General features: G+C 43.9%; 13 protein-coding genes and 1 long non-coding RNA gene across 37 annotated transcripts; 11 read left to right on the forward strand and 3 right to left on the reverse strand.

Moving 5' to 3' along the window:
- Positions 1 to 1,088: 1,088 nt before the first annotated feature.
- Positions 1,089 to 3,733, reverse strand: si:dkey-1h24.6 (T-cell-specific surface glycoprotein CD28). 2 transcript variants are annotated; one of them, XM_054773553.1, is made up of 4 exons: positions 3,596 to 3,733; positions 3,195 to 3,521; positions 1,657 to 1,784; positions 1,089 to 1,311 (listed from the first exon to the last, which is right to left on the reverse strand). In XM_054773553.1, the coding sequence occupies exons 1-4, from the start codon at positions 3,675 to 3,677 to the stop codon at positions 1,246 to 1,248; spliced, it is 603 nt and encodes a 200-aa protein (XP_054629528.1). In that variant the 5' UTR covers positions 3,678 to 3,733; the 3' UTR covers positions 1,089 to 1,245. The 2 variants fall into 2 exon arrangements, with proteins under 2 accessions (XP_054629528.1, XP_054629439.1); XM_054773464.1 differs by having other exon boundaries at positions 1,089 to 1,784.
- Positions 3,734 to 4,228: 495 nt separating this feature from the next.
- Positions 4,229 to 51,069, forward strand: raph1b (Ras association (RalGDS/AF-6) and pleckstrin homology domains 1b). 6 transcript variants are annotated; one of them, XM_054799519.1, is made up of 19 exons: positions 4,229 to 4,981; positions 14,041 to 14,117; positions 27,931 to 28,050; positions 28,321 to 28,426; positions 29,407 to 29,586; positions 30,615 to 31,036; positions 31,523 to 31,609; positions 33,869 to 33,943; positions 36,517 to 36,594; positions 37,472 to 37,631; positions 38,919 to 39,040; positions 39,343 to 39,408; positions 39,488 to 39,631; positions 43,416 to 43,526; positions 43,629 to 43,727; positions 43,813 to 43,933; positions 44,011 to 44,147; positions 44,221 to 46,911; positions 47,543 to 51,069. In XM_054799519.1, exons 3-18 carry the CDS (start codon positions 27,931 to 27,933, stop codon positions 46,900 to 46,902), a joined length of 4,710 nt encoding a protein of 1,569 aa, XP_054655494.1. In that variant the 5' UTR covers positions 4,229 to 4,981; positions 14,041 to 14,117; the 3' UTR covers positions 46,903 to 46,911; positions 47,543 to 51,069. The 6 variants fall into 6 exon arrangements, with proteins under 6 accessions (XP_054655494.1, XP_054655480.1, XP_054655486.1 ...); XM_054799505.1 differs by having other exon boundaries at positions 44,221 to 51,054; XM_054799511.1 differs by lacking the exon at positions 14,041 to 14,117 and having other exon boundaries at positions 44,221 to 51,054.
- Positions 50,289 to 64,789, reverse strand: LOC129194364 (GDP-Man:Man(3)GlcNAc(2)-PP-Dol alpha-1,2-mannosyltransferase-like). Of its 2 annotated transcripts, none has more exons than XM_054799557.1 (5): positions 64,342 to 64,789; positions 53,736 to 53,957; positions 53,291 to 53,662; positions 50,923 to 51,479; positions 50,289 to 50,852 (listed from the first exon to the last, which is right to left on the reverse strand). In XM_054799557.1, the coding sequence occupies exons 1-5, from the start codon at positions 64,404 to 64,406 to the stop codon at positions 50,569 to 50,571; spliced, it is 1,500 nt and encodes a 499-aa protein (XP_054655532.1). In that variant the 5' UTR covers positions 64,407 to 64,789; the 3' UTR covers positions 50,289 to 50,568. The 2 variants fall into 2 exon arrangements, with proteins under 2 accessions (XP_054655532.1, XP_054655540.1); XM_054799565.1 differs by lacking the exon at positions 64,342 to 64,789 and adding an exon at positions 55,359 to 55,634.
- cpb2 (carboxypeptidase B2 (plasma)) lies at positions 55,580 to 60,337 on the forward strand. Its single transcript, XM_054799577.1, has 11 exons — positions 55,580 to 55,848; positions 55,963 to 56,038; positions 56,128 to 56,252; positions 56,320 to 56,428; positions 56,495 to 56,596; positions 57,752 to 57,853; positions 57,925 to 58,035; positions 58,110 to 58,200; positions 58,279 to 58,481; positions 59,740 to 59,824; positions 59,900 to 60,337. The coding sequence occupies exons 1-11, from the start codon at positions 55,778 to 55,780 to the stop codon at positions 60,097 to 60,099; spliced, it is 1,275 nt and encodes a 424-aa protein (XP_054655552.1). The 5' UTR covers positions 55,580 to 55,777; the 3' UTR covers positions 60,100 to 60,337.
- zc3h13 (zinc finger CCCH-type containing 13) lies at positions 60,593 to 78,648 on the forward strand. Of its 3 annotated transcripts, none has more exons than XM_054799494.1 (20): positions 60,593 to 60,742; positions 61,301 to 61,471; positions 61,549 to 61,652; positions 61,737 to 61,851; positions 61,978 to 62,089; positions 64,717 to 64,883; positions 64,960 to 65,102; positions 65,193 to 65,396; positions 65,477 to 65,623; positions 65,698 to 66,035; positions 66,652 to 67,095; positions 67,159 to 67,374; positions 68,542 to 68,998; positions 69,089 to 69,201; positions 69,387 to 70,577; positions 70,657 to 71,238; positions 71,333 to 71,476; positions 73,201 to 73,401; positions 75,659 to 75,822; positions 75,931 to 78,648. In XM_054799494.1, the coding sequence occupies exons 2-20, from the start codon at positions 61,310 to 61,312 to the stop codon at positions 76,111 to 76,113; spliced, it is 5,187 nt and encodes a 1,728-aa protein (XP_054655469.1). In that variant the 5' UTR covers positions 60,593 to 60,742; positions 61,301 to 61,309; the 3' UTR covers positions 76,114 to 78,648. The 3 variants fall into 3 exon arrangements, with proteins under 3 accessions (XP_054655469.1, XP_054655449.1, XP_054655460.1); XM_054799474.1 differs by having other exon boundaries at positions 69,089 to 69,285; positions 75,931 to 78,647; XM_054799485.1 differs by having other exon boundaries at positions 61,978 to 62,083; positions 69,089 to 69,285; positions 75,931 to 78,647.
- Positions 78,649 to 79,683: 1,035 nt separating this feature from the next.
- Positions 79,684 to 81,813, forward strand: rpl31 (ribosomal protein L31). Its single transcript, XM_054782172.1, has 5 exons — positions 79,684 to 79,740; positions 80,168 to 80,271; positions 80,379 to 80,504; positions 81,561 to 81,673; positions 81,741 to 81,813. Exons 2-5 carry the CDS (start codon positions 80,168 to 80,170, stop codon positions 81,770 to 81,772), a joined length of 375 nt encoding a protein of 124 aa, XP_054638147.1. The 5' UTR covers positions 79,684 to 79,740; the 3' UTR covers positions 81,773 to 81,813.
- Positions 81,814 to 91,068: 9,255 nt separating this feature from the next.
- Positions 91,069 to 98,103, forward strand: LOC129191846 (carbohydrate sulfotransferase 10-like). The gene is made up of 5 exons (XM_054795388.1): positions 91,069 to 91,676; positions 91,743 to 91,849; positions 91,919 to 92,144; positions 92,219 to 92,324; positions 96,077 to 98,103. Exons 1-5 carry the CDS (start codon positions 91,583 to 91,585, stop codon positions 96,627 to 96,629), a joined length of 1,086 nt encoding a protein of 361 aa, XP_054651363.1. The 5' UTR covers positions 91,069 to 91,582; the 3' UTR covers positions 96,630 to 98,103.
- A 1,788-nt stretch (positions 98,104 to 99,891) lies between these two features.
- On the forward strand, positions 99,892 to 108,674 carry LOC129180222 (carbohydrate sulfotransferase 10-like). The gene is made up of 6 exons (XM_054774506.1): positions 99,892 to 99,961; positions 100,412 to 100,510; positions 100,580 to 100,623; positions 103,214 to 103,439; positions 103,514 to 103,619; positions 107,282 to 108,674. The coding sequence occupies exons 2-6, from the start codon at positions 100,417 to 100,419 to the stop codon at positions 107,832 to 107,834; spliced, it is 1,023 nt and encodes a 340-aa protein (XP_054630481.1). The 5' UTR covers positions 99,892 to 99,961; positions 100,412 to 100,416; the 3' UTR covers positions 107,835 to 108,674.
- A 161-nt stretch (positions 108,675 to 108,835) lies between these two features.
- On the forward strand, positions 108,836 to 121,787 carry LOC129180283 (carbohydrate sulfotransferase 10-like). 6 transcript variants are annotated; one of them, XM_054774807.1, is made up of 6 exons: positions 108,836 to 110,721; positions 112,069 to 112,167; positions 112,237 to 112,280; positions 115,124 to 115,328; positions 117,458 to 117,563; positions 117,637 to 121,787. In XM_054774807.1, exons 2-6 carry the CDS (start codon positions 112,074 to 112,076, stop codon positions 118,181 to 118,183), a joined length of 996 nt encoding a protein of 331 aa, XP_054630782.1. In that variant the 5' UTR covers positions 108,836 to 110,721; positions 112,069 to 112,073; the 3' UTR covers positions 118,184 to 121,787. The 6 variants fall into 6 exon arrangements, with proteins under 6 accessions (XP_054630782.1, XP_054630697.1, XP_054630612.1 ...); XM_054774722.1 differs by having other exon boundaries at positions 108,836 to 110,720; positions 112,064 to 112,167; XM_054774637.1 differs by having other exon boundaries at positions 108,836 to 112,167; positions 117,637 to 121,786.
- An 837-nt stretch (positions 121,788 to 122,624) lies between these two features.
- LOC129179918 (mitogen-activated protein kinase kinase kinase kinase 4) lies at positions 122,625 to 163,174 on the forward strand. 8 transcript variants are annotated; one of them, XM_054774290.1, is made up of 32 exons: positions 122,625 to 123,050; positions 123,372 to 123,437; positions 133,873 to 133,929; positions 137,904 to 138,029; positions 138,219 to 138,329; positions 138,469 to 138,559; positions 138,647 to 138,777; positions 138,852 to 138,906; positions 138,989 to 139,067; positions 143,113 to 143,288; positions 143,372 to 143,444; positions 143,539 to 143,749; positions 144,055 to 144,216; positions 145,133 to 145,219; positions 145,526 to 145,975; positions 146,455 to 146,604; positions 150,108 to 150,371; positions 150,580 to 150,671; positions 150,763 to 150,890; positions 150,991 to 151,085; positions 153,349 to 153,527; positions 153,637 to 153,745; positions 154,025 to 154,297; positions 157,923 to 158,040; positions 158,115 to 158,285; positions 158,360 to 158,503; positions 158,605 to 158,739; positions 158,825 to 158,925; positions 159,849 to 159,998; positions 160,082 to 160,241; positions 161,771 to 161,910; positions 161,990 to 163,174. In XM_054774290.1, the coding sequence occupies exons 1-32, from the start codon at positions 122,994 to 122,996 to the stop codon at positions 162,071 to 162,073; spliced, it is 4,425 nt and encodes a 1,474-aa protein (XP_054630265.1). In that variant the 5' UTR covers positions 122,625 to 122,993; the 3' UTR covers positions 162,074 to 163,174. The 8 variants fall into 8 exon arrangements, 7 of the variants coding, with proteins under 7 accessions (XP_054630265.1, XP_054630175.1, XP_054629876.1 ...); XM_054773901.1 differs by lacking the exon at positions 145,526 to 145,975 and having other exon boundaries at positions 122,644 to 123,050; XM_054773812.1 differs by lacking the exon at positions 145,526 to 145,975 and having other exon boundaries at positions 122,648 to 123,050; positions 153,616 to 153,745.
- A 1,755-nt stretch (positions 163,175 to 164,929) lies between these two features.
- Positions 164,930 to 185,875, forward strand: LOC129187056 (probable ribonuclease ZC3H12C). 2 transcript variants are annotated; one of them, XM_054785972.1, is made up of 8 exons: positions 164,930 to 165,007; positions 165,120 to 165,279; positions 165,559 to 165,624; positions 176,820 to 177,644; positions 177,715 to 177,854; positions 178,020 to 178,254; positions 179,186 to 179,292; positions 179,383 to 185,875. In XM_054785972.1, the coding sequence occupies exons 4-8, from the start codon at positions 176,881 to 176,883 to the stop codon at positions 180,858 to 180,860; spliced, it is 2,724 nt and encodes a 907-aa protein (XP_054641947.1). In that variant the 5' UTR covers positions 164,930 to 165,007; positions 165,120 to 165,279; positions 165,559 to 165,624; positions 176,820 to 176,880; the 3' UTR covers positions 180,861 to 185,875. The 2 variants fall into 2 exon arrangements, with proteins under 2 accessions (XP_054641947.1, XP_054641956.1); XM_054785981.1 differs by lacking the exons at positions 164,930 to 165,007; positions 165,120 to 165,279; positions 165,559 to 165,624 and adding an exon at positions 165,636 to 171,230.
- Positions 185,876 to 190,278: 4,403 nt separating this feature from the next.
- LOC129187438 (radixin-like) lies at positions 190,279 to 209,310 on the reverse strand. Of its 2 annotated transcripts, XM_054786721.1 has the most exons (15): positions 209,093 to 209,310; positions 207,885 to 207,975; positions 198,760 to 198,843; positions 198,560 to 198,655; positions 198,313 to 198,435; positions 197,438 to 197,589; positions 197,278 to 197,361; positions 196,964 to 197,110; positions 195,414 to 195,510; positions 195,160 to 195,323; positions 193,755 to 193,885; positions 193,476 to 193,636; positions 193,304 to 193,396; positions 192,984 to 193,220; positions 190,279 to 192,087 (listed from the first exon to the last, which is right to left on the reverse strand). In XM_054786721.1, the coding sequence occupies exons 2-15, from the start codon at positions 207,894 to 207,896 to the stop codon at positions 191,923 to 191,925; spliced, it is 1,746 nt and encodes a 581-aa protein (XP_054642696.1). In that variant the 5' UTR covers positions 207,897 to 207,975; positions 209,093 to 209,310; the 3' UTR covers positions 190,279 to 191,922. The 2 variants fall into 2 exon arrangements, with proteins under 2 accessions (XP_054642696.1, XP_054642705.1); XM_054786730.1 differs by lacking the exons at positions 197,438 to 197,589; positions 198,313 to 198,435; positions 198,560 to 198,655; positions 207,885 to 207,975; positions 209,093 to 209,310 and having other exon boundaries at positions 198,760 to 198,818.
- Positions 209,311 to 267,140: 57,830 nt separating this feature from the next.
- On the forward strand, positions 267,141 to 280,941 carry LOC129191992 (uncharacterized). Its single transcript, XR_008573302.1, has 2 exons — positions 267,141 to 267,636; positions 280,026 to 280,941. It is a non-coding gene; the product is annotated as an uncharacterized LOC129191992 (long non-coding RNA).
- Positions 280,942 to 281,466: 525 nt separating this feature from the next.
- sox1b (SRY-box transcription factor 1b) lies at positions 281,467 to 283,140 on the forward strand. The gene has a single exon (XM_054777598.1). The coding sequence runs from the start codon at positions 281,669 to 281,671 to the stop codon at positions 282,698 to 282,700; it is 1,032 nt and encodes a 343-aa protein (XP_054633573.1). The 5' UTR covers positions 281,467 to 281,668; the 3' UTR covers positions 282,701 to 283,140.
- The last annotated feature ends 3,850 nt before the right edge of the window (positions 283,141 to 286,990 follow it).

Here is a 286,990-nt window from a genome sequence, read left to right on the forward strand (position 1 = left end):
GGTTTGCATCTGCTGGTGTAGCCATTGTTGTACTTTTGTTGATGAATTCTTCTATGAATAATAGATAGTGTCACCTTCACGCATGCCCTCACCAACAGTTGTTTTAGGGCAGGGGTGCCCGTTAGTTTAGATCTGATATGTTTTCCAAGTGTTCCTCTAATTTTCTTTGAGCAGTATATATACTTTCTATATTTATAGTTGGAGGTAGATCTTCTGTTTCCCTTGGTCTACCAGTTCCACGTCTGTTACTTAGTACACCAGTGCAAATAATTGCTTGTTTTGCACCCATTGACAGCTAACTGGTTTTCATGTTGTTTTCACCTCTAAATGCAGCCCACACAGGCAAAACCTATACCACCCAATCTGAAACTGAGCGTAGACATAGGGTACTATTTATTGACTGAACAAACAGTGCAATAGGACCCTCCTGGGCAGCAAAACACACCTGTCAGTCTCATGTTCCAGTACTTTTGTAAACCAAAAATGCCATCTTCAAAGTTGTGCATCCGATCTAGATGTAAATACCTGGAAATAAAAGCTGAAATGTTGCAGTCATATTCTTTTTTTTTTATGTCAAACCCAAACGGTACACTGTGTAAACCGTTTACGCATAGTGTACTACAGCGACACCAACTACCAGCAACATATTCTTTGTGTGGTGAGCATACTTGGTGAATAAAGATGATTTTAGTTTTTCTCGTCGGCAAAACCAACACAGTAGCTGTTTTGTGACGCAGCCACATCTGCAAGAAGCCTAAGGAAGGGGAAACTTGAGGTAGAAACAGGAAACGGTGCAGGTTGTTATTGTTTCATTCTGATCTTGAGTGTACAGTCTCAAATGCGAACAGCTTCTACACGCACTGCAGTCAATAGAAATGTGTGAGCGAAGGTGTGTGAACTTGTGGTTACAATATTTCATTGCATGGTATAACTGCTGTTGTACTATGCACATGACAATAAAACTCTCTTGAATCTTGAATCTTGAATATTTGAAGACCACCGCCACCCCCCACCACTCCAAGTGTGGTTGCTGCCGTACATTTAAACCTCCTGTTTCGGCCACAGAGTGTTAGACAAAGGTAGTCAGTTTATTTTTATTTTCCACAATCTCAGCTGCGGTTTCTGCAATACAACAAATTGCTCCAAAGAAACAAACCCTCATAGCACACAATCATAGCATGAAGTTGTACTTATAGAGTGTTTGACTAAAGGAAATGTCTCAGAAGGTCTGAGGTCTGGGGTTCCTTAAGGCTCTCTGCTGCCGACTGTGTTAATGTAGTCATTCTGGAAATTTACCTGCCAGGCGCTGGCCTGCAAATATGTCACAGACATTGTTGAATGCACGGGTGATAGCACACAAGAGTAATAATGAAATGTGTCAATCATCATCTGCCTTGGTGCTCTATGAACCGCATCCTTTGCGCATTTGCGTAGAATGCACCCCCTTGGTAACGGATGCCAGCTGCGCAAAAGTGCATTGGTAAGCCTCACTCCCTCGCGCCTTAAAGGTCACGCTGGACATCGAGTCGACAGCTGAGGCTTTTAGCTCAATGCTCAGCGCTTTTGACTCTCATTCGGTGGACAGTGATTTGTGTGCAGGTGACAGTGATAGGGAATGAAACGGGGAATAGTAACACATTTTATTCTTCCTCTTACCCTTTTGATGCCAGCAATGATGGTGATGGTGATGCTGTAGACACAAAGAATCCCGAGCACAGCGATCAAAATCCAGAGGAGTTCATTGCTCAGATGTGTTTTAACACCGCTGTCCTGGCACTGGTGACCTAAGAGAACATTGGTGAATATCTTTACTGTATTATACACTAGTGTGAAACCGTGTTTGCCCCCTTCCTGATTTCTTATTTTTTTGCACGTTTGTCACACTTAAATGTTTCAGATCATCAAACAAATGTAAATATTAGTCAATGACAACACAACTGAACACAAAATGCAGTTTTTAAATGAAACTTTTTATTAAGGGAGAAAAAAATCCAAAGCTTCATGTCCCTGTGTGAAAAAGTGATTGCCCCCTAAAGCTAATAAGTGGTTGGCCCCCCTTAGCAGCAACAACTGCAATCAAGCGTTTGTGATAACTTGCAATGAGTCTCTTCCAGCGCTGTGGAGGAATTTAGCAGAATTGTTGTCATTCAGCCACATTGGAGGCTTTTCCTTTTTAAGGTCATGCCACAGCATCTCAATAGGATTCAGGTCAGGACTTGGACTAGACCACTCCAAAGTCTTCATCCATTCAGAGGTGGACTTGCTGGTGTGTTTTGGATCATTGTCCTGCTGCAGAACCCAAGTTGCTTTCAGCTTGAGGTCACCAACAGATGGCCGGACATTCTCCTTCAGCACAATTCATGCTTCCATTTATCACAGCAAGTCTTCCTGAAGCAGCAAAATAGCCCCAGACCATCACACTACCACCACCATATTTTACTGTTGCTATGATGTCCTTTTTTCTGAAATGCGGCGTTACTTTTACGCCAGATGTAATGGGACACACACCTTCCAAAAAGTTTAACTTTTGTCTCGTCAGACCACAGAGTATTTTCCCAAAGGTCTTGGGGATCATCAAGATGTTTTCTGGCCTTAATGTTGTTTTTGTTCAGCAGTGGTTTTGGTCTTGGAACTCTGCCATGCAGGCCGTTTTTGCACAGTGTCTTCCTTATGGTGGAGTCATGAACACTGACCTTAACTGAGGCAAGTGAGGCCTGCAGTTCTTTGGATGTTATTGTGGGGCTTTTGGATGAGTCGTCGCTGCGCTCTTGGGGCCATTTTGGTTGGCCGGCCACTCCTGGGAATGTTCACCACTGTTCCATGTTAGCGCCATTTGTGGATAATGGCTCTCACTGTGTTTTGCTGGAGTCCCAAAGCTTTAGAAATGGCTTTATAACCTTTTCCAGACTGATAGATCTCAATTAATAGCAGTTAAGTTATGTTTTAATGGGGGGCAATCACTTTTGCACACAGGCCCATGTAGGTTTGGATTTTTTTTCTCTCCCTTAATAATAAAAAGTTTAATTTAAAAACTGCATTTTGTGTTGAGTTGTGTCGTCATTGACTGATTTTTGCATTTGTTTGATGACCTGAAACATTTAAGTGTAACAAACATGAAAACAATAAGAAATCAAGAAGGGGGCAAACACTTTTTCACACCACTGTATGTGTTTTCCTGATGTTCTTCTGCTTACCCTCCACATGCACCAATATTCTCACTGCACTCGTACCCTTCCTGAAGGGAGGCGGGAAGGTGACCATGCCCTCACATCTGTAGAGTCCACCGTTTCTGGCTGTCTCTCCAGAGAGGATGAAGCTGACTGATTCATTGGCCTCCCGCAGCACCACGCCGGCGCTGGGGTTTGACTCACAGTCCAGTGTGTCTCCGGTTGAGTTGCACTTACGGTAGTAAATCACTTGCTCGTCCTTGAGAAGCGAGAAGATCACATCCTCGCCAGCCATCTCTGGACATGGGACCGTCAGGGTGGCTGGGGCGTGTGGGCAGACAGCTTTTAGCTCACCTAAAAAGTGGAAATGACTTATTTCCCGCGATCAAGTACAAAACGGTTGGAATGCAGTAAAATCCAGTACTTACATTTGCAGGGACAGTTACTCTGCATCGGGGTGGTTAGAGAGAACCTGCACCCTAGGAAGATCACAAACACCCAGACACTCATCTTAAACTCTGATACAGTTCCCTCAGCTAACACGGAGTCGTAGATTTATTCTGTCGGGCGGAAGTGCTGACAGTTTCTCTTAAGCAAGACATCCTGTGACTGTAAGCGCCTCCTTTTCTGAAGTTTCCACTCTCTCCCTTTGAACTAGTGTGTGACCTTTGAACTACGTCACAGCCACACGATCGTGCAGGGCAGAGAAGCTACCAACTAGTTGTGCATGTCTGAGCCACTAGATGGCAGCACTGAATTGTTTTTTTTCATCAACCTGTTGACGTTTGTCACTGACACTCTTAAGATCATGTTTAAAACCTTTTCAAAGATCATATTTTATGCATCTGAATCACATTACAGGTCATAAAGCGGCAGAAAATGTATTCTAATTAAAACAGGTGAGGGGGAGACAAGGGGTTAGCGGTGGCATGTGTTCGTGTGGATAACGAGCAGTAATCTTCTAATCTACCTCTAAGGCCGTGCCCCTTAGTCTTGTAGTAAGTAGGGGCTTTAAATGAACATCAGCAGGAGGTTTGGTGTGGATCTTCTAGCTTTAATTGAATTGATCGGAGATGCTGCTGCCTTCACGGCCTCACAATAAAGTCCTACATTTCGGCTCGGAATAAACCCCACGTATGAATCGACTGAAGAAACGTCACGTTTTTGTGTTTTGTGGGTTTGCTTTCAGACGGATCGGCAGGAAAGGACACATTTGACCCGAAAGGAAGGATGAGCAGCAGCCAAATGATAATAGTATCGATACAAGGTCGCATCATTATCGATTAAAATCGGAGCCAATAGTAGTTTTCGCTTTTGTTGAGTTATGTTTACACGATTTACTGTATTTTGCTCAAACTATTGTATGTAGTAAAATTTTATTATTTTGCTGATAATACTACATTGTGTTATATTCTGAAGCCATAAGCATCGGTAATACTTTTCCTGTATATGCTTGGTAACGGATCGACGCCAGAATGTGCAGTGTGGCCCACTCCTCCTCTTAAATGTCCGATTATCCTCCAGGCCCTGAATGCAGCGTGGGTTCTGGGTTGGACAGGAAACGACGGGGACGCGCAGCGTGTCTTCTCCACGGCAAGTGAGAAGAATGGGTGGCGGTGTGGAATACGCGTAGAAGAGGCTGAGCGTGAAACCATGAAGACGACGGACACTTTAAAGGAGTTACTGAACAAAACCGACAGTTGACCGCACAAAAGCGAAGAAGTGTGACGCATCGCTTCCATCGCCGCTGATATTTCCCCCCACCGGAGGACACAGCAGGAGCAGAGGACCCTCTTTGTCAATCCCATTTCAGTGTAAGTTGCTTTTTTCCGTCACTCTATGTGTGTTTGAATACCCATTTTTTTTAACTTTACTTTGTGACATCCAGGACGGTCATTTTTTTAGGAGAGACAAATTGCGAAAATCATCCATGTATCATTTTTTTAGGAGAGACAAATTGCGAAAACCATCCGTGTATCCATCGTTACGCCGCTGACAGTCCGCGTATTCAAGGAAAGGAGCACATATTGCTGCATTTCTTTTTAAAATGGCGTTTCTGCTTCCAAAGGTAGCGAATGTGAATGTTTTGGTGGCAATAAATTGATGTTTGAATGGGCTATGTTAGCCCCCAATGCGGCCATTGAACGACCCCTTCTTGGGGGAGAAGGGGTGTGTGCGGTGTTTGGGCCAACTGGGAAAAGGCAGCGTTGGCTTTTGGGGAGTGACAAATGACACAAATACGTGTACATTCGTCAAGTCTAAAGTGTTTCATGTACTTGTCGTAGCCGAATAGGGATGTTTAGCAGCCTGGTCGTCGCCCGGTGAGCACAGTCGTCTCCACCCTGGATGAACGAGAGGAGGCCATCGGCTCTTGCTAATGGCCGATGGTGTTGTTGGGCGAGTGGCCGAATGAAAAATCTCATCTAATGACTTTAAATGAGCAAAATAAGACCTAATGTATATGCGACATGTCGTCGTAAACGACACTTTTCAGGGCGTACAACTAACGAACGCCGGTTTAATTCCCTTTGTTTGGTGACGTCTCCGGCAGGGATTGGGTAGCTCCACGATAGTTAGCATCCATTCAGAGCTAACGATCTTCGAAGGTGTTTGTCGTTTGCGAGTCAAACTGTGGGGGGGGGGGGGGGGGGGGGGGGGGGGGGAGAAGGTTTGAAGATGGCTTGGAATGACCCCTTCAGTGACCGTGGGGGGTTCAAAGTTCATTTGCATGCCATGCCAAGGTCTGACTGGTTGACTGACTGACTCCCAACCTTTTCATCCTGCAAACTTGTGTGTCAGTCCTACTGAGAAAATAATCAAAGGTGCTTTTCCTCTGTGCAGCTCATATGGTGACCAGATTATCATCAAAATACCTCAGTAATGTATCAATTACAACCATGGAATTTCCATTTCACTAATGACTAACAGTTTGAAAATATACATAGAATAGAAGATCCTTGTAAAGGTGTCTGCAGGTTGGTACAACATTCCATAAAGTCACGCCTCGGTTGGATGGAGTATGTAAATCCAGTACTCCGGTCTGGACCAAAAATTTAAAGAAGATTTTTGTTATCCACTTTTGCGTTCACGCTTGTGTTTTTGTCAGCGAACCAAAGTTAAAGCAGGAGTGTCCAAAGTGCGTCCCAGGGTCCATTTGCGGCCCGCGGCTGTGATTTTCTCAGCCCGCAGCACAGTCTAAAAATGTGACTTAATACTTTACAAAAAACAAAAAACAACACCAGCAGCAAAAATGAGAAAATCCATCAAAAGTCAAAATATTAAAAGCTGTAATCTAACATGGGAAAAAAGCCATAATTTCACAAGAATAAAGTAATAGTATGAGGAAAAATGTCATTTTAGTAGCATGACATTGAATTGTTAAAGAAAAAAGTGTTGTTTTTTTAAAGACGAAAATAATGAATAAAGTTGTAATTTTTGGAAACTTAGGTTGGGGGAAAATTTAGAACATAGGAATAAAGTCAAAATATTAGGAACATTGTACAAAAAAATTAACAGCAGAAATTTGGCCAGAGTAAAGTCAAAATATTAAGAGGAAAAAAAAAGTTTTCTAATGAGGAAAAAAGTTGCAATTTTATGAGAATAAACTTGTAAAATGAGGAAAATGATCATTTTAGTAACAATGTTGAAATCAAGACAAATACAGTATTGTTTTAAAAGATATAAACAAGAGGAAAGCTGAAATGGGGAAAAAAACAACCCCAGCACAAATGGAAAAAAAATGTCATTTTACGGGAATAAAATCAAAATATTGAGGGGAAAAAAAGTCATAATCGAATGAAGAACAAAAGTCGCAATTTTACAAGAATAAATTTGTAGTACTATGGAAAAAACGTCATTTCTAGTAGCATTTCACCTATATTACAAAAGTGAAATGCAGTTTTTTCTTGAGCTACATATAGCTTCTTGGCATATCTCTGTGTTGGTTTACTAAATATCAAAATGGCCCTTGCATCCTTTCACTTTTCACTATGTGGCCCTCGCTGGAAAACGTTTGGACAGCCCTGAGTTAAAGGGACCCATTGCAACTGGCTCAGGATGACATTTTTGTCAAGCAAACAATATAAGAACCCCACCACGGCAGAAAAAGATGATTGCTCACTCACGACTGTCTGCTATTCACGTGGATTTCTTAAAAAGTAGCTGTACGTACGCTAGACGTAACGGGACCATGCAAAACATTTTCTCAGCACACTAGGACGCCCCCAGGGCGCAAGGTTTGAGCTGTAAGCTATACAGCTCAGCCATAAAAAGCGCAGTCCTGGATTAAATTTCCAGCCGCAGAGGTAAAACATGTTAGCGGGGAGTCAGTCATTTTACTGCTCCTGTTTAAAAGCACATGTGAGGAATGCTTTAACGTCACTCTTATTTTCTTCTTCTTCTTCTCCATGCTGTTGAGTGGAGAAGGTTGCCATCGCCATCTCCAAATGTTTTTCTCATTCACCATTCCATTGCTGACAGAGGAAGAAAAGCAGCTTTTCTGCATTTTATGTCTCTGCCGCGTCCTTTGTTTGCCTGGTTTTTGTGGGTCGTTGTTGATCAAATGAAAATAACAGCTGTCAAACACATTTCAGGCTTGAGCAATAACCTCGTGAGAATCCTTGGTTTGTGTGTTCGCTAGCATCTCGTGCGTGCGTGTCTGTTAGCTGTCGTGCGAGGGCCGTGCGTGTCCTTCTCCTACCCGTCCAAGCAAGCACCCACCCACTTGTCCCTGGGCATAACCCCCCCCCCCACAAAAGGACTGAAAAGTCCGTGGCAGTCAGTATTTATTTCCTCAGGTTGTGTTACAGCTGGAGGTGTAGGTGGGTAAAGGACTGAAAGAGATGCCACTTCAAACGCCGGACCCTGATGGAGCGCTGGAGGCGAAAGTGTAACTTGATATTGCGCCACAGAGAGAAGGAAACTTGGGATGGAGAGCAGCATCATCATAAGCTGCAGCGAGGCTCACCTCCTTGTGGTGCACGTCTGCTAAGGAGAAGCACCACTTGTATGCGTTGCTTGGGTGTGTCCCCTCTGGACACACGCACATGGTCACCAGCTTGTATAGGCCCTTGTTCTTGTAACATTTTGCTGACCTTTGGCAGCAGCTGCCTGTGGGACTTGGAAACAAAGACAAATAGCTGCAGCCTTAATAACTCCCCTGCTTCAGAATCTGTGTTGCTCTTCCTGTTGGCCTTTTCATACATGGCCTATCAGCACATGCTTCAGTTTCAGACATGAGATTGCATTTTAGTGCGAATCAAGATTGCGATTTTTTTGTTGTTGTTGTGCAGCCTTAGTAGACAGTGTGCAAATGTCAAGTGAAAGTTGTATTTGGTCCGTCTTGGTCAAGCATCCCCTGTCCAAAGCCACACCGGTGATGAGAGCGGACACAAGGAGGGCAGCCTTGTCTCCGCTCATTCACTGTCGTGATAGCAGAAGCACTCAGGCGAAAGGCTGCACACTACACAAAGACGCTGCTAGAATTGACCCAAAACCAGCTCTCACAACGCTTATCTTGTCTACATGCAAACACTGAAAAGTTAGGGAAGTTGAAAAATCTTCCAAAATACATCTACGTGATCGAAAATGTGGTTTCCAGATATGGGGATGTCCCCATATGGTAAATCTTTCACTTGTATAGCGCTTTTCCTCCTCCAAGGCACTCAAAACACATTTACCTGCTGATGATGCAGCATCAGGAGCAACTGGGGGTTCAGTATCTTGCCAAAGGACACTTCTACACGATCATGGGAGGACGGAGGATGGAACGGAGGAGACGACCACTCTACCACCTGAGCCATGCCACCCCCGATCCGATTTTCAGGATCAGGATCGGCTTCCGACGTGCTGTATTTTGAAGATCGGATCATATCGGCTTCCGCCACGAGATCGGGCTGATCCGGTTGGCGTATAACGCCTCAAAGCTGGTTGCCACTCGACTCCCGCCACCCGCAAGAAGAAGAAAACGCAACACCACCTTGCAGACAGGTCCGCGGTGTACCGTGGTGACGTTAGTTTCACGTTGGATATTTGGCTTCGTAGCTACTGCGGTAGTTCCCCCTCACTGTGCCCGGACTGCTGTGTCATGGTGCGGGGACCTTGCACAGGAAGTGCTGCTCTAACCGTTTTTTTACCAATTGGATGTTTTATTGGACTCACTGAGGTTTATTACCAAAGCCAAACAATATTGTTGGTCATGCTGTGGAACAAAAAAGTAAATTCAGCAATACTTTGGTTGCATTATTTTTAATGCTTTGAAGAGATATTTAAAAAAAAAAAAAGAGATCGGCAGGACTATATAATAAATAAAAAATAATAATAAATAAATAAATAAATCGGATCAGATCGGAAGCCAAAAAATGTGGACCGGGACATCCCTAGCCACAAGTTATTTTGTTGTTTTTAAAGAGATTCAAGATTCAAGAGATTCAAGAGAGTTTTATTGTCATGTGCATGGTAAAATGTTTAAATACCCACTTTTTGTTTTTCTCAACAGTACAGTCAGTAAGCTGAGAGCCTCCCTCCCACCATGACCTATTTTTTTCTTTTTGTGTGTTTGACCTGCTATGATACCTGTGGTACGTCATTAATTGCCCCTTTTGTGTGCGTCATCATTCACCACCTGATTTGTTTAAGCAGCTGAGGCAGTTATTCATCTGTATGACTTTGACAATGGCAGGTGGCTACTCTGCTTTCCGACAAACCCCCTTTGTGTCGTCCTCCTCTCTACCGTCATATCTAAGGTCAGTCAGTCACTCAGCCCAATGATCCGTGTGACAGGAAGCGCCGCTGTGGTTGTTGTACTGTCACACAGTTGAGGGGTTCCCATGACGAACGTAAAGTCATTTTCAAAGTTGAAAAATCAGCCTGAAAGTTATCTTAGAGCAAATTCCATCATCTGCATCAGATATTGGCCAAGGCGGGAAGAAGGAGTTGATTGATGGTGGTGTTTTTTTCCCCTTTTGCCCCACATGGTCATATATGAAATCCAAAGCATGTCCTTGCACAACAACTGAGTTGATGGATGGGGCGGCCATTGAGTGTGCGGACAGCCTGGAGAGTTACTGGCTAATGTCTCTGTGACGTGGAAAGAATATATAGTGCTGGAAGCTTGTCGGGGCACTTCAGAGAGGAGAAAGGCAATGTGCAAACAGACTGTGGGTGATGTATCACATCAGGAGTAGATATGCGAGGAGGGTTTATTTCTTCCTCAATCAATCGCCTTAATTAAATGGACATGGCTGCGGAGTCACCGTGCAGAGTAAAAGCAGCTTCCCGTCTTTTGTGGTCGTGTTGCCATCCTCTCATTTTTGCCTTTTGGTGTGTTCAACAAAGTTGTTCTGCAAAATTCCTACCACCTTTTTATGCTCCATGCTCATCATTTACCTCTGGGGATGCATTCCCTCTAAGCTCAGTGGGACGTCAGGGCCAGCAAGGTCTTCTCTGCTGGCCTACACACTATCAAAAGCACCGACCTCCATTTACAACTTACATTGCTAGTATTTGTTCCATGAAATTGTGTTAATGTACTTTGAGGCCTTTGTCTCTTCAGATTTCAGCTTCTAGGTGTTGCCATGTCAATGTCATTTTCCCAGGGCCTTCAATATCAGTAGTGCTGGCCAATGTCACTTAAACTGTATTTGCAATGTGCCTGTTCCTTTTAACTCATCAGATTTCAGATTCTCCTAACAATAACATGAGCATTTTGCTGTCCTTTGCGTGATCCAAGCATAAGTGTTTGACAAATAGTCTGTTGCAATCTGGAACGGAGGATGGATTTTGTCGATAAATAATCAGCGTCTTTGTTTTGTATCTATGCCATTTACATTATTCATGTTTTTTTCATGTTATTAGATAAATACTGATTCTGAACTGCTGTGGATGATGCTGTAGTGTCGAGGTTTGCCGTTGTCTGGCGCTTATGTCTGGATGTGGGTCAAATTTACGGGCAGCTGGTAGAAGTTGCATAATGTTGGAAGTTACTGGCAGTGTAGTCGAAGATAGGCATGTCCCCATCCAAACCACTGTATTTTGAAGATGGGATAATTTTGGCTTCCGCCACGAGATCGGGCCGAACCGGTTGCCGTATCATGTTCGTAACTCTGGGCCACACTCGACTCCTGCCACTCGCAAGAAAAAGAAAGCGCAACACCACCATGCAGTGCACCGTGGTGAAGTTAGTTTCACGTTGGACATTCAAAATGCAGTGCATGGGCCGTGCTTTCAGTGGTTTCATAGCAAATTGCCTATGCAGAGAAAATAGATTCCAGTCTTTGCTGCATTTAGGTTCATGACCTAAAATCCTTAAAACTGTGGCTTGTTTTGCTATTAAATATGCACAGCAGCCTTTTCCCCTCTAAGTTCCTCAGACTGCAACCAGCATGTTTGCGAGAGCGTCGCCATGCAGGCGGGTGTCAGGTTTGCAGGGAAACCAGAACGTGCGTATGGCAGCCTGCCCTCACAGCATCTGGAGGCTCAGAGGTGAAAAATGCAAATGGAATGAGGATGCTGAGGTCACTCTGCTTGCCAGTTTACGGAAGTCACTTTCACAGAATTGACTACATGGTGGCATGCAGGCCTGCTGTTCTTTTGCGTCAGGGTTCATGTAGGACACTGCGGTAATAGCACTGACCTACAATCCAAAGAAGAAGCAGCTGCATTGACACAGTTGGGTTAAAAAAATCCCTCGACAGTCGCTCAAATTTGTGGGCGTAATCCGATGAAATATCTGTGTCTGTGTGTATCGTTGACTAATACTCTGGCAGCGAGCCTCTGACAACTGAGTATCTTAAAAGTAGTTAGCTAATCTCTTTACTCCGATATGCTGATCTTCTCTCCAGTGGTTCCTGGATCACACAAGCAAATGAACCAGGAGCTGCTTGGCACGGTGACCGACTTCAACTGGCTTGTTTATGGTAGTCCAGCTTGCCCCCTCCCCCCCCATCGCTTCCTTATCTTTTCAAAACAGAATGCGATTCATCAAACGGTCCAGCAAGTCAAACTGTGCGTCAACACGAGAGACATTATATCATGTAACTTTGTATGTATGTGTGCGTTACATTACCCATAAACCTCACTGGCAACTAGGCAGCCAATGGGATGCGCCATCAGACCCCACGGGGCCACCGTGGGAACATTCCTGACACAGCATTATTCCGTAATTCCCACCATGTGTTCTCTCCCAGGCCTGGCGCTCTCTGCACGGAGCGTGGAGAATCCCGCTGAGGAGAGGAGATAAACTCCTTGTAATCGCAACCAGACATGACCTCCTTTAGCATTCATGCCAGTTGTGAGTGCGACATGGGGATCATGACTGTACATACCCGATTGTCATGTGACCTACAAGCACTTTGTGCTGTATTAGTAGAAATATGTTTGTGTAAATTATGGTCACAGGCATTGTGCACTTAACATATGGTGTGTGTTGATTTATTTTATTTTTTTTATGTCGGGCAGTTTGCCAAGCGAGAGCGCAGACTTATTTGGGTTGCAGGCGTACTAAAAGCAATGCATTGATCAATACTAATGCACCGACCCAGATTGGAACCTAATGTTCATGGTTCAGGAAGCCGCAGCATCGTTTTATGCTGATGCAATTCTCCCTGCAGGGAGTCTTTCTTCCAGAACTGCCACACCACTCTGCATTTACATCGGCAGCGACATTTACTGTGCTTCCCGACAACAATTCCGTCTTTCTCTTTTCCTGTGACATCATCATCTCCCCTGCAGGCACTCCTTCCGATTTCCTGCCCCGGCAGGAAGTGAGCTGCCCCCGAGGAGTGTTGCTAAGGGATGGGAAGCGTGGGTGGACAAGGACACACCTGTGCCCACTACACAGTGTTTCCCTTTGTTGTGTTGTTAAAGTGGGGCGCCAACAGCTGAATGCCAGGCACTTTTCAGGCGAGCCGTATGTTGTTGTATGTTGTTCTTATTTATAGTATTTGGAGTAGCCTCACAAGGGGGGATCTTGTTTCCAGGGCTGTTGGGTCCAGCTCCTTATGTCCCTGAAACACAGATGCTTTTGTATAGCAAAACATACATAAACACTCAATTTTGACTCCTGAAAATGTATTTGCTTAGCTTCCCTGTCACGGTCTTTGTTTTCTGCCAGTGAGCAGCTGCCCGCCAACCCCGCTGTTGTTGTGACTGCAGCAACTGTGTTCCCCTGCAGCTGCACGGGTCCATGTGTCAGTGCCACACCTGCTCGCCGGGCCCGCGCAGACTGACTGATATTACACTCTGTGAACAGTTTGCACCGGGCAGTTGGAAGGAGGTGCATGTGCCAAGCGTGTGGATGACGTGCACGCACACAAACATGCGCATGAACTCTCTGGCTGGTGTGTGTTTTCTGCGGGAACATGCAGCCGCTGTTTTTCTTGTGCAAGGAGACCAGGCGCATGCTGTGGCGTGAATAACAGTTGGTGCAAAGAAAAATGAAGGGACAGCTGAGGGCGGCGGGAACAGCTTCCTGATAGTTGTCAGCTGCCTGCATTCCCCTTTTTCAGTTTCCAGTAACACAACTCTGTTAAAGCCGTAATGTACAGAAATGAATGTTTTTAACAATACCAGCGTCTGTGTTTGTGAGAGGCTTTGTAGCGAACTGAAGAAGCCCTCCCGCCCAAGTGAAAGTTTCTAACGAGCAGAGCTGCTCCTGATTAGGTTGAGAACTTCTTGCTCCCTTTCAAATGGTATGTGTCAGTCTTTCAGTCGTGCTTCCTCCGCAGTTAATCCGCTGTGTTTTTGTTACAGAGACTCGAGTATGCTCTCCTCCAGCTGCCGGCTTGCTCTGTTCCTCTGCTGCAGTCAATCCCCAAGTTTTCAGAATTAGCCTGACCGACGGCCTCATGTGCTTGCCCTTTCTTTTCTTTTTCAGCGGATAAAAGGCAGAGTGGAGTGGTGGTTTTGACTGAACTTTAACCTCAGTAGGAAGAGGGCCAATCCACTTCAGAGGTAAGAGTTCCTGTACACTGGAGTGACTAATGGCTGCTTTCTTGAGGCAATAAATTCTAAACAAATGCACAAGTTGCTGTGGTCAAAAGTTGCCAGTACAGTTTATGTATTTATTGTTGCTTACTGCAGCATGGACTTGTATGCTTGTCGTTTGCACAAACTCGCTGGCACTCTGAGGGTCTTGTAAATGAAAAGCCAAATGAAAGAGGAGCCAAGCCTCGGGAGATAATTCCCAGTTTAAGTAAAACCATGTGAGGGGGAACCGTGACAGACTTGGACACAAGGAGACGCTCCTAGTGGGCTGTATCCCGTCCTGATTGCAAATGCAGAATGAATGTGAAGCCCCAGGATGCAGTGTTTGCACCTTATTCATGACCATTTCCTTATGTTTGTTTTCAGCTGCATAGACACAGTTGTGAAAAGTCAACAAATGACTATTCACAAGGGCTGGCTGTTAAAAATTAACTAATTTATTTCATTATTAGCAGGGGTGACGAGATCTCGTGTGACGATATTTGTCGTTTGGAGAAAAGCTGTATCGTGAGAACAGGGCAGCCAGAAGCCAATTGGACTGTGAACTACGGCATGGCTACTATGAATGATAATGCATTAATATGGAAGTGGCAGTGTGCAAGGAACCTTGCAATCCAACCTACCCCGGTGTTCCCAGCGTCAGCGAGTGACGTGGGGCTGCTTTTTTTCCATCGGAGTTGAACAGCTGCTTGCTACTTGTTGATGTCCAAGCGCTGTAGTAATTCTACATTTGATCAACTTTACTGAAAGATTTGTCAGATCAACCCACAAAGATTTTCGAACATGTCTGCACCCTTAATCACCGAGCGGTTCTATCGATGCTCATTACATTTGGTTCAGCGACAGCCTCCAAGCACCCACGATCACCGGTTACGTTTCATAACACACATCATACATAGAAGACATCCGTATTGACAATTTAGCGGCATTGCTGATACTGTATATTTAGCCAGTAAGGGTGCACATGTGTTTCTTGCGTCATGCATTTATTCGGTAATTAAATACAGGCCATCAACAAAGGTGAAGAATTCACCGAGCAGGCCAGCGGGAATGAGTGCCATCTCTGTAACGCCGCCGTCGCGTGACACGCCTAATTATTACCATGAAATTGTTACTGTAATGAATGCATGCGCATCACGGCAAGCCACAAATGTGTATTATGGCGGTAGACGGAGGCAAGTGTAGCATCCCCACAGACGTACACAAGAGTCTGAAACTGTTGATTTAAACTTTATTCCAACTTAGCGCTCAATTCCAACGCCATACATGTATCTTGCAAACGAGTCTCTCCGTTCCTCCTTGGAACAACACCTGCGTATTGTCTACCACACTGCCGCGAGGTGCATTCACGGACACTCCGAACATTAACGCTACAGTGCTTAACAACTACTAAAGTTCATTCAGGCAATCTAGTCTGTTCTATTTCTCACACAAAAAGAGCAATTGCTCAGATGGCCCCATTTAATTGTGTGGTATCTGTTAGTTGTTCTATTCTTACTGTACTGCGTTTGAGATGTACAATACTGTTGTAAATACCTCTACGCCCATACGCCCATAGCTGACTTCAGAGGACATTGCAAAAAGACAGACATATTATATTATGGTGTGTAGTATGTTTAAGCTTGATTTAAGTTTTCATTTCATTCGGAGCTGTTGACAAACATACCATGTGTTAAATATATATAGAATTGTACAATCCAGTAATTTACCTTTCTGTTGACAAAATACACTGAAAAGGGCAGATTTCAGACATAGTTGCAAATGGTGATTAGAAATTAATCATGATTAAACTGCGATTAATCAATTTTTTTTAATGTAATCATTTGACAGCCCTACTATTAATTATTATTATAAATCTAATTATTATTTCACCCGAAGGGCAAGTTAATTCTATAAAAATAAATAAAACAACTATGCTCACAACAAAGTGTTTTTCCAGCAGTGCTCTCGGTGCTCACTAAATTTCACCCTTCACTGTTTAACATGTAACACATGCAGTTTTTAAAAGGGCTATGGTGGCGAGACAACTGGCTAGCCTACTTTTGTGTCCGTTAATAGCATGCAAGGCTTCAGACAGGTAGGACAAGGAAAAGATAGCGATGGGGATTGTTGCGCATCTACTAAGTGCAGATCTCTCTGCCTGTAGGTAGCATCCAGTGCACAGCGGGATGAATGCTTTCATGCACTGGCTTTGCATATGTTTTTATGTTTTGCTCAGCTCAAGGAGGAGTGTTTTGCTCATGCAGCAAATGTGTTGCGTGGTCATCATTCCCAAACAGGGAGTAGACATAAACCCTCTTCTCCGGTGGACAAACCCTGAAACACCTTGAATCCTTGTAGGGTCAAGCTGAGTTTTACTCAAGAGCCTGCTGGGAATCAGTGAGGCAGCTGAATGAATCACCGCAGCGCCCCGGCAGCCATGGCCAATGAACTGCTTTGACGAGAAGCAGTGCCTGATGGGAAGCTGTTAAAAATAGTTAATTCTCGTATTGGTACTTGTCCTGTATATTTCTTACCTACATTTTGAGTGTTAGGTTGCTGTATGATGATTTTAATGTTCGCTCTAAGATGACACCGTGAGTCAGACTGTTGTATTAATTACCTCCTGCGATTTCCGATGGGTTGACAATTGGCTTCTGCAAATGACAAGCTACCGTTTCCTCACTGATTTGCGAGCGGCACAGCATTTGAACGATTAGCAGTAGTTCTTAAGTGTAGGAGAAGTCACGAGATTAGAACATGGCCATAAAATAGCCGCACCGCTGTATAAGCCGCAGGGTTCAAAGTTTAAAGGGATAGTTTGGCATTTTTTTTTACATGAAGTCATAGTCAGCAGTGTAGCACGTCAACAGTGACTTTCCCCCCCACTTGGTCCCCTAAGTGAGTTGTAATAACAAGAAATAGTGAACATCTCAACAGCATTCCCCCCCCATCTTTGCCCCATTATGACCACCGGTTTTGAAGCCTGCTTTTTCTTTGTTTTATTGATTTCTTTTGTATTATTATTACAACATGGAGGCTTTCATGACCATGCAGGCGAATGGGATCTGCCGAGCGAGTGTGGTAACCATGGAAACGGTGATATTGGAAAGCAGTCGTTGCACCTCCTGACCACCTTTTATTCCCCTGACACTCCCTCGCTCTCGGCCTCCATCTGCCGACCTCGGTTCTGCCTTCCTCCCCTCTCGCCGGGTCCGTTATGCCCCTCCTCTTGCCTTGCCCTCGCTCGGTAATAGGGTAAGCCCAAGCAGTTCACTGTGTCACGCTGCGCTCCAGTGCACTTGTTTAAGAATTTGTTGAGCTGTAAATGTGGGTCCTCCTCGACCGCTCGCAGGCTGTCGGTCACACATGAATAATGACACTGGAGCTGTTGTTCAGCCCATCCGAATAGGCGGCACCCTTCCTCCATTGTTGTACCTTATCCATCTCATCTACCGTCAGTCACACCCTTCGTTGCAGTCTGTGTCACATTTGGCACGTGTCTTTTTCACAGTGGAGCTGCTCTGCTTTTGTTCACCAATCGAGCAGGTTATCTTTTTATCGGTCTGGCTTTGACTCGTGTCAGGGGCGTGTATGTGTGCTCAACATCCTGGCTTCCGATCCGATTTTTTTTTTCTAGTCTTGCTGATCCGATCCGATCCCATACTGATCCTTTTTTCTTTTTTGGGGGGGGAAATAATGTTTTGTTATAAACATGAATGTGTGGAATTGAATATGGCTATGAAAATAGCTCTTCAAAGCATTAAAAAGAAGCCGGGCCCTTTAAGAATTGCATTGTGGGAAGTTGAGTGCTGTAGTTCTGTGCTTTAGCACAGGCAGCGGTGTCGCTCTCTGTTCTGTCTTCTGTATGCACCAGCCATTGTCTTCTGCGTCCTGATTGGCTGGAGACCATTGTCAATCAATCTCCTTCATGCCATGGCTACCAAACTAGCTTGCTTGCGTGTGAGCTTGCTTGCTGCTAACCGCCAATAGAAGAACCAGAAGAAGCTAAGGGAAAATACGACGACAGGAGCAATATGTTGACAAAAACGCTACAGCCAAATGAAGAGGCAAAGTCATATGAGTGAAATACCAGTGAGTCACTTATCTGGTGTCCATCCAAATAGGTTGATCATTAAGAAACAAACATTTTAACTTTGAGAGTGTTTAAACAAGAGAGAAATGTGAGAAAATGTTAATGGCTGCCTGAGAAAAGTGTATAAAGTGTATGGTGAGGGGTTTTACAGTCTTGAAACATAAATAATCATTGTTTTAAAAAAATATAGTTGGCTACTTCGTGGATTTCACTTATTTCGGGCTATTTTCGGAACCTATGCCACGCGATAAACAAGGGAACACTGTATTGCTGAATTAACTTTTATTACACAGCATGACCAACAATATTGTTTGGCTTTTGTAACAAACCTCTGAGTCAGGTCCCTAATCCAAAAAAAAATCCAAGAAAAGATAAAATTGGAAAAAATGGGCGTTCAAAATACTTTTAGGGTAGGACTAATCATTGGACATGGTTATAGATCAATTTGTGGTGTGATTTAGAATATATGACTCTTCTTTTTTAACAAACACTCAACGCAATCGTAATTTATTGACGGTCCCTAGTATAAACAACCACCGGTTACAGCCAAAACTTTTTCCAGCGAGGGCCATATACTGAAAAATGAAAGCATGCAATGGCCACTTTGATCTTAACCTCCACAAAGCGCAGCGCTGGTTATGTTTTTGCTGACGTTTCTGTCTGTTTGGTTGTTTGCGTTCAAAATAACTTAAAGCTCTGAATGGATTTGGATGACATTTTCAGGAATTGTCGAAAATGGGGTATGGAGAGAACTGATTTAAATTTTGGGGGTGGTCCGGATCACCGTCTGGATCCAGGAAATTTTAAAAGGTTTCTTTAACAGTGCGAGATGCCGTTTTTGGCTTTGTGCGTATAATTCCACAAAAAATGGTCAGAGCACTTGGGGAAAAATACACAAGAAGGTTCCAACATGTTCTACAAATTATCAAAGACTGATCCAAAAAAAATGCAGGATTACTATTTTGATGTGAATCACAGTATGGGGGGGGACTACGCCGCTTGGCGGAGGTCTGTGCTCTCCGAGTGCTTCTCTAGTTTGTAAAGCAGCACCTGTAGATATGCCTGGAGATGAAACAAAAATTGCATCTCAGCTTTGTGATAGAAGTGAAAAAGCCTATTAGTCTTGTACTGTACTTGTATGTATGGGAAACACTGCGAAGTGTGTGTGAGTGTTTAATGTCTGAAATGCATTCACTCCTCAGGCTGCGTGTTTTCTGTCTTCAGTCTTGACAAACAAAGTGTGTTTTGCAGGCCTAATGACAGCAGCCAAATGCATGTTGACGCCCAGGAAGTGATTCATAGTCTACTTCACTCCATGGTGGCTTGATGGGCACAAGACTTATTGGAGTATTGGTCACACCATTAACCACGTCTGCTGTTTTTTAACTGGAAAAAGAACCTTATAGTCTTGGTCTCTTTTGCATTGACGAGCTCCAAAAATAGTCTTTGGAGCTCAGTCATCATGGTATAAAATATTTGACCACAATTTTGTTGATACTCCTTCTTCCTCCCTGCTGAGCAGCTTCCTGTGCGACTGACTTATGAAAGGATTCATTGGGGAGTTTAAAATGTTCACATGAGAGGGTGAAACTATTCTGTTCATATACATATTCCTGATGTTTTTTTCATGTTTGTCACGTTTAAATGTTTCAGATCATCAAACAAATGTAAATATTAGTCAATGACAACACAACTCAACACAAAATGCAGTTTTTAAATGAAACCTTTTATTATTAAGGGAGAAAAAAGATCCAAAGCTACATGGCCCTGTGTGAAAAAGTGATTGCTCTCCCCCAGAAAGAAAGTAATTGAGATCTATGTGTCTGGAAAAGGTTCTAAAGCCATTTCTAAAGCTTTGGGACTCCAGCGAACCACAGTGAGAGCCACCATCCACAAATGGCGAACACATGGAACAGTGGTGAACCTTCCCAGGAGCGGCCGACCAACCAAAAGTACCCCAAGAGCGCAGCGACAACTCATCCAAGAGGTCACCAAAGACCACACAACAACATCTGGTGTAAAAGTAAAGTTTTAAAAACTGCATTTTGTGTTCAGTTGTGTTGTCATTGATTAATATTTAAATTTGTTTGATGATCTGAAACATTTAATTGTGGCAAACATGCAAAAAAACAAGAAATCAGGAAGGTGGAAAACACTTTTTCACGGCACTGTAAACTGTGTGAAAATGCCAAAGACCGTACAAATAACGGGTACTTAATGTGACCCATGATCTCATGTTTAACTCACCCTTTTCCCTGTCCCCATCCACGCGGCAGAAACGGCTGATGCAAGACTTAATGCTTTAAGGACTATGGAAACTGCAGATGGAAATAAGCACATTCTGTTTGGTGCCAAAGTAGGCCAGCAGGCAGCATCAGTTATTCCATGTCATGTGAAAGAGGAACACATTTCTGTTGTCTGTTTTCAAGCAATCGCTGACCTTCTTTTCATTGATTATGCATTTAGCTCAGCTGTTAACATGTGTGACAAATTGACCGTGATGTACAGTTAGGTCCACAAGTATTTGGGACAGTGAGATTCTCAAATTGTCACAACCTGGGACCCACATTTTCCAGTGCTCAATGTCATTGTTACATTTATTTGCTTAATTAATTCTTTATTTTATTGGTATTTTTTAACACTTTCATTGAAGTCATTGTTGTATTTTGTATTTACTTATATATTCCTTATTTTATTTGGGTATTTTTTTATACTTTAAAGTGAAACCAAGCAAATGTATTTCTTTTTTAAAATCGCTTGTCATCTTTTGAATAATTTAACACACGTAATTACATGTCCAAAGTGCATTTTAAAGTAACGTAGAAGGCATTTTGTCAAGGAAATTATGTCTGCATGCAAACAAATGATGCATAAATGAAAACTAAATATCAAAATTGCACTAAATAAGACCACAAAATCAGATATTTCACTTATACCAAGGAGGAAGATGACTAAAATATTGCTGGATTTAACTCAAAATAACCTGCGACCCACCCAGAATGGATCCGCGACTGGATCCACTTTTGGGCCCCCAAACCCACTAGTTGAGAACCGCTGGTTTATACCGTATGATATACAGTGAGACCAATTCCTTATATTTTTGCTGTAGACTGAAAAGTAGGGGTGTCCCGATGCAACTTTTTCACTTCCGATTCGATATTGCAGCCTTAAATACCGACTGCTACCGATATCGATCCAATATCAGCACAGATCATGCATACTTTTGTTGCTTGTTTAGTAGGGTGGAATGTTAGACGAGGCTTGATCAGGTGATCAGGTGACAGACAAAGATAGGCAGCAACAGTAGGTGTAAGAGAAACTGACCCATCTACTTCTTGATGCATGTGGAGTATAGTTTTCCCCCAAATAGGCATAATGCAGCGAGGCGCAACGTGCTCAATGAAGCATTTAAAGTACTCGCCACCGACGGGCTGGCTCTTTCCTCTTACAGCCAATGACTTTGTGCCGTCTCGTGGGAGTTTCTCACACTTTGAGAATGTGTCAAACATGCACCAGAAGATGCAAACCGCTCATTAGCAAAAAGAACAGGAAGGCCAGGCTGGGATTTGGCAAAAAAAAAAAAAAAAACCTAAAAATAAAAAGAGAGATGAGCCTAAAAAATTCTTCAGTCCATAAAACTTGTGTCTGAGATTTTTTGAGGCTCGTCTCTGTGCTTTATGGCAAATTCCAGCCTGGAGTGGTTTGCATCTTCTGGTGTGTATGAAGTCTCCTGTGGACAGTAGATAGTGATACCGTCACTCCTGCCCTCTGCAGCCTGTTGCAAATACAAGGCATTCAGAAGATGCATTCAAAGACACTGAGATAGGTGGTTTTCTACACTTGTCGCTGGGTGTCAGTAATGTTCCATCGATGAGACAGCCACCAACCGGAAGTTAACCAGGAACTCTCCCAATGCTAATGTGTGAGTTTATATTATGTCTTATTTATGTCTTATTCTCTTATGTCTACTAGGTGTAAAGGTGACTAAAGGGATGTTATTTCATGTATAGAAGGCTCTAATAATGTTAAAAACCGTATTTAGAAGATTGTAAAAACAGGTTTTCTATGCTCAAACTATGAAAATATTCCTTTATAAATAAGGACTCCTAACTTGTGGAAATTCACTTATCACTGTCGGGTCGTGAGCCAGTTAACTAGGATAAATGAACGAGGGATCACTGTAATGGGATGAATATTGCAGAATCTGGCATCCGACTGTGCTTTGTTTACGAAACAGCTGTCCGTGAGGTGGGACTTTAGCTCCCTGAAAACCATCAAATCTTCCCGTCGCTGCCTTATTGCGGTTTCAATACACAATTCTTACATCCGGAAAAACACTTCCTGACTGCTGTGTTTAAAAAAAAAAAAAAAAAAGCAACATACGGCACTGAGCACTAACCGTCGATTACCGCCAATCTGCCATACACAGACTAACATAAATGGTGTCATTAGAAATTCAGAAGATCTCATTGAAATCTCGGGAAGTTCTCATACTTCGCCGCCTAAAAATTAAACCAGGGATCACTTCAATACGCAGCAACTTCATGATATGATACTTCCACATCATGTAGCGTACTTAAGACATAAACGCAAGGAGGGGGCTCTTTTTAAGCAGTTTGTCTACCCAGCGCAACAAATCTCTCAACACTCTGATACCAGCGTCTAAAGATAGAAATATTCTCCTCTGCTAGCTTTTTTTTTCATCCCGTGCGCTTTCTTTAAGGCTTTTAACTCATTCAAACCCAGCCATTTTTTCAAAAGACAACTCAGTGGCGGCCATTTTAGACGTTGTTGACTGATTTCTCAAGGCACACAGAATAATATTGTGTTCCACGGCTATATAAACATGGAACCTAGCAAAAGATTAGACTCTCGTCTTTCATCAGGACAAAAAAAGTTTGTTTCAACCTTTTTCTGTTCTTTATTTATCGGCAGTAGAACATAGGTAAGTTTCAGAAAAATATCAGTTCCCGACTAGAAAAGGGAGAGGAGCAGCTTTTTGTGAAAAGAAACATTTCAAGCATAACTTTCACTTTGACTCACTCACTCACTTTTTTTGTTGCAGTTCTAAACAACTGCACCACAACATAAACACAAAAAATGGTTGTTTTACATCAAAATAACAATTTATTTACAAATAAAACACCATGAACTATTTACACTTTTCACATTTGGAGCTAAACTTTGTGTGTGCATTTGTGTGCACGCGCGCGCGCATGCGTTACAATTTTCCTAAAATGCGTAACCTTCTGCACGCTACACTCCTCCACGCTCTTCCACGTCCTCCTTGCTGCAGATTGTTGCTGCAGATTGTGTTAATACATGCAAATGAGCCATGCTGAGCTCTTATCCTCTGCCACCTCTGCCACCTTGTGGCCGTTTTTATGCCTTAAAACTGCAGTGACAGTGACATCTATTAGTGTGCAGTTGCGTCATCACAAAAAAAACAAATGTAAAAGGCGTCGAAATACGTCTCTGGGATCGAGCGTTCGGTTTCTAAACACGTTCGTATTGCACACCTTGTGTTCATCTCTGCTTATGCAAAGCATTTATACTTGAGCAGCAAAGGGACACATAAAAAGAGCAGACCAATGATCTTTGACCTTTCCCTTTCTGACCTCTGAGCCACCCATAGAGTCACAGGAGACAGATGAGTGCCGCCCATGCTCTGACGAGAGAGCAGGACCGAGTCGTATGACCAGATAAAAGGGCTAAGGCTGTCTGGTTTAAGATGATGATGCCTTAGGGGGACACACTGAGGTTCCCCCCGTCCCTGCACCTCTCTGGGGTCACACTCCAAAGGTTTAAAAGCACGGACTCGGGTGGTAATTCACTTAAAACTGCACTAGCGTCCACCATTGAGGTTACGATTCCATTAGAAATGACAGCAGGCCGCTTTTTGTGTGTTTGTGTGTGTGTGTGTGTGTGTGTGTGTTTCTTATTTTATTCGTATTGTCGGTGTGGTTTGCCTTCTTACAGTTGGGGAAAATTTGCAAAGCCTTGCATGTCGGTGTATGTGTGTCTTGAAGGGACTGCAGGCGGATTGCTGTTTAAACAGCTGTTAAAAGTGTGTGTTTGCGGACACACAGCAGCGCCACAGAGAATATTGGCAAACAGTTCCTGCATATCTAGGTCCGCCCACACCCGTGGCCTGCGTGTGAGTGGTGTAATTTTACACGCTCATACACAACACATTCTTGGTTGGCTTCTTTTGGGTTTGCATGCTTGATATGTATTGTGAGGAGCACGCGGAAGTTATTCACTAATTCCAATGAGTGGCTACTTTGTCTTGTGGTTGTTTTTCCACATCACTTGTCCGGCTTTTTTGCCGATATCTGATATGCCGGTATTGTCCAATGACACATCTCTTCCAAGCACAGATAAGTAAATAGAAGTATTTGCCACATGACTGCAATGAAAATGCTGTTTTAGCTTGGAAAAGTGAACAATCCCGTACTGAAAATGTCATAATGGTAATTGTACAACATTTAAAAATGTTCAATGTTCAAGTTACAAAGAAGAAAAGGTACCATACTCGCCTGTGTTGGTCTGGCTGCTCAGGTTTTGCACCCTTCTCGAAATGAATCCAAAGACGTTTCGAACATCGGCGTACAAATGCCAGCAGGCTAGCTAGCATACTCGCCTCTGTTAGTCTGGCTGGTCAAGTTGTGCATCCTTCTTGAAATTTTCCAAAACTTTCCAAACGTCGGCATTCAAATGCCGGCTAGTTAGCTAGCATCGGCGGCGCTTTTTCCCGGAAGCGATACGGTCGATTTATGGCTGATTATTATCGTTACAGCAGTCTTTTACCAGCGAATCTGAATCGTTCGCTCCTCAAACCGGATAACCGGTCGCATCGGTTTATTGTTCACATCCCGAGTTTACACGCTTCAGGACGCGGTTTGATCATTTGCGTGCTGGTAAATCTTTCGGGAGCCCACAAGCCTATATACAGCGTTTTCTAAAATGAGTTTTCATTATAGGGAAAAAAAACCCGATAACAATATTTACAGATTTCACAGATTATACAGATTACAATTTTATGTAGGTTGGCCGATATTATCGGACATCCCTACTTTTTTGCATTGGTTTACGCACATGCAGTGGAAGCAGCCTCACTAGGTATGACCAACATGCTAACACCTCCGTTGTGAGTAAGTCCTGCCAACTGACTAACACCACAAGAGGGGTAAGGGAGCGACCGGTCAAGTTTGAAGAATTTTGCTGACTTTTTGATAGAACATGGGTGACTAATGTTTGACTCAGCGTCTCCCATGAGTCAGGAGTTGAAACCGTATTGCTCAGTGTAAGCTGGCAGGCATGGTGGTTCATTCGTTTGATAGCATGATGCTGTCTAAACAGACCTGATAAGAAGGCGTGAGCGGCGTCAGCGCTCCAGCGCTCATTGCACCCTCTCTTGCACTTATTCTCTCCTAACCTCCTTTCCTTTTACTGGCAACACGACATTGTACACTGTATATGTGAGATGGAATCCCTCATCCATACAGCCAAACCTCGATTTTGGTCATTTAACGGAAATGTACGAAAACCGAATACGTTTTTCCCATTAGAACTAATGTAAATGCAGTTGATCTGTTGCAGACGTCCAGAAATATTAACACAAAACACATTTTATAGAGGCTAATTAATAGAAACAAAGCTAAATACAGTCATCCGTCACTACTTTATCTTGGTTTTTCAAATAATAATTACTGACCAGTTTTGTAATTTTACTACAGCCCATCATTAGTCAGAAAATATGCATATTAAGTCATTTTTACATATCCTTGGCCAAAGTTAAAAATGCCTAAATTAACTAAAATACAAATACAGTTCAAGGGATTAAAGGACATTGATGAACTGTAATCTACACTGGCCACTAGGTGTCACTAGTAACACACGCACCAGACTTGATCACTGTCAACAACGATTATTGCAGGTTTGAATTAGCTCACAACAGACACAACAACAGTAATAATAATCATCATCACACTCAACTCTGAATCCCACATGTCCGGAAGACATTTATTGAAACACAGACGAGCACGAGTCTTATTTACAGTGTGTCTTAAATGGCTTATTTTCTCTGATTATGTGTACTATACTGGGTAATATGAGTGTAATGGTGACTGTAGGGGTGTTATTGTGTGTCTACAGAGCTCTGATATTAAAAAAAAACGAAAAAAGTCTTCCAGGTCCTGAAGCAGCAAAACAGCCCGAGACCATCACACTACCACCACCATATTTTACGGTTGCTATGATGTTCTTTTTTTGAAACGCGGCGTTACTTTTACGCTAGATGTAATGGGACACACACTTTCCAAAAAGTTTGACTTTTGTCTCGTCAGACCAGAGTATTTTCCCAAAGGTCTCTGGGATGATCAAGATGTTTTCTGGCAAAATTGAAACGAGCCTTAATGTTCTTTTTGTTCAGCAGTGGTTTTGGTCTTGGAAGTCTGCCATGCAGGCCGTTTTTGCCCAGTGTCTTTCTTATGGTGGAGTCATGAACACTGACCTTAACTGAGACAAGTGAAGCCCGCAATTCTTTGGATGTTGTTGTGGGCTCTCACTGTGGTTTGCTGGTGTCCCAAAGCTTTAAAAATGGCTTGATAACCTGCATTTGTCTTCAGTTGTGTTGTCATTGACTACTATTTCAATTGTTTGATGATCTGAAACATATAAGTGTGACAAACATGGGAAAAAAATCAGGAAGCGAGCAAACAGTTTTCCACACCACTATATATAATAATAATGAATCAAATACTGTACATCAAACTAAGATGAAAGGAGACAGACACGAGTTGTTCATCGTTTGGTGTGTGTTCTATGAACAAATAAACCACCCAAACACACATAATGAAGATTATTAAAGGATTTCCTGGCCGGAATCAGTCCGTAGCGTCCCATCTCTAAAAGAATCACTACCGATTTTTCAGTCACCGTTGTGTGGGTGAAAGCCGGGACATTTTTTTTTTTAGCAATTTTTGAAAACCGCGGTTCCACTGTATCTATTTGTAACCTTTATATTCACAATCACATAATAACATACATGGCGTGCACTAAGTAAAGCATCCTCAAATTACAGGTGTTTTTTGCTAGGTTAGCTGGTCCGTGTTCTCTGAGCTTCGTTGGCTTTTTAATGACAGAAGGGGCATGCCTGACGTGTAAATGAGTCACAATTGACACGTTTTGGGTGTATGTTCCGTTAAATGACGCGAGAGCATGTAAAATTGGGTGAGAGGTCACGCAACTGCAGTTTCACCATTTTCCTCTGAGTCCACTAGAGGGAGCTCTGTCATCACCTTTTGACAGAGCTCCTGTTTCTTTCCGACTTGGGTTGGTCCCTGCTGCGTCATGTGACGGCCCGTAGTGTGTTTTTTGCCCAAATACACTTAATAAGCAGAAAACCTAAGGATTTCGATGACATTTGAGTTAAAATAACGACTCAAACATATGTACACGCACACACACACACAGATTGGTTATAGTGTCACCCACCTGGCACAGGCAAGTGGACACGAGCGGTTGCCATGGTAACAGGCAGTGAGGTTGAACTGAGCCTTGTGTGTGTGTGTGTGTGTGTGTGTGTGTGTGTGTGTGTGTGTGTGTGTGTGTGTATTTGATCCCAGCCATTTAAACGTGCATTTAAATAACAGTGTGCTTTTTCTTTTTCTTTTCTTTTTTGTATCCGTGTCTGTCTGGTAGATGGAGCAGGTATCAGACGACGAGTTGGATCATGGAGCCGAGGAGGACAGTGACAAGGAGGACCAAGACCTGGACAAGATGTTTGGGGCCTGGCTGGGGGAGTTGGACAAGCTCACACAGGTTAAAACACACACACACACACACACACACACACACAAACTCTCTCTCAATGACGGCTACATGATCCAGGCAAATGATGGCCTATCACCATGGCAACTTAACACTGCTAATCCTGTAGCCCCATTCTGTATCCTAGCAACCCACCCCCCCACTGCCTCTTTGTGTTGTGTATTAGTGTGATTTGTGTGTAATGATGAAGCAGACAGACACCGTTGAATGCATTGTCAGTGTTCATCCCCCCCCTTTTTTTTGTGTGTGTTTTCTCTGTAGAGTCTGGATGACAGCAGACCCCAGAAGGTACTGCAGAAGCCTCCTCTCAGGCAGGAGACAAACATGGCAAACTTCTCCTACCGCTTCTCAATGTATAATATCAACGGTGAGGCCGAAATCATCTTATTGATGATTCCGTTTGCTGTATCGTTCCCTGGGAAGTGCGGCCTGTGGATTTATTTTACAAGAATAACGTCAAAATATTAAAAGACAAAAGTTGTAATTTGACAAGAAAAAGGGGTAATTTTATGGGAATAACATCACATGTTATGAGGAAAAGTGTAATTTGAAGTAGTATAAAGTTGAAATATTAAAGAAAAAAGCTGTAATAATATGAGAAACAAACAAAACAATGAATAAAGTTGTCATTTTTGGAACACAAGGTTGCAGAAAAAGCTATGTCATGTTAATAAAGTCTAAATATTATGAGAATGAAGTCACAATTATGAGAAGAAAGTTTACAAGAACGTTGGGGGGAAAAAATACCAGCAGAAATGGAAAAAACAGCTGTTATTTTACAAGAATAAAGTCAAAACATTAAGAGATAAAAAAAATTATGTATTGTAACAAAAAAAAAGTCATAATTTTATTAGCACAAACTCAAATTATAAGGAAAAATAATGCCATTTTAGTAGCATAGAGTTAGAATATTAAAGATAATTTGTTTTGTTTTTTTTAAAGTCATGTTATGAGAAACAAAAAATAAAGTTGGAATTTTTGGAAAATTAGGTTGAGGGAAAAAGTTCTAATATTATGGGAATAAAGTCAGAATACTACAAAAAAGAACATTTATGAAGATTATTTAAGAAGACAGTTGAAATATTTGGAGGGGAAAAAACAACAGCAAAAATGGGGGGGGGGAGCAAAGACGGATGTCGCTCTTTTTACCTACACAGCATGACAAGGCTGAGAGCAATTTTTTCTTGAAGTATATTTAACTCCTTAGCATATCTACATGTGAGGCTTTCAAAATATCAAAATGGTCCTTGCATCCTTTCATTTTTCAGTACCTTTCATTTTTCAGTATGTGACACCCCTGGCCGAAAAGGCCAATATAATAATGTTGTTTATCTTGACTCCATGCAGAGGCACTGAACCAGGGAGACACGGTAGACTTGGATGCCCTGATGGCTGACTTGTGTACCATCGAACAGGAGCTTAGTACCATTTCGAAGCCAAACTCTCGTAGCCAGAGCAAGCGGGCGCCTGGGGGACGCAGTGCCAGCACCAAGCACGCAGGCGCCAGCGGAGGCGGAAGCAGTGGAGGTAATTCTCTCGACAAAGGCTGTGTTGTACTACAAGTAGTTGGGTACTTTGGTCTGGAACGTAAGAAAATAAAAATTTACCGGTAGATGTTCTGCACATTTGCCATTCAACAATTACGGCGCCGCAAATTAATATTCGGATCAAAAAACTTTTTCAAATGTTTTTTCTCCAACAATAGGCCGCAATGGATAATCGTTTAGAATACAGATCAAATGTACAGCATACAATTGTTACATGTTAGGCCTTCATGCTTCACTGATATTTTTTCACCAAGTGTTGAGATTTTGCACATTGTGGTCCTTGAATGCACCATGGTAGCAAAGTAAAACTTATATAAATGACTTCTACACCGCGACCGATTCATCCGGTCATCAATCAGCTCAGTCGTGAGTACCTATACATTTTACACTAAAATGTGTTTATTAAGTGCCATCCATCCATCCATCTTCTACTGCCTATCCGAGGTTGGGTCACAGGGGCAGCAGCCTAAGCAGGGAAGACCAGACCTCCCCCTCCCTCTCCCTCTCCTCCCGGCGGATCCCGAGTCGTTCTCTCCAATGTATCCTGGTTCTTTCCCAAGCCTCATACCGGTCGGAGGTGCCTCCTGGACGCCTCTCCAGGGAGGCATCCAGGAGGCATCCTGACTACTGTAGATGCCCGAGCCAACTCATCTGGCTCCTCTCAATGTGGAGGAACAGCGGTTCTACTCCGAGTTTCTCCCGGATGACAGTGCTTCTCACCTTACCTCTAAGGGAAAGGCCAGCCACCCGACAGAGAAAACTCATTTCGGCCGCTTGTACCCGCGATCTTGTCCTTTCGGTGACTACCCAAAGCTCATGACCATAGGTGAGGGTAGGAAAGTAGAACGACGGGTAGATCGAGAGTGTCGTTCACAAGTGTGAACACGGTGCTACACAATACGCATCCATCCATCCATCCATCCATCACTTCACTCATAACATAAGTTACCCTTTCTCATTTTGGATACTGTTTTCAGAAATACACTGAATGATCCTCTACTCAAACAGGAAGTGCCAGTAGCAGCACCAGGGCATCTCCGGCCAACACGGTGCGAGGCAGCAGTTCCACCACACGCCCTGTTGCCTCCAACATTTCCCTGGATGACATCACCTCTCAGCTGGAAAAGGCCTCTCTCAGCATGGATGAAGCCGCCCGTCAGACCTCCTCGTCTTCCTCGTCCTCTTCGTCCTCGTTCTCCTCCGCCACGCTGCGGCGACTCTCATCCGGGTCGTCCGGCGGCGGGCAGCATCGGCGGACGGGCTCGGTGGGTGCTGTGAGTGAACAAGAAGCTCCTTCCCAGCGCTCCAGCGTCAACTCGGTGTCCGCGTCCAGCATGGACTCCCTGGACATTGATAAAGTGATGGCGGCTGGAGAGGCGGACGGCAGGAGCAGCCCGACCTCGCAGGGACAAAACCAGACGAGCACAGAGGTATGGCGAGCATGGACATGCGAAAAAGTTGGCTAACACTGCGTGTCTGCGTGTGTGTGTGTGTGTGTTTCCATGCGCATTTCCAATAAGTCATTGAACGCAATGAGGCTTCTAACTTGTAAATAATTAACCAACAATAAGACTAATTGATCTTAATCTGGTTCTCATTGCGCACGTTTAGCATGCGAGACGCTACATGTCTTTGCAATACACCACAGTTATTGTGCTAATAAGTGTATTGTAATCTTCTAAGTGTGACTGTGATTATAATCCTAACAGTGTTTATTGCTCCTGAATGACTCCTTTCACTCACTGAGCAATTTGGCACTCATGCAAAAGCTTGCACAGTGCACTCTTCCTGGGGTCATACCAGAGCAACAAATACGTTTTGCATGCACCGTGCCATCCCGCACCCTTGCATGTGTTCATATGATCTTTGTCTGCATCCTTTCTTTTATATCCATCCACACACACGCACTTTTCCAGCATGTCACACTGCGGTGGGCCGACGGTAAAACGGCTAGGCGGCAACTCGACTTCACCTTGCAAGAGGGTGAAGTGGATCGGGCCACTGTAAGTGCATGAGTGTTTGTTGTTTGTTGATGTGCACGTTTACTTGGATGTATTGTCACGCAAGACCAACAATGATATTGGTTCCACTTGTATACTGTAGTCTAATGAGAGCTGCATCAAAAAAGTCTTTTCAGAGATTCTAATGCTTCAGTTTTCACCGACACTGTAAATTAATTCAAATTAATTATTGTGGTTATAAAACTACAAACACGACAGTTACTCCAAGGGTAAAATTACAAACCGCACTCCGTACATACAGTGGTGTGAAAAAGTGTTTGCCCCCTTCCTGATTTCTTACTTTTTTTGCATGTTTGTCACACCTAAATGTTTCAGATCATCAAATGTAAATATTAGTCAATAACAACACAACTGAACACAAAATGCAGTTTTTAGTTGAAACCTTTCATCATTGAGGGAGAGAAACGGTCTAAAGCTACATGGCCCTGTGTGAAAAAGTGATTGCCCCCTAAAGCTAATAAGTGGTTGGGCCCCCCTTAGCAGCAACAACTGCAATCAAGCGTTTGTGATAACTTGCAATGAGTCTCTTCCAGCGCTGGGGAGGAATTTTGCTGAATTGTTGTCACTCAGCCACATTGGAGGCTTTTCCTTTTTAAGGTCATGTATTTGTATTTGTATTTGTACTTTATTTATCCCACAGCGGGGAAATTCACTTGTTACAGCAGCAAGCAAGATACGCAAGTAAAGAATACAGTGTAAAGAATACATATTGACTACAACATGGTTCAGGTGGTGCAGGTGTTGGTGTTGTATACCACATGCCACAGCATCTCAATAGGATTCAGGTCAGGACTTAGACTAGGCCACTCCAAAGTCTTCAGCCATTCAGAGGTGGACTTGCTGGTGTGTTTTGGATCATTGTCCTGCTGCAGAACCCAAGTTGCTTTCAGCTTGAGGTCACCAACAGATGGCTGGACATTCTCCTTCAGCACAATTCATGCTTCCATTTATCACAGCAAGTCTTCCAGGTCCTGAAGCAGCAAAACAGCCCCAGACCATCACACTACCACCACCACATTTTACTGTTGGTATGATGTTCTTTTTCTGAAATGCGGTGTTACTTTTACACCAGATGTAATGGGACACACACCTTCCAAAAAGTTCAACTTTTGTCTTGCCAGACCACAGAGTATTTTCCCAAAGGTCTTGGGGATCATCAAGATGTTTTCTGGAAAAAACTGAGACGAGCCTTAATGTTGTTTTTGTTCAGCAGTGGTTTTGGTCTTGGAACTCTGCCATGCAGGCCGTTTTTGCCCAGTGTCTTTCTTATGGTGGAGTCATGAACACTGACCTTAACTGAGGCAAGTGAGGCCTGCAGTTCTTTGGATGTTGTGGTGTGGTCTTTTGTGACCTCTTGGATGAGTCGTCGCTGCACTCTTGGGGTCATTTTGGTTGGCCGGCCACCCCTGGGAAGGTTCACCACTGTTTCATGTTTTGAGAATAATGGATAATGGCTCTCACTGTGGTTTGCTGTAGTCCCAAAGCTTTATAACCTTTTCCAGACTGTCATAATAAAAAGTTTTAAACTTTAAAAACTGCATTTTGTGTTCAGTTGTGTTGTCATTGACTAATATTTAAATTTGTTTGATGATCTGAAACATTTAAGTGTGACAAACATGCAAAAAAAAATAAGAAATCAGGAAGGGGACAAACACTTTTTCGTACCACTGTCTAACGCAATACATCTTTTTTCTTTAATATTTCAACTTTATGCTACTAAAACCATGTTATTTTTGTATTTAACTGTATAAAACTCGACTTGCATCACAGTCTGGGAACGGAGCTCATTTTTAACCCGAGCACCACTTGTACCTAGCTGGCAGTGTCAGTCACAAATGAGCATTATTATCTTTGTAAGCGGCAAGTTTTGGTACAGCATTTGTATGTGCTCTTGTTAGATTGTTCTGTTCCTAATCTTGTGGCTCTGGAGTATATGTGTGTAAGTTGTGGAGTTCATGTTTTAGTAGGTATACCTTGTACATTGTTCCTGCTCATACTCCTAGCTGCTGTAATATTGCAGACACGTTTAGACTGTAGCGCTAATGTGCAATGCTGCTTTGCACTACTTCCAGCTGATTATAAGCTCCACCCCTTAATTTAATCACACTTTCACATTTCATGGCAAAAGATCACAAATAATATTACTCTTCCAAGATTCATCACTGATTTCTCTTTATTTTTTTCTATTCCCCTGTCCGTAATTCTTTTTTTTTTTCTTTCTTTCTTTCTCCTCACCCCAAGCACTCCTATCTGGACCAAGAAACTTCGCTCATTCTGAAAAGCATAGCTGGAAAGCCTTCTCACCTCCTGACCAAGGTGACCTTCCTCAGACACTTGCTTGTTTTTTGTCTCAGTGCTTGTGTAAATGCTCGCTCACCCTCTGCTGCTCTGCATGTCACAAATGTCTCGTGGTTTCCAACTTTCACTTGCATATTATACAATATCCCCGCTTATTTGCAGTTCGACGTTTGCTCCCCCCGTATAATGGCGGATTTCTACTCCCTGGGCTTTAACTTTTGAATCATTTTAAACTTTCACCTATTTTAACCTGAATAGGAAGTGGGTTGACGGCGTGACCTACAGGGGAATAAGCGTGCTGCAGAGATGAGTCCAGAGGAGGGGCTGTCTCACAAGTCCAACTCAAATGTTTCCCAGCAGGAAGATGCTTAGACAAGACGTGTGGTGTTGCTTAACGGTAAACACAGTAATCCCTCGTAATTGGTTCCAGACCTGCGAAGTAGGATTCAATCTTAATAACGGAATAATTTCATAGTCGGAGCATATAAAACCTGCTTATGACTTTCCTAAATATGATTGTTACCATTATTAGCGCCCTCTAGACATGAAATTACCTCCCCTTCTGTCCTCAACCACCATCGCTCTCCCTCGATAGTAAGCCATCAAGCCAAATGGAGTTGTGGTTTGCTCACAGAGGTGACACCATGCGCCAAGCCCTGACAAAAAGAGAAAAATGATCCATAGGCCATGGATCATTTTTCATTGACCAAAGGCACAATGCAGAAACCACGTTTTCTTGAAAAATGGCAAAAATGATAAAAGTAGACCAAAAGACACAAGGGGCTAAATAACCAGTACAGTAATAACATAAAGCTTTGTCTTTAAATGTGTGTTGAAGTACTGCACAGCTGAGACCAGGCATCTTGGGCTCAAAAATGTTTGTGACCCCTGGTTGAGTGCCAAAAATGGGCATATTGCGGCTTTCTATAGTGTGTCCATTTGCTGTTTTTAACCATTCATAGGGGCTGGGGGGTCTTGGAACACAACCCCCCGTTGAACAGCTTGGATCTCGTATATACACCACACTAATGCAGCTATTAAATCACTGATTAGCCGTTACATGTTCTGATAGATGGATAGATGGATAGATGAATGGAGGAAAATACCTTGTTGGTCTTCTGGTCCCCAAGCCAAGTCACTGGAGGCTGAGCCATTGCCCACAATTACCTTCACCAAGGTGTTTTTTTTTTTTTTTCATTGTTAGTAGATTTTGATGATAGTTGTGTACTTTCTGTGTGACTCCGGTTTATCTTGGGTAATATTTGCTGCTTTGGCTTGCTTTGATTTATGAAGACATTTTTTCAGACTTATTGCTGAGCATGTACTGTATGTGCGCGCACGTGCGTTTCAAGCAGCAAAGGAACAATGGAGGTTAGAAGGTGTGAAGGGGTCAAAGAGACTGTGTGTCTGCCGAACCTGCGCGATCCTCGTGACCTTGTTTCAGACACTAAAAGGCGCCTAAAAGCCTGCCGCTACACGGACTGTGTCAGCCAACCGGTGCTGGAAGCGGTCAAGTGGAAAGGTAGTCTGGGTGAAGGAGGTAAGAGGCTTGAGGCGTGGTCTTTAAGACCCCTCGACACTCCCACCCTCAGGCTCTCAGCTAACGCGCAGGCACACGACTTCAAACATTCAGCACGTCACCCGAATTCTCCATCCTCGTCGATGTGCGTTAGCGCTGAGGTCGGCCCTGGTCACGGTGCCTCACCCCCCTGGTCTGGTTCACTCACAGAGAGACAGACGTGGAAAAGGAGCTCGCCGGGTTGGCAGATTTTGTGGGTGTTACGCTCCCTCAATTGGGCACGCTCCCAAACCCCTTTGAGAGCGAGAGATGGGGAGAGAGAAGGATGGAAGGGGGAGGGGCATCATCCTCCCTTAGGTACGTTAGTAGTCAGGTTGTGTTCATTTCGGGTGCACATGTCATGTAGCACAACCTCTGTCATGGAAGATGCACGGCTCCGTTTTGTCTTCCCTAACTGAGAACACTCTCAACCACTTCTTATTTTCTGTTTTTATTTTCTGGGTTTCTGTTTTAGTGTATTCTTTTTTTTCCAAAATTCTGTTTAACTGGAGGACGTAGAGGCTTTCTGAACTGATCTCGCACTCATCCGCAGCTTGTGGCCCTCCCGGGGATGTGCCAGTATTGTTTCCCTTCCGCTGTATGAGGGATCAAAGGGAACCGCTGCAGCTCCATAAGCATCTAGAGGGGAACCGTAGACGGCACATGGAGCGCCATATTTAAGGGAGCAGCGTATCGCCCTCGCAATTGACGAGATTTGGCATTACGGTGCAAAGTTTTCTGATCAAATATTCGGCATTTTGTTTGCATCTCGGGGAATGGAGATGATGGCATCTTGTTGGAGGGGGCAGGTGAGCAAAGCCGACGTGTAGTAAAATAGCACTCTCATATGCGCCATCGTGTCCGAGGCTTGTTGCGTTTACGCGGAAGGCTGCTAACTATTTAATGAAGGTGAGCTTCCCTGGTGCTTGCATCTTGGTACTACTGTAGATGGATGAAGGATGAAGCAAGGTTACGGAGGCACGGATGGTCTTAACGTGTGAGTCTTAACCACACATCTCTTTGAACCATCCAGGAGGAGCAAGCCGCTAAGCTGAAGGCAGAGAAGATCCGAGTGGCCCTGGAGAAAATTAAAGAAGCTCAGGTCAAAAAGGTAAGCGTGTATTTCCTTTGTGTGCCACTTCCTGACTTAGAAGCTCCTCCGACTCACGTCGTGACGGCTGTCTTGTCGTATCCGCTGCACGCCGCATCCCTTTGTGAACTTCATTCACAGCCCAGAAAATAGGTCATTGCAGCTTTTGATTGTGAGCGCGTCTCTGCGAGGGAGGAGATTGACGAGAGGTTGCAAAGAAGGATGGATGCACAAGATGTCATTTTTCTTTGAAATGCCTTGTGCGCACAACAGCCATGCCATTTTGCAGTCACCAGAAACCTCCGAAAAAAGACAAAAGCTCAGACGCTTAAGGATTAGCGCTCCACTGTCAGTATTTTACATATCTCACAATTTCATTTGTACTTTTCACAATGAAGCTGAGTTTTCTTATTTCTGGCTTAGGGGCGAGACAGAGATTTTTTTTTTGGGGGGGGGGATTTCCCGTGTCAAATGTAGGTCACACTTCCCATGTCTGCAGCTTTCTTAGTGTTGTCATTCATCCAAGTTGCTCTTGAACCCGCGCACTGATTGAACGCTTGGGTCACAGTGAGAGAAGACGGGGACTTTATTCAGTTTCACACCAGGATGGGCTCTGCCAGTCTGGATTTGGCACGTGTGTGCGCTTGTCACGTTTGGCTAAATTTAATCTTCCTTGACTTTTGGTGGGCTTTAGATGCAAAACCAGATTACTGGAAGTTGGTCTTTAGTGGGCGCACTGTGAGCCATTAATACTTTGGTATAATTGCAACAAACCTCATTTCCCCGTGACCGACTGTACCCCAGAGCGTCCAGTAATCTAACTGGGTCACATGAAAATGAAGTGATGACGTTTCTGGGATAAAGTCTTCACCGACTTATTCCTTCTCGACTTCCCCAGCTGGTGATCAGGGTGCACATGTCAGACGAGAGCTCCAAGACCATGATGGTGGACGAGAGGCAGACGGTCAGGCAGGTCCTTGACAGCCTGCTGGACAAGTCGCACTGCGGCTACAGCCCTGACTGGTCTTTGGTGGAAACCATCAATGAGCTGCAAATGGGTAAGAAATACTGATGGGCATATTGAGTCCGTGGCATCGATACTGTGGTATAGAATGAGTAGCGCATACTCTCACAAAGTATCGATACTAATTAATAAATGAAAAAAGAGCATGTGTCACTCACATCTTTTCGAGCAGGGATCTCAAACACTGACCCGTGGACCTTATTTCAGGCCCCCTACTTGGCATCAAAATTTAGTGCAAGTGCGGCCCACGGACCCGAGGAAGATGGTCAGAGGCACTTTAGGTTGCTTAAAGGAAGCGTCTCTAACTCATTCAGTACTAGCCATTTTTCAAAAGACAACCCGTTCAGTACCGGCCATTTTAAACAATTCTGACTGATCTTTCAAGGCACACAGCATATTCTGTTATATGAACATGGAACCTACCAAAAGAAAGATTAGACTCCTGTCTTTCATCAGGAAAAAAAGTTTGTTTCTACCCTTTTCTGTTCTTTAGTAACCAGCAGTAGAACATAGGTACGTTTCAGGAAAATATCAGTTCCCGACTAAAAACGGCTCTTTGTGAAAAGATGCATTTCACGCATAACTTTCACTTTCACACAAATATGTTTTGCTTTTGTGACAGCTCAAATATCTAAACAACTATACCACAACATGAACAACACACAAAAAGGAGTTGTTTTACATCAATGTATTTACAAATGTAACACCATTAACTATTTACAATTTTCTCATTTGGAACTAAACTGTGCGTGTACACACGTTAAAACGTCTCCGCAGTGCGTAACCTTCTGCACGCCACACTCCTCCACGCTGTTCCACTTCCTCCTTGCCGTCGAGTGTGTTAATACATGCAAAAGATTAAAGAACAAATGCACATCTGCCACCTTGCAGACATTTTTATGGCTGAAAACTGCTCTAAAAGTGACATCATTTAGTGTGTAATTGCGTCATCACCTCTTTTTGCCTCTCGCGCAAAAAAAACATAAACGACGTATAAATACGTCTTGGGGATCGGCCGTTTATAAAAACACACAAACACATCTTTGGTATTGAATGAGTTAATGGGGCAACAGCCAACAGGGGGGTCACTAGACAGAACACTTACTACAATCACATGTAACTGGTAAGTAAATGCACGTATGGCAACTTGGTTGTTCCTTGAAATGACGTCAAATAGGATTAATGGGCCAGCCAGGGTCCTGGGAGGGAGGTAATTTGATCAGGGTCAGCTCGGTTTTGACTAATCCTGGTCAAGTGATGAAGAAAACAAACCTATCTTGGCCTTGTACTACCTTCATTCTTCATCCCCTCTCTTTCTCAGAGCGTATTTTTGAGGATCACGAGAACTTGGTGGAGAATCTGTTGAATTGGACGCGGGACAGCCACAACAAGCTGATGTTCATTGAGCGCATTGAGAAATATGCTCTCTTCAAGAACCCTCAGGTGCCTGAGCACAACACAACACGCAGTGAGAGATGACACACGGGTTGCATTGTTAATACCTCCGCCAGCCTCTTATCTGTGCCACAGACACAAACACATTGTTTATGCACACTCGGTACCGGCATTGCTCAGAGAGCAAACAGTGGAGCTTGTTTGTGCTGGAGAGTTGGAAGTAGGTCGAAGCTCTAAAGCTAGTAAATGTGAATAATTTATTTAGCGTAAGACGTGAGCAACTGACTTTCCGCCACCTTCTCCTTCCGCTCACTGTGCACTATTAAACTGATCCCGCCCGTCATTTCTAGAACTATTTGCTGGGGCGGAAAGAGACCTCTGAAATGGCAGACAGGAACAAGGAGGCTTTATTGGAGGTAAGAAGATCAACCACATCATTATTTATTTTTTTTTCTTAAAAGGAGTGCTAACAAATGTTTAATTATCCATTTTCAGGAGTGCTTTTGCGGTGGCTCTGTCTCGGTGCCAGAGATTGAAGGTGTGCTGTGGCTAAAGGAAGATGGGAAGAAGTCATGGAAGAAACGCTACTTCCTCCTCAGGGCTTCTGGAATCTACTATGTCCCCAAAGGCAAAGCCAAGGTCAGTGAGCCTTGGGTTACACAGTAAAAAAATGACAGTAATGTAAATACACAATGTTTATGAGATACAGAATCATGCAGGCTGCTCTCTGGCATTTCCTGTTTAGGACCAAACTGCAATTTTCGTGCAGAACCTCATTAACTTAAGTTAACTTAATTTAAATTAAGGTCATAACTCAAATATTTCATCGCATTTTGTCCATGTTAACTCACTAACTGCATTAATTGCAAGAGGTGAATAAATGTATTGCCACTGATGTGAAACTGATGAGGGGTAGGATTAAATAAGCCTTGCTTCTTCCTACTCATTTTTGGACATGCAAAATTGTGAATTGTACTATGTGATGTGCTCCAGTTTGACTCAAATGCATGTTCAGGATGGATTAAACCATTAAACCATTTCATCACACAGATGACTGCGATTGGCTGGCGAACAGTCCAGGGTGTACCCCGCCTCTCGCCCGAAGGCAGCTGGGATAGGCTCCAGCATACCCCCACGACCCTAATAGCCGCCACACACGGGAGGCGACATCGCCTCTACTCCATTCATTTCCAATGGAACCTACGCGATAGGGCGGTTATCACGTGTCACCATCCAGCCAAGCGACAGGCGGAATTCGTGCGTGTGAAAGTTTGTGGCCGTGCCTGTCACGTGACACGATCCCAAAATGTTTAAAAATGTTGTACTTTTCATCGCTGTCGCTCAGACAAGGACCAATCGACCAATGAGCGGACACGATGCTAATCAGTACGCTATACCTGCCGTGTCAGATTTCCCAGAGCTATTTGACATTTCTATAAAAAAAAAAAAAAAAAAAACTCGGGAACTCGTTGACACCAGAGTAAACATTGCGGGTAAGTTTACATTAATTTACACCGACATTTATGTATGTTTATCTTCAATACTAGCAAGATCTGGTACTAGCAAGAGTCCTCGATCGACACCGGCCGCTTTTCCTCCTCTGAACTGCTTTGATACCCTAAAATTCCCACCACATCTGACAGCCAATCAACCCGTGGGAGACTCGTACAATTCGCTCTGGATGTGAATGCGTCGCTCACCTGTGTAGCTGGTCACAATCGCTTGTCACCTCCCGTGTGCATGGTTTCGCACTGGATGGCAATGAATTTCACCAATTGCAGCTGTTTGTCGCCTCCCGTGTGTGGCGCTCATAATGAGGATTAGCGGCATAGAAAACGGATGGATGGAATCACAGATTTTTATCGATAATAAGATGGGATGTAAATGATTCAATACACAACTACGATAACGAAATCAATTTTAATAAATTTGATTTGAGTAAAGGGATATCAGTTTTGGAAATATGGGCCGTTATTTTGTTAAAATAACACACAATTACAAATCCCACAGTTTTTGCATGTTTGATGCGAGAGGCGTTTTGGCCCACTTTGTTGGACGGTCCTTGAACGCACCTTCTAGCTTTGTCCCACACTGCACAGACAACTATAGTGTATTTTTCACCTCACATTTGGTTCCAAATGCTGACACTATGTGGAAATGCGTAAAAGTAACATTTGATGAGTGTATTAAGTGCTTATGGGCATATTTGTTTGGTACTTTTACGGTACTTTTGTGCTTTTAATTTGATGTTTTCCATGTCGTAGTTTTACACAACACGTAATAAAAAAATCAATTAGATCGCTGTACGGGTTGCACGGTGGTCTAGTGGTTAGCATGTTGGCCACACAGTAACAGTCTGGAGATTGGGAAGATCTGGGTTCGATTCTCCCTTGGGCATTTCTGTGTGGAGTCTGCATGTTCTCCCCTTGCGTGGGTTTTCTCCGGGTACTCCGGTTTCCTCCCACATTCCCAAAACATGCATGTTGGGTTAATTGGTGACTCTAAATTGTCCATAGGTATGAATGTGAGTGTGAATGGTTGTCTATATGTGCCCTGCCATTGGCTGGTGACCAGTCCAGGGTGTACCCCACCCCGCCTGTCGCCCGAAGTCAGCTGGGATAGGCTCCAGCATGTCCCTGCAACCCTAATGAGGAGAAGCGGTATAGAAAATGGATGGATTTATACATCGCTATAATGGACGTATGTTTTACTGACGTTTTGATGACAAGCCAGTGCACTGCTAATTGTAGCTAATGCACTGAATTGACAGAAGCCCCTACATAGCTGTCCTCGGCTATGCCTGTCGTTGTATAAATGGCAATAACAAATACCGGCAGTGCTTCAGAACCTTCCCGCTTCTCTCTTCACTGGACGACGTAGTCCGTGGTAATTCCAATCACAGCAACAGTAGATTCCAATGACTTTGTTCTTGTTGCGAGAGACATCTGCCAGGGCTTTGAAGCTAAATGTACCAATCAAAATACCCCTTTCTTTATCTATTACCACTCAGTGTATTTTCTCCCGCTTGTAGCTTCATCAAACTATGGCATCGGCTGAGGGTCAAACAGGACGTGCGCATGTTAATCACGCGTCAAAAGAAAAATAGTGCCGTTAAAGGAAACTTCTGCTAACACGTTACCTTTGACAGCCCTTGTCATAACCCAATTCAGGTACTACTAAGTAGCACGTTAACTTTATTAATCTCCAAGAGAAATTCACACAGATGGACTACTATACTGTATTTTTACCCTTTTTCTTTGACGTCATATTTGCTCCCAAATGCTGATACTATGTGGGAATGCATAAAAGTAAGATTTGATGACCTTATTGAGTCCTAATGTGCATATTTGTTTGGTACACAAACTCTCTGCAAAGTCCAGGCTAGTACTGGTGGATGGTGGGTTCAAAAATAATACACAGTAGAAATCCCCAGTTTTTGAATGCTTAATGCGAGCAGCAATTTGTCCCACTTTGACCGTCCTTCTTTTTGTCCTCCTTTCATTAATGACATCATTTTTTACAGCATTAATGCATACTGTATGCATTATAATCCTGTCCTGTCGTTTATTTTTCTTTCACTAAAGTACAGTAAAAATTGACATATTTCAGACACGGTCGCAAATGTTGATAGGTCATGATAAATTAATTTGAAAAGCCTGATTAAAAATTGTAATGATTTGACAGCTATTATTATTATTATTATTATTATTATTATTATTATTATTATTATTATTAGTATGCTTCTTTTACTGTGTGATGCTACTGAATGCATTTTCACAGATATTGCAATCTACAATAGAGTCATGCGTCGCCACTTTGCACTTCAAATTTCATGGCTTCACTATCACAGTTTTTCAAAATATATTAATTAATAAATACTGCTGTTTTGTGGTTTAATATGACCTGTTATTAGTCAAAAATATGCATATTTCAGCAAATAATTTTGCCTAAATTAAGTATTTTCAAGCATAAAAATGGCTGAATGAACTAAAATACAAATAAAACATTGAGAAGACACATTGAAAAGATGCTGTGATATGTAGTATTCCACACTGGTCACTAGGAGTCAGTAATGTTACTGTAATGTTCGGTGAGACACACAAGCACCAGACTTAATCGCCGGAACAACAGGCTTTTTTCAAGTCTATGTCTTAAATGGCTTCTTTTCTCTTCTTGTGTCGACTATATTGGGTAATATGAGTGAAAAGGGTAAATAACACCTACAGGGGTGTTATTTCATGTCTAGAGGAATCAAATGTTTAAAAAAATGTAATGTAAACAGGTTTTCGAAGCTCTATCGATTTATAAATTAGGAATCCTACTTTGTGGAAGTTCACTTATCACAGTCGGGTCTGGAAGCAGTTAACCACGATAAACAAGGGATTACTGTACATTATATCTTTCGTCTGTCCGTTGTCAACAGGCATCGAGAGATCTTGTGTGCTTCCTGCAGCTGGACCATGTTAATGTGTATTATGGTCAAGACTACCGCAGCAAATATAAAGCTCCTACTGACTACTGCCTGGCCTTGAAGGTGAACCAAATTATTGTGTGTTGTACTTTGGGGTGGACACACAACTTTTCATTGCGTCTTCCATCATGCACCTAAACAGTGTTGTTTGTTGTTGTCATGCAGCATCCACAGATCCAGAAGAAGTCTCAGTATATTAAGTACCTGTGCTGTGATGATGTCAGGACTTTGCACCAGTGGATCAATGGAATTCGAATTGCAAAGGTAAAGCTTGAGTTGAAGTTTCTCTCCCACACAAATCATATTTGTCTCCAAATGGAAACGTACAACCACCTATTTGTGTGGCCAGTATGGGAAGCAGCTCTATGTGAACTACCAGGAGGCTATGAAAAGAACAGAGGCAGCCTACGATTGGTCCTCTCTCTCCACCTCTAGTATCCGATCAGGCTCCAGTTCTGCAAGCATACCAGGTAGGTAATTTTATCTTTGCAAAAAAATTCACTTTTGTGGCTCAATATGTTTTCTCTGCACTTATTTGTGCCTCCAGAATTACAGTCTAATCATTCAGGGCATTCAGACAGCGGTGTGGACACAGGTTCCTCTCATGGTCGTTCCCAGAGTGTGGTGAGCTCCATTTTCTCTGAGGCCTGGAAGAGAGGCACTCAAATAGAGGAGAACACCAAGGTATGAACGCTCAAAGTCCATAATGCCGCTTTTGTGTATCTGGTACTGATTCTAACGGGACCTGCTTTAACAGATGCGAATGGAGGCGTCCAGAGGGGCCACTTTGCCGCATGCTTCCCACGGCCACCGCCATCACAGCCAGCATTCAGTTGACCACCCGGCCTTGACACCCCCTCCTCAGCCTCAGGCTCATCCTCACCAACAGCCTCAACCACAGGGTGTAGAGCCGCACATGCCGCCCCAGTCGCCTCAACAGGTCCCCCTGCCACAGTCGCCTCAGCGCTCACAGCAGCCTCCCCAACAACTGCAGCATCTGCACACCATGAGCAACTACAACCACGTGCCCCCACAACAGCCGCCACACCTTGGCAGCAACTACAGCCACATGCCGCCACCGTCACCTCAACAGCAGCAGATGCACTCAAACTACACCCAGGTGCCTCCCCAACAGGCGCCACACACAGTCAGCAACTATAACCATGTGCTCCCGCAACCGGCTGCACACACAGTCAGCAATTACAACCATGTGCCCCCACAACCGGCGCCACCAACTGTGAGCAACTACAACCATGTGCCCCCGCAACCGGCGCCACCAACTGTGAGCAACTACAACCATGTGCCCCCACAACAGCTGCCACCAAGTGTGAGCAACTCCAGCCCATTCCCTCCCCCGCAGCAACAGCCCGCTCCTCCACCGCCTCCACCACCACCACCGCCACCACTGCCACCCCAGGTCCTAAGTGTGTCACACCACTCTCCGGCTCTCACCATGTACAAGTTCAGCACGATAAACAGGCTACAGAACCAGAAGTTCCCCCAGGGTGCCAGTCACCGCAGGATGCCCACACAGCAACTTTCTCCGTCTCAGACAGCGCCCACCACACAGGCACCTATCAAACCAAATGTGAACCACATTGCGGCAAGGACTAATGTCCCGCCGCCACCCCCTCCTCCACCACCACCATCGATGCCAACCCCTGGCTCAGCCATGGCCGTCTTGAAGCTTGGCTCTCAGAATCCAGGTGTCCTCGCTGCCTTCATCCCACAGACGAATGGGGGAGCATTTCCACCCCCTCCTCCTCTACCACCTCCAGCTGCACCGGGTCCAGTCAGCCAGTCAACTTACCACATTGGGCTGAAGCATGCACTGAAGGAAAGGTTTCCTAGCCCACCACGGGATCTTTTATCTGCAAATGGAGATCTTGAAGTGTCACCGACTCCCACCCCTGCTCCCCCGCCACCACCTCCCCCTCCTCCACCTCCCCCACCTCCTCCTCCACCTCCCCAGCAGACCCATGTTCCTGCCCAGTTCCCGCCTCCTCCACCAGCACCACCCAAATTCATTACGCCAGGGTTTGTTCCCAAACCTATGTCACCTGTCTCACCCTTCCCACCTGCCCCACCTCCCGCCTCCATGGGTGGGCTGCCGCCACCGCCGCCGCCACCCCCTCCTCCACCTGCTCCCCTCAAGAAGCAGTTCAGTCTCCAGACAGGCTACACCTCCAGCCAGCCTCCGCCAACACTGCCCAAGCAGCACAGCCTGTCTAAGCCCCCAGCTGTTAGCACAGGTACCCCGCCTGTAACGTCATTGGTGAAGCAGCTCACAAGTCAGTTTCCAGGGGCTTTAACTCAAGGAGCCCCGCTCTCCCCACCTGCAGTCAAGTCCAAACCAAAATGGCAGCCTGGAGGCGGTCAGCAGCTACAGTCTCCAGAGTTCCCGCCCCCTCCGGACAGTGCTCAAGTCAACGGTGGTGGTTTCCCTGCCCCACCACCTCCACCACCAGCTCCCTTGGCCCCTGCCTCATGCCCAACACCCCCACCCCCTCCCCTTCCACCTGGGAACATGGGATCCCCTGTGAGGAAGTCACCTTCTGGCAACTGCAGTCTAGGAGGTAAAAAACCTCCTCCCACCCCCCAAAGAAACTCCAGCATCAAGTCCAACTCTTGTGCATCCTATGAGGAATCTAGGAGGAACCTGCTCAGCAAGTTTGCTCCCCAGAGCAACACCCCTCCATCCTCCCCATCTCCCACCTCTGCCTCCACTGGCTCCCCATCAAAGGATCCATCAGGGGGTCCCCCTGCACCCCCCAAACCTGGCAAGCTCAACCTGGCCAACCTTCCCTTGGCCCTTCAGGCCAAAGTGAATCAGGCAAAACAATCTGGTGGCGACTTCCCTTCCCCGCCACCCGAGTGCGCCTACTTCCCTCCTCCACCGCCAGCGTCTGAACTGTTCCCGCCTCCACCTGCTCCTGGTAGCGATTCGCATAGTGGTGGCCCTCCCAGAGTGGCTGTGGTCAACCCCCAGCCCCAAGCTCCCCCTCCTCCAGCTATTTCTGTTATCAATAACTCTTCATGGGGTAAGGGCTCGCTTAAAAAGACTCCTCCCCCGCCAACCCTTGTGCGCCGAAGCAACACCACGCCAGAGCCCCAACCACTCTCACCACCACCACAGCTCCCTCCACCCACCTCACCTAAGGGCAGCTCAGGACAGCCCAACTTCCTCGAGGACCTGAACCGGACCCTTAAGCGAAAGTCTGTGGGTCGGCAAGGCAAAATGGACCCTGCTGGGACGATGGATGACATGGCGCTTCCTCCACCACCGCCTGAGCTGCTCCTGGATCAGGGCAACCAGAGCAATGGAGGAAATGGCGGCTACATGTCCAGTAACATCTCAGGCTATGCAACACTACGACGGGGACCCCCACCTGCACCACCTAAACGGGGGGACGGCACCAAGCTTACTGGAGAGTGTTGAAAAGCAAATGTGAGAATATTCCGCTCTGTTTTGGATCCTAATAACAAATAGTCTGTGTAAATACTTAAAGCCAATTGACATTGTGTTCAACAAGGGTTCACATTTCTCAGATGCTTGGGTTTCTCGATCTGCAGGCATTTGACAGCATCTCTTCATTCATTATAGCGGCAAGGTTTCAAACTGGAAACTCCCAAACTCTGGAAGGCGTCCTATCCTGCATTTGCAGCTTTTCAGACGTATATGTTTCAAATGATGTACTCTTGTTGTTCATGATGTGCACGTACCATATAATGGCTTGGTGGGTTTTGAAGTTATCCCTGGTTTCAATTTGATGCCACTCCAAATCTTGTGAACGGTCAGGTATGAGAACTTAAAGAGACTTCCGCACCTTTTGAATAGCTCACGCCACACCTTTAGCGCATCCATGTATGGCAACTCGCCAGGTGTAAGTTCCGTTGGTGACTTTTACTGGGGGGGTTTAAGGCAGCAATGGGAATATTTTTTGCTTTCTGGGGAGCTAAAGACCCACCTTACAGTCACTACTCCTGAACAAAGCACAGTTTGACTGCAAATTCTCCAATATTTCTCAAATTCTTGACTGTTTGCTGATAACCAGTTTAAGGGGCATGTCTCTGTGCAGCGCTGGAGCCCACCCTCGAGCCCTGACCAATCTCAACAGAGGGAGGCTGCCGACTGAGAGGAGAAGAATGGAGATTTACCATGTACACAACTTTGAGATGGCGTATTTTATCAAAAGAAACATACTATAGTGCATCATTTTAAAAGCCCCTGAAATGAGCAAGATATGGCCGCTTTAACGATAAATCCCATCTGGTGCACCAAGCATTTGAACTAAACACAAATCAAAACTAAGTATCCAAGCTTCTTGTGCCACGTACGGGAAAGCTGGAAAAAAGGACCTTGCTCAGGCTGTAAATGGGAGTGCATGTGTGGTGCGATTGCGGACTGATATGCATTGTGCGCATGCACGTACACACATACATATGGTAGCAGGGATGGAAGTGGAGGCCGATGCGGAACAGGGACAGTTTGCTTTTGTGTGAAATTATTTAAGTGTATTTGGGATCAACGGATGTTTGGTCAAATGTGATGATGGAATGTATACTGGAAGTGAAACATGGGTGTTGGTGGGTAATACCGACCTTCAATTCTGCGGTGTCTTAAACATTTCTAGAGGGTCTCATCTTGTGACAAAAGCAAAGTAGGAGGCCTTATTCTTGAAGTCTTGCACAATAGCAGTGTAGAAAGGATGGTTTTTTTTTCTTAAGGCTCAGCAGACTGGGGCTGAAATCGCGCTTTACCCTTTTTAATCAAATGCAAAACTTCCCATGGACTTGTTTTAAAACGCCTCGTGGAGTGCTTTTTGTTGTTTGGTTGTTTTTTTTTTTATCAGTTTGTACAGCTGAAGTTTTCCCCATTGTCCCTGCCAAGTCACATGATCACAATCCAGGAAGTAGACTGGCTTGATCTGTGTGATGGAGCCACAAAGCGACATGTTGGCCTGCTTAATGTACAGCGCATCAACTCCTGTAGACCACAGAACTCATTTGACAAACTTAAGACTTGAATGTTGATCTCATATGAGTGCGTCTGTTGTATCTTGGCCTTCCTTTTGCAAGGTGCTTGTGCTGTTCTTACATTGCAACATGTGTGAGGATGGCATTTATATTTACGTCACCATTTAAAAATGAAATTGATTCGAGTGATTTTCGTTTAAGATGGGGTGGGGAAAAGAGTTGCCTGTGGTTTAACATGTTACTCTTTTATTGTACCCAACTCAGTTGTGGCATATCATTTCGAATAAAAAAAGTACAGTATCACAATCCCTAACAGGATATTTGCTACAGTTCTGTAAGTTATTGACGTGCTCATGTGGGACTTAAATGGTTGCAGACTGAATACGTGTCATTGCATATAAACCGAAAATCACAATATAAATGTTCAAACAATAATCTGTCCCGCGTCATTTGTTGTCAAACTCTGTCTTCCACACAGTGTTTTATGATGCAGTCCAATCTAGCAGGGTATTACCAAATGCAATCACAATATGCAATGCGAAAACGCAATTGGAAAAGACAAATACAAAACAGGAAAAACAACGGCAAATTTGAATAAACTAAGACAATACAGAAAACATTTAGAGAAAATAATAACAAAAATATGACTACATTTGTATATTTTTTTATTATTGAATCTCTTTGTATTTCCGCATTTGTATATTTTTGTATTATTGATTCTCTTTGTATTTCCACACGTATTCCCTTTTAATTTTGGCACTCCTGTGATAATTTACCTCCTCAAGATTGCGCCACACAGCTTCATCCAAATCTGCATTCGTCAGCGCAGATATTTTTCCAAGACTTCCTATGACATCTTCCACCAACCTTAAAATATAATCCGTTGGAAAATTGTCCTCCACCAACCGAGCAATTGCTCATAATTCTCGTTGAACACCTCTTCTCAATTCGTCCACGTTCGTCCGCCATATTTAAATTCCCCCCCGTTTACTTTTGATAAACGTCTACTTCCTGTCCGTGATATTTTTGTCCGGGCTCCCGAGTTTCCATAACTACATAGCCCCTGCAAGCAGGAATCGTGTAATCACGCTGGAGTAGTCATCATCCTGGCAGAATGACCCGCCCACAGCATAGATCGAGTTGACCTTGTCCAAAGCAGCCCCAAGTCCCCGGTCTGCCATCGACTTCAGCTCAGCATTGTACAGCGGGACGCCTATTTAAAAACTTAATGGTCACGTGACACGTGGCCGCTAAGTGCTCGGTACAGGAATCAAACTCACCTGAGCGACTGCAGCAGAGCTAAGAGAAGCATGTGCGGCTTCATCTTGACGAGCACAAAAAAAAACGAAGCATCTCAACACTTTATTTGTATGCCGGTGAAATCTACTTTGCCCCGCCTCTCAGCCTCAATCACCTCTGGCAAGTGTTCTCAACCTTTGTTCCGCGTTATTGATTCCACCCTGATGTGCCAATTCAAATGAGGACATTTTAAAACAGTGCTTAAACTTCAATTCACTTTACACAAAATAGGTTTATAAAACAACACACAGAACACGTGCTGTGCATAGGGCCCCGCCATCCATGGGGGCCGCATTTTGTCTGGGCTTCCCTGCCTTGACTGCTGCCTCCACGACCTGACATCGGATAAGCGGAAGAAGATGGATGATTGGGGTGCATTGTCGGCAAATGCGCATAGGATACACACCGAGTCACCTCGAGGCAGGAGAGAAAAAAATAGACGAGTAATCTGACGCCGCGCTCGTTGCCACAATTATTTTACCCACTCAACAGTCAGTCCCTGGTGGTGTAATGGTACAGCTGCTACCCGTTAAGGCAGAGAACACAGACTTGATCCCAACTCTGGGCAGTTTTTTTAATAGTTATAATTTGTTATTTTGCACTAAAACAATAAAAAAAAAAGTCTGCTTTAGGTCCCGATATGGCCAGGGGCGGCTCTGCAAATAGTATTCAGTCAGTCCAAACACACGCAGAGCAATCAGGCCTGTTTGTCATGTTTATGTTGCAGCTGCAAGCCAGAAAGGCAAAGCAAATGCAGAATTTTTGCACATTTACCATAAAAAAAATAAATGTCCCCAAGTGCAGTTTCCAGTCCCAAGCAAACATGGAGTCATCGTTCAACTGTCCCCATCAGAAGCTCCATGGCGGCCAGGAAGGAGACTTGAAATTCCTGATCTGAGAAGCGAGTCACCGACTGGCGTGCGTTGTGTCTTATCTGGAGACGGTTCGTAGACGGTAGATTGAGGATCTTCTCGATGGCCTCGGCGTAGCTGTCCTCATCATCTGCAAGGAAGCCCGTCTGGCCTCCCTCGAAGGGCACTACGATGTCCAGCTTGGGACCACCAGACTTGTGGGCGAGGATGACTTTCCCTGCTGCCATGCACTCCACGACACCTGGAGAGGGGTTGCCAGAGGTGTCACACATACAATAAAATTCCCAAACAGGTGAGTGGTGATCAATTACCTATCCCAAAGTGCTCATTCCACATGGTGTGCAGTCCAATAGTGGCTTCCTGCAACTCCCTCTTCAACTCTGCAAAGGGTACATTCAGTTTAAACTCCACCTTGTCGGCCACGCCCTGCTCCTGGCAAAGCCCCCGCAACATCAGCACCCGATCCTGATCCTCCTGATTCCTGCATCCTCCAATCAAGATAAGCTTCAGTGTCTCCTTGGCCTCTCTCCGCCGATCCAACACCTTCTTGAAAGCCCTGATCTGCAGCCTGTGGTCCTTCTCGGGCCGGAACTGCCCGATGGAGACGATGGAGTGGCACGTTTTGTCCCCGTCCTCTTCTAGCGGGATGTCCAGGAACGCGCTGACGTCGCAGGGCGGGTAGACCACGCTGGTGCGGTTGGGGGCGCGCCACAGTGACAGAATGTGCTCCAGTGTCCAGGAGGAGTTGACCATGATGAGGTCGCTGCAGGAGCCGGCCATGCTGTAGAGCAGGGCGAACATGCAGTAGTAGAGCAGCTTGATGGCACTCAGGAGCAGGCTGCTGGACACATAATCTGGGTTGTTGAACCTGGGATGAGAACAGTTTATCAGCGTCCCCACTTCATCTGGAATTCATTGATTCACACTGTGCCGCGGCCATGAGCGAGTGTAAAATATTGCGTAATTGGTACCAAAATACATTCATTCCAGGGAGAACGCCAAAAAAAATCAGGGATATTGGCACAGTCTGCCGATAGTAGACAGAAGATGACCAGCAGAGACATGCTGAATGAGCCCACTTTATAATATCACTGACTGTCCAAAGTTGAATCTTTTGCACTTTGTTCGTACGCGGATGTTTGTGCCACATAGAAATGTGCAGCTTTCCAACCGATAGTTTTCCAGGTATATTTAAATGGATTCCTATTTGTACATTTATTCAGAAGACGAGCCTGTCTTACTTGTTGATAGTACAGAATATATTGTTTCAGTTGACGACTGGTCATGATTTTTTGATGTTATTGCTTGGTATCGGAAATGAAGTGGACAATAGCAGCAATCGGTAAGAAAGGCAGTATCGAACGTCTCTGCTATCAAGCATCTCTTTGTTCACCTGATGATCTTCCACTCGATGGCAGAAGGTACATAAGAAACTGGTGTGAAAGTGTTTGCCCCCTATCTTATTTTTTGGCATTTTGTCTCAATTAAATGTTGCAGATCATCAAACAAATTTAAATAGTATATTAAATAGTCCATGACAACACAATTGAACACAAAATGCAGTTTTTAAATATTTTTATTATGAAGGGAGAAAAAAAATCCAGTCGGCAGCTGCAATCAAGCGTTTGTGATAACTTGCAATGAGTCTCTTCCAGCGCTGGGGAGGAATTTAGCAGAATTGTTGTCATTCAGCCACATTGGAGGCTTTTCCTTTTTAAGGTCATGCCACAGCATCTCAATAGGATTCAGGTCAGGACTTGGACTAGACCACTCCAAAGTCTTCATCCATTCAGAGGTGGACTTGCTGGTGTGTTTTGGATCATTGTCCTGCTGCAGAACCCAAGTTGCTTTCAGCTTGAGGTCACCAACAGATGGCCGGACATTCTCCTTCAGCAGAATTCATGCTTCCATTTATCACAGCAAGTCTTCCAGGTCCTGAAGACCATCACACTACCACCACCATATTTTACTGTTGCTATGATGCTCTTTTTCTGAAATGCGGCGTTACTTTTACGGCAGATGTAATAAGACACACATTCCAGAAACTTTGGTCTCGTCAGACCACAGAGTATTTTCCCAAAGGTCTTGGGGATCATCAAGATGTTTTCTAGCAAAATTGAGACGAGCCTGAATGCTGTTTTTGTTCAGCAGTGATTTTGGTCTTGGAACTCTGCCATGCAGGCCGTTTTTGCCCAGTGTCTTTCTTATGGTGGAGTCATGAACACTGACCTTAACTGAGGCAAGTGAGGCCTGCAGTTCTTTGGATGTTGTTGTGGGGTCTTTTGTGACCTCTTAGATGAGTCTTCGCTGCGCTCTTGGGGCCATTTTGGTTGGCCGCCGGCCACTCCTGGGAAGGTTCACCACTGTTCCATGTTTTCACCATTTGTGGATAATGGCTCTCACTGTGGTTGGCTGCAGTCCCAATGCTTTAGAAATGGCTTCATAACCTTTTCCAGACTCATAGATATCAAATAATCTCAGTTAAGTTATGTTTTAGCAGGGGGGGCAATCACTTCCACACATTTCAAAATTGCGTTTTGTGTTCAGTTGTGTTGTCATTGACTAATATTTAAATTTGTTTGATGATTGGAAACATTTAAGTGTGTCAAACATGCAAAAAAAGAAATCAGGAAGGGGGCAAACACTTTTTCGCACCACTGTATGCAAGTAAAAACTTACCTCGGGTTCCTTTCTGTCACCACCGACAGCATGTCAGTGCTGATGGTGGGGTAGTGAACGTAACTGCACACGCTGCAGCCTCCCAGGTAGCGGAAAAGGGGCAGAGTGAAGGCGTAGCCTGTTGAATCGACGTAAATGTCAGGTACAAATTCTGTGAGCGCCTCCCATCCCAAGAAGACGGAGCCCAGGCTTTGCCCAAGCAGAGTGAAGTGCGGAAACAGGCTGGGCTCCACAAGCATTCGGTGCTTCAGGAACACAAAGTGAACGGCGCGTGGGAGCACGATGTTGAAACGACGTCGCGCTCCGTCCACCATCTCGTGTGGCGAAACACCCAGGTCCCCGGTGTAGACCACAAAGTCCATGTGCGAGTACCTGTGGAGATCCGAAGAACACATATTCTTCAGTGTAACTTGCTGAAGAATTCAGAAGAGCCTGTCAGCTCCACCTTTGCTGCAAAGCCCGGATCGCACACCACAGCACCCTCTCTCCGCCACCACCAGCGTTGCAGTACGGATGGAAGAAGGCCACCGCCGGACGTCCAGTCCTCGCCTGTCGAGCGCTCCTTTTGCCCTGCAGCCACAGACGCACTGCCAGCACCAGCAGGACCAGCAAGGCAAGCAGCAGCAGGCTCACAAACAGCAGGGGTAACAGCAACTTCCACAGCAAGCTACAACACAGGAGCACAACATGAATGATATGGTTGATTTGTTTCACATATCCTTCGGAAAAGGTGTTGAAAAAGTAAAATACTAAGGCGCTAATATGAGTGTTGCAACAACAACAAAAAGAGAAAAAAATGAATTTTGAAGGGGAAAAAAGACAATAAAATAAAACATGTAATAGAGTAAATAAAATAAATGAACAAATGAATACATACTGGAGAAAATAAACACAATTTATAAATAAATGGTGGCTATGGATTAATGATTAACGAAAGGAAGGATTTGAGAAAATAAAAATACCAATAACCAAATAGAAGTTCTTTAAAAAATGACATAGTACATAGACTGTGAGGTGTTAAGCAAAATAAATCTTTAAAAAGTAATGAAATAGGAATACATTAATAATGCACAGAAAATTAATTAGAAGTAAGTAAATAACAAAGGCACAATTCAGCAATAACTCAATGGCAAAGACCAATGAATGAAAACAAATATTTTGCTCATTACTGATGAATTTGGCATCGTCTATGTCACATGTGTCAAACTCAAGGCCCGGGGGCCTAATTTGGCCCGCCGTATCATTTTATGTGGCCTGCGAAAGCCTTGAAATAATGCATGTCAAAAGGACACTTATTTTAATATTTAAAAATACATATTTGTATATTTATTGTAATTTTGTTGTTAATATTAATTTTGTCTTTACTTTTTTAGGCTTTATTTTTCATTGTTACTTTTCTACTATTGTAAAATTATATTATTGTATTTTTATATGAATGCTGTATGCTAATTTTTATATTTTTTTACTTAATAGAAATATATTTAAATTAGTAAAAATTTTAATATATAAAAATAAAAAAATGGAGCATTTAAAACATTTTTACAATAATTTAATAAACGTTTACCGTTACATTTACAATACATTAAAAAATGCATTAAAGTAAAAACTATTTTATTATAAACTATAATATAACCAACAAAAACAGCTTTAAAAATTCTATATTTTTTAAGTCATGTATTTGTTATTAATACCGACAGAAAACCCTACATTTTTGTTGTCAAATCCAATTTAAAATGACTTTTTATTAGTTATTAATGAAAAATTAATTAACAAAATTCTAAAATAGAATGATAAAAAGCGGCCCTCTCAGGATAATCATAACCGGGATGTGGCCCACGGTGAAAACGAGTTTGACGCCCCTGCTCGATGTTATTGTAGCGCCGTCCCAGCCGACTTGAAATGGTGATTCATTCATTATTGAAGTATTCACATATAAAAGTGGAACGCTTCCATTTTAAACAGTGACGATCGACGACGCCGAGGCACCACACTGGTTAGCTAACAGACAAAAATCACAAAGCGAATTTAAAAGACTGTGGCACAAACGTGTCATAAAATGCCTACTTACCCCGTTAATGTACACAAACAGTGAACCAGCGGGTCGTGCGCCGACATCTTGCTGACAGACACAAAACTACACTCGTCACCTTTCAACTTTTCACTCGCCTGCTCTTTGCGGCCGTTTTGGACTTCATGACCGCCACCTACGGGTGTGGGTGTATAACTACACAAAAAACCGCGGCTTTAGCCAGTCGTAGATAACGTAATACTGTATCTAAAGGAACCCGAATAATTTTAATAGCAGTATTGTTAAATACATGTAACTGAAGTGATCGGCTCCCTCGCCACCACATTTACTGATCTGTGCCCCCGTCGTCTGAAAAAGCTAAAGTTTAACTTCTGAATAAACACGAAAACACAAAATCAATAACATTTCTTTACCCCCGCAGTTTGAGCAAACTATCAGTCATCTGCACCGTTTCCACGATGCGGGCACTTTTCATTTGCTTTGCTTTAACGAGCCCGCTCCTCTGGACAGGACACTGCACTGAAACCCAGTAAGTTGGAGTTGTGTCATTTCAATGCTCATAACTGCATCATTTCCACCTTCCACAATGAAAGCAGGTGGTTAGACCTTCGCGCAACAACAGTTTGCCTCTTCTTTTGCGCAGTGACCAAATTCTGTCGATCACACCAACAACACCGGAACAAGTGGACATCGTGAAGAATATATCCAGTCAATATGAGGTAGAATACCCCAAATACTTGGGGAAATGATTTGGATGTGTTTTTTTTGTCCTGCTTTTGCAGAATATCTGTGCGTCACATTTTTTCAGACCGCACTGTGGCAGCCCGTACACCACCAGTACATCCAGGAGGACACTCAAGTTCACCTCTATGTTCCCGCAAACAGCTCGGCTGTGGTCAACGATTTGCTGCAGAGACATAAGATAACACGCGAGTACGTTCCCTGCTTGACTGTTTCCTGTGTCGTTTCAGTTTTTGTTGACCGCTTGCGCGTTCTTTAGGGTGTTGTTGGACAACGCCAGCGAACTGATCGAAATGCAGACGAGGAACGACACCACGGACCCTCGAAGCAGCACGAATTTCTACGAGAGATATCACAGCCTGGAGGATGTACGCCTTCCGTTGCACGTTCACGCTCATGTGCACGTTCATCATGTTTTGCTATCATCTCTGCAGATCTATTCTTGGATTAACCGTACCGCACAGGACAACCCCCACACCATCCAAACCATTCTCCTGGGCTCCTCGTACGAGAAGCGACCCCTCTATGCTCTTAAGGTGCACATGTTTGTGTTACTCCGTTGCAACGATGTCCAACAATTACAGGACCTCACAAAAGTGCAAATATTTTAGAATGTCTGTTCATGGGACATTTTTGCTTGGGGGTGCACTCACTGACTGCTTTACTTTGTATCAAAGTGTCATTTCTGCAGTGTTGTCCCATGAAAACATGCAATGCAATGTTTATCACGGTTTAACGGTTCCAGGCCTGTCCGTGATAAGTGAATTTCCGTGAAGTAGGAGCCCTTATGTAGAGACAAGGAGACATGAAATAACACCCCTATAGTCACCTTTACACTTTTATTAGCCAAGATAGTAGACTTCCATTCATCCATCTTCTACCGCTTAGCCGAGGTAGGGTCACGGAGGCAGCAGCCTCAGCCCGGTCCAGCTCCTCCTGGGGACAAAGTCTCTCCAACGTGGTCCAGTCCAGTCTCTCTTCCCTGAGGCCTCCTACTGGTTAGACGTTCCCTTAACACCTCCCCGGAGAGGCGTCCGGGAGGTATTCTGACTCTGGGAGGAATTCTGGCTCCTCTCAATGCGGAGGAGCAGCGGTTCTACTTCAAGTTTCTCCCGGATGACAGTGCTTCTCACCTTTTCTCTACGGGAGAACCCAGCCACCCTACAGAGAAAACTCATTTTGGCCGCTTGTACCCGCGATCTTGTCCTTTCGGTCACTCCCCAAAGCTCATGACCATTGGTGAGGGTAGGAACGTCAACAAGTAAATTGAGAGCTTTGCCTTTTGTCTCAGCTCCCTCTTCACTACAGCGGACCGATGCAGAGTCCGCATCACCGCAGACGCCGCACCAATCCGCCTGCCGAGCTCGCGTCCCATCCTCCCCTCACTCGTGAACAAGACCCCCAAGGTACCTAAACTCCTCCACTTGGGACAGGATGTGATACCCGATCCGGAGACAACAGTCCACCCTTTTCCGGGCGAGAACTTGCAGACTTTCACACTCGGCTGCAAACCGATTCGGTGACAGCTGAAGATCACGATCTCCTAACAATGTTCTTCTTTTATGAAAGCGGGTTTAAAGCAACACGACAGAGCGTTATCGGAGGAATAATAACAGTAGGAGTAATAACAGATGACAGCCCGCTGCATCGCTGCCACAGAGTGTCTAATAGCATGTTTCATTCCACTCTAGTTGTCACTTCACAGTGAGAATAAGAAAGCCATGTGGATCGACTGTGGGATCCACGCCAGAGAGTGGATCTCTCCTGCTTTCTGCTTGTGGTTTATACAATATGTGAGTATACCAGGTGTGTACGTTGGCTTAGTGCACAAATCACATCGGTAAAACATTCTCCTCCCCCAAAGTCCTTGGCTTTTTACAAGCAAAACCAAGACATCACCGACATTTTGGACAGCATGGATGTGTACGTCTTGCCTGTGATGAACCCGGATGGATACCACTACACGTGGACTACGGTAAGGCTACACAAGATAGACGTCATTCATAAAAGATGTTTGATTTATCTCTGTGTGCTTGTTTTGTCTCTCAGAACCGTATGTGGAGGAAGAATCGGTCCATCAGCAGAGGCAGCTCCTGTGTTGGCGTTGACCTGAACAGGAATTTTGACGCCAACTGGTGCAGTGAGTCTCCTGCTAGCGCATTTGTATGCTTTTTCAAACATGGGCCTCTCATTTGCTGCTGTTTGTGTCGTCCACCAGCGAAGGGTGCCTCCAATGAGCCCTGCAGCGAGATCTACTGCGGTGCCTTCCCTGAATCAGAACCCGAATCGGAGGCCGTGGCTAACTTCCTGCGCAGTAACAAGGACAGCATCCAGCTTTACCTCACCATCCACGCCTATTCTCAGATGCTGCTCTTCCCATACTCCTGCACCTTGGAGGAGGCCGAGAACCACAACGAGCTGGTGAGTAGCGATGTGTCGGCCGAGAACGAGACGGCTCTTTGAGACGGCTCTTTTGAAGTGAACCATTGGATATAAACTTTTCAAAGCTATTTTGTTTGGTACGTTAATAATCCATGTGACATATCTTTTTTATTTTATGTTGAAAAACATTTTGGTAATACATAGTGAAGTTCGACATTGGCTGTATTACCGATATCCAAAACAGTCATTTTTATCCTCGTTTATGGCGGTTAATCGGCTCCAGACCCGTCCGTGGTAAGTTAATTGCCACAAATTAGGATTCCTTATTTCTAAATTGAATATTTGTATTGGTAAAGCATAGAAATCCTGTTTACGACCTTCTAAATGCAATTTTTAACACTATTAGAGCCCTCTAGCCATGAAGTAACACCCCTATGGTCACATTGGTGTTTTTTCTCCCTTTTTTCTCGTATTGGTACATGCTTGTATATTTCTGAGATATACCTTTTGAGCGTTAAGTTGCTGTGTGATGAGTTGAGTGTTCTTTTGCAAGACGACACCGTGAGTCAGACTGTTACACGATTTCCAGTGGGTTGACAAGCTTGTTGTGGGTGTACTGATAGCTTGTGATTGGCTCCTGCCAAAGAACGAGCTACCGTTTCCTCACTGATTGGCGAGCGGCACAGTATTTAAACAATTAGTAGAAGTTCTGAAGTAAAGGAGAATTAGCCACACCGCTGTGTAAGCCGCAGGGTTCAAAGTTCAAGAACAAAGTACCGGTTTATACACCGGAAATTACGGTAAATCATGTTTGCAATCATACAATTTGGAAAGCTGCACTTTTCTATGTTGCACAAACATCCGTATAAGAACAAAGTAAAGTGCAAAGTATGAAAGTCTGGACTAATACAGTCGGTAAAATGATAAACTGGATTTATAAAGCATGTCACACATGCGGGCAGGTGAAGGAAGCATATTAGATTAGAAGTATGAAGGGAAACGCCTTCCTACCCCCTTGCAGAATCAGCGCTTTCATTGCAAATTGCATATTTACAATCCACATCCAATAATTTACAATCCACATCAATCCACAATCCAATAATTCCAGACTGCAGCCATATTGAGCTAGCAAGCTTGTTGCTGCGTGCTGCGTGGAGTGTGGAGCATCGATATCTTTATCGCCAGAAAAACTGACGACTCGAAAAGTAATTCAAGCCCACTCCCGCTCAGCCTCACAGGCTGGACCCGGTGTTTTCTTTCTAACTGTGGATGTTGACTTTCAATCTCTCCTTGTAAGCTTGAAATGGCCCAAGAAGCTTCACAAATCATCAGAAGACACTACAGAAACACCTACAAATATGGTGCAGGAGCAAAGACAATATGTGAGTGAGTTATTTTACACAACATCTCATTGGAGCAATTCAGAGTACTGATGCGTAGCTATCGCTCTTCCGCAGACCTAGCTCCTGGCGGATCTGACGACTGGGCGTACAATCTCGGCATCAAGTACTCATTCACATTTGAGCTCCAGGACCGCGGGCAATATGGCTTTCTTCTGCCACCGTCTCACATTTCTAAAGCATGCAATGAAGCTCTGCTTGCAGTGAAGACCATAGCTCAAAGGGTCATAGAGAAAACACAGGCTGCAACTGCTTAAGCGCTATCACCAAAACATTTGGATGAGACAGACTGTGAATAAACTGTGATTGTTGTGACTGTGATTGTTCTTCAACTCATGTGGTTGAATATCTATTAAAGTCTATTAAAATCTATTAAAGGCCCCAGTTTCTAACTATTGTATGTATTACACAACAAATACAAACAAAAATTTTCACACAGGGCCATGTAGCTTTAGATGGTTTTCTCCCTTAATAATAAAAGGTGTTGTTTAAAAATTGCATTTTGTGTTCAGTTTTGTTGTCATTGAGTAATATTTACATTTGTTTGATGATCTGAAACATTTAAGTGTGACAAACATGCAAAAAAAAAAGAAATCAAGAAAGGGGGCAAACACTTTTCCACACCACTTGATATACCCTTTAGATACTCATTCACTACACTACTATAGTCCGTTATACATATTCAACCAGTAGATGGCAGTAGATGGCGTCACAGTAACTAGGGCAACACACGTTGCTCTTGCCACCACCGATGAAGAGCATGGAAAATGACGCACATCCTCCGTCGATGTTCCTGCATTAGCATTTGCTTTTTTTAAAAAAAATTGGCGTTATTATTTCCTCAGTTACTGAATCTTGTTTTGCCACAACAGTAGATGCGACACCGATTCAATATTTTGGGTGAGTGTGCTTGTTTGATGTGCCCAGTGTTTAACATACGTCTTCCGGGACACGAAGGCCTCGCGCTTCAGAAACGTACAGTGCTTTGCTTTAGCATTAGCCTCCATTCGTTTGTTTGGCTCAAACGTTTAGCATGTAAATTTGCATGTGTATATACGCAATGCAGGCTCCCCCCTTCTTTTTTGGTGTAATTGGCAGTTTTAGAATAATGACGCAGTGGAATTAAAGTTCTACAGGTAAAGAGTTGCTTGGCTTACTTAATGCGAGCCTTCAGTGTTCTACTGATTTAGCGCCACTTGCAAGAGTTGAAGTCCTTCTTTTGTTTTGTTTAGAAAAACAGCATTAGTATTATTTGTTTTGCGTGCATTTAAATGTAGCTGTTCAATAGTAATGAAGAAACACTTTTTCATCTTTTTAACATGCATTCTGCGTACGTGTTTGTGCATTGGCACACTAGTTTTGCAAATGCCACATCCTCACGTGAAATGTCATAGTTAGTGTTGTTAAAATGAGGCGACTGTGCCATGAGGAACGCCTCATTCTTTGTGATATTTCCAGATCTGCAGAATGTCCAAGATCAGGCGGAAGGTTACAGTGGAGAATTCAAAAACGATATCTGACAGCAGCAGCACCACCGCATCCAGCAGCACCAGCAACCCTGCCGCCCCCTCGCGCCGACCCAGCGTGTTTGAACGACTTGGCCCGAGCACTGGGAGTAATGCTGCTGATGTATGTGCAACGCAGATTACCGCAAGACTATGTATGATCAAGACCTTTAGTAATGGATGCTTGTTTGTGCCTTTCAGAGTCACTGCAGAAATTGGCTGAAGACGGGGAACTGCAGTTACGGCAACACTTGTCGCTACACACATGGAAGTCAACCACGAGGCAAAGGATTTAACTTCAGCCGGTACGACGGCTGGTTTCTCAGCGCCGTGTTAATGCTTATGTCAGACGGCGATTTTCAGGGCTTCATTTTTGTGTATGTGTGTAGGTCAGCGGAGAGACCCACCGGCGATCTGCGGGAGAGGATGAAGAACAAAAGACAAGATAATGACCCAGAAAGCGTGAAGCGAGACTTGGACGAGCCTGCATCTCCCACAGGAAGAGTTGAGTTCGCGGCACTAAACCGATATCAACCGATATCTCATTTTGTCGCCAGTATCGGTCGGATGATATTATCAGACATCCCTAAAGGCAATGCTTTTTTTTTCTGTCTGCTTGCCCACCAACAGCAGAGAGACTCCTCCCGAGGCCGACATAGAGAGAAGGAGGGTATCAAAATTACAAAGGAGCGTACCCCAGCCAGTGAGGAAGAGCCCCCAGAGTGGGAGACAACTCGTGAGGGTTTGCCAGCTGTTGTTTTGTTTTGAATATCAACCTGGGGCCCGTTGCAGAAAACTAGGATCAGGGGTTAAGCCGGGATATCTTTGTTATCCTGGCTCAATTTATCCGTGATCCGGATAGTGGAAAGTGGAGTATGTTATGACATAAATTACCATGGAGATTTATTCTGCGGCGCTAGCCTGCTCCAGACCCGGTTTAGGCCCAGGATCTATGTAATCTCATCCCGTGTATCAGGCAGCAGCCACCATAAATGGAAACTAAACTAATTCCACTGCCCACTACACATTATTACATTGAACTACAGCCACCATCATTGTTTAAACATTATATAAATGTGATCATTTCAACCAGTGATGCTCCAATCAATGTTTAAATCTGCCGATTCCGATACCGATCATCCAGGACCGATCACATGGATTAATTAGACATTTTTCAATTTGTTTATAATGCTAATGGCTATCATTAATAGTAGGGATGTCCCGAGCCACATTTTTTGGCTTCCGATCCAATTTTTTTTTTATTTAGTCCTGCTGAACCGGTCCAGCACCGATTTTTATTTATTTTTTAAATAATAAGATTTTGTTACAAACATGAATTTGTGGAAATGAATATGGTTATGAAAAAAGCTCTTCAAAGCATTAAAAATAATGCAACCAAAGTATTGCTGAATTTACTTTGTTGTTACAGAGCATTTACTGTGAGTCAGGTCCCCCATCCAATAAAAGTCCATCCAATAAAAGATAAAATTGGGGAAAATGGGCATTCAGAATACTTTTAGGGTAGGACTAGTCATTTGACATGGTTATAGATAATTTGTGGTCTGATTTAGACTTCAGCGCAATAGTAATTTATTGACGGTCCCTAGCACAAACAACCATTGGTTAGAGCAGCAGTTCCCGTGCGAGCAGTGGTGGAGCCATATATTTTTCATTTGTGTGGCCAAGCAGTCCGGGCACAGTGAGGGGGAACTGCCGCTGCAGCTACGCAGCCGAAAGTCCAACGTGAAAGTACCTTCACCACGGTACACCGCGGACATGTCTGTAAGGTGTACGTTGCCTCTAAAAGGGAGGCAATGTGATTTTTGTTTTTTTATATGGGACCCAGAATTCCTGGCTTCACCCCTGCTTCTAGCTATATGATATGAAAAACCTTAATTTAGACAACAACATATTTGGTGAAACTTCCAGAGGATGAGACGCCTTCTTGAAGGAGACTTTGGATGTGAGAGTACATTGGTGGAACTTCCAGGTACGTGAGAAAGCACTCGGCGAACTCGGTGTCTTCCGTCTCGTGCGATGAATTCAGTTTTTTTTCGGGTTAGCTTAGGCTTTTGACTGCCACACGCATACGTCACATGGCTACATTAGCCACCGTGCCACCGATCACACCGTGAGCCTCCAAAACTCGCCATATTCCATCCATTGTTTGCTCTTCAAATGCCGTATTGAAGTTTCTTAACACGCTACCCCCGCAAGATAAGTTTGCGTGGCATGTGTCGGTAGTTAAGTGCCACACGGCGGATACGGTTGTTATTGTGTGAAAAGTGGGACGATGCTGCCAAAGATGTCGACACAACACTGCACGAATGGATCGCAATAGTGCTAGCCACAGGCACCAGCGTTCAAAGGCATTTATCGGCATATGCTGATCTGCCGATACTGATCAACGGCCGATCGATCGGAGCACCCCCAATTTCAACCATTGTGGATAAATGATTTTAGATGATGTTGCAGTCATACCATAATGAATAGGTCGTTTACAATCTCCCATATATAAAATACACACGTCATCTGCAAGGTTGAAGATGTCTGATGGAGTTACATTTACACAATTTCACTCACATCTGCGGTCGATTCCAGCAGATTCATACTCTTGAGTAAGACTGCGTTTTCGCAGTTGTTAGTTGTGTTGGTAAATGTCAGTGTGCTACATTACCCAGAAGGCTTGGCGCTCGAGGGGAAACGGGAAGTATACCCGCTGTTGAAGCTACGAGCCAGTAATGGTGATGTGCTAATAAAGCAATAAGGAGTTCAGGATTATTGTTGAACGTCACCGTTTGTGGTTTGTTAAACAAGCAACAACCATAACATTAATTAACCACGTGGATTGTAATTGTGATGGTTTGGGTGGAGCGGTGAGTGTGTATTTGTGCACCACTTAAACACAAAGTATTTCAGACCGCCTCTGAAATGCTTTGGCACGCTTTCTCTCTTTGTTTTATGACCGCGTTCTTTTTTGTTTTTCTCTTTTACCTTCTCGTAAGCCTCAATGAGGATGTCTGCTTCCAACGGGGGAAGTACGCCGCCCTCGTTGCCATGGTGAATCGGTGACCCTGCTCGATAGCGGGGTCTATTAAAGGAAGCTGTGAGCATCCACTGATCCGGGATTGGTTTCACCCGGTTTGATTCATCCTTGTCCGCTCATCCTGGTTTGGGTTTTGTGCAACCAATTAAGCCTAGACGCTCTTGTTTTGGATTGGTTGAACTCAGCTCTGTCATTTATCCTCGAGGTCTGAATCCTACCTCTGTGCAAAGGGCCCCAGATTTGGAAAATTTGATTGTCTGTTGTGAAGAAGTGTTTAAATGTCGTCTAAGGTCTTCACGTGTCCTTTTTTGGCGGCCTTGCAGATTCAGATATTGGTGACTATGACTACGAGTTGTCCCTTGAGATGAAACGTCAGAAGATTCAACGTGAGCTGATGAAGCTGGAGCAGGAGAATTTGGACAAGAGGGAAGAGATGGTCGTGAAGAAAGACGAGACCTCCACCAAAACAAGATCTACGGCCGTTCAAAAAGTAAGATGCACGGTTCCCCGCACCTTGTTTGTCTCCTTTACCGCTGCTGATGTACCTCCTCTTACGTGTCGCTCAGGCCTCCCCTGAGCAGTTATCCTCGCGAGACTCCCCTTCAACCAGGAAGTCCAGTGGCTCCCCAAAACACAAAAGTGGAGTTAAAGGCTCTGGGAAGAAAGAGAAGAAGGCATTAGCATCCTCGCCTATCGCAGAAACTGCCAAGTACGTGTCTGCCAGGCAGAGAACCATCAACTTGTTGACAAGATGAGGACACGGTGATGACGTTTTTGCTCTCGTCTGTGTTTGCATCAGATCGAAAGGATCTCACAGTAAGAAGAAAGGGCCTCGTACCCCCAGTCCTCCCCCTCCAGTACCTCTGGACATCCCCGTGGTTGGGAAGAAGCACAAAGGCAAGCACAAAAACAAAGAGAAGGGCGAGGAGAAGCAGAAGGAGGGGAAAGACAGGGGACGGGATGCAGAAAAACACAAAGGACAAAACAAAAAGGAAAAGCACAGGTAGAGTTTGCAGTGGTCACTTCAGCACAGTAAAAAAAATTATTTTTGTAGTTATTGAAAAAGCCGTGTTCTAAATCCAGGGATCGATCAGACAGTTCCCATAAGACCAAGCGCTTGATGACATCAGAGGAGCGATCCGGTAGTGTGTCGCCCCCCACCAGGAAGAAGTCTATTTCCCCCAAAGCTGCTTCACATAAGGCCACCCTGCTGGTGTCTCCGCCTCGCAGGTCGGCACATGCGGTGGATGCAGTTGCTGCGCGTCGCTAGGCTGCAATGAACTAACGTGCCTCTTTCGATGTAGATCTCCATCTCCTCAACGCCACCAGCGCACGCCCACTCCGCCCCACCGGCGCTCTCCTTCCTCTCGCTCCGACTCCTCCCCGCAGCGGCATTCGACCTCACCTCGCCGTAGGCGCTCGTCCTCCCCGGCCTACCACCGCAGCGGCGCCGCTGTGGCCTCTTCGCCGCCAAGGTCCCAGCGGTCACGATCTCCGGCCGTTTCCCACGATGCGTCCTCGCCGCACCGGCGCTCTGATAGATCAAGCCCTGCTCGGCGCCACTCGAGAGGCCGGGAGAGAAGCCGCGGCGACAGAGAGAGGAGTCCGCACACTCAGGAGCGCCGACGTGAGCGCAGAGATGGTATGAGCTTTGCTTGACAAAGGTTTTTTTTTTTTTTTTAGGCCTGCCAACATGTATGCATCTTTTGTACACAGCGCGCATTTGCGAGGGACAACTGTATTACCTTCCACAGACTTTGACCTATCTTTCTGTGGAAATGGGGCTAAATATTTAAAATTTGGGGACATTCATTGTCTTATTTTTTGCATCATATCTACATTTACAGTACAGTACAGCCAGCAAGATAAAAATTGTCATAGTGGCGACATGAATGTTGAGGTGAACCATTTAAACTTGGTTGGGTAGTTGAGGTAGACCAGGTGGTTCGCTTCCCTGCTTCCTCCATCCCAGTCACTGTCATCGTGTCCCTGGGCAAGACACTTCACCCACCTCTCCTCCAGTGCAGTCCACACTGGTGTGTGAGCGTGAATGAGTGTTAGGTGGTGGTTGGAGAGGCACGAATTGGCAGCCACCTTTCTGTCAGTCTCCCCCAGAGCAGCTGTGGCTACAGATGTAGGTCATCACCACCTGTGTGTAATAATGGGTTCACTGTTCACTGTTCAGAGGCGCAATATAAATCAAATCCGTTATTGTTATTATTAAACATTAATAACAAACTCTTTTCTTGGTGTCTCAGACAGCCGAAGCAAGCGAGAGAAGGACAATAACCGCGACGATAGGGACTACGACACGGAGCAGGTCCTGTCTCGGGATAGCCGTGATGACCGAGACTCCAGGGAAGCCCGAGAGCGACGGGATGGTCGAGCACGGGACACAGCCAGAGAGCTTCGTGACCGCAGAGATGTGAAGGAGACGCGAGAGAGCAGGACAGAAACCCGCTGCAGTCGAGAGTCCCTTGAGCGTCGGGATCGTGAGCGAGAGCGTGAAAAGGACAGGGATAGGGAGAGAGAGCGGGAAAAGGAGAGGGAGAGGATGGACACCCTCAGGAAGGAGGAAGCGGCCCAGGATGACAGGAGTTACGGGAGATCTCATGGACGTGAAGAAGGAGGAAGGGATGTGCGAGCTGAGACCAGAACAGAGCGAAACGGACGAGGGAGGGGACGTGAAATACCTGACAAAGGCAAGACATGAATAACATTGACAAAAAAAAAAAACAGGTATCAGATGAATCTCCTTCCATCAGGCTCAAACAGGAACTCTCGAGGGTCTCAGATGGACAGCAGCCATGAAAACTGGGAGTCTCGAAGCGGCGGTGCACGTGAACGGAGCATAGAGAGGAGCAATGCCTCAGAGCGAGACCGCTACGATGGCGACAAGAGAGGAGAGCAGGGCCGAGACTCTTCGTATGACAGGAGAGGCGGCCACAGTGAAAGAGACCGCAGAGATAATCGCGACAGAGGTGAGGGGAGTTTACATTCTTTTTGGGGGGTTTTAAACTTCCGCAAACAAAGTTTTCATCTGCAGCCTGGATTTTTTGTTTTTTTGTGTGATGGCTAGGTTTTCTTCCAAGGATGTTTCCACTTTTTTTTTTTTTTCTTCAATCTCATCACGATATATAATATGCAAAACACACCCTTATGTTTTATATTGGCTAAACAAATCTGTCAAATTATCTTATACAGTCGTACCTCGTATATCGCGGTTAATTGTTTCTGGACCCGACTGTGATAAGTGAATTTTCGCTTAGTAGGATTCAGTTTTAATAAATGCAATGTTTTTGTCGTTGGGGCATTGAAAACCTGTTTATGACCTTCTCAATACATTGGGGTTTTTTACCATTATTACAGCGCTGTAAACATGAAATAACATCCCTTTCGGCACCTTTACATTCGTATTCTCTAATATTGTAGACATGGTCAGCAATAGTAAGCCATAACTCACACTTAAGCACTGGAAAAAAGATGGACAGCCCATCACCCATCCTCACTATGACGTTTGTCTGACATGCATCTGGCATGCATGTACATTTGTAAAATAATGGATACTGCTACTGTTTTTGTTTATACCACATTGCGCAACTCTTAGGCGCAGGCTACGGGATCTCTGCAACGACGCAAGGGACTGCTGCCGCTTTAAGCGAAGCAAGCTACCGAGCTAACTAGTTAGCCTCCACGTTATTTATTCCAAACTTAAGAAAGAGTGTGAAACTGAGTGGTGGAGAAGGACAAAGTAAGAAGCCAAAAACGTACCACTTCCACATGCAATGGGAGGAGTACTTTTTTCCACTTCAGACTCTGTATTGATGCATCAATGTAACATTACTGACGCCTGGTGACCAGTATTGTATATTACGTGACTAATAATAGGTCGTAGTCAACCACGAAACAGCGATCATTTAAGAATGAATGAACTTTTCAAAAACAGCGGTAGAGTAAGGGAGCAATGTTCGAACCGCAAAGTGGGGAGGGATGACTGTACAGGCGCATGTTCATGTTATATTTCTTGTCAGATCAGGTAGGAGTTGTTGATTTTGTCACCATAGAAATTCTGAATGTGCGTGAAATGTTCTTCTGAAACTTTGGAAACTACATTTCCAGGGCTTCACATTCTCACTATGTTTTCCCAGATCAAAGAGCGGCTTCCCCAAATAGACACCAGAGAAGATCGGAGGAGTCCGAGAGGGACGACAGAAGGGATGAGCGCAGGGCAGATCGAGGAGACGAGAGGCGGGAGGACAGGACCAGAGACCGTGAGAGAGACAGGGAGCGAGAGCGGGAACGGGAGAAAGACAGGGAGCGGGAGAGGGAAAAGGAGCGGGAAAAGGAGAGGGAGGCTGAGCGGGAGCGTGCCAGGGAGAGGGAGAGAGACAGGGAGCGGGAGCGGGAGAGAGAGGAGCGAGAACGGGAGAGAGAGGAGCGCGAGAGGGAGAGGAAGGAGCGGGAACGGGAGAGAGAGCAGCGAGAGCGAGAGAGGCAGCGGGAATGGGAGGAGCGAGAGAGAGGGAGGGACGAAAGGCGAGAGAGGAGAGAAGATGCCCGAGATGACCGTGCCATTCGAGAAACACGGGACGATCGCAAAACAAGGCATGTATATCGATGCTCAGTTTAGTTTGTTGTGCCGTTGTTTTGGCACAACGTGTTGTTTCATCGGAGCTCCCCTTTTACTCCCTACAGCCGCAAGCGACACAGGTTGGAGAGCAGCCCGAGCCCCCGACCTTCACCCAAGCGGGGGACGCGTGACGTCAGTCCTGCAGACAGTGACGGCTACATCAGCGCAGATGAGAAAAGTGAGCGTCCAATAGGCCGAGGACTGGCCAAGCTCCACCCACAGCCCCTCCTCCCCAGCCCCGTGTGTCCGCCTCCGAGTGACAGTAGGAAATTCTTTTAGAGAGGACACACTCATATTTGGGAATGGGGATTTCCAGTCGCACTAATGTGCTCCCAGTAATTCATGTGATGTCTGCATGTGCAGGTGCAGACAAGCATCGCCTTTTGAGCCAGGTGGTGCGGCCCCAGGAGCCCCCGTTGCGCTCCCCATTGAGGGCTACAGCGCCCGATGACAAGCCTGGCCACTGGAAGGATGAGGAGCGCAGAGGAGCAGCAGACAAGAGGGAACTGCGCAGTCGCCACGAGGACCAGGAGGTCCGAGGCGAGCGCAGCAGGGGAGGTGACCGACGAGGGGATCAGCTGCCAGACACACACTCAGACGCTCGTAGCCGAGGCAGGGACCTGCGAAACCCCACACCGCCTCCTGTTTCTGTAGCTCCTGGTGCCGACAGCGAAGACAGAGATGTCGCCGGGTCACAACCCCAAGAGGATAGTAAGAAGAAGACCAAATCACTGAGGAAGGGCTTGAAGAAAGGGCGCAAAGATGAAAGTGAGGTGGCTGGTGGCAAAAGCCTGACTGAGCCCCCGACTGGCGCTATGACAGGTGGGCCCCCATCTCTACATTCACCAAGAAAAGGAGCAAAGAAGAAGGTACTTGAGCGCAAAAGAAAACGGTCACATGGAGATTCTGATGTATCTGAGGAGGATTCTTCAGCGCACCAACCCCATAATAAGAGGAAGAGAGGACCTCGGACACCGCCGCCATCATTGAGACCGGGTCACCGTGGCACTGGAGCCAATGCCGAGCCCTCTCCACAGTCCAAAACGGACAACTTCAGTGACTGGTCAGATGAGGAGGTCTCAGATCGAGGTCAGCTGGACTCTGCTGTTGCTGAGCAAGCTCCAACTGAGCCTCCTCGGAGAGGTTGTGGCCCCAGGATGGGCCGGGAAAGGGAGAGACGCAACCCCCTACCCATCGCCCCTCTGCTTCTGCAGGACCCTCCCATGATGCTGCAGACATTAACGCCACAGCCTCTGATGTCCCAGCCCCTTCTCCGCAAACCTCTCCCAGAGCAGACGCGCAGCAGCAGCATGGGAAGCAATCAGAGCCGCACGTCATCCAGACGACCACGGTCCCCCTCCAGTGAGTCGGCCCACCGTGATGACCTTCAAGGACCACGGTCCCGCAGGGGCCGCCTTCAGGGGAGTGGCGCACATGACCGTGAAAGGGAGCGAGAAAGAGAAAGGTTGGCACTGAGTGACCCACCAGGAGCTGAGAGGAAATCACGAATCGACCAATTGAGGAGAGCCGAGCCTAGCCGCAGTACCTCCTCAGGTAAACTCTAATAAACGTGACACAAAAGGTTACATGTACCTACCTGCCCACCCTAACCTAGACCTCTTTCGGCTTGTAGACCGCCAGGATTCCCGCAGCCACAGCTCCAGGCGTAGCTCCCCCGACTCTGAGAGGCAGGCCAGGTCCCAGTCCCGCGCCGGCTCCTACGACAGTCGAGAGCGGGAACGCGACAGGGAGCAATTTGACCGTGAACGCGACCGAAAAGACGTCCGGCAACAGCAGCCAGGCCTGATACTCCAGCAGCCTCTTCAACAGCAGAGAGACTGGGATCCCGAATCCAGGGAGTGGCCTAGTAGGGGACGAGAGCCCCTGCTCATGCGTCCCAGCCGGGAACCTCTTCTGAGGGAGAGGGACATCCGGGACAGGGAGCGCTTACTCCCTGAGGGACTCATTCAGCAGCATGAGCGAGAACGCGAGAGAGAGCGTGACAGAGAAAGGGAGAGATTGATGATGCTGGCCTCTCCCTCCCACTCTGACACCAGAGCTGCGGCGCGAGGTGACCTGATAAGACAAGACAGAGGTGACTATGAGCCCCTCCTTCCAAGAGAAGCCTTCAGCCCGCCAGAACCTGAGAAACCCAGCAACAGTCACCACGTGGCGGGCGAGCAGCCAGAGATGGAGAGAATAGACAGCATTGACGGTAAAAACACCTCCACCCCCACCTCACTCCTTGTTTTGTTTTTCACATGCTTGGGTGGCACATGAAGGACCGCGTGTATGCTGCTGTCTTACAGGAGAGGATGACGGGAAAGAAGATGACAGCCAGTCAGTGGCATCTGTTGGAGAAGAGTATGAACCAATCAGTGATGATGAGCTTGATGAAATTCTGGCTGACAGTCAGAAAAAGGAAGAGCAGCAGGATGAGGAGAAAATTGCAGGTAGCAAGAAATATATCTTTACTATAAATTGCCACTTGTGATTACATATTAATTCACCACTTAATGTTCTATATTGTAATAGAATTATATTTGTCAAATACCGTGGTACCTCACTGTCCATTATTACAGTATTTTCCAGACTATAAGTTGCTCCAGAGTTTAATTCACATCAGTCAAAAAATACATCACAAAGAGGAAAAAACATAAATCGCACTGTACCGTAAGTTACGTTTACCGATGTTTATGATCACGCTATCATCAGAGCCAGCTTTTTTTGTGTGTGGGAGTGTCACAGTGCTGCTCCTAACATTCATTTCACAAGAGAAGACAAAGCCAGAAGCAGGGGGGCATTGTTTACACCAACAACCCCAAACCCCATACTATAATTCTAAAATTATAGTGTTATAGTAAAAAAAAAATATATATATATGCACATATAATACAGGAATATATATGGATTTACTTACTGAAAACTCACAGATCGACTGCAAGATGGGCACCGGTCCGTGTTAAAGGAAAACTGCGCTTTTTTGGAATTTTGCACATCATCCACAATCCTTATGTGAAACATGACCGCACATGTCTTTCTCTTTTCTACGCGTTCTCAAGAGAGAAAAGCATCTGATAAAACAGCTAGCATATGGGTGCTAACAATGCACATAACTGGACACACCTATTTTGACTATAAAGCCAGAAAAAACACCCAAAAAAGCTAAAAAAAAAAAACCAAACAAAAAAAAAACCAATCTGTTCTATTTACTGTATCTGTTTATCTATGTTGGAGTTGCATAACTGACCTTTTATATAAACCAAGCTACAGCAACATTGTTATTGTAGCAGCTAACACGAAGAACTATTTTTCTGGCGTAGTGACACTGCGCCCCATGCCACTACGGAGCGGTAACAGCCCACTCCAAAACAATGCGATAGGACACCTGTACCTGTACTTACTAGGAAACAAGAAGAAGCATACAGTATGAACAACTATGAATGGACATCCAAATTATCTGTAAAGTTTTAGCCCATATTCCAGGTTTTGTTTATACATGGCTAGATGGACTGTGTTGTGATATCATGTACGGCAGGGGTCACCAAGGTTTTTCCTTGTGAGAGCTACTTTTACAAAATGAAAATGGTCAAGAGCTACTCATTTTTATAACATTTATTTTCAGAGCTTATTTTAAACCCAAACAAAGCGAATATGCTTGTTTTACCAGAACATGAACAAAATGCTGGTGTCCACAACTCACATGTTGTATTTCAGAATGCATTTCTTTCTACTGTTCTTTCATTATTAACTGAAAACCTGAATGAAAAGCAGGCTTGCGGGCACCTCATGTGGTCGTGGGGGCTACCTGGTGCCCGCGGGCACCACGTTGGTGACCCCTGATGTACGGCATGTATCGAAATCGGTATCATGGTGACTTACTCGGTGGACAGTTGTCCGCCTGGGGCGTCTTTTCCAGTTTATTTTTGGCAGGCACGCTTTTCCACGGTCGAACGTCTTCTTGGTTTTTGACTTTTTATTTCCATTTGTTATGAAAAAAAGTGTGACTTGTGGAAAATACGTTCCAGAGGGTTTTGTCAAAAAACAAACATGAAACTGAAGCAATTTTTCCATCGGAAACAATGTAAGTCAAAATCATCAGTTCCAAACACCCCAAAATGTTAGCACAAAACACATTTCATAGACATTACCTCACCCCCCTGCCATGTGTCAACAGGCCCTCTGGATGTCATCGATGTGGACTGGTCTAGCCTGATGCCCAGACAGAAACAGGAACCCAGAGCCGCCGGGGCAGCACTGCTGCGCTTCACCCCAGGGGCTGTTCTCCTGAGGGCAGGTGTCTCCAAGCGACTTGCTGGGCCTCAGCTCTTGGAGAAGGTGAAAGAAGTATGCAAAGCAGAGCTAGATGACCCTAAAGGTGAGTTTATATCTTTGACGAAGGTTAGGTTGGATTGTGGAGGAGATTATGTAGCTTTCAGACCGGTGGAGCTCCACTCCCGATCACCTGCACGGCGGATACTTCACCTTTGTTGACCGCTGGCATTTAATTACCGAATAAATGCATGATGTGCGAAACACTTCTTGTCTTTCAGTTTTAATGCGCACTCCTACTCGCTAAATATAGCGACCATGTCGTTAAATTGTCAACACGGATCTCTTGTACTTATGAGGTGAAGCCAAACCCGTGATCGCCAGTACTTATAAAGTTGGCACTCAGCCAAATGTAAATAGCATAAATAAAACCGCTTGATTAAGGGTGCAGACAAGTCAAAACATCTACATGCTTTGGTTTGACAATTAGATTTGTCCCTCACTGCATCGCGGTTTGAACGTCACACTCTCACCCTATCGCGGTTTTTCAAAAATTAATAAATGATTGATGTTTTGCGGTTTAATATGGCCTATTGTTAGTAAAAAAAGAAAAAAATAAGAATGCATATTTAAGCAGGGAACACATTTGCTGTGATGCTGCTAGAGTAGCAGTTTTATTTACGTCTTAAATGGCTTTTTTAAGTTTATTTTGTCTGCTATATTGGGTAATATGAGTGTAAAGCCATTTAAAGCTGCGGAAGTATGCTGGAAGCTGTCCAGAAAAAAACTTATCTTAGTTATGTCTAAAATGTCTTATTTTACAAATAATACAAATGTAAAGATGAATATATGGGTGCTATTTCATGTCTTGAGACCTCTAACAATGTTAGAAACTGTATTTAGAAGATCATAAACAGGTTTTCTATGCCATAACTACAAAGATCTTCTATTTATTAAAGGGATAGTTTGGATTTTTTGGACATGAAGTTGTATGACATCCCCATCAGTAGTGTAGTCCATTACATGAACACACTCATGGTAGTACCACTCTTATTCCGCGACGGGTCTCGTTTATGTATGTGTTCCACAGCGGAAGATGTGAGCGTGTTCATCACATACACTTCAATGTTAATGGACTACACTGCTGATGGCGATGTCATACAACTTCATCTAAAAAAAATCCCAAATATCGCTTTATGAATCCAGCTTCGAGGAAATTCAGTTATCATAGTCAGGTCTGGAACCAATTAACCGCGATACACGAGGGCCGACTGTAACTTTGATCAAATTAACACTTAATGTGCTGTTTAATAATGCCTTGCACACTACATGTATTATCAATCATAGTAGCGATGCCATAGTTCAGTCTGATTGGCTTCTGGCTGCCCTGTTCCCACGAGACAGCTCAACGTGAACTATAGTCACGTTTTAATATCACAAGATCTCGTGACACCCCTATTTGTTTTGCTCATGTATGATTTACCGTAAATCACTGTGTATAAACCGCACCCCCATTTTCTGGCTCACGGCGGGGGGTAAATTTTTTTTACTACATAAATGCTTGCCAACTCTTTCTTCTTAAATCAACATGCGTAAAGGTACTGAGCAGTTTCAAAAAGAAGAATAACGGAGAAATCTGCCGTCCATCAGTTCATCTGCAATGGAATTCATGTAATAAAAGTTTGCCGTCAACTTGCCGATGATGTCCGCTCTCGAACGCCGGATGACTGACTCGTCCACACCGTGCTGCCGTCCTGCTGCCCGGTTCCCAAAGTCTTCTGAATACCGGCAGACGGAGAGTTTGAATGCTGCTGTGAAAGATCGCCGTGGCATTTTAGCTTTAGCTGCTTTAGCTTTAGCCTTGATTTAACAGTAGCTAATGTTGGTTTAGCGGTGACGCGAGCGGCGTTCTGCGCATCAGTTATCCATGTATTGTACATAACACTGCATTGCTTCAGTGTGAATTTGAATAAACTCCAACGTTTTATTGTATTTTACATTGGAAGCTTAGGTTAGCTTCAGTGTTTATAGAGATCGTTTCTGTGTGAAAATACAGGCACAGCAGTCAGAAGTGAAAAAGGAATTGCACTTTCAGCAACTGTACAGCAGAGGGCGCTAAAGTCAAAGCAACTGTCTTACCCACAGACGGCTATTCTAAAGTCTGCTTCTGGTCAATTTCTGTCTGGTCACAGACTTGTCATCGTGTATAAACCGCACCCCGATTTTTGGCGTCTTACCGGTGGAAAAAAAAGCGCGGTTTATACGCCGTGATTTACGGTAATTACATTTTGGACATTTTGGATCAGGATGAAGTGCCCTTCAACCATTAACATGTGTACACGCCATCTTAAAACCCCTTCCAGATGCCGACAAGCTGTTTGAGCACGACCTCGGAGCCTTAAACATGGCCGCCCTGAACAGACGTGTAGAAAGGGCGGGTCTACTCAGCAACCTGGGGCCCTGCTGCAAGGCTCTGTGTGCCCGTAGGGATTTGGCCATCCGCAGAGAGCTGTTAAAAAATGACAAGGTAAATATCTCCGAGAGTTCAGTGAATATAGCTACAGGTAGGTGCTTATCTTGGCTATTTTTCCTGAAGTTTCGGTGTTGTGCATCTAGTAATCCTCCTCTCCTTTAGGGCCTCACCAAGCAGTATCCCATGAACCCCGTGGTGGACAGTGAGCTGCTACAAATGAGCATGCGTCTTTTTAGGAAAACTGTGGCTGGTCCGGAAAGGTCAGACGGTGGGTCAGATCCAGCTCCTGAACTGAGCTTGCCAGCGCCGCCCATTGCGGCACAGCCAGAAGTTTGCGTGTCCTGAGATGAACAATGGGGTTTTAGGAGGGAAACACATGAACATAATTGCTTGTGAGCCCCAACGTCTCCCTAATGGTCGCATTTGGTCACATACGCCATGTTTTAGTAGGAAATGAACGCATAAAAAATGTGAATCATTATTAACGTTTAAAATGTTTTGCACGTTTTCTGTGCCATAGAATACTGGACCTTCGAGCCTGGAGGAAGGCTTGTCATTAACTTGGTACAAGAAATGTTAACACATCTTTAAAAAAAAAAAAAAAAAAAAAAAATCACACAAGCTTTTTAGTGCTTTTTAAAGCCTGTTTTGAGTTTTATTGTCAGTGTCACCTGCCTTAAGTCAGTGTCATGTTTGCATACATTGTGCATTTCTTACAGAAAGTGGTGCAGGCAGCAGGTGTTTGAGCCAGATTTCCACAGGAGGAAAAAAAAAAAAAAAACGCATCTTACATGTTGAAGATGACAAATGTCAAAATGCAGCCTTCAAAATTAGGCAACACATCTCAGCATTTAAAGGCTATATTTTTTCTTATTTGACATTGCAAACATTTCTTTTGAATGACAAATACAATGGAACCGAACACACAATGCCGCAGTGAAAAATCATAAACTGGTTCAAAAAAATGTATTTTCCTAGATATTTTTATAACAATTTTGATTCATCTGGACTATGAAAGGCCGTGTGCATCACCACAAGTTAAAGCTGCGCTTTAAACTTACTTGCTTACCTTTTATTTGTGGGTCTTTCTTGGTATGACATTTCAGCCTTCAAATGTGACACGGGTGATGTCTTACCTGCAGCAACTCCTAATCAATTCTTCTATGCAGGTACAGTCCAGCTCCTCTGAAATGTTTTGCAGGATGTGAGCCATGTTGCTCATGGTTCTTCTTGTATTGTATTTTCAGTATTGAGTACTGTCTTTTTTTGTTTTGGTTTTGCTCTGGCAGTACCGCAAGTCCCTGCAATGCACTGAGATGAAGTGTGAGCTTATACTGTTGAACGCGGAGTAGCACCGACGCACTGAAACCCTCATCAGTCCTCACCATCCAGGAAGAGACACTAGAATGCTTAGCTAAACCAGACCGAAAAGCTCCTCCGTGAGAACTCGACATGTTTTCTGTGTTCTCACGGTTGACCATCCATTGACAATAAAAATAAGAATAATTAAAAAAAGACTTATATAGCTGGACAAATGGACCTTGCGTTTTTTTCTCAGAGTCAACTATCAGTTAGTGCTACAGCTGAAGTCCATTGCACCAGCTTCAGTATTGCCTCCCTCCCGGCAGTCTGACAGAACAATAACTTTTGTCTTGGATTCCACATGATAAACTTAGACAGACTTCATTGATCCATAAGGGAATTTGCTTGGTTGCAGTAGCTCAAAAGGAAAGACACTCAAAATGCAATATGAACAAAATGTAATCAAATAGAATATAAGAAACAGGATTTAAATATTTATGATGGCAGTTTATATATATATAGATAGATAGATATATACTGCTCAAAAAAAATGAGAGGAACACTTTGAAAACACATCAGATCTAAACTGGGGGAAAAATGATGTTGAATATGTTTCCTGATAATAAGTGGGTGATGTATTAGTAACAAAATGATGCCACATCATTTGATAGAAATGAAAGTGATCACCCTATAGAGGGGGGAAATCAAAGACACCCCAAAAATGAAAGTGGAAAAAATGATGCAGCACACTGGTCCATTTTGCTAAAATGTCATTGTAGCAACTCAAAATGATTCTCAGTAGTTTGTGTGGCCCCCACGTGCTTGTACGCATGCCTGACAACGTGGGGGCATGCTCCTAATGAGACTACGGATGGTGTCCTGGGGGATCTCCTCCCAGATCTGGACCAGGGCATCAGTCTGAGGAGCAACCTGGCGTCGCCAGATGGACCTAAACATAATGTCCCAGAGGTGTTCTATTGGGTTTAGGTCAGGTGAACGTGGGGGCCAGTCAATGGTATCAATTCCTTCATCCTCCAGGAACTACCTGCATACACTAGCCACATGAGGTCGGGCATTGTCGTGGACCAGGAGGAACCCAGGTCCCACTGCACCAGCGTAGGTTCTGACAATGGGTCCAAGGATTTCATCCCGATACCTAATAGCAGTCAGGGTGCCGTTATCTAACCTGTAGAGGTCTGTGCGTCCTTCCAGGGATATGCCTCCCCAGACCATCACTGACCCACCACCAAAGCGGTCATGCTGAATGATGTTGCAGGCAGCATAACGTTCTCCACGGCATCTCCAGACCCTTTCACGTCTGTCGCATGTGCTCAGGTTGAACTTGCTCTCATCAGTGAAGAGCACAGGGCACCAGTGGTGTAGTTGCCAATTCTGGTGGTCTATGGCAAATGCCAATGGAGCTCTACGGTGCTGGGCAGTGAGCACAGGGCCCACTACAGGACGTCGGGCCCCCAGGCCACCCTCATGGATCCTGTTTCTGATTGTTTGGTCAGAAACATTCACACCAGTGGCCTGCTGGAGGTCATTTTGTAGGGCTCTGGCAGTGCTCATCCTGTTCCTCCTTGCACAAAGGAGCAGATACCGATCCTGCTGAGGGTTGAAGGATCTTCTACGGCCCTGTCCAGCTCTCCTGGAGTAACTACCTGTCTCCTGGAATTTCCTCCATGCGTCCAGGTACCGCAGTGATGCCCTGGTCCAGATCTGGGAGGAGATCCCCCAGGACACCATCAGTAGTCTCATTAGGAGCATGCCCCCACGGTGTCAGGCATGCGTACAAGCACGTGGGGGCCACACAAACTACTGAGAATCATTTTGAGTTGCTACAATGACATTTTAGCGAAATGGACCAGTGTGCTGCATCATTTTTTCACTTTCATTTTTGGGGTGTCTTTGATTTCCCCCCTCTATAGGGTGATCATTTTCATTTCTATCAAATGATGTGGCATCATTTTGTTACTTAGACATCACCCACTTATTATCAGGAAACATATTCAACATCATTTTTCCCCCAGTTTAGATCGGATGTGTTTTCAAAGTGTTCCTCTCATTTTTTTGAGCAGTGTGTGTGTGTGTGTGTGTGTGTGTGTGTGTGTGTGTGTGTGTGTATATATATATATATATATATTTCTATATATACATATATGTGTACTGTGTACACATATATGCAAATAAAAATTAACTTTAACAAGTATATGTAGATTATTGGAATTGAAGTGATGTTACATATTTATTCTTTTTCTATTTTATTTTTCTTAACTCCCATTTTGCATTGTTTTATTTTCAGTCGTTACGTTTATTAGGACACTTTTGCAGCGCTGCTGGAAACGTGACTTTTTCCTGGAGATAAAGTATCTAGTATATTGTATCTTTATAAATAAAAGGGATCAACTCGATCAAAAAAACTAAAGTAATTTGAAATTTTGCCGTAAAAAAGGGGACACAAATAATCGTTTTTCTGCCACTGGGCACGTTACTGCGTTGTACACCATAAACGTGCAAAGGTTTTTTTCCATTTATTTTTTCAGCAGGGAACTATCCTTGGTGTCACTGTTTCTAACGACCATCTTAAAAAGACGGAAGGGTTTCCTTTACCCATCATGCACGCCGTTAGCTCCGTCCTTCCGACTTCCGCCTCAGTTTAGAGCGACGGTGAGTGCATTTGTCGGAAAATATATTTTCTTAATCTAGCACCATCCTCCGACAAAAATACCAAATTGATCGCACATTGACTATATTTACATGTACGATTAATATGTTGTTCCGTTTGTTGGGTTTTTGTTGTGTAAAATTATTGTTAAAGGAGAGCCAAAGCGCTACAGTGTAGCCGTGGGTAGACTAATGGCTCGTTAGCTTAGCACCCTTAACGGGTTTGTTTTTAATATACGCATTAACTGTAAACCTATGTGTGTTTAACTGTAATGGCTTCCTAAAAGAAGTATGTGGGTGGTTGTCCAAGTGGTCTTTGGTTACTTCTACTAATCGTCAGAAGCATGAGTTGTTACGTCGTCTTACAAATTGCTATGCAAGGACGTGGTGGCTTGCGTTTTTATTTTACTTGTGTGCATGTTATTCATAGATGGCCCCAACCAAGAAAGGCGAAAAGAAGAAAGGGCGCTCAGCCATCAATGAGGTGGTGACCAGAGAGTACACCATCAATGTCCACAAGCGCATCCATGGAGTGTGAGTGTGTCTCGTCAACATGTGTATCCATTCTCTCGCTGTATTGCCAGATACTGCCATTTTTACGCTTTGTTGTAATTTAATAAGCACTGTCGACGTTTTTGAAGGGGCTTCAAGAGGAGGGCTCCCCGTGCCATCAAAGAGATCCGCCAGTTTGCAGTGAAGGAGATGGGAACCCCTGATGTCCGCATTGACACTCGCCTCAACAAGGCATTGTGGAGCAAGGGTGTCAGGTAAGACACATGGGTTACCTTTGTGTCATTCAAGGCTTGCAATTGTTGAAGTAATATCTCCATTTCTTTGCATTAAACGAGTTCAGTGAAACCCTTCTGCCGAACAGCTCCTCAAATTTTCCTTTAAAAAAAAAAAAAGTGGTCCCTTTTTAAAGGTGCTGTCCCTCTTTGACTTCCAAAAATGATACCACCACCAGTCTAGTAGATGTCACTGATAGTGGATCAAAGAATGGATTGAACAAATGAATATTTGTCACAATTTGAAGTGAAATGCAGTGTAATTTGGAGTCATTATGATATGGCTGTTATACATTCAGTGACGGCTAGCGTCAATGCATGGAGACGGCGGAATTTGCACATTTAAAAGTCTGTGCTCCCCATGCAGACAGCACCTTTTTAAGGCGGCGTCGACATGCGTGGTCCACCGCTTTTTTTGACAGAAAATGAGACCCAAAGGAGTCATTTATGTCCTATAGATGTCCATGTAATCTTCTTCATTATCCACAAGCAGAGTCTGGTTACACAGCACTGAAACATGCACACAGGGACTTGCTGTTCAGTGCAAAATAAACTCTGGAATAAAAGCATGACAGTAGTAACCTGGATTCTATCGCATCACTAACAAAATGGACCTTTTTGGAAGAAATCATTTTAGGTTGTTAGCCACAGGCAAACACCACTGCCCCCTATAGCCCAATTATTGAATCACAGCTCACAACTGATGTCTACAATATCGTGAAAACAAAAGAATCCAAATAACAATATGAACAAATGGAAGAAGTCAGTGTAAAATGCCATATGTTTTTATCGCATATTCCCCTTATGTCTCGGGCGAGATCCACAAGGAAATGTCGATGTTTTTGGTTATGCCATCAATCACACATGTCGCCGTCAGCCAGTCCGAGACGTGTTGAGATAAGTGGGTTCCACCGTATAACTCACTGAGAAGTGGGACCTCCCATCTTGTGAAAATTGTTTGACAGAAGAACAAGAGTGACAATTCTGGAAGAAAATAGTTTGCTTCAATTTGCTAAGGTGACCATGATGTTTGCGCAGGAACGTACCGTACAGGATACGGGTGCGGCTGTCCAGGAAGCGTAATGAGGATGAAGATTCCCCCAACAAGCTCTACACCCTGGTTACATATGTTCCTGTCACCACATGCAAAGGTAGTCATAATGTTTGCTCATTCAGGTACAGGATGAATAGTATCTCAGTTTGTCATCTTTCCTACAGGTCTGCAGACAGTCAATGTGGATGAAAACTAAAAATGTCCCCTCAAGGCGAATAAACAGAACATTTTGTTCAAGCAATGTGTCTTTTTTTGTTTTTTTTGCAGACTGCCATGATAATCAAATTAACCGCACGATAAATAAAAACAAACTAGATAATTTTGCCGGCCTCAACATATTGACGTGCACGCATGCTGGTTTTCCTCCTCCCTCGCTACAGAACAGGCTGGTGACATGGGGAGTTCACTCTGCGTCCATCAACACCTGGGTGTGTTGGTTCTACAGCCGAATGAACAGCGTGAACCCTCCTGTCAATCATTTGAAGCCATAGCCATGTGAACATATACGCAAACATATTGAATAAACGGGAATCTGTGCTGAATACTTTCTTCATGCTGGTTGTGTATAAAACTTGATCTGATGTCCCTTTTGGCCCGTTTGCACGCCGTCATTTCGTGTCAAAGACAAATAATACAAAACGGTGGAATGTACATTTCAGATGCCGTGGTTCTTGAAGTATAACACCTCATTGTACACCAAACGCATTTTACTGTATCCAAAACGTTACACCTCATGAAATGTAAACGGCCTACTCCACACAATGTTGCTAAAAGTGAATCAAGGAAGTGTACGTGCAAACGAGCTGACAACTGACATACAATGTGATTTTTCAGGAGTATTTCCGGGTTATTTATGTTAGATCTGAATATGGAGCAGTTGGAAAAAGGAATGGAGGCATGTCTTACATTCTTAAGAAGCCGTATTGTTGCTGAGCAGCCTATCACCAAACTTCGAAATGACAGAGTAAGTACCCGTTAGTAGTAGTAGTAGTGGTAACTTGAGCTAAAATACACAGTAACTGTGGACTAAGGCTCTATGAATTAGACTACAAAAGCCGAGGTCTCCAATCTGTAGCTCCCCAAAGAAAATGAATTGATATTATTTTGACTTATGCGTGATAACTCCAATTTGACATATCACCTGGAAAACCTGTTTTAGTTTTTTTGTGCAGAATTGAACTGTGACCACCAACATTTAAAAGAGTATATCTGTAAACACTGAGGGGAAACAGTCTTCACATTAAATAAGCTTTGTGTCAGATAAATGTACAACATAAGTAGTACTGAGGAGCGACAGGATTGGAGACCCCTACAGATTAACACTAGCTTGTATGCACATCCTTTAAATTTTAAAGAATATATTTTAAAGTTTAAAACGTAGTTCAAAACTGTTTTTTCTCATACAAGCCCATAAATAATTAGACAACTTTATAGCCCTTGTAGATGTGGTAAACGTGACATTTAAATGTATACTATACCTAATGTGAATCCTCAGTTATTTGTTTTGTCCCTGTATTTAAAATGATGATATTATTTTTTGCTGTTTTAGATTGACGTCTCAGTAATAGAATCTATGGAAGATGACATCTTGGCCACCTGTATTCCTGTCTACGGTGACAGGATTGCCACCCGAAGATTTTGTTCCGAGTCAAAAAAAGAAAGGTGAGAAAGACGCACAGAGGCAGTCTCTGCTCCAAAAACTCAGGAAGAAGATGGACATTCATAAAGTGGCCGAGGAGCATGATGAGGAACCTCCCGCATCATTTAGACCAGGGGTGACCAACGTTTTTTCTTGTGAGAGCTACTTTTAGAAAATGAAAATGGCCACGAGAATCATTTTTGTAGAAATGATTTTCATAGCTTATTTCAACCCAAACAGATCAAATATGCTTGTTTTACCAAAACATTCACAAAATGCTGGTATCCACAACTCACATTTGATGTTTCACAATACTTTTCTTTCTAGTGTTCTCACATGATTAACTGAAAACCTGAATGAAAAGCAAGCCTGCGGGCGCCTCATGTGGTCGTGGGGGCTACCACGTTGGTGACCCCTGATTTAGACATTCAAAGGCATGTCTGAGAAACAATAAGATGGCTGTAAGAAAGACAAGGAACGTTGAATCGGGGTGGATACACCATACCAAGAAAAACTGAGGTGGAACGAGAAGAGTTGATGTTTGAAAAGATTCCAAAAAAGCTGACATTTTCCAAATGGCAAAAGATCTGCTCTTTCCAACCTAAGAAGGGAAAGTTGGAGGAATTCAGCTTTGATATTCCTGATGATCAAGAAGATGCAGTATTGGATGAACATGTTACAGTTGGGGAACTTTACTCGGTGCTCCAAATGGGGATGTTAAGGTTTTATGTTTGCTCAAAGGTAAAAGTAAAAGAATCTACAGCTGAAGATGACTGAGCTGACTGCAACAGAACATGAAAATGTGCCATCATAGGGCCCTTTGTGGGTGAAGCTTGATGACAAGTGATGAAGTTCAGTCTGTGATCATGAATTCACCCTCATCTTCAGCAATCCTTGACCCTGTGATTGTAGCCAATGAGTATTCCCCAAACAACCCGAGTCCGAGTGCATCCCACTAGTGTGTGCATCACAGCCAGTGTGAGCGTTTTACCAACTGAAATGTAAATGCCAATCAACACCAACTCTGATGTTCCAGGTTACCAAGCTGCCAATGTCCACATCAAACTTGACAGAACAAAGCTCCCGGATGAAATGATAACACAGTTCAAAGATCCTAAGTTGCTCCCCCGCCCACGAAAATGTAGTTACATTGATGCAGATGCAGACGGCCTTTCCACAGATGTCTATTCAGCATTCTGGGCTGAATTTCTAGACCAGGGGTCACCAACGTGGTGCCCGTGGGCACCAGGTAGCCCCCACGACCACATGAGGTGCCCGCAAGCCTGCTTTTCATTCAGGTTTTCAGTTAATAATGAAAGAACAGTAGAAAGAAATGCATTGTGAAATACAACATGTGAGTTGTGGACACCAGCATTTTGTTCATGTTCTGGTAAAACAAGCATATTCGCTTTGTTTGGGTTTAAAATAAGCTCTGAAAATAAATGTTACAAAAATGAGTAGCTCTTGGCCATTTTCATTTTGTAAAAGTAGCTCTCACAAGGACAAACCTTGGTGACCCCTGGTTTAGACTATGCGTCTAAAGGGCAAGACATGAGAGTTCCACTACTTTCCCCCAAGCGGAAGGAGGAGGAATGGAAATCTATTGCTCGAATCCTTCTGAAAGTTTGTTCAGAACCATGGTTACTTTCCATGTCGTATTGCAAAAGCCTTTCACAGTGATCCTCTTGCTGACTTGCTGTTTGAATCCTTTCTCTTACATCAGCAAGGAAGACGGGGATCTTGCAAACAAAGCTTTACTAGAGGATCTTCTTGGCGGAGCAAAAGATGAACTGATTGATCTGTTGGACCGCATGGGAGCAACAGCAACATCAATTCCAAGAAAAAACAACGTGAAAACAACACTTGCAAATGTTGCTCACAAGCTGGTCATCCAACAGCCAACATATGCTCTGGATTAAATGTCAGAAATCGTGGCCTCGGTGTTTAGACAGGCCTTTGGTAGTCTGGATAACATCCAGCAACTCTATGAAAAAGTAAAGGTCTTCAAATCCTAGATGCTGCCCCCACGACCCGAGCAGAACACCAGAGTTTGCGTGACCTACAGCAGTATTTCAGGTGGCTTGACAAGTCTGGCCTGAGAAAGTTCTTGCACGTCATTACAGGCTCTGATGTACTTTGTGTACTTTGTGTCATTAGAAGGAGTTGCACGGCGGCCTGTTGCTCACACTTGTGGGCCAGTCTTGGAGTTACCTGGGACATACTTGTCCTTCCCTGAGCTGCGCGTTGAATTGGATCATATTGTCAGCAGCAACAGCTGCTCTGTTGTGGACATTGCGTAGAAATACTCCAACAGTTCTGATGCACTAGAAATGTTTTGTTTTCATGTGTTGTCATTGTTTACTATGTTACCTCCAGAAGAACATGCATAAAACAGTAATGTGTACAGTTTCTTTTTTTTTTTTTGTTTACATTTTTACATTAAACTTTAATTCCAGGCCTTTAATTTGGATAATCGATAGTTGACAGTTTGTTCAATTGTGCTTATTCCAACACAACGAATGAAACCATATTGAAATATAATGTTGAATAACTTGGAACACCAATGATTTATAGAGGTGGTACTTGGGACAACCACCAGTCTAAACACTTTGTCACAAGACTTCAAATGTGCACATGCACACACACACCTCAATGATATTCAGACAGGTGAACAGAACCAGCTGTTTATCCAAAACATCACCAATGAAGTAATCAGAATGCTTCAATTTGTGCAAGCGGTTAATCCAGAATTGGCAATGATGTTTCCTTAAAAAAAGCCCACCAGCTCTTTTACGTTGCTTGAGTGCTTGAGCCACAGATAAAGCAATTCCTTGCATGAGAGTCATTGTGTTCGAGGCGTAACAATCGCTGCATGTCCTCCATAGTCACATTCTCTGTCCCCATATCTGCACGAATTCTGGCTGCTGTAGCCCCCCTTTGTTCAACCTCTGAAATAAAATATCCAGCAATAAGCCGAGGATTGCTATTGGCTGAGTATGCATGAAGCCAGATTATCATCCAAGAAAATCCATAGGCTGTATCATTTTTCTTCACGACTTTCAGATTAGGAAGGTGAGCGTCCAAAATGTCTTCACAGATCTACCACAAACGCACGAAAACATACAAATAAAAACAAGTCAGTATTATTGAAATGACCAGGTTTCCCCAGCAGATGGCAACAGCTACACAACATTTACTGCACTGGCACCTTGCCCACAGTATAATTAATACATGCCTGTATAATTAATAAACACAACAAAAGACAAAATAAAAACCCATAACCTTAACTGGAATGCAAGCACATCATATTTTTGATAAGAAAAAGCGTAAGGTGGATGTACTGGCGGAGTTAGCCAGACAGGTCAACGTTGAAACACTACATTTGCTAAACATTAGCAACACTTCGCAAAGTTAGAAAATTACGAGAATGTGTTCTGACTTTGTCATTTTGCAGTATGCCGATATACTGTTAATCAATACTCAAGTTTCTTAAGAACGTAAACGTACCTCCATCTATTCGTCTGGCCTGCTCAGTGTAGACATAACGACATAACGAGATAACGTTCGCGTTTTACCGTGATCAAATTCTTGTTTTTATTAGATAGCTATCTCGTTATAACGTGATAAATATCTCGTTGTTATTAGGAAATCATCACTTTATAATGACAAAACAATCTAGTTTGAACGTGATGTTGTCACGTAAGAAACTTTCTCGTATTAACGAGAAACACTTAAAAAAATCATTTACCGTGGCATTTCTACGCTTCCGTAGCTCTGACCGGAGTTTTCTGAGTGAAAAGTGTGGACTAAATAAGTGGCTTAACCGTGCATGTGGTACTAGCGTGATTTTATTTTGATGGTTGGATTTACAGGATACAGGAAGTGTTACGCCAAGTTTGCACGAATGATGCCGAAGGGACCACTGATCTGTACTAATAAATCTGGATAGACCATACGTCGCACGCGCCAGTGCAAGCCGCTGAAGCCACAGAGACGCCATCTTACCACTCACATCTCGTACGTAGCAGACTACATTGGCACAGCGTACATAGCGTACAAAGCAGATGAAGAGGCTCTCAGAACATCTATATTTGACATTAAAAAGCGGGGAGATTCTCCCATTCCTTCAAGTAACGCAACCTTCGTCCCTTAAAAACCATTTGATACGTTATTCTCTATCTTTTGGCTATATTAAATGTACTTTTTCCCCTTCCAATTCTCATTGCCTTTGGGACAAAATTCTACTGTGCACCCTGGCTCAGCACTCCCCTACAGCAATGATAGTTTTACTCCTCTAGAAAGAGATTTTCATTTGAACTGCATATCCCATCCCTTTTTTCCACTAAAATCCATGGTCATGATCCTTTACTTTTTATTCTTACGTTCATACAATTCACTATGCTCTCGTCTGTACAAAATATGAATCATAAGAGACAAGTTTTAAAATCATTTAACATTTTGCTCATTTTTTTCTGATTTTAACCTCTTTTCTGATATCCAAACATATTTTAACAAAAACCACAGGAATAATATGTAATATAATATGTAATAATATATAAACATTGTCTCCATATGGGGGTTCATTTTAAATTTGGGTAAACAAAAAAAAAACGTGTTTTTTTATATTTGCATGCAACCGCAAATGATTTAGTAGTCTAGTCGCGGTTGTTTACATCTCCCCACTGCCCCCTATGTAAAGCCGTTATGACTCAGGTATGGTATATCGACAGAATTTTTAAAAATGATCATTCCCGAGTCCTTATGACTAAGCTCAAGCACACCTGTTGTGCGAGGTTAGTCTGAAGACTAACCTTGCATTTAGTGTGAGTGGGTAACCAACTAACAACAGACTTAACTCACAAGTTCTCACATAGGTCATTGTCCGAGAAGTGTTTCTTGTGAGTGGCAATATGGCGGCCGTGTGGCTTCACAAGTCATTGACCAATGGCCTATGCAGATTTATTAGTACAGATCAGTGGAAGGGACCAGAAGGTAGTTGTTTCTTTCAGGTGAGGTTTTTTTAATTTATATTTTTTATTTAGACAAAAGTAAACATACACAGCAAATGTGTCATCACTTTCAAGTACATTTCCAGAATTAAATAGGACCAGAACACGCTGCTGCAAAACACAAAGAAAATAAGGAAATAACACTAGACATAATTAACAAAATAAATGGTAAAAAAGAAAAGTAATGGAAGCTGAAATTAGAAACGAAATGAAATGATAGTGTTTCCTGCAAGATTTAGATCATTAATTGGATGAGATAGTTCCACGGCTTGTTTTGTCTGAAGTGGACCAAAACGAAAGCTACCTTGTAAAACACACGCCTTCCTGACCTTTTGAACCCGCTCATATACAAAACACCACAGAATGGAAGTTGGACTACCTCAAGTTCTCAGGTTTTGGACGGGTGTGACACTACAAGATGGCGCTCACAGAGATCCAAGGAATGCCAGGTCGTTTGAGTATGCTCACATTGCCACCATGGTTGCCAAGCGATCAATGTTAGTCCATCCTCCTCGTTGTGTCCTCTTCTTCCTCATCCTCGTTTGGTGACTTCGTGAGTCAGCGGTTGCGAATGGGCATCAGTCAGGGCATTCGTGTCATCCGGAGGCATATCATTCAAGCATTAAAGTCATATCGTCGACATTGTGAGTTTTATCGGGGAGAAACAAACTTACAGCACTAAAGTATTGCCGCTAGCTAGCGTTCGAACAATTATGTCAATTAAGCAGGCCCTACAGTCCCTTAGCCAATCGGGACGCAGAACACAGTGGTTGTTGTCCCTTAGCGAATCAGGACGCAGAACACAACAGAGACACATAAACATGCTACACAAAAAAATACACACAAAAAACCCCGTGTCACAGAGAGTCCACGTAAAGTGAACCGCGTTGTATACTGTACAATTTGATAGTGTGGCAGTTGTAAGGAACACTCAAGGTTTGGTCTCATGCAGAACTTTATTCTCCAACTGCACACAACTCACTTCACAAAAGATGGAACATCTCCTTTATCGCACTAACACTTGCGCGCCCAAACCTGGACTCTAACCACGCCCCCAGTCGACTCCTGACTGGGTGAGAGACATGCCCCCTAGTGTCCACCACAATAAAAGAGATATTTGAAATCACAAAGTTTGGTCTTCCCAGTTGCAAAGTGTCCAACTGAAATAGAATGAATATTAATGCCAAGAGGGTGAATTATCCTTACACCTTAGGGCGGACATATTTTCATGACTAAAAACCAGTACGCTCGGCTCGGTAACGAGATACTCCAATGATACTTGAAGTTTACACAAAGATACCTTACCATCCCGATACATTTAAAGTGTGCTTCCTCTGTATAGAATGAAAATTATAATATTCCTAAATACCATCTATAACCAATGCCAAATTCTAAAGGAAGAGATTTGTGAGAGATGGGGAAAATGTTCCACTCACCAAGACTTCTCTAGGAACAGTAGCACCCTGTTGTTAAATTAACTTCACACACATGCGCTACAGTGGTGTGAAAAAGTGTTTGCCCCCTTCCTGACTTCTTTTTTTTTTTTTGCATGTTTGTCACACTTAAATGTTTCAGATCATCAAACAAATGTAAATATTAGTCAATGACAACACAAAATGCAGTTTTTAAATAAAACTTTTGATTATTAAGGGAAAGAAAAAATCCAAAGCTACATGGCCCTGTGTGAAAAACTGACTGCCCCCATGTTAAAACTTAACTGAGATGAATTGAGATCTATCAGTCTGGAAAAAGGTTATCAAGCCATTTCTAAAGCTTTGGGACTCCAGCAAACCACAGTGAGAGCCATTATCCACAAATGCCGAAAACATGAAACAGCGGTGAACTTTCCCAGGAGTGGCCGGCCAACCAAAATTAGTTCCAAGATGAAAACCACTGCTGAACAAAAAGACAATTTTTGCCAGAAAACATCTTGATGATCCCCAAGACCTTTGCAAAAATACTCTGTGGTCTGATGAGACAAAAGTTGAACTTTTTGGAAGGTGTGTGTCTCATTACATCTGGCCTAAAAGTAATGCTGCATTTCAGAAAAAGAACATCGTACCAACAGTAAAATATGGTGGTGGTAGTGTGATGGTCTTCAGGACCTGGAAGACTTGCTGTGATAAATGGAAGCATGAATTGTGCTGAAGGAGAATGTCCGGCCTTCTGTTGGTGACCTCAAGCTGAAAGCAACTTGGGTTCTGCAGCAGGACAATGATCCAAAACACACCAGCAAGTCCACCTCTGAATGGATGAAGACTTGGAGTGGTCTAGTCCAAGTCCTGACCTGAATCCTATTGAGATGCTGTGGCATGACCTTAGAAAGGAAAAGCCTCCAATGTGGCTGAATGTGCAAAATTCCTCCCCAGCGCTGGAAGAGACTCATTGCAAGTTATCACAAACGCTTGATTGCAATTGTTGCTGCTAAGGGGGGCCCAACCACTTATTAGCTTTAGGGGGCCATCACTTTTTCACACAGGGACATGTAGCTTTGGATTTTTTCTCTCCCTTAGTAATAAAAAGTTTCATTTAAAAACAGCATTTTGTGTTCAGTTGTGTTGTCATTGACTGATATTTAAATATTTTTTGATGATCTGAAACATTTAAGTGTGACAAATATGCAAAAAAAAAAAAGAAACCAGGAAGGGGGCCAAGGCTTTTTCACACCACTGTAGATTTATGGTCATTCTTCCTGTCTTCTAGCTGGGACGCTAGATTCTCCATCCGAGAATTGACTGGGATCGCTGCTGGAACCCATCATACTGAATGCTGAGAGGCGGGGCACACCCGGGGACTGGTCGTCAGCCAATCACAGCGCATATATAGGACAAAATGTGAACAAAAAGTGTTGTTTATTATGGCCCAAAACGCACGGACGATGACTGTGTGCCCACACGAATGTATTTCCACCAAGCGATGCTGGAATACAGTGGACCTCCGTTTATTATGATTACGCAAGAAGAGCCAATAGCTACTGTCCTTACTGAGGGGTAGGCATCACTGTTCAGCTAGTGGACATCAATAGCAGCTGTGTAAACAACACACATTAGGAGGACTCCGGCGACGCATTTAAGCGTTTTCACTTCACAGGTCTCAGCTGTCCTCTTTCCGTACCTATGCCCCGGTGCTTTGTTCGCTACTAAAATTATTTAATTCTCGTTAGGAATGCTGGAGTGGTGTGTTCGGGAGGGACCCGGTGCTAGCTAGTCGGCTAACCGAACTCCCCCAGTTGGCCAGTGTGAGCACTTATCGTTTGTTGCTGGTAACAAACTGGAAGAAAGCAACGACGCAAAGAGTCTAAGGCTGTGAGGGTGGGAGCCGCTATCCGTAGCTTCCATGACCGCTGGCTGATGCAGCGATGCGGCACCACGGGTTGCTCCTTCGGGCTTGCGCCTTGGTGCTGCTCTTCCTCATGTTCGTCACCAAGTTCATCAGCTACAAAGCTGTCAACGGTGAGTTCTGTTAAGTGGATTTTACTGTGACTGTGGCCCACTAACCAGTGTGGTTTGCATCTGCAGAATATGGAGAGATGGCTGGTGTTCAGAGCTGGACATTGTCAGGACACAAGGTGGCAAAGCTTCCAGTGCCCTCTTCTGTAAAAACCCTTGCACCGCAACCAGATCAGGTACTAGTCCGTCATGGCATAAAGCTTTCATATGCAAAACAACTCATAGGTTATTGTGTGTGTGGTCAGTCCTCAGCAGCCCCTGCATTGGCCGAGTGGGAAGCAGTTCTAGAGAAGCGAATCCAGCTGCTCTCAGCTGTTTGTAAGAACAGTAGACTCAGGAGTTTGACCCACGTCCCCATCAGCAAGTTCGTCCTGGACCGCATTTTTGTCAGTGACAAGCACAACATCTTGTTCTGCCAGACACCCAAAGTGGGAAACACGCAGTGGAAGAAGGTCCTCATTGCTCTCAACGGTACCTGGAACACGCTTTGAATGAAGCTCACCCGTCACGCAACGGCTAAGTTTTTGTGTCCTTGTGGTCGGCAGGAACCTTCTCCAGTGTGGAGGAGATCCCAGAGAACCTCGTCCATGACCATGAGAAGAATGGCCTGCCGCGCCTCTCATCGTTCAAGCCACAAGAAATTACACTCAGGTGAGCCGTGATTGAGGGCACGGGTGCGATGATTTCAAGTCATCACTTTCTGTATTTAACAGCTGTTTGTGCATGTGTAAATAATATGATTAGTAACACACACACACACACACCTATCGGCGCTATAGCAAACTCAAGACCCACCTCTTTGACCTGGCTTTTACCCTGTGTTCCAAATTATTATGCAAATAGGATTTTGGTATAATAAGATTTTTTTGTTTTTCAATGACATTGATGGATGGCATCGTGTCTTGCGGCTCTTTGGGTTACTGATATCAGTCTCGGACAAATTAAAAGAAAGCCCCATTAAAAGAAAAGACTTAATAATATTGTTCTACCTTATTAAGCATGCCACGGACTTCAAGCAACATGGGAAAGAAAAAGGATCTCGCCAATGACAAAAAAAGCATGACAAAAACTTTCGTACGGTGAAGAAATCTGTGGCTGATTCAGTTAACTGCCGGGATTGTGCTGATGAAGCATCATGAGAAAGGTTTCTGCCATACAAATGTATGGAATCAAGAGAGCACCTGCTAAAAAGCCATTACAAAGCAGCAAACAGGTGATTGAAGCTGCTGGTGGAGGCTAGCAGTTCTGCATGAACCTACTATTAGGCCGCCCCTAACCAATACTCACAAGCAGAAACGCTTGCAGTGGGCCAACAAATACATGAAGATGAATTTCCAAACAATCCTGTTTACTGACGAGGGCCGTGCAACCTCGGGTGGTCCGGATGGATGAAGTAGAGGACAGCCAGCAGATCTCAACAAGGCTGTGATGTCAGCAAGGAGGTGGCTGAGTCATGTTTTGGATCGGAATCATTGGGAGAGACCTGGTAGGCCCTTTACGGTCATTGAAGGTGTGAAAATGACCTCAGCAAAGTATGTAGCGTTTCTGACTGACCACTTTCTTCCATGGTACAACATGAAGAGCCGTACCTTCTGTAGCAAAATGACCTTCATGCATGACAAAGCACCATCTCATGATGTAAAGAATACCTACCTCTCAGTCATTGGCTTTTATGGGCATAAAAGGAGAGAAACTCATGGTTTGGACCCCTTTTTCTCCCCCCTGACCTCAACCCAATTGAGAAGCTATGGAGCATCGTTAAACAAAAAATCAGATCGCAACAAAAGAGCAGCCATGGGAGGCTATTCTGACATCTTGCAAAGAAATTCAAGCAGAAATGCTCCAAAAACTCCCAAGTTCAATGTAAGAATTGTGAAGGTTATATGAAAGAAGGCATCTTATGTTAACATGTGACTTGGCCTGTTCAGATGTTAGTGATTGAAATAGCTTTTGCTTTCAGCTGTTGGAGATTAATTTCTCCACAAACTCCTAAAGGTCAAAGGACCACTTTAGAAAATGAATTAAGCCAATTTCAGCTCCACCTTGCGTGTTTTTTAATATCCAGTTATAAGAAGGAAGAAAGACTCTGACGACAAATGAGATTTTTTCCAAATGTATTGAAGAATAATTCAGACATAATAATTGAAGATAAATCAGACATAATTGAAAAATAAGTCAGACAGGATAGTCTCCGCAGTCTACAGGTACCTGGATCCCGTTTCATTTCACCTGTACCCATCCCCTGGCTGAAAATGAAAGAGAGCTCCCGCCCAATTTTTCGTTGAAAAAATCAGGCGCCTGTCGGTAGTTGCACTTTTGGTCACAGTTACAGTAGTGATGCTTGCAACGAGTCATCAGCCTAGTTTACACTTGCATGCATTCTCTCTAAATAGTTGATAGTGGTGTGAAAAGTGTTTGCCCCCTTCCTGATTGCTTATTTTGTTTGCATGTTTGTCACACTTCAATGTTTCAGATCATCAAACATTTAAATATCAGTCAATGACAACACAACTCAACACAAAATGCACTTTTGAAATGAAACTTTTTATTATTAAGGGAGAAAAAAAACAAAGCTACATGGCCCTGTGTGAAAAAGTGATTGCCCCGCTGTTAAAACTGATTCTTGAGCTCTATCAGTGTGGAAAAGGTTATAAAGCCTTGGGACTCCAGCCAACCACAGTGAGAGCCATTAAACCTCCTAAACCCAATAACTGGTCGGGCCACCCTTAGCAGCAACATCTGGAGACTCTAAATTGTCCATAGGTATGAATGTGAGTGTAAATGGTTGTTTGTCTATATGTGCCCTGCCATTGGCTGGCGACCAGTCCAGGGTGTGCCCCGCCTCTCGCCCGAAGTCATCTGGGATAGGCTCCAGCATTCCCCCGCGACCCAAATTAGGATAAGCAGTATAGCAAATGGATGGATGGATCTGAAACATTTAAGTGTGACAAACATGCTGGAGGTGGAGTCTGAGTGAGGCTGGGCCGCATCAACTTTTGGGAGTAGGGCTGGGAATCTCGGGGTACCTCACGATACGACACGCGATACATGGCTCACAATAACAGTAATATCTTGATACAGTAATAGGGTGAATCAAATAAATAAATAATGCACAGTTTATATTTTGCTGCATTCAGCTGGGATAGGCTCCAGCTTACCCGTGACCCTAATGAAGACAAGCGGTATAGAAAATGGGTGGAATTTTTTTTACCACATTTTTTAAGTGACTCACTCACTCTTAGTTCAGTGTAGGCTTATGTGTGCGTCCTACAAGTAACTATGGCTTGTCGCAGGCCGTATTACAGTCATCTTTGAAGACAAGTCGCGGGCCGCAACATGTGACTCGGCGGGCAGCAAATGGCCCATGGGCCACGACTTTGAGACCCCTGACTTAGAGCTTGCGGGCTGCATTTACAGTACTCTTTCCTGTCAAGTCGCAGGCCGCAACATGTGACTTGGCGGGCCGCAAATGGCCCGCGGGCCACGACTTTGAGACCCCTGATTTAGAACGAGACCATCCGAAACGATTTAGTAACTTTAAATCGATTCAGTAACTTTTCAGCCAAAAATTCAACCAGTGTGACTGTGAAATAAGTGCCTGCATAGACACTGGACCGTGCAGGTGAAGTTTCCTAAATTCACTTTGTTTTTTTGGAAGGGAATCAGGCATAAATAAAAAAAACCTGCACGTTGCACCCAATAACCCCCCAGTATATTACTTCTAGGAAGTGTGGTTATTGACCTTTTACGTTCACACGTTTAAAAAATAATCACTACCACAGCACGTGACATGGCAGAAGAGCTGTCGTAAAAATTTGCTCAAAGAGGAAGTGACGTAGGTCTCACGCATGCGCAGCGCCGATTGCGTTTCTGGTACGAATTACGTAGTGACAGCATTTATTGCATCAGCGTACGAAAGCGTATGTTTTGATGTGGACATGCCGCGCCGGATACTAAGCGTCACTGCTACTGGGCCGTAAACTTCCATCTCGAGGCGTAGAAAACGTCATTACTTGGCATACTGTCCCCGTAGATGGAGTTTAAGGACAGATGAATTCAATATGAATACTGAATGAAGTGAATCAACGGGCCAAAAGAAGAAGGCGCGAATGAACCGTATTCCACAGACTGAAACGAGTAACGTGTTCTTTATCGAGTCTTTAGCATTAAAAGTACAAAAAAAACCACACACGTCCATATAAATCCAATGCTTTATTTCCTAGTATGGATTCAATCAATTGATTACATTTTAAAGATGTTAGATCAATATATGCCGTCCGGAATGGCAACTTGCTGTACACAGATCGATGTGGTTGGATCACAGGAATATAAATCGATGCATCGATGTAGTGAATGAATTGTTACAACCCAATTTACTAATGAAGTTGTGTTCTGCTCGACAGATTGAACACTTACTTTAAGTTTTTCATCGTGAGGGATCCGTTTGAGCGTCTGATCTCTGCATTCAAGGACAAGTTCATCACGAACCCCCGTTTCGAGCCTTGGTACAAGCACGACATCGCTCCCGCCATCATCCGCAAGTACCGCAAAAGCCACCGCGACGGCGATCGCGTCGCGTCCGGCTTGCACTTTGAGGACTTTGTCCGTTACCTTGGGGATGCGGAGGGCCGGCGCCGCATGGACCGTCAGTTTGGCGAGCACATCATCCACTGGGCGACGTACGCAGAGCTGTGCGCGCCGTGCGACATCCGCTACGACGTCATTGGCCACCACGAGACACTGGAGCGAGACGCCGCCCACATCCTGAGGAGAGCGGGCATCGAACAGCTGGTGTCCTACCCGGCCATCCCTCCTGGCATCACGCGCTACAACAAGACCAAGGTGGAACGCTACTTTTCAGGTATCAGCAAGCGGGACATCAGGCGCCTCTACGAGCGCTATCAGGGGGACTTTCACTTATTTGGGTACCCAACACCTGACTTTCTGCTCAACTGACATTCAGAGTGCAAGTATTCATATTGGAGTACTTTGTATCTTCACAAGAAACCTATTTATGGCCAAATCCAACGTGAAAGAGGTGTAGCATCAATGACAAGCATGTTCCTTTGCACTGAGTGGATTTCAAATTCTGACTAGTTTTATAGAGTACGAAACAGAAATAACATTTCTATATTTTCTGTACACTTGCTTAAAGTCCGCGATGATCCTTGAGAGCAATCGATGCGGTGGTGATGATGATGATGATGATGCCTTCTTCCTGTGTCGTCGTCCTTTTCAACGATTGTTGGGGTTGCGTTTACTGACAATGACTGAAATCTCTTCACTACTGCTTCTGCCGTTTTCTTTGTAGCTGTTAGTCACACGAAGCCTTGGTACAGTGTTTTACAATGATTTAGCAGCATAGCACATAAACGTTCAGCACTTTTGTTATTTATATAAAGTTATTGAAATACTACTGTACAATACCTCACAAAAGGGAGTACTGCACACCCCTCATGTTTGTGCAAATGTCTTTTGATGGGACAACACGAAGGAATCATTTCTCCCCGTGAAACGACGTCATGAAATATTGATGGAAATGTGAGGGGTGTGCTCTCCTTTGTGAGGTGCTGTAGCCTTCAAACGAATTGTTGCTGCACAAGACCAACCCAGGTTGATGATGACAGTCATAATAATGAGAATAATAATAATAAATCATTTAAAACTACGATTTGGTAGCGTTTGCATTTTTATGTGTGAGTGAAGATGTCCGTCTTGCCTAACCTCCAGACGTGCACTGAGCTGTATACGGAAGGTAGCAGCAGGCGTCGTCCCTTGACACTTAGCGCTTAAAATTTTGTGGCTTCACTCTATCACAGTTTTTTCAAAAATACGTATATTAATAAATCATGCTGTTTTGTAGTTGAATACGGTCTATTATGATCATTATTTTAAAATGTATATTTAAGCAAATATGTGAGAGCCATTAGCCACAAATGGTGAAAACATGAAACAGTGGTGAACCTTCCCAGGACCGGCCGGCCAACCAAAATGACCCCAAGAGTGCAGCGACGACTCATTCAAGAGGTCACAAAAGACCCCACAACAACATCCAAAGAACTGCAGGCCTCACTTGCTTCAGTTAAGGTCAGTGTTCATGACTCCACCATAAGAAAGACACTGGGCAAAAACGGCCTGCATGGCAGAGTTCCAAGACCAAAACCACTGCTGAACAAAAACAACATTAAGGCTCGTCTCAATTTTGCCAGAAAACATCTTGATGATCCCCAAGACCTTTGGGAAAATACTCTGTGGTCTGACGAGACAAAAGTTTAACTTTTTGGAAGGTGTGTGTCCCATTACATCTGACATAAAAGTAACGCCGCATTTCAGAAAAAGAGCATCATAGCAACAGTAAAATATGGTGGTGGTAGTGTGATGGTCTTCAGGACCTGGAAGACTTGTTGTGATAAATGGAAGCATGAATTGTGCTGAAGGAGAATGTCCAGCCATCTGTTGGTGACCTCAAGCTGAAAGCAACTTGGGTTCTGCAGCAGGACAATGATCCAAAACACACCAGCAAGTCCACCTCTGAATGGCTGAAGACTTTGGGGTGGTCTAGTCCAAGTCCTGACCTGAATCCTATTGAGATGCTGTGGCATGACCTTAAAAAGGAAAAGCCTCCAATGTGGCTGAATGACAACAATTGTGCTAAATTCCTCCCCAGCGCTGGAAGAGACTCATTGCAAGTTATCACAAACGCTTGATTGCAGTTGTTGCTGCTAAGGGGGGCCCAACCACTTATTAGCTTTAGGGGACAATCACTTTTTCACACAAGGAACATGTAGCTTTGGATTTTTTTCTCCCTTAATAATAAAAAGTTTCATTTAAAAAGTGCATTGTGTGTTGAGTTGTGTTGTCATTGACTAATATTTACATTAGTTTGATGATCTGAAACATTTAAGTGTGACAAACATGCAAAAAAATAAGAAATCAGGAAGGGGGCAAACACTTTTTCACACCAATGTATGTACTTAGTAGGGATGTCACAAGATTAAACGTGACAAGATGTCTCGTTCAGGAAAAAAAACATGTCTCGTGGGCACCAGGCCTGGGATGATAATTATGAATCACATCATAAATGATAAAGTGGATTTTTATTTTATTTTATTTCACCAGATAATCCCATTGAGATCAAGATCTCATTTACGAGGGCGACCTGGCCAAGAGGTCAACAGCACATGTCATCATAAATACCGAAATAAAAAATAATAATTTTGCCGGCATCAGCACCTCGCCACCTTTGCTTCATAGAACAACAGCATGAACGGAGTGAGACATTTTGTCAGTCTTACAGTCTCTTTGTCTCGGTGGGAGGAGGCGGGTTTATTGGCAAAATCAATATTTCCACTGTGTGACCTTTCACTCTGTTTTGATCCAATTCTTTTTGTGTGAACTTTTCACCCCTTAGGCTCGTCTCATCCTTATCGCACTTCGCTAGATGTGTACAGGTCGGCCATCTCACGGCTTGCTTCCTTTGAATAGAAGACAAAAGACAAAGTTCCTCATTCCTCATCTTCACACACTGGTGTACTGTGTGCCTGTTTGGGTGTTAGTTCCTCGCACTACTGGACAGACGGCGTTTTTGGAGAGGTTTCCCTCTGTTCAGTGGTGACTCGAAGCTTCGATCATAAAATAGACGACTTGTTTCTGTGAACAATCCTCATTGATAGAAAAAAGTGCCAAAACACAGTGTAGAAGAGTGTACTTTTCTTAAAAGTAAAAAAAAAAAAGAAGTTAATCTCGCCTTGTTCTCGCGGGCCCAATCTTGTGTATCGTCCCATCTCGTGACACCCCTGGTACTTGTGTATCTGCACAAACCACTGCAGTGCCCCCAGAGGTGCACTTGAGAAGCACTGCCCTGCGTCAAGATAGAAGTGATCATCCCCTCTTTTATTTTGTGCTGGAATCATTTCAACAGATCGTAAATTTTGTTCGACGTACTTCCTTCCTTATGTTAGATGGCCTGACCAGAGCAGACTAGCCTTTACGCTGTATCGGTATCACTCGCATTTGGCCATTTTTCTCTTATCACAGCCTTTGTTGGCGCCAACCAGCTAAGACCTGATGATTTAATCAGCAGAGATGGGAGATTGTGGCAAATGTTTTTTTGAAAAGTAGATCAGACAATGAAAGGGGGTGAAGGTGCTTTACGTCATCCCGTTCAACAAGTTTGTCAAGCTTTAACATTTGTAGGATTTTAAGTATGTTTGCGTTTGCAATGACATGATATTTGCTGCAAGCGCTGGGATGCCTCGCTTGTGCCGTCCGTCTCGGAATAAGTAACGGTAAGGTGCAAGAAAAGCTGCTTTTGTTGCATTCATGTGTTGATTTGCTTGGCACAGGTTTGTAGAGGTCGTGGGCAGACAATGCGACTAATGTAACCCATCCGACACCAGTTGGCAGACCTAAAAATGTGCTTTTTTATTTTCGACTTTTAATTTAATTTGGACTTTATTCCCACTAAAATAACGTTATTTTTCCTCCTTATTTTCCAACGAGTTTTTCTTGTGATATTACAACTTTTTTCTTTGAATATTTTGACTTTTGATATATTTATATTTACTGTATATTTTGGCCACAAATGGCCCCCGGACCACACTTTGGACACCCCCGACTTAAACAATAATAAAAGGTCACTGTGAACAGAACACATACAATAATGTATCATGTAATGAAGACAAGTATCTTCCTTTGCATTTACCTTTCATTTGGGCTGACTTCACGTGTGTCGTAAGACGCCATGCGGCTCCACTGGTGCATCTTCTCGGCTTGTGCCTGGCTGCTGCTCCTCTTCGCCTTGATTGACAGGTTTCTCAGTCTCAGATACGCGAGAGGTCAGCTTTTATCATTACAAAAACATTCACAATAAAGCCAAATCTTAACTGCTCTTGTATGTTCTGCAGAAACTGAGGTGAAGACCCCAGGACGCACACAGTCATTTAACCAGGTTGGTTTGCGCCACAGTACAGTACAGTACAGTACAGTACAGTGCAGTGCAGTACAGTACAGTGCAGTGCAGTACAGTGCAGTGCAGTGCAGTGCAGTACAGTACAGTACAGTACAGTACAGTGCAGTACAGTGCAGTGCAGTGCAGTGCAGTGCAGTGCAGTGCAGTGCAGTGCAGTGCAGTGCAGTACAGTACAGCGTTCCCTCGTTCTGTCGCGGTTCACCTTGATTTTGTTAGTGCTTCTTTTTTTTTATTACAGTATGACTGCTGGCCCTTTAAGAAGAATTGCATTGTGTGAAGTTGAGTGTATGTCTGCGCCGCCCATTGTTTTCTGCGTCCTGATTGGCTGTAGACCTTTGTCAATCAATCTCCTTCGTGTCTCCTGCATGTGTCATTGCTAGCGTGCTCGCTGGCTTGTAAATGAATCTCCAGTTCGGAGGAGGAGGCCTGCAACAGGAGTACTGCAGCAATATGTTCTAACAAGGATACAACAATACTACAGTTCAGCGGAACGGCGTGAGTGACTTCATAATTTGTTGTGTCGGACCTGTAGGTTGATGATTCAAATTCAAATGAAGGTTTGAACTTTTCTGAGCGCGTTTAAACAAGACAGAAATGTGAGAAACTGTTATTGCCTGTCTGAGGAAAGTGTATGACGTCTATGGCGAGGGGTTTGACAGCTGTAAAACAAATATAATCATTGTAAAAAAAAGAACTTGGCTACTTTGCGGATTTGCGCTATTTTTTCGCCCTGAGTTCTTCAAGGCTCCGGATGTTGAGGGACTGTCTCGGCTGGCCCGTCTCTTCAACACCGCGTGGAAGTCGGTAACAGTACCTCTTCTTTCCAAGAAGGGTGACCGAAAGGTGTGTTCCAAAGTGGATCTCTCTCCTCAGCCTCCCTGGGAAAGTCTATGAAGCGATGATTGCCCTTTTTTTACGAGGACTTTCCGAAATAGCTAAGGATTATATTAAAATGTTGCCTACTTTTCAAAGAAATGTTGCAAATAAGCAAAATTCAGCACATTTTATAAACACCGTTTCCAAAGTGCTGCACAGACTAGTAAAACCACAAATAATACGAAGTAAAAGTACAAATTACTACAAAGCAAAGACACTTAAAACAGTAAAATATTTGAAACAAGAAGTAAAAACAATAAAAGCAATAAATAGAAGAAGTAGGTGAAAACTAAATAAATAAATAAATAAATCTCCCCTGCTCTTAAGTCTGGTCTTAGGCACCACCAGTTGGAGCTGGCCTTCGGACCTCGGACCTGGAGTGTAAATTTGGATGAGGTCCGAGATACCAAGGGGCCAGCCCATTCAACACCTTAAAAACAAACAAGAAAATCTTCAAATGAATTCTAAAATGCACGGGCAAGCAGTGCAAGGAGGCTAGAATTGGGGTGATGTGCTCCCTCTTTTTGGTTGCTGCTAACAGCCGTGCCGCAGAGTTCTGGACTAACTGTAAGCCAGAGAGTAAATAGGGGCTTACTCCAGATTGCATTACAGAAGTCCAGACGTGACAAAATAAAAGCCTGCATGCCGTGTTTGAAATGTCGCAAAGATAAAAATGATTTCATTTTGGATCAAAGCCGAAGATGATAAAAACAGGATTTTACGACAGCGTTGATTTGTTTATTAAGTTCAGAATCACCGTCGATTATGACGCCAAGGCTGGTGGCTGCGGGACTGACATGGTTCTTGAGGACGCCCAAGTCAATGAGGGGGCCACTGTGATTCAGGAGGATAACTTCAGTCTTCCCCTTGTTGAGCTTTAAGAAATTTGAGCCAACCAGATGTTGATGTCGCTCGAGAAGGGGTGTAAAATGGTCATTTTTAGTGAGTGGCAAATACATTTGGCAGTCATCTGCAAAAAAAATGATCACAATATGGGTTCATCAAGTTCTGAGTAGGCCCCATCCCACTTTGGTAGCTGATGACGTGTTTGTCATCACCATGAAAACCATGTCATTTTGTAAAAATCCACTCCTCTCTTTCTCAAAAGTTCCCCATAATTTAGTTTCCCATGCATGCTCTTCCCCAATTTCTCCTCAAATGACTGTTCACCAGATTTCCCATATTCATAAATGTCACTTTCTGTGCACAAATACTTCAGACGAGGTCGACGCCCCGAATCTGTGTTGTTCATTCGGGCAAACTACAAAAGCCTAAAACGCAGTTTTTCACCACAAATCCAAATTGTTGACTTGGGCACAATTAGGAAAACTGTGACCAAATGTGCATATGGGAGGTATTACAACGTGTGTATTGTTACCTAATGGCCCAAAATTGTATTTATTTCAGCATTCTCACCGTGTAAAAGACGTAGTTCCACCCTATTAAGAGATTCCAGTGGTGATGATCTGTCCTGGGCGGTCAGCCCTCAGCATCTCTGAATGTCAGGGAGGGAGAGGCTTGGGGAAAAAAATAATTCCAGGATGACCAGTCGCTGTCCGCCACAGGTCCAGATCCAATCAGCCAAGGAATCCCACTTCTGACACTTCTGAATTCCTGGTGGCGCCCCTGCTCTTCCGTCATGGCATAAAGCTTTCATATGCAAAACAACTCAGGTTATTGTGTGTGTGGTCAGTCCTCAGCAGCCCCTGCATTGGCCGAGTGGGAAGCAGTTCTAGAGAAGCGAATCCAGCTGCTCTCAACTGTTTGTAAGAACAGTAGACTCAGGAGTTTGACCCACGTCCCCATCAGCAAGTTCGTCCTGGACCGCATCTTTGTCAGTGACAAGCACAACATCTTGTTCTGCCAGACACCCAAAGTGGGAAACACGCAGTGGAAGAAGGTCCTCATTGCTCTCAACGGTACCTGGAACACGCTTTGAATGAAGATCACCCGTCACGCAACGGCTAAGTTTTTGTGTCCTTGTGGTCGGCAGGAAAATTCTCCAATGTGGAGGAGATCCCAGAGAAACTTGTCCATCGCCACGGCAAGAACGGCCTGCCGCGCCTCTCATCGTTCAAGCCACAAGGAATTACACTCAGGTGAGCCGCAAAGGCGCTAAAAAGCGATTTCAAGTCGGCGTTTTCTGTATTTAACTGCTGTTTGTGCATGTTTAAATGATATGATCAATAACACACACACACACACACACACACACCTACAGGCGCTATAGTAAATTGGAGACCCATCTCTTTGAATTGGCTTTTTTTTTTTTTTAAATAATCTCTTTTACGAACGTTTTACAAATTACGCAAGGAAAAACAACAACAACATCAAACCAGAAGCTTCCCTTACTACAAATTCTTCCAAAGGTCCATTGTGCACATACAGTTCAAATCACATTTATATATACACATATATAAATGTGATTTGGCAATTGTCTGTGGCCCCGAGAATTCCAAGGGCCCTGAAACGTCTCATAAAAACTGATTTCTTCATCCATCCATCCATCCATCTGCCATCGCTCATCCAAGATCGTGTTGTGGGGGCAGCTGCCTAAGCAAGGAGGCCCAGACTTCCCTCTCTTCGGCCACTTTGTCCAGTTCCTCCCGGCGGATCCCGAGGCATTCCCAGGCCAGTTGGGAGACAGTCTCTCCAACATGTCCTGTCTTCCCCAAGGCCGTCTTCGGACCTGCCCTGCACACCTCCCCAGGGAGGCGTCCGGGAGGCCTCCCGACCAGATGCCACGCCACCTCATCTGGCTCCTCTCAATGTGGAGGACCAAGACCCCCGAGCTACATAAACTCCTCCCCTTAGGGCAGGATCTCATCCCCGAGCCGGAGATGGCACTCCACCCTTTTCCAGGCGAGAACCATGGACTCGGACTTGGAGGTGCTGATTCTCATCCCGGCTGCTTCACACTCGGCTGTGAACCAATCCAGTGAGAGTTTAAGGTCACGGCTCGATGAAGCCAGCAGGACCACATCATCTGCAAAAAGCAGAGACTCGATCCTGCAGCCACCAAACCGGAACCCCTCAATGCACTGGCTGCGCCTAGAAATTCTGTACATAAAAATAATGAACAGAATCGATGATGAAGGGCAGCCCTGGTGGAGTCCAACCCTCACTGGGAATGGGTCCGACTTATTGCCGGCAATGCAAACCAAACTCTGACACCGGTCATACAGGGAACGAACCGCCTGAATTAGCTGGTCCGATAACCCATACTGCCGGAGTACTCTCCATAGAATTCCTCAAGGAACACGATCAAATGCCTTCTCCAAGTCCATAAAACACATGTAGACTGGTTGGGCAAACTCCCAATGCACCCCCAAGAACCCTGCTGAGAGTGTAGAGCTGGTCCACAGTTCCACGATCAGGACGAAAACCACACTGCTCCTCCTGTCTGTGGGATTGAGGAGGTCTTCGAAGTATTCTTTCCAGCGATCCACAACATCTCGAGTCAAGGTCAGCAGCACACCATCATGTGCACTGCTTCCTTCTCCTGAGATGCAGGATGATGGTCCAGAATCTCTTTGAAGTTGTTCGTCATGGCTCCTCCGAACTCCTCCCATGTCCGAGTTTTTGCCTCAGCGACTGCCAGAGCCGCAGACCGCTTGGCCTGCTGATACCTGTCCGGAGTCCCATCAGCCAAAAAGGCCCAATAGGACTCCTCCTTCAGCTTGAAGCCAAGGGGTTCTGGGATTTTCCGCCACGACAGGCACCGACCACCTTACGGCCACAACTCCGATCAGCTGCCTTGTCAATGGAGGCACAGAACATCGCCCATTCGGATTCAATGTCCGCCGCCTCCCTCGAAACATGGTCGAAGCTCTCCAGAGGTGGCAGTTGAAACTCCTCCTGACAGGGGACTCTGCCAGTTGTTCCCAGCAGACCTTCACAATACGTTTGGGCCTGCCAAGTCTGACCGGCATCCTCCCCCACCATCGGAACCAACTCACCACCAGGTGGTGATCGGTTGACAGCTCCGTCCCTCTCTTCACCCGAGTGTCCAAAACATATGGCCGCGAGTCTGATGACACGACCACAAAGTCAATCATCGAAGTGCAGCCTAGGGTGTCCTGGTGCCAAGTGCACATGTTGACACCCTTATGCTTGAACATAGTGTTGTTATTGACAATCCGTGATGAGCACAGAAGTCCAATAACAAAGCACCGCTCGGGTTCAGATCCGGGGGGCCGTTCCTCCCAATCACGCCTCTCCAGGTCTCACTGTCGCTGCCAACGTGAGCGTTGAAGTCCCCCAGCAGAACAAGGGAATCCCCTGAGGGAGCACTCTCCAGTACTCCCTCTAGGGACTCCAAAAAGAGTGAGTTTTCTGAACTTCTAACCGTCAGGACCTGTCCCCCCACCCAAAAGCGGAGGGAAACTACCCTCTCGTTCACCGGGTTAAACTCCAACATACAGGCCACAAGCCGGGGCTCAACAAGAATTGCCACCCCTGCCCGTCGCCTCTCACTGCTGGCAACACCAGAGTGGAATAAAGTCCAGCCCATCTCGAGAGGACTGGTTCCAGGGAAAGATTAGCTGCTTGCCAATATTAACTAGCATCTTCCAATCCCAAGCCATGGCTAGCTGTCCAGCTTCTGGTTTGGTAAGGGCTGGTTAGGCTGTTTCTGCCCCTCTCGAATGAATGTTATAACAGAGATGGAAATGGTAGCTCTCAGGGGCAAGGAGTTGATGGTGTACCTCTTGCTCCCAAGGGCTGCTGCCAGACTCTTGAGGCTGGTCCTACAACTGGTCAAGATGCGTTTGAGAGTCGCTGGGTTTGAGCAGAGGGCGCAGGTTGGGTCCTCGCCATCCTACTGGTGAAGGCTTTTTGGGGATAACACAAATAAAAAAAAAACACACACACATCGAAGTTCTGAATGAATGAAATATTCTTATTAAATACTTTGACTATATACTTACGTTCTTATTAAATACTTTGTTCTTTAGATAGTTGAATGCGCTGACAACAAAAGTCTCACAAAAATGTACAGTATTTATTTGGTATTTTATTTATTATTTATTCATTGGGGGTGTCTTGCTGTCCGCCTGTTGTCTATTCCATTTGCACAGCATGTGAAACTGATTGTCAGTCTGTGTTGCTTCCTAAGTGGTGTGATTGACTTGGAGTTACGTTGTGTTCCCTTATACAGTATATACTTCCTTCCTGATTTCTTATTTTTTTGTATGTTTGTCATACTTGCATGTGTCAGATCATCAAACAAATTTAAATAACAGTCAATGACACCGCAACTGAGCACAAAATGCAGTTTTTAAATGAAATTTTTTATTATTAAGGGAGTAAAAAAAATCCAAAGCTACATGTCCCTGTGTAAAAAAGTGATTGCCCCCTAAAGCTAATAAGTGGTTGGGCCCCCTTAGCAGCAACAACTGCAATCAAGCGTTTGCGATAACTTCTTACAGTTTCTTACAGCGCTGGGGAGGAACTCATCTTTGCAGAATTGTTGTCATTCAGCCACATTAGAGGCTTTTCCAGCATGAAGCACCTTTTTAAGGTCATGCCACAGCAACTCAATAGGATTCAGGTCAGGACTTGGACTAGACCACTCCAAAGTCTTCATTTTGTTTTTCTTCAGCCATTCAGAGGTGGATTAAGTCACAGTTTTATGTGAATTCAAATGCAATTGTTCATCACACTTAGTAACAGCATCATCTCACCAATATTACACCTTGGAAATTGCGTTGTTTGTCATCCTTCACATGATTTACTAATGAAGTTGTGTTCTGCTCGACAGATTGAACACTTACTTTAAGTTTTTCATCGTGAGGGATCCGTTTGAGCGTCTGATCTCTGCATTCAAGGACAAGTTCATCACGAACCCCCGTTTCGAGCCTTGGTACAAGCACGACATCGCTCCCGCCATCATCCGCAAGTACCGCAAAAGCCACCGCGGCGGCGATCGCGTCGCGTCCGGCTTGCACTTTGAGGACTTTGTCCGTTACCTTGGGGATGCGGAGGGCCGGTGCCGCATGGACCGTCAGTTTGGCGAGCACATCATCCACTGGGCGACATACGCAGAGCTGTGCGCGCCGTGCGACATCCGCTACGACGTCATTGGCCACCACGAGACACTGGAGCGAGACGCCGCCCACATCCTGAGGAGAGCGGGCATCGAACAGCTGGTGTCCTACCCGGCCATCCCTCCCGGCATCACGCGCTACAACAAGACCAAGGTGGAACGCTACTTTTCAGGTATCAGCAAGCGGGACATCAGGCGCCTCTACGAGTGCTATCAGGGGGACTTTCACTTATTTGGGTACCCAACACCTGACTTTCTGCTCAACTGACATTCAGAGTGCAAGTATTCATATTGGAGTACTTTGTATCTTCACAAGAAACCTATTTATGGCCAAATCCAACGTGAAAGAGGTGTAGCATCAATGACAAGCATGTTCCTTTGCACTGAGTGGATTTCAAATTCTGACTAGTTTTATAGAGTACGAAACAGAAATAACATTTCTATATTTTCTGTACACTTGCTTAAAGTCCGCGATGATCCTTGAGAGCAATCGATGCGGTGGTGATGATGATGATGATGATGCCTTCTTCCTGTGTCGTCGTCCTTTTCAACGATTGTTGGGGTTGCGTTTACTGACAATGACTGAAATCTCTTCACTACTGCTTCTGCCGTTTTCTTTGTAGCTGTTAGTCACACGAAGCCTTGGTACAGTGTTTTACAATGATTTAGCAGCATAGCACATAAACGTTCAGCACTTTTGTTATTTATATAAAGTTATTGAAATACTACTGTACAATACCTCACAAAAGGGAGTACTGCACACCCCTCACGTTTGTGCAAATGTCTTTTGACGGGACAACACGAAGGAATCATTTCTCCCCGTGAAACGACGTCATGAAATATTGATGGAAATGTGAGGGGTGTGCTCTCCTTTGTGAGGTGCTGTAGCCTTCAAACGAATTGTTGCTGCACAAGACCAACCCAGGTTGATGATGACAGTCATAATTAGGGATGTCCCGGTCCACATTTTTTGGCTTCCGATCCGATCCAATCTCATACCGATCATTTTTTTTGTGTTATTAATAAGCTTTTACAAACATCCATTTGTGGAATTGAATATGGTTCTGAAGCATTAAAAAAAAGCATTAAAAATAATGCGACTAAAGTATTGCTGAATTGACTTTTTTTCTTACACAGCATGACCAACTATAGGGGCCTAATCCAATTAAAGATCCAATAAAAGTCCATCCAATAAAAGATAACATTTGAAAAAATGGGAGTGCAAAATACTTTTAGGGTAGGACTAATCATTCGACATGGTTCTACATCAAGTTGTGGTGTGATTTAGAATATATGACATTTTTTAAACAAACTTTATTGACGGTCCCTAGTATAAACAACCAGTGGTTAGAGCAGCGCTTCCCGTGCAAGTAGCAGTGGAGCTATAAATTTTTCATTGCCAAAGTGAGGCCATTACTCACATACGGGTGGCAATATGTTGATACCTCAAATGTCTAGATGGCCAGTGGGGGGGCCACGGCCACCACGTAGCTCCGCCACTCTGTGTGAGCTCCCCGCACCATGACACAGCAGTCCGGGCACCACGTGTGCATGGTGGTGTTGCGTTTTCTTCCTCTTGCGGGTGGCGGGAGTCGAGTGGCAACCAGCTTTGAGGCACATTACCTCACCTACCATGTCGGAGTGTGCCCCAGAGTTAGGAACATGATACGGGGCGGAAGCCGATAATATTTGATCTTCAAAATACAACTAAAATGCAAATATGAGGCATTCAAAGACGTTATGATGATGTGTAGTATTCTACACTGGTCACTAGGTGTCAGTAATGTTACTGTCATATTTGGCGCCAGACTTGATTGCTGGTTTCTGAAACACCATTGAGAACCTTATCATATTTAATTATATGTATGTACTTAGTAGGGGTGTCACAAGATCTCACAAGATTAAACGTGGCAAGATTTCCTCTTCAGAAAAAAAAAATGTCTCGTGGGCACTAGGCCTGGGATGATAATCAATTGTTAATCACGTTATAAATGAAAATAAACTGAACAATTTTGCCGGCATCAATGTCTGTTTTCCTCATCTCTCGCCTCCAAACATTCAGGAAGAGGGTTCACTCTGTGCATTGGTTCCAGCACCTTGGCACCTTTGTTCCATAGAACAACAGCATGAACGGAGTGAGCCCTTTGCGGTCATACAGCCTCTTCTCTTCCAGTCTTTTGATCCAATTCTTTTTGTGTGAACTTTTCACCCCTTAGGGTTATCTCGTCCTTATCGCACTTAGCTAGATGTGTACAGGTCGGCCATCTCACGGCTGGCTTCCTTTGAATAGCGCGAGTATCTACTCCCTTTTAGAAGACAAAAGACAAAGTTCCTCATTGGTGTATCTTCCCACACTGATATACCGTGTGCCTGTTTGGGGGTTTGTTCCTCGCACTCCTGGACAGACGGCGCTTTTGGAGAGACTTCGCTCTGTTCAGTGGTGACTCGAAGCTTCGATCATAAAAAGACAAAAGACATCTTGTTTCTGTGGACAGTCTTCATTGATAGGAACAATTGCCGAAACACGGTGCAGAAGAGTGTAACATAGTAGAAATTCAATTATGTATTTTAAAAAATATTCTTTCATTGTACTTTTCTTAAAAGTAAATCTCCTGTCATCTCGCGGGCCCAATCTCGTGTATTGTCTCGTCTCGTGACACCCCTGGTACTTACATCCCGTACCTGCACAAGCCACTGCAGTGTGGAAAATGTGTATGTGTTGGAAGATCTGCACAAATACTCAAAGTCGCCCTCCGCTGCCCTTTGCACACCCCTTAACACCTCACCCAGGGGCACGCCCCACTATTTGAGAACTATTTGCTGCCCTACGTCAAGAATGCAGTAGATGTTCCTGCCACCTACAGGACAGAAGTCATCATCCACCTTCTTATTTTTCATGCTGGAATCATTTAAAAAAAATCTTACATTTAATCTGCAGAGATTTCAAATGTTGATGTTATTTTGAAAGAAAACATTGACAGTTTAAGGGGGGTGAAGGTTGACGCTGGCAGGCATGCTGCCATGTGCTTCAAGTCATCCCGTTCGACAAGTTTGTCAAGCTTTAGCTTTGGTTACGTTTGCGTTTGCAGTGACATGATATTTGCTTCAAGCGCTTGGATGCTTTGCTTGTGCCGGCCGTCTTGCAATAAATGAAGGTAAGGTGCAAGAAAAGATGTTCTTGTTGCGCTCTTCTGTTTATTTGCTCGGCAAATTCATTGAACTCAACATGCAGTTCGACTCTTGAATACGCTTGTGTGCTTCACCGCGCTCCATTTTGTTGCGTTTCACTGGTGCCAGTTTCGAGTTCGGTGTGTAGAGTACAGGTAAATAAACGGATATGATCAGTTTCTCAGTAGTATTTCAAATCAGGCGAGGAGTGAGAATATTTCTGTCCTCCGGGGACAGAACCCATCCGACACCAGTTAGTTAACCTCAACATTTGCGTGTTGACCTCAACCGGGGGTGTCCAAACTTTTCCCGGCGAGGGCCACATCGCAAAAAATGAAAGGCTGCAAGGACCACTTTGATATTTTCTAAAGCGACACATGTAGACACGCTCAGACGTGATATATATTTCAAGAAGAAACTGCATCTCAGCTTTGTGATGCCGGTGAAAAAGCCTATTTTTCATATAAACTTCATTCTTTGCTTTTTTTTTTTGCTGTTTTTTTCTTCAGTAATTTTTGTAAATCTTTTTTTGTAATATGATGACTTTATTCCCATAATATTATAACTTTTTCCGCAACCTAATTTTCCTTTATTTTTTGTGTTTCTCCTAATATTATGACTTTTTAAAAAAGTATTTAATTCTATGCTACTAAAATGATTTTATTTTCCTCAATATTACAAGTTTATTCCCGTAAAATTTCTACTTTCTTGTTACAGTACAACTTTTTTCTTGTCAAATTATAGCTGTTTTTTTCTAAATTATCCAACTATTTAAACTTGTGAATTTTCGTCTTGTAATTTTGATTTTATTCCCATTATATTTTGACTTTATTTTATTTTTTAATTACAACATTATTTTCTTATAATAATACATTTTAAAAAACAAATTCTTTAATATTTATTTTGAATTTACTCCTGTAAAATTATAGCTGTTTCTCCATTTCTGCAGTTTTTTTTTAAATTTCTAACTATTTAAACTGTCTTCTTGTAAATTTTCTTCTCGTAATTATGACTTTATTTTTTTTCTGCAACTGAATTGTCAAAAAATTACAACTATTCTCATAATACCTAAAAAAATAAATAAATAAATAAATAATTTGACATTTCAACATTATGCTACTAAACTGACGCTATTTTTCCTCCTAATATGACAATGTTGTTCTCGTAAAATCATGACTTTTTCTTGTTAGATTGCAACTTTTTTCTCGTAATATTTTGACTTTATTCTTTTCCATTTTGGCTGGCGCTTTTGGATTTTGTAGTTTTCCTGTTAAATTCTATTTTCAACCCCAACTTAAGCTTTTATTTTGGGTTGTCTTCATGTCTGACGTGAGGAGCGATGCGGTTCCACTGGCGCGTCTTCTTGGCTTGTGCCTGGCTGCTGCTCCTCCTCGCCTTGATTGACAGGCTTCTCAGGCCCAGATGTGCGAGAGGTCAGCTTTAATTCTTACAAAAACATTCATAGTAAAGACAAATATTAACTGCTCTTGTGTGTTCTGCAGAAACTGAGGTGAAGACCCCAGAACACACTCGGTCATTTAACCAGGTTGGTTTGCACCACAGTACAGTGTAGTACGGTACAGTGCAGTACAGTACGGTACAGTGCAGTACAGTACAGTGCAGTATGGTACAGTACGGTACAGTATGGTACAGTACAGTACAGTACAGTGCATTACGGTACAGTGCAGTACAGTGCATTACGGTACAGTGCAGTACAGTACAGTACGGTACAGTATGGTACAGTACAGTACAGTACAGTGCAGTACAGTACGGTACAGTGCATTACGGTACAGTGCAGTACAGTACAGTACAGTGCAGTACGGTACAGTGCAGTGCAGTACGGTACAGTGCAGTACAGTACGGTACAGTACGGTACAGTACAGTGCAGTATGGTACAGTACGGTACAGTACGGTACAGTACAATATGTGCTGTTTATCACACCAGTAGTCAAATATGATGATTTCCTGATGCATTGTCTTCATCGTACACGTGATAGTTCACACTTTAAGGCAGGGGTGCCCAAACCTTTTCCATCTGAGGCCACTAGATTTTTGACTTTGTAAAATGCTAAAAACAAACAGCAGCCTATGTTAGCATTTTGGATTTTCTCCTTAAGTTACTCTTTTGTTCTCTTTTTTCCTTGCTTGTGACATTAAAAAAAAAAAAAAAAAAAAGCAACAGCAGAAAGTTTGTTCGTATTTGTAAACATGCAGTGGGACCTCGGTTAGCATACGCCCCGGTTAGCGTCGACACTTTGCCTCGGTTTGCGTACATTTTCCGACTTGTGGTGTGATTAATACACTGCGTGAGTGCAGCTGTGTTCTTAATGTATTTTCATCACACACCATCCTCGTTAGCAGCTTGCTAATCCATGGAAACAGAAACCGGAAGTCAGGTTGCTTGCTTGTAGTTTGTGGTTACGCCACAAGTCTCAAACATGTAGTTTTACATGCCTAAAACAGTTGTCAAATTTACCACTGGTAAATTTCTTCTTCGTTCTTTAATACAATAGCGAGTTTCCCCTTCGCTATCAAAATGCTGGCTCGCTCAACTTTCTTTGGCTCCATTTTCGGTTGTTTTGCGTCTGTGATGGAAAGAAAAGCAGAGACTCAAGGCGTGAAACACTATTGAATCCTAAAGATAGCTCCTAGCAAAACCGCCTCTCGCCCAAAGTCAGCTGGGATATGCTCCAGCATACCCCCGCGACCCTCATGAGGAAAAGCGGCAGAGAAAATGGATGGATGGACTCCTAGCAAAACAAGAAGGTGGCAACAATCACGTCTTCAATGAAGGTAAAAGTAAGATTGATCTCATTTGTCATTTAAATGTATTTATATAAAACTATAAGAACGTGTTTAGTGTTCACATTTTTGGCTCTCTGGAAAGTATTCATTGGGTTTACATGATTTCTGATGGGAAAACTGATTCAGTTGGAGTACGTTTATGCTACAGTCGTACCTTCAGGATTCATGATGCTAATCGAGGTTCCACTTTGCAGTCGTCTCTCGTTCATCGTGGTTAATTGGTTCCAGACCCGAAGTTGTCAAGTGCGATTCAATATGAATAAAGGCAGAAAACAGAAAACATGCACTTTCTAAATACAAGTTTGAACATCATTAGACATTAAATAACACCCCAATAGTCACTTTTACACTCACTGACATAACAGACAGACGCTGCTAGGATAGCATAGTTTCCGAGCTACCTAGTTAGCCTCTCCAATTTACTTATTCTAAACTTAAAGGGAAACTAAACAGCTCCAAAAACCTCCATCAAGGTTTTATGGTTTTACATCCATGCTGTAGCCAAGTAGTAACAGCTACATTCCTGATAACATGTAATACTTACAGTATTTTGCCATATTTTGGTCGTCTTCAGCATCACCGGAACTTCCTTCCCGGGCGCATTGTTTTCACATAGCAACACAGAAACGAACGCCTCCACCTGCAGCGTTAGCGTTTCCAAACTCAAAAACAAAAACACAGCAGCGGTGGTGGCAGCTCCGAAATGTACACTTACCTTTTTGTGGTGGTGAGCGCGGCGCCGAAGCGCTGCGGGCGAGTGTGTGGTGAAGCTAGTCGCTATCAGGGTTGTAGCTAGCTGGTGCGGTGCGGCTAAGTGTCGATCCGCGTAACAATGTTAATAATAATAATAAAAACAATGTTGCTGTAACTAGGTTAATATGCATGTCACGTTACATGTAAATGGAGCGTTGTTGGCACTTTTTGGGGTCTTTTTCCTAAGGCCTTATGTGCGGAATAAGCTGTCCCCAAAAGGATTGTGGATGATGGGCAACAATTCCCTCAATAATGCAGCTTTCCTTTAAGAAAGTGTTTTCGGAAGAAGGACAAAGAAGAGAAAAACGTACCACTTCCACACGGAACGAGAGGAGAACCTTTTTTTCCCCACTCGATCTCAGCCATGGCGTGTCGGCTCGGTTTTGCTGGCTCAGTAGCCAGTCTCCGTGTAGTGTGAAAAGAAACGCAATTAACGTCACGTGCTGTAACTTTACTGATGCCTAGTGACCCGAATACTACATAAAACTTGTCTTTCGATATTTTTGGACAAATAATATGCCATAGTCAACCACAAAACAGCTATCATTTATTCTTTTTTTTTTTAACCCCACAATATCGTGAAGGAGTGATATTCGAACCGTGATATAGCGAGGCAAGGCTATATTTAGTATTTTTACAATGTGCCACGGGGCGGTAGAAAATGAGCTGCAGTTCATACATGGCTCACAGGCCACACTTTGGACACCCCCTGCTGTAAGCTGATAGCTCACAATAAAGGTGGTAAGGAGGTATAAGAAGAATAAGTTAGCAATTAACTGCCACATAAACTTGCTCATTTTTTTATGAAAGCCTTTGATGTTGATGTCTCAGTCTTCAGCAGCAGACTGGGGGGTCGTTGTGAAGCGGAGAAGCGAGATGATCTCCACTGTTTGCAAGGACCGGGGTGATTCGCATGTCTCCACCAGCGAGCTGGTCTTGGACCGCATCCTCGTCTCGGACCAACACGGCATCTTGTTCTGTGAGACGCCTGAAGCGAGCGACGCCTACTGGAAGAAGCTCCTCATTGCTGTTGGTGGTAAGCATGACAGTGTTTGGCATCACGGTGCAGCGTGTCAACGGCGAAAGACTCATCCCCGCGTTTATCGCCGTTTATTGGTTCCAGACCCGACCGTGATAAGTGAACTTCTGGAAGGTAGGATTCCTTATTTAAGGCCCTGTCACACCTTGACGATTTAGCCACCTAACGCCAACGTATGAAAAAATTGGCCAATACGCTGGCGTACGTCAAATAAGTGATGGGTAAGTTTTGTGTAAGTTAAGAGCACGCTGAAGCACGCCGGCATACGTCATAGTACGTCCAAGTCGTCCAAAATTTTGTGCATGCACAAAAAATTTTGACGTACAGTATGTCAACGTATGATTAATACGTCCCGCATCCACGGGCAATAAGTTATGCGATCGTTGAGGCCCGTTCACCCACGTTATTTGTAAGCTACGTACAAGTCAAAATACGTCAACATACCTTGAGACAGAACTGTCTTCTTGGCGTAGGGAGATGGGGAGGAGGAGAGCCTGTCGTGTTTGTATTTGCAGGTAAGTTTGCAGCTTGACCAGTAGAGGGCACTGTGGCACTGGGAATGGAACCAACTTGTATTGATTCAACTTTATTATCAACTTTATTAATGCCCTTAGCGAGTCACAAACCGCTCATTCATTCATTCCTCCACTCAGCTGGGCAGAGGAGAAGCCGTGAAGCCGCTGACTCCGCTCTGTCTCCGAGGAATGAATGAATGAGCGAGCGAACGAGTTAAGGCGGCGAGGCCTCTCTCCATCTCCCTACGCCAAGAAGACAGTTCTGTCTCAAGGTATGTTGACGTATATTGACTTGTACGTAACTTACAAATAACGTGTGTGAACGGGCGTCAACGATCGCATATTAATCATATGTTGACATACGTCGAAATGTTTTGTGCATGCACAAATTTTTCGATGACTTGGACGTACTATACGTATGCCAGCGTGCTTCAGCGTGCTCTTAACTTACACAAAACTTACCCATCACTTATTTGACGTACGCCAGCGTATTGGCCAATTTTTTCATACGTTGGCGATAGCTGGCTAAATCGTCAAGGTTTGACAGGCGTTGGGCAGAAATTGTGAACACCGGCGACACGCTACGCATTCGTTGATATAAGTTGTCTATAAGTTCTAGAAGCGTTCTATATAAGTTACTAATACGTCATGTTTACGTCTACCTCGTTATGAATACGCTATGTATACGCCCAAAATTGAAGAAAAAAAACGTCGGCAGTTCAACATATGCCATCAAAATGATCACGTCAGGCATGCGCTGTCTAAATCGTCAAGGTGTGACAGGGCCCTTAGAAATGGAATATTTTCCTGTTTACTAGCTTCTAAGTACGGGTTTTAATGTTATTAGAACCTTTGAGACATGAAACAACACCCCCAGAGTCACCTTTACAAATTGACCTTTACCTTTTTAAATTAGGTTGGGGTAAAACTTGTAACATTATGGGAATAACGTCATAGTAAAACATGTATAGGTTTGTCCATCGATTAACATATTTCATCACAATTAATCACATTTTGTCTGTAGTTAACACATAATTAATCACACTAGATAGAAATAAGTTTTTATCTATATGATACGCAACTACGATAACTACATCAAATTTTGTGTAAAGGGCTATCAATATTCCAAAAATTTTATTCCAAAAAATAATGCACATTTAGAAATCCTGGATGGATGGCAAATAAATGCAAATTTTTGAACTTTTAAAAATGCGATGATGATGTTGCCACACATTCTGTGTGGATAACCTGAAGGAGAGCGTGTACTGCAACAACCCACAGACCACCGAGGCCCTGAATACCAATACCCGTCCAGAAATTCGGAGAATCCTCCTTGAGATGTGTGGCAATGTCATGTTGAAAGTGTTTGAAATAAACTAAACCAGCGCCACAGTCCCTAGGGGGTAGAGTTCCACACAATCTGGGGTTTGCCATGATTTGTTGTGATGTATCTCCCAGGGGCATCGTCATCAGTTAATTCCTTTCTTTGCCATTTTGGCTCTCCGCTCCACTATTGCTAGTTTTATCACTTTTATCGTTTATTATCTTAGCACGTCTGTCACCTCAACTTCTGAGCAAACTGCAGTTTGTAACGTACGCTGCTCGTGGCAGGATCCTTCTCCAGTGCGGAGGACGTCCCAGAGCACCTCGTTCACGACCATCAGAGGAACGGCCTGCCCCGCCTCTCGTCACTGGCGCCGGAGGAAATAACGCACAGGTGAATCAGTGACGAACCTTATCCTTCCTTGTCACAGCCATCACACGTGATGTTCTCATGTTGTTGCCAACAGATTAAAGACTTATTTTAAGTTCATCGTCGTGCGGGATCCATTCGAGCGCCTGATTACTACGTTTGAGGACAAATTCCTCTTCAACAAACCCTCAGAACCTTGGTACAAGCACACCATCTCCCCCGCCATCATCCACAAGTACCGCACGGACTTTCCCTTCCTCGCCGATGCCGGCTTAGTCTTTGATGAATTTGTCCGCTACCTGGGGGATGCGGAGGGCCGGAGCCTCTTGGACTGGCAGTTCGGCGAGCACATCATCCACTGGGCAACCTACGTGGAGCTGTGCGCGCCGTGTGACATCAGCTATGATGTCATTGGCCACCATGAGACACTGGAACGAGACGCCGCCCACATCCTGAGGAAAGCGGCCATCGAGCATCTGGTGTCCTACCCGGCCATCCCTCCTGGCGTCTCGTGCTACAACAAGACCAAGGTGGAACGCTACTTCTCAGGTATCAGCAAGCGGGACATCAGGCGCCTCTACGAGCGCTATCAGGGGGACTTTCACTTATTTGGGTACCCAACACCTGACTTTCTGCTCAACTGACATTCACGTTATTCTCATGGGATGTCTAATACAACAATACCACAGTATTGTGCTCGTGAATTCCACATCCAAGAGGTTTAAGGCAGTGCTGGATAACGATGGCGCTCACACTGAATCAGGGGTGTCCAAACTTTTTCCACCGAGGGCCACATGCTTGACAATGAAAGGTATTTTGTCAAGCATGTAGATATGCTCACAAATGATGTCTATTTCCAGTAAGAAACTGCATGGCAGCTTTGTGATATGGGTGGAAAAACCTACACTCGTATCAACTTCCGTCTTTGCTCGCTGTTTTCCCCCATTTTTGCTGTTGTTTTTTGTTTTTTGTTTTTTTCCAAAACTGTGTTCTTAATTATTCTTCTTACATTTTCTTCTCGGAATATTTTGACTTTATTCCCATAATATTATAACTTTTTCCCCAAACTAATTTTCCGTGTTTTGTTTTTCTCAAATATTACAACTTAAAACTGATTTTATTTAATATTTCAACTTTGCTACTAAATAACATAACTTTTTTCATAATATTTTTACTTTATTCTCATAAAACATTTCCGCCGGTGTATTTTAATTTTTTTTTTTCCCCAACTATTTCAACTATTGCAACCTATTTTCCGAAAATTACCAAAACTTTATTTCTTGTTTTTTTTCCCCAGAATATTATGACTTTATTCTCATAATATTTTGACTTTATTTCTATGATATTATAACTTTTCCCCGAAACTTATTTTCCATATTTTGTTTTTCTAAAAAAAACAACTTTAATATTTCAGTTCTATGCTACTAAAATGACATTTTTTCTCATAATATTTTGACTTTATTCTCATAAAATTACAGCTTTTTTCCATTTCTGCTGGTGTTTTTTTATTTGTTAATTTTTCAACTATTTCAACTTTCTTGTAAAGTTTCTTCTCGTAATTATGACTTTATTTCCATAATATTTTGACTTTTCCCCACAACCTATTTTCCAAAAATGACCAAAACTTTATTTGCTGTTTTTTTATTTTACAAATACTTAAACTTTACATTAACATTATTTGTTGTTTTTGTTTGTTTTCCACAATGTTACGACTTTTAAAATGTAATGTCTTTCTTTATATTTACCTTTAGCTTTATGTTACTGAAATGATGTTTTTTTCCCCATAACATTACTAATCCAATCCAATTCACTTTATTTATAGAGCACATTTTATAAACACTGTTTCCAAAGTGCTGCACAGACTAGCAAAACCACAAATAATAAGTTAATAAGGGAATGTAAATGTAAATGTAAATAAGAAGTAAAAATCACTACAGTAAAAACGAAAAAAATCCAATAAATAAAAACAAAGAAACGTATAACAGTAAAATATTTAAACAGGAAGTAAAAACCAATAAAAGCAAAACATTCCAAGAAGTAGGTAAAAAAGATAAATAAGTACTCAATGTGCGCGCTGGAGTGTAGATTTGGATGAGGTCCGAGATGTACTGAGGGGCCAGCCCATTCAAAGCCTGCAAAACAAACAATAAAATCTTAAAATCAATCCTAAAACGCACAGGCAACCAGTGCAGGGAGGCTAAAATTGGGGTAATATGCTCCCTCTTTTTGGTTGCTGTTAAAAGCCGTGCTGCAGAGTTCTGGACTAACTGTAAGCCAGAGAGTCATTTATGGTTTATTCCCGAGTAAAGTGCATTATGGTAGTCCAGATGTGACAAAATAAAAGCCTGCATGCCGTGTTTGAAATGTCACAAAGATAAAAATGATTTCATTTTGGATCAAAGCCAAAGATGATAAAAACAGGATTTTACGACAGCGTTGATTTGTTTATTAAGTTTAAAATCACTATCGATTATGGCGCCAAGGCTGGTGGCTGTGGAAATGACTTGATTCTTGACCGGGCCCAAGTCCAAGAGGGGGTTATTATTATTATTAAGGATGATGACTTCTGTCTTCCCCTCATTGAGCTTAAAAAAATGTTGAGCCAACCAGACCTTGATGTCACTTAAGCACTCAAGAAGGGGAGTCAGGGGGGCATGGTCATTTCTTGTAATTGGTAAATAGATCTGGCAGTCATCTGCATAAAAGTGATAGGAGATGCCATGCTTTCTAAAAATTGTACTAAGTGGGCTAAGGTAGAGAGCAAATAGGATGGGCCCCAGGATTGATCCCTGGGGGACTCCACATTCCAGGGGGGGCAGTAGACGAGGTGGAGTCACCAAGTCCCACAGTAAGGCATCTCCCTGACAAATAGGACCTGAACCACTCAAGGGCAGCCCCCCTGACACCCACACAGTTTTCCAAACGAGATAAAAGAATAGTGTGGTCCACTGTGTCGAAGGCAGCAGTCAGGTCTAAAAGCAGTAAGATGGCTGAACCACCAGTATCAGTCATTAAAAACAGGTCATTAAAACCTTTAAAAGTACAGACTCAGTGCGATGAAAGGCCCTGTAACCTGACTGGAAGGTGTCTAAAATCCCATTTTCATCTAAAAAAGGCTGCATCTGTGCAAGAACACTTCTTTCTAAAATCTTTGAGATAAAAGGTAGTTTAGAAATGGACCGATAATTTGATCAAATTGAAGGATCCAGACCTGTTTTTTAAGCAAAGGTTCAACAGCAGCCTTTTTACAAAAGGAAGGGACAATACCAGAGGACAGGCTGCTGTTGATGATATTACACACATAGGGGCCAATAGTTGCCCACACCTCCCTAAAAAAGTGAGGGGGAACAGGGTCAATGGGAGAGGAAGAAGGCTTAAGACCATCAACTACTTGGTAATAAAAGCCAGCGACACAGGTTCAAACTGATTAAAAACTTTAGAGCACTGTGTCACTGTAGACGAATTAAAAGAGGGGGGTGATATATTGGCATGTATAGACGCAACCTTATTATTAAAAAAGTGCAGGAAATGTTCACAGGTGTCAGCAGAAACTTCCAGTGTCGTGGATGGACTGTGGTTTAAAACAGAATCAATAGTTTTAAAAAGAACACAACATTATTCTCGTAAAATTATTACTTTTTCTTGTTATTTTTCTTAATATTTTTCATTCATACTTGTAAAATTACCGCTTTTTTTTTTCAATTTTTGCCGTTTTTTTTGTTTACTTGTTAAATTATAGTACCCCGCCTCTCGCCCGAAGTCAACTGGAATAGGCTCCAGCATACCCTTGGATGCATGGATGTTACATTATATTTTTAGAATGTACTGCGGGCCAATAAAAAAAACAGCCGCGTGCCGCAAACGACCGAAAGGCCACGTGGACTCTCTTGTGCTGCTAGCCAATTAGACAATCATGAACGTATGTTGAGTTATTTTCAGAGGACAGTAAATGTATACCTCTTTCCAAGCTGTACAGTGACTACTCTAAATTATATTAAAGTTTCATTTGTATGGTACCGTCACTTGAGAAGAAAGATATATTAACATGCTTGCTGGAATATGAGTTACTGTTTACATTTAATATTATTCATAAAGTTTCAATGTTACAATGTCATAAATAATGAATAAAATACTTTTGGATTATTTATTATTTAGTTTTATATTCATTTAATTAAAACGACGCGTGAAATTATTATTATTTTGTCTCTTTTCAAATGGAGAACAAATGGCTCGCTGTGTATGTGATTTGCAGTTACATAAAATGTCCACACGATGGAAGTAAACTCGTATTTAATATTTGAACGCCACAAATGTGTTGGGATAAAAGTCTACATTGCAACTTGAAAGGGAGGGTTAACATTAAGTTGACTTGTACGGCGAAAGCACGATGTCCGTTGTTGTAAAGGTTGCGTGAGTTTGAACATGCATGATTGTGCTCGTGTCCGCAGTCCCCGTCTGACAGGTCGGTCCTGCTCTGCCATTTGAATATTGTTTAACCAACAGATGGGGCTTTTGGCTCTCAGAGTGCCAAGCGTGGATCTTAATGGTAACTAACGTGCGCTGCAGTTGACAAACACAAGGCGAGCCGTGGTCTCACAAACGTGGGCTTGCACGTGCACTGCCATAACTTCTTTGGCCAAAGGCCAAAACAAGTGTAAGGATGCGGGGTCCACTTTGATATGATTCACTTTTCTTTCTTTTATTCTGTATTTCGGTTAAACACCACTTTTACCGAGCCGACATTTAGAGAAAGACTGTACTGCATCCGTGCATGTAGACTGAGCATCGCTCTCGTGGGCCGCTTGCCACACCCTTGATAACCAATATTGACAGTGACGTCTCTCCTGCGCATGTCCGCAAGAGTGCTGACTGCCTTGATATACAGTATGTCTCGTTTGCGTTAAGTGTAGTAACTGGTTATTACGCGTGTCTATTTGTAACAGGTCATGTAATTCTCCACGCTAAATATTTCCTCTTCTGAACAATTAGGACCGGCTTTCGGTGTAGCGCGACCCTCTCATAACGGCGACAAGCTACCGAGAAGCGGACTAGAAAAAAACGGAAGTTACGTGCTTTTATATTTAGTATAGCATATGTAAAGGAAAGCGTAACCACGGATACTCGTAAAAATTACCGCTGAAATATTGACTGTGGTTAATTATTTCTGTCTGACGTACTCTAAGAATGACACTTTTTTCTTGATCAATACAAAATGCTGCCTTTAATACTGACAACCTTTACGTTGAAGTTCCCTGACGGAAGTTCCTAACCCTGCTTTAGAGCGCAGGCCAGGGCGGCTAGTAGCGAGCTAACAGGGAGTCCGCTGCTGCCACCTCAACATGGAGTAGCAAGAGCCCCGCGTTGACTGCCGAGAAGCGGACCGCACAGAGATAAAGACAGAGACAAATGACGCTTTTGTAGCTGAAAAAGGGACGCACGGCTTGTATTTGAAAGATGGCGAACGACTCCCCGGCTAAAAGTCTAGTAGACATCGACTTGGCTTCACTGCGGGTGAGTGAGTGCTTCCGACCTGAGATCTGTGTTTTTCCCTGCTTTAGTCGCGTTTATGTGTTGTAGCTCGACAAAACACACATCGTGCAGTGTGGCTAATGTAAATGGGGCACAGATGTCGTTCGTTGTCTCGGGCGAAGTGGTGGAAATGACCGCTGAGTCGTCGCGAGGTGTTGCCGCTGTCTGCTTTTCCTTTGTTCCAGATGCACTGGGAACGACAGGCTTTAGCAGGGCGCAACAGCTGGCTCACGCCACACAATACCTCCTCATAACACTCCATTTCTGACCTGTGTAACGCCGCATCTGTCCTTTCTCTTCCAGGACCCAGCCGGGATATTTGAATTGGTGGAGGTGGTTGGAAATGGGACCTACGGACAAGTATACAAGGTTGGTTGGAGGCGCAGTGCGTGATATGTCCTGCAGGAGACCGATGGTCACCACAGGCTTGTTTTCATTTTCCGCCGCCGAACCTCTGTGAGAACAAAACAACTCCCGATTTGCTAAGGGACGTCTTTCAGGTGTTGCCTTCAGGCTGTGAGCTCACGTAAAGCATGACATTACTTTTGTCTGTGCCCAGTTGTCTGACCCCGATCTCGGTTGTGAGCATTGAGTTAGAGAGTGATTCAGTCCGTCTGGTGCCTCACCTGTCTTACGTCACCCTTACTTACTGAAAAGAAGATGAGGAGGCAAGGATGAACAAGTCTTACAGTGACTCGCCAAAGTCGGAAGCCATTTTTATGTCCTGGTTGCATCAGGACTAAAGCTGCGTTCTCATCTTTGAACCGTTTGCTCTGCTTGACTACATACACGTCACATACACGGTCCGGTCGAGGCGCGACTTTATGCACGTGTTTATGTAACGCAGTTCAGCCCTGCAGCCTGGCCCCCGAAACGCAAACCTGCATCCAAAAATCTCTGCTAAGTGAGAGCGAGGCGGCGAGCTAAAAGCCCGAGCTGTGAACTCGTCCAGCATGGCTTTGAAGGTGTCAGGGAGGGAGGTTGACACACCAGCTGGCATCCGTTTCGCTTAAATGAGATTAATTATTTGGTCGGCCGACAAAAAAGCAAGTGTGAACACTAACTAGATCGCACCAAGTATCTTTTCGAACATGTTTAAGCCAGGCTACGAATGTGAACGCACATGTGGGTATCCACATGCTATCGTTTTTGGAAGTGAACTTTGCGGCTGTTATGACGAGGGAGAGTGGTAATATGTGTTTGGTCCAGGTTAGTGGTGTCAGGAGACACTCAGTTCACGAGACAAGACGATACATGAGATTGTATCTATGAGACATTACTTTTAAGAAAAGTACAGTAAAAAAAATCTAAAAAATATCACAATATATTGCAATCTACTAATTTAATTTGTAGTATGTCACACTCTTCTGCAGTCTGTGTATATCCTACCGGACCCGCCTCCACCCACCGAGACAAAGAGACTGTACAATTGAGAAGATGGCTCACTCCGTTCATGCCGTTGATCTATGGAACAAACACGGCAAGGTTCTAAAACCAATGCACAGGGTGAACTCTCTTCCTGCCGTTGAATCATTTAGTGTTGCATGTAGAAAAAAATGTGAAATAATTATAAACGATGAATGGGTAGAACTTACTGTTGATGCGGACTAACCGTGTATCCTGGCGAGACCGAATTCAGTAGTGTTTCTCACCTCCTTTTATCAAATTACTTTCTTTGGCCCCATGGCAGCATATTTAGCAGTCGCACTGAATAAAACAAATGCATGGACATTGGCTCAGCAACACGTACGGGGCTTTGTTTGGAGACTTGATTTTGCGGAACAGTACAATACAGGGCAAACGGACTACTTTGTGTGCGGAGATGGTGTACGAAAACCGTACAAAAGTTCACTATCAGGTTTTTTCCGAAATATATTCTTTACAAAATTATGCTGTTTTGTATTTGAATGCCACCTGTTATTAGAGGAAAAAATAAGCATATTTAAACAAATGTTTTATTTTTTTACCTAAATTAAGCATTTTTACATATAAAAATGGTCAAATGAATGGTAATATAAGGTATTCGGAAGATGCATTCAAAGATGCTGTAATGATATGCCACCCCCCCTCCCCCCCAAACCCCTCCCCGAGCACTGGAACACATTTACAGCAGCACACATCAACACGTGTCTCATTTATGTCTTCAGTGGGTGATTTTCTCTTATTGTGCCACCTATATTGGGTAATACGAGTGTAAAAGTTACTATAGGGGTGTTACTTTGTGTAGAGGGCTCTAATAATGTTAAAAAACATATTCAGAAGGTCGTAAACAGGTTTTCTATGCTGTAACTATAAAAATATTCCATTTATAAAGAAGGAATCCTACTTTGCGGACATGTACTTATCAAAGGCGTGTTTGGGACCAATTAAACGTAATAAAGGAGGGATTCCGAAGATGGAGGTTTGGTTGTATTATCTTTTGTTAAGTAACTTTTTTTTTTTTGAGAAAGTTTGTACATTAAAACACTTTTTGCAGGCGTACCTTGTCGTGACTGAGTGAAGGTGCACATTACTACGAGGGATGGGGGAAATAATTGACTCTTAGATGCATCGCGATGCGGACATTGGCGATTGTTAATGTCAGTAATCGATGCTGATGAAACAAAAAGGCGCAAAGCGGAAGTGCCACCCAGACAGTTGATGGTGCTCCTAAGTGTAATGGGCGCCACACACGGGAGGCGACAAACGACTGCGATTGGCGAAGCTCAGCGCCAACGCGTAAAACACCATGCACACGGGAGGTGACGAGCAGCTGTGACCAGCTACACGGGAGAGCGACTTGTATGAGCCTCTCACGGTTTTGATTTGGCTGTCTTGCTAGTATTGAAGATAAACTTGCATAAATGTCCATGTAAGTGAATGTAAACATACCCGCCGTTTACTCTGGCACCCATGCCGCTGTTTTTTTCTTTACGTCTCTATATTCTTTTTTAAGAAATGTCAAATAGCTCCGGGAAATCTGACACAACAAGTATAGCGTACTGATTAGCATCCTGTCTGCTCATTGGTCGAGCAGTGAAACTCCCGCTGATTGGTCCTCGTCTGGGCGACAGCGATGAAACCGTGAACATTTTTCTACTTTCTGGGATCGCGTCGCTTGGCTGAACAGTGACACGCCATAATCGCCCTATCGTGCAGGTTCCATTGAAAATGAATGGCGTGGAGGCAATGTCGCCTCCCGTGTGTGGCGCCCATAAGATGCTAACAGAATGGCTGAGCGTAAACTCCGACACGCACCCGCTGGATTTAAAGCGAGCGTCTGAAAGCACTTTGGCTTTCACGTAGTTGAAGGTAAAAATGAGCTGGACAGGAGCCAGACAATAAGCAAGCTTGGTCACATAAGCGACATGACAACTATAGCACGTTTCCACCCGAACCAGGAGGAAAAGCAGCCAGCTCAAGTTGCTGCCAACCAGAGAACCATCGAGCAGGTGATAACTCATTTTCCACCCAACTTGGAAAAGGCGAAGCGAATCACAAAGTCAACCGCATCTTTTATTGCGAAGGATTTGTGGCCATATTCGGTTGTTGAGAAGCAGGGCTTTCATACTTTGTGGCGCACTTTGGAACCCAGATACAACGTTCCATTGCAACGTTATTTCTCTGACAATGCAATTGTGAACAAGGGCAGCCTACTTTGTTTGGTTATTCATATTATACTGACGTCTGCAAGCATTCCTCTTGTATGAGAGCCGCTGGTACAGAAATCTAATGCTCAGGATTTTAGGTTGAATTCAGAAGTCTATTATTTATTTGTGAATAATGGCAGATTTTTTATGTTGTTTACTCAGAATATGCTGAAGTTTGTTCATTTTATACATGCTGCTACTGGTGCACTTTTACCCTTTCTGCTGGTTCTGTGCAATGGGAAATATGTTGGTGGATGGAACCTGACAATTATTAAAAGATAATGGACGTTTCATGTTTATTTAAATTGTGGATCCTTACAAATATGCTTTGTTTTAATAGTGCATGGTGAGTAAAAATACATTTTATATATAGAAAAAAAATATAATGGACAAACACAAAAAAAGATGCATCGATAATAATAATAATCGCATCACAGGCCTCTGAATCGTAATCGCATCAAATTGTGAGGTGGCCAGAGGTTCCCATCCCTAATTACTACTAGACCACTATAAGAGCACCAAAAGATTTAGCTGTGACGAAGCCAAGTGGTCTAATGACCGGCATCCTATCCCATGGTCTACTCTCTGAGGGAATCCATCTGTGTGCGTGTGCTTTTATGTCCGTCATGTTTGGGAAGTCAAGTAGTATTCTAAGAGCCAGAGAGAGCGTGATGACCGCTGTCTCCCCACCAGACGGGTGGTGATGAGGCCGCATGGGACAGAAGACGAAATGCACGTAAATGTCGGAAAGCCACTCTCACAAGTGACGACGGTCAGATGACACGGAGATGCGCAGGATGAGTCCAGCTGTCTACACTGGACTTGCAGCTTTCTGCGGCTTGCTGATCAGCGCTCGGTCGCTGTATTGACAGCTGAGTGGGTCATGTGACCTGTGTGTGGTTAGTGGCAAGTGGCCGAAGAGCAGCTGAGAAACCTCCACTCGACACCAATTTTCACAAAGCTTAAGTTAGTTTGTCTTTTTGAACAAGGGGTGTTTGGCTGCAGGCAAAGCGCAACAGCCCCCCCCCCCCATTGGAAAAAGGGGGAAGTTTCTCTCTCTCGGGCTGGTTTGGGTTCACAGTCGGCACGCCTCTCTTCACTTTTGACTCCTTAGCGACATTTCTCTGTGGCTTTGTTGTTGCGTATTGATGACAATGTATAGTAATAGTTTGGGGGTGACCTGTGACTTTACCTCATGATGCTGTTGTGTGTGGCCACCAAGATAAACAACACAAAGCTCATGCTCTACCGCTGCTTGGGTGAGGAAGGGTTGGGCACAGATTTTGATGGACAGCCGTAATAAAAATAATCACCCGCTTCTACTGTGGCTGTCTCACTGATCCGAGTGGAAGTCTGGATCTAATGTAGCATGAAGGCACCTGTGCATAGAACCAGGACTGGCACACTCGCATTTATTTATTTGTTTTTACCGGTAAAAATGGTGCACTGGACCCCAGTGGATGAACTGGGTCAGCAGAGAGAGAAGAGTTTGTAGTAAAGAAGTCAGTGAGTGAGTCAGTGGGAGCGTTATGATAGCACACGGCTGCTCTCAACTCATTAGTTGTTTGTCTCCAAGTTTCATGAAAAAAAAAAAACATGGCTTGAGCCACACAAAGAGGCTCTTTCTGGGTTTCCCTTTTATCATCTGGTGTCGAACCAGCTGGCTCGGTCTGCTATCTTTCTCTGGATAGAGGAGTAACACAACAAGGTAGTCATGATAACAGTAAAACAGACACACTGCACAAAGGCTTGAGATCAGAGGTCTCCAGCAGGATGTGCTCCAGGCTGGCTGTGACATTTTTGTCTGATTTATAAAATTTTAAATATTTTTTGTCCCCCAAAATTTTCCATAAATTGAAACGTCTGTCAATCGACATTATCTTGAATTCGACATATTGCTGCAAATGGATACATGGAGACGGAAGATCTTCTCTTTCAGTCAGAAATGCACACATTCAGGAGGTTAGGCAATAAAAAGCTCAGCATTGAATGCACAACAAGGTACAGTGGTGTGGAAGGGTTTTATTTTTTTGCATGTTTGTCATGTGTCAGATCATCAAACAAATGTAAATATTAGTCACTGACAACACAGCTGAACACAAAATGTGTGGTTTTTTTTTAAATGGAACATCTTATTTTTAAGGGTGAAAAAAGCTCAGTCGCCTGTCTATGATGTCATCAGGGGTTGACTCTGTAGTTTTTGCTAACCAACGTAGTTGCACCACCAAGTCTTTGAGTTTCTTGTGATCACGGCTGCAAAATAACCCAGAATGTAGTCAAAGAAAGTTGCAAGTGCCAGCATTTTGATAAAGAAGGCAAGAAACATGATTGAATTCAATAAATAACTCACTGCAAAACACATAGGTGGTTGTTTTTTGTCAACAATCAAGTCTTCTTCAGTTATCGCTTTCATTTTTCTGTGTATTTATATGCATTTTGAATGGTTTTCTGCATTTCAAACTATCATTGTAAAACTATAAAAAAAAAATTTTGTGTATGGAATGGATGAATTGTTTGCATTATTTCCTATGGGAAATTGGTTACAGTACGTTTTGGTTTGAATCTAACCAAGGTTCCACTGTAGTAGCGTACCCTGCTCCGTCTCGCCCACAGTTTGGGGGTGCTTGGCCTGAAACGGTTGAAGACTCCTGCTCTAGATAGTCCAAATCAAATTTTGTCACGTGGCTGATTACATTTTTTCTTAAACACAGTGGCACCTCGGTTTTTGTTATTGATTTATTCCAAATGGTTCGGCGAAAACTGAAGCAATTTTTCCCCCATAGGAAATAATGTAATTTATTAATCCGATGCAGACTTCATATAAGCAGAAAATGATGCAAAATAATTATAAATGACAAGTGGATGGAACTTGTTGTTGATGTGGACATCCTGGCGAGATGGAGTTCAATAGTGTTTCTCGCCTTCCTCATTTTTGTCCCTATGCCGGGTTATTTTAGTAGTAGCGATGCGCAGGGTGCTTCATATGGGCACTTGATTGGACACACAGAGACTTGACTGTACATGTTTTGATGTGCCTGCGATTGACTGGCGACCAGTCCAGGGTGTACCCCGCCTCTCGCTCGTCAGCTGGAATATGCTCCAGCATACCCGCGACCTTAATGGCATTGAAAATGGATGGATGGATGTTTTGTTGATTGTGATGCTTTTTGAGCCACTTCTTTGTTGCCTTTGCTGTTTGTTTTGGGTCACTGTCCTTCCCCTCAAGATGAGGTGCTTTGGCCTTCGGGAGCTTGCTCGGCCCGATGGGCAGTGCCACATGGTGCCCTAGTGGATTGGTACTGAAACAGCAATTGTCTGTGTGCTGAACAAAGTTTTTCTTGACACCTACAGTAACTGCCTAGCACTTTTTAAAATCCATCACTTTTTAGAGCTCGTGGGTAGGGGTGACCCGATCGGATCTTCAGGATCGTGATCGGCTGCCGATCCACTGTATTTTGAAGGTCGGACAATACCGGCTTCCGCCACAAGATCAGGCCATTATGGTTGCCATATAACGTTCGTAACTCTGGGCCACACTCCAACACGATAGGTGCGGTAATGTGCCTCACAGTTGGTCGCCACTTGACTCCCGCCACCTGCAAGAAGAATAAAACATGACACCACCATGCAGACCTGTCCGTGGTGGACCGTGGTGAACTTAGTTTCACGTAGGATATTCAGCTCCGTAGCTACAGTGGCAGTTCCCCCTCACTGTGCCCAGACTGCTCTGTCATGGTGCGGGGAGCTCGCACGGGAAGTGCCGCTCTAACCGCTGGTTGTTTATAAAAAAAAATCAGTCTTTCTAAATCACACCACAAATTGATAACCATGTCAAATGATTAGTCTTACCCTAAATATTTGTCACGCCCATTTTTTTTCTTTTTTATCTTTTATTGGATGGACTTTTATTGGATTAGGGACCTGACTCAGGTTTGTTACAAAAGCCAAACAGTATTGTTGGTCATGCTGTGTAATAAAAAAATAAATTCAGCAATACTTTGGTTGCACTATTTTTAATGCTTTGAAGAACTATTTTCATTAAAAAAAAACAGATTGGAAGCCAAAAAAATGTGCATCGGGACATCCCAACTCCTGGGTCGCTTCCCTGGAATGAGTCTCATTGGTTAAAGGTCCTGGGAGCCTGAGTGCCGATTGGGCTGTAAGCTCTGAGGTCACAATGTGGGGGTGTTGAATGTGTCACCCGTCCTGCAGTGGGGCTGCACTCCCATATTGTGTCTATCCCCTTTCACTATTGTGCAAACACCAAGCAGGCTTTTGGGTTTGCATCACTCATTACGTTCACTGGAATTCAAAAATGGTGAAAATCACACACACTCACACGCCTCCTTTGTGCCCATCTCCCCCACAATGACCCTCAGCCTAATGGGTGTCACAAGACTTGCAACGTTCTCTGCTTGGACAAAAACTGTCTGTGTTCTTCCTCGTGCGTGTGCACATGTTGCTGTCTCAGCGCACTTCATTACCAAAGTGTGTTTTGCTTGAGACACAAAGAACTCAAACACAAAGACATTACACATTATTCAAAGTGTGCTGAGCTCATGGGATGTACACCCTCCAATATTTAATGTGCATTCCTCTTTCGTGTTAAGTTGCAGACCGTGTGTGTGAGAGAAGTGGGTCAGTGTGCTGGTATGCAGCACCAGTATGAAGTGGCATAGTGTATGTGTTTTGGGGGTGGGTGAGGGAGGGGGGGCAAGGCACAGTTCTGAATGAGACGTGCTGCTGCCTTGCTTCATGTGGCATCATGTGTGATATGCATCGTCTAAGGCAGGGGTGATCACACTTTTAGCCTGCGATCTACCGACTACTATAAATATAGAAAGTATATGTATTTACTATATTTATATTAAAAAAAATAGGAGTAGGTATTTCTGTAGGTTATACATGTATATCAGGAGAGCACGCACTTTCTCAGCATGCAAATACAAGTCCAAATGATGTACCTCTTTCTATAAAACATAACATATACAAAATGTAACCAGTAAACACTGAAATTCTATTGTAAATATTCATGATTAGTATTTCACATTCACATTTTCAAAGTTGACAAGTCATCAAAGTAGTTGCTATCATAATTCACTTCAATATGGAAATAAAGATCATTCCACATAACTCCTAAATAGTTGTGTACATAACCTGAGTACTGGTTATGAAGTTAGCTATGTAACATTCATGAGGGCACCCAGTTCATGTATTACATCCAGTTAGCATTTGCTATCAAACATTAGCCATATACAAGAATGTAAAATGATGATGCAAAAGACAATGCAGCCCAAATCAAGGCACATTTTTAATGTCATCCTGAAGTAATAGTTTAAGAAGCCAACGTGTAGAAAACACTGATTTCTGTAGTAGAGTTCATGACGCCAAGCAAAGCCAGTAAACAATACACTTTTTTTCTACGTAGCTAGCCGCTACAAGTGAACAGATAACTTTTGTTATAGCTTTAGACAACTTACCGCAAAGTTAGTTCATCCATCATCACAATAATAAAGATGAAAGTTGCATCTTCGCATCTTAGCTCGCGATCGACGTAATGGCCACCCCTGGTCTCAGGCAACTGCAGGAATGAGCATGCGTGCAATCATTTTTTTGCCGACAGCGGGGCTGGTGACCTTGCTCTCGTCACAAGGAAAGGTCACACACACAAAGAACCACATGATGCTCCCCTCCGTCCCCGTGTGACCTGGTATGGACCTTCGGTCGCCTTGCACCTGCATGGCAAGTTAGACGCTGAGAGCCAAATGCCATACACGAGTAGGTCGACGCTGTTTTGGAAGCAAGCCATTTCTTTTGGAAGGCTGTCTTTGTGGCACGCAGGTGAATGTTGAACCGATGGCTTGGGGAGTGCATCAATACTCACAGATAGTGCCTGCACAGAGATTTGATGGCCATCTTGTTTTGGTTCCAGCAGCCAGCAACCTCCTGGGATCAAAGTGGAGCGGATTAACAAATAGAAGTGTCCCTCTCATCCCTCTCTCCTGGCCCTAAGCCTTTGTGGCTTTTATTGTCCTAATCCATAAAGTATGTGGAATGTGCTTGCTAAGATGATGGTGTTTTTTGTGTGACACAAGTGTAATGGTGTTATTACATGTGCATGTGCCATGACAGGGTTTCTGCTACATGTAATTGATGTGCCACAACAAAATAAAAGCCGCCACACCTTAAAAATTTTTTTTTTTTTTAACTTGAAAATAATGTAATATATTATGAATGGATATATATGCTATATAGATGCATATATCGCTTATTGTTTAAGAACATATTGACCATTATTAGTTTGAAAATAATTTAAAATATCGTAAAAATGTTTCACTGCGCTTTTTAAAAAAATATAAACTACTGCAGTGCATGTCAATCACCAGATTGACAGTTCACAATGTAAAATGTGTGGTCAATTGACGACAGCTTGCTTGCTAAACCTATCCATGCCAGCATGTGTGATCGCTCACGTTTCAGTCTCATTCCACATTCTGGCATCTTTGTTTACACATTTTGCCGGACTCTCACTGCCTCACTGGCGGCAGCCTAGCTAGGTCATTTTTGTCCCATGGGAGAGCTACAAGTGTCTATCATGTTCTTGGGGTATATGCTAACCTACTTTTTTAAAGTGTCACTTAGCAATCTTGCTCTCTTGTTATCGTTATAATACTTACGGCGTGTCTTCAAAATACTGGCAACGCTATCACGGGGATCTCCAACAGGTAGCTTGTATGCTGGCAGTAGCTCAGCAGCTGATGTTGAGTAGTTCACCAAAGAATAGTTTTGCAGTGTACTCGGGTCAGTCCACCCTCCCATGCAGCCCACCACCACAGCTTTCAAAAATCCTAGGGGAAACCCTGTAAACTGTTGTTGAGTCAGAATCTGGCAACTTTAGTAACAACGGTTGTGCAATTGCTGCTATATACAGTATGATACTGTGCCACTTACAATCAGCATTGCTATAGAAATAGTTGAAACTGACAGAATTACTTTATTGCGCAGATTATCGTGAGCACGTTGTTTGATGAGGTCTGTGATGTGGCCCAACGTGATGTTTTTTTCCAAACCGTATGTGACCTGCGGGCCTTGAGGTCGACATGTGTCTTCTATATGTAGACAATATGCTGAATATATTGAATGAAAGAAACCATTTCTGCTCTTTCTCCTCACAGGGACGACATGTTAAGACTGGGCAGCTGGCCGCCATCAAGGTCATGGACGTCACAGAGGTAAAGCCCCACAATTTGTTGATCCGTGCTTTGGAATGAGTATGAAGCGCACACACGTATAAGGAACGAGACGATACACGAGATTTGGGTCGACGAGATGAGATTTTAATATTACTCTTCAGTAAACTACTTAAGTACTTAACCAAAGTACAGTGAAAAAGTCTGACAATATATTGCAATCTACGAATATAATTTCATTAATATAATAAATTGGATTTCTGCTAAGCTACAATCTTCTGCACTGTGTGCATGGTACTGGCCCCGCCTCCTCCCACCGCGACAAAGAGACTCTACGACTGACAGAAGGGCTTGCTCCGTTCGTGCCGTTGTTCTACGGAACAAAAATGCACCAAGGTGCTGCAACCAATGCACCGAGTGAACTCTCTTCCTGCATGTTTGGAGGCGAGAGACGAGAAAATGGACACGCACACAATATACTCTGCCAGACCAAATTATACAGTTCATTTTCATTTATTGTGTGATTAATTCATTTATTATTGAGCCAGGCCTAGTGCCCCAAGAAATCTTGTCACGTTTTAATCTTGCGACATCTTGTGACGCCCCTAGTAAGCACTGGTTGGCCCTCAGACTTGCAAGCCCACTTAATTATTTTTTTTTTTAAACCATCAAGATTCTCTGTGGTGTCCTGTTAAAACAGTGTAGCTACTGTAATTATACAAAGAAAACATGTTTGTAACGTGATGGTTTATCCACATTGACTACTTGAAGTGTCTTTGACCATGTACCACCGCATTAGACATGCATATACTCTGTTCACTTTGTTGTTCAATTTCTGCTCAATTTTTTTAGGACTGCCAGATATTGAATGCATTGTTTTAGGCAGGAAAGTGATTGGCCAATTTTCCAGTCATTGAAAACATATAGAAAATGAGTATTGTATTTGTACTTATTCTCCCGGAATAAGTCCTGGAAAACAGAGTTATTGATGCACGCAGGTCAAAAAGGCGTGTAAATGCTAAATTAGCCATTAAACTATGAATTAGGCCAAAGTATCATTTAAATGCATTGCTTTAATAACAATGATAATAACAATTATGCACAGTGATGATGATGATATGATGATGAATCGATAGCATTACATTACATTACATACATTAGACACATACGCCCCAGCTTCTTCTTCTCTGGTGTTTCAATAATAATAAAATAAAATGTGAGTGGATGAAAAATTTGTGTCTCGCATTGTAGTATGGAGCCGTGCGGGGCTGGCTTGTCCGCTGCCGCTCCCCACAGGTGTTACTATGATTCACAGGGATTGTCTGACAACTGATTTGTTTTCATGGTTAACCAGTGTTGCGAATGTTGCCCAACCGTTTCCTGTTGTGTGTGACCGGACACAGGTGTGCCGAGCCAGTCGTCCCGCTTGCCGCGTGGCCACTTTTGTCTGTTCATTGTGGAGATATTGCAGACAGACACACTGACCCACATTCTTAAACACAGGCGCTCCTCTGCCACTGTGCCGGCCTTGGGCAGAATATGGATGCCTTTCCGCTTCCTGTCTCGAGTTTGCTTAGCAATGACAGCATCTTGGAACCCTCCAGTCAGGAGGTCATGATAGATAACAGCCTAGTCGTGTAATTGTGAAGCTGCCGTGTGCGATATTTGTTCAGGCCGCTCCCAATGTATCATGTTGCCAAACTCGTCTTTTCAATGAAACACCATGTTTCACATCCACTCCCAAGACGTTTCGCCACCATATTATCTTCACCAAGTCTTGTCCATGACTGGGACTTGTGGTGATGGGGATTTTGCAGCCAGCAGTGTGATAATCCAACAGCTGCACGGCACAGAGGGTCAGATCGGGGAGGTGGCGTGTGTGTGCGTGTGCGCGCACGCGTGTGTGTGCGTGTGTGTGCGCACGTGCGCGTGCGCGTGCGCGTGCGAAGCTTGCATCACAGAGGCAGCCAACTGCTATTGTGCTTAAGGTGACGTCTGCTCAACATGAAGGCCACAGTCCGCTTGTCAATCACCAAGAAGAAATACATTTGTGGTCACAATCTGCGACTGTCAGGGTTAGCGTTGCTGTTGCGTGCATTCAGTAAACAGACCTGACCTGACCTTCAGAGGACACTTCAATGGTTGTGAATAATGTGATTTTTTTTTTTTTATTAACTGTTTGATTTGTACACATTGTACACATCAGTGGAGAATTTCTCCTCAATGACATACGGTATATTTTGTTACATTTAGGTACGTCCTGATCCACATTTTTTGGCATCTGATTTTTTTTTTTGTCCTATAGTCTTGCCGATCTGGTACCGATTCATTTTCTTTTCTTTTCTTTTTTTTTTTTTAAATAGTAAGTCTGTGTTACAAACATGAATGAGTGGAATTGAATATAGTTATGAAAATAGCTCTTCCAAGCATTAAAAATAATGCAACCAACGTATTGCTGAATATACGTTTTTTTATTACACAGCATGACCAACAATATTGTTGGACTTTTGGAACAAACGTGTGTGAGCCAGGTCCCTGATTCAATAAAAGATAAAATTGGAAAAAATGGGCGTGCAAAATACTTTTAGGTTAGGACTAATTGATTAATGTTTTTTTTTTTTTAAACAAACTCTTCTAGCGCCCTATGAAATCAATTTTAATTTTTCCCCAAATCCTGTTTTTTCTGTTTTAAATTTTTGAAAATTCAGGTTTTTCCCCCACTTATTTTACCAACATAGGGTGTGTGCTATTTGGGTAATTAAATTTAAAAATCCTTACAACATTGTTGCAATACATCAGTGGCCCATCTTGTCCAGTAATAGAGAAATGGATGTAGCTTGGCTAACTCTTCTAATGGGATGTCAGCCTCAGCACATCCATCCATCCAGTTTCTATCCTAATTAGGGTCGCGGGGATATGCTGGAGCCTATCCCAGCTGACTTTGGGAGAGAGGCGGGGGTACACCCTGTTCTCGTCGACAGCCAATGGCAGGGCACTTATAGACAAAGAACCATTCACACTCACGTTCATACCTATGGACAATTTAGAGTAACCAATGAACCTAACATGCATGTTTTTGGAATGTGGGAGGAAACCAGACACCCGGAGAAAACCCACGCACGCATGGGGAGAACATGCAAACTCCACACAGAGCTGCCCAGTGGAGATTTGAACCCAGATCCTCCTGATCTCATGACTGTGTGGCCTGTGTGACTGTGTGCTAACCACTCAAACTCAAACTGTAATGGCCGTGCTTGTGATTATGGAAGATGGAGTCACACATGTAATACCAGTCGCGTTATTAATGTGAGATATTTTAATGACACCCTTATTTTGTTTACACAATTAGACAAATATGACAGAGTGCTTTTATTTTGAAGGCCGGAAGTGTGCTGTGTGTGTTGAGAATGGCAACTGATGGTTGATACGAGCTGGGTGCAAGAGTAAACGTGCCTCTTGTCTTTTTTTCACCCACTCAGAACCTGGACGTCGTCAGTGGGCATTGTAAAACGGTCCTTACGTTAGAGCGGTAAAACGCAACACGGTGAAAATATACTCATCCAGCCTGAATTGCACACACACACACACACACACACACACACACACACACACACACACACACACACACAGCTCCACTCGACGCTCTGCTAAAGTAAGCATTCACGCGTCATAACAGAGGAGTTTCCAAGGTGTTTCGCCGCCATTTCGGCATGTTTAGTCATGTTTGTGATGAGATTCTGCCACGACACAGCAGTCCGGGCACAGTGAGGGGGAACTACCGCCGTAACTACGGAGCCGAATATCCGACGTCCAACGTCAAACTAACTTCACCACGGTACACCGCGGACACGTCTGCACGGTGGTGTTGCGTTATTACTCGATCTTCAAAATACAGCAGATCGGCAGCAAGAATGAAGCGCGAGAGAGCGTGGAGGAGTGTTGCAGACATTCCTAGTTAAATTTATCTTTTTCAATGGATTACATGCAATAGACGCATCGTTGTTGTTTGTGTGCAGGATGAAGAAGAGGAAATTAAATTGGAGATTAATATGCTGAAGAAGTATTCCCATCACAGAAACATCGCCACCTACTACGGGGCTTTCATTAAAAAGAGTCCACCGGGACATGACGACCAGCTTTGGGTAAGTCCTCAAATCCACACAAGAATGCTAAGCTGTGGGAGAAGGGAGAAAATCAGCAGCAGCAGCTGTTTAGAAAGCACGGTTATGTGTGTTATCTTAAGACGACAGCCCCACCGTGGCTCTTATGTGGGTCAGATGGGTTTATCTCCTTTTGTGAAGGAAAAAAGTATTTGTATATTTTTGTGTTAGTTGGTGATGGAGTTCTGTGGAGCTGGCTCCATCACAGACCTGGTGAAGAACACCAAGGGGAACCAGCTGAAGGAAGACTGGATTGCCTACATCTCCAGAGAAATCCTTAGAGTGAGTGCTCTTCTTCCTCTCTTAGTCATTGCTTGTTTTTTTCTGTTACTGATTCTTACTTTCATGATAAGTCCAGTGCTTATTAAGGGTCAAAAGTCTCCTCTGCTTCACTCATGTGCTCCATCTCCATCCTGGGCAGGGACTGGCTCACTTACACGCCCACCATGTGATCCACCGTGACATCAAGGGACAGAATGTCCTGTTGACTGAGAATGCCGAAGTGAAATTAGGTAAGTGGGGACACTTCTAAGCTGTCACTTCTATTTTTCGAAAAACTACAAACAACCAATCAAACCTCCCTTCCTTCCCCTCCCCAGTGGACTTTGGTGTGAGTGCCCAGCTGGATCGCACTGTAGGAAGGAGAAACACCTTCATTGGTACTCCCTATTGGATGGCCCCTGAGGTCATTGCTTGCGACGAAAACCCTGATGCGACGTACGACTACAGAGTAAGACCTTCTGTTTCAGCAGCAGCAATCTGGTGCTGTGAGCATGTGTGGTTGACACTGTACTTTTCTTATAGAGTGACCTGTGGTCTTGTGGCATCACAGCAATTGAGATGGCCGAAGGAGCGCCACGTAAGGACTTCTTTTTACCTGATTTAAAAAAAAAATAAAAATTGCTTTACCTTTTTACTATATATTCATGAATGTTTTGTAGCGCTTTGTGACATGCACCCAATGAGAGCACTCTTCCTGATTCCAAGAAACCCCCCTCCGAGACTGAAATCCAAAAAATGGTAAGTAATAATCTAGGCCTGCCACCTTAACAAATTTTGCCATAATAATCATGTTTGTCGATAATCGTGCTTCAAATTATTGTCGATAATTGATTCTATCGCCAACAATTTATTTGACATGAGGTGTAAATCACATTTGAACCACTCGATGGTACTCAAGTATAGTGTACGGCAGGGGTCACCAACGTTTTTCCTTGTGAGAGCTACTTTTACAAAATGAAAATGGCCAAGAGCTACTCATTTTTGGAACATTTATTTTCAGAGCTTATTTTAAACCCAAACAAAGTGAATATGCTTGTTTTACCAGAACATGAACAAAATGCTGGTGTCCACAACTCACATTTTGTATTTCAGAATGCATTTCTTTCTACTGTTCTTTCATTATTAACTGAAAACCTGAATGAAAAGCAGGCTTGCGGGCACCTCATGTGGTCGTGGGGGGCTACCTGGTGCCCACGGGCACCACGTTGGTGACCTCTGGTGTACGGTGTACCTGTGTGAGACATTAGCTTGACACAGAAATTGCCTGTATGTAAACAGCCAGCGACACTGTCTGTGAGCATGCACCATTTTGCACTATTTTGTTAATATTTGCCGACCAAACGCCTTAGTAAGCGTTGACTGTCGGGACAAAAGGTCCCCTGCCCGAGGCACCTACATCGGTGGTGTTGGTGTTCATGCGCTCACCGTGTTCATTCTGTTTAAAACCGAAATGTTACCACACTGTGGCTGTCGGCTGTGGCATTTGCCCCAGAAACCATCGCTTCTGTCATGTCAGTGTCTGCTGCCTCACGAAGCTAACCACTAAACGGTCTGTACGCCACTCACTAGTAACCCCGCCTCCACAAAGAGGCTGAGTGACATGAGGGCCCACTCTCTGTGTTCATTCCACTATAGAACCAGTACGCACAGACAGATGCACAGGGAACCCTCTTGTCATCCAGCCTGTGTGGCACAGAGAGAGACGGGCAAATGAACCACACGCATACATGCACATTTCATTTTATCAAGGGTGTCATCATCATCAACCAGTTTTTTTTTTGTTTGATTTATCCAGGCCTAAAATTAGTTACGTTTTTTTCCTATTCATTTCATTTTAACCTACGGTTTTTATTGACATATCAACCAGGAGTCTTTATGATTTTTATGATACTTGCTGTACTCGCTATTGACGTGCTTTCACTAGGGGTGTAACGATTTGTTTTCATAACGATTCGATTTGTATCATGAGTCGTGGTTGCTGATACGATTCAAGGACGATATTGGTTCATTTAGGACGATACGATCTGAAATGATTCAGTAACTTTAAATGGATTCAGTAACCTTTTGGCCAAAAATTCAACCCTTGTGACTTTGAAATAAATCCCTGGATACTGGACAGTGCAGGTGAATTCCCAGGTAGATTCCCGTTGTTTGTTGTAAGGGAATGGAGTATAAATTAATTATGGATATAAACAAACAAGTAAACAACAATTAATGGCAAATACGTTCACATTTTATTTGTATAAAGTGCAACCAGCACTTCAGGTTGAATTAACAGGAGGCTAACCTTTTCTGCTCTCATTTTCAATATCCAATACATTTTCAGTGAAAGTACAGTACGTGCAGCCAACATTTCCACAGTAGGTTTACCTGCTGCTGTTTTTCAACATAAAAATAATACAAATACAACATTACCTCATTCAATCCCGGCTGTTTTTCAAAATTCAATCCCTTTCAGTACCAGCCATTTTAGACGATTTTGACTGATTGTTGAAGGTACGCAGCATATTGTGTTGTATGTCCATACAAACATGGAACCTACCAAAACAAAGATTAGACTCCCTCTGTCTTTCATCAGGAAAAAAAAGTTTGTTTCTACCTTTTTCCGTTCTTTAGTAATCAGCAGTAGAACGTAGGTAAGTTTCAGGAAATATCAATTCTCAACAAAAAAAAGGGAGGAAAACAGCTTTTTGTGAAAGATACTTTATCTCTTTAAGAGAGACAATTTTTTTTGCTTTTGTGACAACTCAAATATCTAAACAACGGCACCAACACAAAAAAGGGTTGTTTTACATCGAAATAACAATATATTTACAATATAACACTATTTACAATTTTCACATTTGGAATGAAACTGTGTGTGCTCGCGCATGCGTTAAAATTTCCCTACAATGCGTAACCTTCTGCACGCTACACTCCTCCACGCTCTCTCACTTCCTCCTTGCTGAGTCTGTTAATACATGCCAGAGATCCATGCCGAGCTCTTACCAAATGCACTTCTGCCACCTTGTGGCCAAGCGTTCAGATAAAAAAAAAAACCCCGTATAAATCCGTTTTTGGTATTGAGTGAGTTAATATAAAAAAATGAAGTGCAATCAACATCTCTTCAGGTTGACTCAACAGTAGTTTACCTGCTGCTTTCGCTGCAAGAGGTGCCTGGACGGTCAGCGTTGTGTGAAATCCCATGGCGCCTTAGTAGGTGGTTGGAGAGGTTTGTTGTGTTGCCGTTGCCGGTATTTTCCAATGTGTAAAGAGCACATCATATCCCCAAGCATGCTGTAAGGCACTGGCAAAAATAAAGTCAACAGAACAACACGTCAAATGTATATACTGTTTAAACACAGACACCCCCCCCCCCCATGTATTTATTTATTTATTTATTATTTATAAATGTCATAATAATGGTAATCATACAACATTTCAGATTGAGCATTGTGTTTTCAACACTCCAGGCTCAACATTTCAAAGCAATCAAAGCAGAAAAGTTACCATAATCGCCTCTGTCGGTCTGGCTGCTCAAGCAATGATTACTATTGCAACAACAGATCATCTACTGCAGGGGTCACCAACGTTTTTCCTTGTGAGAGCTAATTTTACAAAATGAAAATGGGCAAGAGCTACTCATTTTTGTAACATTTATTTTCAGATCTTATTTTAAACCCAAACAAAGCGAATATGCTTGTTTTACCAGAACATTAACAAAATGCTGGTGTCCACAACTCACATTTGTATTTTGTATTTCAGAATGCATTTCTTTCTACTGTTCTTTCAGTATTAACTGAAAACCTGAATGAAAAGCAGGCTTGCGGGCATCTCATGTGGTCGTGGGGGGCTACCTGGTGCCCACGGGCACCATGTTGGTGACCCACTGATCTACTGTATAGGGTAAAACTAACCTGTTCCATGACAGTCTCAACCCAGATCACGTTCCTTATTAGTGGGTGAACAATCAAACGCATGATGAAGTCTGCTTTGCACCCTTCTTGAAATTAATCCAAAGACGTTCAGTGATCTAGGTAGCCGCGCTAGCAATTAACAACTGGCACTAGCAGAGCCCAAGCATACTGTAGTTTATAAGATCCTGTCAACCGGTTGCTTCTCTCGCGATACCCAGTGCATGTCTCCACAATCAGTTAATCTAAAATTTATGGACGATTATTATTGATACAGCATTCTTTTATCGGCTAATTTGAGTCGTTAGGTCCTCCAAACCGGTTATCTGGTCGCACATGTTTAGTTATAGATATAAGCATCTTACCGCTCAGTTAGTTTATCCACAACTGGAAGATGAAAGTTGCATCTGTGTGTGTAGTTTGAGACATCTGTGCACCATTGCTGAGCGGGAGCAAGAGCGAAACAGGAGGGGAGCTTAATGTCAACTGACTGATGTCCCATGACATCTACAGAGTGACGTTTATGCGATCGACCCAAACTACCTTCGTGATCTACCGGTAGCTCGCGATTGACTTAATGGGCACCCCTGCACTAAGGCATTCTCATAGCGTTAGCGTGTAGCACTAGTGCTAAACTTGTCATTGACAATATAAGTGCATGATAAAACAGTTGTTTACAGTGTTGATTCGTCAAATAGTTGTTGATTCATCTTTATTTTGTGTGTGTGGGTGGTTGATTTGCTCATAGAACGCACACAGAATGATGAACAACTATCGGTCTCCTTCTAGCCTCCTTCTATTCGTCCCCCACACCCCTCCCTCCACTCATCTTCTGTGTGTTTAGTGCGTATGTTTATGTATGAAATCTTTTGGTGCTCTTCCTCCCATAGGTCCAAAAAGTTTTTCAGTTTCATCGAGAGCTGTCTCGTGAAGAACTACACACAGCGGCCACCAACAGAACAGCTGCTCAAACACCCCTTCATCCGAGACCAGCCCAATGAGAGGCAGGTCCGAATTCAGCTGAAAGACCACATCGATCGCACCAAGAAGAAGAGGGGTGAAAAAGGTGCATGAGTCTCCCCAGTTCTGAAGATCACACTGTTGTCGTGAGATGTTTGCCTCACTTGGATCACTTTCTCCCACGTGCAGACGAGACAGAGTATGAGTACAGTGGCAGTGAGGAGGAGGAGGAGGATCCCCCAGAACAGGAGGGAGAACCAAGGTTTGCTTCCAGCGCTGTTTCTACTTACCAGCCATTGTTCAAACTATGTGCCAGGGCACAGTTTAACACTTGTGTGACTACTGTCATGACCCAGCTCCATCGTTAATGTCCCGGGTGAGTCCACGCTGCGCAGAGACTTCATCCGCCTGCAGCAGGAAAATAAAGAGAGGTCAGAGGCACTTCGTCGTCAGCAACTTTTGCAGGAGCAGCAGCTTCGCGAACAGGAAGAGTACAAGCGTCAACTACTGGCTGAGAGGCAGAAGCGTATCGAGCAGCAGAAGGAGCAGCGACGGCGACTGGAGGAGGTTAGTTTTCTTATTAGAACTCCAAAGGCGGAACAGAATGACCTCTGTTATATGTGACTAAAGAAGTGGATTTTTACATCAACAGCATTTGGTTGATTTTTTAAATTGTCTGAGCCAGTGTTTGTATGACCAATAATTTCTCCTCTTGATTAAAGGACATGTCTTTACTTTGACTTTGTGAGTTGTTTTTCATATTCTATTATGAAATTAATGTAACTGTTGGGACAGTCGCAATTTATTGTGGTATACGCAGCACCGTGATGGAGCCCCAACAACTGAGTGTCATATTCATTTGGACCTTGCAGCAACAGAGACGCGAACGGGAGATGAGACGGCAACAGGAGCGGGACCAGCGTCGGCGGGAGCAAGAGGAAAAGAGGCGCATTGAGGAGATGGATCGCAGGCGCAAAGAGGAGGAGGAGCGCCGGCGTGCTGAGGACGAGAAGAGGAGGAATGACCGTGAACAGGTCTGTTAAAACCACAGGGTACACAGTGGTGTGAAAAAGTGTTTGACCCCTTCCTGCTTTCCTTTTTTTTTTTTTTGCACGCTTGTCACACTTAAATGTTTCAAATCATCAGACAAATTTAAATATTAGTCACAACTGAACACAAAATGCAGGAAAAGGGAACCAAACCTACATAGCCCCTGTCGGATTTCAGTGATGCAAAACGTAGTTCCAGTTAGTTGCTGGGGACTCTTAAGTAAAGAGTTTGGCTTCTCAAAACAATATGCGTTAAAAAGAGTAATACATTTGCATCACAGAAATACCTCCTCGAAAAAATCAGACCTCACAATCTCGCTGCGTTACTTTCTCTCCTTCGTTGTATTACTGCACGCTATCACCTGTCCATTGTTTTGTATGTGGTGAAGATGGCTGCGACGCCATCTTGTGTACAGATGAAAACGCGGATGAACAATCCCTTTGAGGCATCTTGACCTTTGAGAAAATACTCTGGTCTGACGGGACAAACGTTGAACTTTTTGAAAGGTGTGTGTCCCATTACATCTGGTGTAAAAGTAACGCAGCATTTCAGAAAAAGAACATCATACCAACATTAAAATATGGTGGTGGTAGTGTGATGGTCTGGGGCTGTTTTGCTGCTTCAGGAAATGGAAACATGAATTCTGCTGTCTACCAAAAAATCCTGAAGGAGAATGTCCAGCCGTCTGGTGACCTCAAGATGAAAGCAACTTGGGTTCTGCAGCAGGACAATGATCCAAAACACACCAGCAAGTCCACTTGAAAAATTAGGGGGAACATTGCTTGACAGCCTGTTAAATGCAGTTTCATGTTTCTTGTTTGAAGTTTTTTGGAGATCTTAGAGGAGGAAGGAGAAACGTGTGGATTAATTTGAACTGCTTTGCTTCACTTTGATTGACAGGAGTACATCCGACGGCAGCTAGAGGAGGAGCAGAGACACTTGGAGATGCTACAGGAGCAGCTGCTGCGTGAACAGGCCATGTTGTTGGTCAGTACACATATGTAATGACTTGCTGTGCCACCTGTAGAGTGCAGTGTATATTTCCTTATCTGTCACTTCACGCACATGACTTCATCTCAACTGACTCCAGATCTGTCTTTATCTATTCATGTTTTAGAGGTAAGGACTGTGGAAGTTCTGGGACAATTCCACATACCAAATCTTGTGTTTGATTAGAGTTGCTGCGTAGAACGTCCCTTTTTTTTTTTTTTTTTTTTTTTTTTTTTTTTTTTAAATGATTGAGTAGACCGCGTTGAATCCCCCCTCCTTGAATCCTGCCCCACTCTGCGATAGGGGTTCAAGTGGCGCGAGCTGGAGGAGCAGCGCAAGGCTGAGCGGCTTCACAAGCGGCTGCATCAGGAACAGGTTTACCTGCTGTCACTCCAGCGTGCATCCCAACAGCAGCTTGGCGACAAGTCCAAAGTCCCCTCAGACCATAGCAAACCTCCTCCAATGACCTCCCAGCCCCCCGACAGAGTCCTCACCCTGCCCCCACAGGCTCTGGTCCTTGGCAGTGCCACCGTTGCCAGGGACTCGTCTGAGAGCTCTGGTGTGCACCCTGACTGCGTTAAAGCTCAGGCACCTGTGTTGGAGGAAAGTGACCCTGATGAGGACTTCAGCAGCAGGCTCACCTCCCGTAGTCCCAGCCCTCCTCATGAACCCACCATTAACTCCAAACCTCCCCTAGGAGAACATGCTGACCCTGATAGACCTGTCAGTCATCCTCCACAGCCTATCAGAGAGGTGAACCGCCTCGTTGGCTCTGACCGCCCTGTTGCCTGCTCTTTCCATCTTCTTCTCCTCGCTTGTCTTGGCTCCGCCCCTGTGACAACAGCGACAGGTGGTGCCAGCAACACAGTCGTCACCATTTCTCTTTTGGAGACCAAACTTGGTGAAGACTTACGGCTGCGCTGCCAATGCGAGTCGGTCCGCTGCATGTAAACGGACAAAAACCCAAACTAACAAGCAGAACATGTGAGCAGTGACACGTCATTAACAGTTTCCTCCCTTTTCATGATTCAAAAACGTTGAAACGATAGTACTGTATGTTACCTGCGTGTTTGTCTGTGCAGCTTTAAGCATGACTCATCACCCTAGTCACTCGTATGTCGTGAAAGAAGAAGCCCGCTGAGTGTGATGACGAACGTTTTGAGATTGTTTCTCAGCCCTCCTGTTTCGCACACTCACCTCATTGTTTGTCCCTTGTGGTCTCCTCACCCCAGGCTGATGAACGGTACCGTAAGAACATTCAGGGCTCCCCTCAGACCGCCCCTCCTCCCAAGCAACCCCCTCTACCCCCCCGCTCCGCTGAACCCTTTTCCAACGGTAGCTCATCTGAGGCCTCTGCCATGCACCGGCCCATGGAGCCTCAGGTAACCCCTCCACTTCATTCATCATGTGAATATTGTCACTGATAAACACCTTGAGTGTCTGGCTTCATTAGTCTATTTTGTAGTCAGTTTACTGAGTATGTAAAAACTGCACAACTGATCTACACAAAACTTTGTTGGGAGAAGCATGTACGAAAGATGAGCGCATTACACAAATCATTTTAGAACATGCGTGTTTAAAATACGTGGACTCAATACAGTGATTACTGTGAAGATTAGAAATGGCCATTTTTTTATTCAACACTTTAAAAATGGTACATCAGTTTTGGGCTTTTTATTTGTACTGACGTTTGTGGCCTGCAAGTTGAATAGTAATATTGGATAGTAATAGATAGTAATAGTAATAAGGATGTCCCAGTCCACATTTTTTGGCTTCTGATCCGATTATTTTTTTTGTAATAGTCTTGCCGTTCTGATACAGATCCTCTTTTTTTTATTAATAAGCTTTTGTTACAAACATGAATTTGTGGAATTGAATGTGGTTATAAAAATAGCTCTTCAAAGCATTAAAAATAATGCTTTTATTACACAGCATGGCCAGCAATATTGTTTGGCTTTTGTAACAAACCTCTGTGAGTCAGGTCCCTAATCCAATAAAATCTTCAATAAAAGTCCATCCAGTAAAAGATAAAATTGTAAAAAAAATGGGCGTGCAAATTTGACATGGTTATGGATCAATTTGTGGTGTGATTTAGAATACAGTCAAACCTGTCATAGCGGCCACCTTTATAGAACGGCCACCTGCCTATAGCAGCCACTGAAAAATCCCCCGCAGCAAATTTACATGTTATAGACCCTGTGTATAGCAGTCACCTGTCCAACGCGGCCAGCGGCCACTCATTTTGTCTCCCTTGGTCAATATCTGACTGCATAAAGCGGCCAAATTACCGACTCAAGTAGAAGCTTCATGCACGAAAAAGTTTTGTTTTTCAATCAATGAAGCCATCGTGTGTAGACTTTAATTACTGAGTCCTAGCTCAGTCACAATCATTCACAAGATCCACACAAACTGTCAGTTGTTCCACATAAAAAAGCCGTCTTCTTTTGAGCTCGCTATTTCCTGGTCAAACATGTAACTTTAAGAGCATTTGCACCAAAACATTACCGCAAAGTAGGCTGGGAACAGGACGTGCTCCCAGCGACGCTACAATAAAAAAAAAACATACGCTAGCATGCATGCGGCAGCGGGAGCAAAACTGAGTTCGGTTGTACTTAATTGAAGTATTTTAGAATGTACTCACGTTATTTTTCATTATCAGTCCTCATCCACAAATCCATCAAAGTCCTCATCTTCTGTATTCGACACAAAAAAAAGCCGTCGTCTTTTCCGTTCGCCACTAGTCTGTTAACTTGTCAGTGTTATTCAGCTCCGAAGCAAAGAAGGAAACTTGTCCTGTCGCTTCTGCCAACTTTATTTATTGAACGCAGCCACCAGACAGCAGCTCAGAACACACACATATCTCTCAGCATCGTCTCTCCTTCCTGCTTGCCCACAAGGCAATGGTTAAACAAGGTTAAACAAGCCCCACTACATAGCTGTCCAGGCACTGCCTGTAACAAGTGACACCGTTAATTTTCTGGTGTGAGACAATGTGCACAATGTGTGTCAATACTGTAATGCCGCTTGTTGTGGGGAAGGAGAGACTCACGTCGCCGATGCACTTTAATGGCTTTATTAACAGCGGAGAACACTGCAGGACTTTACATCCACGCCAACATAAACACACTTCCCAACTCTCTCCAAACTCACAGCTAGCACTGAGCCTAGCTCTCCTGCTCGGGACGCCCACCGTCACTTCCCGATGAACTAAAGCTGTAATGACAACTCTGCCGTATAAAAAGTAAAATATTAAAAGCGTAAGACATTACTAGCACAGCTTTGTTCTGTGGGTCGTGGATATACAAGTATTCTATCAGTTATTATTAAGCCTCTAGCTTCCTTTTAGTAAGTAAAAACCTTGGCTGTGATTGCACTACATTGTCATGTAGACCTACAAAGTACACGTGGAAGAACAAGAGGTGAATAAATGTATTGCAACTGATGAGGGGTAGGATTAAATAAGCTTTGCTTCTTCCTACTCCTTTTTGGACATGCAAAATTGTGAATTGTACTATGTGATGTGCTACTGTTTGACTCATATGCATGTTCAGGATGAATTAAAACCATGAACCATGATAATAACAAGCCTAGTAGTGCTGTACAACTTTTATCCGCAGTGCCCTCTACTGGTCAACATTATTATTATTATTATTATGTTCCCTTTTTTTTTCTTTTTTTTCCCTCTACTGGTCAACATTCAAACTGGACGGCAACCTGTCTATAGCGGCCACCTGTCTATAGCGGCCACTTTTGCAGACTCCCTCTAGTGGCCGCTATAGACAAGTTTGACTGTATATTAATTTTTTTTTTTTTTTTAACAAACCCTTCAACGCAATTCTAATTTATTGAGCGTTCCTAGTGTAAACAACCAGTGGTTAGAGCAGCACTTCCCATGCGTGCTCCCCGCACAATGAGACAGCAGTCCGGGCACAGTTGGGGGAACTACCGCTGTAGCTACGGACCCGAATATCCAACGTCCAACGTGAAACTAACTTCACCACAGTACACCGGACACGTCTACATGGTGGTGTTGCATTTTCTTCTTGCGGTTGGCGGGAGTCGAATGTCAAGCAGTTTTGAGGTGCATTACCGCACCTACCATGTTGGAGTGTGGCCCACACGGACGGATGGACGATATTATCCGATCTCCAAAATACAGCAGATCGGCAGCCAATCCCGATCTTGAATATCGAATCGGGACCTCCCTAATATAAATATAATGACAACGAAGTAATAAAATCCACAACAAATTCTCATAATTATTACAGCATAACTAGCCGCAATTTAGAACACAATATTCCTCTGTTTGTGAATGCACCTCGCAATGTGACCGTGGTTGGCCAACAGTGACAGTGTTTTGTTTCTTTTATGGACTGCGCTACGTAGCCATACAGTGAAATGTGTGTGCCGTGTTGGAATTGAGCACTCCTGTTGGCGTATTGAGGTATTAGTAAAGTTTAAAACGAGCATTAGACTCTGTGTTCCTGTGTCGTGTCTTACAAGACGTTACTTGCACAATATCACCTTCAAGCACACAGCAGGTGGCTGAGTCTGTATTACTTTAGTGCCGAAATGAGGCACCGATAGCCACGTAATTTTTTGGTCTGATTGCTATCGTTAATGTTGGCACCAGTGCCTACATGGAATCGGGTTTTGGTACCCATCCCGAGTGAAGATTGGTCATTTTTGTGTTTGACATCTGTGGTTTTCATCAATTGTCCAACACACACGGAACCCAAATGTATGTGGTAACATGAATGCCAGTCCAGACGATGACCTTGTTTGGTGTTGTCTCCTGTATGCATGTGCATGTATGTAAACCACACATCTTCCCTCATGTCTCACTGTGTTTCACCCCCTCCCCTCCCCTCCCCACTCCTTAAAGGTCCAGTGGTCTCACCTTGCCGCTCTAAAGAGTAGCAACAGTGCCGCCCCTTCTCCGCCTCCTCCTCCTCCGCCCGTGGTCGCTCGCTCCCAGTCCTTCAGTGAGCCCGGTGGTGTTACTGCTAACTTTGCACAACTCCACATGCGCTCCCAGGATCCCCACCATCACCACCATCACCACCCATCGCCTGCCCGCACTGAATCCCAGCCCCAACCGCCCCTCCACCAGCCTCTGGCCCCGCCCAGTGACGAAGTGCCACCCAAGGTAAGGAGTCAAGAGGGCTCCTTCCGCCCCCCTGGTGTGCTCCCCTCACTTGCCTCATTCTCATGTCTGTCGCTCCACTGACCATGCTGCTCAGTCACGACCTGCCTATCTGACTCTACAATGCATGTGAACATGTGCCTAAACGTCTGAATTGTGGTAGGTGGCAGTTTCACACTCATAAAGCAAACATTGTGTATGTCTCATCTAGGTACCGGTGAGAACAACGTCCCGATCCCCTGTACTGTCGCGCCGAGAGTCTCCACTACCATCGCAGCCTAGTGGCCAGAGGAGCGCATCTGGGTAAGTAGAGAAGACATTAGAGTACTCGGTGATAACGTTAAATGTTTTTGGGTATCTTATTGAACTTTGGACTACTGTCACTTTGGGGCAGTAATGTGGAGCACCGCCCTCTGTGGGACCGTGTGGAGAAGCTGCAGCCTCGGCCTGGCAGCGGCAGCTCCTCTGGCTCCTCCAACTCCAGCGCCCAGGCCAGTCCTGGGGACCGCTTCAGGCCACGCTGTGAGTCCCCTGGTTCCGTCCTCGGACACTCGGCTAAGTTTCCCTACGTTGTCATTAAAACCCAACCCCCGCTAATACTGTTGCTTCTTTTCCTCTGAAGCGTCCTCCAAATCTGAAGGATCGCCTCTCCAGCGCCCCGAGAGCGTTCCCAAAAAAGCAGATGAAAAGAACTTCGCCAGGCCTACTCGACCTGCTGTAAGTATGCCGTTTTGTAATGGGCCAGCAAAACTTTTAAACTGTTTTTGAAAAGCAGCAATAGAGTGAGGGAGCAACATTCGAACCCTGTGTGTGTTCATATATATACAATGATATATATATATATAAACACATGACTTGTATGCTAGGTTGGATAAGGAGGCAGAGACTGATCTATACAGGTTGGCAAGACAGAGAGACAGAGATGGGAAGGACGTGCAGCAGGTTAGGGTGATTAAGGATAGGGATGGAAGTCTATTGACAAGTGCCAGTAGTGTGATGGGAAGATGGAAAGAGTACTTTGAAGAGATGATGAACGTGGAAAATGAGAGAGAACAAAGACCAGAAGAGGTGACTTTTGTAGACTAGGAAGTAGCAAAGATTAGTCAGGATGAAGTGAGGAGGGCATTGAAGAGGATGATGAGTGGAAAGGCCGTCGGTCCTGATGATATACCTGTAGAGGTTTGGAAGTGTCTAGGAGAGGTGGCAGTAGAGTTCCTGACTGGGTTGTTCAACAGGATCTTAGATCATGAAAAGATGCCTGAGGAATGGAGGAGAAGTGTGCTGGTGCCCATTTTTAAGAACAAGGGAGATGTGCAGAGCTGTGGCAACTACAGAGGAATAAAACTGATGAGCCATACAATGAAGTTATGGGAAAGAGTAGTTGAAGCTAGACTAAGGGCACAATTGAGCATTTGTGAGCAGCAGTATGGTTTCATGCCAAAAAAGAGTACTACAGACGCAGTATTTGCTTTGAGGATGTTGATAGAGAAGTACAGAGAAGGCCAGACGGAGCTGCATTGTGTTTTTGTAGATCTGGAGAAAGCTTATGACAGGGTGCCCAGAGAGGAACTGTGGTATTGTATGAGGAAGTCTGGAGTGGCAGAGAAGTATGTTAGAGCAGTGCAGGACATGTATGAGGACTGGAAGACAGTGGTGAGGTGTGCTGTAGGTGTGACAGAGGAGTTCAAGGTGGAGGCGGGACTGCATCAGGGATCAGCTCTGAGCCCCTTCTTGTTCGCTATGGTGATGGACAGACTGACAGACGAGGTTAGACAGGAATCTCCATTGACTATGATGTTTGCAGATGACATTGTGATCTGCAGTGAGAGCAGTGAACAGGTGGAGGAGAAGCTAGAGAGGTGGAGGTTTGTCCTGGAAAGGAGAGGAATGAAGGTTAGGCGTAGTAAGACAGAGTACATGTGTGTGAATGAGAGGGACCCAAGTGGAAGAGTGAGGTTGCAGGGAAAAGAGATCAAGAAGGTGGAGGATTTTAAGTACTTAGGGTCAACAGTCCAGAGCAATGGAGTGTGTGGAAAAGAGGTGAAGAAGCGTGTACAGGCAGGACGGCACGGGTGGAGAAAACTGTCATGTGTGATAGAAGAGTTTCAGCTAAATTGAAAGGAAAGGTGTACAAAACTGTGGTTAGACCAGCAATGTTGTTTGGTCTAGAGACAGCATCAATGAGGAAAAGACAGGAGAAAGAGCTGGAGGTAGCAGAGATGAAGATGCTGAGGTTCTCTCTGGGAGTGACCAGGAAGGATAAGATCAGGAATGAGTACATCAGAGGGACGGCACATGTTAGAGGTTTTGGAGATAAAGTCAGAGAGGCCAGACGGAGATGGTTTGGACATGTCCAGAGGAGAGATAGGGAATATATAGGTAGAAAGATGCTGAGTTTGGAACTGCCAGGCAGGAGGCCTAGAGGAAGACCAAAGAGGAGGTTTATGGATGTAGTGAAAGAGGACATGAAGGTAGTTGGTGTGAGAGAAGAGGATGCAGAAGACAGGGTTAGATGGAGGCAATTGATTCGCTGTGGCGACCCCTGAAGGGAAAAGCCGAAAGGAGAAGAAGAAGATATATAAGTCGCACCTGACTATAAGTGGCAGGCTCAGCAAAACTATGAAAAGTCCGAAAAATACAGTATTTTTCCCTCTCACTCACCTGACGCGTACCTTCACATGAATCCAATGTTTGGTGGTTGTTGGGGAACCTCTTAAGTTGTTGTGGAAAGCATATTAAGAGACTAAATCAACTGGCCTGTGCTGTTCCTGCTCCACAGTCATTGCGTCCGATGATAACCATTAGTTTTGTTTGTAGGATGAATTCAGTATTATGTGATGTTGTGCGCCTGCACACCTCTTCTTCACTTTGCTGCCTTAGGCAGTGGCTGAAACCTCCACTGGTGGACTTGAATGCAATCACGATGAAACGGACGCATGCTTTTCCTGTCACCTTGCTCATCTATTTCACCGCTCCTCAGGACCTGACAGCCCTTGCCAAGGAACTCCGCGCAGTGGACGACGTGCGGCCTCCCCACAAAGTGACCGACTATTCTTCCTCAAGCGAGGAGTCCGGCACCACCGATGAGGAGGATGATGAAGAAGTAGACCAGGAGGCGGGAGAGGAGTCCACTTCGGGGGCAGAGGACTCTCGGTCTGGGTAGGTACCCTGCTGTTTTTTTTTGTTTTGATTTGTTCTTTTTCTTTGACATAGATTTGGTTAAAATGGGTCTGATTGTGGACGTCAGATCCTCTCATGGCTTCCACAGGAGAATGAGTAATGGAGAAAGTGGGTCTGCTAAAACAATGCTGGTGGAAGACTCAGAGAGTGAGCAGGCCACTACACCCTCAAAGGATGGTACGCTGGTCATCAGACAGGTAGGAATCGGAGATGGGAAGATCTTTATAAATCATTGTCAGCGCATAACCGTGACTTCCACCAGTAGAACACAGAAACATCATCTATTTTTTTGTGTTTTCATCCACTAATTCATCACCATCCTCCATTTCTGTGTAAAGTATATAAGTGTATCACCGTAGACCCACTGAGAGTATGTTGTTGGAAGAAGAGGATCTTAAAGACACAAGGCTGCACGCTGCCTCATCTCACCTCCTGCTGCTACTTGAGCCCAAAAGTGTGCCTGTTCTTGCTTGCAGAGCACCGCTGATATAAAGCAGTTGGTCAGTCTCTCCTCTTCCCCGGCCGGCACCACTCACGGCCAGCCCCTACCCCCCAGCCACACCTTCCAAGAGAAGAATGGCTTCGCTGGCCGCATTCACCACCTACCAGACCTTATCCAGCAGAGCCATCACTCCCCATCCTCTTCCACATCCATGCTTTCCTCCTTCTCCTCCTTCTCATCATCTCCGAGCCATGCCAGTCTGGCCATGTCCCCACAGAACGCCCTGGACAAGCTTGTTGCCGTTGAGGTACGTGGCCCTCACTCTGCTGAGGCCAGCAACACAGGAATGGACTGCAGGCGTGTTCAGGCTCGGATATACAAGTAGCAGCTGCATGTGTTTTCAAGTTGTTGGAGTTTAAGACTAGCACCATAGTAGAAAAAATTTAACCCTGACAATAAAGTGAAGCGGAATTGCTTTACAGGGAAGCCTTCATGGTCAAATAGTCCATTCCGGGACACTGGTTGACCTCCAATTGAAATAGAAATCCATTTCAGGGTCCGTCGTCCTCATTAAACTTTTATTAACTGCATAGGCAACGTAATAATATAGTGGTACCTCTGTTTTTTTTTTTTGTCCCAAAAAGTTAGACCACAAGTTAGGGAACCTATGACTTGGGAACATTTCTTTCTTTATTGACAATGTAAGGTAAAACTTTACAGAAATCACACTGTTAAAAGTAACGTTCAAAATATAAAACTTTCATATGCATTTCAAACCATCCATCTATTTTTTACCGCAGTGCAGGTGGCTGGAGCCGGTACCAGCTGTCCTTCCAATATTTTACTGGTCAGACACCAAAACTCAATTATTACTGAGTAATACGGCAGCCTACCGGGGGTCGTTGAAATGTCAAGAGGTAAACTTCCCTCCTTTTAATCAAATAGTCAGCTCGGGAATTCTTCAGAGCCAACCCTTTAGATGAAGATGACGGTGAAAAGAGAGAAAGATACGGAGTACAGTGCAAAACCGTGCAGCACCAGAAGTGGCATTACGGTTATGGTTTAATTTATTTGAACATGCATACAAGTTACATTGGAATACATCAAATATTACAATTCACAATTCCACATGTCCAAAAGGAGCAAGAAGCAAAGCTCATTTAATCCCACCCCCCATCCGTTCTACATCAATTGCAATACATTTGTTCACTTCCTGTCTTCGAAATGCGCTCTTAATTTAGCATTAATGCTAAGAAGTATTTGATTTCTTATTGTATAACTTCAGTATAACAACGTTAATAACCATAATAAATTCAGAGACTCCTTGTATTCTAAAATTGTAGGTCTTGCTTAAAAAGTCATGCATTTAGTTCTATACAATGTTAAAAAGGATTGTATGGCTCTGACAGAAATGCATTTTAAAATATGTGGCTTTCATGGCTCTTTTAGCTAAAAAGGTTCCCAACCCCTGGGTTAGAAGAGAATCGAAGCATACGAAAACAGAGGCAATTTTTATCATTTTAAAATAATATAAAGCCAATTAAACCCCCAAAAATGAACGCAAATAACATTTTATACAGAAAACAATGTGAAATAATTCCAAATGACCAGTTCAATAGTGTTTCTCACCTTCTTTATCAAAGTATTGGCACTCGTGAGTTATTTAGCAGTCACACTCAATAAAAAAAACGCACAGTGAGTCAGCAGTGCATAGAGTGCTTTGTTTGCCTGCTCTATTCTGCACAGCGATGCAGTACAGTGCAACCGGACTACTATGTTACGTGCAACCAAAACCGAGACGGTGTATGAAAACTGAGGCAAAATCTTTTGACAAATCCCGACTTACATGAAAACTGGCACATACGAAAACCGAAGACTGTAAAAATAATACTCAAGCACCAAATAGTCTTTACATTGTGTCACAGATATTTCTTATATGTCACAAAGGTAAAGAGTCAAGAATGAAAATCAAACTCTGCCTTTGACATGTTGATGCATCCGGTCTTACTGAACAAAACACCTTTGCTGCTCTGAATGCGAGTCCACATTTCTTAACAACCCTTCTTTTGTGATTTTACAGGCATTTTTGCCTGTAAAATGTCTGAATTGCACACACTCAGGTACTTAAAGGGTCCACTATATTTCTAAACGCTAACAGACAAAAAAATAAAATATCCGAGCCTGTATAAAACCTTGAGTACCATCCTGGTTGTTGAGCATCTCTGCATCTTCTGGCTTCGCTCTGCCTCTCCTCCGCCTCCGTGTGGCCAAGCTGATGCCTGCTGCTAACATGGCCGTGTCCTGGTGGTAGAACATCGTTATAGCAGGGAGGAAACTAGCTCGGAACTTCTCAGGGTGAACTAACAAGCAAGCGCCTCTGCTTTGAGTTGTACTTGTAGTAGCAGGTGCCTCACCTACACCCCCCCACCCCACCCCACCCCACTGCCTCAAACCAGATGCATCTTGGTGGTGAATTTAGGATCCTCTTCTGCCTGCACCTAATCATAAGCAGCCTTTCACCGCATTAATCTACTACCATGATTTCTTCCTTTCCACTTTTTTGTCCTTACTAATCTTGAAACTACACATCTTCATTTCATCTACATGTTTTTGATGTGCTTGTGTGTCTAACAAAATATTTTACTATTTATTTTCTATAATGCTTGTTTGTCTAACAAAGAATTTGGTATTTTTGTTTCCAGGTGGCACTTTGCATTGCATACTTTCTATGTTAAGCTATGCAGGGGGTCCTCTGTTTACATCGTTTTGTGGTTACGTGTACGCTCCCAAAAACGACGAGATTCGCTCGAGGATGAGTGAGAACTGTGCGCCGCGGAGGGATAAATAGATAGATACTTTATTGATAAGAGAAATGTGAATTTCTCCAAAAATGTCATAATGAACTTAATCACTTAAATCACAAAATAAAATAAACAACCAAGGCAAGACATGAGAGACAAGAAAAATAAGAAATAGAATAAGAATAAATAAATATGGGACAGGTCACGTCAAATTTGTAGTCCAATAATACATAATGAATAATACATCATAATAGTAATACATCATAATTTAATAGTGTAAGTCCAGTCCTGTGTGTGTGTTTATCGCTCCCTTTCTGTTGTGTTGAAAAGCCGTATGGCGTGGGGGGGGGGGAACGATCTGCTCAGTCTTTCGGTGGAGCAGGACAGTGATGGTAATCTGTCACTGAAACTGCTCATTTCGTCGGGAAATGATGCTGTGCATTGCATTGAAGGACGCCAGCCTTCTGAGGAAATACAGGCGGCTATGCCCCTTTCTGCACAGAGCATCTTTGTTGGCGGTACAGTCCAGTTTATCATCCACTCCCAGGTATTTGTAGGTGTGAACCACCTCCACACGGTCACCTGGGTGTGTCCGGTTTCTCTTAAAGTCCACCACCCTCAATATTGGCCGCACTTGCCTCAATCGCTTGACCGTCGTGACCATCATTAAGGATAAAGATGGTATTGTAACGTCTACCCGGACATTGTAAGGATGACAAGGTGGCTCATCAATGTCTTTATTGCAAAAACAAAACATGCTGCTGTCGCCCGGACCACAACAAAACGACATCCACAAACTTGACTGTCCTCTCTGGTCACGCAGTCAGGACACATGTCGTGGTCACAGACGGTCAGAAAACACATAACTTTTAACAGTACTGTACAGTACACATGGCTGCCAGGTCGCTGATCCTATGAAAGCGACAGCAACAACTAGGCTTGTGATGAGATCTCGCGAGATCAAACCGTGATGAGGGTTCTCGTTCAGAAGAAAGCTGTCTCGCGATACTTAAATAAATTAATCGAACGAGAACGAACTCGATAATTCTGCCTGCCTCCATATATTACCATGTGCATGCGTGTCTGTTTTCCTCCTTGTCGAGTCCATTATGTTTTTCCTGTCTTGCACAGAGCCAGTCGGAGAGCAATTCCATGTCCAAACACAAATCTTCCTCCTCCTTCACTCCCTTCATCGACCCTCGCCTTCTCCAGATCTCCCCATCCAGCGGCAGCTCACTCAACAACATGGGTAGGTCAGAAGTATTCTTCTCTTTGTGATCGTTGAATACTTTGAGGAGAACTGTGTTGTCCGTGTGCACACAGCCGGATTTGGGCAGGACGTACGTCTAGCAGACCCGTTGAGGTCTGACCCGTCCCGCAAAGGCTCGGTGGTTAATGTCAACCCTGTCAACACGCGCCCGCCCAGCGACACGCCAGAGATCCGCAAATATAAGAAGCGCTTCAACTCGGAGATCCTGTGCGCTGCTCTTTGGGGTAGGTTGGGTTTTGTATTGTGACGACACCGTTCCCCTCAGGCAAGAGTCTCTAAGCTGTGTTTGCAACGACAGGCGTCAACCTGCTGGTTGGGACCGAGAGCGGCCTGATGCTGCTGGACCGCAGCGGTCAGGGGAAAGTGTACCCGCTGATCAACCGGCGGCGCATCCAGCAAATGGACGTCCTGGAGGGACTTAATGTCCTGGTCACCATATCGGGTACAAGCACCAAATCTCCTCCTGGACCACGTTATTGATGAAGCAGAGAAGGTGACAAAGCTTTGGCATGATGGATGCTTGACTTTGTGGTTTTCTTCCAGGCAAAAAGAACAAGCTGCGAGTTTATTACCTGTCGTGGCTTCGGAACAAGATCCTGCATAATGACCCAGAGGTGGAGAAGAAGCAGGGTTGGGTTAATGTGGGCGACCTGGAGGGCTGTGTCCATTACAAAGTTGGTACGTGGGCAGAGCCGTCAAAAGTTATGAGATACTGCCTGAAAAGAAACTACTCCTTGGGTAATGGGGTGACTTTGTCTTTCAGTAAAATACGAGAGGATTAAATTCTTAGTGCTGGCCTTGAAGAACTCTGTGGAGGTTTACGCTTGGGCCCCCAAACCGTACCACAAGTTCATGGCCTTTAAGGTGAGCAGGCCCATCCAGTCAGATACTGTGCAACCTCGGTTTTCACCAGTAGTCCGTCCCAAAAGGTCAGACAAACTTTAACCCTTACAAAAAACAAATGAATATTTTTCCATAAGAAATGACGTAAATCCAGTTAATCCAGCACCAGCTCTACACTCTCAGTGCATGGGAGTTTGCCAACTAGTCTACATGTGTTTTGTGGATTTGGAGAAGGCATTGGACTGTGTTCCTTGAGGAATTCTGTGGGTAGTAGGCCGGGAATATGGGGTATCAGACAACCTAATTCAGGCGGTTCACTCCCTGTATGACCGCTGTCAGTTTGGTTCGCATTGCCGGCAATAAGTCGGACCAGTTTCCAGTGAGGGTTGGACTCCGCCAGGGCTGCCCTTTGTCACCGATTCTGTTCTTTACTTTTATGGACAGAATTTTTAGGTGCAGCCAGGGTGTTGAGGGGCTCCGGTTTGGTGGCTGCAGGATTGTTTCTCTGCATTTTGCAGATGATGTGGTCCTGCTGGCTTCATCGAGCCGTGACCTGCAACTCTCACCGGATTGGTTCGTGGCCGGGATGAGAATCAGCACCTCCAAGTCGGAGTCCATGGTTCTCGCCCGGAAAAGGGTGGAGTGCCATCTCCGGGTCGGGGATGAGATCCTGCCCCAAGTGGAGGAGGTTAAGTAACTCGGGGTCTTCTATAGTGTCCCAACTCTACAAGACCCACTATCCATTCTTCACAGACACCAACAGTCAGTCACCAGCGCGTGGATGCTTTGTTTGAGTACTTGAGTCAACCGATGATAACCGATGCAGTGAACGAAAACCGAGAACTATTTTTAGGAATCATTTGTCAAAAACCGAGGTTTCACTGCATTTTTGTTCCTCTCGTGTTTGTCAACCTACTAATGATGTCATCCTCGCTTGTTTGAAGTCGTTTGGCGACCTGGTGCACAAGCCTCTGCTGGTGGACCTGACAGTGGAGGAAGGTCAGAGGTTAAAGGTCATCTATGGCTCCTGCTCAGGCTTCCATGCTGTGGATGTGGACTCGGGCGCCGTCTACGACATCTACTTACCCACTCACGTAAATGCCCGTCTCGGTGCTCCCCTCTCCCCACATTGTTTACGTTCCCATCCCACCTTAAACACTCCCTTCTTGGCTTTCAGATCCAGACCAGCATTCAGTGCCACGCCATCATCATCCTGCCCAACACCGATGGGATCGAGCTGCTGGTGTGCTACGAGGACGAGGGCGTCTACGTCAACACCTACGGGCGCATCACCAAGGACGTGGTGCTGCAGTGGGGGGAAATGCCGACTTCAGTGGGTAAGCGGTTCCAGCGTACTTGAGGGAGGTTGTCAGTGACGGCCATATTACTTCTGGTTACGTACGAGATTACGTTCCTAGACGGTGATTTAAGATCTTATACCTGCTTTTATATCTAAATGAATTCCTAAATCACTCACACTGTACACAGAACACACAAAGTATGTGGAAAAACAGGAACAGTAATGAAATACAATCCAAAATAAACTAGCAACCCATTCCATCTCAATAATAAGACCACTACGCTGCTCAGTTATTACCCTCTTTCAGAGGAGCAGCAGGTCCTTTAAAGTGCTCAAAGATACTGTGGCGACCTGCCAGTAATGTGTACAGTACTCCCTCGTTTATCACGGTTCATTAGCTCCAGACTCCACTGTGATAAGTGAATTGATGTATGAGTCCTTCTTTATAAATGGAATAGATAAATAGCCTGTTTCCGATCTTCTAAATACATTTTTTTACATTATTAGAGCCCTCGAGACATGAAATAACACCCCTATAGTCACCTTTACACTCCTATTACCCAATATAATCGACATAATAAGAGAAAATAAGACATATCAGACCTAGAAAACCGGTTTATTACCTTCTAAATCCGATTTTTAACATTATCAGAGCCCTCTAGACATGAAATAACACCCCTATAGTCAGCTTTACACTCCAATGACCCAATATAGTAAACATAATTCGAGAATATAAAGACATTTAAGTTTACCTTGTAGGGGAGCAGAATCGATGGCGGACAGGAAGTGGCGTGGGGGGTTCAGAGTTGAGTTTTAACTGGTTGTGGGCTATGGCTGCAACAGTAACCTGTGTGACATTATGATTATTATGATGTTATTATTGTGCCTGTTGTGAGATGATTTAACCCTGCAATAAAAAGTGGATGTTCAAGTCTGCTGCTTCGGTGGTGGTCTCACCGAAAAAGTACTGAGGCCCAGTGACCGACCAATGTAGAATACTACATTCACAAGTTGTGGTCTTATTGCATTTGAGTGCATTTAATCATTTTTATGCTTGAAAATGCACCACTGGCCACCACGTAGCTCCGCCACTGCGTGCGATCTCCCCCACAACGACGCAGCATTTCGGGCACAGTGAGGGGGAACTACCACTCTAGCTAGTCTGACGTTGAACGTGAAACTAACGTCACCACGGTACACTAACCCGCGGACATGTCTGCATGGTGGTGTCGCATTTTCTCCTTCTTGTGGGTGGCAGGAGTTGAGCGGCGACAAGCTGTGAGGTGCCTTACCGCACCTGCCGTGTTGGAGTGTGGCAAAGAGTTACATACGTGATACGGCAACCAGATCGGCCCGATCTCGTGACGCAAGCCGATATCCGATCTTCAAATTACAGTGGATGGGCACCCGATCCCGATCGTGAAAATCGGATCGGGACATCCCTAGTGTGCATGTGCGGAGGATTTCTCCGTGCAGAGAGGACAGTTGAGTTTGCTGATGTTGTTTTGTGTTGTCCTCGTAAACCGAGGACCACCTGTAATGCCGCCTGCATCTCCCTGTGTGCAGCCTACATTAGGTCGAACCAGATCATGGGCTGGGGCGAGAAGGCCATCGAGATCCGCTCAGTGGAGACCGGCCACCTGGATGGCGTCTTTATGCACAAGAGAGCCCAGAGACTCAAGTTCCTGTGTGAGAGGAACGACAAGGTGCGCCCTGCCTGGACTCGGATTGGACGTACTGTAATTCTATAACAAGGAAGTCTTAATTGTTACTTGTGTCCTACAGGTGTTCTTCGCCTCAGTGCGGGCCGGTGGTGCTAGTCAGGTGTACTTCATGACCCTGGGACGCACTTCGCTCATGAGCTGGTAGTCACTGACGCCGTGACCGACATGACGACTATGAAGATGCTTGCTCGTACGTGTTTGGACGATAATGAATAGCCAATGGGGGGGGCGGGGTGTTGCGTTTTGTGTTTGTGTGCGCGCACGCGCAGTGCGTGTTCTAGTAAACTATATTCTCACAGAACATCCTTTGAGCCAAGCCTGCCTCCTCCCCTTGACCTTTGTGGGATGTGTACACGTTTTGTGTCCTTGTGCAGCCTTGCGTCATGGGTGTGCACGCGCGTGCGCAAGGTCAGTGCAGGGCCCTGGGCAGGTGCTCAGCTGAGGATGAACCATGCACACACACACACACACACACACACACGCCACTCATTGTTTGGTTTGTTTTTAGTTCAGGTGGCGCAAGCTCCTCCTCCCCCCACTCAACGGTCACCTAACACTTGTTTGCCTTCTTGAAGGTGTTGTAGTGGGTAATGGTGATCATGACAGGGTAATGGATTATCAGCGCCACCACCTTCCAAGCATCTTCTCTTACACTGTATATGTCCTACGTGGTGACCGTCACGCTTATTTATCGTCCACCAAACAACGAAATTGACCCAAATTGATCTTTTCATTCTTTCTTGAGGTGGATCGTTCCTTCACCGTCAATATAGGGTAAGGATAGACTGTGAATTCGATTTAGAGTCAGCAGGTGGCCGACCACAAAGGAACAAGGCTTGTGTGCATGTGAGCGTCGCAGTCCATGGACACCATAGCTTCCAAGCTCAGGTTGCCTTATTAAAGTCTCCAGCAGAGTAAATCTGCTGAGAATCCGCATGTAGGGTTTATGGAGCCTAAAAGTTGAAGGAAGGCTTTAGTTGGATACAAAAATGGACCTTGTTTTGCCGATTTTTAGCTTTGGTTTGCTTCCTGTGTTTTTTTTTTTTTTGTTTTTTTTTGTGTGTCCCATCAAATCTGACAAGGCCGCTGTCGTTCGTCACCTCGTGTCACCATCGTCGTATCCTGCAGTGCGTAACATTCATTTCCAACTTCCCCAGCTCATCAGCAATGGTGGTGCCTTCACTGACCTCACACACACACACACACACACACACACACACACACACACACACACACACACAGAGAAGCAAACAAGACCAAAAGTGCAGCAGTGTTACAAAACCACTCCATGATGAAAAACAAGTGGCATATTTTTAACCTGGACTTAGTTTTTAGTCTCCACCGTGTGTCCCTTCAGATAAGTACGCGACTGCTGTGGTTTTTAAAAAGTCATGCACACATTATGTTGAAAATGTTTACAGGAGTCATTGTTTTGATGAATATTTATGGATCATTTGAGGGCAGTTTTCTGTATTTTGTATTCCCTTTTGTACTATCATTTAGGCAGTCATGTACAGGAATGAATAAACGTTGGCTCACATGATGAATGACACGCATCCAGACTCCACTGATTTTTCAGCATTTTGAGCAGTGTGGATACTTTCTATTTTATTTTATTTTTTTTTTTTTACTACCACCTGGGTTTTTCTGTTGAAACCTCTATAATTTATGTCCTCTCTGTGTGTTCTATGGGAATTACTGTATTTTCCTGAAGGTCTTTTTTTATTTTCAATTGAATAAAATCTGAAATAATTTACAATTGAGTGTCATTTTCTGACTACCATCATTTCTGGGGAGGAAAAAAAGCAGGATGGCCAGAACAGGACATGAAAATAGGATGTTTGGTCACCCTACAGAAAGGCTTTATGCATGTCTTTGCCATGAGGACAAAATAAATGTCTGACAAAAAGAGGGATTTTAGCTCAGACTGTCACGTTTTAAGGCTATCATCTCATACATTTGGCTGATGAACAGCCAGTTTGCATTTTTATGTTCACTTTACAATCCCTCCCATGTTTTTATTTTACATTTTTACTTTTATTCATTTATTAGCTAATGTAAAATTGGTTATACGATACGTGTAGCCCAGGGGTGTCCAAAGTGCGGCCCGCGGGCACGTTCTAAATATATATTTAACCCAGCAAAAATGGAAAAATATAAAGAGAAAAAAGTTGCAATCTAACGAGAAAATGTTATTTTTTATAAAAAATTATAATTTTATAAGAATAATGTAATATGAGGAAAAATACCGTCATTTTAGTAGCACAAACTTAAAATATTAAGAGACTTTTTAAAGTTGTCATATGGAAAACAATATAATTAATAAAGTTGTAATTTTTCTAAAATAAGGTTGTGGAAAAAGTTTATGGGGAATAAAGTCATAATTACAAGAAGAACATTGACAAGAAAATAGTTGAAATCGTGTGTGTGTTTTTTTTTGGGGGGGGGGAGCAACAACAACAACAAAAAAGACAAGCCAAAATATTAAGAGAAAAAAAGTTGCCATTTTACAAGAATAAACTAATAATATGAGGAAAAATAATGTAATTTTAGTAGCGTGGAATTGAAATATTAAAAACTATCATTTTCAAAAAGATGTAATATGAAAAACAAAACAAAATGAAGCTGTCATTTCTGGAAAATTAGGTTGGAAAAGTCATAACATTGAGAGAAGAAAATTTATGAAGCTTATTTAAGAAGGGAGTTGAAATATTTGGAAAATTGAAAACACAATAATGGGGGAAACGAGCAAAGACCTAAGTTGATACTATTAATGTTTTTTTTTTTTTAGCTATATCACAAAGCTTAGATGCCGTTTAATATATTATAATAAATATCAAAGTTTTTTAACTTATGTGGCCCTCGCTGGAAAAGGTTTGGCCACCCTGGGTATAGCTCATGTCACACACACAAGATGGCGGTATACACTTTTAAAGTCACAATTGCAACCCTCCATTACACCAACGAAGAAGAACGCCGTCGCTCATTATTGAAACGCAATTTCCGCTCGAGGATAAACACAACTCCACAGAATATGCCAACCGAAAGTGTACAGTGATACAGTCCTCCATTTAACTGAGTACGTCATATTAATAAAGTCTATATATGTCGCTATCTTTTAGCATCGCAGTAACGCCGTCGTTTAACTCACAGAACAATTAGTAATGTCCTTTATTTTGAAATGTACCCAGAAATCTGGTCTTGTCATCACCATGTCAACTTGACTCAGCCAGGCGGGGTCACGCTGCAAGCCAGCCGGATGTTTTGCGTCGCCACAACAAAGTGACGGCAACATTTGTTGGTGTGATACGGAGGCGAATTGCGGAGGCCCGCGCGGCGCCCACTTAAAAGGTAAGTAAGTGCACCTTTGTGTCTTTAGCCTAGCATGCTAAAGTGGTGTCAGGCTGCCTTGTGGAGAAGCTGCAGGGAGGTCGTGACGGGGTTGTTTTGCAGGCACCTGCGCACTCCCCAAAGAAGCGCCACGGTGTCGCCCTTAACAGGCGGACGCTGCATTTTTTTTGCGTCCCCTGTGTGTGGAAATTTTATTTTAACGGCGTTACTTTGTTTGTTTTGAGGGCGGCTTGCCTCTTGTTTTTGTTGTCAGTCATGTCGCTGTCCAATATCTTGCAGCATCTGCAGGGCTGCTGGTGCCCCAGAGGACCTTCTGAGCAAGTTGGGAGTGTACGGGACGCTGTGGTGTGTATTTCCTTCCTTACTTCCTTACTTTTCTTGAAGTTGTTACAATGTCCTCTGGAGAAAACGTACAGTATATGTTAAACACTTGCTGGGAATGCTCGTGATTACAAAACCCCACAGTAACATTAAATTCCAATAAAAACCAGTATGCATTTACACAAGGAGTCACACCCTTGACTCAGTACTAGGCAACAAGTATCGGGTATGTTAGAGCCGCGGGTCTTTTTGAGTGTGATGCTGCATGCTTACGCAGCCAGTTTTGGAAAGTTGTAATTAGCAGATCCTCTCAAGCTGCATCAGACAGGATGGAGAGTGCTGGTACTTTCACACGTCGTCACATTTGTCCACAGATGTTGAAGTTCAGGCTCTGACCAGGCCTCTCGCTGGCATTCTCAAACTTTTTATCCACAGACCTCACAACTTTTGAATGGCCTGTTGTAACGCATGCGGCAATCTGGGGTATCATACTTTTATCTTTTACAACTGAGAACCATGTCGTCGGATGTGGACGTGCTGAGTCTCGCCCCAGAAGCTTCACACTCAGATGTAAACCGCCCCGTAAAGGCGGAAGGTCACAGCCCGATGAGGCCACCAGGCCTCACATCGTTTGCAAATAGCAGAGACGAGACCCTGAGGCCCCCAAAGTGGACTCCCTTAACGCCTAGAAAATCTGTCCACGAAAATTTTGAACAGAATCGTGGACAAAGGGCTGGAACCAGGCTCCTGCTCCGGTTGTACAAGGACCGGGTGCCACATAGCGATTGAATTAGTTGTGAATTACTCCTACCTGCATGTATTGCATTAACTTTTTGGAAAAACCCTAAAAATATCTGGCGTGTGCCGTTGAGAACTTACCATATCGGCGCAGTCGTCCCTCGTTTATAGCGGTTAATTGGTTCCACACCCAACCGTGATGAAGGAATTTACGAGATATAGATGGATTCGCCCACTCCAAGCTAAAACTCAACTCTGACGTCACTTCCTGTCCGCCCCCCACTCAGCTCCCCTAGCGCTAGAACGCACTTACAGCAACACACACAAGCATGAGTCTTATTGATGTCATAAATGGCTTATTTTCTCTTGCTGTGTCTATTATATTGCGTAATAGGAGTGTAAATGTGACTATAGGGATGTTATTTCATGTCTAGAGGGCTCTAATGATTTTAAAAACCGTATTTAGAAGGTTGTAAACGGATTTTCTATGGTCAAACTACAAAATATTCCATTTGTATTGAAGGAATCCTACTTTGTGGAAATTGACTTATCACGGTCGGGTGTGGAACTAATTAACCGTGACAAAGGAGTGATTACTGTATGTCCGTGGCAGGGACGGGGGTGCAATTTGGAGATATTGCAACAAAGCACTGCTGTTGGCGTGTGAAGGTTTGCATAAAGTAAAAAATGTTTAAAAAAGTGACGCTACAATAGTAACGCAGCACTGTCGGTATCGGTAATGGCGTTGTAATCTTTGAAATATACATGAATTAGGTTGCTCGTTATTACTCATTATTCATGTGTTTATGTCCAGACGTTTGTCCGTGTGTGTGTGTGTGTGCGGTACGGTCCCGTTGCTATTTACTAAAAGTCCGAAAATGAGCTGGGCAAAGAAGTAGCATCATTTCCGGCGTATAAGATGCACCGGTGTTTAAGCCGCACCCACTAAATTTGGAGAGAAAAACAGATTTGTACGTATATAAGCAGCACCGGACTATAAGACGCACACGTCCACGTCATGAAATGGCAAAAAAACTCACGGCAAGCTTGTCAACCCATTGGAAACCACAGGAGGTCATTACTTAACGTAACAATCTGGCTCACGGTTGTCATCTTACAAACACTAAATTCATCACACAGCAACTTAACAAAAGGTAGCTAAGAAATATACAAGTACCGATACGAGTTTAAATTGAAATTAAAATACATTTCGTCGCAGAAAAGCATTTCATTGGAGGAGACAAGTGGCGTGGAAAATGGCGGCCATCTTGAAAAATGGCGGCCTTCTTGAAACTTCCGGTGGCTAACAGGCTTTTTTTTTTTAAGTTGTCCATAGTGTTGATGTCAATTTTGGTGCTTGCATCAGCATTTGAAAGATTCCTGTGAAATCATTCACGTATCTGCTACGCTGAGAGGAGCCCAGAGGGAGGCTGACATCATTGCAGCGCCTCGGCAGGCATAACCAACGAAACGAATAAAGGCAAAATGTTAAAATGCGAAAATAGTTGATAGTTTTTTAAAATGTTAAACTGGTATTGGTACATTTTATCGCTACATTTTCAGTGCTAAGTTGTGTGACGACTTTAGCGTTCTTTGTATGACAACACCATGAGTCAGACTGTTCTATTGGGTGACCTCCTGCGATTTCCAAAGGGTCGGCGAGCTCGTTGTGAGTTCGCTGATAGCTCGTGCTTGGCTCCTGCCAAAGAAAGAGCTGCCGTTTCCTCACTGACCCGCGAGTATTTGAACGATTAGTAGTCGTTTCGAACTAGTAACTGGTGCATTAGGACATTGCCATAAATAAACCACAGGGTTCAAAGTTTAAAAGAAAAGTAGCGGCTTACACACCGGAAATACGGTATTTGTTCCTGGTTTGGAAGAAAGGAAATTAAAGAATACAACTGTGGTAATACAACAATAATAGATCCTTGCTCCGGAGTTGGTTCCTTCAGTGACACACACACACACACACACACACACACACACACACACACACATATACACTTGCCGTTTGGAGCAGATGGTGTGCAGTGGGTCAACTGATGCCAGGAGTGCGTTTCTGATCCCGATCAGCTGTCACGTCCCCCTGATCCGAGCGGCCAGGCGCACTCTCACCTCAGCAGCTGCTGCTTCTCCTGCTTGCTTGACCTCTTGAAGTCAATATTTATCAACTTCCTGTCTGCTGTTCTTCACGTGTCATCGATTTTCACGTCCCGGGCGGGGAGCCTTCCAACAATATTCCCGTTAACACTGACGACTCGGATATTGAGGTGCTCGATTGTAGCGATCAGAAAGCGTGTGAGTTGACCCTGAAAAGTGTCGACCACTCAGGTAGTTTTAATCTGCTCAATGGTCTCAGATTTTTACCTCCGCTAAGCGGTCAAAACGTTCGGGACATTCAGGCTACCTATTTTATACTGGAAAAATACTCAACATTTTCCCAAAATTCACACTTTTCCGTTAAACTGCTGTTACCCACGACTACGCCCACATTTCCCAACCGATTCACCTCATTCTACCATCAACTCATTCAACAAACTGAGGACATTCGTGCTGTCAGCCACACAAAATGCCTTTGATCTAAAGAGGTCTTAGCTACTTCCACATTTCTCAACCTATTCAGAGCGTTCCAACATCAAAGCATTCACGTAACTAATTAAGGACATTCACGCCATTTTACACGTACCAGGAATCTCCACTTTTCTTGACATTCCCATTTTTCGGAATGTAAAATGCCTTTGATCTAAGGAGTTCTAACTACTTCCACATTTCTCAACCGATTCAGACTGCTCCACTGTCAAAATTCTCAACTCATTCGGGACATTTAGCCTTCCCGGTACATTGCGCTGTCATGCTGGGTGTTAGCATACTAGCATTTTTAGCTATTTTCATGGGTAGACACATATATAAACTATCATGCTAAGTGTTACCATGCTAATGTTAGCATGTTAGCATTTCCAGCATGTTAACATTAGCAAAGAAGCATTTTCAGCCATTTTCATAGGTAGACAATTGTATAAAGAAACATATGAAGAAATGTTAGCATCGCTAGCATGCTAACATTACCATAGTAAAATTTTTTTCATTTTTGTAGCTAGACACATATAAATATTTAGCATTATTATGATACATGTTAGCATGGTAACATTAGCATGTTAGCATTGCTAGCATGCTGACATTATCATAGTAGCATTTTTGCCATTTTCATAGCTAGACACTTATATAAACACTTATGTAAGTATGAAACCCTGGCCTAATACAATCATTCAGCACAGCATGAACGAAACATACTAGACCAGAAGTAGTAAAACAAAATGCCCCCCCCCTTGCAGAACCAGCGCTTTCATTGCAGATTGCAAGGACAAACTTGGAAATAAGTCCAGACCGCAGACACACTGACATCATTTGTTTTGTTTGCCTCGACTTTAAAAATACAATAACGTCTTTCTTTCTCATTTCAACTTTATGCTACCAAAATGACGTTAATGTTCATCTTATTCTCGTAAAATCCCGCCTTTTGCTCGTTAGATTCCAAATTTTTATTTTTTTTGTCTTAATATTTTGACTTTATTCTTGTAAAATTGCTGCTGATTTTTAAATGTTTGCTGCTTTTTTTTGTGTGTGTGTGTGTTAAATTCTATTTTTGCAATGCATTTCGGACCCCCCCCGCCCTAGACGGACCAAATCAATAAGAAGGAAACACAGCATATCAGCAAAAATGTCCATGGCTGTTTTCCAGAGTCAAAGCTGAAGCGTCTCGTTTCCCTAAAACACAAAGATCATCAGTCTGCTTTCATGGGTGACGAAGGAAATAAAAAATATTCACTTTTGAGAGGCTGAAATCAGCGGGTATTGATTAATGGGATATCAAAATAGTTGTCGATTAACTGGATAATCGGTTAATCATCGATTAATTGTCGCAGCTCTCATACTGAGCTAGAAGAATGACGATATCATCATCGGCAGAAAAACAGACACCGATACAGTATGAACCGATATCTCATTTTCTCACGCCAGTATCGCACATACGGATACTGTGGCGCATCCCTAGTTTGCGTGTTTGTCATTTCCCAGCCGGTGCCATCTTGTTGACATCACCGAAATCCTGTTAGTGGCTGGACACCCAACCCCCCCCCACCGAGTCATCTGCTTGAAGTGTGCCGCCAACAATGAGGAGGCTCCTCACATAAAACTTTGGGATGTCCGTCACCCCCGCCGCCCCCCCTCCTCCACACACACTAAGTCATTCCTTTCTCCCTTTGAGCCGTGCCACACTCTCCTCTTTCCTCTTGGAGTCTTTTTTTTTTTTTTAAAGCCTCGCCAGGCTTCTTTCTTTCTGCTTCAGCCCCCACCCACCCCCACCGTTCTTCCAGGCCCAGACAAAGAGCGGAGAGCGACTGTGGCGCTCCGTAGCCAGGTGTTCACCACTGCTGCCTCGAGCCGTAACAGCAGCAACACTCACCCTCCAGCTGCCCTCGCCGGCGTCCCATTGTGTGCCTCTATTGTGTGGCCCCCGTCCCTCATTGATTCATCGGCCACACAGGGGACGCCCTTTCAGCCGTGTGTGTGTGTGTGTTGAGTACACGTGCCTTGGGGAAACCGGGTGTCACGGGTCTTCTCCCCCTCCTCTTCCTCCCGCCGCTGTCGCCGCGCCTCACTGTGACACACCTCCCCGTGATTGGTGGAGACGCAAGCGCTCTCAACAAGGGAATGGCTGACATTGTTGCTCCATCTGTTCCGCTGCTCATTGTCCAAGTCGCTTCTGTACGGGGAACACGGATCTGCAACAGTCCCGTTCGGAGCCTGGAGGTGCCGGCCGACCCTCGCTTCATGTGGAAGCTGGGCTGAAGCTTTCTGCAGAGGATTTTCTTGACGCGCCGGACATCCAGCAAGTGAGTATGAGGCCCGAAAGAGATGATGTCTTTTAGAAATGCAGACGCGAGCTGCCGTCCCGTGCAAGGCTCCGTGTTTGGGAGCGTGTTAGCGGAGTGAAGTGATATATTAACGCTGCGTTGCGACGCGAGTGCGGTCCGTGCACCTGCCAAACTGTGCTGTGTGTTTGTGATGAAGCTTACGGGCGTACAAGAGCGTCTTCGCTTGCTGGTTCTGCTCTCCCATGCAGTTGTGGAGAGTTTGTGTCAGTTTGGGGGGGAAGCCCAGCGTCCCCCAGGAGCATCATCACTACCCCCCGGTCTGTCCCTGCGGCACCCCACCTCCCCCACCACGCCAACTCCCGTCACTCCCAACCGCCGTCCCAAACGGCAAGCGGCGTGTTACATATTCATGGCTTGCCCTCGCTGGGAGGCGGGATGTTCGGCTTTGAAAGACGCACCGTTGGCCACCGGGATCACGGCGAGCCAATGTTCTACGGAGGCGGGCGGATGGCGTCATTAGTTGTGTTTTAAATGTGGGATCGTGGCAGGAGACGTTTGTTGGAGGAGCGGGACGTGAGCGGACCGGATCAGAGGCATTTGCTGGACTGATGCAATGCAACCGTGCATGCGCACCTTTTTGTTTTAACTCGGCACGTACAACTCTGGAAAACCCCAACAGAACATTTATTTTATCCTGCAACCTACCGACATTACTCCCAAATTCGTGTAGCGATCTAATTTATCTCATTTAGTATTTATTGTGTAAAACTACGCCAGGAACAACATCAAATTAAAAGCAGAGTGGATCCAGAGCCACCATCCACCACTATCAGCTTGGAGTTTGAAGATGCTAGCGCCGCTGCTTGACGTGTGTGCTAACAGGCAGTGTGCTAGCATGAATTACCTTGAAGCTGCACACACAACAAATATACACATTAGCACTCAGTAACGTCATCAAACTTGACCTTGATGTATTCCCACAGACTATCAGCATTTGGGAGCAAATATGAAGTGAACCCCCCCCCCATTAAAAATACAGTATAGTTGACAATCTGCAGAGTGGGAGAAGGCTAGCGCATGTACAATGGTGCGTTCAAGGACTGTCAAACAAAGTGGGACACTTGCAACAAACAACATAAACATGCAAGAACTTCAAACTATATTATTTTTTTGAATAAAAGAATGGCCCACATTTCCAAAATTGATATGCATTTACTTAAAATTGTATTTAGTTATTTACAAAAGTATTTTTTTTGTTTCTGTATTTTTTTTAACATTGCGCCTGAAAGGTTTCCTCGGCCCAGTTCGGCCCCGCCCACGGACCGGTACCGGGCCCCGGCCCGGTGGTTGGGGACCCCTGGTTTAGAGCGTTTATGTGCAGAAAATGAAAAATGGTCCAAATGGCCCAACGCAAAAAAAAAACAAACAACCTTTTTCTTTGCATTTTCATTTTTCAACAACCCACGACTACGGCTGGATCCCAATTCTACCTCCTTCCCCCTTCTTCAAACCTCAGGGAGGGGGTCAGGCATCGATTCAAGGTTTAGAAACCTCCCCGTTTGGGCCTCGCTCTCCTCGTGTCGTTGATGTTCTCGGTGTTTTGTAAGAAAGTCCAGAATTGCATTTTGTTGGATTTCTCCGGCTACTCTGGTTTCCTCCCACATAAAAAAAGCATGCATGTTAGGTTAATTGGCGACCCTAAATTAAATGTGCCCTGCAACCCGTCCAGGGTGTACCCCGCCTCTCGCCTGAAGCCAGCTGGGATAGGCTCCAGCATACCCCCGCAACCATAAAGAGGATGAGCGGCATAGAAAAAGAATGGATGGATGATCAGGGCTGAAGATGACTGAAAGATATGAGCACAAAAATTAGGGAAAAAATATTCATCTGTTGTTTTTGTAGCCGTTATTGTGTGAGGACGTTTTTGTCCCCTAATGCGGTGGAACCTCGGTTAGCGTACGCCCCCGGTTAGCGTGTTTTTTTTTTGTTTCACAACGAAAATGAAGAGACGGTGGATGCGAGAGCACAGTGGTGGAGCTCCGGCAGGACTTCCAGGTAAACGAGAGGGCACTCGGCGAACCCTGTGAAAGGCTGGTCATCTCGGCCGATGAATTCAATTATTTTTTGGATTACAGTGTTCCCTCGTTTATCGCGAGGGATGGGGGATACAATGATCAGATATGTTTTAAGGCTATAAAAGCCCTCGCCGTACATTTTATACACTTTTCTCGGGCAGGCATTGACATTTTCTCACATTTTTAAACACTCTGAAAGTTCAAAGTTGGTTTAAATTTAAATGGTCAGTCTGCCAGGTTGGACGCAGTACGTTATTAAGTGACTCACCGCATTGACTGCTCTGACCGTGCTTCGTCTTGGCGCCGTTCAGCTGTCGTGTTTTTGTAGCCTTGTTTAAACAAATTGCTCCTGCCGTCGTCGTCCTCCTCGTCCTCCTCCTTGAACCCAAGACTCATTTAGTCTGTTTAGCTTCTTCTTCTTTGATTGTTTATTGGCGGTTAATAAGCAGCTCATGCAGTTTGATAGCGACTGCACGAAGGAAATTGATTGACTGGTCTACAGCCAATCAGGACGCAGAACACAATGGGTGTGTTCTCCCTTAGCCAATGAGGATTGGCTGTATTGTCTATTGGCTGTTGTCTGCTGTGGGTTCCTCAGGCACATGAACACACAGACTAGGTGGAGCTGCACACGTCTTCAACATGAGTGCACAACACCCTCTACTGGTAGCAGTCGTAAATACAATAACAGACACGTACAGCAGAGCACCGATAGGTCGCTCTAATACACCATCCGTATCCGCGAAAGGTGAGCCACGATGTAGCGAGGGAACACTGTATTAGCTTAGCCTTCTGACTGTCACACACATACGGGTGGGTGTTAGCCGCAAGGCTACATTCGCTGACGTTTGCCTGACGATCACACCGCGAGCCTGGAAAACTCACCATACTTGGTCAAGTGTTTGCTCTTCAGACGGCGTACTAAATGACGGCTTTTATTGTTTATTTCTGCCATGGTTTATTTCTGCAATGAGTCACGTTTCACACATGGCCCCTGCGCCAAACTTTGGACACCCATGCGTGTTTTGCCAGGAAGGTGCGGTACAGCAAGGAGACGGAGAACTACCTTCTTGGGAAAAAAAAGAAAAAAAAGGCATTTATGTTCTCTCTTCAATGCAGTAGTAATTTTTAACTAACGGTCTCTAGTATAAACAACCAGCAGTTAGAGCAGCACTTCCCATGTGAGCTCCCCGCACCGTGACACAGCAGTCCGGGCACAGTGAGCAGGAACTACCGCTGTAGCTACGGAGCCGAATATCTGACATCCAACGTGAAACTAACTTGACCACGGTACACGGCGGGCATGTCCACATGGTGGTGTTGCGTTTTTTTCTTCTAGCGGGTGGCGGGGTCGAGCTGCCACCAGCCTTGAGGCGCACCACCGCACCTACCGTGTTGGAGTGCGGCCCACCGTTACGAACAATGTACGGCAACCATCTCGCGGCGGAAGCTGATATTATCCGATCTTCCAAATACTGTACAGAGCTTCGGCAGCCAATCCCGAAGATCGGATCGGGACATCCCTAGTTAACATATCTCATTAAATTGATTTTGGAATGACTTTTTTTGTAATTGGAAACAGCCATATAATATCTTCTTTATTGGGTCTCTTTAGATTGTGTTGGTGGACCTAATGAACTGTTGCCGTCTCGTGTGGCGCGATGGTGTTTCAGCAAGACACACTAACCCCCCACACGCTGACTGAATTCACACCCCTGTCTGCACGCTTTGAGGTGTGTCTGTGTGTGTGGGGCGGGAGATGCTTTCAACAGCTGTAGCTTAGCAACAGTAGCTTGGCCATGTTGCTAGGTAGCCCCTTTTTTCATAAAATGCACTCTGTCTCCGCCTCCCCTAATCTCCATCCCGCGCTCACCCCCACCACCGGCTTGTTTCTCCGTGGATCATCTGTTGCATCCACATGACCTTTTCAATTTTAAAAGGTCTTCTTTCTCCCCTGGTGCACGTGTGGTGTGTGGGACGCACGCTGCTTCTGATTTCTTATCGTTGTGCATGTTTGTCACACTTGAATGTTTCAGATCATCAAACAAATGTAAATATTAGTCAATGACAACACAACTCAACACAAAATGCACTTTTTATTTGAAACTTTTTATTATTAAGGGAGAAAACAAATCAATCAAACAAACCTACATGGCCCTGTATGAAAACCTGATTACCCCCCTTTGCCCCCATTAAAATGTAACATAACTGAGATTAATTGAGCTTTATGAGTGTGGAAAAGGTTATAAAGCCATTTCTAAAGCTTTGGGACTCCAGCAAACCACAGTGAGAGCCACAAATGGCCAAAAGATGGAACAGTGGTGAACCTTCCCAGGAGTGGCCGGCCAACCAAAATGACCCCAAGAGCGCAGCCACAACTCATCCGAGAGGTCACAAAAGACCCCACAACAACAACAAGACTTGTGCTCCCTGTGGATTTTGTAAATACAACATAGACCTCGGGTAAAAAAAAAAATGCTAACCACAACCTAGCATCTAGCCAGTAGTATCCACTTCAGCCTGTCTTGTGGTTTAGTTGGTAGCGTGTGGAATCTCAAGGTTGACCAACTTTTCGGCTTATTGCCACAAACTTCTACAGCACACGTTCGAGGCATGATTTACAACCTAGCGTTAACTTTTAATATACAGGTCACTTATTTAAATGGCACCATGTTTTTGCGATTTTTTGCGGGTTTTTTTTTTTTTTTTCCAGGGCTTTATCGTCAAAATAGGTGTGTCCCATGACGTCCATTGTTAGCACGTTCATGCTAACTCCTTTTCTGTCTTTAGAACACACAGAAAAGGGAAAGAAATGCGTGGTCATGTTTCACGTAAGGGTTGTGGGTGACGGGCAAAATGCATTTTTTAAAAAGTGCAGTTTTCCTTTAAGTTTCCCTCTGTAATTTGCACAAAGCTAAACGTCCAATCATGTTTGTGTGCTCCCCTCCACCACATACACCAACACCACCCCAGCTGAAGAAGCATATGGGCTATAATTACTAAGCCGAATGTGCGATGGGAGGGTTCTGTGTGGCCCAGTGTCAACGGCTTGGAGTCTCCTTTTTTATGAGCAGTTCACAGTGCGTGATTAATATGTTGTGGCATGACCCCCCCCCCACCCCGGTCATCCCTGTCCCCCTCCAGCACCCCCAAAAAAGAAGCGGGAGTCCATTAATTAGGTCGAGAGGCCTGACAGGCTCTGGTCTGTTGAGCCTCATCAGATGTCTGAAAAAGCCCGCCAGTGCCGACGTAAACTATGTCAGGCAGCACGATGGGACCAATTACGTCCTCATTTTGTGTCGTTTACGGTTGAACCTGTTGTGAATGCAAGTCTATAACGATTATCTGAACAGGGCCACATGTTGAATATTCTTCCAAACACGCAACTGAAACGGTTACTCACAAAGTGCCCGCAAGGAAAATGTTTGTACACCCGAGTTACACTCGCTAACTGTAGCAATGATGAGTGCAACGTTTCCATTGTCACTTTCCAGCAACTCAATTTCGACATCATCTTCTACTACTTCTTTAGGCACAGATGAGTCCAGCTTTGTGAGCCCCAGCCCCACGTGACGGATGTCCGAGACAGCTCCATGGGCCAGAAGAACCATGAGGAGGCAGGAGCAGGATGTATCCTCGACCTGGGGTTTGAGTATCTCCATGTAGTGGGTGCTGAGCGGCAGGCTGGCAGCCCCGACGGGCCTCCTGCCATGGAGGAGCAGGGGGAGAGCGACTGCAGCGCCGCCCCTACCCCCCAGGAAAGTACTGACGCAGAGGGTGAGCCACAGGTGTCCTTCAGTCTTACTGGTGGCCTCAACCCAAACAGGGCAGAGAGCTGCTTAACACACAGCAAGAGCACCCACCAGCCGCTGTGTCGCACTCAGTGTGTGGACTTGGGGACCGAAGGGCCTCCCGAGCCACCACCTCAGCTTCAGTCATCAGAGCTCAAACAAGACATCAAGTTCTCTCAACTCCAGCGTGCTCCTGAGTGTCATTCGAACCCCTCTACATCCGATCCAGCCCCCACCGCTGTGGACAAGGAATATCAGGCCAAACTGGATTTTGCGCTCAAGCTGGGCTACTCCGAGGAAACGGTGCGGCTGGTGTTGTCCAAGCTGGGGCCACATACTCTCATCAACGACATACTGGGAGAGCTGGTCAAACGCGGCTCTTCAAATGGCGAGCAGTCAGTTACATCATCGGCCCCCACCTCAACGTCTTCGTCATCCTGTTCCTCTTACAGTTCCACCGATTTGCAGACAGGTCAACGATTGGACTCGCCGTGTCCGCCAGAGTCTCTGTGCGATCAGGACAACCTGCGGCCCATCGTGGTGGACGGCAGTAACGTAGCCATGAGGTGAGGATGGCTAATAGTCAACACCACTGTGGTAAAACCATCGTAATGTGATGATGCGTCTGTCCTGTAGCCACGGCAACAAAGAGGTGTTCTCCTGCCAGGGCATCCAACTGGCTGTTGACTGGTTTTTAGAACGTGGCCACCATGATATCACGGTTTTTGTTCCAGCGTGGAGGAAGGAGCAGTCCCGGCCAGATGCCCCGATAACAGGTCAGTTCTCACATCTGTTGGACCCCCTTTTAATTCGCCCCCGCAAGCAGTGGCTCGTGTTGATTTCGGTTGTTTCGTCAAACCGCTTACGCTGACATCAGTCGGCCAGTCTGAGGTGGACGGATTCCACTGTAATCATGTCAACGCCATCGCCTCTCTCCCCAGATCAAGAGATCTTGCGGCGCCTGGAGAAGGAAAAGATCCTCGTCTTCACCCCTTCGCGCCGCGTCCAAGGTCGACGCGTGGTCTGTTACGACGACCGCTTCATCGTCAAGCTCGCTTACGAGTCGGACGGTATCATCGTGTCCAACGACAACTATAGAGACCTCGCCAACGAGAAACCCGAATGGAAGAAGTTCATCGACGAACGATTGCTCATGTACTCCTTTGTCAATGACAAGTAGGTCAGGCTTTCATTCCTTTCAAAAACGCCATTGCATCACATAAACCAATTGATAATAAGCCGCTACTGTCTTCTTAAACTTTGAACCCTACAGCTTATACAGCAGTGCTTTACTTCAGAAGTACTACTAATTGTTTGAATACCGTGCCGCTTGCAAGTCAGGGAGGAAACGGTAGCTGTTTCTTTGGCAGGAGCCAATCACGAGCTATCAGTGCACTCACGACGAGCTTGTAAACCCACTGGAAATCGCAGGAGGTCATTATATATAACAGTGGAACAATATGACAGTCTGACTCACGGTGCCGTCTTGCAAAGAACACTAAACTCAGCACACATCAACTTAATACTCAAAAGGTCTACCTGATAAATTTACAAAAGTACCAATACAAGTTTAAAATGAAATAAAAACGTTTTCCCATAATACATTGCGTCCGATGCAACACATTCATTGCGGTACTGCGATGACGTCAGCCTCCCTCTGGTGGACAGAGGCAGAATTGTAGCGCCATCCTTCTATTTTCTATGCTGCTTGTCCTCCAATGATCAGGGTTTGCTCAGGCGAAATGCATTATGGGAAAACATTAAAATGTTTTAATTCCATCTTAAACTTGTATCGGTACATATTTGTGTATTTATTAGGTACACCTTTGGAGTGTTAAGTTGCTGTGTGATGAGTTTAGCGTTATTTATAAGATGACACCGCGAGTCGGACTGTTATACTGAGTAATGACCTGCAACTTCCAATGGGTTGACGCGCTCGTTGTGAGTTTTTTCACAGCTCATGATTGGCTCCTGCCTGGTCCTCTCCCTTAATGAGGCGACAGCCCTTCTTTTCTTGTCTGCAGTTCCACAACCATAATACACATATTATGATGTGACTTTGCTGGTTTATGTGTTACTGTTGTAATCCTGCTCGCCCGCCTGTCAGATTCATGCCACCAGACGACCCTCTGGGCCGACACGGTCCCAGCTTGGACAATTTCTTGAGGAAAAGAGCCGTGGTGCCGGAGCAGAAGAAGCAGCCTTGCCCGTACGGTGAGACGACACATCCAGATAACGTTCGTCCTTGAAGAAGTTGTCTGATTTGAGGCATGTTGGTTGACTTGACTGTTTTTCCGTCTTCAGGTAAAAAGTGCACATACGGCCACAAGTGTAAGTACTACCATCCAGAGAGAGGCGCTCAGCCCCAGCGTGCCGTGGCCGACGAGCTGCGAGCCAGTGCCAAGACCTGCGTCTCCGCCAAGAACCAGGGGGACTCCGGGCTAGTGAAGAGCCACAGCGTGCCGGTTGGTAGCATTGAGGCGAAGAAAGGCGTGGCGAAACGACAGTCGGATCCTGGTGTGCGAGCTTTGTCGTACAGCGACGCAGAGGAGAAGCTGTCCGCAAAGGGGAGGTCCGAAAGCCAGAAGATCAACGTGTGTGCCAATCACAGTGGTACCGCGGGAGCATCCTCAGCCCCAGGAGGCCAAGACCAACAATCTCGCGCAAGCACTCCTCACTGTGTCCCTCCAGCCCCCAGTCACGACCTCTACCCCCACTGTGAGTCCCCGGATCTGAACTACTACTCAGTAGCACGTGCCTATAGCGGCCTGCGCATCTCGTCCAGACGGAGCCCGGACGCTCGCTTTTCCAACGACGCCGACCTGCGGCTGGGCTCCATGGGTTCGGCCGGCTCAGAATGCGGCAGTGAAAGCAGTGCAAGTTGCGGCAGCAGTTGCGACTCGTACGGTGAGCGGCCGTGTCACGCTTGCCCCCAGGACACCTTAGCAGACGACAACAGCCATTACGCCAGCCCGCACGGCCGCCCATATTTCCGTCAGACCGCAACAAGCCACGAACTTTGCAGCTTTCATTTGAGCGATTACACAAATGTTCCGCACGGTCATGTGACCAACACAGGAGCACACAGCTACCACACCGGCGCTGCACAGGGTCCAAGCTGGACTCACGATCAGGCTTCCGACGCCGGCCCAAAGCGACCCCTATACCCGTTACCTCCTCATTTCCAGCACCAGCCGCTTGCCGCCAGATCCAGCTGCCCAGGCGACTACCACACGGTGACCTCGTCCAACCCTCCCAGCTCTCCTATTGGCCACTGCCTGGCCCCCACCAGGGCAGAGAGTGTGTCAGACTCTCGTCTGTATGAGCATCTGTACGCACCCCACCACCACCGGCTGAAAGCTTTGCCCACCTGGGATGCGTATTACAGCGAGCCGTCGCCCCCACCACCACCACCACCACCACCTCGGTACGCACCAGGTGCCTATCAGAGCGCGCCGGACACCTGCCAGGCATCATGGCACGCACCTCAGTGGGCACAAGACGCCTACGCACCACCACACTTGTCTCATCCCGTGCACTATTTAAGTCACCCGCAACCCGCTGCCCACTCCCCTCACCCTCCTCACCTCACACATTCATCGCGCCCAGAGTCCCCCGCACACAGCCGCTATGGGGATGCCAGGGAGAAAGCGTACACCAACCTATGCAACATCTTCCCCTCGGAGCTTGTGAGCCGGGTGATGGCGAGAAGCCCCCACGTCACGGACCCTCAGCAGCTCGCCGCCGCCATCCTGGCAGAGAAAGCTCAGACGGGCTACTGAGACCGCCGCATAGGCACAGAATCGTCCCCGTTTCAACTGTGTGGCCATTTGTGAGCGTGTTGCGTGGCTGTCTTGTGTACCACATCACCAAAATCCATCTCGTGTGTTTGTTGTTGGGGTTTTTTGCGGACTGATGACAACTTGTGGTCTTTTTGGAGATGACGCAAGTGTTGTGGCCCAAATTGTAGCTGTGGAGATGGGCTACCCTGTGGCGTGTACCTTAGTTTTAGTAAGGGACATCCCTCTTTTTCTCTCTACATATACACAGTACATGGTGTATACCGACACACATACACATACTTTGTTCTGTTGGGTTGACTGGAATGTGCTACAGACAGAATGTCTCTTCTAAGTGTACGTCGTGTAAATATATTTAATTGCTGTTGTCTGTAGCAGATTCCAGAAGAATCCACGTTGAGCCCTATTTGATACAAATTGTATCAGGAAGTGAGTCGCTGATGTCATACAGTATGTTGACGTGTCACTCCATGTGTATCTCACACTCTTAATGTAGTAAAGTTCCAACTCATGAGCTACGGTGGACATACTATCTTATGGACAAAAGCAGTTGTGGGCCTACTTTGTGTAGGGAAGAGAACTGCTTTGGGCGTTTGGGTTCACGGCTTCTTTTCTGCAGTCAAAGTTCAGCTCTGATCAGCAGCTGGTCGGGTCTTTCTGGCAAAAGAGCACCAAGCACGAGGCTGCGCTTCTTGCAGCGTGTTAAATGGGACTCTGCGGAAAAGAAGCCAATCCAAATACAATAGTGTAACAAAGAAGCGCCTTCGCTCGGGCCTGCTGGCACCGTGTGTCAGCGTGGCCTCCGAGCGTGGGCCCAAAGTAATGCCACTACATGGCATCGTGCTTACGACACATCCAATACTCTGAACTATGTTCAGCAAACTGTTGTGCATGTTTCCGCGCCTTTTTATTTGTGCACTTGTGTGTTGCAGCATTGAAGGTTCACTCCAACAACTCTACCGGTGACTTTATTATTGCAACTGTAACTGTGATTGTTCATTAAAGAGTACCGCTAAGAGGTCTGATGTGTGCAATTGAGTATTATTAGCGTTTGTATGGCCCACAATCGAAAAGACTACAATCAGCACCCAAAATTGAAAAATCACTCATTTTGGTTTTACAGTATTTTACTTATTTCCTTTTTTTGTTGAAATACCATTAATACATTTTATATGATATATGATGTCCTGTTTTTTCTGTTGTTGTATATTAGCTTGGCTATATTGTAAATTACGTAATAAGGCCACATCAAAAAATCTTAGACTTCGAGAAAAAAAATTCTCAGAAATTTGAGAAAGACTGTCCTAAATTGACAAGAAAAAAAGTCGTACATTTACGAGAATAAAGTCGTAATATAACCTTTGCCCAAAGCCAAAGGTCACATAAGTCACCCCTTTACATAGCTGTCTCAGGCAATGCCTCTTATGACGGAATATTAAAATAATGAGGCTTTCAGATTATTGTAATAAATTTACAACTGAAGTCATAAATTTACAAAAAAAAAATTTAGAACCTCTTGCCCAAGGCCAAAGGTTACATGCAATGCCTAAAGTCGTAAAATTTAGAAAAAAAACCATAATAAATTTACAAGAATAAAGTCGTGAATTTACAAGAAAAAAATGGTAATATTAGGAGAATAAAGTTGTACATTTTCAAGAGAAAAAAAGTCGTAAATTTACGAGAATAAAGTCATAAATGTACAAGAGGAAAAAAGTCAAATTTACAATTACAAAAAAACTCGCAATATCATGAGAATACGAGAATAAAGTTGGAAATTTATAAGAAATAACTTGTAAATTTACGGGAAAAAGCTTGTGATATGAGAATAAAGTCATAAATTTACGAGACAAAAAGAGTCGTAAATTTACTACAATAAAGTCGTACATTTACGAGACAAAGTGGTTAATTTATCATAATATTGCGAGAATGAAGTTGTAAATTATTCTCGTAAATTTACAACTTCATTCGAAAAACTACGAAAAAAAGACGTACATTTTCAAGAATAATGTTGTAAATTTAAGAGAAAACCCTTGTTACATTATGAGAATACGAGAATTAAATTGGAAAGTTATGAGAAAAAACTCGTAAATTTACAAGAATGAAGTCTTAAATTTACGTGAAAAAGCTCGTAATGTGAGAATAAAGTCGTAAATTTATGACTTTTTTTCTATCGTAAATAAGAATAAAGTTGTAAATTGATAATAAAGTTGTACATTTGAGAGAAAAAAAGTTGTAAATTTACTACAATAAAGTTGTACATTTATGAGACAAGTGTCGTAACATTACGAGAACAAAGTCGTAAATTTAGGAGAAAAAACTCATAACTTTATGTTGCAGGCATTGCCTGAGACAGCTATAAAAAGGGGGGACTTTTCAGAGTGCACGTTTGCTGTCTGAGCAACTTTGCTGAAGAAAATTAAATATTTTATATTCATTATTAAATATTACAAGGATAAAGTAAATTTACGAGACTAAAGTTGTAAATTTACAAGAGAAAAAAAGTCACATGTACAAGCATAAAGTTGTTAATTTATGAGAAAAAACTTGTAATATCATGACTATGAAGTTGTAAATTTACGAGAGAAAAATACTACTAATATGAGAATAAAGTCGGAAATTTACGAGAAAAAACTTGTAAATTTACAAGAATAAAGTCAGAAAGCTACAAGAAAAAACTCGTAGATTTACAAGAATAAAGTCGTAATTTTACGGGAAAACGCTTGTAATATGAGAATAAAGTCGTAAATTTACGAGAGAAAAAAACTCGGAATATTGCAAGAATGAAGTTGTAAATTTACAAGGGAAAAAAAAGTCAAATTTACAAGGATAAAGTCGTGCATTTACGAGAAAAAAAATCGTGATATCATGGCAATACGAAAACAAAGTCAGAAATTTACGAGAAAAAACTCAAATTTACGAGAATACAGCTGTAAATTTACGGGAAAAGCGTGTAATATGAGAAAAAAAGTCGTAAATTTACTACAATAAAGTTGTACATTTATGAGACAAAACTTGTATTACAAGATAAAAGTCGTAACTTTATGTTGCAGGCATTGCCTATACAAACCTACAGCTATGAAAAGGGGGGACTTATGTGACCCCTTTTCTGAGCGCACGTCTGCTGTCTGAGCAACTTTGCTGAAGGTTGGAGGGCGTTCACGGGAAAGAAGGCGGAAGTGAGAAGGGCCAGTCTTGCTCATCTAAATGCTAAATGCTCAGCTGCTGTTTTGCGCCACGTTACAAATAAAAGTTTGCCTGAAGAAAGAGGAAAGTTTCCTTCCTTCCTGAAGCGTATGACACAGAGACACTTAATATTACGACTTTCTTCTTGTAAGATTACGACTTGTTCTCATAAATTCACGACTTTGTTCTCGAAATCTCAGATTGTTTTGTTTTTCAATGTGGCCCTAACACTCCACTGTAGTAAATCACCCCTGCTACCTCAATATACTTCACGGTTTAACATTTTAAAACTACTTTAATTATGCTTAAAATATATACATTTATTTCCTACAATAATTACATGTCTCGTATTCTTTGTGCTATGATATGAAATACACTACCTTTTAAAATTTATCAGACACTTTAAGTGAATTTGCAGTATCGTTCTTGGATCAGCATCGCTAATACCAGCCTGAATTTTATTATGGGATCGGAACCGAAATCAGTGGTATCGCACATCACCGTCAGTCACTCACGCACGAACACTTAGACCCAGTCACAGAGAAGCTATCGACAATTAGCAGTCATGGCTGAGCAGGAAGAGGGCGCAAGGTAAAGGGTCTCTGCAGGTTCCAAACAATAAATTTAACACTTTAAGACCATGATGATTACATTTTGAAGACCGTACGGGCAAAAAAATACAAACGACATGAAGGAAAATTGGAGACCGACAGAGCGCGTACAACTAGAGTGGGACTCTACGTACAACACACTCGCTGATTGTGCTCAAAAAATTCTGCCCGGGCTGCACAAGTACTCTAGTTCCGCATTGCGGGTATATTATCGAGTCTTCTAAAAAAAACCGGATTATATTATGCATTTTATAATCAAAGTAACGTTAACATATTTTAATAACCTTTTCAAATTACCTTTAAGATAATTTTGACATTATAAGGCCTTACATTCAAATTATTGGATTTGATAGTTTTTCCAGAGACATCGCCTTCGAACGCTAGCGCCCCCATTGAAGTACCTACACATGACCCACAGCACTTTAAAGAACACGAGAACAAAAAAAGTTATTGAATTTATATTTACCTCCATTGGACACATGCGCTGGAGAGGAGCAGAATAGCTTCTCTCGATAGTCACAACAGCAAGTCGATAACAAAAGCAGAAGGAATATCTAGACCAGTAGTTCTTAACCTGAGTCGGTGAGTCGGCGGAGCCTCCGCCACGGAGGTTAAGACACACCGGACCCATCGTGTCAAATCGTGATGACTCGCCCCGCTTAGCCATCACTGGCTGCAGATAATCACATTACATTGCTTGTCTTGGCCAATCAGTGCTGCGAAGAATTTAGCGCGCTCATGGTGTGTTCCATTTGTACTTGCAAATCGGAATTACCGAGGTCCTACCGGGAACACCCGACTGAAACGCCCCCCGAAGCTGGAATGTTCAACTTGGAAGTCTGAGCATCCACACCACCTCTGAGTTAACACTCAATGATGGCTGCCTCGTGTGTAAACGATAAATAATAAATAATTTATTAAAAATATTGCAATAGTGTGAAGTTTTTCTGACTTGGCAACTGGAACGCTTTCAACTCGGGAGATCAAACGCACCATCAAGTAGTCAACGTGTGACTGATGTGGTAGCACGTCGTGTGATTTCCTTCTTAATATTTTAATTCATACTATGTCTAGCAAAAAAAGAAAGTGGTGGGACGAATATGTACAGCATGGATTCACATGTATCACGGACCGTGATGGGAGTCAGCGTCCTGTCTCTGTCATTTTGTGCACCAGTAAAAAAACATACCTATAAACACATGCCTATAAACACACACATGCCTATAAACAAACACATGCCTATAAACACATACCTATAAACAAACACATGCCTATAAACACACACATGCCTATAAACACACACATGCCTATAAACAAACACATGCCTATAAACAAACACATGCCTATAAACACACACATGCCTATAAACACACACATGCCTATAAACACACACATGCCTATAAACAAACACATGCCTATAAACACACACATGCCTATAAACACACACATGCCTATAAACAAACACATGCCTATAAACACACACATGCCTATAAACACACACGCCTATAAACACAAACATATGCCTATAAACACACACATGCCTATAAACACACACATGCCTATAAACAAACACATGCCTATAAACACATGCCTATAAACACATGCCTATAAACACATGCCTATAAACACATGCCTATAAACAAACACATACCTATAAACAAACACATGCCTATAAACACACACATGCCTATAAACACACACATGCCTATAAACAAACACATGCCTATAAACAAACACATGCCTATAAACACACACATGCCTATAAACAAACACATGCCTATAAACACATGCCTATAAACACACACATGCCTATAAACACACACATGCCTATAAACAAACACATGCCTATAAACACACACATGCCTATAAACAAACACATGCCTATAAACAAACACATGCCTATAAACACATGCCTATAAACAAACACATGCCTATAAACACAAACATATGCCTATAAACAAACACATGCCTATAAACACACACATGCCTATAAACAAACACATGCCTATAAACACACACATGCCTATAAACAAACATATGCCTATAAACACATGCCTATAAACACACACATGCCTATAAACACATGCCTATAAACAAACACATGCCTATAAACACACACATGCCTATAAACACACACATGCCTATAAACAAACACATGCCTATAAACAAACACATGCCTATAAACACAAACATATGCCTATAAACACAAACATATGCCTATAAACAAACACATGCCTATAAACACACACATGCCTGTAAACAAACACATGCCTATAAACAAACACATGCCTATAAACACACACATGCCTATAAACACATACCTATAAACAAACACATGCCTATAAACAAACACATGCCTATAAACAAACACATGCCTATAAACACATGCCTATAAACAAACACATGCCTATAAACACACACATGCCTATAAACAAACACATGCCTATAAACACATGCCTATAAACAAACACATGCCTATAAACACAAACATATGCCTATAAACACACACATGCCTATAAACAAACACATGCCTATAAACACACACATGCCTATAAACAAACACATGCCTATAAACACACACATGCCTATAAACAAACACATGCCTATAAACACATGCCTATAAACACACACATGCCTATAAACACATGCCTATAAACACACACATGCCTATAAACACACACATGCCTATAAACAAACACATGCCTATAAACAAACACATGCCTATAAACAAACACATGCCTATAAACACAAACATATGCCTATAAACAAACACATGCCTATAAACACACACATGCCTGTAAACAAACACATGCCTATAAACACACACATGCCTATAAACACATGCCTATAAACAAACACATGCCTATAAACACACACATGCCTATAAACACATACCTATAAACAAACACATGCCTATAAACAAACACATGCCTATAAACACACACATGCCTATAAACACACACATGCCTATAAACACACACATGCCTATAAACACATGCCTATAAACAAACACATGCCTATAAACACACACATGCCTATAAACAAACATGCCTATAAACAAACATATGCCTATAAACACATGCCTATAAACAAACATATGCCTATAAACAAACACATACCTATAAACAAACATGCCTATAAACAAACATATGCCTATAAACACATGCCTATAAACAAACATATGCCTATAAACAAACACATACCTACAACCCCTGGCAAAAATGATGGAATCACCAGTCTCGGAGGATGTTCATTCAGTTTAAATTTGTAGAAAAAAAGCAGATCACAGACATGACACAAAACTAAAGTCATTTCAAATGGCAACTTTCTGGCTTTAAGAAACACTAAAAGAAATCAAGAAAAAAAGATGTGGTAGTCAGTAACAGTTACTTTTTTAGACCAATCAGAGGGAAAAAATTACGGAATCACTCAATTCTGAGGAAAAAATGATGGAATCGCCCTGTAAATTTCCATTCCCAAAACTAATATCTGCATCAGATTAGATCTGCTGGTTAGTCTGCAGTTAAACAGGAGTGATCACCTTGGAGAGCTGTTGCACCAAGTAGACCGACATGAATCATGGCTCCAACACAAGAGATGTCAATTGAAACAAAGGAGAGGATTATCAAACTTCTTAAAGAAGGTAAATCATCACGCAATGTTGCAAAAGATGTTGGTTGTTCACAGTCAGCTGTGTCTAAAATCTGGACCAAGTACAAACAACATGGGAAGGTTGTTAAAGGCAAGCATACTGGTAGATCAAGGAAGACATCAAAGCGTCAAGACAGAAAACTTAAAGCAATATGTCTTGAAAACAGAAAATGCACAGCAAAACAAATGAGGAACAAATGGGAGGACTGGAGTCAACGTCTGTGACCGAACTGTAAGAAACCGCCTAAAGGAAATGGGATTTACATCCAGGAAAGCTAAACGAAAGCCATCATTAACACCTAAAGAGAAAAAAACAAGGTTACAATGGGCTAAGGAAAAGCAATTGTGGACTGTGGATGACTGGATGAAAGTCATATTCAGTGATGAATCGCGAATCTGCATTGGGCAAGGTGATGATGCTGGAACTTTTGTTTGGTGCCGTTCCAATGAGATTTATGAAGACGACTGCCTGAAGAAAACATGCACATTTCCACAGTCATTGATGATATGGGGCTGCATGTCAGGTAAAGGCACTGGGGAGATGGCTGTCATTACATCTTCAATAAATGCACAAGTTTACGTTGACATTTTGGACACTTTTCTTATCCCATCAATTGAAAGGGCGTTTGGGGATGATGAAATCATTTTTCAGGATGATAATGCATCTTGCCATAGAGCAAAAACTGTGAAAACATTCCTTGAAGAAAGACACATAAGGTCAATGTCATGGCCTGCAAATAGTCCGGATCTCAATCCAATTGAAAACCTGTGGTGGAAGTTGAAGAAAATGGTCCAACCTGCAAAGCTGATCTGGCAAAAGCAATCAGAGAAAGTTGGAGCCAGATTGATGAAGAGTACTGTTTGTCACTCATTAAGTCCATGCCTCTGAGACTGCGAGCTGTTATAAAAGCCAGAGGTGGTGCAACAAAGTACTAGTGGTGTGTTGAAGTATTCTTTTGTTTTTTTCATGATTCCATAATTTTTTCCTCAGAATTGAGTGATTCCATAATTTTTTTCCCTCTGATTGGTCTAAAAAAGTAACTGTTACTGACTACCACATCTTTTTTTCTTGATTTCTTTTAGTGTTTCTTAAAGCCAGAAAGTTGCCATTTGAAATGACTTTAGTTTTGTGTCATGTCTGTGATCTGCTTTTTTCCTACAAAATTAAACAACTGAATGAACATCCTCCGAGACTGGTGATTCCATAATTTTTGCCAGGGGTTGTATAAACAAACATATGCCTATAAACATGCCTATAAACAAACACATGCCTATAAACACATAGCTATAAACATATGCCTATAAACAAACATATGCCTATAAACAAACATATGCCTATAAACATACATATGCCTATAAACATACATATGCCTATAAACAAACATACGCCTATAAAACATATGCCTATAAACAAACATATGCCTGTAAACATATACCTTTGTCTTGAATTCGAAAAAAAAATATTTTATTTTTCACTAAAGAAGGGTTCGGTGAATGGGCATATGAAATTGATGGGGTTCGGTACCTCCAACAAGGTTAAGAACCACTGGTCTAATGATTTTAGGATATAAACTCAAGCTATACATTGCATCTTGAGGGGGCTCACTTTTCCACACAGGGCCATGTAGCTTTGGATTTGTTTTTTCTCCCTTAGTAATAAAAAGTGTAATTTAAAAACTGCATTTTGTGTTCAGGTATGTTGTCACTGATATTTAAATTTGTTTGATGATCTGAAACATTTAAGTGTGACAAACATGGAAAAACGTAAGAAATCCTGAAGGAGGCAAACACTTTCACACCGCTGTATATAATAATAATAATTTCACTTTCAAACATTAAAAAGAATAAAACTTGCTTTCCGCCATATGTTTTTATTGACCTAACAGCTTTTCTTTGTTTCAATGTTACATAATTAGCTTTATTTTTCCTACAATGCAAAATGAAAAGCTATGTCATGAACTTAAATGTAAAACTTTATTATTGGTGATCCAGCAAACCATACAGTATATCCATAAAGAATCCTCTAACAAACAAACATATTGACTCTGAAACCAACAAAATAACAGCACTGTGACAGCTGGTGCCAGATCATCATCATCATCATCACCACCACCGTCACACAGGTTGGCTTCGTTGGGCAGGCCGAGAGTATTTAACAAAAGCCAACTTTTATAAACAATGAAAATGATCCGCGTCAATGACACGGGCTGGTTTAGTCCTTGTGAACGCAACGCAAAAATGGTCTGGAAGCACGTAAGCATGTGTGCCTGCCGTTGGCAAATGTCTCACATTGGGGGCAGGCAAGGAGCTTTAAAAGCCACTCGACTGTTATTAAAAGTCAACCTGCACCAGCTGTCAAGCATAGTGTAACAAATACAAGCATGAAAGCATTCTCGTTGTGTGTAATGTTAAGAAAAAAAAAGTTTCTTCAAGTCGGTTCAATTGAAACATGCACGGAGGACGCTCCACTTGAATTTATGACAACTTTAAATGGAGCTGCTTATCTCCCCTCTTTGTAACCACCGAGCGCAGGTCCTAAGAATACAAACATTTCGTTCAATGCAGTCATCAAAGCCCGTCCGAGGCAATGTAATGACAGCATCATTATTCCGTGCGTCTATAAATTGCAGATGAGCTCTAAGGCCACCTAGTTTTTGGAAAGGGGTGCGAAGGGGGCCGCGAACATGGCGAGAGGTAGACCGACGTTCGAGAGCGCCGCGGCCGGGCTGCTGTGTTTCCACACACACACACACACACACACAGAAATGCAGACACCATGACCACGACCCCATGAGACGAGCAGCGTAGCGACTGCACATCAAACACTGGGATGCGGCAACACTTTCCGGCCGGTGGCTCGGTGCGTAACGTACTTTCCCTTTGTCACCTTTGCTACATTCATCCATCAACACCTGGCAGGTGACGTGTCAGGTGTCTCCTCCCCTCCCCAACATAATGTGAGATGAAGTAAAATACCCCTACCCCCCACCAAAAAAATCCAGTTTAAACATAAATACCACAGAACCCTTTTAGAAATGAAATGTCTTTTTGACCTTTAAGAGGTGACACTGGTAGCATTTAATCATCTACATCCTGCTCTGTGGTCTGGTCCTTAATCGAGCCTCAGACTTTGGACAGGTAGTTAAAAACAAACGCTAAAATGATTCAAACAAAAAGCAGAACTTAAAAACGAAAAGAGGGCGGACGTATGTTGAAGTGAAGCCATGCAACCAAGCTTTGAGTACATGGAAAAGAACCAAAGCTTTCTTGGGCCTTGATGAAAACAATCCATTTTGATCTCTGGTGTGTGACGCTGTCTTTTTGCACACGCTCAACTAGTACACACGTTCTCTGGCACGTGCGCACGCGCGCGCGCACACACACGCACACACACAAACACACACACACACACACACACACCCCAAATTCTTAAGCAGGGCATGAGGAGTACAACTTTGGCAGGCTGACAAGATAAACGGTAGGGGGGAGGGGTAGAGGACGAGAAGGGCGGCTGCATCAGTTGTCCGTGAAAAAGTGTGCGGCCGCGTTGGAGAAGGGAGGGGTGCGGGGACGGGGCACAGAGGTCTTTTTTTTTTTTTTCACATGGACTCAAACTCATCGATACGCTGCTTTGTGTTGCCCTGCCGGATCTGACGCAGCGTTTTGTACTTGTCTCGGCCCGCTTTCACATTCTCGGCGTGCAGGACGTCGTTCTGGGTCTTCTTGGTTTCGTCTCTGGCGTCCGCCAACTCGGAACTTAAAGTCTGACGGACACAAGAAAGGGGCGGGGCGTTAGGAGAGTTCATCTTGGAGGACAAAGTGTGAGCATACTGGCAAACCTGAAACTAACCGCTGCTTGCAATGATGCGGCCAGAGACATAAGAATCATTGTAACCATTTTAAGAAGGATGAGAAGGATTTTTCCAACCGATGGCAGTTTGTCGACATGGTTTTCTAGGGCCTTACGAAATCCGTTTTATTTTTTCCAAAATTCTGTATTACCTAAATTCTGATTTTTCCATTTAGATTTTTTTAATTTTATTTTTTTCTTTTTGCACTTATTTTCCCACCACAGATTGTGTGTTTACTTGTGTCACTCAATAAAATGACTTCAATAAATCCTTACATCATTGAACAATTTTGCCTAATATTTGTCCAACTTTTCACTGCTACAGAATCGCATCTGTGCTTGTGGTTAAAGATGTACCCTATTTTCCAGACTATTAGTCGCACTAATACTCAGTTTGGCAGGTTCCGCGACTTATACTCCGGAGCGACTTATACTCTGTTTATATTTCTCCCCACACCAACAGCGGCGAGAGGGCGCTCTAGGCTTGTGTGCCAGTATCCGCTACTCCTATCACTCCTGTACCAGTAAAAATTTGCAATGTAAACATCAACTTATAAGACAGTTGAGACATATGCCACCCCAAAAAAGTCATATCCTGCAGATTACAATCTGCAAGTAAACTAGTTGTTTTATGTTGTTTACGCTATAATTATCTGAATAAGTTAGTATGTTACGTTGACATACCACCTACTGACATTACGTTAAAGGGATAGTTGGGATGTTTTGACATGAAGTTGTTTGACATCCTCATCAGCAGTGTAGTACATCAACAGTGACTCTACGGGGTTCCAGTTCAGTACAACTTCGTACCTGGAGCTGTTTCTTGACCCGCTCGTTCTTCTGGGCTTCAGTGATGCGAGCCTCCTCGCTGCGCAGGTCCAGCTGGCTGACGCCCTCGTTGGAAAGCTCAGCGCTCGCCTCGGCGTGGTTCTCGTCCTGCTCGTCATGCTCGCTCTCAGCATGGCCGCCCAGAGGGGTTGACACTGTGGTTATGGCAGTCTTCAGCTCCTCTTTGGTCTTCTCCAGGTCCTCCTGTGCGGACAGAGCCTGTGGGTGGAGAAGCAGAGCAAGTAAGGCCACACAGTTGCTGCTGGTGTACGTGTGTGTGGCCTGTGTAAGGGGTGCTGCACCTTGTGCTGCCATTCTGTGGCCTCCTCTTCTTTTTTCTTTTTGGCATCTTCCAGGAGAGCAATCTTGGCTGTGAATTCGGCAAGTTCAGCAGCCTGAAACGTTAAAAGGAACAGGTGTCGTCGTGTCTGTTTACACACACAATGCGAAGCGGGGCCTTGGAGAGACACACACCAGTTGTTCTTGGTTCTTCTGCTGGTCTGCAGCCTGTTTGGCCAGCTCGCCTTTCGCCTCCTCGGCTGCTTGTCTGTCCTTCTCCAACCTCTCGGCCTCCTTTCGTGCTTTCATCCTCTCTTGCTCCAACTCCAAAGCCAGGCGAGTCTGCTCCTCCAGCTCTGCATTTGCAAATCATTGCATGGTTTTTTCTTAACTTTTTGAAAATGGGCCGATGGATGGCAAGCACGTGACAACACCTCCATGTGATAAGATGGTCGCCAAGAAAAGCAAGAGTACCTTTTTGGGCTCTCATAGTCTGCTCTTCAATTTGTTTCAGCCTCTCCATGAGTTCTTCCTTCTCGCGTTCAATCCTCTCTTTCTCTTTCTCTGCAGCCTCTCGCTTCTTTTTCTCGTTCTCCAGTTGGGCCCTGACACATACAATACAATAGAAGATTGGAGTTTTGCTTATTTTTTACAAGGTGAAAAATGCAACAAATCCTAACGTTTTCTTTGTCTGCAGTAGTGGTTCTTCACTGGTTTGGCTGCGGGACCCACCAACACCCCTAAATGACAACCAATGAAGGAAATTTTTCAACTAAAACTTCTTAAATATCTTATATTTAAAGGCCTGTTTGCAACAATGGCGTGGGTTCCTAGAGTGCTGCAAGCATTATATCCATTATATCCTCTTTCTGCTAAGGAACAATACATTTTTGTCCACAAAAAAAACATTATTTCAACAAAATGTGAGTATGTAAAGGTTTTTTCAGAACCTGGTACATCTGAGGAGTTGAGCAGTAGCACACGGACCAACTGGTGCCTCTTCACAGCGCGCTCTTCTCCAGCGGACATAAAGGCGATATAGCAGTTTGTCGGACGGACGGCAAGTTTAGTTCACACTTGATGTCCTTCCCCTCCTGCTCAAGCTTGGCCAAGTCGCCCATAAACAAATATGCAACGCATTTCGTGGTGGTGTAGCAAGCAAACAGCAGGGACGCGGGATGCGTTCATGGACATCAAGTCTCTACAGTTTTTTTTTGCAAGACCAGCGACCCACCCAAAACGGCTTCGAGACCCACAAGTGGAGAATCACTGATCTAGAGTATGCCGACTTCTACATAGGGATGTCCCGACCCGATGTTGAGATTTTGATATCAGCCCAAAAAAACAATACTGGATTATAATCGGCCTGGATCTAAAATCCCCGATATTGGCACTTCCATACAAGCAGTCCAGTCCAGACTCCATGCCAGCACTTTTATCCAGCAGCAGCCCCCACATCATGCAGTATCCACATGATCACCACAGTGTGTGCTAGCTTGAGCTAGCGTGTTTAGCCAAGAGTACGAGTGATGTCCACCGTGTGGCTGTGTTTTTTGTTCAAGTCCGATAAAGACGTTGCAGCTGACTTCAAGACCTGTCATGCACAGAACCGGGGAAGCTTTATACGACCAATCCCGTAGCGCATTTGAAGAAGGATTTTTGCAACACCACGGCTATTTGAAGCATTTGCAAAGAGAGAGAGAGAAATTTCCACAGGACAGCTACGAGTCATTGGCTGTAAGAGAAAAGAGCCAGCCCCTTGTCGGTGGTGGGTAATGTCAGGTTTTAGCACGTCGAGCCTGGCAGCATTATGCCTATTGTTGATAAAACTATACACCAGATGCACTTGTACGCATTCAAACAGGACGTGCTTGCGTACCTCTCCATCTGCTTCTGGTGCTTCTCCTCCCGAGCCTGGGCCTTCATCTGCTGCACCTCAATGGTGTCGGGCTTTCTCCTCCTCATGTACAGCTCATGGTTCCCCATACACAACGCCAGGATGCGCTTGTTGATGCGCAGTCGTGGAGCGTAAAACACAAAGTCCTGCAGAGTGGGAAGACGCCAACTGCTTATTGTCTGAAGCTGCTAATAATTGCGCTGGTTACTCATTGCACGTGCTACTAAGACACTCACCGGTGCTTTCTTGTCAATGGGTTTGATCACAAACTTCTTGTCATTGAAGGAGATGTTTCGAATTTCACTCCAGGGGAAGCCAATCTTTGGAGTCAACCTGCAAGCAAAGGATGCACAACATGCGTAGGATGCTGGAATGCCGTCACCTATAAATTGACTTATTAAATATCGCAGTGTTTCCCATACGTTCATTTATCTGTGGCAGCCCGCCACTAATATATTTGGCTCCATCTTAGGCCTGTCACGATAATCGATAAATTGAACAATAAAAAGAAAAAAAGAAAAAACTAAGCCGCAAATTTTGCCGGCCTCGATAAATTGACATGTGCATCCATGCGTGCTTGTTTCGTCTCTTTACCACACAGGTTGGAGGACACGAGGGTTCACTGCATCTTGTCTGTGCGTGTTGGTGCCCCAGTGGAATGAACTGAAAGAGTGAACCCTCATCTCAGACATTACGTGAGGCGGGGCTACTAGTGAGTGGATACACAGAGTGCTAGCAGCAAGTTAGCCTCGTGAGCCAGCATACGCTAACATGAATTAAGGACCACAAGCGATGGTTTTTAAGGCGAATGCCACAGCCCCAGTGTGGGAATAATCGATTTTAAACTGAATGGACAAGGTGAGCATTGAGTTTTTTTTTGTTCGTTTAGTTTATTATGTTTAATTTATTTAAAAGCTCTCGACGTTCCAATTACAATGTTAAATACTCTTGAGAAATTAAAGTTTGCTTTTGATATGATGTACTCATTGTTCTACCGTATAATTAATTTTTAAAATGGTCTCAAAAAATCTAAATAATATCAATCATCAACAATAATTTGTAGGACAATTATCGTCCACCAAAATGTGTTATTGTGACAGGCCCGCTCTCTGTTAGGAGTCGGTATACATCCTAACTTTCCAAGCTTTATGCATTCAAAGTGTAAGACGGGAAGTGTTTCTTGCATCATGCATTTACTCCGTAATCAAATTCAAGATGAGATCCAGACATCGGAGAGTGTGCCATTACCTTTGCTGCAAAAGCTCTTGCAGAAAAACTTCCACAAGCGTGCGGTTTATCCTTTGACTAGCGGGAGTCATGACAGAGATAGTGCTCTTTTGTCGTTCGCTAACACTTCGCCTGAAATACGTGAACCAGGATTGTCTAAATTGTGGCCAGTGTGCCAAATGCGGCCTACTTTTTTTTTTTCCCTTTCGTTTTTATTTATTTATTTATTTTATTAAACAAATGGGGCCATGGGGTACTGTAGAAATAAAATTCAACAACAACAAAAACAGCAGCAAAAACAATGGCAAAAAGGCATACTTGTCTTTATATACATTTTTTTTTTAATTCTTTAAAAATAAATTAAAATGACACGCACACGTCATGGCCAATTATGCAAATTAGATGACATCATCTAGACCTCCCTGCAAGCCACCACCACAAATAGACTGCATCTCTGTGGGAAACACTGGACCCATATAACAATCATAACTAAATAGTCAAACAAAGCTACAGTGTGTGTAATCTCGTGATGCAAAAAGGATTCTATCGCATCACTCACTTGTCTCCGTGCTCGTAGATGTTAAGACCGAGTGCATCCACGCCCAGCCACAGCTGTGTGCCTTTCTTGTTTTTGATTTCAAAGTAGTTGACCCCGTACATCTCCAAGTCCTGGGCAATTTTTAAATACTCCATCATAGAGTCCTCTCTGGAGAGGAGAATCACACATTCCAATGAAACTGGGTCAACACGCTAAAAACATGTTTTGGCTCACAACAATGACTACACACACACACACACACACACACACACACCTTCGTTGTACATGACACAACAAGTCCAATCCACACATGCTCTTTCATCTTGCTCACACACCTGAGAATTCCTCTGTGTTCTTCATGCCAGGTCTGGATCCTGTCCTCCCACTGCTCCTTGGTTAGTTTGTGCTGCTCCAGGACTCTGCGTGCACACACAAAAACATCAGCTGATAGAACGCGAACAATATGGTAGGACATGGTCAAAACGTATGGTGGACCTCTGAGGCAGCAGTCGGTCGTGTGTGAGGTATCCAGGCTTGTGAACATCCTTCATGTAGTCTCCATATTTGGCCTGCACTGCATATGAGGCAAGCAACACGGCTGTTTCCGGCGGACAGTAGTTCTCATCGTTCAGGATGGCCTCTTTCACCTGAAAAGAAAGTGAATGAAAAATATATATTAAAAAAAATACACAAAAGCCACATTACGCTCAAGTATTGTTCAAAAATCTGTCAAAATCCGTGTTATTGAGCCAAGATATGGTTCATGTTCAGTATCTTGTCCAAGAACAGAGGATCAAACCAGCAACCTTCATGCTGGGAGACTACCACTCTACCAACTGAGCCATGCTGCCCCTCAATAACCCATCCACCTCACAAGTCTGGCAAATCAAGATGCTCATTAGACAGCATCATTATTGCAGTGCGTCTTAGGCTCGCCACAATAAAAGGCCACCCCAAAATGCGCAGTTTTATCACGTATCAAGTATCTGTACACAATTCCTGGAAGCTGAAAACATCCCAGTTCTTACATGGCCAGACGGCACATCAGACATGGAATAGAAAATGAAAAATGGACCCTATTTGGGGTGCTCTGGATGGGTGTTTACAGCAGCGTGTTCCAGTTCCTGCAAATCTCCAACAAGTACACACAGCCATCTAACATTGAAGGGGGGGTGGACCAACATTCCACATGCCACAATCAACAACCTGATCAACTCTCTGCAAAGATGTGTTACACTTGGTGAGGCAAATGGTGGTCAGAAACTGACTGCTGGCTGTTTTTCTGACTGCACATTTTGGAGCGGCCTTTTACTGTTGCCAGCTTATGCATTATTGGTTCAAGCATCTGACATTAGCAGGCGACTGCTCACCTGAAGGAAGAAGAGTCTTTGGGTTATCTCCTGGATAAGCTCCTCTGAAACATCCTCAGGAAAGAACTTGGCTCTGAACTTAAACTGCAGTGGGTTCTCTTTCTTTACGTCTTGCTGCGTCACCTGGACAACAAAAACAACATCCAGATATGACAGTGTGGAGGAGCAAGGCCTGAAGAAAATGGACCAATGCATAAAAAAAAGACTGCATTTTTTGGTGAAGCATCCTAACAAACCAGCCACTGACCTTCTTATTGAGTTTGAGCCAAGTTATGTAGCCCTTGCTGTCCACATATTGGAGGCCAAAGAACCAGACTTCCCGCAAGCCCACCGTCTTTACAACCTGATAAAAGACAGCAAAAGAATGATCACAAGTGTTCACACACAGGCCCACATAAATATGGACTGTAGACTGAACAGGATGCATGGAAAAGACTTATTTCTGACCTGATCAAAAAGCTGTTTTCCAGTGGTGTTAGGCTGAATGGCAAACTCCAGCTCTGCATCCATAGTGGTCACACGAACGTTGATCTAAAACACACATTCCCCACAACGTTTATACTCAAACGTGGGTTTTTTCTGTCTCATATCGCTCCATCTCACATGGCAACCAAGTGCCATCAACATCACAATGGTTGCACATATTGTTTGACTCCATGACAAACAAATGGAGAGATGCTTGTCTAAGGACAAAACATCCACCGTATTGCAGTACAGGACATCGTGCACACACGAAAGACTGTTTTTCCCTCAGTTCAGACAATATTCCTAAAAATGTTCCACAGAGTGGAATGGAATGTCTGTTCTATGCAAGGAATGTGTCTACGTCCTTCAACTGAGTTAAGTAAACTCAGGAGAGAAGAGCAGAGCCCACCTTTCATGGCAGCCCCAGTGAATCAGGGACGGGAATAAAGTCATTGGCTATTCTTGGCTTATGAGCGGTGCTGGCAACACAAACATGAGCAGCTGATGGCACAGGGAGAAAAGTGCTGACCTCTGACAATTGTAACTTCCGCCCTTACACACACGCACACACTGAACAGTGCGTTTCCTCTAAGCTGGGGAACAATAATGAAAGCTGCAAACTTGTATAGGCTCATTTTGTCCTCTTGTTGAATGCGTGTTCAGTTTCTTTTAATCAGACATGTTTCAGAAGGGTCTTCTGAAGCAGATGACAGTCAAACTTGTCACAATATTTTTTTTACTCAATACTACATACTTAAAAAAACTAAAATTCAATCAACACATTTGCAGTGCAACTCTGAGTGACAGGAGACAACAAGCGGTAACATAACAATGACGCACGCTGTCTAGCCAACGATGACATCCTGTCGGCACGTTTTCACTTAGGGAGCCAATCAATTCATTAACAGTGCGTTACGTAGTACACACCACTGTTTAGCAGGTGAGCTTACACCTAGTCCTGTCACAATAACACATTTTGCTGGTGGATAATTGTGCTACAAATTATCGTAGATTTTCGATAATCTCGGTGACATTTTTTTAAACCATTTTGTTCATGAGTTATTGCCGAGAGGTGTAATTCACATTTGAACCACTAGATCGTACTCAAGTACAGCGTAGGATGTGCCTGTGTGAGACATTGACACAGAAGTATGTTTTTGCAATGTTTTGTTTACATTTGCCGATCAAACGCCTCAGTAAGTGTTGACTGTCAGGACAAAGGCTCCGCTGTTGCTTCTCACAATGTGGCTGAGGCATTCGCCTTAAAAACTATCGCTTCTTTGTAGTCATTCATGTTAGCGTATGCTGGCTCACGAAGCTAACTTCTGATGGGGTAGTAGGGTAGCTAGTAGCCCCGCCTCCACAAAGAGGCTGAATGAGAGGAAGGTTCAGTTTCTTCCGAGTTTGTGTTGCAGAAGGGACCGGCAGGTCGGTTGAGAGCTGATTTACTTTTTTTTTTTTTTGGACAAAAGTAAAAGTACCACAAACATGGCATCAATTTTAAGTAAATTTGCAGGATAAAAAAGTGCCACAACAGGCTGCTTCAAAAACAGAAAGCAAAAGTCAAATTAGGAAATGAAAGTATACCTAATTAACAATATCAATGGTAGACAAGAAAGAAATGGAAAATGGAATGATCAACTAGGGGATTTCTGCAAGATTCAGATGGTTAATTGTATGAAAGCATGGCTTGTTTTCTCTGAGGTTAAGAATAAAGAAAGCCACATTGCCGTCTGTTTGCATTCATATTTGCATTCATAGCAGTCATATACAAAACCATGAAAAAAAACGTGTTAAGAGTGAAGCCACAAAATTCAAAGCACTAAGTGGCGAGGGACGACTGTATTTATAGTTTCTCTATACTCTTTGCGGTAATTAATGCTGGTCCATGTAGCGTCCACAACTTACTTTTTCCCTTACCTAATTTTCCAAAAATTACAACTTTATTTTGTTTAGTTTGTCATAATATGACTTTTTAAAAGCACGCGCATTTTTCTTTAATATTTCTGCTTTGTTACTAAAATTACTTTTTTCCTTACAATGTTACAAATTTAATTTCATAAAATTGACACTTTTTTCTTGTTAGAATAAGACTTTTTTTCTCTTATATTGTCACTTTTTTTGGAATTGGCGGTTTAATTTCTGCTGTTATTTTTTTATTTTCCAACTATTTCAACTTTCTTCTTCTCATAAATACAACTTGAATTAGAAATATTATAAACTATAATATTATAACTTTAAATACTCCACATAATTTTCCAAAAATTATTTTTGTTGTTTTGTTTCTCTTATTACAATTAAAAAATATTTTTTTGTTAATAGTTCCACTTTATGCTACTAAAGATTATTTTTCTTCAGATTATTATGTTATTCTCATAAAATTAGTATTTAATTCATATTTTGTTTCTTAATGTTATGAGACTTTATTCTTGTAAAAATTACTGTTTCTTTTCATTTTTGCTGGTCTTTTTAGGTTTTCTTGTTAAATTATATTTTTAACAAGGGGGTGAGGGGAGGAAATAAAAAACAAAAAAGAGCATATTTGCATTGATTTACAAAATATTAAACTGGCCCTTGCATTCTTTCATTTTTCACTACATGGCCCTCAGTGGAAAACGTTTGGACACCCCTGGCAGTGTAGACATGCTCAAGTACACCTGCCCAAGATTCCATCAAGAATAAATTAGGAAAATACTGTACATGAATGAACGCATACACTTTGAAATGCTACTTATGTATATGCATTGTCTCAAAATAAAACATGTGGATTACACTCATTTTTAACATGCTTGTAGATACTTCAGAAAATGATTTGAGAAACGTATCTGTCAATGACCCATAAACAAGACATTCCATCACATAACTCCAGGCAGAGAAATGTAAATAATACTAGAAGACTATCTCACATTCCTTTTGAAATGCAGCCCACCCCACATCAGTATAACCTGTTCATGGCCGGCTGGCTTAAGCCACAGTGTTAGTTTCATGAGGAACTGCCTCATTGACTTTTCATTATAGAGAACATAATGCCAAGCCCGGGTTTCCAAGTGACCGGGCCTTGAATTTCCCTTTTTCTCTGTTTCTTTGAGGCCCGTCAGCCACCGGCAATGGGCTGTCAAAGAGCCAACCCTTGTGTGCTGCGCCTTGGCCAAAACACGGTCAACCCAGAGTACAGTTAGGAGGAATCCTGTGTGGACCAGACGGTCAGTTAATCCTCTCCTGTCCTGCGGAGAAGGATGGGGCGGTGGGGGGTGTACAACAGTGTGCCAAGAGATTGACGCAGCTAATCAAATAGTGACAATTGAGCCTGTACTGACATCACGCTGTCTGGTCTCGCCACAAAATGACTGGAAACGTCACAACTAATGACTGAGTTACTTTATGAACGGAGTGAGTGAACCCTCCTGTTAGTCATTCAGTCTTTATTACGCAAGCAGCGTATTCCACACACAACGTTGCTAAAAGTTTATCAATGCAAATGAGCTAACGTCTGCATTGACACACTATGTGAACTTCAAAGTATTTCCGGGTTATTTCTGTGTCTTTTTTATCAATATCAAATTCAGAAATATTGTGATTTTTATGTAAGTGCAATTTTTGCTAAGAGAGACCGAAGAGTCCATTTTATTCTTTTTTTGGTTTATTATGTTGCTTAATTTATTTCATTTGAACGTTCTTGACATTCCAGCTTCAATGTTAATACACTCTTGAGTGCTCTTGAGACATTAAAGTTGCTTTCGATAGTGTGTAATTCCGATCACATTCATGAAAAAAATTGCCTCAAAATAGCATTGACAATAACATCGTTCATCGGTGCTAATTTGTGGGACACTTATCGTCCAGCAAAATTGTTTATAGTGACAGACCTAAGAAACCATCCCTTATTCTGTTCATTCTTTTTTTGGGAGATTGAACAGAATAAGAATTTCATTGCATAGTATAACTACCTGTTTTACTGTGCATGTGACAACAAAACTCTTGAATCTCCTATGCCTTCATTCATGTTAGCGTGTGCTGGCTCACGAGGCTAACTTGCAACTAGCACTAGTGCTCTGTAGCCACTCACTAGTAGCCCCGCCTCCACAAAGAGGCTGAATAAGAGGAGGGTTCACTCTCTCAGTGCAATCCACTATAGAACCAATGAGCACAGACAGATGCAGAGTGAACCGTCTTGTCATACAGCCTGTGTGGTACAGAGAGACGAGATGAAACACACACGCATGCATGCACATGTCAATTTATCGAGGCCAGGCATAATTATAGACTTTGTTTTTTTTTATCGTTCGATTAATCGATGTATCAAATACCGTGACAGGCCTACTGACAACTAACAGTGAGGGCAAACGACAGCCAGAAAAGACAGGCAACAGGTAAGTTAACACACAACAATGAACTACCATTCTATGTGGGTAACAAAGTGCTAACACAAACACCTAACTTAAGTGTCCACAAGGCATGCTGAGTACGATAAAAGCATTATGCGATAGAAACATCAATTGGCATACGGTAGAGATTGCGATGATGGATTTTGATGACGCAATTCAGCAGTGTCCTGGGAAAATAATTGAGAATGGCAAGCTGCACCACCAAGGAATACGCCCACCAAGGAATATATTGTGATGTATATCATTATCACACAAGGCTGCAATGTATATCACAATAAATTGCAGGCTATATCACCCAACATGGTGGCCAATTATGCAAATTATGCAATGACATCATCTAACTGAAGCATGATGCTGAGCTTTGGTTGAATCCAGTAGCTGTGTGAATGCTCAACTGTTTTCATTCATTCATCACTGAGTGCTATTGAGAGACCCCCTCACCCCACCCCCTTTCCATTTCAGTAGTAAAGATGGAGTCTTAGACAGACCCCTAGTTAAATGTGCAGCTGTTTTGTTTCTGTAAGCAGTTTAGGGGCTTTGCTGAGGGAGGCCTTAGACACACCCCCCCAATTCAATCAGTAGAGCTGCTAATCTAACCTGCTGGGCTTAAAGCAGCTGTCTGTCCCCCTGATTATCCCCCCCTGCTGAGCAAGGCCGGCCACAGAGTGAGAAAAAGGAATCGCAGCTACAGAGAAAAACAGAAGCGGGGGAACATGCATGCTGTGAATGACAGGCAGTATCTGAACAGCTTGCATTGATTTTCCAGGGATAACAACGAGGAAATAGAAACTTAACACATTGCTTTGTGCTGTAAATGAGGTGAAGGGTCAAACACATTTGGTATTGAAACTCCTTTCTCAGAACACTGAATAATAGTTTGCCGGTTAAAATTTCTAAAAACAATTCTGACAAGAGCACACACTACTTCCATGTTTTCATGTTCATTTTAAACTCCTCCCTTTCCTGAGCAAACCCCACTCATCACACCCCGTCGCAGAACTTTCGATATGACAGGATGTGGACATATGCTGAACCCCAATGACCGTAGCAAGCGCCCTCTTCAGCAAACAGGAAGTGAGGACTCTTCCTGTGGGGTGCGCTCACCATTTGTCACACTACCAGATGACACAATTTATTAGGAGGCACACAATGTGTTTTTTTGTTTGTTTTTTTTAAAATTAAAGTCACATGACCTACTCCGGTTGTTTCCGTAATAAAATGGGGGCGCATTAACGCTGCAGCCGCGGGTCTTCACGAGAGTCACAAGCACAACTGGGGTACCGCTACGAGTGCACAGCTAAATGTCAACATTCATTTTACAATTATGTAAAAATGAATGTGCAACTTGAATATCGACAGCTGATCTGTATCCTTGTCTGCTTGTGAGGATGAAGCCACATGACCATTCAGACAAGTCATGAAACGACCATAACTAACACATTTGGTTTTAGTGCCGTTCATATCCAGGGTCTCTGGTATTCCCTTTACGCTTTAACAGACAATGGCAGCAGTGTTGCAGTTGCATTTCACTTCACACGCTGGCTGTTTACTTGGAAGAGGCCTTTGGAGAGCGAGAGCAGCTTTACGGATCAAGAGGACACTTCCCACCTTGGTCAAATGTACATTGCTCTCCAACCAATACGAGAACTACAACACAGACCAGTTTATAATAGTGGACACTGCCTTCTTATATGTAGCCCAGAGGTCATACAAGACATTCTGAAGGCTGAATTTGACAAGCGTCAAAATCGACTTACACGTTTGCCAGCCACTTGTGTAGTGTGGTAAAACAGATGCATACAGCATTGCCAGTGGAACATTGGCATGTCTACTGCCAATATGCTGTAAACTTGACAAAGCTGCAGCTGCCTTGGTCAGCATTGCTCGGTATAGCGGGAGTAAATGGACATTTACTTGAGATACCATTTCTGAACATGTTCTGTGGCTAAATAACATTTTGTGACTGAAGTAACTCCACAACGGCTGCAGCAAGATGCATGTGTGTAAATTGGTTCTATAAGTAGTGTAAAACTCAGTTTATTCTGCGTAGTCACCACGCTGCCCCTTCCAACACCGTTATGAACAAGTTCTGGCTCAGGTTTGTATTAATTATGTGCAATTCTTAGCTGAAACACTAGGGGCAGTGTTTCCAGAGAGTCCATTCACTGAGCAATTGTCGACCATTTTAGCAATGGCTACTGAAGAGAAACGGATGTGTAACAGCGTTTTTTTATTGTAAATGTTGAGCCAAAGTGACTAGAGAGTGGTTTTGATCCCGTGTGGCTTTTTCGGGCTGGGCCCCAGATCACGGATGCAAGTGGCTGAAATGAGTTTCCTCCCGAAGAGATGGGGTGAGGAGCTCAGTCAACCCGGAAGAGCTCAAAGAAGAGCCGCTGCTCGTTCACATCAAGAGGAGCCAGTTGAGGTGGCTCGGGGCATGTAGTCTGGATGCCTCCCGGACACCTCCCTGGTAAGATGTTCCGGGCAGAAAGGAGAAGGCCCCCAGGGCAGACCGAGACACTGGAGGGATTACGTCTCACAGCTGGCCTGGGAACGCCTTGGTGTCCTCCCGGTGGAACTGGAAGATGTGGCCAGGGACTGGGAAGTCTGAACTTCCCTACTGAGACTGCTGCCCCCGTGATCCGGACAAGCGGTAAGAAAATGGATGGATGGATGGATGGACGTTGAGCCGAAATCAGAGAATGTGCCTACTACACTAAGTCCCCAACTAATGAACACAATTGGTTCCAGACGACCGTTCTTATGTTGAATTGTTCTTAAGTCGGGGAAAAGGTAATATTACCAATGATATAAGTACTACATGTATGTGTATACATATACAGTATATGTGTATGTATGTAAATATGAGTTTGGATGCAGTAGTAATATTAAACGAGGATAATTAATAAAAACAATAAAAGTGATAATAATACATAATGATACATGTTATTTACCTTCGAAGAGGAGTTGCCGATCATACGTCGTTCTGGAGGAGTTGGAGGAGATATTGAAAAAAAGGACAAGTCGTCCGTCGTGGTGGTTAGACTCTTCTAAAAGAGGTAGTGTTCTGTGGCTGGTGTAGAATTAAGCAGGCCTATTAACTCTTCATAAACTTTAATCACACACTCTGTCTGGGTTGTATCATTTAGCTTTCCATTTAGCTTTACACCGCATCTCCCCAGAGTCTAACTCTTCCTGTGTTGGTCTCATTAGCTCTAAGGCTGCATTAGCAGTGTCACAGTGCCCTCTGCTGGTCAAGCATGTATAGTAGCAGTATAAATACTGATTGAGCGACGGACTACAAGGCAAAATAAAATAAAATATAGACTGGTCGGCTTGTGTTCGTATGCGCGAGTGTTCGCTAGTCTGGTGTTCGTAAGTTGGGGACCTAGTGTACTGTGAACGAGTTCTATACCTATGAAAATGATGTACTGAAAGCCACCCAATCACAGACCGTAAGGTCCGCGCATCACTACTAGGGTCAGTATTGTGATGCCAAAACGGAACATTCATGCAAAAAACATTTATTAATTCACTTTTTATGCCGCTTAGCTGGAGCCTATCCTAGCTGACTATGGGCAAGAGGCGAGGTACACCCTGGACTACAACCACTCACACTTACATTCATATCTATGGACAATTTACAGAGTCTCCAATTAACGTAATATGCATAATTTTGGAATGTGGGAGGCAGCCGAAGTACCCGGAGGACGTACGAGGAGAACGTGCAAACTGCACACAGAGTTACCCAAACAAACGTATGAAGCCAGACCTTCCAGCTGTCCTGACTGTGTGGCCAACATGCTAACTATTAGGCCATAACAATGCCTTTTGAAATGTAATCAACAAATTGTCATAATTATCAGAGCAAAACCAGCAATTTTCAAGATTTTACAGTAGTTCAAGCACTCTTACAGCCTTTTCTCGTGTTTTTTCTGTAAAAACAGCACGATTGGTTAAAATGTGGCGTGAAAAAAAGTGTCGACACTAAGCGCAAGGACGAGGGAGGGGTTACACACAAGCAAGCTGGAAAAATGAGGAGAATGAGCAACTGAAGACAAAAGGTGATCCAATTTGTGTTTCTGAATGCCAATCTTCACTAAAGACTGGCACCAACTGATCCGGATGCTGCTTTTTCTTTTACTTTTGCACATCTTAATTTATATTTGGGTGTGAAATGTTTGGTTATTGTTGTGTTGGGTCACTGTCAATAGCTGGAAACTGAATCAATGAAATCAATTTCAGCAGGAAAAATAAATAAATCTTGAGCTGTTCTACAGCCGAGACGGACGGCTCTTTTTAGGGAGGCGAGCTGCAAGAGTCGGCTCCCTTAAAAGAGCCAAAATTCCCATCACAAGTGCATTCATTTCACACAGTTCATTATTGATATTCCATTCTGGTGACGTGCTATGCTGTCATGTTGATGCTCAGAATTAGTGTTTGTGAATGCGCATCGCTTGCCGTTGGTGGATAAGCACTGCTGTTGACGTGGTGATTTGAGTTTAAAAGGAGCGTCAGACTGTGTGTGTGTGTGTCTACAAGATGTTGCTTGCACAATATCACCTTCAAGCACTTGTTGCAGGTTAATTTAGCACCGAAATGAAGCACCACTTAATTTTTCAGTGTGGTTACTACCGCATCTCCTGTCGCTGTGACATACGGCTTCAATTTATGTTTTTGGGAGGTGTACATTTAGATACTCCCTTTTCATCATCCTCTTACCGGTTTAGGCATCTTTGCTTCCTCTCCTCCTTAAACCAAACAGCTGAAAAAATTTGTCACAGGTCAGCTACAGCACCTCTTATCAAAGGACCTGAAAACAGAGGAAACACGACATTGAAGCAAGCATCGACAAAAAAATAAAAATTAACAAAAGCTAAAACGGTTATGGTGCATGAAAGCACTGGATTTGCACTCAGCAAAATTGCTGTGTGTTTATTCAGGATGGCTGAGCTATTATTTGACCTAGTTTTAAACATATCAGTTCCGAAATGTTGCGCTGTTCCGCACAAGAACATTAAAAGGTCAAGAACAAAAAAAAAGCCATGTGGCAAAAGAAGCGTCCAACCAAACTGTTATGTCATCCTGATTTTGTATGGATATTGCTATGGTAGGCTTCGAAATACGATCCAGTGTTGTAGTGCGCCACTAACGAAACGTCAGATTTGTAATTAACTCGGAAACACGCCGGCGTTTGTCGAAATGTGCACTTATTACGTTGCTCTGCGTTCAGATGGCTATCTGTTCAACGGAGGACTCGTCACAGTGCATTCGGTTCCACGTAGCCTTAAAAGACACCGCGGTGATGGAAGTCATGGAGCCTGTTAAGGAAAATGTTTTAGCAGCTGTGGGCTGGTGGCTTTTTAGCTCCTGGGTCATGCCCACTTGTAGCTCGTAAGTAATCAGTACAACATTCTGTTACAGCCACGATTTACCCAAACAGTAGACGACACCCCAAAACGCCTGAGGCAGAGTGTTGGCTAAACTCTATGACATGACGAAAACACAATAAAAGACTGACGGGCGCAGTTTTTTTGTACCACGTATATCTACGTCACGACTTAAAAGGTTAGTTCCCGTTAGGGTTACTCCTCCAAAATGTACATGGTACACCACTTAAGGCATGAAAGGCTACCATTTTACTAGCCAGTGGGTGTCGTCTAAATAACGGGATGAGCCTAATGGTAGCCGCGGATACACGTGAAGTTTTAACAAAAACATGTCAGCCACCCAAGCGTCATTTTGAAACCGAAGAGGGGTCAAACATGTCGACAAATAAAGCTGATTAGGTATATAGTAAGCCAGCGTTAGCTTCCAGTTTACAGCCCAGGCAAAACTGCGCATCTAACGTCTTGAAAGACATCGAACACGAGGATATCCGCTATTGCATCAAACTTGAGTTGCTCATCGTTTAGGGAGAGGCAACTCACCAGGGGCAAAAAGTATCTCTCTCGACTGAGAATAAAGCCTGGCGTCTTTCGGCGTGGCGAATTACACTTGGTGGTGGGGAAAAAAACAGCAATTCGTGGAGACGCCTTCTCTGTATCTCTTCGTGCGTTTACAGAAGCAAAGTCCCACAGACATACAAAAAGCGTTGATGTCTCACAACCGTAAGGCGATTTGAGAGGCTAGCCCACCGGAATACACTATCACGGCTTCCGGTAGCAGGATTGAAAAAATAAAAGCCCACAGCAAACTGCGACCACTTCCCGCAGTAGGAACAATACCAGCTATGGTTCCAAAACAAAATGTGTGAATAAAGATGCAATTTTACACAAAGCTTTAAAATTGTAATAAAATACACATACTGTTGTCGTTAGTAACAAATTGTCCTGAAAGCATTTTAAGAGATAGTTCGCCTACACATGAAGTTATTTAGTAAGAGATAATTCGCCTAAACATACAGTTATTTGCAGTAGTATTTGTGGAACTAAATATGGGCTTTAACGTAAAAGAGATAGGGAGTTTTCACAAAAGCTTGTAGCCTGCTTACAATCCAGTAAATGCGTTGACCTACATGTTTTCGTGTCAAAACGTGGCATTTATAAATCTTTAATGCCTCCTAACACCACAGTGACATAAAAGCTTTCCAATGTCATTGTGTCAAATAAACACTACAACGCGAATAAACACTTGTTGATTCCTTCCTGTACTTACTTTTTCCCCCGCTAGATGTCAGTGTTTCCCCCAGTAAATTTTTGCGAGGGTCACCCATGCTGTTATATTATGGAAGCCCGTTTCCGCCACTGAAAGAAAAAAAAACATCCCTTTGGTAAGTCATGATTATGAGACAAAAAGTAAAAATTATGAGATAAAGTCTAATTATGAGATAACAAAGTCATACTTATGAGATAAAAAGTATAAATGACAAAATAAAAAGTCGTAGTTATGAGATAAGGCCAAATTATGAGGTAAAAGTCCTAATTATGAGATAAAAAGGGTAAATTATGAGGTAAAAGTCCTAATTATGAGAAAAAAGTCATAATTATGAGTTAAAAATACATAATTATAAGATAAGAAACTCATAATTATGAGATAAAAAGTATAAATTACAAGATAAAAAGTCTTAGATATGAGATAAAAGGCAAAATTCTGAGATAAAACGTCAAAATTACAAGATAAGAATGTCATAATTATGAGATAAAAAATTCATACTTATGAGATAAAGTCATAATTATGACATAAAAATGTCATATTTTTTAGATAAACAGTCAAAATTACAAGATAAAAAGACTTAATTATGAGATTAAAAAGTCATACTTATGAGATAAAGTCATAATTATTCGTAAAAAGTCAAAATAACGAAAATCCATCCATCTTCTTCCACTGATCCAAGGTCGGGCCTCTTGGGTCAGCAACCTAAGCAGGGAAGCCTAGGCTACTTTGTCCAGCTCCTCCCAGCAGATCACGAGGCGTAGACATAGACATAGTCATGTACTGGGTATTCCCCGAGGTCCTGAACACCTCCCCTAGGAGGCGTCCTGACCAGATGCCCGACCCACCTCATCTGGCTCCTCTCAATGCGGAGGAGCAGCGGGTCATTATTATGAGATAAAAAGTCTAAATTATGAGATATAAACTGTGCATGTGTCATGTGTGCATGTGTCAAGAAGGCGGCTTCTCATCTCATAATTTTGACTTATTATCTCATAATTATGACTTTACTATCTCATAATTATGACTTTCTTATCTTATAATTTGGACTTTTTATCTCATAATTATGACGTTCTCGTCTCATAATTTCAATTTTTTAGCATTAGGATTTTATTGTTGTCATTCAGCTACATTGCGGGGTTAACCTAATAAGTGGTTGGCCCCCCCTTTAGCAGCAACAACTGCAATCAAGCGTTTGTGATAACTTGCAATGAGTCTCTTCCAGCGCTGGGGAGGAATTTTGCAGAATTGTTGTCATTCAGCCACATTGGAGGCTTTTCCTTCTTAAGGTCATGCCACAGCATCTCAATAGGATTCAGGTCAGGACTTGGACTAGACCACTCCAAAGGCTTCAGCCATTCAGAGGTGGACTTGCTGGTGTGTTTTGGATCATTGTCCTGCTGCAGAACCCAAGTTGCTTTCAGCTTGAGGTCACCAACAGATGGCCGGACATTCTCCTTCAGCAGAATTCATGCTTCCATTTATCACAGCAAGTCTTTCAGGTCCTGAAGACCATCACACTACCACCACCATATTTTACTGTTGGTATGATGTTCTTTTTCTGAAATGCGGTGTGACTGGGTGTAATGGGACACACACCTTCCAAAAAGTTCAACTTTTGTCTCGTCAGACCACAGAGTATTTTCCCAAAGGTCTTGGGGATCATCAAGATGTTTTCTGGCAAAATTGAGACGAGCCTTAATGTTGTTTTTGTTCAGCAGTGGTTTTGGTCTTGGAACTCTGCCATGCAGGCCGTTTTTGCCCAGTGTCTTTCTTATGGTGGAGTCATGAACACTGACCTTAACTGAGGCAAGTGAGGCCTGCAGTTCTTTGGATGTTCTTGTGGGGTCTTTTGTGACCTCTTGGATGAGTCGTCGCTGCACTCTTGGGGTCATTTTGGGGTATTCTTCTTCCAAACTTCAGATTTGTTCAGTTTTGTTTAAACCAGAGATAAATAAATAACAGTCAGCCAACTGAGACTGGTGCTTCAGATGAACAAAACAGCACCCACCTTACTTATTCCAGTGGTTCCACAGTTGACTGTGTAGCTGGTGAAGCTACTGTACATTGTTATCGGCCTCTGAAGATAACGGACCGTCTCAGAGTGTATCGCTGACAGTTTGATGGTTTCCATGGACTCGACGCCCGTTATCAATGTGATCAATAACGTCACATGGCCGTGCAGCCGACGGGAGGTTTTGGCGCGGCAACGGCGAAGGGCATTGTTCTTGTAACAACGGGGGCTGAGCGGAGAAAGGCGTCTTTGTGAAGTTATCCTGACTAAATTGACAAGGCCTTTCACAGCCTTTGATACAGAGCCGGCTGCCTCGCACAATGGATGGCATATAAATTTGCAGATGTCGCCTGCAAAGCTGAAATGTCAACGCCTTTCACAACCGCGAGAGGAAGAATTGATTGGCTCACCTTTTGTCTCCTGCCAAAATATTCATGGCTGAGGACAAAACAAAAACAGGAGCGAGGAGAGAGAGTCGGCCAACTTGTTGTATGTGCACTCATCTAACGGACACAAAATGCACCCAAAATGACACTTCCTGCCGTGTATCATGTTTGGCACACGTCCTGTGCGGTGGTGTGGTCCCTTCACGGCTCCTCAACATGTTCAGTAGCTTGTGATCACTTCTATTGGATTGCTGCACATTGTGTCTGCCTCTTCACACTCTGTCATCCCCTTTAAAAACGTGCCATTAATTTCCATCCTCTGCAATTTTCTCCTGCAGGAGCTGAAAAGAGCCAAAGAGAAGAGAGCGGAAGATGACAAAGACGACATTGAACTCTCTTCTTTCCCTTGTTATTGTACAAAATAGACCAGCAATAATTTTTGTGCCATTGGTTTACTCCTAAAAGCCCATTTGACGTCAGCTCAGCAAAGAAAGACATAAAGAAACCTTTTCAGAGGTTTTGAATGAGACCAGGCAAGAGGAAAGAATCCCTCTGGGATGCTGCGACCAAGCGGGCCTTTTTTGTTTTCTTTTGCTCTGCTAATCAAATGGAGCTGAAATGAAAATGGAGTTTTCTATGAAAATGGGGCCCTTTGTTGGCTTTGTAAGGCTGGTAATTCATAAACAATAAGCCTTCTTCTTTTGTTTGGGATATAATATATTCGTGCTGCTCTGAAAGAGCTTTTTTCACACACACACAAACACGCACACGCTCAGATTGAAGCGAAGCAAGGGTAAAAGCCAAAGCGTGGCGGCTGGGGAAGCGAGGAGGAGAGTATAAAAGGAGGCAGAGAGGCAGACTTTCCATTCGTCCTCCTGGCTGGGAATCGACGGGACGACTCCTCAACTCTCCATTAACCTCCATCTGGAACCTTCTGATACTTTATCCGTCAAAGGCAAACTTCAACCAACAGGTCCCCGCACCGCTTAACCCGGAACTCTTGAGACGAACACACGATCAACCTGGGCTGTCTTTCAATCCGCCCGGAGGGACGTGAAAAAGAACGACACACGAGGGAGTAAAACTCATCTGGAATGACACTGTGGTTGGAACACCGGTGGAGAAACCCCGGTCGTGTTCAAGTCAAGGATTCTTGCTTTAGATGGAGGACGCTCACGTGTGAGGACTCTCTGTCATCCCCACAGGGCGTTTCATAGTTTGAGTGGAAGTCAGAAGAAGTAGAGAGACGTTTACGTTTGACGTGGATATCAACAGACACGTGCACGTGGTAAGTTCAGCTCTTTTTTTGGAGCCTTCATGTTCCTGATTTGTTCATGAGAGCTGCACGTCACCGTGTCATTGAGGGAATTCGGTGTTCCGGCCGAACGTTGGATTTTTTTGGGATGTATGATAAGATGTGACGCTTTTCCTCTCGTTTAAAACTAAACGATCCACACGCAGCACCGCCGACAGCACGTTTAAAGTGATTTAGTGCACGAGGCCAAATTATTCAGTTTAAAGTCCGTAAACGCGTAAAAAGCAAGTTTGACTCGGAGTGGCCAGAAGAAGCTTTGCAGTTGTTCCGCTAGATGGCAGCAACGCCTAACGAACACCGATGGGAAGCAAAGACACCTCCTGAAGGCGAAACTGCTTTCGTCATCTTGCAACCACACACACTCAATCAACACAGTTTTGAGTGCACTTACATTTTAAAATAATCATCATCACGTTGCTTTAATAATGCGATGACAATGTATGACCCTTCATCACCGATCATTACCCTTACGTTCATGGGACTGCTAAAAATGCAAATGTTACATTTAATTAAGTAGCAAAGCAGCAGTACAAAGTCAAGACACTTAAATGGAGCACTAAAAGAGCTGAAAGCAAGTTTATCTTGGAGGATGCATGTATTGGAATACACCAGAAGAGGGCGCCGGAGCTCCACGTAAAACTGCAGACAAATTTGGCATGACCAATAGATGGCATTTCAGCGCAGGAGGGGGCCACATATGAACAATTGTAGGATCTGAGGGCCATTTTGATACTATAAATTAGTTTTTTTGAGGAAAAAAAATAAGATTGAGTATTAGGGCCACACTGAAAAAAAAAAAGTGAAATTTCGAGAATAAAGTGGTAATATTACGTGGCACACGTGTCAGAGGGAAAATAGAGCATAGATCTTCAGGAAAGAAGGACACTTTCCTCTTGCTTCAGGCCAGCTTTTATTTATAACGTGGCAGAAAAACCAAGTAGTTGAGCACAAACAGATTAGCATGGCGAGCTAGCGCTTCTCACTTCCGCCTTCCTTACCCCGCCCCCTCCACGTGCCCAAGGCCAAAGGTCACATAAGTGCCCCCTTTTCATAGCTGTCTCAGGCAATGCCTGTAATATAAACAAAAACAAAAAAAGTGTTCTACGCCACAAAGGCACCAAGGTGCTGAAGCCAATGCAACCAATGCCAATGCAAACATTCTTCCTGAATGTTTGGAGGCGTGAGACGAACCAAGCCGACGCGCATGCACACGGCAGTACAGTAAATAAAATGATCGAGTTCATTTTTATTTATTGTGCAATTTAATGAATTTATTATCGTCCCATGAGGCAGGTATTTTTCTGACACCCCCAGAGATCAAGTATGGTGTGTGAACCGCTTCACCTCATGGCCAGTGTCCACTACAGTTCAACGTCCTTCAATCCCTATTTGACTCTTTTTAGTCATTTTTATGCTTGAAAATGCTTAATTTAGGCCAAGAATATGTAGATTTTGCTAAAATAACGCATATTTTTGGACTAGTAATAGGCTGGAGTCAACCACTAAAGAGCGGCCATTTATGAATTAAATGCCCCCCCCCCATTTTTGCTGTGTTTTTTTTCCAAAGTCCTTTAAAAATGTGCTGCAGGACACAAACGGCCCCCTGGCTGCACTTTGGACACCCCTCTTTGAGTGGTTTGTCCTTTGCAACAGTAGCTCACTGCTACACGTTTATTCCATGACATGACGTTTGATATGCTGGGGGTGCATATGAATTTAGGCCCCCTATATTCATTTTGTATCCACATATTGGAAAAAATACAGGCGGACCGCTTGGTCATTTAATTGCTCATTTTTTTGTTCATTTTGAGAGAGTCTCGTATCGCAGTCATGTGATCATGGATTCATGTGTATGCTTTCATTTTGATGCTTTGGGATTCACAAAGCAGCAGGTTATTTTTTTATTGGTGAACCTTGGAAGCAGGAAGGTGAACATAAAGCAGTGTGAAAAAGTGTTCGCCTCCTTCCTGATTTCTTTGTTTGTTTGTCGCACTTTTTACGGCTTTCTTGCACAATTCCAACACTAGCGCAGCTTCCTTCCAGAATTCCTTGTTCGACGTTTAAATGCAATGTGTGATAGAGGAACAGGCCAAGGGCAACAAAGCCAAAACAAACAGCTTTACTGCAGGATTCAGGAAGACAACACCATCTGCCACCCACACCACTGCACTGAAATAGTTTCTATAAATAAAGCTAAATACATAAGTGGCATGCAGCATTTCAAATGCCAAGACCGGTGCGATACAAGAGCCTTCCTGCGGACTAAGCTGCCTCAAAGTGCCAGGCTGCAATCAAAGCGTGTTAATGTGATGGATATCCTGCACTCATCCGCCATGCGGTAAACACGGGCCTGCAGCACTTAGCCGACGCTCTCGCACTCAACCGCAGTGACAAACGCAGCCGGAGTTTGTTCTTCCGGCACATGTTGCAATGATGCTTCACGCGCCGTGTCGGTCTCAATGACGACCACAGTAGGTCATCTGAGGTTATTTGACTGCTAACAAGGGTGACGGTGCAATGATGAGCTTTTGGAGAGGTCACTCAGAATTGGCGCGTTTTAGACGGCATGTGTGCTGGAGTCATCCATTTTCTAGACCGCTTCATCCTCATTAGGGTCGCGGGGGGATGCTGGAGCCTATCCCAGCTGACTTCAGGCGACAGGCGGGGTACACCCTGGACTGGTGGCCAGCAGGGCACATATAGACAAACAACCATTCACACTCACATTCATACGTATGGACCATTTAGAGTCACCAATTAACCTAACACGCATGTTTTTGGGAATGTGGGAGGAAGCCGGAGTACCCGGAGAAAACCCCACGCGCACACGGGGAGAACATGCAAACTCCACACAGAAAGGGGAGAATTGAACCCGGGTCTTCCCGATCTCCAGGCTGTTCCTGTGTTGGCCAACGTGCTAACCACTAGACCACCGTGCGGCCCGTGCTGGAGTCATTTAGAGTTAAATTGTTTGGGACTGCAACTAAACTGCAGTTGTTTTCTTATCGCCCAAATCAATGTGAACCAAATGCAAACAGTTAGTGGTTTGGTCCGCAACGTATGAGAAAAGAGCCAAAAATGTCCATCACTGATTTCCAAAGATGTGTGAATATTCTATTCAAACACAAAGACGAAAGGCCTGCTTTCATGGGTGACGAAGGAAACGACAAAATATTCACATGCGAGAGGCTGAAATCAGAGGATATTTACATTTTAAAATGAAATACGACAAAGTTGACATTTTTAAATATTATGTGAATAATAGCTAATAATAATAAAATAAAATAAAAACTTTACGAGGCCGCACGGTGGATTAGTGGTTGGCATGTTGGCCACACAGTCAGGAGATATGGATGATCTGGGTTCGAATCCCCGTTTGGGCATCTGTGTGTGGAGGCAGTGCTGGTGTTCTTGGACCTTGCAGCCGCCTTTGACACCGTGGATCATGCGGGGGCTGTTATCTCAAAATATAAATACTACTTTTAAGCACAACATCAAAAACAAGCATATCGTTCATATCGCTAAAGACCGACAGCGGAAAAGACGGTATGAACCATGTTTACCGTCATCACGGGGAACGTGAGATCTCTCCCCAACAAGACGGAAGCGCTAACGGCGCTAACCCGGCTGCAGAGGGACTACCGTGAGTGCAGGCTGATTCAGACTTACGATTATATTTCACTTTTTCTACATTTATTTCAAAAAAGAGAATGGACTCTTGTTTCAGCGGCTATTTTTCTATGAGATTTTTTTTAAACGTTTGAATAAAACGATTTCACACACACGGATTCGACTTTGTCTGAACTCGCTTTGTGGGAAAAAAAATATCGGGATATATATCGTATATCGATATTCAACCTAAATATATCGGGATATGACTTAGTCCATATCGTCCAGCCTGGATTCAGGGTGGATTCTAAGGTGTTTCTGTTTGTGTTCAAGATGGCCTTGCTGCATCCTAACTATACGACCTGCACATAACTAACTCGAGTGGTTCCCAGGTCCACCTATAAGAAATGGGGAGACGGCTCATTTGCTGTGTCTGCTGCTAAGCTCTGGAGCTCTCTTCCATCTGGTCTACGCTCTACAACTCAACTGTCAGTTCCTATTCAAACCGGCTTTTGACACATTTCACAATGATGTTGTCTGTGCTGCTGTGCATGCGTATTTTATTTCTGTTTTGTGACTGTGTGACTTTGATATCTTGTAAACCAACACATGGAGATATGCTAAGAAGCTACATGTAGCTCAAGAAAAACCTGCATTTCGCCTTTGTAATATAGGGGAAATGCGACTAAAAATGATGTTTTTTTTCCCATAATAATATGACTTTATTCTTGTAAAATTGGGACTTTTGTTCTTCATTCGATTATGACTAGTATTTTGACTTCATTCCTGTAAAATTACAGCTGCCTTTTCCATTTCTTGATTTCTTAAAATTTTGCAACGTTCATTTCAGCTTTCCTCTTGTAAATGTTCTTCTCGTTATTATAACTTTCTATCTTTTAAAACAGATATGTATTTATTTACTTCAACATTGTTAGAAAATGATAGTTTTCCTCATTTTAGTTTCTCATAAAAGTGCTACTTTTTTCTCATTAGAAAATGATTTATTCCTGCTATTGATTTTTTTTGTGTTTAGTTTTCCAAATATTTTAACTTATTTTCTTCTCCTGATACTTAGACTTTTTATTCCTATGTTGTAAATTTCTCCCCTTCTTCCAAAAATAACAACTTTATTCATTGTTTTTGACTTAAAAAAAAACAAAACTTTTTTCTTTTAATATTTCAACTTCATGCTACTAAAATGACATTTTTCCTCATACTATTACTTTATTCTTGTGAAATTATGGCTTTTTTTTTTCCTTCCTAGATTACAACTCTTCTCTTAATATTTTGACTTTTGATAGATTTTTCCCATTTTTGCTGCTTTTTTTTTTTTAAGTTTCCTTGTTAAATTACATTTTTAGACTGTGGTGGGACAATAAAATCACAGCAATGGCCCCCGGGCCGCACTTTGGACACCCCTGTTATAAACTGTCTGGCTGTTGGCAAGGCGCTTTACAAACAAATATTGATTGATTGATTAATGTTCTTCCTGTGGGTTTCCTCCGGGTGCTCCGGTTTCCTCCCACATTCCAAAAACATGCATGTTAGGTTCATTGGTGACTCTAAATTGTCCGTAGGTATGAATGTGAGTGTGAATGCTTGTTTATATGTGCCCTGCCATTGGCTGGCCACCAGTCCACTGTGTACCCCGCCTCTATCCCAAAGTCAGCTGGGATAGGCTCCAGCATACCCCAGCAACCCTAATGAGGATAAGCGGTGTAGAAAATTAGCTGTTGCTTTACCAAATATCAAAGTGGCCCTTGCATCCTTTCATTTTTCACTATGCGGCCCCCGCTGGAAAAGGTTTGGACAGTGACTGGACGCGCACACGCGCACACACACACGCACACACCAGAAAGACATGAAATTCTCGTGGGCCAAATGTATTCTGAGCTCTATTTTCCGCGTTTCCCAAATCTATAAGCGCACCTCTTGAAACGAGATTGTGAACACGGGGGTTAAAAGGGTGGCGGGCCTGCGTCGGGCCTGGGTCAGCCATCGTGTCAAAGTGGCGTTTGTGCTCTGAACTGCACTGTGGTAATGATGAAGTCAAGCAGAAGGTCGACGGCTTGATTTGGTGCAGCTGTGATCCATTATCATTGCTAGCAGTAGTAGTAGTAGTAGTAGTAGTAGTCGTCGTAGCAGCCGTACTATTTGCAGTAGTGTGGACTACAATAACTGCTACTGCCATCATGTGCATTTCTTTTTCTTCACTACGGTGGCCAACATGCTAAGTCATGTTGAATTATTGAATCAGGAGGGTCCAAACTTTGTTCACCAAGGTCCGCATTCTGAATGATTGAAGGATGTGGGGGGGCCACACTCATAAATGTATCATAAAAACAAGAAAACTATCAAAAACATGTTTAACTTAAAAAAAAAAAGGGTTATTTATTTGGCAGCGTCATGAATCCATTGCAGAAGCGCCGACTCAAGCCGAAACGTTAAGTGAAATTAAGTTTTCCCGTAAGAAATAAAGTAAATCCAATTCGTCTGACACCCAAAAGCAGCTCACGCAGTTAGCAAGTTTGTTAACGACGGCACAAAGGAGATTGATTGATTGGTTGATTGGCTGTAGACCACTGTCAATCACACGATGGGCTGGGCAGGTTCTCCTCTAGCCAATAAGGACTGCTGTGGCTCTATATTTAGCTTTTGCCTACTGTGGGTTGCTAATATGCACGTAAACACACTGAGACAAAGTCTTCAACATGAATATACAACACCCTCTACTTGCAAGTAGTAAATACAATAACAGACATGTACAACAGAGCACCCATAGATCACTCTAATACACCACAAGGACCACACCACTTGTCTGCCATGTGTGGGCAGGGCCGCCCTTGACCAAACTGGGGCCCTCAGTGAAATGTTATTTGGGGCCTCCCACACCCCCACACCCTCACACCTCTCCCCATCCCAAATGGATCACAGGTACAAAATGACCGTATAACAACAGGCCACTTCACCTTTATTAATAATAATAATAACAAATGTACTGTAAATATAGACACAATAGTTTGACTGTATGAGGCAAATCAAATAAAATCATTCAACCTGAAATAAATAAATATTACAATGAAAATTTCAACCTGAAATAAATATTAAATAAAAAAATTTGACCTGAAATAATGAAATAAAAATCTTTCACCTGAAATAAATATTAAATTAAAACATTCAACCTAAAGTAAATAAATAAATATTAAATAAACTTCAAGGTGAAATAAATAAATATTACATACAAAACTTCACCCTGAAATAAATAAATAAATATTAAATACAATCTTTAACCTGAAATAAATATTAAATTAAAACATTCGACATGAAATAAACAATTATTAAATTAAAAACTTCAACCCGAAAAATAAACAAATAAACAAATAAATATTTAAAAAAATTTCAACCTGAAATAAATTATTTGTTATATTATTAGTATCGTTGTTGTTGTATTATTATTATTATTATTATGCACAGACTACAGTCCTAAGAAAACATAATTCAGGATGAAATAGACTGATATTTCAAACTTTCCATTCAAGTTTAGTTCCGTCTGTCAGCAAATGCATCAGTTAGACACTCCTTTCAATCAGTATTTCTCTGTAACGTCTCCTCAAAAGACGACTGAATGAAATTCACCAACAGATGGTGACATTTATCTCCTTAAAAAAATAGTCGAAAACCTCTTAACATAAATTGATATAAAACTATAGCCAATATACTGTATTATTATATATTGGCTAAAGTTTATAGCTTATATACGCTCATCAGTCAGGAGCCCCGACTGCCTGGAGCGCCATCAAGCTGCATCCGAAGTCTCAAAGTTTCACCGATGATTTTGAAGAAGTAAGTCAAATATATTTTTGTCTAAATTTTATGGCTCCCCTTTCATATCATATAGCCCAGGGGTCACCACCGTGGTGCTCGCGGGCACCGGGCAACCCCCCCACGACCACATGAGTAGCCTACAAGCCTGCTTTTCATTCAGGTTGTCAGTTAATAATGTGAGAAGACTAGAAAGAAATGCATTCTGAAACACAAAATGTGAGTTGTGGATCCCAGCATTTTGTTCATGTTCTGGTCAAACACGCATATTTTCCCAAAGGTCTTGGGGATCATCAAGATGTTGTCTGGCAAAATGGAGACGAGCCTTAATGTTGTTTTTGTTCAGCAGTGGTTTTGGTCTTGGAACTCTGCCATGCAGGCTGTTTTTGCCCAGCGTCTTTCTTGTGGTGGAGTCATGAACACTGACCTTAACTGAGGCAAGTGAGGCCTGCAGTTCTTTGGATGTTGTTGTGGGGTCTTTTGTGACCTCTTGGATGAGTCATCCCTGCGCTCTTGGGGTCATTTTGGTTGGCTGGCCACCCCTGGGAATGGGTCTCACTGTGGCTCTCACTGTGGTTGGCTTGAGTCCCAAAGTTTAGAAATGGCTTTATAACCTTTTCCATACTGATGGATTTCAGTTTATCTCATCTTCTTGGTAATGTTCTGATGTGGGCTTAAAGTCTTTATTCTCTGAATATGCTGTATAAAAAGCGAGCTGCGACCCATAAATGGCACTGTGGACCCCCCTGCTTTTATGTACTCCTTAAAATACATTAGAATTTGCGATAAACACGTTTTGTTTTGAAACTGTTGTCAGGCGTCTCACCATACACCGGGCAGCACACTTTTCGAGGGTTTCCGATGGGGGCCTCATTGTCTGTCGCGTGAGGATCAGGCCGCTTGGCTGGCACGCGCCACAACAGCCACGTATCATAGCCGTCTCACAACAAGGCTCGCCTGGAAATAATTTCTTAATCCATTAATTGGCGTGGAGCAGCCAGCGGGGCAGGGCTTTTAGTGCAGTATGTTTTTCAGAGATGCATACTAATCATATAAAGTGATCCTTTGTACTCAGGTTGACAGCAGTGATGAGGGCTTTTACACGCATGCACCCGTGCACACACGCACACACACACACACACACGCATGCACGGCGAGGCATGAGGCTGCGAGCGCTGACAGCAGAATGAGTGTATTATTTTCCTTGAAGTGTGTTATTTTCCTGTCGGGGCCTGATGGCAACGTGCCAACAGATTTGACAGGGAGCGATCATTTCTTCTTCATACATGGGAGCATGTTTGTGGGGGGTGGGGACGGAGGGAGTCAGACAGACACCAGCTGCATTTCAAGGACGGCATTTTCCTGTCAACTTTTTCTCCTTGCGTTACACTTTTTTGCTGTTTTTTTTTTTTTTTTTTTAATTATTACTTTCTTCTCGTGGATTTTTTTCTTGCAATATTGTGGATATTATTCTCATATTTTTGCTTTATCATGACATTATACATTTTACCCAACCTAATTTTCCAAAAATTGCAACTTTATTCTTTGTTTTGCTTGTTTCTCATAATATCCCAACTAAAAAAAAATAAATAAAAAAATTCTACTTTAAGCTTCTCTTAATATTATGACTTTACTCTCTTTCCTCTCTCTTTACTCTCATCTTTATTCTTGTAAAATGACTTCTCTTTTTCCTATTTTTGCTGTTCTTTTATTCATTTTCTTGTTTAATCATATTTTTAGAACGTGCCAAGGGCCAATTTGGGGAAAAAAAAAAAAAAAAAAAAAAAATCCATCTGCCATAAATGGCCCCCGCGCCGCACTTTGGACACCCCTGTATTAAAGGATGACGACGTACTCCCTCGCGTCGCCACGTTTTGCACATTTACACTCTGAAGGCGACACGTGGAAATCATTCCAGACGGTGAGAAAGCAAGCATCTGACAATATCAGATATCGACTTTTTCTGCCAGTATCGGACAGTAACGTCTCCCTGTGGTGAGGATCCACCATGCAGATGCAGTGCTGAGTTCAGTATCCAGTCACCTTGAGAGAGTAGCGACAAATTAACAAGTGTCGGCCAACATTGGGGCGGATTCATGCTGATGACCGCCAGGGGGCGCATCCTCGGCAAATGCGCAAAGGTTGTGCACCAAATCAGCCCGAGGCAGGGGGGAGGAAAAAAGGAAGAGACGTGTAATCTGACGCCACGCTCTTTGCCACAATGATTGCCAGCAGAAATAAACCAAATAAAATTCTGCCCCAAATGTGGCCAGGGGCGGCCCTGATGCTATCACACAACAGATGCTCTGCAATGAAGGTGCGGACCAACAGGCCTTGACACTCATGACTATTTGAACCAGGTGATAAGCATGTGGAGGACTTGTTTTTAGAGACAAGAGCAGATAATCACAGCAAGTCAGCGTGACATTGTGTATGCATCCTGTACATGTGTACTGGTAGTGCATAATTACAACTAACATTAGTGCAGTCAAATGGAATAACTGATAATTGATTGCATTTATTGCTTATTTTTTTCTTTAGAAAAGCTTTGGCTCCCAAGCTGATAAATAGCAGACAGCCGCACCTGGAATTCAACTTCTCCTTCAGCCTCTTCATTTACGTCTACGACTGCTCAAACAAAAGCCCAGGCAAAATAAAGCAGCCGAAACAAAAAGGGAGAAAGGGAAAAAGTGTCATTACCGGTTTTGTTTCTGCGGTGCTACAAAACCCTGTGACCGCCCCGTCGGAGCGTGCGAGATAGAGCCCCCCCGCCTTGCCCGCCATGTGAGGAGAAGGCAGTTTAATTTAGATAATTATCTCACAAATTAACCGCAAACTCCTTCCCTTTTAATTACCTGTCTTGGGGAGCAGTGCAACACAACAAAAAGCAGAGCGGGGAGGTCTTTCTTCACATGGTCTTTGGCGGGGTGGGGGGTGGGGGCGCGGGCGTAAATTGGCTATGACCCTGCTGAAAGAGCAGATAACCCTTTGAGGGAACAAGCTCTAAAGCATTTGATAGGCTAATGGGGAATACTGTTAGCATCGTCGCTTGTAATTGGGTGTCATAAATCTGGAACAGGTGATGGGGGAACAAAAGAGGGGTTCGAGCCGCGCACGGAGGCCAGTGGGGCGACTTGTAAATCCTCCCGCCCGCTCAATGGCGCTATCAGGAGCCGCGTGTGCAGCCATGACACGAGATGCACGAGTGTCGCATCCCCTTCATCAATCCTCTCCCAGTGCTGGGCTGCACCTCCGTATATATTGACACTGCGTGTGTGTTCTTTTGTATGCGTGTGTGGCCCTGTAACTTGAGTAAAAAGAGCTTTTTTTTCTTAGCGCAGCGTCTGCTGAAGGTGATTCTGTCAGCAGCCATTAACCTCGCTGTTATAATGACAGCCTGTCTGATTAGAGGCGACACTTAAAGCTCTGACATTTTCAATTTCACTCCACTCTTCCTCGGGTCTTTGCCGTCTGTCGCCGACTAACAACTATTGTTTGTGTTTTGTCCTCTTTCCTCCGATCAGGTGTCATTGTTTATTTAGCTTTGCGGTCCGGTGAGGAAAAGCTTACCTTATCGTCAGGATACGCATGGACGGAAAGGTAAAGTACATTTTTAAACACATTTTTCAAACCCTGGAGAGCAATCCTGACGTATGTGAGAAGACAATTCATTCATCAGTTGGGTGTCGGGATCGACCCCTCAGTTGTAAGAGCAGTTTAGGGCAGGGGGGTCGAGGCAGGGCCATGGAGGGCCGAGACACTGCAGGTTTTATTTGCAGCCGGTCACTAAAGCAGGTGATTTTAGTCCGACACCTTTCTGAAGTTACTTGGTCGTGTTGAAGAGTCAGAAGAGCAAGCAATAACTGTGTTTATTTTTTGTAAGTAATCGGGGCTCTGCAGCTATCCGGACGTCCTCGGGAGCGCTTGGGACTGTGACCGATCACAGCGGAGTGGGCTCTGCGAGAGGCGTACCTGGAGGAGTATATTACACAGACTGTTTGGGCGGGAGGTAGGAAACCCAAGGAATAGTGCAGAGTCTGGAAGATCTACAAAGCTTTCTGTGCGGGTTATCGTGTGTAGCTGCTCCAAAGGAGTCCAGAACGCAACACAAAGGTCCCTTTTAATCAACACCTCCTTCAATTTGAGAAACTGCTGGAGAAATTGGTTGGAGAGAAAACCTGCAGTGTCTCTGCCCTAGTAGGTTTACATGCAGTCAAATAACCCGATCCTAACTAGCTCCGATTATTAGCAATAACGCGGTTGCGCACGGCCAATAACACCAATAACCCTTTTGAAAAACCGGAATATGCTCCTATTCCGGTTTTTAAAAAACCTGAATGTTACCCCTGGGTTACTCCTTCTCTCACCCAAATATTGGGTCATGTGGACGCCTATCGGGATATCCCGATCAAAAGGAACATTCATTTGTGTTCTGCGCATGTTCTATTCGTGCAGAAGAAGCTTCCCGATTAAATTAAAGAATATAGTCATAAAGTCTGTTTTTCTCGTAAATTTTACTTTATTTTACTTTTTGTCACATAAGTTTACACCTTTTATTCTCGCAATGTCCAATTTTTTTTTTTTTCATGATAAATAAAAATAAAATTTAAACGTTCCCTTCTCATGTAAGCCATGAGAGAGCTCGGAAAGAACGCCTAATGTAAGACGTAACGCAGAGTAGCCCCCCAGACGAGATTTTACAGTATTTTACAGTATTTTACGTGTTTTCTATTTTTTTTCCCCAATTTGTAGGCGGTTACGAGCGGTGATGATTTTTTTTTCACCGCTCCAGGGACGCTACAGCAAAGTTCGGGCGGTGTGACCGGGGCTTTAAAAAAAGTTTTACATTTACGAGAAAAAAAGTTTTACATTCACAAGAATTAAGGCGTAAATTTCCGACTTTGTTCTCGTAAATTTCTGACTGTATTCTCGTAATATTACGACTTTATTCTTATTTTTTTCGGTGTGGCCCTAATACTCCGTCGCGCCTTGTTTGAGATGAATGAAGAGTGTAAGTGGTTATTTTTTTTACATGACTTCCTGTATCTGTAAGGGCCAGGTGTCCCAGTACGTCTTGTTTGGGGCTCATGGGGATGAGTGTGCACGTGTGGATGATGCGGGCTGTAATTTATATCCCAACACTCCACAGAAAGTAAGAACTATCCGCTTAAACGTTTTGGTCTTGTGAGGACGTCTAAACACTTGTCGCGTTGCAAACCAGCACTCCAAAACCAGGTGTTAGAAGCAGATGGAGAGCGCACACACGCACGCGCGCACACACGCACACACTCCCACTTGACGCACACAGCGAGGGGAATGTCCTGGCTGCACCAATGTTTGTGTTTTGCGGGCGTCACGTATTTGCCGGGGTGCTTGTCGCCACTCTCCACACGCGCCGGCAGCAGGTGTGAACAACTCTCGTGCTGAGAGGGACGCACTCCAGCGCTACCCCGTCCACGAAGCACACAGAGCATCGGGAGACATGGAGGCCCAGTGTCGGGGGAGGCGCGGGCAGGGGAAGATCAATAGTAGCGAGAGTGGAGTTTGGATAATTACAGTTGTTAGCCTGCAGAGGAGTGCAGCTATAGTGGCCTCTCCACTGAGAGTCTCTTATCACTCCCCGGCCTGTCATTACAGCTTTAAACGCTGCGGTCTTCCTCCACTGCTCCTCTTCATCCCTCCTTTCCTACATCCTCTTCTCCTCCGCCCCTGAGAACTTGTTGCACACTGGAACACGCCGCGCTTGATTGTTTGTGTAATCTTCCTCCTCTCACTGTGATGCATCTCCAGGCTCACCATCTCATCCCGATCATCTCTCCTGTTCTCCTCCGCTAATCTCTCTTCATCTCTCGCCAAACCTGCGTTCCTCTCGTGCCGTCGGCCGTTGCCAGGAGGTGGGATTAATTGCGGAGGTGCCGCATTCGTCGGGACAGTTTGGGACTGTCCAGCAAGATGTTGCTGAAATAGAACTAACTGCAGGAAGCGTTAAATACTCTTCAAAGAAACGCGCGTGTGTGTGTGTGTGTGTGTGTGTGTGTTTGTGTGAATGGGAATGATGGAGATTAGGCGGCACAGAACAACTGAAACTGGTCCCCCCTGCAGGATGTTTGCTGTGATCTAGATGGAGCAGGGATTAGTTGAGGATGAGGAGATGTGGGGATCTCGCTGCTATTGTTCTATGACATGGACGCTTGAGGCAAAGCTGACAGATATTTGACGGACTTTCTCACAGTGGTGGGAACACTCAGCTAAGCATGTTGGAAATGCTCTTTATAAGAGTGTTCCATTCTGGTTGAATTAGTGTATCGGATGGCAGCCCACTCCCTGACACCTCAAGAGCCGCGCCGGACAGTGTCTTGACAGCCTAGAGTTGCTCAACTTATGATTCGTGGATGCGGGTTTGAGCCGCGGCCTCTTAGCAGCAGGAATCAGGACTTCATCAATCACGTATCACAGTGACGGGGGGGGGGGGGGGGGGGGGGGATACTGTTGCAAAGCACCGGCTAATCTTCCGTCGCGCTCGCGTGTCACTCACAGCTCCCTCCAATTAAACAGCAGCTTATTTATCACATTAATTAGAAAGTGCCGAGACAACAAAAGAGGTGTGCAGCTGCTGAGCAGAGGCCTGCCAACGTTTGTTGTCTTGCTAATGTGACACCTCTTGTGCAGGTTAGCCAGCAAATACAAAGATGTCACGGCATCACGCGGCCTTTGTCAGCACGCACATGCATGCGCGTGAGTGAGGAAGAACTTTCTGTAAATACCAGTAATTAAAAATAGCGCAACCGGATACAGTTATCCCTCGCTTATCGCAGTTAACCGACCGTGATAGATGAATTCATAAGTGAAGCAGTATTGCTTATTTACAAATCAGGCCTGTAACCAGGGGGGGGGTTTGGGGGGTTCGAACGAACTCCCCCGCGGGCGACCAAAGGTCCGCTTGGCTTAAAAAAAAAAAAAAAAAAAAAAAAAAAGCTGCTCTCAAGGTGTGCAATTGTAACCTAGTGTAAATGTGCTGTGATAAATGATGGCAGAAGTGTTGCAACAGCGCCTGTTGCTGGTGAATAGTGGCATGTGCACATTGCTGCAGGAAGTGCTCAGAGACATGGTGAGTCACGTTTTGGCACTGTCCGGGATATTTGGTGATGTTTACTGTGTGTTTATATTTTGTCATATACAATGTCATGTGCATTTGATAGTGTTCACTCATTGGAAAGAGCCAGTCTGCACTGTTGAGTGAAGTTTTATAGACTTGAATGCACTTTCTTTGTTGAACTAACTTGGAATCATTTATGTGCAATGTAGATGATCACCTGTCATTCCTCTGTAAAACTGTTGCTCCAGGTCATATTCTATGTCATTGTGACGATGTTGTTTTCAGTATGCTGGTTCTACTTGTTGCTACTTTGCTAATGCTAATTGCTGGGCCTCATTTAGTATTGCATGCTGTGCAGCAGCAGCCATGTTGGCCACGTGAGATGTGTTCAGGGACATCATGCAAAAGAAGTTTGAATGTGTTAACTTGTCCTGTATTGTAAATTGGATTACAAAATATTTCATTGTATGAATATCAGCACACGTGTGAGACAAATGATCAAATGTGAAGATAATAATGTGAAGGGGAATTAGAAAGGGTGAGCCAACCAATATACTATACCATCACAACCTATTGGAACACTTTTTGTTTGGTAAAATGGAATCCAAATTACTGTAGAAGTGCTGAGAACTGTTAGGAATGAGACATGATTATCCCGTGACCAAAGAGGACGCTCACCTGTCATTCCTCTGTAAAAGTGTTACAGGACACACTGCCGTTAAAAGAAGTCCATAATCCATAAGCGTGTGAACACGCATGAGGGCCAGTGTGACGCAACAGCGGCTGACCTCGCTGGCACTTCACATTCACTACAAAAAGGTGATCAACCTGGAGGAAGTGGTGGACATATTTTCCAAGAAAGATGATGCTGAATGAGCGATAGGTAAGGCTGAAACACATTGTAGTGATTCATATAGTGGAGGCCTGTGGAAATAGCATCCACCACTGAAGCCATGGCATGCTCAGGCGCCCAGTAAACTGATGAACTTATCTAAAGAGGGCAAGCTTGATGTTGGCATTTTGCCCTTAAGCTTGTCATTTGGAGGAAATAACTGTTGTTATGTCTGTTCAAAATATGCATCAGAAAACTGTTTTTTTGGGGCTCCAAATGCAAAATTTTCCCTGCCCCTGGGAGTGGGGGAACACCCCCCTCGCACATCCTCCCCCCGCCCGGTCGCTTTGCTCCCTCGCAAAAGGTCCGCTCGCTCAGATTGTTGAACCACCCTGAAAAATATCTGGTTACGGGCCTGCAAATGGCATATTTTCAGTTAAAGAGAAGGGAAGACCTGTCTACGACCTTCTAAATACGGCTTTTAACATTATTAGAGCCCTCTAGACATGCAATAACCCCCCTATAGTCACCTTTACACTTGCCTTAGCCAATACAGTAGACATAATAAGAGGAAATAAGCAACCTGTGCTGTTGTGTGTTGCTGTAAATGTGTTCTGGTGCTGGGGGAGCCGAATGAGTTTTAGCTTGGCGTGGGTTATGGCCGCAACAGTAGTCCATGTTAGGGAATAGAAGCCTGTTGTTCTGGCGATCAAGTCTGGTGCTTGTGTGTCATTACAGTAACGTTACTGACACCGAGTGACCAGTGTAGAATACTATATAGAAACATAACGTCTTAGAATGCCTTGTATATCTATTTTGGTTCATTTAGCCATTATTATGTTTGAAAATGCTTAATTTAGACAAAACATATGTCAAACTTGCTTAAATGTGCATATTTTTGACTAATAATAGGCCGTAGTCAACCACAGCAGAGTGATGATTTATTCATTCATATAAAAGCAAAGTCTATCCAGTATATATTACTATACCCATAACGCCAAATTGCATTGATTTTCAGTACATACAGTACTCTAACTGCATCTGGGTCACACCTCCAAAAACCACAACCTACACATGGTGGAGACGCTGGCCTCTGTTATGGCATAAAAATGCTATATTTTGCCCTGAATTGAAAGGTGGGTGGTTGATTCACTCTCAATATAATGAAATCATTAAAATATCAAAATCTCAAGCTTTCTCAAGTAACCCTGTAAGACAGGGGTGTCCAAAGTGCAGGCCGGGGGCCATTATCTGCTCAATGTTGGCCCTTCGCATATTGTAACAATGAAATGAATTCCTTCCTGAAGACATATACTCCGCTATTCTGCTTTGTCAACTATATGCGACAGAGCGAAGCCAACAGTGAATAGATGGGCTCTACTGTATGTGTAGTTACTGTACACCAGGGTCACCAACGTTATTCCTTGTGAGAGCTACTTTTACAAAATGAAAATGGCCAGGAGCTACTCATTTTTGTAGAAATGATTTTCATAGCTTATTTCAACCCAAACAGATCAAATATGCTAGTTTTACCAAAACATTCACAAAATGCTGGTATCCACAACTCACATCTTATGTTTCACAATACTTTTCTTTCTAGTGTTCTCACATTATTAACTGAAAACCTGAATGAAAAGCAGGCTTGCGGGCACCTCATGTGGTCGTGGGGGCTACCTGGTGCCCGTGGGCACCAGGTTGGTGACCCCTGCTGTAGATATATACATACACACACATAGATACTGTATGTGCCAAATGATCAGAAGTGACGTTGAAAGTACTTAAGCAGCAGCGGGGCCGCCGCTGGCCTTGGTCCTGAAGCTGTCAACTGTGACGCAGCGGGCCACAGGACCATGCGCCACCCTGGCGATCACACGCGCTAAAAAGTGCATAAACGGCACACAACAGATGGGCAAACTAATCATCGATCCACACGTGGCTCGGGCTCACATGACAGAGAGGATGGTGTGAATAGATGCAGACAAAGAACGAGAGGGATGGATGTTGTTTGTGTCTCGCCATCTGGTTTCCAGGGCGTTGTTTACTCTGTCATGTCTCCGTGTTTGCTTATCCATCTCTCGTCCCAAGCCACCCTACGTGTTGGTGCAGCCTGCAGAATGTACTTTTCCACATGTGTACCATACACCAAAAGAGATTATTTGGCAGTAAATTCTACACGCGTCCGTTGTAGTCCGTTCGCCCTGTACTGTATCGTTGCACAAAATCGAGCGCACCCTACACGTTGCTGACTCACTCTCGGCTGCTAAATAACCCACCACGGGGCCAAGGAAAGTTGCGAGTGGCAGCACTTTGATCAAGAAGGTGAAAAACCAGACTGAATTCAATCTCACCAGGATGGACAGGAAGTCCGCATCAACGATAAATTCCGTCCGTTTGTCATTTACAACGATTTCACGTTGCTTTCCACGTGTAAAATGTACAAAATGTGTTTTACGGTGATATTTTGGGTGTCTGAAGCGGATTAAATGTTTTTTGTCTCAACTTTTGGAACAAATTCGTAACAAAAATCGAGGTACCACTCTCAGAAGCGTTTAAATCTGTCGACCCGTATCGCACCAACAGGCTGCATGTAGGATGAATGAATGTCAGGAAGTCATTTTCATCCACATCAGTGTTGTTTTCAGCATCCGGTGCAGCACCAGCCTCCCACGGCCCCCATCATCTCCATCCCTCTCCTGCGCCAATCTCCTCGTCCGGTATCTTTGCCATGGGTTGTTGCTCTTCCCGGTGTTCCCCTTTTCTATCTCTCTGATCTTCTGCTGCCCTTTGAGCATCAAAGGTGTTGAAGAGGTTGGCCATCTTGGTGTCCTTCCTCCTCAATCCCTTCATCTTCTTCAAACAGAAGAAGGTGCAAAGGCCAACCGTGCTCCAAATGTCTTCTGCTGTGTGTCTTGACTGAAATGCACCTTGCGTATTGAAACGTTTTAGCCCTTGCACAAACACACACACACACACACACACTGCATTTTATGTCACTAATTTGGGGGCTTTTTGGGAAAGTCAGGCCACTGTAATGATTTTCCTTATCTTTGCTTTTTGGTTTTTTACTGTATTTTCCAGAGTATAAGTCATATTTTTTATATTTTGGTTGGTCCTGTGACTTATAAGTCAGGTACGACTTATATATCAAAAGTGGAGTGCTGGTGGTTGGTTTTTGGCGACACCTATTGGCCGCAATAATTAATTGAGTTGAGCTTGTGACGCAGTTATGCACAGATTTGGCTGTTTCGAAATATTCTCTAATACACTTCTGCCGTGGAAGCTATGCGTCTGCAAGTCATGTGCAACCATAATCACGCGGAGTGGCAAATGTGGCATGTTAGACAGCAGTGCTGTTTAATTAGGACACTGGAGACTGTAGCTGCTGTGTCACCCACTCGCTAACTAAACACGCACATGGACTGATGATTTTCAGTCTGTTTTATTTCATTTGTGAATACAAAAATGAAGCTTTGGTGGTAAAATACGGCGGTTTGATACAGTGGTGTGAAAAAGTGTTAAGTCATGTTGTCATTGATTAATATTTCAATTTGTTTCATGATCTGTGTTTAAAAAAAAAACACTTTTTCACCCCAGTGTGCGTTTCCACACACCGGGATGCGTCCAGGCGTCATGCCACACATTCAAAGTGTCTTCTTCGAGAACGTTCTTGACATCCTTTATGAACCACGTAAGGTTTTATTGTATCCATAAACTTAGAAAAATGACTTATTTCAGCTTCCGTAGCTTTGGCGTGTCTGCTTGTTGGTGTAAACATCGCCCCCTCCTTCTGGCTTTGTCTTCTTCTCTTGTAAAAAGAAAACTGTTAGCTTTGATCATAAATACTGGCAAATGCAACTTATAGTCCAGTGCGACTTCTAAATGTATTCTTCCTCTTCATGACGCATTTCTTGACTGATGGGACTTGCAGTCTGGAAAACGCGGCACACAGACAAGAAAAACGGCACTCATTTGGATGGTCTCCTTACTGCAAAATAAAGACTATGCTCTCGCTACAGGGAAAGGCTAGACCAGTGGTGTCCAAAGTGCCTTTTGCGGCCCGTGGCTGTGATTTTGTCGGCCCGCAGCACAGTCTAAAATGTAATTTAACAAGGAAACTTAAACAACAACAACAGCAGCAGCAAAAATGGGAAAATCAATCAAAAGTCAACGTATTAAGAGAAGAGTTGTAATGTAGCGAAGTAAAAAAGCCGTCATTTCACAGGAATAAAGTCATAGCTTGAGGGAAAAATGTCATTTTAGTAGCATGAAGTTGAAATTTTAAAGAAACAAGTTTTATTTTTGTTTTTTAAAGTGCAAAACAATGAATAAAGTAGTAATTTTTGGAAACTTAGCTTGCGGGAAAATCTATAACATGGGAATAAAGTCAAAATATTAGAAGAAATATTTGGAGGATAATACAAAAATAATCAACAGCAGAAATTTGACCCGAGTTATGTCAAAATATTAAGAGAACAATTTTCTAATGAGAAAAGTTGCATTTTTATGAGAATAAACCGAGGAATGAGGAGAAATATCATGTTGGTAACAATGTTGAAGTAAAGAAAAAAATGCATTATTGTTTTAAAAGAGTTATAATTACGAGAAGAAAATTTACAAGAGGAAGGCTGAAATGAACAAGTTGGAAAAAAAAAACAGCAGAAAGGGAAAAAAATAGCTGCAATTTTACAGGGATAAAGTCAAAATATTAAGAACGAAAGTCATAATCAAATGAAGAACAAAAGTCGCAATTTTACACGAATAAACTTGTTTTGTCATTTTTAGTAGCATATCGCCTGTAAGACAAAGGCAGCGAAAGGCAGTTTTTTCTTGAGCTACATGTCGCTTTTTAGCATATCTACACGTGTTGGTTTACAAAGTATCAAGGTGACCCTTGCATCCTTTCGTTGTTCACTATGTGGCCCTCGCTGGAGAAAGTTTGGACACCCCTGGGCTAGACCCTACGAGATCCAGATGAGGCTTTCGGCAGGAGCCTCCAAGGACTCGGAAGGCCTTTATCAAACCCACTCGGGGAAAGTGGCGGACACATGACGCACTTATGACGCACACAGAGCAACGGACAACTTCATGCGCTGTCTCCTTTCTGCTTCCTGCGCTGTTCTGCTTGCGCCGTGTGGCGTTCAGGCGCACTCGTAATTGTGTGTCAGTCGCTAATTGCTTTTTAAGGTCCGTTTATGCAGTTTTTTTTCACAGCGAGGGTCCGAACCTTATTTTGTGCTTAAATTGCGTCCAACAGACCCGCTCATATCAGCATCAAATGTAATGAAACCCTGCACGTCACCCTACAACCAGTCCTTCTCAAATACTGGGAGGCGGTGGACTGTCAGGGGGGCGTGAGGCAGGGAGGACTTTCAGTGTTAGTGCACACCTGCCAACATGTCTGAATTTGTCATACTCGGCAAGCAATTTGAATACGCTTGCATGCTTCACTGCTCTCCGTTTTGTTGCATTTTGCTGGTTTCAGTTTCCAGTTCAGTCTTTACAGTACAAATTTCACAAATAATACAAATTTTGAACGAATAAACACATTTTTAAGCTAAAGAAAACTGCACCGGTTTCTCCTCCTTAAACAAAAAGCTGCAACCGTACATTTTCTTCTTACTTTTGCAGCGGACGCTGGAATTTGCCTGAATTTGTCACACAGTTGCTCTTTTTGTTCACCTTTTGAGTAAGATGTCTGCAGCGGAAGCACTCCACAACGCTCCCGTCTGCGAAAGTTGTTTTCTTTTGCTCCAAAATCCACACAGCCCTTCGTGAAGGCTCGTGTGCACGCTGCTGCGCTGTAAATGAATGCGCTGTGACTCGTAGATTTTCCACACTGGGCTCTACAGCTTCAGAGCACAGGAGACACGGCGGTTTGGGACTGGATGCTGGAAGAGTGTACGTATATCGGGCCGTGCTTTCGCTTTGAAACGCTCGGCTTTCTCGATCAACGAGCCACGGTTCTCATTCGAAGACAAAGCGGCATAGAAAACGGATGGATGGATGGTTCTCATTCGTAAACGATACCATTTCATTGGCTCATTTCGAGTGACGTCACCGCCATGTTAACCGTAATAACTGAAGTAATTACCCTGGCGAACATTATTAGAAGTTATTATATTTCCCATTCACTTGAATTGGTCACGGCTCCGCAAAGGGCCACCGCTGGTCCCCATCTGGACCGAGGTCCGCCATTTGGTGATGGCTGATCTCAAGATTTACCGCCGACAGCGGTGAGAGAGGGAGAGAAGTGTTTGGGGGTGGGGGTGGATTTGGGTGGATTAGTAGGCTATTAGTAGGTATAAATAACAACAACCATTATTCATTGTGTTATTACATTTGTGGGAAATTATGACAACATTTTTGCTTCCCCACGAACGTAGAAAACCTCTGCAAACGCAATAGTTGTTACATTTGTGGGAAACGGCGTGTTACCTTTTGTAGTGAGCTTTTATGTTTGTGGGAAATGTATTACTTTTGCAGGATTATTACATTAAAAGCTGCCGATTGTTTTTTTTTTTTAATCGCAATTATGGTTTATCACCTTTTGTGGTCATTTTTACATTGACGGGTGTTACAACCTTTCCAAATAAAAGCTTACACGTCCAACCTAAACACTTCTTTTCATTGAAAACAAGGTGCAATAGGCTTCTAATGAGCCAAAATGGCCTTCTGTAATTTGACACACATGCAAGTGAAGCACTATTAATGTAATGAAAGCATTATAGCCATTAGCCATGATAGCATATTGATGGAAGTGCAGCGTAAACGCACAATGAAATGGTATATCTGTACATTTGCCTTACAAAACCTCCTCCTAAACAGGGAAGGGCCAGACCTTCCTTGGGTACACACACACACACACACACACACACACACACTCCCTCTAACCTTTACCCTAAAGCCTTTCCTCATCTCTGTGGAAGCCCACTGAATGAATAGCTCCGATAAAGGCTTTTTAATGGACTGCTTTGTGTGAGGAAACCTGCAATGGGGTGGGAAGGTGGCGGGTGGGGTGGTTCCCAAGAGAGACCCGCAGAAGGTAGGGGAGAGAAAGGGACACATGTGACCCAAGTGGAGCATCAATGCTCAAATTGCTGCGCACGCGTGTAAGTGCCTTTTTTGGAATAAAAAGCAGCTCCAAAGACATACGGTACATATACAATGAAACCTGTTTTCATGATCCGTTCCAAAAGCTCAGACGAAAACCGAAACAGACTATTTGTTTAACACTCAGAAAAAACTTCATTTCGGGCGTATAAGACGCACCGGGGTTTAAGCCACACCCTGTAAATTTAGAGAGAAAAACTGATTTGTACACACAAAAGCCGCACCGGACTATAAGCCGCACATGTCCACGTCATAAAATGACGTCTTGTGGCGCACGAGCCCGTGTCAGGTAACATTTGAAACACTAGATCGTAGTCAAGTATAGCGCACCTGTGTGAAGTTTCCTGTTGTGGCACTCACGAGTCGGTGAGGAAGAGGTAACCTCCCCTGTAATGCAGCGAGCGACACCGTCCGCGAGCGCGCACCACCCCGCCCCAAACGCCCCAGCAAGCGCCGACCGACCGCCGGGACGAAGGCCCCGCCGCACATCCACACTGGAACTGTGGTGTTCGGCTTAGAAACGATCGCTTTTGTGCCTTCATTCATATTCGCGTTTGCTCGCTAACTTTCTAGCTGCTAGCACTCCATCAGTACGTAACCCCCCCGCCTCCACGTACACAAAGAGGCTGAATAGCTGACAGGAGGTTGACTCTCTCCGTTCATTCCACTATAGAACCGATGTGCACACACACATGCAGAGTGAACCCTCGTGTCATCCCGCCTGTGCGTGTCAATTTTATCCAGGCGTCAATATTACCGACCTCCTTTTTTTTCTATCGTTCGATTTATCGATTATCATGACAGGCCTAATCATCACACAGCAACTTAACAATACAAGTACTAATACGAGTTTACAGTAAAAAACAATTCTTCTTATTATTATTATTACGGCTTCCCATAATGCATTTCTTCCAAGCAAAGCATTTCATTGGCCATGGCTGCATAGACCTTTGTGTGTGCCCGCATGGGGCAGTAGCTAGCTTACGCCCGTGCTGACGTGTTGTGTTGTTTGGATGGCTTTTTGTGTACAAGCTACAGATTGCATCTGCCAGAGTAGCTGCAGTTCTGATGTTAAAAGTTTCACAAAAAAGTAATTTGGAAAAGATCAAGACGTTCGGCGGGCCTGATGTGGCCCGCGGGCTGCAGTGTGCTCGCCCCTGGTCAATCGTGTCCCAACTCTCAAAGAACCAGTGGAGACCGAGTCACCAACGCAGGGATGCTTTGTTTGGGCACTCGATTCCTCTGATTAGTGTGTGAGGCGCACTGCTCGGCCATATGATAACCGAGACAGTGTACGCAATGTGAGCCATTTTACATTTTTGCTGAGGACCAAATTCTATGAAAGCCGAGGTACCGCTGTATCGATATGACCCAAACTAACTTGTCCAAAAACAAACTACAACATGTTCTTGGTCAAAGTTACGTGCCACAGCTCGGTGATGCCGATGCCGCGCGGCCCCGTCGTGTCTCGGGTGAGCGAATGAAGACGTTTATTACAACAAGGATTAGCAGAGGGCTTAGGCCATTCTCATGGTAATGTGCACGAAGCTGCAAGTGCACAGATAAACACGAGCACTCACCTTATCCAAACGCACACAATGGGAGGAGTTTTGCTTCACGGCAGTGAGACGCACGTCAGCTAAATTGCGCTCCCACTGAGGAATCGTGCGCCCGTCGCATCACCCTCGCATGCCAAAGGCGCCGGCATCCGGGCCTGCAGTGGTTAGCTCAGCTGTTGCGATGCTCTCCCTGCACTTGTCTGGGTTCTCTGCAGGCACTTCAGCTTCACCCCACAGCTCAAAAACATGCATGTTACGTTATGAAGACTCTAAATTGTCTGTAGGTGTGAATGCTTGTCTGTCTGTACGTGTCAGAGCTGCGATTGATCGGCGATCCGCTGCTATACATTCCAGCTTGCCTTCAACAGCATAAGTGGTCGAGGAAAAGGATGGCTTATGCCGTGCACACCGCTAGTTGCTGTCGTTGACAAAGCACGTAACTAGCGATTAAGCGATGCCGCTCAAACGTCTGCAGCACGCGCGTTCACAAAGCGTGGAGGACAGCGAGCGGCGTGCCAGTGTAATCCAAACCGCGCCGCGGGCGATCCACCGGCTTCACCTCCTCAACACTGAGAGTCAGACAACAATCTCAAGCTTCCAAATCCTCCTCAGCTCCTGAAAATCTTCTCTCCCGGCAAAGCATTCGCGGCTTCCTTCAGCCGTCGCCCCCTTTTAGAAGGACGCATGGCCAGCAGCTGATCTAAGTTTGATGCCGAGGAAGACGGCAAATCGGGGCGTTGTGCTGTTTGGAGCCTCGCAAGGGTTGTCATGTTGATTTAGGGGGTGTTCTGCCAAGTGAGTTTAGTGGGTTAGCGAGCTGTGTCGAGTGGGAAGCTGGACTTGCGTGTTCAGCGAAGGCAGCTCTCTTTTACAACAGCTGTATCGCCATGGTAACTTAGGCTACACTCATAGCCTGAACCTGACCAGCCCATGTCCAGACTTTCAGCTTAATCTTGACTATGAAAGTTCCACTGTTTCACTGTCCAGCTAATTCGGAGGTAGAACCTTTATTTAGAACCTACGTCGCCCCCAAGGCCACACGGAGAACAAAAATTGAAAAAAAAGAGCATTCCCTAAATCTATAAACCAGATCAATTTTCAGCCGAGGGAATACGCTCGATACGCTCGCAGGAGCGCCAGGAATAAAATGCAATATGAAATATTCCTAATTAGGCCAATTTTAGCAGATGTATACACACGCGTTTGTAATTACGAAAAAATTGTAAGAAAAAAAACAATTTAAACACGTCAACACCGCCATCTAGTGGTCACAACTAGTGGTCCGAACTGTTCAAGTTATTTTGAACACAACCAGCCAAACGGATAAACTCCAGCAAAAACATAAGCAGGTAATAATGGATTAAGATTTCATGCAGCACTTTTCAAGGCACCCAAAGCCCTTTACAATGAAGTGAACCCATTATTCATTCACTCGTTAGTCACACTGTGGTGCTGGTAGATGTGGATTACGGCCTCTCCGACCACCACCGATCATTCACTCGCATGCATACACCCAGTGTGGGCGGCACTGGAGGCAAGGTGGGCGAAGTGTCTTGCCCAGGGACACAGCGGCAGTGACTGGGTGGAGGGAGCAAGGATCGAAACGCCAACCTTCCGGTTTCTGGACGACCTGCTCTACCGGGTCCAGAGGGTCCAGAGAGAGAGTCTGAGAGCCGCTTTCCGGGTTAGGCAAAGGAGCGTTCACGTCGAAGCTGGACGTCACCTGAATTTACTTTGTTACGTCTGTGTCAGGATTTGCTCTGCCCCGCCCCCGCCCCTCCGGCTGCCAGCCTTCTCCAAAGGAACGTATACATTCCGGTCCGATGTCTCCCCTGCCACCTCCGATTAAGGCCGCCGTGGGTGAGACGCACCTGCACAGCTGATGGGAGACAATGCCGCCGCTTCCTCTGCGAGATTGATTTTCTCCATTAAAAAGGCTGCTTTGTCTAACAACCTTTGTTATGCTAAGGAGAAGATGGAAGATTTCCAATCCAATTTGGGCTGAGTCGCGGGCCGGTCAGCTATACGGGCCTGCATTGTCCTGGCCTAGCCCGTTGGGATGGCGCTCGCCTCTCCTGAACGGCAATTAAGGTCGACTGAGAGATGGACGAGGATAATTGACAGGCAGGAGAAAGGCATGCGTCGTCCTCTAAGTCTCATCACGGGAAAAGGAAATCAAAGCGGAAGAGGAGGAGAAGTGATGGAAGATGAACAGGCGACATAACCCGCAGATCCAACACGCCATTTTGGTCCCCTTGCTCCAATATCGCAGGATGCTGGAACATTCCTGACATTTCACTTGTGATCAAGAACTATTTCTCATGTTTGAAGTCAGCTTGGACAAGCTTCAGCCACCGTCAACTCCTTGCTGATGGAAATACAGCAGCGATCATGAAGGAAATGTCATTTCGGTGTGGTGTGTGTGTTGCGCCAAGTGTACCATTTTAAAGCGCATACTTGCAGCGGTGTGGAAGCTTGCACAAGCGTCCTCTCCCACCACTTTCTACACGTCTCAGCTTCCCTTTTTCCCCGAGTTCATAGAGCTACGTTCCGTCTCGCCGCCAATCATAACTCCAAGACCCCCTCACCACCCCTTCCCCCTCCCGCTCCCTCTCTGCTGGCTGGTGACAGACGGCCTAATAGGATTTAATAAGACCCATTTGCATGTCAGCCTTTTAGAGGTTCTGCAAGAAAGAAAGGCAATGGGTGGGACGCAAGGGGGAGGAAGCGATGCTGTGAAAGGGATAGAGAGAGAGGAGGAGGAGGAGGAGGAGGAGGAGAAAGGAAGGAAGGGAGGAAGGAAACACGTGGATTTACGAACCCACGGCTCATATGATGAAAAAGATGTTGCTGCGGCGCAACAAACGTCACTTTTTGGCACAAACAAGAAGGACAGACCGAAACACCGGAACAAGATTTGGATCAAATATTCTCCAAAAGTATGAACACAGTGAGGAAAAACGTGCTAATCAAACGTCAAATTCGGCATTTTAACTCTCTCTCGCACTGCAAGAGACTCAAATGTGTTTTGGGCTAAAGTGGATCCAGCCTCTCCAAGTCTTCCTTCCTGATTCCTGATTTGTCCCACTTCAATGTTTCAGATCATCAAACAAATGTAAATATTAGTCAATGACAACACAACTCAACACAAAATGCACTTTTTAAATGAAACCTTCTATTAAGGTAGAAAAAAATCCAAAGCTACATGTCCCTGTGTGAAAAAGTGATTGCCCCCTAAAGCTAATAAGTGGTTGGGCCCCCCTTAGCAGCAACAACTGCAATCAAGCGTTTGTGATAACTTGCAATGAGTCTCTTCCAGCGCTGGGGAGGAATTTAGCAGAATTGTTGTCATTCAGCCACAATGGAGGCTTTTCCTTTTTAAGGTCATGCCACAGCATCTCAATAGGATTCAGGTCAGGACTTGGACTAGACCACTCCAAAGTCTTCATCCATTCAGAGGTGGACTTGCTGGTGTGTTTTGGATCATTGTCCTGCTGCAGAACCCAAGTTGCTTTCAGCTTGAGGTCACCAACAGATGGCCGGACATTCTCCTTCAGCACAATTCATGCTTCCATTTATCACAGCAAGTCTTCCAGGTCCTGAAGACCATCACACTACCACCACCATATTTTATTGATGCTATGATCTGATATGTTATTTTTCTGAAATGTGGCGTGAGTATTTTCCCAAAGGTCTTGGGGGTCATCAAGATGTTTTCTGGCAAAATTGAGACGAGCCTTAATGTTGTTTTTGTTCAGCAGTGGTTTTGGTCTTGGAACTCTGCCATGCAGGCCGTTTTTGCCCAGTGTCTTTCTTATGGTGGAGTCATGAACACTGACCTTAACTGAGGCAAGTGAGGCCTGCAGTTCTTTGGATGTTGTTGTGGGGTCTTTTGTGACCTCTTGGATGAGTCGTCACTGCGCTCTTGGGGTCATTTCGGTTGGCCGAACCCAAAGATATTGGACTTTGTACTTTTGCAGGCTATTGCACTTTGTTGGATGAGTGTGGATGCTCCTACTTTTTTCTGTCTCTCTTTTCTGTCATTATGATTCTTATCTTGTGCAATGTATGCGGGTTTGTGTTTGTTATGAGAAAAATTTTAAACTTTTGGGGGGAAAAAGCAATTTTTTTTTTTCCAGCCACTCCTGGGAAGGTTCACCACTGTTCCATGTTTTCTCCATTTGTGGATGATGTGCTCTCACTGTGATTAGCTGGAGTCCCAAGGCTTTATAACCTTTTTCCAGACTGATAGATCTCAATTAATCTCAGTTAATTTATGTTTTAACAGGGGGGTAATCACTTTTTCACACAGGGCCATGAAGGTTTGATTTTTTTTTTCTCCCTTAGTAACAAAAAGTTTCATTTAAAAAGTGCATTTTGTGTTGAGTTGTGTTATCATTGACTAATATTTACATTTGTTTGATAATCTGAAACATTTAAGTGAGACAAACATGCAAAAAAATAAGAAATCAGGAAGGGGTCAAACACTTTTTCATACCAGTGCGTGTGCGTGTGTGTGTGTGTGTGTGTGTGTGTGTGTGTGTGAGAGAGAGAGAGGAGGATAAAAGGGGTCCAGCTGAGTTTAGGCCACATCTCCACACACACACACACACACACACACACACACACCACACTGCTCCACACGTGCACGCTCACACTTAGTAATCCCCATGTTGGTAGCTGATGTTTATTGCCGTGTAATAGGATCAGCATGAAGCAGTGTCGATATCAGAGCAAACATCTCTCTCGCTCTCTCTCGCACACGCGCTGATCAAACGGCCCAGGAAACATTGTGATCCAGGAGAGGTGAGGGGACTAATCCTTTTAGCGTTCCAAGCAGACTCCTCCTCTCTTGTTGTCCTTTCTCGGATGATCCTCCTTCTTGCACTACTTCTAGTCGTCTTTCATTCCACCACATCCTCCAATTCTGCCCCTCTCACAAGGCGTCAAATGCGAGACAGGGAGCTAAATATATGTAGCGCAGCGGTACATTGTGATGCGCCTAGATCTGCATGGTGAGAGATTAGCGCTGATAAATCCTCTTTTTCCTCCCACCTACACGTGCAAATACGAGCATCCTTTCGCTTCACTGGGAAAAGTGTCAGAGCGCTGACAAGAGTGTCCTCACACACACACACACACACACACACACACACACACACACACACACACACACACACACACACACACTGCAAAGGTTAGTATGGCAATATGAACACGCAACACAACGATTGGACTACAATGTTGGACGAACTGTACCAAGCAACTTTATGTTGACACTTTTTAGCTTGCAGCGCACAGCTTATGTGACACATTCGCCAAACCTCCTTTACGAGGATCTTCTACTCTGCGTGTATTTTAAAATTAGCCAGGGGTACGCCACTTGTAACACGGGGTACGTGAATAAAAATGGAAAACAATTAGCGCCTATCACTCTCAATTACGAGTGCGCCTGAACGCCTCACGGCGCATTGGAACGAAGCAGGAAGGAGACAGCACACGATGTTGTTCGTTGCTCTGCGTGCATCATATGAACAAATCAGTAAGTCTGATGATTATTTTTGTGCATTAATAGTGTTTAATCTAAAAGATTTCATTTTTATTGGTGTTCCAATCCCAGCACGGTGCAGCGGGGACGACCTGTCACTGTGAGTGGGGCTTTGTCGTTGGTTGGATGTATGCAAAATCTGACAGGAATGTCACGGTTTTACTGAGTGGATCCCATATGGGCTGTAATTGCATCCTGTAATGCAAACTTTTCAGTCACGTAGCCGTTCAGACATTTCACCTGAAGCCGTGTTTGGCTTCTCAAAACAACATGCGTTCAAAAGAGTGATACGTTTGCATCATAAAAATGCCTCCTCGAAAAAAACAGACCTCACAAATCGCTCGGCGTTACATTTGTCTCCTGCCGTATCCCTGCGCACTGTCGCCTCTCCGTTCTTGTGTATGTGATGAAATATACTGTTCAGTTTTGCCAGAAAACATCTTGATGATCCCCAAGACCTTTGGGGAAAATACTCTGTGGTCTGATGAGAAAAAAGTTGAACTTTTTGGAAGGTGTGTGTCCCATTACATCTGGCGTAAAAGTAACACCGCATTTCAGAAAAAGAACATCATAGCAACAGTAAAATATGGTGGTGGTAGTGTGATGGTCTTCAGGATCTGGAAGACTTGCTGTGATAAATGGAAGCATGAATTGTGCTGAAGGAGAATGTCCGACCATCTGTTGGTGACCTCAAGCTGAAAGCAACTTGGTTTGAAAACACACCGATCTCAGTTAAATTATGTTTTGGCAGTGGGGGTAATCGCTTTTTCACACAGGGTCATGTCGGTTTGTTTTATTTCCTCCCTTAGTAATAAACTGATTTAAAAACCGCATTTGGTGTTGAGTTGTGTTGTCATTGACTAATATTTACATTTGTTTGATGATCTGAAACATTTAAGTGTGGCAAACATGCAAAAAAGAAATCCGGAAGGCTGCAAGCACTTTTTCACGCCCCTGTATTTGTAGATGTAGTATTTGTAAGTGCATAGAAATTCCCAAAAGCAGTAATGCTGCCCACGCTGAGCAATGCATATCAAATTGACCTTTGCACTCCTGCTGTATGACGGGAAGCTCAGAAGCAACTCGGCGCACCTTCCTCACAAGAATCTCAAGAATTGCTAACTGGCGCGGCGAACTCAGGCAGACAACGACGTTAAAGACTAATTGACAAGCACTTTAAACAAGTCCTAATTAGAGCGCGGCTGGTAATAATTGGACAGGCAGCCTGAGCAATAATTAGCATTAGAAGAAAAAGAAAAGAGCCTGCGGCGAGTGTGTTTGCCTTGGTGTTCGGATAGATGAGCCCGGCGGGGGGCGCTGATGAAGTCCCTACTTTCAAGAAACGGCGAGGTGGAGGGAGAGTGGAGCGGGGGCAAGCGGGGGACTCTTTTGTCATGGCACATGGTCTGCGGGTGGGCCTCTGCAGGGGTGGGCTGGGGGCCGACAGCAGGTGTGTGTGTGTGTGTGTGTGTGTGTGTGTGAGCTAAACTATGTCTTCCAGGACTAATTGATTCTGTAGCCTCTTTTCATCCTGGCCCCCCACCGATTGTTTGGACTGAGCATTAGTACAGTGGACATGCTGACGGTCGTTGGCGTAAGCAAAATTGATTGCCATTGCTTGTATTGTAGAATACAGGTCAATACTGCCATGCTCTTACTCTGAAACTTACTTTGCACATGTTAATGATGCGTGACTCGACAGTCGTCATGTTGCTCTGCGATGATGATCAAGCTAATAACACTACAACACGTCGACACAGACGGACTGATTTTTCATACAATTTCAAATTTTATGTCGATAAAATTGCGCTCGACCGTGACTGCCGACGTCGACTTCAGCGGGCACCTGAAAAGAACACTGTGGACCAGGACTTGTTGACGAGTTGTGTTGACTTAAGCAGGTTCTACTGTCATAGATGCCCCCCAACACCGGGGAGTAACACACAGTTTGGGCCTCCTGGCCAAAAGTTTTAGACTGCATTTCCCCACAGACTACACCGTAAAAGTGGTGTTTAAAACTGCGTGGAGTGGATTTTCCAGCTGCAGAGTCTCTAATTGGTTCATGGTTAATTAATTGAAACATCCAGTTGTGGAATTATGAGCAATTGTCCGCTAACGAGGCTTAACCAGGTCTTGATTAATGTCTCCGGCGGCTACAATGATCCTTCAATTAGTGATGAAGAAGAGCTCCGCAGCGGATGGGGGTTGGCATGAATCACAGGTGCTTAAGAAGGAATGCAGGAATAGTTCTTAAATGAATCAGATCTTTCAGAAATCACCCCCCCGAATCTCTTTTTAGACAATTCTATGCTCGCATCTTTGTGGGTTTCCGCTCCAGCATGACTGCGCCCCTGGGGGGGGGGCAATGCAAGGTCTACAGTATGAAGGCATGCTTGGGTGAGTTTGGTGTGGAAGAATTTGACACCACATCAGACACCTCTGGGATGACCTTCAGCAGAGGCTGTGAACCAACATCCTCTGACCTCTGACCTCACAAAACGTCTTGTGGATGAATGGACAAAACCTGAAATCTTACTGAAAGTTTGTTACCTGAGTGAAAGCTGTTATAGCTGCAAGATTTTCTCTTTTTTTTTTTTTTTTGCCCCATGTGCCAATACTTGCACATGCTGTCTCTTTGGTCATATTTGACACTTACATTTTCCAAGCATGCGCTCACATATTTCATGCCTGTGGAAGATTTCCTTGGCCTCTGCAGCCGTGGAAGACAGATAAACGTTGTAGATCTCCCATCATGAGCGCGCACACACACACACACACACACACACACACACACACACACACACACACACACACACACACAGGTTGAAGAGAGATAGCAAGGTGGCTGACATTTGTGGTGTGTCGGCTGTGGACATTTCTTGCGGCCAATCACCCAGACTGAAAGGGGAGCAGGAGATAAGGCCTTTTGTCTGGCCTGACAATGTCCTACTGATGCTGCCATGGGAGACCATTCAGTGCATCCAATGGTGTGTGTGTGTGTGTGTGTGTGTGTGTGTGTGTGTGTAGGGTCTATCCCGGCCATCTCTGACAGAGGACCCCCAGGAGAGGTCATTAAGATGGGGCCTTCACCATGGGAGCTGCTTTTTAGCGTCATGCTAATTACAGTACTTCCAATGTAGAATCGTCCCTAAACGCCACCTTTTACGTTTGATCTCACCACCCCTAAAAATGACCCGCGATGATGGTAGTACCGTAAATTCCGGTGTGTAAGCCGCTACTTTTCTCTTAAACTTTGAACCCTGCGGCTTATACAGCGGTGCGGCTAATATATGGCTAAATTCCTATCTCGTGACACTAAATACTGTGCCGCTCGCGAGTCAGTGAGGAAATGGTAGCTCTTTCTCTGGCAGGAGCCAATCGCGAGCTCGTCAAGCCACTGGAAATCGCAGGTCATTATATATAACAGTTTGACTCAGTGTCATCTTACAAAGAACACTAAACTCATCACGCAGCAACTTAACACTCAAAAGGTATACCCAAAAATTATCCAAAAATGTACCAATACGGGTTTTATAATGAGAACAACTCTTTTAAAGTTTTACAATAATGGATTGTGTCTGAACAACTCATTTATTGAGGCGCTGCAATGACGTCAACCTCCCTCTGGGCTCCTCTGGCTCCCTCTGGTGGACAGAGGCAGCACTGCAGCGCCATCCATTTTCTGTGCTGCTTGTCTTCCAATGAAATGCGTTGCTCAGACGCAATGCATCGTGGGAAAACTTCAAAATGTTTATTTTTGTCATTTTAAACCTGTATTGGTACACGTTTGTGTATTTCCACGGTATACCTTTTGAGTGTCAAGTTGCTGTGTGATGAGTTCAGTGAAGTAAATCCTTGATATGTCCGTGGGCGCTCGTTTAAGTAAAGTCGAGATTCAAGACGTTTGTGGCTGGTAACGACGTTGAACAGTGACATTCTATTCTTTGTGTACTGCGGTGGACAGGGGCAGGAGATGCAACCATACAAGATGGTGTCTCCACCAGAAAGCAGATTGCTAATTCTGTCAAATTACAGTTGCACTTTGTGGCCTCCAGATGAAGAACTTGTACAAGAAGTGTAATACGTGATGCCATCTTCATAATGGCTGCGATGGGGTAATTGGTGCTCCAAAAATCTTAATAGCGTCATATATCTTGACTTGGGCTTTTAACAGGATCTCTTGCCTTGATCTCTGTCACACACACACACACACACACACACACGCAACTCGGAATTCCCAAGCGTGTTGGGACACCATGCCGTAATGATTGTAAGTGTCGCGGTTGGACCGCGAACTTGTGTAAATAGTGCAGACGGGGACTAATGTGCTGGCAGGTAATGGGGGTAGCAGATTACCCACCTATTACATGCAGACGCTGCCAGAGAGGGAAGAAATAAGGCAGGAGGTAAATGGGATGAAGAAGATGAACAGGATGAAAGTTTGCAGTGCACAAAGTTGTGACAACCTGACATCTTTTAGCTCTCCTGTCGCCATGGTGACAAGTCCTGCATTGGGAGAAACTGAAATATGCAAGCGATTTTCTCACGAATGTTCATTAAAGAGCTACAAAGGACAGTTGGCGCCGCTGGACGGACAAAAGGTTTGTTTGTCGCGTGTATTTAAAGACTTTTATTGGAAATGTCATTGTAACGCGCAGTCATTTCCCACAGCCTGAATTGGCCAGTTTCACTATAACGTGTTGACTTGATTGCACAGTTTGTATCACAATGTCGCAATATTTGTTTGTGTGCCCTCAGTTTGTTTGCACAGACAAACATGAGCATTTTTATTCAAGCTTCATTTTCGGTTAGTTGCTTGCTATTATGCAGAACAAGGCTCCATTTGATGTCAGCACGTCTTTTATCTTCAAATGAGCCATTTAAATGTCATTAGTGTGCGCCTGTGTGTGTGTGTGTGTGTGTGTGTGTGTCTCATCATCTTTGCCTCAAGAGAAATTACCAGAATTTCTACTTGGAGGTGGGAACCCTTTTTTTGTAGTAAAATTTTCAAATTGTAATAGAATAGAATAGAATATCATCCATATACAATGGTGGGAAAAGGTGTTCATCTCCTTCCTGTCTAATTTAAATATTAGTCAATGGCAACACAACTGAACACAACATTTAAAAAAAACAAACTTTTTATTATTAAAGGAGAAAAAATATCCAAACCTACATAGCCCTGTGCAAAAAAGGTCAGTGTTCATGACTCCACCATAAGAAAGACACTGGGCAAAAACAGCCTGCATGGCAGAGTTCCAAGACCAAAACCACTGCTGAACAAAAACAACATTAAAACTTGTTTCAATTTTGCCAGAAAAAATCTTGATGATCCCCAAGACCTTTGGGAAAATACTCTGACGAGGTCTGACGAGACAAAAGTTGAACTTTTTGGAAGGTGTGTGTCCCATTACATCTGGCGTAAAAGTAACTCCACATTTCAGAAAAAGAACATCATAGCAACAGTAAAATATGGTGGTGGTAGTGTGATGGTCTTCAGGACCTGGAAGACTTGCTGTGATGAATGGAAGCATGAATTGTGCTGAAGGAGAATGTCCGGCCATCTGTTGGTGACCTCAAGCTGAAAGCAACTTGGGTTCTGCAGCAGGACAATGATCCAAAACACACCAGCAAGTCCACCTCTGAATGGATGAAGACTTTGGAGTGGTCTAGTCCAAGTCCTGACCTGAATCCTATTGAGATTTCCTCCCCAGCGCTGGAAGAGACTCATTGCAAGTTATCACAAACGCTTGATTGCAGTTGTTGCTGCTAAGGGGGGCCCAACCACTTATTAGCTTTAGGGGGCAATCACTTTTTCACACAGGGACATGTAGCTTTGGATTTATTTTCCCTCCCTTAGTAATAAGTTTCATTTAAAAGCGGCGTTTTGTGTTGAGTTGTGTTGCCATTGACTGAATTAGTTTGATGAAGTGAAACGTTTAAGTGTGACAGGAAGGGGACAAACACATTTTCACACCACTGATGTCTGAAAAGCTGCAAATGTAGCACAGGGCCCTTTTTAAAGGTTTAACCTTGGTAGAATTTTTGTTAGTTTTGCTCATTTACTGTCAAAGAATAATAAATAATAGTCACATTGCAGCAACGTGGTTTTCTGCTTTCACCGCATCATTCTGACACAAACATTCTCTCCCATCACCCTCCTTCGATGCTTTTTATTGCCGTACAGGAACACCGTCATAGCTATGCATTCCCAAAGTGATGGGGTGGGGGCAGCACACTTGCCACTCGACTGTAATTTAGGAAATCCTTCCTGGCAGTGGCGGATGACAAGGCCACTGTCTTTTTACCAGCGCTCTGTAATTTGCTTGTTTTGCCATCCGCCATGGAGCTGACACACTTCTCTCTCTTTCCTCAGCTACTGGCTCTTTGCTTGCTTGCTCATTTGCTCTCTCCCATTGTTGTGTGTGTGTGTGTGTGTGTGTGTGTGCGTGTGTGTGGCCCCTTACTGCGACATAACACAAGCACTCATAAAATACACACGTGGGGAACTTCTTCCTGAAAGTGTTGTTCATCAAGCTCTGGTCAAATTTTCAAAGCTTTTTGCAGCAATTAGTCATTTCTACTCCCTTTTGTAGGGAATGACTAAAAATGGACAGCATATACCTCACTAGCCGGTAGAAGCATGTGATTTCTCCCAGCCACCCAGCAGGTATTGGAAAGGACATTGGCATATACCTGCACAGGGTTTCATGTGATGGATCGCGTCGGGGCGCCACGGCTCAGTCAAGGCCGCCACAGCTTGGAACAACGTTAGGTAATCCAGGGTGTGACTGGACGTGCAATATCATGTTCATCATGTTGGACGCGTGTCACCGACTTCATAACCGTCACTTCATACTTTGTAGATGTCATGTGACATCAGTCGGCTGACGTTAAGTCCCCTTCCTGATTTGTTGTTGTGCCGCGGTGGCGGCGGCATTAAAAAAAGCGGAGAAGAGATGTCGGCATGCGCACGCGGTTCGTGCAGCTTTCATCTTTATTACTGCGATTACGGATAAACTCGCTCGGCGCTAAGATGCCACAAAAGTTATCCGTGCACTTGTGGCGGCCACCTACACGTCAGTTGCTTCATGGCTGTGCTTGGTGTCATGAACTCCACTGTGTGTTTTCTCCAAGTTCGTTTGTTCAACTACGATTTCGCGATGCATCGTCCTTTGCCTAATCCTTGTAATTTCCCGTATCGTGTCTGTAATGTTGTATAGCGAATGCTAACTGCACACAGCACATGATGAAGGCCACGTAGCTATTTCCACTGACATATCACTCACTTTATGCACACAAATACCGAGGAATTATGTGTCGTTATCTTTATTGCCATATTGATTTGAATTGTCAATTACTGAACTTTTTGAAAGTGTGAACATGAAATGCTGATCACTAGTATTTAGTATAGTAGTTGCTAAGTTTACCGGTTACATTTACTATGCTATATGTTTTATAGCAAGAGGTAGATCATGTCGATTGTGTGCACCACAGCTTCAAAAAACCTAGTGGAAACCCTGCTTGTACATTCTTACTATTATGGATATAATGACGATGTTTTTTGGAAAGAAGCTACCAACTAAACAAGGATTTTGAAGTACTACAGTCATTTTCATGGGGTTACATTTTTGGTAATATTTTGTATGTGACTGTGGACTGACTGAATGAATCATTGGTTCTTGGTGTAAAATACTTTGGGTGTCTAGAAAGGCAATAAATGAATCCAATCAATAATAATAATAATAATTATTATTATTATTGTTTGGGTGTCAAATGATGAAAACATTGAATTTTGCTCTTCTTCATGTGGAAAATAGACTGCTTAAATCAATTTTAGGAGTTGTTACTCTGAGTTGAAGATACAGTCGTCCCTCGTTTATCGCGTTTAATTGATTCCAGACCCGACTGCGATAAGTGAATTTCTGTGAAGCAGGATTCAATTATAATCAATGGAATATTTTCTTGGTTAGACTACATAAAACCTGTTTATGACTTTCTAAATATGTTTTTACCGTTATTAGAGCCCTGTAGACATGAAATAACACCCCTATAGTCACCTTTACACTCTTATTATTCTTTTTGTTTACACCACATTGCGCAACTCTTATGCACAAGCTACAGGATCACTGAAGGGACACGAGAGACAGCCGCCACTTTCAGCATAGCATGCTGCCGAGCTAACTAGTTAGCCTCCAATTTATTTAGTTATTCTAAACTTAAGACAGGGTTTCAAACGGAATGGGGAAGAAGGACAAAGTAAGTAGGCAAAAATGTACCACTTCCACACAGAATGGGAAGAGGACACTCAATAGGTCCCCTTTAAGGTAGGAATCAAGTTTAAAAAAAAAGAGAGTGAAAGACTGTGGGGACGCTACGCTTGCCTCCGTCCACCGGCATAACTGCCATGATGTGCATGTGTTAGTTAGGAAAAAAATGTACCGCAATGAATTAAATCAATTGGTTACCTAAAATCCTTATTGTGGCTTTTTAATTGGACACCTGGCCTTCAGACTGACATGAGGTGAAATGAGGAGGAAAATGTCTTAGATGTTTTGAAATGTCATATATCCCTAAAACATCTCCATTACCAGACGCATTATGGGAGTTTCCTGCTCACTGTGCCGCGTCTTTGCACGGCCAATGTACATGAATGCAGACACACTCGTGTATGTGCGCCGTTTGTGTGTGAAAAGCACTTTGCCATGGTGACGCCAAACCTCTGTGTTCTCCCGTCTCTACGGCAACTGGGGCCCTGAGCTCCCTCGTGCTGGCTGAGCCATTGAACTCCCCCCCCCCCAGTGAGAGACAAAAGACAAGGACCCGGCGCTGGTAATTTCTTATCACCAAATCCCATTAGGCTGCAGCTTTTTTTCATTAACGCACACAAAAGTAAAGTGGAAATCGCCGCTGCTCGTCGGCTCGAGCCCCTGCTATAGCGCCACTGTGCTTGCGCTAAAGGGCCACCAACCCAATATAACACTTTGATACATTTTGTGCTTCAAACATGCTAAAACCAATCCAATGTAGGTCAACGTATGCTAAGCTAGCCCAACAAAACAGCCATTTTCCTAGCTTTGTGTCGTGATACGTGACAAAGCAAATTAGTGCATTAGCCAACAATCAATTAAAAAAACTAACTGTGGGCAAAAAACAGCCCCTATGCTTCACTTTCACTATACAACATCTCAGTATTGCACTTTCCAGTGTGTGTGTGTACGTGTGCGTGTGTGTGTGTGTGTGTGTGTGTAAGAGAGAATAAGACCTCGCTCCTCCACCTGCTCCGTCACCTCTTGCTGCACTAAATGGACCATAATTAGTGCAGGTTTCTGTGTGACAGTAGGTGGTTCCTGTGTGTGTGTGTGTGTGTGTGTGTGTGTGTGTATTTCTGCACTAACTGCCTCTATGAAGTCAGATTGACAGACAAAGGCCTAATCGCTCCTCAGCTCAGGCAGACAAGCAACTCAGAGGAAGTATTGACCCAAAAGCACCATAATCCCCCTCCAGCTAACGCGACAATTTCATGTCGCACCTGCAATAATCACACTCGCTCATCAAGCCGCGAGTGGACCCGGCGAGCGCCACCAACCTGTAATAATACCGTGCACCCACACTTTCTTTCCAACTTTCTTTCCCGGCAGAAAGTGTTCTTTTCGTTTTTGGCTGAGCATTGACATTCCAGCGTCATGTTTTCAAGAGAAGCGACGCGCATGGAGGAGCACCAGCTATTCCTGGTTTGTGTTGGGCTTCGCACGCACAGAAACACAAGAACGCCTTTGGAACACATCACGTACAAAACACACAACTCTGTCATGAACACGTCATTAGACATACAGTACATTCATATTATTATTGTTATTATTATTGTTATTATTATTATCATCACAAGCCGCGTGCGTGCGTGTGTGTGTGTCTGTGTGTGTGTGTGCGCAGCTCTCTTTAATCTGCATATTAGCACTGAACCGTCCCTTTAATTTCCGATTGCAGCTGATAAAGATCGGCTCCTCTTGGCCTCTTTGTCGCCCTGACACGATGAGCTTGCACTGTATGCACCGTGCATCAACCAGGCACCGACATCCCACCGATACCGTTCAGCAGCCGTGTCCAAACTTTTTCCACCATATGGAAAAAGGAAAGAATGCACCTTGAATATCCTTTCGAAAACATGCTCAAGCCAATCCAGTGGAGGTCGAGCTATGCCAAGCAGTTAAATAAAGTTGACTACACACACAATACACTGCGCCCACAGTTATGTCCATATGTGCCCTGTGATTGGCCGGCGACCAGTCCAGGGTGTACGCCGCCTCCCGCCCGAAGTCAGCTGGGATAGGCTCCAGCGTACCCGCGACCCTAATGAGGATTAGCGGCATAGAAAATGGATGGATGGACAAAATAAATCAGTGATCACCCTTCTTTCCAATAACATGGAAAAGGCTTCCGTCCCTGGAATCTGTCAGTTTCGTCATCATTTGACCATCCAGCAGCAACCAAAGCCTCCAAGACACTGTTCCGACAAGTGGACCTTTTTCCTTCGCTGTAAATCTTACCTTTATAGGCCACAAGTCCTCGATAGGGTTCAGGTCGAGTGTCATTATTTTGTAAGACCTTTGAGATGGAGCGAAAATCATGGTTTTGTTGCAGTCCATCGTCAACCTGAAAAGCCCCAACAAGCTCATCTTTTAATAATGGCAGCCTTTACCGGCACCCCACCTCCACCTTGCTGCCGTCACACATGCACATCACCTGGTACGCTTAAACCCAATGTGCATTCACGTTTATTCACCTCGGGGTTGGAAAATATGCACAAAAATGACAATGTGGTCAAAATACTGACCTGCCTAATAATTGTGCGCACAGTGTAGAGGACAATACGATGTTGTCCTTTTTTTCCCCAAACTTTGGTTGGCGTACGCCCCGCTTTTCATTAGTTATGGCATAGAACGTGTTTTTCACATTACTAGAGGCACCTAGACATGATATAAGACCCATATAGTCACCTTTACATTCCCATTACCCAATATAGTCTCAATAATCAGAGAGAAATAAGACATTTAACCTTGTAGGACATGATCCACAAAGCCGAACAAGTTATCGGCACTCGTGGGAGGCGTTTGTAGCAGTGAGAGACGGGAGGACACTGGACAAACTGCTCTCCACCATGGACAACCCCACCCACCCACTCCACACAATGGTCTACAGCCAATCAGGGCGTAGAAGACAATGGGCGGTGCAGACAGATGAGAGAGGGAAGAGAGAGACACTAAACTTCCCACAATGCAATTCTCCTTAAAGAGTCAGGCTCGACCTGTAACAGCGTTCGTACGCTGAGGTAAAAAAAAAAAAAAGCACAAAAAAAATGTTGTGAAACAGCGCATCCGTGAAAGGTGAACCGCGATAGAGCGAGGGAACACTGTACTCGCGTTTTTATGCCATATAATTCATGTAAAAATGGTCTAAAAAAAATGTTATCGATTATCAACAATAATTTGTAGGACAATTATCGTCCAGCAAAATTCATTATCGTGACAGGCCTAGATGGACAGCAATGGGTTTCGGACCAAGCGTCTGCTCTAAGCACATGAAAACGGCCAACTTACTGATCATAAGAGTGTGTTTCTATTCACCGTATGCAAGCTGATCGGTGCATCTGTCATGGGAAAGGGGCAGCACAGTGGATGAGTGGTTCCAACTGTTGCTTCCCATCATGTAGGCTCCTTGTAATGTGAACATACTATGATCTGGAACAGGCTCCAGTTTACCCGTGACCCGTGCAGTGCGCGGCGACCTAATCATTACCAGGTGAGTCTCATTGTCTGATTTGTCTCATTAGATTATTATTTGATAGCTCAAAAAGCAGCGTTTTGTCAGGTTCAAATCAGAATACAAAGTTGTAGACGTCCTTCTGGAGCACATCCACCGTGGATTCTAAGCCCCTTTTTTGAATCAGCCACACAAGAGACGTATGAATAGGAAATGTGAAAGCACAGAGTGCAATCGGATGGGTGACCTTAATTAATTTTTGAGGTCTCTGTGAACGGCCTCGCTGCAACCGCTGTGTTTGCAGGCGATCGCTAATGTGCGAGGCGCTATTATCCTGCGAGACCTTGGGTGAGACGAGAGGGTGAAGGTAGAGACGGGAGAGCACGACGCGAAGACGCAGCTCGTGAAGTTGTGAATGATGCTTTTGTGTGCGCGTGTCGGCTGCAGACAAGCAGCAGTGCAAGTGGGAGCTATGAGAGGAGAGACGTGCGCCTTGACAAACACTAAATATATCGTGAGCATCTGCGTCTCGCTAAAGTCTCGGAGACGGAGACGACTTCGAGACTCTCCTCCGGTGCAAATATGTTCATCGATACGCTTCGGGGGTGCAGCGACGTGTGAACTCACGTTCCTATGAGTCGCACATCCCAGGCGTGCGTTTTATTGCGAAAGCAAAAGCAAATGCCTGTAATGTTATATAACACAGCATAACGACACTTAGCAGCTGTTGAAAAATCTCCCATCTAACACGACACAGTAATCCCTCGTTTATCCCGGCTAAATGGTTCCAGACCCGACCGTGATAAGTGAATTTCTGCAAAGTAGGATTCCTTATTCATAAATGGAAAATTGTTATATAGTTAGAGCATAGAAAACCTGTTTAGGACCTTCTAAATGCGTTTTTTAACATTAGTAGAGCCCACTAGACAAGAAATAACACCCCTATAGTCACCTTTACACCTGTATTACCCAATATAGTCGACAAAATAATAAATAATCCATTTAAGACATAAATAAGACTCATCTTTGTGTGTGTTACTATTAGGGAAGATCGCATCGGGATCGGCTGCCGATACGCTACATTTTAAAGATTGGATAATATCCGCTTCCGCCACGAGATCCGGTTGCCGTACAACGTTCATAACTGTGGACCAAACTCCAACACGGTAAGTGCGCCTCAAAGCTGGTCGCCGCTCGTCTCCCGCCAACCGCAAGAAGAAGAAAACGCAACACCACCAGACCACAGGCAGACGTGTCCGCGGTGTACCGTGGTGAAGTTACTTTCACGTTGGATATTCGGCTCCGTAGCTACAGGGGTAGTTCCCCCTCACTGTGCCCGTAGTGCTGTGTCATGGTGCGGGGAGTTGGCATGGGAAGTGCTGCTCTAACCGCTGGTTGTTTATACTAGGGACCGTCAATAAATTACTATTGCATTCAAGAGAGTTTGTTAAAAAAAATATATTCATATATTCTAAATCACACCACAAATTGATCTATAACCATGTCAAATGATGAGTCCTACCCTAAAAGTATTTTGCACGCCCATGTTTTCCAATTTTATCTCTTATTGGGTGGACTTTTATTGGATCTTTTATTGGATTAGGGACCTGACTCACACAGGTTTGTTCCAAAAGTCAAACAATATTGTTGGTCACGCTGTGTAAGAAAAAAGTAAATCCAGCAATACTTTGTTTGCATTATTTTTAATGCTTTGAAGAGCTTTTTTCATAACCATATTCAATTCCACAAATTCATGTTTGTAACAAAAGCTCATTATTTGAAAAACCGGAAGCCAAAACAAGATTTTAAGCATTACTGGAACTCACAAAGCAACATAGAAACAAACGTCTACACCTAGCATTAGCTTTTCCAAGCTCAAAAACAAAAGCTATCCATCGTGGTCTGAGGCATTGCGAGCGAGGCGTTCTGAGCGAGTGTGTACTGAAGCTAGTCGCTAGCTGGCTAGTAGCTAGCCGGTGTGGTATGGCGAGGTGTCACTACGCTAGTAACATAGTTCTTTGGCGTAAAAGTGTTAATAACAACAATGCTGCTGTAGCTTGGTTAAGATGCATGTCACATTATATGCAAATGGAGGTTTCTTCAGAAGGTTTTATAGGTGGAATATGAGTTTCCCATTATGTGCATTCTTAGCTGTTTTTATATCTTTCAGAAGGCACAGAAAAGAGAGGGACATGTGTTCATGTCTCACACAAGGATTGTGGATGATGTGCAACATTCCAAAAAAAGTGCACTTTGTATCGATCCACCTGAACATGTGCGATGCATGCCCCGTTGACACGTTGGAGTCTGATCCTCGTCAAACCGGTCGCAGTTCAGAGACGTCACCGCATCCTCTCATACCCCTTCCTTTCCGCGCCGACTCCCTGTCAGGCACCGCTTTTATCTTGTCACCCGGAGCAACCTCTCCATCTTATTGTCCTGCCGCTGCTATCTGTCTCTTTGTGGTTCTGATGAGGGTCACGGGGTCAGGCCGGGGAGGGGGCTTGTCATTAACTAGGGGTGAGTGTAGATGTGTGTGCAGCGCAGGTGAAGTGTGTACATGTGTACACAAGATAACAAGGGTCTTTAATGATCAGGTCTGAGGCGATTTCGAGCAAAAAAAAAAAAAAGCAGAAGCAGATTATTTTAAACCCAGGGTGTCAGACACCCTTTCATGCAGTTCATCGTGTTATTACATAATTGCGACTGCTTTTGATTATTAGCATTTTTACCATGATGAATAACCAGTTTTGAAATTGGACGTCAAGGAATAAAATGACGGCAAGTACAGCAGATCCTTGCTTTCCGTTCCATTCCGGGACCAAAAGAGAAAATCATAAGAGTTTATTTGTGATACACAGCTCGCTCCTCCACCTCCTAGCTCTCCTGCTAGCTTGACGCTATGCCTGTTCAATTAATTGAACAATTCAAAAAATAGGTTGATAATTGTGGCGCCCTTGATAAATTGACGTGCGCATGTATGCGTGTGTTTCATCTGCTCGCTGGAGGTGTCGCTCGCTGCATTGCACGTTCTGTATGCTGCTGGCTGTGAGACCACCTGGCCAGAACTTTGGAGGACGGAGCCATGCCGCTTCAAGTTTCTGCTCCAGTCAGTGTATGACGTTCTCTCGAGCCCCGCCAACCTGTTGACCTGGGGCCTGGTGGACTCACCTGAATGATTAGAACACATCCTCTGCTGCTGCTCTAAGGCGTCGGTATTGTTGGCACCGTGACCAGGTGCTGAGAACAGTAGCAGCCACTAGGGGGTGCATCGATGCGCAAAATTCACGGTTCGGTTCGATACTTTCTCAATACAAAAAATTAATTACCTGGCCTTTTTTAAAATTTGAATTTTATTGAAATTGCCAACATTTTTCCCATTTTTCAACATTTTCAGCATGTTGTGAATGTGGGTGGCGGAGCTCAGTGGCTCTGTGCTTGACAGTGCAACCTAAGCCAGGGCAGTCGATCGCAGATACACTGAGCATTCAGCACAGAGCGCCCTCAGAAAAATATAAAACTCCATATTGTTCGACACAGGCGTCACGGTTCGGTACCCGTGTGTATTGAACGGTTCGATACAGATACACGTATTGCTGCACCCCCAGAAGACACCATCTGCACGGGAATGAACATTAGCAAGCGGAAACATCCTTCCAAGTGTACCATCTCCTTTGTTCGAGCAGGCGAGAAGCCCCCAGCCCCCAAAGAAGACCACCCAGGGTGGTTTGCTGGCAACACCAAAGGACTGGCAACTACTTGTGGACCTTTGGGAAACAGTTGAGATTCCGGGACAGCGCTCAGGCCGGACATGGTCTTGGTGTCCAGTGCGAGCAGGTGGTGCTACTGGAGCTAACTGTCCCTTGGGAAGATCGGATGGAGGAAGCTATGGAGAGGAAGAAGGCCAAGCATGCTTAACTGGTTTCTGACTGTCGGAGGAGTGGGTGGAGGCCAGTCTCTATAACGAGTCCTGGGACTCCTAGGAATCTGTGGGCTGCACAGGCGAAGAGCCATGGAAAACATCATGGAAGCTTCTGAAAAGTCTGGGCCTGATCACCCCCGGCTGGGTCACCCGGGTGCGGGTGTCTGATGTAAGACCCGAAACACCCTGTGACCCCAGACACATCACTGATCATGTGTCCAGATTGCACAAAAAGGTGTGTCTTAAAGGGATAGTTCCCATTTTTTGACATGAGGTTGTATGACATCCCCATCAGCAGTCACTTAACCCCCACCCCCATTTGGTCCCGCGAGTCCAGTTGTGGTCGGATTTCTATGACAAGGAACGTTACCGAAATGTTGCCGATAATATCGATTATCGACGATAATTTGTATCACAAACTCCGATTTCGGGTCAACATTTGCAATAACAGTGACTGTTGTAATTCTTATCTCTCTTGAATATGCCTCGCACACTGACAGTATTAAACACATTTAAATGATAAACTGTATACTGTAGGTACTCACCACGAAAAGATGATAATTCAAGGTGATCGATGGACAAGAATCGACAAGGAATCGGAGCCACAATGCACAAGGTGAATTAGGTTATAGAAGCTTTCACCTCTGCATCTCACAGCAACTATGATGCATTCGAGGGCTGCCGAACAAAGTGCGACATCTCAACGCTTGACGAAAAACATTATCGGTGAAGCATAAAGACATAAGGCATGTAAAAGCTGTGGGACATGCATGCTGTGCATTTGATCTGTACTGTTGTGTATTTCTAAATTATTGTGTTAATGAGTGTTTTCTGCATATGCGCACACACACGCACACACGTGTCTGCCGAGATGATAGCGTTCAGATGTTAATTAATATGCAAATGAAACTCACTTTTAGTAACAACTTATGCTGTTTCTGTTCACTACATGCAGAAAAAAATGAAGCACTTGCACCTTTTGGGCGTCTTCATAAGAGGAGACATCGAAGGTCATGGCTGAACACATGGTCAGTCAACGCGTGGGGGGTTCCACGAAACTTCGGCCTTTGTGCGCCCTGCTTTTTGTACGAGTCGGTTTTTGATGAGATTTCATCTCAGTTTTCCTACACCGTATCGCTTTTCGCACGGCCAAACATTGCGTGTAGCAAGATAGCCCGTTTGCCCGGATATCGTTTGATCACTGTTGAATTCCAGAAAGAACACGTGACGGAGCTCACCAGGATGTACGGGAAGTACATCAAAACAAAAAAAAAAGAAATCAAGGATGCTAATAAAGGTGACCGTGATGTTAAATGTTTATCCATTTCATTCGGCATTTATATTTACAGGGATCCCTCGTTTATCACTGTAAACTGGATCCAGACCTGATAGTCAGTCAAATCTGGTGCTTGTGTGTCTCACCCAACATTAGAGAACAATACTGGCACCTACTGCCCAGTGTAGAATACTACACACCATCGCAACATCAAAAAAACATAACGTTTGCTTGAATATGGATTTCGTTTAAACTAATAATAGGCCTTATGCAACCAACCAAACAGCATTATTTATTAATTAATATGTTTTTATTTTTTAGATATAATTCATATATTTTTAATAAATAGTGCTGTTTGGTTAATTCATATATTTTAATTTTTTAAATATATAATTAATATATTTAAATAATGCTGTTTGGTTGGTTCCATAAGGCTTGTTATTAGTTTAAAAAATTCACTCGATCAGTTTAAAAAAAAAATCATTTTCAATGAATACATTTTTGAAAAACGAGTGAAGCCGTGAAATTCGAAGGCGAGGAATTACTGTATTTCTCATTGTTTTCTGTCAGTAAAACTAGAACTATTATCTAAAAAAATGGAAATTATAAATTGGATTTGGGAATATCCTATTCTTGATATGGGGGGAAAAAAATCTATTTTTGTATATTTCGGTTTTCGTCAACGTGTGCATCGACTGGCTTCAGTCAGCGCTGCTTACACGTCGTCTGTTGCATTCACAGTGCAGTCAATGTGCATTTGGTGCATTATTTCCATGCTTTTGCAGGCCTTGATCTTGACACTTGTGATTCAAGGTAAAAACAAACATAAATAACACAAAACACATCAACCTAAGAGAGTTCCAGTACATTATATGTTCAAGATCACAGTAACATGTCAAACACACACACACACACACACACATACAGACATTTCCAGTGTGTGTGTTTTTGCAGACGCTTGCCCGGGCTTTTCCTGCTTTCGGACGCTTTCCATGCTGACTGGCCGTTCTCTCTCGGGTGCAGCAGCAAGAAACGCTGACTGTGCGCCGCTCGCAAACAAACAGCATCCAGTGCAGTCCACCTGTCTGCCCAGTTTGGTTGTTCTTGTGCTCTTTGCTCACACGCGCTTCCTAATACACTGGTGTGAAAAAGTGTTTGCCCCCTTCCTGATTTCTTTTTTTTTTTTTTTGCATGTTTGTCACACTTAAATGTTTCAGATCATCAAACAAATGTAAATATTAGTCAATGACAACACAACTCAACACAAAATGCAATTTTTATTTGAAACTTTTTATTAAGGGAGAAAAAAATCCAAACCTACATGGCCCTGTGTGAAAAAAGTGATTGCCCCCCGTTAAAACAAAGATAAATTGAGATTAATTGAGATCTATCAGTCTGGAAAAGGTTATGAAGCCATTTCTAAAGCTTTGGGACTCCAGCCAACCACAGTGAGAGCCATTATCCACAAATGGCCAAACCAAAATGACACCAAGTGCACAACGACGACTCATCCGAGAGGTCACAAAAGACCCCACAACAACATCCAAAGAACTGCAGGCCTCACTTGCCTCAGTTAAGGTCAGTGTTCATGACTCCACCATAAGAAAGACACTGGACAAAAACGGCCTGCATGGCAGAGTTCCAAGACCAAAACCACTGCTGAACAAAAACAACATTAAGGCCAGAAAACATCTTGATGATCCCCAAGACCTTTGGGGAAATATTCTGTGGTCTGACGAGACAAAAGTTGAACTTTTTGGAAGGTGTGTGTAAAATAACGCACCAACAGTAAAATATGGTGGTGGTAGTGTGATGGTCTGGGGCTGTTTTGCTGCTTCAGGACCTGAAAGACTTGCTGTGATAAATGGAAGCATGAATTGTGCTGAAGGAGAATGTCCGGCCATCTGTTGGTGACCTCAAGCTGAAAGCAACTTGGGTTCTGCAGCAGGACAATGATCCAAAACACACCAGCAAGTCCACCTCTGAATGGATGAAGACTTTGGAGTGGTCTAGTCCAAGTCCTGACCTGAATCCTATTGAGATGCTGTGGCATGACCTTAAAAAGGAAAAGCCTCCAATGTGGCTGAATGACAACAATTCTGCTAAATTCCTCCCCAGCGCTGGAAGAGACTCATTGCAAGTTATCACAAACGCTTGATTGCAGTTGTTGCTGCTAAGGGGGGCCAACCACTTATTAGCTTTAGGGGGCAATCACTTTTTCACACAGGGACATGTAGCTTTTTGCTGTAGTTTTTTTCTCCCTTAATAAGTTTTAACATTTTAAAACGGTATTTTGTGTTGAGTTGTGTTGTCATTGACTAATATTTAAATTTGTTTGATGATCTGAAACATTCAAGAGTGACAAACATGCAAAAAAAATAAGAATGCAGGAAGGGGAACACTTTTCCCACCTGGGATAGGCTCCAGCATGCCCCCGCGACCCGAAAGAGGAGAAGTGGTATAGAAAATGGATGGATGGATGTACATGTTGCATCATATTAATGTTGCAGCACAAATAAACTGCAGCCCACCATGTTTTGAGAGATTGCCTTTGGAAGTGTGTGCGCGTGTGTTGATATGCAGGCTAGTAATGAAAGAGACTTGGCTTGCTGGGCCTGTTAGGGGTTTGTGCCCTTAGCATGTGTTCTTACATCAAGAATAGACATGTGCAAGGATGTGTGTGTCGTATATATACAGTATACTGTATATACTGTATATACGCGGTAAACTTGTGTGAATGTGTGCTTGCCAGAGAGAATTGGAACCCACGAACACAAGTGCACTCGCAGCTTGAGTGGAGCGGATTGACGAATTGACATTGACACTGACGAGCTAGCTGTCGCAAATGTGACACTTGGTGGGGGACTTGAACAGCAGCAAACAAAGTGTGTACTATGTCAACTATAAGGACAAAAGCACACCTGTGAATGACAGACGCCATCCCATAGCATGACCCTGAACAGGATAAGTGGTACAGAAAATGGGTGGATGGGTGGAAGGGAAGAAAATAAGAAGTAGGTCCTCCTTTACGCACCTACAACAGCTTCCACTCTTCTGGGAAAAGTTTGTGGAAAAGTTTTTCCATTCATCTTACTGGTGTTTGATGGGACTGAGGTCAGGGCTCTCAGGTTTGTAACACTATTAGAGCTCTCAAGACATTAAATAGCACCCCTATAGTCACCTTTACACTCCTATTACCCAATGCAGTAGACATAATAAGAGAAAATAAGACATATAAGACAAAGAAAACCTATTTACAACCTTCTAAATACGATTTTAACATTATCAGAGCCCTCTAGACAGGAAATACACTAAGTCTCCTACTAACGAACATCCGATGTGCGAACATTCGGAGATACGAACACAAGCCGACTGGTCTATATTTTCATGTGTTTTGCCTGATAAGTCCATATTTATACTGTACATGCTTGACCAGCAGAGGGCACTGTGACACTGCTAATGGGACCAACAGATACAGGAAGACGAGGAAGAGGAGAGAGGAAGGCTAAGAGTTGTATGATACAACCCGGACAGAGCGTGTGATTCAAGTTTATGAAGAGTTAATAGGCCTGCTTAATTCTACACCACCCACAGAACACTACCTCTTTTAGAAGAGTCTAACGACAATGACCATTTGTCCTTTTTTTCAATAACTCCTCCAACTCCACCACAACGACGTATGCTCGACCACTCCTCTTCAAAGGTAAATGACATTTATCATTACGTATTATTATATCACTTTTATTATTGTTTTTTTCATTAATTATCCTGGTTTAATATTACTACTGCATCCAAACTCATATTTACATACATACACATATACTGTATATGTATACACGTACATGTAGTACCTATATCATTAGTAGTACAGTAGACGCCCCTACAACATAAATAATCCGTTCCGAGAACCTTTACGTTAGAGGGATTTTATGTTTTACGAAGCGTAAAATACATGTAAATAGCCTAATCCGTTCCAAGATCTTCCCAAACTCACCCCTTTGGCCCTTCAAAATATTCAAAGCCCAACAAAGATGGTGGGAAAATATAAGAAAACGTTAGCATAAACATAGTAGAGTAACATTCCAATTTAAAATAAGGTAATAAATAAGATTACTGTAAATGAATAAAACTGAAAAACAAAAACAATCCTACCGTTCACGAGATGTCTCGATCAGGAGCACGCAAGTGGAGAGTAGGAGGGGGGAGGAGGAGGAGGAGGACTAGCCTGAGTCGAAACGCGACTCAAAGAGTCTACGAGTCAGCTGGTCTCACAGATAAACACACACGCACTACACGATAATGCTGTGTGCAAAATGTTAATTTGTAACTTAACTTAATTGTTTAACTTAGTTTAAGGGCGACTACGAAGAGGAAGGAGTTTGAAGGGACAAGCCTGTACGTGCTGTATAACTCAGCCAATGAGATGAGAGCGTAGGCGGTGCCCCGATAATCAGCCAATGAGAGCGTGATGCGTCAGAAGGCGTCACCAAGTGTTAGTCTGAACTTGCACCGACTTGAGGCTTTAATAAAGTTGATTGAAAAAAAAAAGACTTGCACTGACTTGACGCTTTACGTTATATGGAATTTCTTCTGTAATACGAAGCAAAAACTTTACATAAATTCTTTATGTTCAGTGGAATTTATGTAAAGTACTTAAGAACAATTCAACTTAAGAACGGTCATCTGGAACTAATTGTGTTCATTGGTTGGGGACTTAGTGTAGCTCCCTTTAGTCACCTTTACACTCCTATTACCAATGCAGTAGACATAATAAGACATATAAGACATAGAAAACGTGTTTACAACATTCTAAATATGTTTTTTTAACATTAGAGCCCTCAAGACATGAAATAGAAGCCCTACAGTCACCTTTACACTCCTATTACCCATTGCAGTAGACATAAGATAAAATAAGACATAGAAAACCTTTTTACGACCTTCTAAATATGTTTTTTAACATTATTAGAGCCCTCTAGACATGAATAACACCCTATAGTCACCTTTGCACTCCTATTACCCATTGCAGTAGACATAATAAGATAAAATAAAACATAGAAAACCTTTTTACGACCTTCTAAATATGTTTTTTAACATTATTAGAGCCCTCTAGACATGAAATAATACCCCATAGTCACTCGTATCACCCAATATAGAGATGATAAGCCATTTAAGACATAAATAAGACTCGTGTTGATGTGTGTAACTGTAAATGTGTTCCAGTGCTAGGGGAGTTGAGTGGGGGGCAGACAGGAAGTGACGTCAGGGGTTCAGAGTTGAGTTTTAGCTTGTCACAAATTTAGCTTGTCCCTGTTGTGAGACCACTCAAGCCTGTTGTTGTGGCGAACAAGTCTGGTGCTCGTGTGCCTCACCGAACATGACAGTAACATTACTGACACCTGCTGACTCTTGTAGAATACTACATGTCATCGCGTGACGTCTTTGAATGCATCGTCTGAATGCCCGTATTTCAGTTCATTTAGACATTTTTATGCTTGAAAATGCTTAATTTAGGCAAAAATCCGTAGAATTTGTTTAAATATGCTGATTTTTATGACTCGTGATAGGCCGCAGTCAACCACGAAACAACATGATTTATGAATGTGTTCTTGAAAAACTGTGATACGAGTGAAACCATGAAATTTCAAGCGCAAAGTGACGAGGGATGACTGCAGCGTATGTCATTTACTGTTCGCCGCTCGGACAAAATGTTCCCCGGAGGCACAGAGATGTCAAAAATAGGAGCTGTGTGTATATACCGTACTGTATATATGCAACAGGTCAGGCAAACACAACAACGTAACCTACCCACTGCAACACGTGGGCAGACGAGCGTCTAACCATATCTTCCTGCCGCAAAACATGCTGGGTCATTATGGCCATCATCGCGAAAATATGTCCATCATTCCATTTTATCATACACATCAAGAAGTGATCTGGACTATTTACAGCTAAGTACATGTTGATCAACCACAAGATTATTGGAGCAAGTTTATCTTCTTGAGGCTAGAGGCCGCTTGCCTCCAAAACAAGTCCTCCACATGCTCATCACCCGATTCAAATACCCCTGGGGGTCTGGGCATGTAAGTCCACCCTTCATCGTCTCTGTCCCTCACAGAAGAAGATCGCCCCTCCCCTCACACGAGTCGTTTCCTATATTAACTAACATGTTAGCATGAATATTTTGTCTAGAAGCCGTCTGTTCAGGTTCTGTTGATCTGCGTCTCCTTGCATGCAAGTGTTATTAAAGTGCACCTGTCGTTATTCTTAAAGAACTTGTCTCGTCTCTCATCTGTTTTGGAGCCAGCAGAAAATTTTCTCGTGGCACTACATCACAGCAGTGAGCTTTCTTGCTTTCCATGGCAAAGTGTTGCAGAAAAGTGATACTCATCCAAGAGGTCACAAAAGACCCCACAACAACATCCAAAGAAGTGCAGGCCTCACTTGCCTCAGTTAAGGTCAGTGTTCATGACTCCACCATAAGAAAGACACTGGACAAAAACGGCCTGCCTGGCAGAGTTCCAAGACCAAAACCACTGCTGAACCACTGGGCCGGATGAAGATTCTTGGCGGGCCTGATGTGGCCCACGGGCTGCAGTTTGCCCACCCCTGCCCAAGACCTTTGGGAACGCACTCTGTGGTCTGACAAGACAAAAGTTGAACTTTTTGGAAGGAGTGTGACATTTGGGTGTGTGGTTTTGTTTTTTTTTTTTTTTATTGCTTTTTGAGGTGGTTTTATTATTTAGTCATGCAAAAGCAAGCTCGGGGGTTTGAAGTGCCCCCTGAAAAAAGGGGCGCAAGCACATACAGCATATTGTACGACACTTTTAGAAATGATTCCAGGTGAAGTGTTACAATTGCAGCCGTCAAATGAGACAGCGGGGTGGTGCCGCAAGCATCATCCATCCCTCATGCCTGAATAGAAAAGGCATAAAAGGCTTTTCCCCCGCCCCGCCATGCCAGGCAACTCCCAGCGGCCTCTCTGTTGACACAGCCGCCACAATGGTGGCTAAAGGCCCCCCATTATGAGACTAACCCCGAGCCCAGTCGTGGCCCTGCAGGGTTATCCGGTGCACACCACTGCCAAAGCCCCCTTCAATATCAGCTTGCGTGTATAAGACTAAACCTCCCCCCGCCCCCAGCCGCATTGTTCAGCATTATTCTGCCCCGACAATGGGAAATCACACTTTGAAAGTCATTTTCCAAAAGGGGGAAGCCAATCAAAAATAATGGCACTTATTGTTTCTCTTTGGCTGAGCGGCCTGCCCCTCCCTCGGCTTCATTCACATCCATTATACAGACAAATTAAATAAAAGCGAGTATGGGGTCGGAGGAGGGCTGAGAGCTGCCATGACCATCGCCAGAGGCGTTCAGGCTCAGGAGGAGCTCTGTGGAGCCAGAGGAGAGGGAAGCGCCGAGAGATGCTGAAGCACAACACGGCATCGTCACTCTTCTTGAAGGCGGACACGCTGAGCTGCGGGCAACTTTGGCCAACCGGTCTTTTTCCGCCTGTCCTGCAAAAGCTCCAACTTAGAATAACTGGATGACGGGAGGCCCGCTGAGAGGAGGGGAAGGTATGTCGCTGCTCCCGACAGGCCGAGGCCGAGGCCTTTTTCAGCCATGCATGTGAGTGTGCGCGTTTGTGTGTCAGACATGGCCGAAGCCGACGGTGCAATGATGATCAGCTGTGTTTAAATGCTGCTGTCGCACCCCGGACTGTTTGCACTGGCGTTGTTTGCGAAGAAGCCACGTGAGGAGCATTCAAATGTCGACTGTAAAATAAATGTTTGACTTACGCTGCAGCTGTTTCATTCGGTTTCGTTCAGCTGAGATATACGAGATATAGATCAGACCGTACCTTTAGGAAGCTTGTACCGTGGTTGACCTCTTACATTTCCTCGAATTGACTGAACGCTTCTTCACCAACCTGCCTTCATACTCCAGTAGAACCTGTCGATCCAGTAGAATATGTCGACTTCCCTCGGGCTGATGTCGACACAAGCGGTTGTCGACACAACCGAAAAGTAGCTATCACTTGCGCATTTACTTGGGACTTTAGCCAGAGGCATATGGACAACGGATGGAAAACATGTAAAAAGATCAGGTTCTGCAGGTTCAAAGAACATGTCACACTAGAAAGGCACTCGGAGAGCGCAGACCTCTGCCAAGCGCCATATTCCCCCCCCCCCATATTGTGATTTACACTAAAATAAATATTAGTCCTACATTTATTTTATCTACATATTTAGATTGCTATTGTTAGCATGCTAACACGTAGCATAATAATGGTAAGTGTTTACGTAAGTGCCTAGTATGAAAATGGCTAAAATGCTACTGTGCTAATGTAACATAATAATAATAACATGCTAACATTGCTAACATGCTAACATTAGTATGCTAGCAATGCTAAAATGCTAACATTAGTATGCTAACACCTAGCATGATAATGATAAGTGTTTATATATATGTCTAAAAATGATAGTATGCTAATGTTAGCATACTCGCAATTCTAACATGCTAACATTAGCATGCTAACACCTAACATGTTAGCGCAATGTACCGGGAAGGCTATATGTCCCGAAGAGTTGAGAATTTTGACTTTGGAACGGTCTGAATCGGTTGAGAAATGCGAAAGTAGTTAGAACTCTTCAAATCAAAGGCATTTTGCCTTCCGAAAAAAGGGAATGTCAAGAAAAGTGGGAATTCTTGGTATGTGGGAAAATGGCATGAATGTCCTTAATTAGTTGAATGCTTTGACATTGGAATGCCTGAATCGGTGGAGAAACGTGGAAGTAGTAGAAGGTAATAGCGATTTTATGGAAAAGTGTGAATTTTGGGAAACATTTTGAATTTTTTTTTGTATAAATATGTGGCCTGAGTGTCCTGAACGTTTTGAACAGTGTGATGTTGGAACGGCTTGAATCGGTTGAGAAATGTGGCAGTAGGAGCAGGTAATAATAAGTAGTTGGAGGCAACAGTTTGAATTTGTGAAAATTTTGGATCACCCCCAAAATAAAGAAAAAAAAACAGTTTTCTTCCATGTCCCATTTCCGACAATTCCTGACAATTTCATCCAAATCCATTCAGAACTTCCCAAGTTATTTTGAACACAAACAGATAAACGCCGGCAAAAACATGCGCTTTGCGGAGGTGCTACTTTATAATAAGACACGTGACCTCAATTCTATCAGTAAATTAGACATTTTTCCATCACGTCGCCGACATGAAGTGACACATTTTCCATAGAAATGACCCCTTTGGACAAAAGACTGTATGCCAACGTCGATTTAAGCTGGCAGTTTTAGGTAGTTACAAAAAAAAAAGCACGCTGGATCAGGACTGAGGCGGGTTGTCGACATAAGCGTGACCGACTTGAGCAGGTTCCGGTGCGTTTGTGACCCGCCTTTCTCGTTGACTTTTGGATCGATCATGTGGGAAGTAAGGATTCCGCTCACACGTTCGGTGGGTGCTACTCAGATGCAATCACACAAAGACGGGTGAAATCACACACAAGACTCGAGGAAGTGAGACAGGCCGAGTGTGAAGTGGGGAGGGAGGAAAAAAGGTTACTGATGGGATGGAGGAAAGGCCAGGTGGAGGGGCGTCGCTCTTTGGGATCCTTGAAAGCAGCAGGTTCTGACTGGGAGCTTGACCCCATTTAGGATGAGCGAGAGAGCTCTGGAGCGAGAGAGAGAGAGACTCCTCAGACCTGCACTTAAAGGTCCTCTGCAGGAAGTCCTCATTCTTCCCCACAGCAGCAGAGGCCGCAGCCGCAACAAAAAAGCCTAATTTGGGACAAAGGAGGGAAGGGAGGGACGGAGGGAGCGAGAGAGGGAGGAGGACCCCCATTCTCCTATTAGCTGTGAGATGTGGAACGTGAGGGAGAGAATTGCCAGTGAGAGTATAAGCTTTAGCTTATTTTGTAATTATTTGTCCACACAAACCTTGCAATTCACCCGTGTTTGTGACATTTCAGTGTTAAAAATAACTGGGATGCAACAAATGTTCAACAACTATTTTGGTATTTGATTTTTTTTGTATTTTCTTATTTAAAAATGTAAATATCCTCTGACATTTTTAAGGTCATGCCACAGCATCTCAATAGGATTCAGGTCAGGACTTGGACTAGACCACTCCAAAGTCTTCATCCATTCAGAGGTGGACTTGCTGGTGTGTTTTGGATCATTGTCCTGCTGCAGAACCCAAGTTGCTTTCAGCTTGAGGTCACCAACAGATGGCCGGACATTCTCCTTCAGCACAATTCATTCAAGTCTTCCAGGTCCTGAAGACCATCACACTACCACCACCATATTTTACTGTTGCTATGATGCTCTTTTTCTACGTTTACGGCATATGTAATGGGACACACACCTTCCAAATAGTTTTTTCTTGTCAGACCACAGAATATTTCCCCAAAGGTGTTGGGGATCATGAAGATGTTTTCTGGCCTTAATGTTGTTTTTGTTCAGCAGTGGTTTTGGTCTTGGAACTCTGCCATGCAGGCCGTTTTTGCCGAGTGTCTTTCTTATGGTGGAGTCATGAACACTGACCTTAACTGAGGCAAGTGAGGCCTGCAGTTCTTTGGATGTTGTTGTGGGGTCTTTTGTGACCTCTCGGATGAGTCGTTGCTGCGCTCTTGGGGTCATTTTGGTTGGCCGGCCACTCTTGGGAAGGTTCACCACTGTTCCATGTTTTGGCCATTTGTGGATAATGGCTCTCACTGTGGTTGGCTGGAGTCCCAAAGCTTTAGAAATGGCTTTATAACCTTTTCCACACTCATAGAGCTCAATTAATGTCAGTTATCGTTTAATGTGGGGGGGGGGCAATCACTTTTTCACACAGGGACATGTAGCTTTGGATTTTTTTCCCCCTTAATAATAAAAGGTTTTAATTTAAAAAGTGCATTTTGTGTTGAGTTGTGTTGTCATTGACTGATATTTACATTTGTTTGATGACCTGAAACATTTAAGTGTGACAAACATGCTAAAAGGAGGGGGGCAAACACTTGTTCACACTGCTGTTTGTGTGTCTTCTTGAGCGGGCGGACCTTGCGAGCACTGCACGTCTCCATCCATTATCAGAAAGTGTGTTACCAATGATTTTCTCGGTGACTGCACGGCCCCAACTCCCGAGAGATCATCAATTAGCTCCTCCCGTGTGGCCGGTCCACCGCCTTTCTCAGCATCATCCTTACCCCACGAGGTGTTGTCTTGGACTTCTTCCGCTTTCAAATTGTCGCGCCAGCTTTCCCCAGTTACCACCAAGCTGGACAGGACCAACCAGTCTGTGTGGGTCAGAATTCTTGCTGGTTGGCAGGGCATCAAAAACTTATTTCGCTTATTCAAATACAAAATTCATTTCTAACCTTCATGCACGGTGTCCGCGCTCGGTGCCGATATCAGCACGACGTGACAGATTCTGTGGGATTATGTATCATTCAGACATGGACACTAATATACGTGACGCACGCGTTACAAGTGCACGGACATGCGGCTTTGGCAATCCTAATTATTGCTATTGTCAGTACTTATCATGACCACGTTTGATAACAGGGAGGAAGGAAAGGAGATATCGTGCGCTACAATGATTGTTGTTGAATTCCCTACAAAAATAACAGCGCATGGATACATTTAGCAATTTTTTTAGCTTTTAAAATGACTCAGAAAAAGCATCCGTAAAGTAAAATACGGGTAGCGGGAGGTCAAACACTGCGTCTGTGTGTGTGTGTGTGTGTATGTGTGGGTGGGTGTGTGTGTGTATTGGCTCCGACCGACTCGCGGGTCCCTCAGAGGGACTATCATTGTTGGTAATCCTCTTCATGGTCGACTAATCTGTTTTCGTCGGGGTTACGACACCACCCCCCCCATGCCCCCTCCCTCTATTCACTGCTGGTGTACAGGCGTCCTCCTGCACAACTTACCTCATTCCATCAAGGTTAGGACTTCATTCCGCCCTTTCTCTTCTTTTGATCCAGCTAATCTTATTTGTGGCTTCATGTTTACCTGCTGTCCACTTGAAAATCGGACCGAATAACAATACATCGAGGATCTCCAGCCCTTCTCCTCAGCTTGTACTCCCCCCCACACAGACCTTTGGGTTGGTCTGCGGTTAAATGTGCCTGTTTGCCAGGGTACCAATCATACTTCAATCATACTTGTGCCCAGAAGCAGTGGGTAAGTGCGTCTTTGGAGAGGGAGGCCGCACGTGCAGTAATTGAAATGAAACGTTTTGCAATTCCCATTTGAACACTTTTGACTGCACGAGCTCTAAAGGTCTACTTCAGCCTGACACGTCCACGTGGATGGAACGACCACGACACTCGTCTGGTCATGGCGGCAATTAACTCATTCAACACCTGAGACGCATTTATACGTCTTTATGAACGTCTTTTACGTTTTTTTGCGCAAGAGGCGATGACGCGATTGCACAATAAAAGAGGCCACTCTCGTGGCCTTGAAAACGGCCACATGGTGGCAGAGGTGCATTTGGTGAGAGCTCGGCAGGGAGGGAAAAATCACACATGACAGGGAGGAGGAAGTGAGAGAGCGCGGAGGAGTGTTGCGTGCAGAAGGTGACGCATTGGTAAGGAAAGTTTAACGCATGCACACGCACACACACATTGTTCCGTTGCATGTAAAAACCCACTCGACGGCAAGGAGGAAGTGGAAGAGCATGAAGGAGTGTAGCGTGCGGAAGGTTACGCATTATAGGAAAATATTAACGCGTGCACGTGAGCACACGCACGCGTGCGCACAAACTGTTCACTTCCAAATGTGAGAAATGTAAATAGTTCATGGTGTTATATTTGTAAATAAACTCTTATTTTGATGTAAAAAAAACAGCCCAAAACAACAACATTGTTGTGTTGTTTATGTTGTGGTGTACTGTTGTTGTTTAGGATATTTGAGATGTCACAAAAGCAAAACAAATGATGTCAAAGTGAAAGTTATGCTTGAAATGTAACTTTTCCCAAATCTTGTTTTTCTCCCTTTTCTTGTCGGGAACTGATACAGTATTTTCAAGATTCAAGAGTCAAGATTCAAGAGTTTTATTGTCATGTGCAGTAAAACAGCAGTTCTACTAAGCAATGAAAATCTTATTCTGTTCATTCTCCCAAGAAAAGAAAGAAAACACGAGAAAGAATAAGAACATAAGAAACATAAATACCAATAAATTAAGCAACAACAACAGAAGAGACATTAATACAGATAAATATACAAATAAATAAATAAATGAATGAATGAATGAATGAATGAATGAATAAATAAAGTGCTATGAGTGTGTGCGTGTGTTGCGTGCGGCGTGTGTGAGTGCTTTGTTGAGAAGCCTGAAACTTACCGACGTTCTACTGCTGGTTACTAAAGAACAGAAAAAGGAAGAAATAAAGTTTTTTTCGGATGAAAAGACGAGAGTCTAACCTTTCTTTTGGTGGGTTCCATGTTCATATAGCCGTAGAACACAATCATCTGTGGGCCTTGGAAAATCAGTCCAAATCGTCTGAAAGGCCTGAGGTTGAATGGGTTGAAGACGGTGAGTCGGCTTTAAGTGTAGGAGTCGTCGCCGTGTGCTAAAGAAATAAGACAATGGAAAAAAGCACGGCTGCAACTAACGATTAGTTTTGTTGTCGTTGAATCTGAAGCATGTGGTTTCATTTAATCGAGTAATGGGTTAGGCCCTAGGCAGGGGTTAGGAACATTTTTGGCTAAGAGAGCCATGAAGGCCGCATATTTTAAAATGTGCTTCTGTGAAAGCCTTATCGTATTTTCTTAACACGGAATACAAATAAATGTGATAGAAAGTGGATGGATGGATTAAAATGCATAAATTGTTTTATATTTTATATTTTGTAATGTTTTACTTGAAAATGCCACTTAAAAAAATCTATATACATTTTATGGTGTTAAGAAATGTCCGAGAGCCATAGGTTCCCTACTGCTGCCCGAGACGGACCAAATCAATACAAACCAAACAGAAAGAAGGCAAAAATGTCAGCCACTAATGCGTGTGAATATCTTGCTTTGCCTAAAACACAAAAATAATAAGTCTGCTTTCATGGATGACTCAGGAAATAAAAAAATATTCACATTAGAGAGGCTGGAGTCACATTTCACTTTACATTTTTTTAATTAAAAACGATTCATCGAATACCAAAATAGTGGTCAATTCATTGGACAATCCATGCATCACTGCTTCATCAATTCATTGATAATACGAATGGTTTGGATTCTAAAAAGTGATTGACAGCGAATTTGGTTGAATCCATACAATTTGCACGTTCCATCTGACATGGGAAATTGGAGCTCACCCATGACCTTTACGTAGTGTTACGAAGGGACAAGCAATAGGACCCCCGCTGTTAGCACCCTTTGAGTTCGTATCTTACCTTCACATAATTTACCATAAAACATTTCCATGTTTTGGAAAAAAAGGATTTCATGTGAGAACATTAAAAAAAGCTCCTTTGTTGTATTTATTATGTGCATGCATGACAACCTTTGGAAATGGTGCTACCTTGTATGTTCCACAAATTCAAACGTTCCAAACAGATATGACCCAAAATCCGAAACACACCAGTCCCATAAAACCAGTGGCGATTGCTCGAAGGCTGCAAGGGAAGCTCCCATAAAATGTCCCAAATATAAAATCCAATATGTTCTGCTGTGTGTACATTTCATTGGCTGGAATACCTTCGTCTTTTGTTCAGAACCAGCTGCCTTTCACGGGGAACTGACACCACTTCCTTCTCATTCGTCCCCGCAGCGCCACGCCGCTTTTACGCAGTCGGACGCTGAGCGTCCACTGACTTCCATGGGGAAGCGTAGAGTGGGTTGTTCCATTGCGCGAAACTGGACAGTCATTGGATGAATGCTGGGCTTTGTCCCGCCCATCGGATGCTCAGCTTCTGCCTGATGATTGGATGATCCGTCTGAGACGGAATCCCTTTTTGATTGACGGTGAAAGGAGCGAAACAGCGATCCTGAAGAATAAACCCCCATCGGAGCATTTTCCAAGCTTTTCATTCCGTTGTTCTGAACAGATCCGGAGACTTTACCGATCCCCGGCGACTTTGTCTTTGTTAAAAACGGCTAGCGTTGTGTTTGGCGACTCTCTTGTGTCACTCTGCGGTTTCTTTCCCCAACGAGCAGCGTGTGAATGTTGTCGACCGGATTTTTGCGAAGCCATTTGATAGTCTTCCTTACGAAGAGAAAATTAGAGTTACACGACCGGGCAGATCAAGGAGCTCAAGTCTTCCACCCGCAGCACAATGGGCCAAGGCCGTCCAAGCAGTCTAGCTCTGCTGGCCATTGAGAGGACACTCGTCAGGACACTCGTCAAGTCCCTGGAAAAGAAGCCTAGTTGGTACGACAGGGTCACAGATCATTTTCTTGAAAAAAAACGGAGGGTAGAATTTACATATGAATAAATAAACACATTTATGATGTAGGCCGGAAATAATGAGCTTCCCCCCCTTGAATGACCAGCAGCCGCCACTGTATAAAACACATGCAAATTAAAAATGCTGCAAATTATAAATCGCACGTATATTACGTACAGATTCTAAATTGCAGTCACATACACTGCGTAAGGTAGCGCTACGCTAAGGTTACACTACGCTAAAGTAACGCTCTCTTTGTTCCACAGTGTGACATGGCTCAGGAGGTCGAGTGGTTGCTTCCCCGAATCGATGGTTGCTGGTCCGATCCCCGATCCCGCTGTAATCATTCAACTTATTTATACATGTTGACATTCAGGCTGCATTTTTATATGAACGCGCTTTGTGTTCTGCGTCCTTGTGGTGTATTAGAGCGATCTATCGGTGCTCTGTTGTATGTGTCTGTTATTGTATTTCCTACTGCTACCAGTAGAGGGTGGTGTACACTCATTTGAGAGTTGAAGAGTGTGCGGCTCCACCTCGTGTCAGTATGTGTTCACGTGTCTGTACCAGTATATTAGGAACCCACGGTAGGCAATAGCTGGCTAAATATAGAACCACAACAGTCCCTATTGGCTAAGGAAGAACCCACCCATTGTGTTCTGCGTCCTGATTGGCTGTAGACCAATCAATCAATCAATTAATCTCCTTTGTGCCGTTTCCTGTTGTGGTCAATGGTCGCTAGCAAACTAGCTAACTGTGTGAGCTGCAGAAGTTAACCTGCTTTGGGGCGAAAAAATGAATCTTGTGTTCAAGGAGAGTGAGTGAGTCACTTCATCATTTCTTGTGTCCAATCTGATAGGTTGATCATGAAAATTCAAACGAAATTGGAGCTTTGAGAGTGTTTAAACAAGAGAGAAATGTAAGAAAATCTTCATGTCTGTCTGAGAAAGTGTTAAAGTGTTTTGTGAGGTGTTTTACAGCCTTCAAACATATTAAATCATTATTTTAAAAAAAGTTGGCTGCTTTGCGGATTTCACTTATGGCGGGCTATTTTGGAAACCCCCCCCCCCCAGATAAACAGCGTATTCAATATTTTCTGAAATTTTTCCCATTGAAAATGGACCGTTTCAATGACACCCCCTAATGGTGGAAATGTATATTACATTTGCCGCTACATGAAACATTCTGCTTATTCGGTGCACGGCGGCATGGCTCAGGTGGTACAGCGGCTTGGCTCCTAACCTGACGGGTGAGCAGATTGCAACGCATTTCCAGGATATTTCGACATTTCAGTTCAGCTTCAACATTTCAGCTTTCACACACAATTTCTACTCAAAGTGCTTCATCGAGTTAGCCTTCAAAGAGCGATATCGCTCAGGTTTGGTGCCCCCGGGAGCCCAGCTGAGTTTCATCGTGTTCTGTGAAGTTCCAGCATTTGTTCTCATTCATATAACATTTTTCTCCCGCATTTGTTTGTTTGTTTTTTTTTTTATCCTGTAGTGTTTATGTGATCGCAGCATTTCCCCGTTGCTGGTGTTTTATGGAGTTTGTGTGTTTTTTTGGGATCATTTCTGTGTCTGCAGCGTTTGTCCGCTGTCGGCCACCATCGCTTCCTCATGCGAAAGGATGGAAACAAAGCCAGACGCCACAGTACCATCAAAATAAGCTACTTGGATGTAAAAAAATCAGTTTTTGCATGGTATTATAGTGTGAGTTGAACTGACGCAACACGAGGCCACCGCCATGTGCTGATGCCAGTCGACATGTTTTCCTTGTCTGTGCCTGGTTTTTCCTGCGGGTACTCCAGCTAATGGAGGCTCTACATTTTCCATAGGTGGGAATGCAAATGGTTGTCTATACTGTATGTGCCTAATCTCAGCTGGGATAGGCTCCCGCTCACCCGTGACCCTAGTGAGGACAAGCGCTATTAAAATGGATGGAATGATACAGTGAAAATACCAAGACAACCTCAGAAAGTGCCAGAACAACCACTCATGTTCTGCTGCTTGTCCTGTTTCAGGGTCACGGCAAAGCTGGATTCTATCCCAGCTGGGCCAGAGGCGGGGTACACCTTTTGGACCGGTTGCTAGTCAGTGAGGGCACATATAGACAACCAACCATCACACTCACATTCGCACCGATAGTCCACTGCAGGAAGATTTTGCATCACCTTTCAATTCAATTGCAGTTACTGGAAATGATTCATTTGCTGTCTAAAGACATTGGAACCAGTCGTGCACTTTTTGTGCGCGTATGTGTGTGTTTGTTCTGTCAGCGCCTCTGAAGCCCAGTGGAGTTGACAGCTTGCTATGACAGAGAGTAAAAAAAAAACAAAACAACCCAACTCAGTGTGTCATCTAATGCACAGCAGTAATGCCTTTGAAGTGAGGGATTACATAACATGTGATTCATCCAGCAGGCCGTCCACGTTGAACACTAGTTTGGAGCTCCGACCACGCCGAGCGCCAACTGTGTAGCCGTGCGTGCGACACAGACGCATTCCAGCAGCATCCTATGCAGCTCTTACTTTGAAGCATTCTGGGCACTTCCAGGCAGCACAACGCTGCGATCCACTGAAAAGCAGACAAAATCACACGTGCATCTCTGAAACTACGGCCACCTAAAATGTCAAACTAACGTTGCTCGGCTTTATTTTATTTCTTGTCCTGCCAGAGAAATACTAGAAAAACAAAACCTGAAATGCTGTAGAGCTGCAAGCATTCATCAATGATTAATTGATGATTCAATTCATCGATAACTATATTGCTATTTCATTGTTTTTTATGTAAACATCCTCTGATTTCAGCCTCTCAATTGTGAATACTTTTTAATTTCTGTAGTCATCCATGAAAGCAGACTAGCAGCTATTATCTTTGTATTTTATGCTAAATTCACGCACATCAGCTTTGACTTTGGAAAACAGTGATGGGCGTTTTCGCCTCTTTTCCGGCCCAAACCACTAACTGTTTGTGTTTGGTTCATGTCGATTTAGTCTTTTTATGGCCTAACCGTTAGGCCCGGGGTGCCCACTACGTCGATCGTGAGCTACCCGTAGATCACAAAGGTAGTTTGGGTCGATCGTGTAAAGTCAGTCAGCTGACACTACCCTCCCCTTCCGATGCGCTCTTGCTCCCTCACGGCGTTTATTATGATTCTGCTAACGGATGAACTAACTCTAAACGTTACCTGTCCACTTGTAGCGCCTGGTTATGTAGGAAAACAACAAAAAAAGTGTATTGTTCGATGGCTTTGCTTGGCGTCATGAACTCCACTACAGAAATCAGTGTTTTCTACACGTCTGCTTCTTAAACTATTCTTTCATGATGAAATGGAAAATGTGCCCGTTGCTGAAACCTTTTTAATATGTCGACTTGCCTTCGGCTGCTTTGTCTTTTGCATCATCATTTTCAGTTCTTGTATAATTGGGAATGTTTGATAGCAAACGCTAACCGGATGTCAAACGTGAACTGTCTCCTCATGAACGTTACGTAGCATACTACCAGTACTCAGGTTATGTACACTAATATTGAGCAATTCTGTGGAATTATCGTTATTGCCGTATTGTGTCCGGGGTGTTGAAATATGCACGTTTGGCGCGTCATGTTGATCACTCGTTTCATTTTTCAAACGCCTCAGTAGGACTTTATTATCGTTCGCTTTGATTTATTATTAATGTTAGCAGCATATTTGGCCCATTATGCCTGCTATTTTTCTAAATAAATGTTTCTTTATTTCTGAATACTCAAGAAAGTGTTGACGCCCAATAGGAGGGGCTTATGTGGTTTAAAAGGGGCGCCTTTCCAGGCAGGTAGTTGAGTCTAGCTGGAGTCTCGTGGGACACAGCAGGTAACGCAGCTGATGATTTTTTTCGGACAAGCTAATCACGAGTGATCGCAGTACTCATTGCTAAGCCATCATTTTTCTATCCCAACTGTAAAAACTGTAAAAATATAGACTTGTAAACGTTCTTTTGGGACATTCTTGGTTTTTTCCACTGTTAATATTTTGCACTTTGGGATCGTGGCAGTAAATACCGCTTGAGCACTCACCCTGACCTGGCTTGAGTCCGACCACAAACATAATTATGGTATGATTACCTGTACACTTTCAACATGTGAATGTCAAATACTAACCATTATTCAGACTTACAGTAGTATTTCAAAGTTTACCGGTTAGATTTGATATATGTTACATGCTTTATAGACAGAGGTAGACCATTTTGACTTGGAACTTGCACCGCTGATATACGGTACATGTATAACGTGCATCAATACGTACTCTTTTTTTTAAAATATAAATATAGTAAATATATTTATTTTCTATATTTATAGTAGGAGTCAGGTAGATCTTTGGGACTTTGGGTCATTTTAAAAGTATCTCGCAGGCTGAAAAAGCGTGAGCGACCCTGGCCTATCCGATTACGCAATCAATCGACACAACGAGCGTCAGATGAATCGACTAAGAAAATAAGTCATGAGTTGCAGCCCTAAAATACCGACTCAATTTTGAAGCTCCGTTTTGTTTTTGTTTTTGAATTTACATTTCTGCCTGTTTGTCACTAAAAATGTCATTTCTTTGTCATTACAGGAAGTTGCTAAGCCTGCTGCCAACCCTGTGATGACCGTGGCGGCTTCTCGTTCTCTCCGACATGTTGGATGCGCATGCACCCCCCACCCCCAATAAAACATACGCGGGAACACCAGCAATGCATCCAGGCGTGACGCAGAAAAAACCCAAAGCACGACCACAGGAAGCCATCATCTCATCTGACTGATGAAATAACCTTTGTGTGACCAACTCACGCGTCGGGAACGGATCCCATCCACGCGCTGAGTGGGACAATAAAGCAGGTGCGGGGGTACACATGGAGATGAAGACACAGAAACAACACGGAATACTGAATGCGACTAAATTGCCACCATTTATGCAATAAAATTCACATTGACGGTCTTGGCTGTGGGGAATGGATTTGGATGATGAGAAAATGAGTGTGAGTGTCTCATTGCAGCACTTTTTTTTGTATTTTTTAATATTTAAAAATGTATTAAAAGAGCCCATTAGCGCATGCGTGTGTGTGTTAAATGGCGTTTTCTCTGGCGCTAGCAAACAAAAGGGTGTTTTGAATGGCACATGCTCTGCGTCAGTCAAGCGTTCCCTAGCAACAGACACAACACAAATGCACCTGTGGCTGTGAATGGGAGACCTGTTGTTTGCCAAATGAACAAGTATATGCAAAACATACAATTTACAGAGCTGGGTGTGTTTCTCACATACGTTCTGATTAGATTAGATCGTACAACTTTATTGATCCCTTGGGCGTGCGTCTGGAACGCCGCATGTTGTCTAACCAAGGCAAGAAAATAGCATATTGTCCCATTTAAAAATGCACAGTTTTATGTTTGTTTATGTAGACCTGTCATAACCTGTCTTCTTATTAGCTCGGGAAAATCATGTTTTCTTTGTATGTTTTTTTTTTAGATTCATTAAAAGTCATCTAATTGAATTTTTGTGCCAACTCATTTTGTACATCTAAAGAAGTCAATTATCATGTTATTATAAAAAATGTGATATATCATTTGGGATATCTTTATTTAAAGCAGCAGTGTCCAAAGTTTGTTTTTTTATTGGACCGTGGCACGTTCTACAAATATACTCAAAATGGTCGATACTAATAATACACAAAGCTGAGACGTCACTTCCTAGCACACCTTAGCTTGTTTACACAATTCAAATATTACAATTCTTTGAGTATGAAAAAAGTTTTGACACTCCTGATTGAAAAGATTTGATGTAGAGCTTCTGAAGATACAGTATGAATGCCACAGTAGTGATTATTTGAGTGTGTGTAGAAATCCACATTGGAAGAGTTTGTGAGCTGAGTGTGAAGCGTCAACACGGCCGCTCGCAAGTCTCGCGCTGTGACGTCACCAGAAGCTCGAGCCCGCGCATGCAAATCACGTCCACGCTCGAGCTTCTCCATTGGCCGCCCGCGCTCATTTAGCTGCTGTCAGCGCGCGCGGCCCGGGAACGCTCCGCTAACTTTTCCCCGCACAGCTCCGAGCAAAGTGGGCTCAAAAGGGTCTATTCTTCACGGCGGATGACAGCAAAAAGGGCAAAAAAAAGGGGGAAGTGAGGAACAAGTTGTCCTCTGAGACCGCTCCGGCTTTTCATCATCTTCTTCACTCTTCGATGATTGTGTGGGTCTAAGCGGTTCCTCCAAGGCAAGGTGAATGTACAGCATCATGATGGAGACGGACCTGCACTCCCCCATGGTGCCGCAGACCAACCCGTCCAACCCGGGGGGACACGTGGGAGGAGGCGGTAAAGTCCCCCAGGAGAGAATCAAGAGACCCATGAACGCTTTCATGGTGTGGTCCCGAGGCCAGCGACGGAAGATGGCCCAGGAGAACCCAAAGATGCACAACTCGGAGATCAGCAAGCGGCTGGGGGCAGAGTGGAAGGTGATGACCGAGGCGGAGAAGAGGCCCTTCATTGACGAGGCCAAGCGGCTGCGGGCCATGCACATGAAGGAGCACCCGGACTACAAGTACCGCCCGCGGAGGAAGACCAAGACCCTGCTGAAGAAGGACAAGTACACGCTGGCCAGCGGACTCCTCGGCCACGCGGCGGGTGTGGGAATGGGCGGCGGGCAGCGGCTGGAGAGCCCCGGCGGGGGGCACCTGGGGGCCAACGCGGGCTACGCCGCGCACGTCAACGGCTGGCCGAACAGCGCCTACTCCGGGCAGGTGGCGGCTGCGGCGGCTGCCGCTCACGCGATGATGCAAGAGGTGGCGTACACGCAACACCCGGGCCCCGGCGGTCACCCGCACCACCACGCGCACCAGCACCCCCACCAGCACCCGCACAACCCGCAGCCCGTGCACAGGTACGACATGAGCGCCTTATGTTACAGCCCCATCTCGAACTCCCAGAGCTACATGAGCGCCTCTCCGCCGGGCTACGGGGGCATCTCCGGCTACACGCACCAGCACCAGAGCGCCGGCGTGTCCCCTGTGTCGGGGGCGCTTGGGGGAACTCTGGGACCCCTGGTGAAGTCCGAGCCGAGCGCGAGCCCCCCGGTGTCCACGGCGCGAGCGACCTGCCCCTCGGGGGACCTGCGGGACATGATCAGCATGTACTTGCCCACGGGTGAGGCGGCGGGAGACTCCTCCGTGCACGGCCGCCTGCACGTCCTCCACCCGCAGCACTACCAGGGCAGCAGCACGTCGGTGAACGGGACGGTTCCTCTGACGCACATTTAATGCTCTTACATGTTGGAAAAGCACTGAACCGCAACCAAATACTTTAAGAGGAGGTGGGCCGCTGCTGCTCGCGTGTAAATTAAGGCGTTTCGAGCCATAAAAATGCAATCACCCTGAACAAACTTTTTTTTCATGTTATTATTTTTTGCCTCAACGCACACGCTGACTTATTTGATCTTAACAGCTTATGCCAAGTTTTCACACCATTTAAATTATAATCCTGCAAGTCTGGTGCATCATGGGCTTTATTTTTACGTTTGTGTGGAATTGAAAGCGTGGAAAATGTGTTTTTAAGCAAGTTCACAGGCAGCATTTGAAATTGATTTCCAGTTTTAATCCTTGTAAACACGTGGGTCTGTCGGTGTAATTTGTTTCTTTTTTCTTTTTTGGGTTGTTGTAAGTAAATCTTGTAAATTGTGAATAAATATTCCCACTGGAAAGGCTTTATGCAAACGCACTGTCAGAAAGAGAACACAGTAGGGCTTTTTTCCTCAGCAAGAGAAATTTATTTTAATGTACGTGATATGAAAAGTGAAATCAAACCCCCCAACAATACAGAAATACCAGTTTAAAGAAAAGGGCATACATTTGCTTTAAGGATGATTGATATTTATGCATTGGCTCACGTGGGGAGTGTACAAACCTGCTCAAATTCATGTCTACTTCTAATATATTGTATATCATAAAACACTCTACTTTAAATGCAGCATAGTTTTTACTATTTGTGCGCTGATTTACTGTAATAAAAAATGTCATATTTGCAGGAGATTGAAAAAAACCGATCACATGCAGCATTCGCCGATATTGCCCCACATGATCGATTTCCGTGGATGAAAGCTAATGACGTTTCTTCATGCTTTTAGTGTTTGAAACCACAGTGTAACATTTTTCTTTGTCACCATCCACAGCCCGTGCAGAGTACGGGTGACGTGTTCGGGGCTGCACTCCCATAAAGTTTTGCCGCAACAAAGCCTGCTTTCTCTTTCCGTTTCCTGCGACCGTATTGTCCGCGTGCATTCGGGGGAGCTGCTTCTTCCCCCGCGTGATTACAGTGTCACGGGCTTTAGGCCTCCTTCTGAAATTCAGTTCACATTTACCGATTTCCATGTAAAAAAAAAAATACAGCCTTATTGTTGTGCAAAAATCTCCGTGTTCACCACGCAGCAAGGCCGTAGTCATTTAAATCCAAAGAGTATCTGCTAGAACTCCTAAATCCTAAACTGGGTCCTCCACGAAAGTCGTTAAGCCCTTCTGACACCTGCTTGTGTGTGTGTGTGCGTGTGTGTGTGTGTGTGTGTGTGTGTGTGCGTGCGCAACTAGCTTGTTAAATTGTGTCATTCTTTAAAACTTGTAGTCCCAGGACGGGGAGGGGTGTGAGGCGAAGGTGAGGAGGAGGACGGTTTTGTCTTGAGGAAAATGAGGGATTAAGTCTTTATGGCACGATGAGGAGGAAGGGGGGGTAGTTTAGTGGGCACGTACCCCCACCAAAAAGAGAAAAAAAAATGTGTGTAAATAAATACAAAATGAACAGACTTGGAATTTAACTTATAAAAAAGGTAAATCCACCAATTGGTTGACACGTGCTGCTTGCTGGCAAATTCAATTCAATTTCAATAACATTTGCCACATTTGATGATGAAATACACGTTTGTGTTGCTTTCTACTGTTGCGAGCCTGATCACTATTAACACGTGTGTTATTTCCCCCCACATTGCCTCAGATAATTACTATTTTTAAAGGCAAATTGAATTGATTTAGTTAAAAAAATCGATCTAATTTATACCAAAGGTTGTGCTGATTATTTGGACCATTAGCCCAGAATGACATGTGATATTTGTAAAAGACTACACGTGATCATTTCATATGAGCGACAACAACAACAAAAAAGCAACAATAAGATAAGACAAATGTTCCAAAAAAGGTGTGAAGAACATGAAAAGTTGTCAGTGATGTCATAACATCGTGATGTCATGCATCTTCTGGCACTTCACACGCCATCACCCCCCCCCCCCCCCCCCCGCAAACCCGCATGTTCCCAGTGTCCTAAACATGGATAATCGGCGTCACTTTATCACGCCTCCACATATTTGCCTCCCTCTCCTCCTATAAAAGCACGCACCTCCGTCGTTGGACCCGGTTCTGTCATGGGAGATTACGGGGGGGCCGATTGCACAAGACAGAATGTGGTGCGGGGAGATTAGCTGGGACGCCATTGAAAATAGCAACGGGGCAGACAAATTCTTCACGAGGGGGCCTTATCGTGCAATTACACGTTGACACGTTTTAACCATCTTCCAGCCTCCTAATCCGAGAGCTGCTACCCCCCCACCTATTGGTGCCAGTCACTGCCTGACTCCCTCCATTACCCTGATGTCTCACTTTCTCTCCTCACTGTCAGGTACCAAGACCGTACCTCGGCCTCCCTGTCTCGGTTAAATGATGGAAAAGTGAATCGTCGCCTCATGGTGGTGTTTCGCAAGAGTCAAAGGCCACCTTCTGTGGGCCGCGAATGCACCACCACAAACCCCACGGGGCTCACGACACGTAAACAAACAGTTCCCTTCTGAGCCGGTGGGGGTTGCCCCCGCCTTGACGGGATTGAGCCAAGTCACTAAACATCAAATGGGGCGCACCGCGTGTTGTTTCACCAAGTCGCTCAATTCAATTAGAGCCTTTGGTGACAATCAATTAGGGAGTACCCCCTCCACCTCCCTGGGGGCCTGTAATCATCACGCACCATCTGCTTACAGGACATGGCGAGCCCCGCTCAACGGTGACACTGACCTTTGGTCCACGTTCCCACATTGGGATGAATTACCAAGTAATTAACTCATTCAAGCCCGGACATTTGTCAACATTCAACCCCTTCAGGAGCCGCCATTTTAAACCATTTTGACTGATTTTTCAAAGCACACAAAAAAGAAAGATTCGACTCTCATCTTTCATCTGGGAAAAAAAGCTTTGTTTCTACCTTTTTCAAATGTGTTAAGAATTCCACTAAATGTTGCGTTGTGCAAATACTTCCTGTTAATTATCCGTATTACATAAGTACTTTTAAATTACATTTACTGCTTGCCTTACAAAGTTGTTGCTAATGTGACAGCTCAAATATCTAAATAACTAAACCACAACATTAACACTACAAAAGGGGTTGTTTTACATGTATTTACAAATTTAACACTATTTACAATTTTCACATTTGGAGCTAGACTGTGTGTGTGTGTGTGTGTGTGAACGTTAAAATTTCCCTACAATGCGTAACCTTCTGCACGCTACACTCCTCCATGCTCTTCCGCTTCCTCCTTGCTGTCGAGTGTGTGTTTACATGCAAAAGGGCCACGCCGAGCTCTTACCAAACACACTGCTGCCACCTCGTGGCCGTTTTTATGGCTTAAAACTGGAGTGCACTTGCTTCATCACCTCTTTTTGCGTCTCGGTTCATAAAAACGTAGAAATACGTTTTTGGTATCGAATGAGATCAACAAATGACACAAACGAAAAGAATAACTGAATAAAAAGTGGTAAAGTACTCCTCCAATGCAATCCAACGTAGGGGCTGCATCGATGTTTGCATTGTTCAAGATCCACTCATTCAACTACAGGATTACTCTGAGCCTCGTTAGCGGTATAATACGTATTCATTTAGCATCAGCACATGCATGCAACAACGCCACCTGGGATGCAACTAACGATTTTCTTAGTGGATTAATGAGAAGCTTGACAGACCACATCCATATGAAGCAAACACAAACAGTCAGTGGTTGCGGAGGATGTTCACATTTTTGGAATTCAAAAACGATGAATCAAATGCCAACATAGTTGTCAATTAAGTGGATAATCGGTTAATCGCCGATCCATCCTTTACCTGTTGCAGCGCTGGTGGTGTATCACTTCATTGCAAATGAAATGATCAGCTTGATTTCTCAGCGTCCTTGGAGAACAAAGCCATGTTGCAAAGGGGGGGGGCTGGCTCTGTGACGATGTCTGGAGCCTCTGAGGACTGTGGCTCGGGACTAACTCGTGTCCAAAGACGCCAGATAGAGAAGTCCGGTTACTCGGCATCCATTTTCATAGTACGCCTTGCACGGGTTTGGCCGCCATGCTGGGAAGCGGGATCCAGAAACATTGCATTGTGAGGATGTCCTTGACAAACTCTTCAGCCATGAATGGAGCTAATAGACAACCGAAAAGACCAGATTTGTCACTTTTCTAATTTCCCCAAAACAAAGACAGGTACTGTATGTGTCATAGAAAGGTGTAAATAGTTAATTATCCGTACGATACGAGTAC

The sequence above is a fragment of the Dunckerocampus dactyliophorus genome, chromosome 1, assembly GCF_027744805.1.
Source record: "Dunckerocampus dactyliophorus isolate RoL2022-P2 chromosome 1, RoL_Ddac_1.1, whole genome shotgun sequence".
Taxonomy (NCBI): domain Eukaryota; kingdom Metazoa; phylum Chordata; class Actinopteri; order Syngnathiformes; family Syngnathidae; genus Dunckerocampus; species Dunckerocampus dactyliophorus.

Excerpts from the sequence above, each read along its gene's own strand:
- LOC129191846 (XM_054795388.1), top strand. The coding sequence starts at position 91,583 with ATGCGGCACCACGGGTTGCTCCTTCGGGCTTGCGCCTTGGTGCTGCTC. Across the intron at positions 91,677-91,742 it reads CAGCTACAAAGCTGTCAACG|AATATGGAGAGATGGCTGGT; the intron begins GTGAGTTCTGTT and ends TTGCATCTGCAG. Across the intron at positions 92,325-96,076 it reads CCACAAGAAATTACACTCAG|ATTGAACACTTACTTTAAGT; the intron begins GTGAGCCGTGAT and ends TCTGCTCGACAG.
- LOC129180222 (XM_054774506.1), top strand. The coding sequence starts at position 100,417 with ATGCGGCTCCACTGGTGCATCTTCTCGGCTTGTGCCTGGCTGCTGCTC. Across the intron at positions 100,624-103,213 it reads GCACACAGTCATTTAACCAG|TCCTCAGCAGCCCCTGCATT; the intron begins GTTGGTTTGCGC and ends GTGTGTGGTCAG. Across the intron at positions 103,440-103,513 it reads GGTCCTCATTGCTCTCAACG|GAAAATTCTCCAATGTGGAG; the intron begins GTACCTGGAACA and ends TGTGGTCGGCAG.
- LOC129179918 (XM_054774290.1), top strand. The coding sequence starts at position 122,994 with ATGGCGAACGACTCCCCGGCTAAAAGTCTAGTAGACATCGACTTGGCT. Across the intron at positions 153,746-154,024 it reads GTACGCTGGTCATCAGACAG|AGCACCGCTGATATAAAGCA; the intron begins GTAGGAATCGGA and ends TCTTGCTTGCAG. Across the intron at positions 160,242-161,770 it reads GGAAATGCCGACTTCAGTGG|CCTACATTAGGTCGAACCAG; the intron begins GTAAGCGGTTCC and ends CCCTGTGTGCAG.
- LOC129187056 (XM_054785972.1), top strand. The coding sequence starts at position 176,881 with ATGGGCCAGAAGAACCATGAGGAGGCAGGAGCAGGATGTATCCTCGAC. Across the intron at positions 177,645-177,714 it reads GGCAGTAACGTAGCCATGAG|CCACGGCAACAAAGAGGTGT; the intron begins GTGAGGATGGCT and ends TCTGTCCTGTAG. Across the intron at positions 177,855-178,019 it reads GCCAGATGCCCCGATAACAG|ATCAAGAGATCTTGCGGCGC; the intron begins GTCAGTTCTCAC and ends CTCTCTCCCCAG.
- LOC129187438 (XM_054786721.1), bottom strand. Across the intron at positions 195,324-195,413 it reads CCATTGACAAGAAAGCACCG|GACTTTGTGTTTTACGCTCC; the intron begins GTGAGTGTCTTA and ends CCCACTCTGCAG. Across the intron at positions 193,221-193,303 it reads CCACAGAATGGCAGCACAAG|GCTCTGTCCGCACAGGAGGA; the intron begins GTGCAGCACCCC and ends CTCCACCCACAG.
- zc3h13 (XM_054799474.1), top strand. The coding sequence starts at position 61,310 with ATGTCCAAGATCAGGCGGAAGGTTACAGTGGAGAATTCAAAAACGATA. Across the intron at positions 61,472-61,548 it reads CTGGGAGTAATGCTGCTGAT|AGTCACTGCAGAAATTGGCT; the intron begins GTATGTGCAACG and ends TGTGCCTTTCAG. Across the intron at positions 68,999-69,088 it reads CGGGACGATCGCAAAACAAG|CCGCAAGCGACACAGGTTGG; the intron begins GCATGTATATCG and ends TACTCCCTACAG.
- LOC129194364 (XM_054799557.1), bottom strand. The coding sequence starts at position 64,406 with ATGGCAACGAGGGCGGCGTACTTCCCCCGTTGGAAGCAGACATCCTCA. Across the intron at positions 53,663-53,735 it reads ATCCGGGCTTTGCAGCAAAG|GTACTCGCACATGGACTTTG; the intron begins GTGGAGCTGACA and ends GGATCTCCACAG. Across the intron at positions 51,480-53,290 it reads GTGACAGAAAGGAACCCGAG|GTTCAACAACCCAGATTATG; the intron begins GTAAGTTTTTAC and ends TTCTCATCCCAG.
- LOC129180283 (XM_054774807.1), top strand. The coding sequence starts at position 112,074 with ATGCGGTTCCACTGGCGCGTCTTCTTGGCTTGTGCCTGGCTGCTGCTC. Across the intron at positions 112,281-115,123 it reads ACACTCGGTCATTTAACCAG|TCTTCAGCAGCAGACTGGGG; the intron begins GTTGGTTTGCAC and ends TTGATGTCTCAG. Across the intron at positions 117,564-117,636 it reads CCGGAGGAAATAACGCACAG|ATTAAAGACTTATTTTAAGT; the intron begins GTGAATCAGTGA and ends TGTTGCCAACAG.
- raph1b (XM_054799519.1), top strand. The coding sequence starts at position 27,931 with ATGGAGCAGGTATCAGACGACGAGTTGGATCATGGAGCCGAGGAGGAC. Across the intron at positions 33,944-36,516 it reads CTTCTCACCTCCTGACCAAG|GAGGAGCAAGCCGCTAAGCT; the intron begins GTGACCTTCCTC and ends TGAACCATCCAG. Across the intron at positions 37,632-38,918 it reads CATCAATGAGCTGCAAATGG|AGCGTATTTTTGAGGATCAC; the intron begins GTAAGAAATACT and ends TCTCTTTCTCAG.
- si:dkey-1h24.6 (XM_054773464.1), bottom strand. The coding sequence starts at position 3,677 with ATGAGTGTCTGGGTGTTTGTGATCTTCCTAGGGTGCAGGTTCTCTCTA. Across the intron at positions 3,522-3,595 it reads GAGTAACTGTCCCTGCAAAT|GTGAGCTAAAAGCTGTCTGC; the intron begins GTAAGTACTGGA and ends TCCACTTTTTAG. Across the intron at positions 1,785-3,194 it reads AATATTGGTGCATGTGGAGG|GTCACCAGTGCCAGGACAGC; the intron begins GTAAGCAGAAGA and ends ATGTTCTCTTAG.
- rpl31 (XM_054782172.1), top strand. The coding sequence starts at position 80,168 with ATGGCCCCAACCAAGAAAGGCGAAAAGAAGAAAGGGCGCTCAGCCATC. Across the intron at positions 80,505-81,560 it reads TTGTGGAGCAAGGGTGTCAG|GAACGTACCGTACAGGATAC; the intron begins GTAAGACACATG and ends ATGTTTGCGCAG. Across the intron at positions 81,674-81,740 it reads TCCTGTCACCACATGCAAAG|GTCTGCAGACAGTCAATGTG; the intron begins GTAGTCATAATG and ends TCTTTCCTACAG.
- sox1b (XM_054777598.1), top strand. The coding sequence starts at position 281,669 with ATGTACAGCATCATGATGGAGACGGACCTGCACTCCCCCATGGTGCCG.
- cpb2 (XM_054799577.1), top strand. The coding sequence starts at position 55,778 with ATGCGGGCACTTTTCATTTGCTTTGCTTTAACGAGCCCGCTCCTCTGG. Across the intron at positions 58,036-58,109 it reads ACCACTACACGTGGACTACG|AACCGTATGTGGAGGAAGAA; the intron begins GTAAGGCTACAC and ends TTTGTCTCTCAG. Across the intron at positions 59,825-59,899 it reads TGCAGGAGCAAAGACAATAT|ACCTAGCTCCTGGCGGATCT; the intron begins GTGAGTGAGTTA and ends GCTCTTCCGCAG.